The 271,765-nt window shown below is 38.9% G+C and overlaps 5 protein-coding genes across 7 annotated transcripts; 2 read left to right on the forward strand and 3 right to left on the reverse strand.

Moving 5' to 3' along the window:
- The first annotated feature begins 56,168 nt into the window (after positions 1–56,168).
- On the forward strand, positions 56,169–75,214 carry hrh1 (histamine receptor H1). The gene is made up of 2 exons (XM_036560144.1): positions 56,169–56,270; positions 73,522–75,214. Exon 2 carries the CDS (start codon positions 73,613–73,615, stop codon positions 75,212–75,214), a length of 1,602 nt encoding a protein of 533 aa, XP_036416037.1. The 5' UTR covers positions 56,169–56,270; positions 73,522–73,612.
- Positions 75,215–81,515: 6,301 nt separating this feature from the next.
- On the forward strand, positions 81,516–192,587 carry atg7 (ATG7 autophagy related 7 homolog (S. cerevisiae)). 2 transcript variants are annotated; one of them, XM_036559431.1, is made up of 20 exons: positions 81,516–82,041; positions 84,847–85,045; positions 87,558–87,612; positions 90,816–90,933; positions 91,275–91,352; positions 92,577–92,693; positions 94,302–94,448; positions 95,394–95,482; positions 97,413–97,534; positions 99,535–99,625; positions 102,030–102,174; positions 104,750–104,908; positions 115,510–115,704; positions 116,368–116,518; positions 118,084–118,160; positions 118,795–118,910; positions 126,713–126,788; positions 137,471–137,551; positions 147,002–147,124; positions 192,156–192,587. In XM_036559431.1, the coding sequence occupies exons 2-20, from the start codon at positions 84,880–84,882 to the stop codon at positions 192,186–192,188; spliced, it is 2,139 nt and encodes a 712-aa protein (XP_036415324.1). In that variant the 5' UTR covers positions 81,516–82,041; positions 84,847–84,879; the 3' UTR covers positions 192,189–192,587. The 2 variants fall into 2 exon arrangements, with proteins under 2 accessions (XP_036415324.1, XP_036415325.1); XM_036559432.1 differs by lacking the exon at positions 81,516–82,041 and adding an exon at positions 82,084–82,452.
- Positions 192,588–196,254: 3,667 nt separating this feature from the next.
- On the reverse strand, positions 196,255–242,006 carry vgll4b (vestigial-like family member 4b). Of its 2 annotated transcripts, XM_036559182.1 has the most exons (6): positions 241,900–242,006; positions 240,966–241,045; positions 211,158–211,347; positions 200,931–201,153; positions 198,006–198,129; positions 196,255–196,696 (listed from the first exon to the last, which is right to left on the reverse strand). In XM_036559182.1, the coding sequence occupies exons 2-6, from the start codon at positions 241,027–241,029 to the stop codon at positions 196,452–196,454; spliced, it is 846 nt and encodes a 281-aa protein (XP_036415075.1). In that variant the 5' UTR covers positions 241,030–241,045; positions 241,900–242,006; the 3' UTR covers positions 196,255–196,451. The 2 variants fall into 2 exon arrangements, with proteins under 2 accessions (XP_036415075.1, XP_036415074.1); XM_036559181.1 differs by lacking the exons at positions 240,966–241,045; positions 241,900–242,006 and adding an exon at positions 221,403–221,847.
- Positions 242,007–244,476: 2,470 nt separating this feature from the next.
- tamm41 (TAM41 mitochondrial translocator assembly and maintenance homolog) lies at positions 244,477–254,705 on the reverse strand. The gene is made up of 8 exons (XM_036560090.1): positions 254,246–254,705; positions 253,042–253,224; positions 252,694–252,786; positions 252,218–252,368; positions 251,100–251,245; positions 248,023–248,188; positions 245,350–245,412; positions 244,477–245,248 (listed from the first exon to the last, which is right to left on the reverse strand). The coding sequence occupies exons 1-8, from the start codon at positions 254,381–254,383 to the stop codon at positions 245,172–245,174; spliced, it is 1,017 nt and encodes a 338-aa protein (XP_036415983.1). The 5' UTR covers positions 254,384–254,705; the 3' UTR covers positions 244,477–245,171.
- A 4,647-nt stretch (positions 254,706–259,352) lies between these two features.
- prph (peripherin) lies at positions 259,353–269,054 on the reverse strand. The gene is made up of 9 exons (XM_036559767.1): positions 268,238–269,054; positions 264,018–264,078; positions 263,365–263,460; positions 263,056–263,220; positions 261,910–262,035; positions 260,576–260,796; positions 260,441–260,490; positions 260,225–260,298; positions 259,353–259,483 (listed from the first exon to the last, which is right to left on the reverse strand). The coding sequence occupies exons 1-9, from the start codon at positions 268,765–268,767 to the stop codon at positions 259,406–259,408; spliced, it is 1,401 nt and encodes a 466-aa protein (XP_036415660.1). The 5' UTR covers positions 268,768–269,054; the 3' UTR covers positions 259,353–259,405.
- Positions 269,055–271,765: the final 2,711 nt, after the last annotated feature.

Consider the following 271,765-nt stretch of genomic DNA (forward strand, 5'->3'; position numbering starts at 1 on the left):
ACATTCATGACAAATTACCTTTAAACCCCAAAAGATTCTGGCCAAAGTCCCAAGAAAGGGACTGCTGCTGGAGCTACCACAAGAACTGGAAATGGCCAAAGACTGACCTTGAAGGCTTATATAGATGCACAGCCTCAATGGCATAACTAGGATCTCATGGGCCCCAGTGCAAAATTAATAATGCCCCCATTTTTAAAATCACCTTCAATTAATAAAAAAGACAATGTAATTTGCTTGTTTACCTGTATTTGTATTGTCTCAAAGAAGGCATTTGACTCTACCCACCAGCGTCTAATATTAATGTTAACCCAAATATTTACATCAGACTGCACACTTAAAAAAGGTGCTTCTTCAAGGGTTCTGTAGTAAAGAAAACAGTTCTATACAGAACCATGAACACTCAAAGAACACTTTGTGTGATTAGAGGGTTAGAGGGCTTCAGATTGATGGAGAATGTGCTGTAGATGGTTCTACATAGAACCTTTTTGAAAAGGGTTCTATATAGTACCAAAAGGGCAAGAATAGAAGAAACTTTTTTTTAAAAATGCCCTATATAGAACCATCTACAACACATTCTCCATCAATCTGAAGAACCCTTTCATGATTCAGTTTAATCATGGAAAGTGTTCTTCGAATGTTCATGGTTTTATATTGAACCATTTGCTTTACTAAAGAACTCTTGAAGAAGCATCATTTTTGAGTGTGTACCTTTTTTAAAATTGCACAATTATACATCATATTTAGCATTTTAACACGCCACTGGCCAAATAATAAGGATACATAGGCCTTACATCATTGTTGTGCTACCTCACCCTGCATTATTTCAAAGCTGAAAACAATTGAATCAAAAGTTTAGGTGTCTTACACGGTCAGGTCATGGACGCCAAATGAATGGACGATTTTCAGTCCGTCCTTCGACAAATGTCAAATGATCTAACAGCAATTGCTAATTAGCTAAGTAGCCATTGTCTTAGCTGGCGTGCTAACTGCTCTGGTCACCACAGAGAAGGTTTGATTCTGGCTAACTAAAGCACCGACACAAGTTTAGATGATAATCACTCAAATCTGAGGGAGTGAATTCAGGTGAACAGTGCTGGTGGGACAGAAAAGAAATAAAAGGCGAATTAAATCTGGATTTGGAGCCTGCTAGCTAAGCTAATGCTAGCATATTTCTCTCTGACAAAACATGAAAAGAAAACATTGATTTTCATGAAACACAAACAGTTTATACTTGTAATTTGTTTTAAAACATAAAAGCAGTGTCTACATGTATCTAAACATTAAATTAAATTTTTTATTTAATTTAACATTTATATGACGTTTACTTTTATAATTTACTTATTTTTTATGACATTTATTTCTTGTTTTAGGACAAGCATTTAAAAGCATTGATTGATAGATTAAGTATAGAGGTCAGGGCTAAATATTTTGTCCAGTGCAGAGGTCAGGGTTCGGTTGGAACCATCAGTTTAAGTTTCCTTTAGGTCAGACAGAAACCAGCTACTGTAATAAACTGTCCCAGCAGGTCAGTGTAGCAGGTCAGTCTAAAGGTGTTGTTTTATATCAAAAATGTGACTCTAATGCACAAAATGTCTTATTTTGGTAGAAAGAAGAAAAAGAAAAGAGGATGAATAAATTAAATTAATGTTTATACTGTAATTAAGACCCCATCAGTTCAAATGTTCACTATTTTATTACCTTTAAGGCTTAATGTTTATAAAAGTTAAGACAATCAGACTTTTTGAAGAACTGCAAGAGGAGTTTTAGCAGCATGTTTTAACAAACTTTTTCCGCAGTCATTGAGCAGAGTGGCGACATGGCAAAGAAGCAGAACCTGATTGGTCCTCTTGTGTGTATTTGAAGTGCTGATCGGCTCACAGAACAAATCTTATAGAACTAAATTAGAGTTTGACTTTGGAGAACCTTATTGTTTTTTAGATAAGAGTCCAAAAAGTGCAAACAACTAAAAAAAAACTTCACATAATGTTAAGAAGTTGTAGAATAAGAATAAAAATTCCAAGGAGATGAGATTTGTCTGTATATCTATGAGGGGCCTGACAAAGATTTCAGTGTGATTGACCACCCCTGCCCCACTCTTGAACTAGTATGCCACTTCACAGCCTATTTAGAAACTTATTTTATTATTTTCTACAGCCACAATCAAAAAAGCACAGCTATGAAGTGAAAAACTGCTTTATCTCTGTAAAGTTGTGTAATGAAGAAAGCCTGAAAGAAACAGTTTTGAAGTTTAAACTCACATTTAAACTTTGAAACAAGGGCCTTCATGAAAAAATTCGCTGCTTTTTTGTTAGTGAGGACAGCATAGGCAGGAACATGTCTGTCACTCCTCAAGAAACAAAACATTAAAAAGGCATTAATTTGCAAGAACGCATTCATTATTGAATTTCATTCTGAGAGCAGACTCTCCACTTCTTGCGTTCATCATTATCTTATGCCCAGACATGAGTTAAATCATGTATAACATATTAAAACCTACAAAGCGCAAAAAACAATCTGTTTTGGATTCACCGTTACGGGTCAAATGGGACTTTGCTTAGCGTCTTCCCCTTTCTATTAACATACGGTAATTAAATTAGGCTTGGCAAAAAAAAGAATTTACTGCTTCTGAAAATAGTTCATGTGTTATTTGGGTTATTTAATAAATTGCCCAGGGCTATGCGCTTTTTATTTTAGCATTTCTATGTTTACTAATGATTCCCTTTGAGGGTCCATTTGAAGTTGTGTTAATGTGAATGTAGGTGACATTATTATGCCATCAAACACAGCGGGGAGTGCACACGTGCCAAATGGGACACCGCCTTTTCATGTGTGGCTCAATTTGTAAAATCAATAGAGGAACAGTTTTTAAAATGGAAGTGTACATTACAGTGAAATACCCTGACAGTGGATGTGAACGGCTGCATCAGTCATCAGTATTTATTTTGGGCCTTCTCTAAATTGTGAATTGAAGATATGTATTGCTGCATCGGTGTGAAATGCTATAATGAGATGTCTTGCGGACTTCGATATGCAGCAGCTGAAAACATTCAAGACGTGGTCATTTTCAAAACATTAAAAAAAAATTTAATCAGATGGGGGGACATAATAACAGAGCATATTAAGATTTGATTTTTCTGTGCCTTCACAGAATTACAAATGCAGCCTATAAGCTACATTGTTAAAGAGGCACTCTAAGCAAAATGGAAAAAATAAACCTTTGCTTCATCTGTTATAAACATGCCTCCTACAGTGGTGCTGCTGTCTCTAGATCAAGATGTTCTAGTTTAAAAACTGGGAAAACCCCCTTCTGATGATGTATCTTGAAGGTGGGAGGAGCTTTTAAAAAACTACAGCTTGTTTGGGGCAAGTACTTACAGAAGTCCAGAGAGGCCATGAGGTGGTTATAATTTTCCAGATTGTCATTTTGAAATAACAACTTACTTATCTTGTTATCTCGACATAACAAAAGTTGTTCTCTTAAGATAACCAGTTCATTGTCTTGTGATCTTAAGATAACAGCTTAATTATCTTGTGATCTTAAGATAACAAAGTTGTTATCTTGAGATAACAAGTTACTTATCCACAGTCCAGATAATTATAGTAACAGCTCATGGCCGCTTCAGACTTCTGTAAATACTGGAGGGCTGTTTGAAGTAGCTAGCAGTCAGGTTTTCTTTATTACAACTGAGGGGGATTCTCAATAGTTGGAGAATAGTATGATGTATTTGCACAGTGCATGCTGGGTATTGTAGTGAGAGAACACTGACAGAGGAAAATACAAAAAAGAGACACAAAATCATGCATTCTTTTGAAGCGATTAGGCTATTTTAACATTCTTACATATATGTCAATATATTGGGACATATTTAAATGCTACACAAGGTCCTGTCTGAAGTGGGGCTCCCACATGAAGAACATTAACCACTAGCCTGATATTTACATCAGTACTTCAATAATGGACTGCTTTCCACTTTTACTTCTTTTATTTATTAGGAAATATGTGTATACTGTGTATATACACTATATATATAAAAGTATTGGGACACCCCTCAAATTAAGCAAATTTAGCACAAGTCTCCATAGACAAACACTGGCAGTAGATGAGCTCAGTGACCTTAAACATGGCGCTGTAATAGAATGCCACCCCTTCCACAAGTCAGTTGGTGAAATCTCTGCAGTTTCACGCATTCTGTGAAGTGATGAATCATGCTTCTCTATCTGGCAGTCTGATGGACGAGTCTGGGTTTGGCGACTGTAAAGTTTGGTGGTGGAGGGATAATGCTATGGGGTTGTTTTTCAGGGGTTGGCCTAGACCATTTAGTTCCAGTGAAGGGAAATCTTAATGCTTCAGCAGACCAAGACATTTCAGGATTTTGGACACTTGCATTCTTCCAACTTTGGGGGAACAGTTTGAGGAAGGCCCTTTTCTGTTCCAGCATTACTGAGCCCCACTGTAAAAAGCAAGCTCCATAAAGGCATGGCTGGGTGGGTTTGGTGTGGAAGAACTTGACTGGACCTCACAGATCCCTGACCTTAACCCCATCAAACACCTTTGGGATGAACTAGAAGGGAGATTGTGAGCCAGGCCCTCTCGTCCAACATCAGTGTCTGACCTCACAAATGCTCTTCCTGATGAATGGGCCAAAATTCCCACAGAAAGCTTCCCAGATGAATGGAAGCTGTTATAGCTGCAAAGGGGGACCAACTCTATGTTAATGCCTATGGATTTAGAATAGGATGTCATAAAACGGCCTGTATTGCAGCTCAGTTTCCTTATATGGACTGTGCAGGCTGGAAAGTTAACTGTATGTTTTGAACCTACTGTAGCCACTCATTACATATTTCATTAGTTTTACTTTGAATTGAATAAAGAAAGCAGTGATGAGCTTCATCTTACCAACAGCCCAAGTCTATCATAACAAACGTGATCGACATTATAATCAGACAGCCATGTAATCAGGTACAACATGTGATCTGAGTATTTTTACACCTTTATTATTTCTATGCAAGTTGAAGGTCCAGTCTCTAACATCTCTTTGCATGTGAAACAAGCTCATAGATGAATAAATCTTCTTGCCGATTGCATCCATCTACATAGTAATGCAATCAGTGAGTGCAGTACATGGCTATTTTGAATAAAGAGGCCAAGAATATCCCAAGCTTGCGCAGGCATTCGAGAGGACCCTGCGCTAATGGAGCTTCATTTGAAATTTAAATCTCGACTTGGATGATATGGCATTTACGAGGTAGTGAAAACTTGCTCTAGATTGCTCTCGTTATGATGCATGACTAGTTAACAGTGGACTGGCCTAATTCACAATGTGCTGAGCAGCATCTTTTGGGAAACCATGTCTTTAAGTTAAGTCATGGGGGGCATTTTACGGAGACGCCAATCTTACATCTTAAGTTAAAGGAGAATTTCACAGGATTTTCAAATTTTCTGCATAATTAAATGGTTGAGATGTGGTTTGGTGTGAAATGCTCCGTTCTAGAGAAACTTACTGAGTCAGAATTGTTCACAGTGGTGGTGATAGGAACCAGACGTCCACCTCTAAAAGCTCCCTCACAGAAAGTTACTTCCTGAAATGGTTATGAATGCACTGCCTGATGTTTGAGTCACTGTTTTATGATAGTTTGCATTAAGCTTCTGGCCTGAAATGTTTTTTTTTTTCACTGTTTATGGTGGAGAGATACATGCAGAGTAAAACAAAATACTCCCCAAAGACTTTTTTTGTGACAACACCATGGACAAATCACATTAGAAATGAGAAAATTAGATTAAAAAGCAGAAATAGATGCTTTTTTTGGCTCGGGGAAATGCTAAGTGAAGCGCCTCAAGTTATTGCAAGATCAAGAAGATCAGCTCAGCAAAGAGAAACAACGTCCATCCCCCAGATGTACCGCTTTCTTATCCTAATATTTGCACTGGTTTCAATAACACCCTGTGTGGGAGTCGTGAAGCGACGCATCTCGTAAACGTTTTAACATCCGCCGACTTCTGCCTCGATGTAATGATGTTGATGCCAGGCGCCTGAAGCGGCTCGTTTCTGGTGCGCTTTGCCTTGCGTGACTTCCCTTGTAAATCATTATGCTAATGTGCAGTGCTTTCGTCCTGGCTCGAGCATAATTACCCAGATGCACCCTGATGTTAAAAAGTCCCAAAAGGCGAAGGGGGGAGGGTGGGGGTGGGTTTGTGGAGGGGGCACAGGGACTTGGCTAAGGGGAGAATGTGGAGCTGGGGCTGGGGTGCGGAAAAGGGTTGAGTGGCGGTGGAGGGGTGACTCAGACAGGCCTTGATACTCATCATGCCCGGCTGTCGGAGAGGCTCAGAGAGGCTCATGCTGACATCTGATTGCTCCAGCATCCAGTCAAGTGGGGAGGATACAGTGTCAGCTGCAGCTAAAATTCAGCTGAGGTGAGACTAATTGCTAGGCGACTTTTGGTCATCGAGAGAAGATTCATCTGCATGTGCTTCTTCGAGCCCAGACTGAGTCTGTTTTGATTAATTACACAGCCTGATTCCACCTCAGCGGTCAAAGACTTATCGATCACCCGAATGTGTTGGTCATTCTGAGTTTGCTTCTTTGGTTTTGCACTGTATGACATAACTGTTGTCTATAAAACTGAACAAAAGAACATCATATAGCTAAAACAGCAGTAGCCTCCATCCATTTTTTCCCATGTTTATAGATTACAGTGGGTCTGAAACCACATTACAACTCAACAGGGTTTGAGAAAAGTGTATGATTGTTCAGGCATGCCGTTAGCACAGTGCTAATTGGAGGGGTATAACCATCAACTGTTAGTTACATTAGTCTCATAGCTCCAGTGTAAAACTAAAGAAGCAAACATCAGACACCAAACATGTTGCACTGCCAAATCAGAATGTAGAGAAAACTCCTGGAAACGTCTTTTATTGTAGTAGAAAGGAAAAAGATCGATGCTGTAGGTGGACAGATGGACAGACATTTCAGGATTCATCCTTTTGCTTTTGTCTCCAGTCACATCATCAACAAATACAAGAGAGATGGTTTCATTGACAGCCATACATGCCCACAACACAAGACTACCTCCGCCATGCTTTACAGATGAGGTGGTATGCTTTGGAGCATAAGCTGTTCCTTTCCTTCTCCATCTTCCTCTTCTCTTCCCATCATTCAGATAGAAGTTGATCTTTGGCTCGTCTGTCCATAAGATGAACAAGGTCTGGAGTGATGGTTGGTACCCTCTATATTTACTCTGATTCTAGTCTTCTCTTGGTTCCAATTTCCTCTGTTTTTTGCATATTTGTCACCCTTGAATGTTCCGGATCATTAAACCACTTTTAATAATAGGCAATGATAATCCGAGAAAACACAAAATGCTGTTTTTATATCATGGTTTTTTGTTGAAAAAAATGCTGTTCCGCCCTACCGGCCCTATGTGAGTAAATAATTGCCACCTCAGCTACTAAATCAACCAGTTAACCAAATTCAATTGACTACTGGGTTCAATTTCACTAGCTACACCCAGACATGATTACTGCCAGACCTGTTGAATCGAAACACCACTTAAACAGAACCTGGTAATGTGAAGCAGGCTAGAAAGCATCAAAATGCAGCACATGATGCAACGTTCTAAAGAGATTCAGATACAAATACAGATGCAAAGTAAAGTCATTGAAAGCTACCAGTCTGGAAAGGGTTACAAAGCCATTGCTAAGGCTCTGGGACTCCAGCAAACCACACTGAGATCCATTATCCACAAATGAAGAAAACTTGGAACAGTGTTGAACAGTGTTGAACCAGGAGTGGCCGGCCTACAAAAGTTTCACCAAGAGCACATAGACGACTCATCCAGGAGGTCACAAAAAAACCCAGACAAACATCTAAAGAACTGCAGGCCTCACTTTCCTCAGTTAAGGTCAATGTACACAATCCCATAATAAGGAGCAGCAGTGGACCAGCGAGGTCAGGAATCATGACAGTGATGTTTGGAACCCATTATATTTGATCTATTACAGGTTCCTCGAATCATTTATGCCTGAAAAACCAAAATCATAGCTGAAAGCAAAGTGTGTCATCTGGGATATACAACCCATCAAATAAAACAAGTCAGTACAAGCCAGGGAAACCAAGTGGACAAGAAAAACTACACTGCCCCTCCCTTCCCTCTCACTCTGACTCAAAGAGGACATCAGACACATCAGTGACCTTTATGAAAAAGTTTTATTCACCTCACTTACACTTCATTAGCACGTCAGAGTGCCATTAGAGGCTCTATTTTGACATTTCTGTCAATCATGCACTCTCTAGCTCTAGTTTGCATAAGAGCCAACCCACATGAAATGATGCACATAACCAGAGGATATCAGTGTCATTCTGCTTGTCCTCGCAAGACCCCGCACTGTAAAACTCACAGATCAGCAATACTTTTAACTAAATGACAACAGTGCAGAGCCTTATTAACCCCATCTTTCCTGATGTATGGATTTGTCCAACATAATGTACTGATTAAAATCTGTTTCCAAAGTAGTGGGTGAGCATGCATGAATGCAGTGGACCTGGAGCTTTCTTTGGGGCAATTTGTATCCAATCACTGTATAAAAGAAGCTCAATGCCTTTATTGTTGGATGCGGCACCAGAGAACTTCAGCAAACTTTAGTGAAGACGGATATCTTCTGAGTTAATCAGGTACTGGGCCACTATGAGCCACCAGAACAGCTTCAGCGCACCTTGGTATAGACCAGAGGCTGGCAAATGCAGCTCTTTTACTGCCCTGTTTTGGCTCCACAGCAGAATAGGATTTGTAGGTAAACATAAAATAATCCTACTTTGCAGTAAAATCAAGCTCTGCTGATCATTCTAACAGTTTAACAAATGCTGGAGTTAATGTGTAACTGCTAAATCATCCTTTAACCCTGAAGGTTGGTGCGCAAACTGCTGGTCACAATAGCAATGCAGATAAAAATCTGGCCTAGCTAGTAGCTAACAAAAAGGCAAAGAGAAAGATTTAAGACAAACATGGATAATTTGGAGACGAATGGACTTATTTGCATTTCTAATCACTCTCGCTGGTTTCCTAAAACGTTTAATCAAAAAAATGTCAAACACTAAAAAGTTGTGAAGCTAAAGTCTTGTTCAAATTTTTCCGTTCCACCTTAAATGGTGCAGCAGTTACATTCTGGCGCCTCAGGCACCATTTAAGATGGAACGGGAACATTAGAACACGAAGCTGGCGAATGAGAAGCTCTTCAGCCTTGTAAAAAATTTAACTTCGAGAGACATTTTACAACTAACTCTTTCATTTTTGTGGAAAAGTTTCCTGCCAGAGATGCGAGAAAAGTGACTACAGCTGAGCTAAAGCTTAAAGCAGAGCAAAGTAAGCCTGCATTTTTGTGTATATTTTTCATCCTATACTAAGACATTCGCACATACTGAAACACATTTACAGCCAAGATGTTGTGGCTTCCAAGGTTTGGTTTTTCTTGAAAGGACAAAATGGCTTTTATTAACAATTGGGTTGCTGACCTCTGGTATAGACTCTTCAAGTCTCTGGAACTGTTCTGGAGGGATGGAACATGTGTTCTTCCAAAAGTTAATCCCCCAGTTAATTTTTTGATTGGGGTGAAGAATGCAGGCTGGTCCAGCATCTCCCATAGATGTTCAACTGGGTTGAGATCTGGTGACAGAGAAGCCTATAGTATGTAATCAAGCTCACCAAACCATTCAATGTCCCCTCATGCCCTGTGAACTGGGGCCATTGTCATTCTAGAAGAGACCACTCCCATCAGGACAGAGGTGGTCAAAATAACTTTGTATTGATTTGCAGTGACCCTTCCCATTGTCATTCTAGAGGAGACGACTCCCATCAGGACAGAGGTGGTCAAAATAACTTTGTATTGATTTGCAGCGACCCGTCCCTCTTAAAGGACAAGTGGACCCAAACCATGCTTGCAAAACTCCCCTCAACCCAGCCTGTAATGTTTTCTTAGTGTACACTGCACATGCACTCGCCCACTTGTGGAGAATATGGTGAAGGACGACTCATCTAATCACATCGCTGCTGTAGACCAGTGCCAAGGGTTTTAACACCACTGATCTCTTTGTAGTGGGGGGTTTAAGCACTGCAACTCTACTATAATATCCCTCTTTGTAAAGTTCTGGACAGACTGTTCTTGCTGACACAGTTTGATCACATCCTGTATTGATGCTCTCAGTCACCTGAACAGCTGCTCTTAGCATATCACACCAATGCAAGAGCATTGCATCACTGAATGTGCGCTTTCCACCACAATTTTCAACCCTATTTACTGTCGTCTTCCCCACAGATCGAAATGCAGGCGTCACTTTATTCACTTGTCCTATTGAAACACCATCCAGCTGAATAGTGTGAATCTCCTGCCATCCTGCCACCCCAATAATGAACCCACTCTCAAAGTGATATCTAAGCAAGTGGAAACATCTTAAATCTAGTCAATATATCTAATATTTCTCATTATTTCTCAGATTGTTGTAAAAATATTATAGTATATAGTTATTTTTAATTTTTCTAGTGAAAATGACTTTTCTAGGTATACATACTATACACATATTAGCAACCACCTGGGATGTTATAGCAATGACCTAGCCACACCTTAGCAACCACCTGGGATGCTATAGCAATGACCTAGCAACACCTTAGCAACCACCTGGGATGCAACAACTTAGCAACTTTCTGGGATGCTATAGCAATGGCCTAGCCACACCTTAGCAACCACCTGGGATGCAATAGCAACAGCCTAGTCACACCTTAGCAACCACTTGGGATATAACACCTTAGCAACCTCCTGGGATGCTATAGCAACAGCCTAGCCACACCTTAGCAGCCACCTGGGATACTATAGCAACAGCCTAGCCACACCTTAGCAACCACCTGGGATGCAACACCTTAACAACCTCCTGGGTTGCTATAGAAATGGCCTAGCCACACCTTAGTAACCACCTGGGATGCTATAGCAACAGCCTAGCAACACCTTAGCAACTGCTTGGGATGCAACACCTTAGCAACCTCCTGGGACACTATAGCACTGGTCAAGCCACACCTTAACAACCACCTGGGATACTATAGCAATGACCTAGCAACATCATGACAATCTTGACAAATTTTGGCTTTGTTAGTTCATGTTCTTCACATATCAAAATAAACGTGACAGCAGCATTGAATTATTGCATTATTTAAGGAAAAGAGTAGATTAAAACACAGAAATAGCTGCTTTTTGGTTAGACAATATTAAGGCTTTTGTTTTGCAAATAAAGAGAAACTAAAAAACAACTCCAGTCGATTATACTGAGCTGTCAAAGATGGTTCTGAACCTTCTGATTGATAATAATATCAAAATTTTCCATCTTAAACTACTTACTTCTTAATGTCTTTTCTTCTGGAAACCACATAATATTTTCATTTAAATCCCTGATCATTAAATTCCAATAAAAACTAAGTGGTTTTAATGGAGTGTCCTGCTGTTTGGCTTTTCCGCACGAGAACCCTAAACTATGCCTTCAGCATGTTTAATTTGCCTTTGAGTCATTACAGTAGAATTAATAGTGGCTTGGATCCCATTAGGACTGCACTGGAGTGCATATATCAGTAAAAATGTCAGAGGCTGGAGCAGTGCGGTGCAGAGCTTCACAGGAGCAGGAGCTGGTGAGCTGTTTCTTTCAGTGCAGAGGACGACAAGGTGTTGGAGGCACACAACTTAAGATTTCATTTGGAGATTGTATGCCAGTGTTACTAAATGACTCACTGACAACATTCCTTTATTTGAAAGTAATTACGGTTGTGAAATAGTTTTAGCGGTGGCTCTCGTCAGTGGTGAACCATGACTATTAGAGCTAGGCCTTCAGTTCAGGCCATAAATGTCAAAATGAGGAAAAAAGCTCTTCTATGATTGTCAATTACTGTTAGCGCCCCTATGGAGTTCTAGAAGTATGTTAGCAGAGGAGCTGAAGGGTCGTATCTCAGGTTCGATATGGAGTAGAGACTCGGGGGTGATGGCGTTGGAAAGGTTGATAAAGTTTGGTGGCGGTGGTATGTTCCAGACGGCTCCAGCAAGGATTCAAAGCGCCTTGCTAAAGTGCGATGTTCGGGGGCTTATATCTCCAGTTCCAGTTAGAGTAATGGAATATGGGTGGGCTCTTTTTAAAGGGCAGGAGCGGATCTAGCCGTGTGTCAAGTCTGGGAGCTTAGAATTGAAGCATGGCCAAAAGTTGGCGGGAAGCATAACGGGTTATGCTCCTTAATTCCAAAACTGTGTGATCTATCCAGCAACAGATTGGTGGACCACAAGCGGGAGTGGAGGGGTGTAAGTGGACAGAATCTGGTGCTAATCAGAGGCCCCTCTTTGGAGCTAGGTGGCTGAATGTGTTTTTTGCTATCTCCAGTTCCCGTGGTGCTATCACTATGGAACAAAGCTGGTTCGCTTTGTCCTTGCGAGATGTGTAAAGGTGTAAAATTTGGTGCGGCTGGGCTGCTTTGCCCAGGAGTTATAAGCTCCGTAAGACAAGGGACAAAGTTTTCAGACTTAGTCTCTGGTAGAGAGATTTTTACCACCATTTCACTCTGAAACAGCCACCTGGGGGTGTAGCTAGAGGGTACGCGTTGGTCCCTGAAAGATGGTGAACTATGCCTGGACAGTCTGGATGTTCAGAGAGCCAGAGAATTTTAGAGCACTAGTAACCGGCTTCAAACTTTACAGGATTGTAGGGTGTTTTGTTCCCTCTCCAACAACACATGACTTTATTGCATTCTTTAAGAAACCGGAGATATATTCAATATCTGATCTGTGAAGCACTGTAGATCAGCAGAGAAATGTTAGAACAAAGCCAAACTCCACAGGTCAGTAGAGTGTGATACACCCTTTCCAGCGAGCCCTGGATCATTGCATGGCTAGCCTCCAAGAAATCGGAAATACAAGCCATTAGGTTTTCCATAGATCATCTTTCTACTTAAAACAGCATAGTGAGCTTAGGTTTTTGGAATTTTCTTACAGCAGTTGGCAAAGAGAGAGAGAGGGAAAATATGCAACATGCAGAAGCAGCTAAAATTAGGGGATGGATGATTTTGGGGGCAGTGACATGTTGGTAGTTAACCCTCTCAGGCCGACAATGTTGTATGCAACATCAAATGACATCATTGATAAAAGAATAAATATTTTGTGAACGCTGCATGCTGGAGACATACCTTAATTTTGTCCAGAAGAGTGGTGTTGTTGTGTCGACAAGTCAGGAACACAGATTCTGATTGGTTGAACAGTCAGGAACAGAGCCTCTGATTGGTCAACACACTTGACCCAAGGCGACAGCCCTGCTAACAACAACAATAACTCATAGAGACGGATAAATAATCACAGATCACCCTTAGAGTTGGGTTTGTCATTATGGATTTATTTTACACAGTGTCCAAAAAGACAGTGCAGTTCAAGGCTGTATTACAAAGCTGCTGAAAGGGATACAAGCCCTCATTATATTGGTTAAACGCTAGACTTCTGGGAAAAAATGAAAGTAAGTCTGTAGCATTATGTATAACCCTGTTAATCTAATGTGTAAGGCTTTCTGTTCAGCTCCTGAAGTCCTGACCATTGAGATCTACCTAGATACTACCAAGAGAAGAATCCTGATTGGGTCATTTTGTCTCTTTCAAGAATTTAGTCCTTTGTTTCTAACCAAAACTTAACAATGAAATAAAAGTATTACTACAATACGTGCAAAGTTTAATTACAACAAACATGAGGATTCTATTCTATTATAATCAACTAAAAATTAATTAAAATTAACACTGAATATTAGGCCTATTTAGGGCGGCACGGTGGCGCAGTGTGTAGCGCTGGGTTCGATTCCTGGCCGGGTGACCAGGGTCATTTCTGTGTGGAGTGTACCTGTTCTCCCCGTGTCTGCATGGGTTTCCTCCGGGTACTCCGGTCTCCTCCCACAAAAAAACATGCAGTCAGGCCAATTGGACATGCTAAAATTGCCCCTAGGTGTGGGTGAATGTGTATGTCTGTCTGTCTGCCCTGTGATGGACTGGCGACCTGTCCAGGGTGTATCCTGCCTTCCGCCCAATGACAGCTGGGATAGGCTCCAGCACCCCACCGCGACCCAGAAGGATAAGCGGTTTAGATGATGCATGTATATGTATGATGTATTAGGCCTGTTTTCAATAGGACACAGAACTTGCCTACAACTAACTTTTTCTTGAAAGTTAAACTTGAATTTTAGTGATGCCCTCAAAGGGGCCAACAGTTGGAAAGTGATTCATTCTGTTTTAAATGTATCCTAAACTAAAAAATGACTTTCAATGGTGAATCATCACTGGCATTGCAGTGTAGTCCAAGACAAGGCTTACCCTCTGGCCCTGAGAGATCTGCACAAATTTCTAATCTCAATTTTGAGATGACCCACATTTCACCATTCAGTTGCCACCATGAACCTGTCTCTATGCCTTAATTCCCTAATAATTCATCTTCATCGACCTCTAATCATTACAGTCTGAGCTTCGGCCGGCCAATTAGTCTTACAATTAGTCTTATGATTATGCCTGTTGTCCGTATCTGTCAGCGATTAACTGCTGGTGTTGCTGTTATTAGCCCTGACCTTTTCAGAACTTCTCCTTGGATCAGCCTGTCAGATGGCGTGCGACAGGAGGAGGATGATGAGGCTTGACAGAGTGGGCTGGGAGAACTGTCGCGTCGAGCTGTGACCCGCCCTGCAGCCCTCCGTGCTAGCTCCCACTCCGCTAACACTCGTCATAGCACACGCTAATAAGCCTGAGAGCGACTGTGACGGGTCCTGAAAGGGACTGCAAATGAGAGCATGACTTCTGCTAGGCAACATGCTTTGTAGAGGAAATGCTATTTGCATCAAGGACCTCAACATGAAAGACTGGTGCGCATGAAGAAGTGGAAATTTCAGATTTGAGGCAGTGGGATAAGCAGAACAAGCGTCTTGCCTCAAAGCACTGAAAGTGAATAATGAAGGATCTTTAAGTACTTGGTAAGTGTTACTTCTACACCCATTTCCATAGTTACCCTGTCACATTTCCATGGTTACCCTTACACTCATTTCCATAGTTACCCTGTCACATATTCATGGTTACCCCTACACCCACTTCCATAGTTACTCTGTCACATTTCCATGTTTAGCCCTGCACCCATTTCCATACTTAGCCTGTCACATTTCCATGGTTAGCCTAACACAATTGCATGGTTACTTTACACCCATTTCCATAGCTAACCGATAAGCATTTCCATGGTTACCCCTACACCCATTTCCATAGTTACCCCATCACATTTCCATGGTTATCTAATCACAATTCCATTGTTAACCCACACCCATTCCCACAGTTACCCAGCCACGTTTCCATAGCTACCCTACACCCATTTCAGTGGTTACGCGACACCCATTTCAATGATTATGCTACATCTGTTTCTATGGTTGTGCTAGTAACAAACACTCATAACATACACACCATTACTGGCTCAATGCTATTACACTAAAGGTGAAGAAGCAAAAAATTTGTTCCAAATGTTCAAAACTAAGGAGGGGAAAAATTAGACAACATGTCATTTGATGAGAGGATGATCCATTTATGTGACCACTAACTTCACTAATATGGAACAGCTTTCTAGATAGGCATCACCATATAAATAGTAAAATGAGGTGACTTCGTTATCTAACTTTAGCTGTTGTACACATTATTATTAGCTGTTGCAATACAGAACTTGATTTTGTTGGCCCAATGGTAAAAACTTTAAAATTAAAACAACATCTATATTTAGCTGGGGGACAACTGAGAAATTAAAAAAAAATAAGAAATTGGAAAGGACAGTTTTACCATCAAAGTAAAGTGGACTTACATAAATAACAACTCTATACTTACTGAAGTTACTGAAAGTTAAACATGGATATTTCTGTTACAATAAAACTACCAGAATGCATTATTCACGGCCCAAAATAGCTTTGATCCATCCAGCACATATCTATGTGATTGGAATAACCTGTTGCGGCTTGAGTTGGTTCAAAGGATGCGCTTTATTGCGCAGCTGCGGAGAGGAAATCTATGAGGGTCCCAGCTGTCAGGAAGATAGATAGAGCACATTATAGATACATTTACTTTACTATGATGCCCCTTTGTTTTCATAGGGCCACAGAGACATAAATGTCAGGAGGAGGCAGTTGAGGTTTTTTTTAAGACTTAAGAATGATAGCCTGTGGCCAATCTGTAACCTTTCACGCTTCATGCATAATATTGTTTTTTGATGCAGGTTGCTGTCCTGTGATTGCTGTGCTGTGATGGAGGACTCAATTTCCTATAATGCATTTCAGGGCTGTCCACAGTAACCGCCCCTAGCCACTGATTTCTTATAGCAGAGATTGAGAATAATATGAGTTCAATTTACAAGACTCATTTCTAACACTCATTTGGTCACATGCTGACAAATGGCCTTGTTTTGTATTTTATACAGGGCTGTGCAAAAGTCTGTGACCACCCTTTATATATTACATTTCTGGCTATTCGGTACAAGTTTTTTATTTTTCATGAGATATTTTCGAAGAGAATAGAGATAATTCACTTGCATAATGAGAAATGTCAAAGAAAATCAAAAGTTTCCAAAATTAAAGTTCAAATGATTAAAGCTGCAGAGAAAATGGGATTCCTAACAACCACCTGGAAGACCTGGTAGACACCAAAACTGCCCCTATCAGAACAATGGACTGACCACCCCAGAGACCAGACCTTAACATCACTGAATGTGTTTGATTGCTTCAGAAAATGATCAACCAACTTCTAAGACTGAACTTTGGAGGTGTGTCTGCAGATTTCTTTGAGAAACTGAAAGTGAGTCTCCTGAAAAGAATGGAAGCTGTAATGGAAGCATAAAAAGTGACACACTGAACACTCAAACAGCTGATATCATATTTAGTTTTTGAGGCTTCTGTGTAATTTTCTGTTAAATATATGTTTTTTACAGTGGTGCACAGTAATGAAGTAAATGTAATTCGTTACTGTACTTAAGTAGTTTTTATGTATCTGTACTTTACTGAAGTACTTCCATTTTGTGCAACTTTTTACTTTCACTCTACTACATTTCAAAGTCAAATATCTTACTTTTTACTCCACTACATTATGCAAAATCTGTCGTTCCTTTCGGCTTATGTGTGCCTAAAAACGTAACGTCAAAATGAAAGAAGCGTGAAGCAAGAACACCAATCAGGGTACAGCGCGCACTTAGTTTTGAGCTTGTTTTGACCTGTTGGACATACCGTCCCACTGCAAGCATACAGTTCAATGACAGCGCAGCAGCATAAAGTTTTGGGAGAGTCTATTCCAACATAAATGATGAACTAACCTAACTAAACTAACTGTGTGTAAATAGACCACAATATAGAAATATGTACACATATGCAGTTGTGGCTGTCATGTTTCTTTTTTCTGAATTTATACAAACACTATTTCATTTTATAGTAAATTTGTTTTTGCTAGTTTATGTTTATGAAGAGACCTACAGATGCAATATAGTAAAGGAAAACTCATTTGTGACCTTGTGTCTAAAGCAAGTTTTTATTAAATTTAAACTTGTAACTAAGTTGCAAATAAATATTAAACTGAAACTTTGCTTGTTCACAAAAGGTTATTTCAGAGCCACTTGGTTCTACCTAATGGAAATTGTTTGCCTTCAGTGTTTTTTTGCTTATGATAATTTTAATAGACATCAGTGTCAGACTAATTAATGACATTCTATTGTAAAGAATAGTTTACCAAGAGTGACACTGGAGTATTTTCACCTAAAATGAGTTAATGAAGCTGAGTCTTGTCACAAAAACGGTAATAGAACATTAGAGTCATCATTAATCTTTTAGTACTTTTACTTTCGATACTTAAGTACATTTGAAGGCAAATACTTTTGTACTTTTACTCAAGTGGAGGTCTAAAGATAGGACTTCTACTTTTACTGCAGTAATATTTTACCTTGGGTATCTCTACTTTAACACAAGTACATGATTTATGTACTTCGTCCACTACTGGTTTTATACTTACTTATATATATAAATGAATAACTTGTACAGTCTTAAAAAAGGTTTGCCAAAAGTTCTTTAGCTTGTATACTATAGCAGAACCCTTTTTGGTCCTATATAGAATCATATACAACACATTCTCCATCAGTCTAAAGAACCATTGCACCATACAAAGAACTATTTGAGCATAAAATGGTTCTATATAGAACTATTTCCTTTACTAAAGAACCTTTTTTGAAAGTATACTTAATGTCTGTTTTGATTAGAAATCAAGATAAATTTAATGTATATCAACAGATGTTAACCCTGATGAGTGCTGAGGAGTTACTGCTATTGTTTGGTTTTACCATTCAAATGTATTTACATTGTCATTCTTATAGAAAAATAACTTATACTGTGTAGACTGTAAAGTTGTAAACTTGACACCAAAAAGTAAACGGATGGGTAATTCCCAAATGTGGATTTTGGGGACAATGAGAAGTTATGACATGGTGAAAAATAGTAAATATTATCATTTTTAAGTGCCGTCAAGTCATTTCTGACTCCTGTCTTCTGTTTGGGTCTTCAGGGTTCTCAATGGCTGGTTCATGATCCCACTGATTGTATCCATCCATCTTGTAGGACAAAGCTGTCCAAAATCTCCACATCTTCTTCATCAGTGGTCGAGTTAGTATCTTTCCTGATGTCATAACTTTGGTCTTCTTCATATTGAGCTGAAGTCCCATCTTTTCACTCTGTTCTTTAATCTTCCTTATAAGGGACTTCAGGTTTGTCAGAATTTCTGTTATAAGTGTTTTATCATCTGCATATCGAAAGTTATTGTTGTTTCTTCCAGGTCTGCTGGATTATGACAAAAATCATAATCACAATTAACTGAAGATAATTCGATTAATCACCCAGCCCTAGTTTCTTCCAAATCCTGAATCCTTGATCATGTTGCTCCAGGCTTGCTTCTCTCATATGTTCTCCAAGCAGGTTGAGCAGGTATGGTGATAGGCTAATGTAAACTCCTTTTCTGATGTGGAACCATTCTGTTTATCCATGTTATTAAACTATAAACTGCTATTATCTATTTATTGTCACTTCTTGTCATTACTATGAGTAGCTATTTGATCAGCTTTTTGAAATATGAGGCATTCTGGATATAAATGTTATTAAAAGTTCATTCTCTGTGCCTTACAGCTTTCTTAGGTCTTACAGAATCATCTTCATCTTCAGCTTCCTACGTTATACGAAATGTATGAATTTTAGCAACATATTAGAATCATTTTGCACATGCATTTGCAATAAAACTGCTTATATATTATTGAAAACACTGCAAACTTTTGAACAGTAGCGCACATAATTACATATTTAATAATGTAGCTGATCACCTTCATATTTTACAGATATTAAAATGTTAATTTTATAAGAGTAACAAAGCAACCATCCCATTGACACCAGATCGCCTTACACATGATACATTCAACTGATAAAATATTACCATAAAATTGACTTGTTACACTTATTTATCTCTCTTTCTTTGAGACAATCAAGATTTCTGAATAATCCTCTGTGGTGATTAATGAATGATGCTGTCTTCCAAAAAAGAGTATTTAGCATTAGGCTAATGTCATCATTTAAATCATGCTTATCCTATCAAGAGCTTTTTAAGGAGACATCATACATCCAGTATTCAGCCCATTTAATATTTGTGAGACTGAATCTAAGCCGCAATATATTTGAAAGTCATTTTCCTCATGAAAAGTTATAGCTTGCGAACTTGGCGGTGATTACTCGGCCTTAAAGAGGTCACAGCAGAAGGTAATCTGAGTTATCTTTCCCCTCGAGGCCGTTTAGAAATTGATCTGGAAGTCGGCAGCCCCCCGGCTCAACATGACAAACTGATGACATTTATGATATGCAGTACTGTGCAAAAGTCTGAGACCACCAGACTAGTCAGAAACATATCTTTAACAGAAAATTACACAGAAGCCTCAACAGATGAAGCAAATATTGGATGTTTGATTGGGCTGTGGAGCAGTGGAACAGTGCTCTTTGGATTGCAATGCTGGTATACTTACCATGTAGCCCTACTCTCTTAGCAAAAGAGGGTTCTATGTAGTATCAAGAAAGTTCTGCCTTGTAACAATTGCAAAACCATTTCACTGTGGTGAACCATGACAACTAGAGCTTGGCCATCCATGTCAAAAACAAACCCACCTCTATAATCAGGCTAATTTCTGTTAGCACCCCATGGGATTTCTAATAGTATGCTAGGGCTAAGCTAACGCTAGTGCATATGAATATGATGCATAAGATTTTTGGCCATTTTAAATTAAACACAGACTTTTTAAAATTAGATACTTTATGTTTTGTATGAAGCTTGTAACAAACAAAAAAGATATATTTCAGTTTGTATCAGTTTTACAATGAAGCTTTCAGTAAATAGTTCTAGCACAGAGCTGCTGCTGCTGTTTTCCATTCCTAACACCTGACCCAAACCTGCTTAAACTACTGCTTATATTCAGTCAGGACTGTATCTAGAATTTCCAGAAGGCCTACAGCAGGGCTCGGCAACCCAAATGTTAAGAAGACCCATTTTGTCTGTTAAAAAAAAATCAAACCACAACATTTTGTATCAGTTTTATTGAAGTAACATTTTACTATGTTGGCTGTAAATGTGTCTCAGTATGTGCTAATGTCCTAGTATAGGCTAAAAATATTATAAAAATGAAAACACAGACTTACTTTGCTCTGATTTAAGCTTTAGCTCAGCTATAGCCACTTTTCTCGCATCTCCAGCAGGAAACTCTTCCACAAAAGTAGGACAATTTCTTGTAAAATATCTCTTAACGAGTTTAAATACAAGTCAGCTTGTAGTTTGCCAGCCTCTAGTTAAAATTTGGTGATCAGCAGTCTGTGCACCGATCTTCTTTAGGGTGAATTAACAGTCATACGTTAACTCCAGCATTTAAGACCATTTATTGTTAAAACTGTGTTAGAACGATCAGCAGAGCTTTATTTTACTGCAAAGAAGGATTATTTTATTTTTACCTACAAATCCACTGTAACCTCCTAATTATGCTGGTAGTTAATCTAATGTGTAAGGCCTTCAGTCCAGCTTTTATCTACTGATCAATATACTTTTTAAGATGAACCTGTTTATTTCCAACCAAAATAATTAAATAAGAGTATCACTACAGTACAGATAGAGTTTAAATACAGCAAGCATGATCATTGCAATAAATAAAAATTCAACTATAAACTAACACTACAGATTTTTAAGTTCTAAGTATTTTTAGTTTCCCAGAAATCATTCCTTGAATGCTTAGAAGGCCTCGAGGGTTCCTCACAATTCATGGTACCAAATGGGATGACTGGCTAAGGAACCATATACGGAGAAAGACTGTTTGTCAAAGTAAAGAACCAATCAAGAATTCAAATTGATTTCATTTTATTTAAAGGCTGTTATCGTGAGGCACTGATACAAGAAGTGAGAAATGGCCAGAAATGAGATCAACAAGTCAGACGTTCCTGGTTAGATGAAGGCGTTCACGACAGGGGAGTCAGGGGGCGATCTCTCAGACACCCATCTTCACCATGCCTCTTCCCTTTTCATTCAGCTGCATCAATCAAATCCAGCTTAATCTCCGGGACAAAGACGAATCTGATTTCTGTGAATGGGATCATTGACTCTGCAGGACAGGAAGCGAAAATGCATCCTCGTCACTATGGAGCCATACCTCTCTCTCTTTGTTCAGCCGTCCCTTCAGTCCTCGGGCAAGACGGATGCCTTTTCAACCCTCACGTCTTACTTGTCGACATAAATCACAGAGAAGTGGGCCAAACACAGGAGGCGCTGGCTTCAAACCGATGGGAAAATCAAATGACTCAGGGCCTGACTGTGAAATGGACTCTTAATGGGCTCATTTGAGCATATTTAGTGGCTGGTGAAATGCCCCATTAAGGCCGTGGGTGTTGCTCGAGGTGGTTCGATGGGAGGGAGTCCCTCTTTCGCAATAATCGCTGTGTTTCATTGATTGATGTTTTATTGATCTCTTGTGACACATTAAGGGTTGTAGAAACACTAATTGTAACTGTTTCCTTTGAATATGTAGTATGTAGTACATTCACAAGCGCCAAAGGTGAGCATCTTCACTTCAAAAATGATATCTAAGCAAGTGAAAACATTTAAATGTATATCTAATATTTACCATTTTAAGATTATTATACAATTATTTAACTTAATTCTATAGATTTATTCCTACAGATAGACCAAATTTCTGGCTTCGCCGCTCCCCCTAACTCCTAGTCCCACTTAAATTGGCGGAAAGCTACCAAATGTGTGTTTTCCTGACGTATTTATGTATTTGTCTCATACACAGCCCCTTTCCCTATTCTGGAGAGTCTCTCAAAGCATTTAAAAGCACAGAGGCCCACTGGCTCTTCATGTCAGGCTGGGTAAAGGATCCTATGCTAGTGCATAAAGAAGAGAAAAAACTCTTTGTCATCATAGGAAGGGTAAGGCAACATCAGCTAATTAACACAGATGTGAACAATGCTAGCCTTTAGATAACTTTTGCTAATGATAACAGCCACGAGATAAACAGTTGTTCCCCTAACGGAGCAGCAAACAGCGGGTATAACTTTACTTCTCTGTTTCTATAGATTTAGATGACGAATGGAGAATCATAAATGTTAAATATAGGACTGAATGTCGTTTGGATCAAAAAACTACGTCATGGTTTTGCACGTTTGCTAGTACAGTTAGTGCAGCGTTCCCAGCTTCAGTCCTGCAACCCAAGTGGGGCTCCCGAGTGGCGCAACCGTCTAAGCGTTGGCCCTCTCATCAGGAGATCGCGAGTTCGATCCCTGGTGATGCTACAGCCATCGGTAGCCGGGAGTCCAAGAGAGCACAATTGGCCTCGCTCTCTCTGGGTGGGTAGGATGGCCCCTTCTTCTGGCGATGCTAGTCACGTCTGTTAGCTGACGTAACAGATCTGGCGGTTGGCGCTTTCCTCCGCGCGCGTTCAGCTGTCCAATGACGTTGCGTGAGCGGCAGTTCGAAAAGAAGCGGTGACGCTTCACAGGTCTCGGAGGAAGCCTGTGTTAGCCTTCACCCTCCTAGCGTTGATGGTGATAGGTGATTGTCGAGTCCTAACTAGCGGGTGGAGATAATTGGGTTAAAATAAAAAAAAAAATCCTGATATTATTGGCTAATTAATCCCTTCTTGACCTGAACGAGGTATAAAATGGCAGAGAAAAACACTGAACTATACAGTGCAGGGGCTCCAAGCCTGGAGTTTGGAAACACTGAATTAAAGTGTCTGTGTATCTCTTGTCATTCTTGGCTTCGGACGCGTCTTGCAGGTGAATCATTCACAAAGCACAGCGTTGCGCTGGCAGAGGCACTTACTGATTCAGTCCTCAAAATGGCAGCGACTATACAGTGTGACGTCACGCGAAGCGCGAGAATAGGGATTGAGATTGGGCTGCATTATGGGATCGCTCCACCATATTGGCTGGGACCGTTCTTTGTTTACATGCTGCACTCATGGTGGCTGCGAAAGCTTAAACGATGCTGTTTTATTGTGTTTTTCAGGCTTGTCAAGCTTAAAAATTGGGATGGCGCAGTGGGTAGCAAGAAGGGCCTCCCCGTGTCTGTGTTTGTTTCCTCCTGCAGTCCGAAGACAAAGTCAGGCCAACTGGAGTGTGTATGTGATGGACTGGCGACCTGTCCAGGGTGTTCCCTGCCTTGAGTACAGCAGGAAAAGCTCCAGCACCCACCATGACCCAGGAGGATAAGTGTATATTCATATATATCATATTGGTCTATATTTCATATTGGTATCTTCCACCGTAGGTAGACTTTCAGCAAATACTGCTTGCCTAGCTAGCAAATGAATGACAATATTACTGTACTGTACAATATTAAACCCCACAAAAATCCGTATTAGATCACATGTGGCTTAAAGTTCAAAACAGTCCATCTAAAGTCAATCTAAAATCTTCTGGATATACATAATACTAATCGTCTGATACCTCAGCCATTTATTACCGCACTCTTAAAAAAGATGGTTGTTTAGTAAAGACAATGCATATTTATATATATATATATATATATATATATATATATATATATATATATATATATATATATTACTTTAACTTCACAAAAGAAGGAAAAAACATACTTTACTTTTCATGTAAGACAATGAAACCAGAATTTTTTCCAAGTAATTTTGGGCCATTTCTTTTTCATCCGTTCACCCAAAGATTTGCACACAATGTAAAGAGCAACAGGCATTTTCAAATTATGTATCATCATACTATATGATGTTAAAAGTTCCATTCCATGAAATATGTACGATTAGATCTTTAAAATGAGCTTGATGTTTATGTGTACTCTCACTGCGATGCCTCCTATGTGTTATTTAACTGGAGCTAAATCCGATTAGCTGAATGAAACTTCTATCTGCTTTCTTTAATTTTGCGCTGGTGTTTGATCTGGTAGTCATGTAGATCCACATGCTAGTCAGCTCTGCAGATGTACGTAGTGAGTCTATGAGCTACAAAACAGTTAAACTCAAGGAAAGCAGGTCACAAAGGAAGATTAATTCAACCACTCTAACCAGCCCAGACCCACATACCCTGCCAAAATGGCTGACCACTCATAAGACACTGTGTCATAATATCACATTCCCAAGTCTGCATAAACTGGGCTGAAATTCTACATATATAGCCTGCAAGAAAATTTCATTTATCACAATAATTTAGTATGAAACAGAAGCCCCAGATCTGTTTAATGAGCTACTCACTGAAAGAAACATATTTTTATTTACAGATTTATTGACTATGACATCAGTTTAGTGTCACCTCCCAACTGGGCCTCCACTCCATATGGTTTATTTATATTTCATTTGTTTACCAAGCATTGACCAATAGAATAGAGCTCTGGAGCAGCTGCACGAGCCTACAGTCACCATGTCTAGTGCCAAGCGTGGGCTAGAGGGGTATAAAGTCCCCCAGCATTGGGCTGTGGAGCAGTGAAACTGTGTTCTCTGGAGTGATGGAGCTCCATCTAATGCCTTTGGGATGAGTTGGATCCAGAACTGACCATCCAACATCAGTACCTGACCTCACTAATGCTCAATCAAATCCTCACAGCAATGTTCCAATATCTAGTGTAAAGCCTTCCCAGGACAGTAGAGGCTGTTACTGCAGCTGTTACTACTCACTATTAATAGTACTACAGTATTTTGATTACTAAACAGATAAAAAATAAAATCTAAACAACTGAAAACACAAAATAGCTAATGTTTCTCATTATGAGATGTAAGAATATTTAATATTTTACATTTATAGTTGTTTTTAGTCTCTCTCTCTCTCTCTCTCTCTCTCTCTCTCTCTCTCTCTCTGCTTTCACTGTCTATCTGTTTCTCTCTGTCTGTCTTTTTGTCTCTCTCTGTCTGTCTGTCTTTGTCTGTCTTTTTGTCCCTGTCTGTCTCTATCTTTGTCTCTGCCTCTCTCTCCCTCTGCATGTCTATTTCTCTGTCTCTCTCGCTTGCTCTCTCTGTCTGTTTCTCTCTGTCTTTCTCTCTCTCTCTGTATGTCTATCTCTCTGTCTCTCTCTCGGTCTATCTGTCTCTCTCTCTCTCTCTCTGTATGTCTATTTCTCTGTCTCTCTCCCTTTCTCTCTCTGTCTGTCTCTCTCTGCTCTCTCTCTCTCTCTCTCTCTCTCTCTCTCTCTCTCTCTCAGGTTTTTCCAAAAAGGAAAATCAAAGGAGGGATTTAGCCCGTTTCTTTCAGCTCCCCCATCCCCCCTCCTCCCCCCCTCAAGGTGCAGCGCGCGATAAAGGGCATACAGGCTGAGGATGGATTTGCTCCACAGCGTCGCTGCTCCAGCACAGCTGAACACTGCCCCACACTGGATACAGCCGGAACTGCACCCACAAGCGGAGAGGCGCCTCAGGCTGCAGGCGCGCGTAGACATTTACTGACTGTTGTGTCTGGAAAATATATATGTGTCTACATACGGGCAGCGGAGGTCAGGGGTGTGTGTGTGTGTGTGTGTGTGTGTGTGTGTGTGTGTGTGTGTGTGTTGGGGGGGTGCGAGAGACAGAGAGAGAATATACATAATGTGTTCACCTCTATCTCTCATATGTCCTCCTGAGACCGAGGGAAATAAAACATTCTTATTTTTCCTTTTTCATTTAAACTGGAATACCACCAAATTTTCAAAATTTCAGCATAATTCATGCAGAGTGAAAAATACACCGTTTCACTTATGCTCTTAAAAACGATGGTTCCCTAAGGGTTCCTTAGTAAGGTTAATGGCTCTATACAGAGCCATGAACACTCAAAGAACCCTTTGCCTGATTAAAGGGTTCTGTGCATGGTGAAACGGTTCTTCAGACTGATGGAGAATGTGCTGTAGATTTTTTATATAGAACAATAGAAGAACCTTATGGTGCTATACAGAACCGTTTCCAAAGAGGTTCTATATAAAACTATCTGCAGAACGCTCCCCATCAACCTGAGGAACCCTTTCACGAGGCACAGATCGTTTTGAGTGTTCATGGCTCTGTATAGAACCCTTATCTTTACTAAAGAATCCTTGAAGAACCATCTTTTTTAAGTGTATTATGGCAAAGCTGAAAGTGGCCATTTACTACAATTTTCTTTCATTTTAGGTTTTTTTTATGTGTGGCACCAAAAACAGTAATTTGCTCACTGTTGCTTAACTAGTTTGTCTTTATCCCTTTAGAATAACAATCTCTTTGAGAATTAAAGGGAAATTCGAATTGGATAGATTTCTTTACAGTGGTGGTGATAGGAACCAGGGTCGTCATGTCTACAACACAAATATAGACATCTTATTTACTATTCAAAACCACCAGTGAACCTACACATGTCTGAGTTTTATGTGGAATGTTGATGATGGTAAAATAGTGGTAAATTTGAAATCATCTTAACCATGTAATTGTGCAGAAATTCTGAAAAATCAGTGGACTTCCCCTTTAAGCCATTCTGTTGTTGATCTACTCCTGTGGTTCCAGTCATTATCTTGTTTCATTAACTTCTTGAAACAATTTGGAATTCATTGTTCCCTCGATGGTAGCTGCTGTCCAGGCCTCGAGCCAACAGAGCAGTCACAAACCATGATGCTGGCCTTCTCTGCTGGCCTATCTGTCTCTGCTGAATTAAGTGGAATAGTAAGCTCTGTCCTGCTGTCTGCAGAGAGTCCCAATGTCCTCTACAAAGGACATTATATATCTTACATATCACTGCTGTCAGAACAAAACCTTGTATCCCCAAAATGGTAACTTTATAGGAGAAGCAAAGAACATGCTTTACTTTTAATGAATTTAATGGAACCAGAATTTTTCCAAGTAATTTTGGGCTTTTTCTTTTAGGCCATTCATCACGAAATTTACACACAATGTAAACGGCAACAAGCCGTTCAAAAACTGAAAAATGACAAAAATGGACATACTAGGTTTTGTTCCGGCAGCAGCGATATCTTCTGTTTCTGAAGAAAAACCTCCTACAATTGTTTTTCACCCAAGAAAAACAGCTGGCTTTCATCCAAAATACACTTTTTGAAAAGGCAGCTGTGTTTTAGAACTATAAAATAAAAGTTTGTGAGGTCCCACCCCAAAATAAGTGAACACATTTTAAAGCAGATGATCTACTCTTGAAGGGAAATCAGTGAATTTTTTGATAACATGGGTGATCTGGAAAATACAGCTACAAGACTAATGTCCTGTTGTACTGTGCAAAAGCCATCGTTTCATTTCAGATCAGATCGGTTAGCTAAGTGTTATGTTAGCACCAGTCTAAGGCTGGTCTATATTCACTGTTCCACCAGAGTTAAAACTTGTTATCTTAACATTAAAAGCTTGTAAGAGATATTCAAATAACATATTCTTCACTTTATGATTCTTTCTGTGAATCCTTCAGTAAATGCTTTAGCTTAGCCTGCTGTGGGTCCATGCCATTTTCCTCTCTTTCAATGATACATGGCAAAACTACTTATAGTTAATAGCTCCCCTTTGTGGAGAATATTCAGACTGCTAAACGTGAGAGAGTGGGTTAAGAAAATTATAAGCTAGGCCCTTAAGCTGCTTTACATATAAAAATATGAATTTAAATGCATGAACTTGCTTGTTTGAAATTATAAACATGATGACAGATATACAGATGTACAGTTGTATGCAGTTACCAAATAAGTTACCAAATGACATATTTTGAACTATTTTCAAAGATAACACTGTGAACATAAATTTCCAGGTACTTCATATTCGATTAACTTAAAAAATAGAACACAAATAAATAGTAAGTGTGATGTGCAAAGGTTTTGACACCCCACTACAATTCTTGGTTTAGGAATTTTTACCCACTTTTGCTTGCAGAAAGTAGTTCCGCAATATTCTTGCATGCACAACATGTTTAAGGTCTACCCACAGATTGCGAAGAGTGTTCAAGTCTAAAAGTGTTTCTTGAAGCAGCTCGTGGTGGATTTTCAGGTGTGTTTTTGCATCTTCTCATGCAATGTTTTCTGTTCCACTGGCTGTCACACAATCCCAAAGCATAATAGATCCACCAGTATATTTAATGTGAAACATGGAAAATGATCTGCTAATGGACTACGACACTTTTACTTGATAAAATGACTGAAAACAAGTATAAATGTAGGTTAAGTAGTGTAAAAAGTTATACCACATTTTATATGTCATGTTTTATTTTTTCCAACGTTATATATATATTTAAAAACTGTGCATAAAAATGAGCAAACAGTGCCATGATTGTTCCTGTAGAGGGCATTTTTACTTATTCTCACTCATAAAATCAACAAAAACATGTTTGGCTGGGGGTGTTGAAACTTTTGCACACATCTGTACATATCATGAATAAAAAAAAAAGTCTTCATGTATCGTGATGTACTTTGCGGGATCATCCACCCTCACGATTCAGTGCTGTGTACAGAAAACAAAGGGACACTGACGCAGTGTCTCTCCTCTCGCTCCCCCTCCTCTCTCGGCCGAGCACCTCGTCCAAAAACCCTCAGCAGAGCCTGATCTGCAGCGGAGAAGCTCAGGCTCCCTCGCCAGCTCCTTATTTTGATGCTGCATAGCCATGAATGTGCCTTTGGTCACAGCGTTCAGGGGCTCCTTAAAGACCATTACAAACATAATTAGGCCTGTTTAGTGAGCATAAGGTCAGCTAACATCCCTTTAAGAATGGGCTCTGAAATAAACAGAAGCCTCTGCCAGAGATGCTTTAATGAATGCGGCTGTGGGTTTTTCAGGCATGAGCTCTGGGAGATACTGCTGTATCTGAATGTACTACAGTACTGCGCCATTTGAGAAAACTACAGTGAAAAAACTACATTTATCTTTGCAGGACGCACTTATTTGCTCTTAACATAAGAATTAATGCAAACATTAAAGGGCCCATATCATGGAAGAGACTGCAAGAGTGAAAGAGTTTGTTGTAGTATGTAAACACTACAACTTTCGTAAACAACTCTGAATGACTCTGTTAACAGCTCAAGCCCTAAATTGTGCAGAAACTTTGAAAAACTGCAGGAATTCTTAAAGAGATTGTTATCCTAATTTTTCTAATTTTTCAACATTTCTGAATAATTCAGTCCTTCAGATGTAAACAGAGTCATTCAGAGTGGTTTGAGGTGAAATGACTCATTCTAGAGAAATTTACTAACTCTGATTTCTTTACAGTGGTGGTGATAGGAACCAGGAGTTGCCATGACTGCAACACAAATATAGCCATTTTATTTACTATCCAAACCACCAGTGAACCTACACATGTCTTCTGAGTTTTATATGTAACGTTGATGTTGGTAAAATAGTGTAAAATTTGAAAAAATATGTTTTCTCTGGGGACTATTTAGCCTTATAACACCCTGTGTGTACCCCTACACCATGAATGGATTCAAATACTTTATCACAAAACTATCATAAAACAACATGTCAGACATCAGGCAGCATATATTTGACCATTTCATGTAACAGCTTTCTGTGAGGGAGCTTTTAGAGGCGGACGTCTGGTTCCTGTCACCACCACTGTGAACAATTCTGACTCAGTAAGTTTCTCTAGAACAGAGCATTTCACTCCAAACCACTCTGAGTGAGTTTACATCTCAACCCTTTAACTGTGTAGAATTTTTTGGAAAATCGATGGAGTTCCCCTTTAAGCTTTGGTATAATGGCATAATATATAAAATATTGTACATTTTTGTGCATATTTAGTCATATCTGAATGTACTACAGTAATGTGCAGATGTCTCAGACTATCTATGAGGAGATTATGTTTAAAGCTATTTACCTGGCCAGTATGCAGTACTGCAGAACTACTGGAAATGCTTCCCTAATTGGTACACAGGCCAGTTGGTCAAATGCAGTCAGAGGTCATTCAGGTTAGCATGGCGGCATCTGAAAAACATGGACAGGCTGTAGGGAAAAAGGAAACGCGCAGAAACACGCTAGCATTATCTTCTCCTCACATCTGCACGTTCGTTTGGTTTTTTACAGTAACAGCCAATCAACCTGAGCCTCACATCAGATAACATCCCACCACCTCCCACTCGATAATAAAGTACAGTCTTTTCATTAACTGATATCAGTCTGCATGATGCAGAGGAAGCATCTCCTCATCCTTCGCTGTGTCAGGGCCAACACTGTACTCTATTTGTATGATTAGCCTGAGCCTCTTCACTATCTGATCTCCAGCGTGTGCCAGAAATAGACGGATTCAGCCTGGGGAAGATTGCCTTATGTCGCTCTTATGTGGAAAATCACTTGGGCCAAAAAAAAAGTGTCATTAAAGTTGCCGTGCGGGTCCAGTTTTGATTAACCTACTCAGCTGCATCCGGCCAAAAATCAAATGTACATCATTTTCCTCTTACTTCAAATATAGTCCGTCAGCAAAGAAATGTTTAGTGTCTGAAATTTGCTTTCTTTAGCTGCAAGGCTAACGGAGGCTAGGTAAAGCTCCATGGGTTAGCATCATGCTAAGTGCAGGCCCAAATCATCTCATGCTTTCCTCTGTGTGGAGTTGTTAAGTAAACTTGGTGCTTGAAAGTTTGTGATCCCTTTAGAAGTTTCTATATTTCTGCATAAATTTGACCTAAATCTTCACCAGATTCACCAGACCTAGATAAAGAGAACCAAAGTAAATGAATGATGCAAAAATATTAGACTTGGTCATTTATGTATTGAGGAAAATGGCCCAATATTACACATCTGTGAGTGGCAAAAGTATGTGAACCTGTAGCATTAGCAGATCATTTGAAGATGAAATTAGGTGTTTTCTATCAGTGGGATGGGATTCAGGTGTGAGTAACCACCTGTTTTATTTAAAGAACAGGGATCTATCACAGTCTGATCTTCACTGCAAATGCTTGTGAAAGTGTATCATGGCACGAAACAAAGGAGATTTCTAAGGACCTCAGAAGAAGAGTTGTTGATGCTCATCAGGCAGGAAAAGGTTACAAAACCACCTGTAAAGAGTCAGACAGACTGTGTACAAATAGAAGAAATTCAAGACCATAGATCCGCTGCACAAGGGGGTCACACCAAATACTGAAGGCAAAGGTTTACATACTTTGACCACTCACAGATTTGTAATATTGGATCATTTTTCTCAATAAATAAATGACCAAGTATAATATTTTGCCTCATGTGTTTAATTTGGTTCTCTTTGTCTACTATTAGGACTTCTTATTGGGAATTTAAGGTCAAATTTATGCAGAAATACAGAAAATTCTAAAGGGTTCACAAACTTTCACGCACCACTGTATGTGTTTCTATACAAAATTCAAGCCTCAAGATGGATGATAGTAGTCTTTTTAGCCAAGTGATGTGCACTTGTCAATGGGAGTGACAGTGATTATCAAAGCTAGATTCTCAGTTTGGGACATAAATGTAGAAACAAAGTCAGAAAGAGAAAAAAACACCTATTTAATCATGCAGATTTTTGTTAGCACCCCTATGGGACTCCAGTACTACACTAGTGTTAATCTAACAGGGATTCACATAGCATTTTTTGGCTATTCTTGATTAATCATATTTGAAGCTTGTAAAATGCATTAACAGACATTTCACTTTTCAGTAGTGAGTCCTGGGTTAGAGCCGCCACTGCTGTTTTCCATTTCTATCAACTACATGAAACCTAGTTAGACAATGGTTCGTAATTACAGTTGGTGGTGTATCTAAACTGCCAGAAGGCCTAGAGTGACATTTTTACTTATGAAATAAGATGAAATCCCATTGTAACTCAAAATGTGACTAGTTGATTCTACCCTCAGCTCTTAATTACAAATGGTAGATAATCTAACGTTCTTCAGTTAAGCTCTAACCAATGGGAGAGCTCACTGAGAGAACTCCTTTTCATTCCAATCAAAACTTGCCAATGAAGTGAGAGTATTAATATGATACTTGCAGAATTTAATACAAGGATGATGATTATATATAACACACAAAATGACCTAAAAAGTACAGGCGTGTGTTTTTTGTTTCACAGAAGTCATTAGGCCTTCTCTGAGGTTCTAGAACACCCTGATGATTCCCATCTGACAGTATATCATACAGTGTTAGACACCACATACGTAAGTCTGTTTGAGGTTCCTGAACAATAACTATATGCGTCCATTACTTGTTAGCTACGTTAGCTTTGTAGCTCCAGTGCAGAACTAAGTAAACAAACATGTCTTGGCTGATGCATTACATTTGAGGTAAGAGGGGAAATGAATGTCTCAATTAAAATTTTTGCCAAACTGTTTCTTTAAGGGCTGGATGAATGGTGAGGTGAGGAGAGGCGCCATGAGGATGGGAAGAACGGCATCTGGCAGCGTTCAAATGACTCTCCGTCCATTCGAGAGCTGAAGGAAGATGGAGCGTGCCGTTCTGCTGTCACATTGATCCTCATGCTTTCTACTGACGGAGGGTCGTACCGGGGCTGCCTCGCATCGAGAGACATCATCTGAGTAAACAGGGAATTCTGCTTACATGCCGTGAATGCAATAGTGCGCTGTCACACGTGGAAGCTTCCTGTCATTTTGTAGGCCTTGGCCTGGATCACGAAACCTGGATGTGATATTTATTTTGTAGTATTTGCATTGAAAACTACAGCATTTGATGTCAATATTATGAGAGTGAAATTTTGGAGGATTTCTGTTGGTTCGCTCATCATCAAAATTTAACACAATGTAAAAGATAACTGGGGTTTTTAAATTATACAAAACGTAGACCATGTATTGGCTTAAAGTCTCCTGGAAATCTATTATTAGCATGTTTCAAACAATTCCTACTGGTCATCGGCAACATTAGGTTAGAGTTATTTGGGTGTGATTTTTAATGTATTTTTATTTCATTTTTAAATATTTCAATTCAAGCCTGAACTGAGAGATGCCCAAAACAAGCTAAAATTGCATTTTATGGCTTATTCATACCAAACTGACAAAGTGATTAAAGATCAAACTGAGGTAAAATGACACAAAAATGTATCACATTATTTTATAATTTTGGAACTAATGACTTCAGGCCTTTTTTTGGGTCTGTTGAACACATTTTGAGTCATTTCTTAACATTAATCTTGTTACTGACACACTAATATTAATAACAGATCATCACATTGATTTATCAGTCTACTCAGGCTTTAGCAGAGCTTAGTAACACTGAGACTAATAACTGACCACATTGATTTATCAGTCTACTCAGACTTTAGCAGAGCTCAGTAACACTGAGATCAATAACAGATCATCACATTGATTTATCAGTCTACTCAGACTTTAGCAGAGCTCAGTAACACTGAGATTAATAACTGATCATCACATTGATTTATCAGTCTACTCAGGCTTTAGCAGAGCTCAGTAACACTGAGATTAATAACTGATCATCACATTGATTTATCAGTCTACTCAGGCTTTAGCAGAGCTCAGTAACACTGAGATTAATAACTGATCATCACATTGATTTATCAGTCTACTCAGGCTTTAGCAGAGCTCAGTAACACTGAGATTAATAACTGATCACATTGATTTATCAGTCTACTCAGACTTTAGCAGAGCTCAGTAACACTGAGATCAATAACAGATCATCACATTGATTTATCAGGCTACTCAGACTTTAGCAGAGCTCAGTAACACTGAGACTAATAACTGATCATCACATTGATTTATCAGTCTACTCAGACTTTAGCAGAGCTCAGTAACACTGAGATTAATAACTGACCACATTGATTTATCAGTCTACTCAGACTTTAGCAGAGCTCAGTAACACTGAGACTAATAACTGACCAGATTGATTTATCAGTCTACTCAGGCTTTAGCAGAGCTCAGTAACACTGAGACTAATAACTGACCACATTGATTTATCAGTCTACTCAGGCTTTAGCAGAGCTCAGTAACGCTGAGATTAATAACTGAGCATCATATTGATTTATCAGTCTACTCAGGTTTAGCAGGACCTTTGGTTTCTTTAAGGAAGCCATTTTTACATGCTGTAAATTTAAAACAGTTATTAAACAAGCATTGACTGTGTTTCTTTTGAAGATGGTATATGTCTTTTAAATTTATTGATTGTGTTCCCCTAAAAATGTAAAAATTAACTATATTCTGAAAACTGCATTTACAAAATACACCTTGGACTGAATACAGATTTAATTTCTGTATTCTGAGTACATATTCCCAATACTTGCATTGTGTTACATCCAGTTGACATACTGATGTGTCACCCTGCCACCACACTTTTCATATCCATAGCTAGCACAGCCTCTGAGAGCAACAACAATGGGCACTTTCTCTTGCCGATGGATTGAGAGTGGTTGAATGGCTGCAGCAGTGGTGGCGAGACTGTGTGGGGTCTGGGAGAGAGACAAAGCTGTTGGTGGTGGTTGGAAGGGCCTCAAGTACAGCCGACGGCAGCCTCATACGTGTCTGCGTGGCCGAATCAGCCTGTGCCTTCCTGAGAGCTCCAGTGCGGCGCATTATTCTTCATTAGAGACAGTTCACTGCCTCTGTCCATTCCAGGCAAATCCAAGAGACCAGGTCAATCCAAACTTCCCCCAGCTCCTTTATCTAGTCCTGAATACTTTAGACCATGGGCAAATTAGAATTCCAGAAATGGGCTCCACTCGTGTCGTGACCTCCTATACAGACTGCTATAGATGCAAATGCCATGGCTGGAGGTTTCCAATGCAAAGAAGATAGAAGTCTGGTTCAAAAGCTATTATACTTCTTTGTTGTCACATACAGTACTGGGCAGAAGTCAGAGACCACACTACCTTTATTTCCATTTCAAGTCAAAACAGCCGTTAATTACAAATTATTGATTTTCAGTGTCAACTAAGCAGGAAATACGTTTAACAGAAAATTACACAGAAGCCTCGACAAGTATCTAGCGTGCATTCAGTGTGTCCACTCTTTACTTTCCACTCTTTTCAGGACTCTAAGAAATCTGCAGACACACCTCCAAAGTTCAGTCTTAGAAGTTGGTTGATCATTTTCTGAAGTAATCAAACACATTCAGTGATGTTGAGGTCTGGACTCTGGGTGGTCAGTCCATTGTCAGCTTCTTTGTTTGATGTGTCCGTCTCCTTTTCTCAATGAGGCTTCTTGACAGCTACACATCCTTTCAGACCCATAGCACTGAGTTGTCTTCTCACAGTGGAAGGATGGACAGAAACACCTGTGGATGTTTTCAGATCTGAAGCAGCCTGATTTTCTCCTCTCTCTCAGAGATGAAAGCTTTAAGTGCTGTTTATCTGATGGGGGCAGTTTTGGTATCTACCAAGTCTTCCAGGTGGTTGTTAGGAATCCCATTGTCTCTGGAGCTTTTAATCCTGTTTTTGAACTCCCATTTTAGAAACATTGACTTTCTCCTTCATTATGAAAGTTGATTATCTTACATCTAATATGTGCATAAATATCTCCTGAAAATGTAGAACATGTACTTAATGGCCATTTTGACTGGAAATGAAATAAATTAAAGGTGTCTGACTTTTGCACAGTTCCGTAAAAAGTACTATGTTTGGGTTTTTTTGCCATTTTTTTTTTATTTTGCTTATTCATTATGATATTTTAATGACAAATCTTAATTGAATGAAAAGCTTCAAAGTCTCTTCATGCTTGTCCAAAAGCACTAAGCAGCTTAGAGTTCTATTTTTAGGAGTCCTTTCCATTATACCTTAGGCCTAGAGAAATGGTGGCTTACCCTCAATCGTTTGCCCTGCTGCATTATAATTCTACACTTTATAAAGTGACCTCATAAGCTGTTTCACTCTATTCATAGTGTGTTCTCATTATGGCTACTTACTTCTACTCTACAGTGTTATTTGCATGGCCCATTTTAAAGGACCAAACCAGCATTTTTCCACCTAATCTCTATTTGCCACATCTGAACTGTGCAATGGCCAATCATTTAGACATGATTTCCTGAAGTGACCTGTATTTACACATTTTTTACATTTAAATACAAGTCACTTCGGCCAGTCCTATAGCAGTCCTAATACAGCTATAAGGGGGTGTCTGGCCTTCTACCTACAGGCAGAAACTGCCCAGGACTCCAGCCTAAGTTCTCCCCCTCCATCAATCAATCTTCCCTCACACTACCACCACCATGTTAAAGGTGATGGTAGTGTTAAAGGTAGATTCAAGATTAGAATCAAGAATGTTGATTGATTGTAAGTTCAAAAGCCAGGGTCTTCCATGATCTGGGGTTGTATTAGTGGGTTACTGAGGTGCCAGAATGTGGAACGGGAAAATTCGAACGAGAAGCCGGCAAATAAGAAACTGACTTCAGCTTAGTGACTTTTCAGTGTTTGACAGTTTCTCGTGGCAGATTAAATTTATCAGAAAACCATCTGGGGTGATTATAAACACAAATAAGTCCATTCATCTCCAAATTATCGATGTTCATATTAAATCTTTCTCTTTGCTGTTTCGTGAGCTACTAGCTAAGCGAGACTGTTATCTGCGTTGCCGTGGTGACCAGCAGTCTATGCACCGATGTTCAGGGTTAAAGGGTGAATTAGCAGTTCTTCATTAACTCCATTAATTTAAGATTAAATTAAATTTAAGACCATTTATTGTTAAAACTGTATTGAACGATCAGCAGAGCTTTATTTTACTGCAAAGGAGGATTATTTTATTTTTATCTAAAATCTGCTGTGAAGCCGCAACAGAACAAAGAGCCGCATGCAGCTCCGGAGCCACATTTTGCCAACCCTGTTCTAAGGCCAAATCATAGAGCTGTAAATGGACATATAAAACTGCATCTGGGCATTTTCACCCCAACCAGAGTCACATACCTTCTATGTAGACATCAGAAAAGAATTTAAAATACTGAATAAATGCACTCTATGGCACCTTTAATACACACAACACCTTGTGCACAAGTTGTATCTTCTTTAATAGTGGGAACACTATAATATGTCCTATAATATGTAATATGTGCTTATTTCAGCATGACAACAGCAAACCGCTTTGTACAAGTTACAACTGCGTGGCTGCTTAATCAGTGAATGTGAGTGCTGGACTGGCCTGCCTGCAGTTCAGACCAGAAGGGCAAAATACTACATATACTGTCTCAACTTTTTTAGAGCTGAGGTTTGTAGAAGCCAGTGATCAGATGCTGTGACTGTACGCGGCAGATTAGCTTGAAAAATACTGAATTATTCCTTCAAAACGAGAATCAAATCCATGCCTCCCATTATATCACCCATGGAGATCAATACAAGTGTTTCTAACTCACTTTCTCATCACGCCTGAGAGATATTGACATACATTTTCTTACCCGAACAAGGCGGCATGCACAAAAATGTCATGGTAACTGTTGTTGGAAGAATAGATATCCATTGAGATGAATTTTCCACTTGACTTTTCAGGTTGATATGAGCCTGGATCTGAAATCTATTTCTTCATTTAGGGGAGTATCCCTGGATACTGGGCGCTTCACTGTTCATTACATGTAAATAGATTTTCACAACGGAATCAATGCAGCATTGATGAGGCAGCAGGCCCTGGCTGCCTCCACGCTCAGCCATGTGAACTCAGAATTAGCCCAATTATACGCCTCTGTGTCTGTATGGCCTTTAAATATAGAACAGCAGATGCAAAGACTCTTCTACTCTAGCATAAACGCGCTGCTGCCACTGAGGGAAGAGCTCTGTACACTTCAACCTCTCAGCACTAGATCCATTCACACTCACTCAGGACATTCACAAGAGCTTCCTTTATGATGGTGTTAAGTGTAAACTATGTGCATATATCAAAAGATGTATTCTGTCATTATAATTGGATTGCACAAAAAAGGGTTTCTTCTATTGTATACAATCTTGACATTGTAACAATAGCAGAACCCTTTTCGATGCTATCTAGAACCATACACAACACATTCTCCCTCAATCTGAAGAACAATTTCACCTTGCAAAGAACCATTTAAGCAGGCTAATGATCTTTGAGTGTTTATGGTTCTATTGTCTTTACTAAAGAACCCTTGAAGAACCATCTTTTTAAAGAGTGTGCTATAATTGATTGACATATGTTATTACTGTAATTTATAGGTATTGATTTTTCCTCTCGTCACATTTATCATTATCAAAGATTTTTCCATCATGACATGCAGATCAGACAAAGAATTTATTGAATTTTAATGTATTTCAGCAACAACTGAGCAAAACCTGCCACTATAAAAGACAAGAAATGTATACACTGAATATGTAACATAAAATACGTGACATTATTACTGTTATAGTAATAATATGGTTTGTGTTCTTCTTTAAATATTGATTAACAAGCTATTAAATATTTGATAATATGGTAACTTTAACTGCAGGTGTACTTTTTATGTTTGACTTGCTGTATGTAGACCTTCTGTTACCTTTTATAATGTTTAAATTATATGTTTAAAGTTGTACACACTGTAAAACATGACAAGTCAGCTGAACTTAAAATGATATACTAAATGATTACATGGCTTTTCATGAGTTCAATCAACTTGAGGACACCAGAGTTCACCCAACTCAAACCTCCTAGTTGAGTCAAAAATTCTCCCAGCTACTGTTTCTAGATCTGCGTCTCAGTTAGATAAACAACACTGAAGTTGCCTTTTTTACTCAGTTTCTCCACTAGCTGGCGCTACTTCTTTCACACAGTCCCATCTGGCATACCTTCTACTTGGACTTCCGGATATCGACAGCTATGGCATTGCTGGGATTCTCTCACAATCTCCTGATGGTGGGATGCGTTATTAGACAGTTGCACCACGTGAGACGATGCCATGCTTTAAAGTCAAAACAACAAATATTTTCTCCAGTGTATTAAAAATATGTAGACTCAAAATCTGAGTTGCTTCATGTGTTACTGAGTGGTGCAGTGGACCAAGCCGTCACACCAACAGGAGGTTGTGAGTTTGAGCGTCCACAGAAACACAAAAGAGTTCTAGATCATCTGATGACAGCTACACTGTTTTGATAAACTGATGGTATCAAAAGTTTGAGTACTGATTGTTTATCATGTGGCAGTTTTGGAAAAGCAAGTAAAGTTCAATACTGTTTACAGAGCTTATCACAGAGCTATAGAGGATCAGAGAGGGGCTTAAAAAGACCCTAAAAGCCCCTTTAATAAGAGAAAGAATGGGGGTCTGGAAGAAGAGAATGTTCAGTAGCTGATTTAGCCGGCGTGGGGTTTTACTAGAGTGAGAGGATGGAGGGATGTGAGGGATAGGAGGACAGGGGTTCATTGTGTGGAGTGGAGTGTGCGCCTGAAGGGGAAGAGGAGCATTACATAACAGCAGCTCGTCCTCACATGGACGCCTGTGTGACTTCCAAATAGAGGAGAGAGAGAGAGAGAGAAACAGAGACAGACACACAGACAGAGAGAGGAGTAAGAAAAGAGTAAGAGAGCAGAGGAGGAGGAAGAGAGAAAGAGAGAGGGACAAAGAAAGGAGAAAGAGATATTGAGAGAGGGGAAAGAACAGAGAAAGAGAGAGGAGTAAGAAAAAAGAGATTGAGAGAGAAGGGGAAGAAAAAAGAGAGGAGAGGAAAGAGAAAGAGAAGAGGGTAAAATGGTAAGAAACAGAAAAAAGTATGAATGTAAGGAAGAGAGAAAAAGAGAGAGGTAGTGTAAGAGAGAGAGGAAGAGGGTGGAAGGAGTGAGAGAGAGAATGGGAAGAGAAGGACCGAGGAAGGAAGAGTATAGGAGAGAGAGAGAAACAGCAGTGAGAGAGAAGAGAGCAAGAGATATACTCTAAGAGAGCGAGAGAGAGAGAGAGAGAGAGAGATTGCAGACAGCAGTGGATAAAAAGACCCTAAAAAGGCTGAACAGTAACACTGCAGGACGTTCTGTGTGACGGTCAGTGAGCTACAGCTCTGTGATTAAATGACTCTTACATGCAAGTTTGTTGTCGCTGTCATTAAAACCCTGCAGCTCTTCTTTACAAGATCTTACGCTTAGTGGAACAACAGAAACATCCAAAATGACTTTAGAATGAAATCTTTCTACATTAACTGACAGTTTAGATCGTGTTTCTCCTTCTCCTGTGAGGTCAGCATTTCTGAGATATGAGCTTCATCCCAACAGGCACATCATGCACTCTGTGTCATGTTTAGTATGTTAACACATACAGATATGTCTCAAAAACAATATGAGCAAATGAACTGTCATCAAAAGAACCAAAAATGAAACATTTCTCTCTCGTTTTTGGCTTGGCTTTGGGAAAGCTGCTGTAAAAAAAGAGCACAATTTAGATTCCTTTATCAAAATGTCACAAAATATCAGCCAACAGAACACAGACAGTAACAAAAACAGTACTATAACACTTCATTCATCAAAAGTGGACATGTTTAAAGCATAAATCTGAATAAAAAGCTGTGCAAAAGGAAGAAAAAAATCCTTAAAATGTGCCTTAACATATCCTAATAGGGTCTATATCAAAGATTTTTTATAGTTTTAGGTACTAAAACAGTGCAAATTCATGTTTACATCACTATTTTTCCAACTTCTTTATCTCTTAGCATTAAATGGGCTGTTTTTGTTACTGTGCCTTTAAGACTGATATATGTAAATGAGCTCTCTTCTGATTGGCTACCCTATAATGTGTCTCTACAAGAGCAGTCCAGGCTGAAACAGGCCTTAAAGTGTGAGTGGAGGGGCTAAACTGCTGTCTCTGAGTAGGTGGGTATGTGTTAATGAGTTGTTTTTGTGACATCACATAAACAGTGAATTCCATATGTGAACTGGGGAGTGAATCTGTTTTCACACTCTTCTATTTCAAAAAGGGAGGTAATTTCCATGATATGGGCCCTTTAAACAGCATCCTAGCCAAGATAAGCACTTGGGAAAGTTATATATGATATAAAAATAAGGCTCTTCTATGAATAAATGCATTTCAAACTGTTTTCCACTTGTTGCCATCATTTTCCCTATTTCCATATGTTTATAAATATTTGTCCATTAAAAATGCCAGTTTGTTCATTGTGTTGATATGACTGCATGCAGGCCTGGCTTAGTGGATGAGGAGCACATGCTGGCCAGTAGAGGTCATGATTGTCTTTATTATTGTGCTGTGAGTGTGCTGTGTGTATTAAAGGCACTGATGGTGCAGACTGAAAAGAAACTGACCATTACAAACCAAACAAACAACTAAAATAATTATATTTTCTTGACTATTGCACTGTTTTGTAAAATTGTTTTCAAGCTGTTTGAGTGTAATATTAGGGATGGATTCTAAACTTCAGAACATTATAATCAAGAATAAGTGACTATATATCACAAATCTGTTTCTTATAACACAGTAACATCAACAAAATGAGTGCTTGAGACTTTTTTGCAATAAAAAATGAAAATGTAAAATCAGGTTAACCAATAACTGTCTCCAGTCATTACTACAGACCTGCCAACACTTTGCATGCAGCCCATTCATGTATAACACCTTGTCATATTAATCCTTCTGACCACACTTGTTACCCTCAATGTAAAAACATGACACTTTATTTTGATGGTCCTTTTAAGATGAAACAATCACTCAGCAGACTCTCAGTAACATGTCAGAACATATGAGGATCAGGATTAGGCCCAGAGTGAGTGTTAGGAAAGGTTTTGGGTCAAGGTTGAGGTTGAGGTTAGGGTTAGGGTTAGGGTTAGGATTAGGGCCAGGGTGAGGGTTAGGCTTGGGTTTTGGGTTGGGGTTGAGGTTAGGGTTAGGATTAGGGCCAGGGTGAGGGTTAATACATCGACTTAATGTAAGTAATGTATCAACAGAACATCTACAAGATATTTGCTTCAGTGTATTCAGATGCTTCACTACTGCTACTTCACTGATATGTTGTTGATGTGTTACTGATAATCTGTTAAGAGTTTATTAATCATCTACAAAGAACCACACAAAATAAAGTGTTACCAAAATGACAAACAACAAAATCAGTGCTAATATTATGGCAAATGTGTATTTATATACATACAGGTTTATATACATCCCTAAAATTTGCATACAATTCCCTCGATTCTCTTATCTCACCAGTACATTGCAAATGTTCTTTCTTGCATACTTAAAGATGAATTTCACTTATTTTTCAAAATTTCTGCATATTTAAATGGGTAAAATGTAAACAGAGTCATTCACAGTGGTTTGGTGTGAAATTCTCCGTTCAAGAGAAATTTACTAATTTAGAATTGTTCACAGTGGTGGTGATAGGAACCAGACGTCCACCTCTAAAAGCTCCCTCACAGAAAGTTAGTACATGAAATGGTTATGAATACACTCCCTGAGATATTGTTTTATGACAGTTTTATGCTAAAATTAAAAATAATAATAATAAACTCATGGTGGAGGGATACATGCAGGGTGTTGTGATACTAAATAGTCCCCAAAGAAAACTTACGTTTTCAGATTTTTCACTATTTCACCATCATTGACATTCCATATGAAACTCAGAAGACACGTGTAGGTCCACTGGTGGTTTTAGATAGTAAATAAGATGTCTATATTTATGTTGTAGACCCCTGGTTCCTATCACCACCACTGTAAAGAAATCTGAGAACATCCGCTGAATGAGCGCTATTTCTGCAGATGTGATGCTTACAGGCCTCAAGTGTGCAGAAACACAAAGCACTGTTGAATGAGCTTCTGTAGACTTCAGTTACAGTCACTTTCATGTGTTCACTGTTTTGTTTTACCTCTGGAGGAGGTGCGGACAGGAAAAGAGATAACGCATCCCCTTTTGTCTCATTTTCTCAGCCAGAAATTGCTCGGATCAATCAGGACCGCTGGGGTCTTGAGTGCCTTTGATTGTCAGCCAGTGGGCAACACAAAGCGTTTGTACAGTGGGAGCCATTATAGTGATTTACAGAGCGCAGACGCTTGACATTCGCATCCAGAAGGAGATACATAAAACATTGACAAAATATGAATAAAGCTTGAGGGCTGCACCTGCTGGTCTGGTGAGTCACTGCTCTCTAGTTACCGCACACATTTGGTGCTATAAAATATATAAAATGTACTTTGCAAGTTAGTGTGAGTATTCAGTTGAGGATGTAGGCAGTGAGAAACGTGAAAAGTGTGAACAAAGACATCATTCTGAAAAGAAATCAAGCAGCAGCAACTAGAGAGGTCATAAGGAGGAATTGTTGGATATGACAGCCGTTTTCTCTGCCTTGTTTCTCATGTTAAAAGTTTACTTTACACTCAAACAAACCTCCCATTCGGTTCCTCCTTAAGTACAGTAGGCCCCAGGAATCAGCCTAATATCCGCCTATTGTGATTGTACTGCGGCTGTTAGTTGAAGCAACGGCTCAAATCAATCAGGAAGATCTCTGTGTTCCACAACACAAACACTGCAAGATTTGAAGCTTTCAAGCAGAGTTTTCAGAATCTACTTATTGTAACTCTTTAAAGGGCCCTGACCCTGAACTTTAAAGGTCCTATATCTTACATTCTCCTTATGTTCCTCACCTTGTTATATATAACATTATCACAGTGTCCACTTATAACATATTTATAATTGTATGTGTCATAATTCATATTTACATGACCATTTTCCATCCTTTATCCCTTAAACAGGCTGTGCATTTAAGACAAATAGATGTAAATGAGTTCAGTTCTGATTGACTGCCCTGTATTGGGCCTTATTTAAAAAGCAGTCTGAGCAGCAACACTCCTTAATATGTCAAAATGAATGGGCGGGGGGCTAAAGTGCTGTAGGTGAATATTTGACCATTCACAGTTCACAAATGACAATCCTGTCTGTCATTGAAGCACTGCTTAAATAAATCTACTACAGCATGTTTAATTTTGACTGCATCAAGTTATATCAGCCAATATAATAATAATAATATTAATAACAACATTGTTTATTCAGAACTTTTCGTAGATGTAGAAGCTCACAGTGCTTTACAATGAAATAATAAAATAAAAAATAAAAGCACAAGACAAGAACAGTAATAAAATAAAATAAAATAAAATAAAGTAAAATGTTGCTATGGTATTCCAGGTGGTTGCTAGGGTGTTGCTAGTGTACTGTATCTTAGTGGCATGATGTACAAGCATTTGCACAGCCATTCACCAATTCATTACTATGAGAAAAAAAAATTCTGACTTTAAATGGTTGTTATGTGGAAACCATCCATCCAATCAAAAAGCTGCATACAGGCATCCATCTCACAATCATACATTCTGGAGTTGGTTTGGTGTTGATGTCTTAAAAACTATTGCACAAGTTAGTGAACAATTTGGCAGAAGAGGAAAAAGAAGAATGTAAATCAAACGTGCATTTACTGAAGAAAACACAGAATGATTGCACAGCTTAAAGCTAGCTAAGATGTTGCTATGCAGTAGCTATGGTATCCCAGGTGGTTGCTAGGGTGTTGCTAGGTGGTAGCTACGGTATCTCAAATGATTGCTAGGGTGTTGCTATGATATCCTAGGTAGTTGCTAGGGTGTTGCTAGGTAGTTACTATGGTCCCCCAGGTGGTTGCTAGGGGGTTGCCAGGTGGTTACTATGGTATCCCAAATATTTGCTAGGGTGCTGCTAGGCGGTAGCTATGGTATCCTAGATGGTTGCTAGGGGGTTGCTGGGTGGTTGCTGGTGGTTGCTATGGTATGCTATGGTATGGCTAACAGGCAGCCACTAATGGATTTCTATCATCAAAATATAAGCTGGGTGCACATTTGCACCCCATTCATTCCTGTGGAGTCATTTAATGATGATTATACGAAAACCATACATCCAATCAAAAAGCTGTATACCAGCACACCATTCTGAATATTATTGTGTCAAAATGGTGTCCATATCTCAAAAACTCTACAACTCCAACAGAAAAATAAGAAACGGGAAGAAGAAGAATACACATAAAATTATTAAGTTTTGCGCATTGCACAACCACCAATTGTTGGTTATTGGAACATTTAGCTCCTTCAGTATCTGCATTGGTGACTTTCACATTGATCAACTAGTTAATACAAATACTATGCATGCTATCAATAACTAAAACTGCATCAGTATTGGAGTGGACCTCTTTTACTCAAACCACCCTGTAAGTCAGAACTGGGAAACAGATTTGCTGGAGCAGTGTTGAGGCCTTTCAGTAGAAGTGGAGCTGGGGTTACTTAAGTTCATCCACTGATTGCTCTCAGTTCAGGTAGAACCACTCCATTAAGGAATCACACCATGTTCCTTATCTTAGTCAAGAAAAATGACATTTTCATGGCTGACTGGTTCAGAGATATATCTCATGTCCAGTCTTAGTCTGTTATGCCTTTTTTTTCAAACTGACCTTTTACTTTAGCAGACAGAAACATTCATCACCCACAAGACATCTTCATCACTGTTTGCATTTGGCTGCTTGAGATGGTAATGCTGCTGTGGCCCACTTTCGAATCAGCCTGTTCACACCTTTGGGCAGGTTTTTGACGATACGGGCCAATACTGTTTGCCTAGGCAAGTTCTTTTTATTTGTGGTGAAAATTGGATGGAGAAATCAATTTTAACTTCACGCCCCTGCCAGATAGCACAGTCTTGAACTGTATATTGAGATAGATTGGTTAGGCTATTGTTGAGTAATGATCAAGGTGTTGGAGCTGTGCTGTGGCAGTTTACATTCAATTTTTCACCAATTGCGCACTCTTTTCTCAAAGAACAAAACCTGCTTTTCATATTTAAAGGGTATTATCTTGTATTCTACTTTTTCCCTTGAAATTTATTATTGTTTTATGTACCAAAACAGACATAATTAATTATTACACCACCATTTTCCAACTTCTCTTTATTCATTAGAAGTAATTTTTCCTACTGTACCTTTAAGACTGATAGGTGCAAATGACCCCTGTTCTGACTGGCTTGCTCAAAAAGCAGCCCAGGCTGGAACACTCTGTGCAACTGCAGACATTTTCAGGACACATGATATGCATGATGATATCTATTTTTCAGAGGTTTGATGAGTTGGAACAGATAAAAAAATGAGTATTTGGAAAATACTATCAAAAATTACATATGAATACAATGACTTGTTCAACATTTCACAAACTGTACTACACTAAATACAATTAAACAGGACTAATTATGCTCTGTTTAAAGAATGCAGTTGTTCATTGTTCTTTAAATACTGACCACATCCACAATATGCTAAGAAAAGCATATTGGGTCAGAAAATGACATAATTTATTACAATAATAAAAAACCATAAAAATTTAAAACTAACTGCCACAAATGATGTCATCCCTCATACTGCTATTCATAGACATCACATACAGACATTACACACATGTTAGCAACTACCTGGGATACCATAGCAATAGCCAAGCAACACTTTAGCAACCTAGGCTCATAGTGCATTACAACTAAAAAATAAGATAAAAAAAATAAGGCAAAAGACAAAAACTGGAAAAAAAAAAAGTAAAATGTTGCAGTGCTACCCGGGTGGTTGTTAGGGTGTTGCTAAGGTACTTCGTGGCATTATGTACAAACATCCCTCACACACCATAGTGAGAGCTTAGCAACACCTTAGCGACCGTGTGCGATAACACAGAAATAGCCAAGCAACACCTTAGCAACCACCTGTGATACCATAGCAATGCCTGACAAAACATTAGCAACCACCTGGGACACTATGTAATGGCCTAGCAACACCTTAGCAACCACTTGGGATAACATAGGAACAGCCTAGCAACACCTTAGCAACCACTTGGGATCCCAGAACAACAGCCAAGCAGCACCTGAAAAACCCCTGGACACAATAGCAACAGTCTAGCAACACCTTGGCAACCACCTGGAACACCTTAGCAATGACCCAGCAACACCTTGGCAACCACCTGGAATACTTTAGCAATGACCCAGCAACACCTTAGCAACCACCTGGAATTCAATACCAATGGCCTAGCAACACCTCAGCAACCACTTGGAATACAATCCCAAAATCCTAGCAACAAAAAAGCAACCAATTGGGATTCCATAGCAATGGCCTAGCAACATTTTGGTAACAACTTGGAATACCATAGCAACCACATGGAACACTATGTAATGGTACAGCAACACGTTAGCAACCACGTGGGATACCAGAGCAATGGCCTACCAACACTTTAACTCCCTATATACCACAGCAACAGCCTAGCAACACTTGCAACCATTTGGAATACCATTGCAATAATCTAGCAACACCTTAGTAACAACCTGGCATTCCATAGCAGTGGCCTAGCATAACCTTGGCAACCACCTGGGATACCACACCAACAGCCTAGCAACACCTTAGCAACCATTCGGGATGCTATAGGAATGGCCTAGCAACATCTAAGTAAGCACTTGGGATAACATAGCAACACCATAGCAACCACCTGACTCATCTCTTACAGTAGCTGTGTCCCAATTCAGGGGCTGCATCTGAAGGCTGATTCCGCCCCAGCGGTGCAACTAGTCTGTCCCATTACGAAGACTCCTTTATATGTGGCCGAGAAATGTGTCCTTCTTTTCCATGGCAACAAAAGATCCAATGAGTGGATCCTGCATATTCTGGGGTTCAGCGTGTGCCAGCGAGGATTCAAGAACATGGCGGCGTCAGCAGGGGAGTAAACGGCAGCTGAGAAGACACTTTTACATGTAACTATTGGGTTTAAACTGAGTGGAATAGCTAACGATACAGATGTTAAAGAAGCCAATGTGGTCTAAAACAAAACTTACGCTAATATTTCGTTTTGTTTTAGGGAGCAAGGAGCAGACAGAGAAGCATATCCAGCTCTGATAAATAAACAAAAAAATGAAATCAAAGTTTCTTGGGCAATCTTTAAATAACTTTTAAGTAACTTGACAGGAGCGGCGGTTCGTGACACAACAGTAAGGGCAGAAACAGTGGTGCTTTGACGCAAACAGGAAATCCGCCTTAGAGCGGACCGTCTCGTTTCGGTTCAGCCTTCGCTAGTCTACACAGCCTGAGAAGGACACGGTCTACGGACGCAGCCCCTGAATTGGGACGCACTTAATGTGAATGAGCAAAGCTAAACTGCTAAAGGCTGAGAAGCCAGATATACTGTATGTAAATCAGCGGTGCCCAATAGGTCGATCGCGATTGACCAGTCAATCGCACAGTGCATGTTGGTAGATTGTGTCTCATTTAAACAGGCTATCAAATTTCAACACTTTCTTACTGCTTCTGCAGGCAGGTAAACGTGATTGACCACCATGAAATGTGGCCAGTGTCTCTTTATTTACTGCTTGTTACCATTGCTACACCACAGCCCATCTAAAGCACTGTTATGAGTTTGCCTCTGTAGCGATCTAGAAAGTTTTAATTTATCGGTAGCCAGTTCATGTAGCGCCATTTTTGCGTTTTCCTTTTGTAAACTACACTGACTCTTTCAGAAGATGAGTGCAAGACCGAGCGCAAAGAAACCGAAAACTTACCACTTCCATGCAGAGCGGGAGGAGGACTAATTTTTTACAATGTAAAACTCCAAATGCATCTGGGTCATTCTACAGAAATGTCCATTTTTGTGTCCCTAGCGTTTACAAATATATTACACTTGAAAAACATGTTAGGGTTACAATTTATTTATATTTTAAAATAAAACAATAAGTTATTTTAACAATCACTTGAGCCATAAATTTAGCAATATTGGTTTCTAAATCAATTATATAGAATTCCAAGCACCAGAGAGGTCCTTGTCTTCACAGTCATGTGTAATAGGTGAGGCCATATTTTGAGGTAAAACATGTTTTTCTTCAATTTTAACCGCAATAATCTATACATTACTATGAAATATATGATTTAAATGACATAAAGAAAACAAATAAATATTATATAATATATATAATGAAAGTTGTGGTCCCCAGGAGTCGTGTCACTGGTGTTACTGAGTAACAAAAAATCTCTTATTTTGAAATAAAAATCACACTGATGACATCACTTGACTTCCTTTTACCTGTTTTCTGAGGATCTATGAAGAAAAGCACATGGTGAGTCCACTGTGTCTTTTCAGTTATCAGAAATTTTCTCATTTAGCTCATGATTTCATATGAAGCTTTTAGCTGAAGTCACTGGTGTGACCAACTTTATTCTGAGGTAATTGTGAAAAAATAGAATACAAATGGATTAAATTACATATTTTAGTGGATATTGACAACATGTGGTTTGATGCTCTGTAGCAGCCGTTTTGTAAAATGCATTTTTCATTAAAATTGTCTCTGGTGTTACCTTTTTTTGTGTAACACCAATGACGATCAGTAACACCAGTGACGCCTATGGATAGATAAAAAAGTGGACGTTTCTGTAGAATGACCCATCTGCTTGATTTGCCATGTTGCCATCGCACTTCCAAAGAAGGGGAACAATGAGAGGCATTTACAAACTATACACAGAAACTATGATGACAAATTTCCAGCTTTAATGAACTCAGAAAGAAAACATTTTTTGTCCAGACTACACAAACCTGGGTGACACCATTCAGTGCAAGCAATCAGAATAAGGTTAGTTTGCCCTGTAACGTAATGTTGAATATAAATATAGGCCACTAAAGTGCATTAAAAAAGTTTCAAAGTTTTTTTTTTTAGAGGTAGATCACGATGAACTGTCCACAAGAAAAAGTAGATCTCAAGCCGCAAAAGTATGGGCACCCCTGATGTAAGTGATTTTTTATGACATCACATTAACAATGAATTCCATATATGAAATGGGGGGGTGAATGGTTTGAAACTTTAACAATGTTAAACACACCACATCAAACTCTTTTACTTCAAAGAAATGAGGAAAAATCTCATTTCCATGAAATGGGCTGTTTAAGATTTAAAGTGCGATTCTCCTCTATGTAAATATGTGCCATGGTTCGTCGTCAAGGACCCTTCTCCTACTTTCATACATATATTCATTCAAATGAGCTCACAGGGACCCAATAGAGGCTGACTAAAGCCAATGTTATTGTTTGTCCCATTGAGCATGACCTTTAGAAAGGCCCAGCCTCACCCTTATTATCATTGCACATGCAGTCACTGAACGCTCTCTGATCTGTTTTCTTTTTGGAGTGTAGAGCTTAATGCTGTGGTTTCTGTCGCGTGTTTGTGCTTGTGGAGTATCGTGCTGCTTTGAACCAAAGCTGGCAACAAAACAAAAACAAAAAAACAAACATCAAAGGACAAGCTGATTTGCCACCGACCTTCTTGGAACAAATAATGTTGGAAATCAAGCTGATTTGATTCTAGAGGCGGCTCACGGTGCATATGAAAAAAAAAAGGGACCAATTATTCCGTGAGGCCAGGAATCCTTCGTTCATACTTGTCTGAAATAAAGAGCTGCTCTTTGAGTCCTTAAATGCAGAAATCATACAGTCAATTTGAGAATGAGACCCTCACGGCTTAGTGCTGCAGAGAACAGCACAGCTGACAAGTGAGGCATTGCAATTCAAGAGATACACCCAATTCATTAGCCCTAGTGCTGCTACACAACACATGCTGGGACTAAATGGCAAACTAATAAACAGAAAGAAGGAAGAAGCAAGTAAACAAGCAAGAAGAGCACCCATATTTGATGAATTTGTCATTTCTTGCATGGCCCTATTAAGAGAGAAGGTTCTTCCTACAGATCATTATCCAAGAAGACAGTGATGTCAACGGATATCAGGTATTGATATCAGCTGATATTAGCAGAGAACACTGGATCAGTTATCAGAGGGAAGAAATCATTGAATCCTGTGACAAATCTAGCCTACACTCTTAAAAACATGGTTCTTCAAGGGTTCTTTAGTAAAGAAAATGGTTTTATTTAGAACCATGAACACTCAAAGAACCCTTTGCATGATTAAAGGGTTCTTGGCATTGTTAAATGGTTCTCAGATTGATGGAGAATGTGCTATGGATGTTCTATATAGAACCTTTTTTATGAAAAGAACTCTGGGAACATAGAGTCCTGGTAACATAGGACCCTGGGTTCATAGAACCCTGGGGACATAGGACACTGGGAACATAGAACCCTGGGAACATAGGACGCTGGGAATATAGGACCCTGGGAATACAGAGTCCTGATAACATAGGACCCTGGGGACATAGGGCACTGGGATCATAGAACCCTGGAAACATAAAGCCCTGGGGACATAGGACACTGGGAACATAGAACCCTGGAAACATAAAGCCCTGGGGACATAGGAATACAGCACCAAAAAGGGTTCTTCTATTGTTACAGGCTTGACATCTTAACAATGCATTTGCATGAATAAATGGTTCTTGGCATCATTATATGGTTCTTCAGATTGATGGAGAATGTGCTATGGATGGTTCTATATAGAACCTTTTTGAAAAGAACCCTGGGAACATAGGAGCCTGGGAACGTGAAACCCTGAAGACATATGACCCTGGGAATATATAACCAAAAAGCGTTCTTCTGTTGTTACAGGCTTGACATCATAACAATGCATTTGCACGATTAAAGCGTTCTTGGCATCATTAAATGGTTCTTCAGATTGATGGAGAATGTGTTATGGATGGTTCTATTTGGAACCTTTTTAAAAAGAACCCTGGAAACATATAGTCCTGGTAACAAAGGACACTGGGATCAAAGAGCCCTGGGAACATAGAACCCTGGGAACATGGAACCCTGGGAACATAAAATCCTGGGAAAATAGAACCCTGTGGACATAGGACTCTGGGAATATAGCACCAAAAAGGGTTCTTCTGTTGTTACAGGCTTGACATCATAACAATGCATATGCATGATTAACGGGTTCTTAAGGTTCTTCAGATTGATAAAGAATGTGCTGTGGATGGTTCTATATAGAACCTTTTTCGCACCAAAAGGGTTTCTCTACTGTTACAATGCCAAACTTGTAAGAACCGTTTTTGGTGCTACATAGAATTCTTCTCAAAAAGGTTCTATATAGAACTATATAAAACACATTCTCCATCAATCTGAAGAATCATTTAGCAATGCAAAGAACTCTTTAATCATGCAAAGGGTTCTTTGAGAGTTCATGGTTCTACAGAGAACAATTTCCTTTACTAAAGAGCCCTTGAAGAACCATCTTTTTCAAGTGTGTAGCACAGCTTAATACGTTAGCTATGTATTTCTTCCTGTGGGTAGTAGAATTTGAGTAGTTTCAGCATGATAGCCTGCTTTAGAGGCTGATCCTAAAGGGGAATTCCACCAGTTTTTCATAATTTCTGCACAAATAAATGGTTAAGATGTAGACAAAGTTTGTTCACAGTGGTTTGGTGTGGAATGCTCTGCTGTAGAGAAACTTACAGAGTCAGAATTGTTCACAGTGGTGGTGATAGGAACCAGACGTCCACCTCTAAAAGTTCCCTTACAATCTCAATGAACTATGAAGCAGTTTAAAATGGTAGTATTGCAATTCAAGCAAATCATTTAAAAGCTTATTTTTTAAAGATAAAATATAAGTATCAGCTGATACCCAAGGTGTCAATATCATATCGGTAAAAGAAATGGTAGTGTCACGTCAGCTTTCTAAGAAGTAAGCCTATGTGGCAATGTAAATTTAGACAAATGATTATCATCTACAGAACTACAATAAACAATATAATCACAATACAAACTCAGTCACAAAGTACCACATATAGCAGGATTTCTTAAGCACTGAGCCACAGACCACAAGTGGGCCCCAAAGCACCTTCTGGTGGTCCTGGGCCCTATACTGAGAAGGAGACAGCGGTCCATAGTGGGATATTGATGGTACTTTGTCATAAAAACGAGTGACAAAAATACTATAAATACAAGTCATACAACAATGGTGTCCAAAACAGCTTCATCTATTTTTAGCCCCTTGTCTTTAGAAACAACACATCTGTTCTGCCTGATTTCAGGTATAAAACAAGCCTAGTCTGTTTAATGTTTAATGTTTAATTGTTTATATATATATGGCATGTTGCGGCATCTAAAAATTGCTCTGTTGTTTTCTTAAAAAACAATTTTTTAAGAAAAAAGCTTTTGTGGTTTTCCTGGCCTTCATACTTTCTAGTGATAATCGGTGGATCTTGAGGTAAAAAAGGTTAAGAACCCCTGCCATAAAAGCTGCATTCCAAAGCCTAGGCAGCATTTCTCGGCCTCTACACCATAGAAAGCTTTTCCACAGTGAAGCATCCTTCTTATACAGCCTTGAAATGCAGCCTACATTCCGAGTGATTCGAGGACTCATCAGATGTATCCTTCGGGTCTTTGGTTACCCACAGTTCTCAGCATCATGAAAATGGCGGAAAACAGAGCCATTGGAGCAGAGCTTGTTTTAAAAAGTAAGTTGTTCATGACCTTGACTTTGTCTTTATGACATAAAGTGAAAAGTACTGATTAATTAAAGCATTCATCCTTATATCGTATATTAATCAGAAGTATTTGTATGTATGTAGTTTGTTGTACTACATTAGCTTGTTAGCGTGTTAGCTACCATAGCAACAACCACAATGCAACTGGCTCCATTTTCTCTTATCAGTTCACTCACAAGTTTCATGCCACAATTGCAAGAGGCGGGGCCTTTCTGGTGACATCGTAACACAGCCTTGTAAGGACTGTTCCATTTGTGTGACCACTAGGCTACTAAGGAGGAGTCTTCACAGTACAGTCCTACCAAGGACCCACACTACCTCGGCTACAGACTAGGCTTTGGAACGCAGCTGCAGTCTGCAGTTTCCCTGATAGTAACATAACTACCTTACTAACTGGGCAGCTTCTAATATTACTTAATACAGAATAATAACTATATAACAACATTCCATATAAAACTCAGGGGACTTGTGTAGGTCCACCAGTGGTTTTGGATAGTAAATAAAATGTCTATATTTGTGCTGTAGTGTTGGCGACCCTTGGTTCCTATCGGCACCACTGTAAAGAAATCTGAACCATTTCACACCAAACCACTCTGAATGACTTTGTTCACATCTCAACGACTTTATAATTTAGCAATTTTCAAAATTTTTAATACCACCCTTAATGTAAAGTACTTCAGTTATTAATTTGAAAGCTTCATAAAAATATCAGTATTGGTACTGAAGATTTCAGTGTGAATGATCAATGCTAAACTGGTGAAGGCTGAGAAGACAGATATATGCAAATTATTTTTTGTGACATCACATAAACAATGAATTCCATATATGAAATGGGGGGGGGTGAATGGTTTGAAACTTTAACAATGTTCACACACCACATCAAACTCTTTTACTTCAAAGAAATGAGGAAAAATCTCATTTCCATGAAATGGGCTGTTTAAGATTTAAAGTGTGATTCTCCTCTATGTAAATATGTGCCATGGTTCGTCGTCAAGGACCCTTCTCCTACTTTCATACATATATTCATTCAAATGAGCTCACAGGGGACCCAATAGAGGCTGACTAAAGCTAATGTTATTGTTTGTCCCATTGAGCATGACCTTCAATGTGAAGTACTTCAATTTGTGAGTTCAGATCATGCCTTCAACATGGTGGTGGTAGTATGAGGGAAGATTGGTTGAGGGAGAGAATTCTGAGAACTTGGGCTGGAGTTCTGGGCAACTTCTACCTGTAAAGAGAAGGCCAGATCCCCCTCATAGCTGTAGCAGGACTGATGCAGGACTAAGGAACAGGGAGGAGATGGGGTGGCAGTAGGGATTGTGAACGCTTTGTCACGGGAGCAGAAGGTGAGGATGTGAATTTATGTTAGATTGGAAGAAGGAGGGGTTTCAGCCACCCCCCCCCCAAACTTCAGTTATAACATAACTACATATATTCATTTTAAAGCTTCATAAAAATATCAGAATTGGTACTGAAGATTTCAGTATCAGTATCGGTACAGTCTTAAAAATGATTCTTCATTGTCTTTATTAAAGACAATGTTTATATGGAACCATGAACTCTCAAACAACCCTTTGCATGCTTAAATGGTTCCATACATGGTGAAACGGTTCTTCAGACTGATTGAGAATGTGTTGTATATGGTTCTATATAGCACCAAAAAGGGTTCTACTATTGTTACATACTTAATAAAGATACTTCTTCAGTAAAGAAACTGGTTCTATAATAGGACCATGCACACCTACCGAACGCTTTGTATGATTAAATGGTTCCCTACATAGTGGAATGGTTCTTCAGGTTGATGGAGAATGTGTTGCATATGGTTCTATATAGCACCAAAAAGCGTTCTTCTATTGTTACACACTTAAAAAAGATGGTTTTTCAAGGGTTCTTTAGTAAAGAAAATGGTCCTTTGTATCGTGAAAGGGTTCTTCAGACGGATGGACAATGTGTTTTATACGGTTCCATATAGAACCTTTTTGAAATGGGTTTTTGACATCGTACCAATAGCAGAACCCTTTTTGGTGCTATATAGAACCCTTATCAGTAAGGTTCTATACAGAACCACATACAACACATTCTCTAACAATCTGAAAAAACATTTCACCATGCATGAAATGGTTCTATATAAAACTCACGGTTCTAAATAGAGCCATTCCCTTCACTACAGAACGTTTGAAGAACCATCTTAGGCCTATTTGTCACGGCATATGGGAGTTAGTTTGAGCTCAAAAAAGGGAGAATCATGTTCTAAATGTCCTGTTATTTGGTGAAATGTTATAAGAAAAGGACTGGCCAGGTTGGTGGTCTTGAGGAGGTGTGTGTGTGTGTGTGTGTGTGTGTGTGTGTGTGGAAAGAGCCTTGTGGGTGTGTGCTGCCGGCTCAGCCATGAGGGAGCTCACAGTCAGGACAGTAATACATTAGCAGCCCCTCAGAATCCTGCTGGAGATCCATGTTTTTGTTCTGCGGACTCCACTTCAGGACGCCTGAACGGTAAGGAACCTGACTGCACGCTCACGAAACACGAGCTGCTATCAGTCTGTTAGCTTATCTTTCTGTAAATTATGTTAAAAGATAGATTTTTCACTTGTAGTCGTGTCTGTGAGTGAAAACCTTGAGGCTCTCTGGCTCGCAAAGCTGTTTCCACAGGCGTTCCAACAGGTGGTGAGGGAAGTTCGCTTGACGAGGCTGAAGTTGGCTTCTTATTCGAATTTTCCCGTTCCACCTTAAATGGTGCAGCAGTTACATTCTGGTGCCTGAGGCGCCAGAATGTAACTGCTGCACCATTTAAGGTGGAACGGAAAAATTCGAAAATAGTGAAAATAAGACGGCGAATAAGAAGCTAATTCTCAGCTTTTCGACTCTTTGTTTCGTCTTTTCGTCATGAATATTATTGTTATCGATAGCTTATCGATTATCCCTCACAGATAAAGATGAATTTAACTTAATTTAACCTTTTTTTCCATCCTTCGTTGGAAGCGTGAGGAGAGTTATGTCGCTTCAAAACGTGTCTTTTAAAGTTAAATAGCCATATTAGGCCCATAAGATTTACATTTCTGAAGATGTACTAACCTAACGTCCTTAACTCCACCGTCTTTTCTCGAGATAAAGTTTATTTTTCTCCAAGTAAATCTGCGCTATAGCTCAGTAAAAGCGTGCAGAGCTTTACTGTATCTGTAAACAGTGGATTGAAGGAGTCGCTGCAAGTGTTGGACGTTTACATGATAAATGGTAAAGAGAAATGAGTGCAACAGATTGTCCAGCCTGTTGAGAGACCATCTAGAGCTGTCCAGTGTCCACTGTGTATATGTATCTACATGTATATAACGTGTGCTTTGTAAGCTACAAAAGAGCACATGATTTATTATTTGATCTGTAGTTTATTCCCAGAATTCTGTCTGATTTTGATAAACAGGAAAAAAAAACAATGATGTCAAGATGTTTGACAGGAACATGATTTGGATGCGAGATATTGTTCAAGTACTACAAATAAACAGGATTAAAGAAAACAATAATGTTGACTTCTTCGACACAAACCAGCCACATGAATATGACAAGAGGCTCTCCAGTATTAAAGGTCCCATATCATGGAAAACCACACTGTCCTTGTTTTAAAATGACCTTAAATCATTGTGGTTCACATATGGAAATTAAGCAGCCCATTATATCTATCTATCTATCTATCTATCTATCTATCTATCTATCTATCTATCTGTCTGTCTGTCTGTCTGTCTACACACACACACACAGTATTAAAGGGCCCATTTTCTACATTTTCCTTATATTTTATTCTTTTCATAATTCATAATAGTCATAATTCATTTTCACATCACCATTTTCCATCCTCTCTTTATCCCTTAGAATTAATCAGGCTGTTTTTGTTACTGTGCCTTTAAGACTGATATATGTAAATGAGCTCTGTTCTGATTGGCTGTCCTGTAATGTGCCTCATTCTTAAAGCAGCCCACTCCTTGTATGTTTACCTTCAGGCAAAGCTAAAGTGCTGCAAGCTGAACAGGCAGAACAGACAGTGCTTCAGACAAAGTAGCCACATGAATATGACAAGAGACGTGCGAGTATTAAAGGGCCCGTATCATGAAGAACAGATGGCAGACGAAAACAATGAATGAACTATGAATGAACGAGCTGTTTTTCGCTGATTAGTTTCTCTATGGACTGTATGGACTGGGGGAGTGAATGGTACATTTAGCAATGTTTGCATTTTACATCATATTCTATTCTGTTTCAAAAAAGTGAGGAAAAAAAATTAGTTTTCCGTGATACTGGGATATTTGTGTGAAAAGTTTCACATCCTACTTTGCCATATACCAGGGGTCGCAACCCAAATGTTAAGAAGAGCCATGTTGACCTTTCAGCAAATATCAAACCACCTTAGGAGCCACAACATTTTATGTCCATTTTAAGATCTTGGCTTTAAATATGTCTCAGTATGTGCTGATGTGCCAGTATAGACTAAAAAATATGATCTAAACGAAAAAAAACACTTTGCTTTAAGCTTTAGCTCAGCTATAGTTGCTTTTCTTGCATCTCTGGCAGGAAACTTTTCTGCAAAAGCAGAACAGTTTCTTGTAAAACGTCTCTCAGTGTTTGACTTTTTACGAGGCTGAAGTCGCTTCTCATTCGCCAGGTTTTTGTTCAGATATTTCCTTTCTGTAGAACGGGAAAATTCAAATGAGAAGCTGGCGAATGAGAATCTAACTTCAGCTTTGTGACTTTTTAGTGTTTGACAGTCTCTCATTGCAGATTAAATGTATCAGGAAACAACGTGGAGTGATTATAAATGCAAATAAGTCCATTCATCTCCAAATTATCGATGTTCGTAGTTTTTCTCTTTACCTTTTCGTTAGCTACTAGCTAGCTTGTTGTCTGTGTTGCTATAGTGACCAGCAGTCTACGTGCCAACCTTCATGGTTAAAGGTTGAATTAACATATTATACATTATTATACATTATACATTATATATTAACTCCAGTGTTTAAGACCATTTATTGTTAAAACTGTGTTGAACGATCAGCAGAGCTTTAATTTTACCTACATATCTAATTCTGCTGTGGAGCTGCAACAGGACAGTAAAAGAGCCACATGCAGCTTCAGAGCTACATGTTGCTGACCCTCGCCATGTACCATATGAGCCAGGGACAGGCAAAACAGTGTTTATTGCAACAAATTACATCACATTATGATACAATATGCTTCAACATTTTTATGATACACAATACGCATCATAATATTTAGTTCTTGATTTAAGAATTCGGAACAGACAAAATAGAGCCTGTAGTGCCACAAATAATAGTAATAAAAATAATAATAGTAATAATATTGTTGTTGTTGTTATTTTTATTAATGTTTTCCAAAATGCACTGCACTAAATCTAATGAAACAGGCCTAATTGTGTTCTCTTTATAATGAAATGTGGTTAGTCAGTACTATTGTAATGATGCTGATATCGATGATCCGCTCAGAAAAGCGTATTGTGACATAATATATCACAATAATGATAAAATATTATCATATTGCCCATCCCTAATATCATGTAATGTAAAAAGGTACTGTGATGTTGTATTTTTGCCATATCGCCCACCTCTGTGAGCTACTGTTGCTTATAAAAGTTATGCTGGAACATCTTTTGATATGGTGGAATGGCCTTTTCAGCACGTGGTATAGAGTGTATGAAAGGTCGTTTTGGTCCCACTGTGATGAAATCCTCACTTTGCCAGCACATCACTGCAGAAAAGGTTAAGCAACCTTGCCTAGATGGCCCAGCAAATACCAGTTTTGATTGACTGTGAACTCCTCTAACTCTCCTGCTGATAGACAAGCTGTGCTGAATGTCAAGGCCCTCTGTGCATAGGTGATCAACCTGCTCAATAAATCTTCCTGAGTAATTTGATATCGATTGCCAGTAACTGATCTGCTCAAGTCAATACAAGTCTAAAAGTTATTTGTTATATAATAACAGATGGCAGACACCTCTGGATCCTTTCTCTTTAACCCTTAGAGGTCGAAAGCATTTAGTGCTGTGTTATTCAAGTACATTATTACATGTTTTAAGGCCAAAATAAAAAAGTAAGCGCTACATTTGTTGTAAAGGGCCTACTCGCCTCCTGCAGTGGTGCGATAATAGTCTCTGAAGTGAGAATTTCTGGTTCAAAGACAAGGAAACCCCCCTTTCTGATGAAGTATATTAAAGGTGGGAGGAACCTTTGAAAAACTACAAGCACTGTGGGTCGAGTACATCAGAGTGGGCTGTTCTAATTTTTTTTTCCCGCTAGCTTGCAAATGCAGAAGGAAGCCACATAGCTAACATTACTGCTAGGAAGCTGGATATCACATCTGTACTTATTAGCTTCTACATCAGCTCATTCCTTTACTGCTTTGGGGGGATTTGTATTTCCGTAATGCATTCTGGGTATTGTAGTGAGTGTAATGAGGCTGAGTGATGCAGTACTGCACTACAGACTGTTATATAGCATCACAAATAACATATTAAATGCTAGTTTTAGGCCTGGAAAGCCCCTTTAAAGAATCTGAAATCAGAATAGATATTTCTGAACTTGTTATTTTGTGTTCCTGAATATGAATATGAATCATCATATCGTTTAAAAGACAAAATTCTTGTTTTTTCGTAAACTTTTATAACAGTGTAATGATTTTGTCCCACCTCTAAAACGTCTTTTGATTTTTGATGATGTAATCATAAAAAAATATCATATTAAAGGACAATAACACCATTTTCTAAAAATTTTTGCATAATTCAGACTCTCTCTTTACAGTGGTGGTGATAGGAACCAGGGGTCTACATGACTACAACACAAATATAGCCATTTTTTTTACTATCCAGAAACCACCAGTGTACCTACACGTGTCTTCTGAGGTTTTATATCGAATGTTGATGATGGTAAAATTGTGAAAAAGCTAAAAAAAATAAAAAATTTCAAAATACATTTTAGGCCCAAACTATCATAAACCATTTGATGTAATATCTTTCTGTGAGGAAGCTCTTAGAAGTGGACGTCTGGTTCCTATCACAACCACTGTGAACAATGTTTACATCTTAATTATGCAAAAAATTTGAAAAAGCACTCAAGCAGTTCCCTTGCTCACTTGCAGACCTTCTCTGATACCAAATTTAACTCACAAATACATCACAGTACAAAAGGACAATTATTTATAATTTCACATTCATAATGACTGTAATTACACTCAGCATAATTACAAGTTATGCAGTGAATTACGTTTTGCACTTCTGACTTTGTCTTTTGACTTTGTTCCTTACTTGTTTTAACTAATTTTACCTAATGAAAGTGTCTAATTCCATTGGCAGATCATTTTACTTGTTTTTAAGGATTATTTCTTGAAATAAGCAAAATTACCCTTGTTATTTCTTCAGACAAGTGAATTATACAGGCCTGTGCCAAAAGCCACCTCTGTGTCACGGTGTGCGTTTTAAAACGTCCTCAGACCGCAGAGTCAGGTTTCAGACTGAAAAACATGAGTAAAAATGCATCTAAACTCGTTTATCAGGTGAAATGGGTTGTTTCAAACAGCCACAGAAGAAAAAGGCAAAGTGCTGAGCTAGGCGACCACAAACTTTCAAATGGTAAAGTTTGTGCATCATCCGCAATTCTGTTCCTCCGTCACAGTTTCACAGCCAAATAAAGATGAAATATACCATAACAACAACTTTTACTGACCTGAGCTTTATTATGTTCTTTTATTTGACAAAGTTTAAGACTCAACTTACATGGGATCACTGTGTTTTCTCCTGCGTCTGCTTCGGGTCATTGTAAAAAAGCAGGAAAGCAAAAAGATATGGACATGTATATAAATATATGTGAATTACATTTCAAATACACTGCAGTCCATGCTGAAATACATTCTAGACACAAAAAATGATTTTAGAATATATTGCTATATTAACCAAATACATACATACATACATCATCTAAACCGTTTATCCTTCTGGGTCGCGGTTGGGTGCTGGAGCCTATCCCAGCTGTCATTGGGCGGAAGGCAGGATATATCCTGGACAGGTCACCAGTCCATCGCAGGGCATTAACCAAATAGATTTTAAAATATATTTATTTTAAATGTATGGAGAAATATTACGCCTAAAAATGTACCATACAAAAATAAATGTATGTAAATATATGTATGAGAATAGCCAGAATCCTGTCTAATGCACTTTACTGTTTGATACCTTCTGAAATGAATGTGTATTCCAGTATCTTAATATTAAATATGATCAAATGAACCTTTAACATGACAGAAGAAAGTGTTGTAGGCATTGATAATCTGTGAAAATGCAGTTATGATTTGATATCTTGTTTATTTGAAATACATTGAGTGTGAGTGTCTTAATGTGTACGTACATGGTTAATGCAAAGTCAGTACCGTTCATTCAGCTCATATATATTTAGTTATACCTGTAACCTTCGTTAAAACTACATAAAATGGAACAAATATAATAACAAATACAAATAAATACGTTTAAAAAATATATTTAACACATTTTTGGCCATTTTCATATGTAACAAAAAATATATTTGATGAATACATTTGGAATGTATTTTTATTTATATAGGAACCCCCCAAACCTGGCTGACTGCTGTTATTTTCCACACAGTTACCAGAATATGAAGACTCTGTAACCAGCACAGGCCCACCACCTTCACCACTTGTGGAGTGGCCTGTCAGTCACAGTTCTATGGGCTTTGTAAAGGATGGATATGTGCAAACAGCGTTAAACAGATGTTATTATGATCACAAAGTCAACAGTTTGAGTGGAGCAGCTTACAGTCCAGCAAGCAAAGGTCATGGGAGGGAAGGCCTGTATTTAGTATTCTCACTCACAGTGACGTGCGTGCGTGGAGTGGGTCACTGGGTTAAATCAATTAACAAGACTGAAAATCTGCTAAATTTAATATTGATGATTAGTTTATGTGTAAAGGAGGGTGTATACGTGTATGGAGGGACGACTGGAGTGAACTGATGCTGTTATGAGAAGCTTGGTGCAGCAAGCCAGAGGAACCAAACAACAGAAAAGAGCACAAAAAGACCGAAATCTGTCCTTGGAGGTGTTTAAAGCTGTCAGCAGGAGGAGTAGAGTGAATGTTCTTCAGTTTTGCTGTATTCGGTTAATGGTTAACAGTTAACACAAGGATTTGGGTGGGAGGAAAAAAGAGAAGCCTGCTGCGTCTGCTTAGCACAGCCAAGAAATAAACGGTGCTGTGTAAAACCGGATTTTAGACATCATTCTCATACTGTAAGGTCACTGACGTGCATCAGCTCCAAATGTGTGAGTTGTAGAAGTAGAATCCTTTTAGAATCTGTTTAATTGTGGTGTTTGAGAGGTGCTGCTGTCTGTTGTGATGATCTATGGATCATTATTTGGTGACCTTTTATTGAAAACAGCACAGCATGTGCATCCATTGCATTCAGTGTTGTGCACCCATCAGGTTAAAATGCATGTACATTAAGGAATGCATTAAATCAGATAGCTTTAGGCTGGAATAGCAACCTAGCAACACATCCACCAAACCTGACAGAGACTTTTTACAGTTGAAAGAAATGTTTTTCACTGCATTGAAAGTTCTGCAAAGAAATTAGGCCAAAGGCATCCATTGCAAAGTTTAGCTGTTGGTCATTTTCAGTTTAAGCCATATATAGTTCAGTAAAGTTGGTTTCTTGCTTAAGAGCAGATGCCTTTGCTCGCATTACTTTGAGGGATTATCTGCCAACAGCTCCTGTTTTTTTTCTTACTTAATGACTTGCTCTTAAAGGGATATTCCATCATTTTTTTTCCAAACTTATGCGTAATTAAATAATTGAGATATAAACAAAGTCATTCAGAGAGGTTTGATCTGTAATAGTTCATTGTAGAGACAGCGGTGGTGATAGGAACCAGGGGTCGTCATGTCTACAACACAAATACAGCCATTTTATTAACTATCCAAAACCACCAGTGAACCTACACGAGTCTTCTGAGGTTTGTATTGAATGTTAATGATGGTAAAATAGTGATAAACATGAAAAAAGGTGTTCTTTGGGGACTATTTTAGAGGTGGATGTCCGGTTACTATCACCACCACTGTGAACAATACTGACTTTAGGTTTCTCTAGAATGGAGCATTTCACACCAAACCACTCTGAATGACTGTTTGCATCTTAACCTTGTGATTAAACTCTGCAAGGGTTAAGATCTTAAATCGCCCAACAGAAAATCAGTATGTACATAGAGACAGCCTGGTGAGCTCTCCCATTGGTTAGGACTTCAGCATAGTGTGTTCAGAATGTTGATGTGGCAATATACACTATATGTCCAAAAGTATCCAGACACGTCTTCTAATTAATGAATTCATCAGCTAAATTAGTGAATTGCCAATAGCATGGGACACTCCGCAGCAGCTGCGCATGAACCTGAGGTCACCATGCCCAATGCAACATGTCGAGTAATATAAAGCACTGGTCTGTGGAGCAGTGGAGCTGCTCTGGAGTAATGGAGCTCCATCTAGTACCTTTCGAATGAGCTGCAGTGGCAGTGCCTGACCTCACTAATGCTCTTGTGGCTGAATGCTGTCAAATCCTCACAGTAACGTTCCAACTAGTGTAAAGTCTTTCCAGAAAAGTAGAAAGTAGATTAGTAGAAACACTGGATGAGCATGTGTCAAAAACATGTGGACATATGGTGTATGATGGATGGGCTTGTGGCCGTATGCGTATCAATACAGGCATCGTTGTATACATATATGACCATGAGCTTATCCACAATATATCTATACATTCACTTTTACACAGTGTGTGAACACGAGTCAAACAGATCCTGCATTCAAGTCAGAGACAGTGATGTTTTACAGCGTCCAGTGTGTGGTAAACATTCTAATAGTCAAGATTTACGCATGGTATATTTTTAGAGTTTTAAACGTACATAAACTCAATTGTGCCTAAAAATCATCTCATTAAAAAACTTTCACCATTTTTCTTTGTTTACTTGCTGTATTTTCTTCTTTCTCAGTTTTCATTGGCTGTTGCAAGCTCAAATACAAGCTCAAATATGCTAATATCTTTTACAAGCTTCAGACGTCTATGTTTAATCTAGAGCAGCCAAGCGATGTTCGTGTGCACCAGCATTAGCACAGCACTAACATACTATAAGAAATTCCATAGGATTTGGCAGAAATTAGCATTGTCATAGAGGTAGGGAGAGAGAATATATGAGTGACCGTGTTATAAATATTGCCAAATGACAACTAGAGACCACCGTTCCAGTGTACATACTTTTCCACTTTATGATTGAGTTAAAGGGAAACTTTGAATTTCCATTTGAATTGAATGGTTAAGATGTGAAATGCTCCATTCTAGAGTCAGAATTGTTCACAGTGGTAGTGATAGGAACCAGACGTCTGAAGAGTTCAAGGCCTCTAAAAGGTACATCACTGAAAGTTTTTACATTAAATGGTTATGTATACTCAGCCTGATGTCTGAGACACTGTTTTACAGTAGTTCTGAGATACATTTTGGCCTAAAACATATTTAATCAGTTTATTCTAATCTGCTTATGGTGGAGGGATACATTAAGGTTATTCTAAGGCAAAATAGTCCCCAAAGAAATTTTTTTTTTTTAGATTTGCCACTTTTTTACCATCATCAACAGTCCATATAAAAACCTCAGAAGACACGTGTACGTTGGTGGTTTTGGATAGTGAATAAAATGGCTGTATTTGTGTTGCAGACATGTTGACCCTTGGTTCCTATCACCACCACTGTAAAGAGTCAGTAAGGTTTTCTAAAAATTAACCATTTAGCATCAAATTACTCCACATGACGTTGTTTACATTTCAACCACTGAAATAAGCAGACGTTTAGAAAAATTGGTGGAGTTCCCCTTTAACTTCTTAAACTCTTAAGAGTTTTTGTGTGAGTCTACATTTAAATGACTCACATTCACAGCATATTAGTTTGATAGTACAAACTTAAAAATGATTGTACAGAACAATGAACTCTCAAAGAACCCTTTGCATGATTAATAGGTTCTTTGCATTTTGAAAGGGTTCTTCAGATTGATGGAGAATGTGCTGCCGATGGTTCTATGAAAATGGTTGTATATAGCTCCAAAAAAGGGTTCCTCTATTGTTACGATGTCAAGCTTGTTACAATAGAAGAACTCTTTTTGGTGCTATTTAGAATCCTTTTTTTAAAAAGGTTCTATATAGAACCATACACAGTACATTCTTTGAGTGTTCATGGTTCTATATAGAACCGTTTTCTTTACTGAGGAACCCTTGAGGAACCATCATTTTAAGTATGTAGTTAAGGAATTATTTAGTAACTGTATCATAAGCCTAGAGTTCTAAGGGTTTAAAAAGATCTGGAAAGACTGAAAGAAGTTCTTTCATTTAAGCAATTCACTGTCAAGTGCCTTCAGCCTAATCAGTGTGTATCTCAGGTATCAGGTGGTTTCAGCTGTCTTTTGAACCAGCATGGTTTCTGAAATAAATAAATAGACTGGGTAAATTGAACTCGAAGAAATGTGTCTCCATTGTTAACAAAAAGCCCAAACTACACTTTCCTTGTTAGCTCTGCATCCATCTTCTCATTATATGAGGAGTGATTGCTCCACCTTGTTAACTTTCTGTTGTAAAATTGATCCAGTTAGATCCAAGTTGATTCACAGCCCAAACACGAAAAAAATGCAGTGAAGAACCTTTGCACCATAGCTTGCCGTACCAAATGAAAATAGCACAACATGGCATCAAGATGAAAAGGATAGTGCGGTCAGACAGGTAAGAGTTGACCAATTAGCTATTCCAAAGCAAACGTTAGTTTGGGCTACAGCTGTTATTAAAGTTTCGTTGAGCTTTTTTTGGCCACGTTAGCTGGCACAGCAGTCAGCGGTCACTAATGTCAGCACAGCAGTCATTGATGCTGTGCTGGCATTAGTTCAAATTAGGCCTCTCACAATTATTACATAATCGTCTGATCGCAGATTATTTATCCTGATCGCAATTCATTTTCAGTCATTATGCTGCATCACAACAAGACAGAAACCAGACAAAGCAATTCTTCGAAAATGTATTTGTAGTCTGACTTGGCTTGAATTACCAAGTTTGGCAACTTGAATTACAAGTTAGTTATCTATTTAGCCCACTGAGGCTAGTCCAGCTGAGGACCACTGTGTTCTATTGAAAAATCTGCTCCTCATTGTTTCCTGTATGATCTTGGATGACCCAATGACTTGGGAACCTTTCCATAGGTTCCTTTAATGTATCATTTTGATTCATGGTGTATAAACATCCGAACATATGGAGCATAGAGGCCTGGGAACATAGAACCTTGGGAACATAGGACACTGAGAACATAGAACCCTGGAAACATAGGACCCTTGGGACCCGGGGATTGTATTACCTGAGAACATAGGACCCTGAGCACATAGAATCCTGAGAACATATGACTGGGAACATAGAGGCCTGGAAACATAGGACCCTGGAAACAAAGGACCCTGGGAATGTAGAGTTCTGGGAACATAGAACCCTGGGAGCACAGAGTGCTGGGAACATAGGACACTGGGAACATAGAGCCTTTGGGACACAAGACCCAGGGAACACAAAGCCCTGGGAACAAAGGACCCTGGGAATGTAGAGCCTTAGGAACACAGGACCCTGGGAATGTAGAGCTCTGGGAACGTAGAACCCTGGGAAAATAGAGCCCTGGGAACATAGGACCCTGGGAACTCAAAGCTCTGGAAACACAGAGCCATAGGTACATAGGACACTGGGAATGTAGGACACTAGGATAATAGAGCCCTAGGAACATAGAGTCTTGGGAACACAAAGCTCTTGGAACATAAGACCCCAAGAACATAAAGCCCTGGGAATACAGGACACTGGGAAACATAGAGCCCTGGGAACATAAAGTCGTGGAAACATAGGACCCTGGGAAGATAGAGCCCTGGGAACATAGTCCCCTGGAAACATAGGACGCTGGGAACATAGAGCCTTGGAAACATAGGACCCTGGGAACGTAGAGCCCTGGGATCATAAAGTCGTGGAAACATAGGACCCTGGAAACATAGAGCCTTGGGAACACAAAGCCCTTGGAACGTAGGACCCCAAGAACATAAAGCCCTGGGAATATAGGACACTGGGAACATAGAGCCCTGGGAACATAAAGTCGTGGAAACATAGGACCCTGGGAAGATAGAGCCCTGGAAACATAGGACCCTGTAAACATAGAGCCTTGGAAACATAGGACCCTGGGAACATAGAGCCCTGGGAACATAGAGCTTTGGAAACATAGGACCCTGGAAACATAGAGCCTTGGGAACACAAAGCCCTTGGAACGTAGGACCCCAAGAACATAAAGCCCTGGGAATATAGGACACTGGGAACATAGAGCCCTGGGAACATAAAGTTGTGGAAACATAGGACCCTGGGAAGATAGAGCCCTGGAAACATAGAGCCTTGGAAACATAGGACCCTGTAAACATAGAGCCTTGGAAACATAGGACCCTGGGAACATAGAGCCTTGGAAAAATAGGACCCTGTAAACATAGAGCCTTGGAAACATAGGACCCTGTAAACATAGAGCCTTGGAAACATAGAACCCTGTAAACATAGAGCCTTGGAAACATAGGACCCTGGGAACATAGAGCCTTGGAAAAATAGGACCCTGTAAACATAGAGCCTTGGAAACATAGGACCCTGGGAACGTAGAGCCCTGGGAACATAGAGCTTTGGAAACATAGGACCCTGGAAACATAGAGCCTTGGGAACACAAAGCCCTTGGAACGTAGGACCCCAAGAACATAAAGCCCTGGGAATATAGGACACTGGGAACATAGAGCCCTGGGAACATAAAGTCGTGGAAACATAGGACCCTAGGAAGATAGAGCCCTGGAAACATAGAGCCTTGGAAACATAGGACCCTGGGAACATAGAGCCTTGGAAAAATAGGACCCTGTAAACATAGAGCCTTGGAAACATAGGACCCTGTAAACATAGAGCCTTGGAAACATAGGACCCTGGGAACATAGAGCCTTGGAAACATAGGACCCTGTAAACATAGAGCCTTGGAAACATAGGACTCTGGGAACGTAGAGCCCTGGGAACATAGAGCTTTGGAAACATAGGACCCTGGGAACATAGAGCCCTGGAAACACAGAGCCCTGGGAACATGGGACACTAGGAACATAAAGCCCTGAGAACATAGCTATGCTCTGAAATTGGCCACTTTAAGCTTGCACTTTAACAGCTGCATGAAATGAACAAAAATACTATAATTTTTTTATTTTCAATTATTTGTATTGTTATTATTTATCAGCTAAAACCTCACAGTTGTGACAGGCCTTGTTCTAATGTCGTGTCTAATGTCGACTCGATTTGTACTCCGATGTAGGTCAGCCGAGCAGTTTTGCACATGCAACGAAGTAAAGTAAGGCCCCAGTCAGGCATTGCTGAAATAGAGCCATGGCACAGGAATTGACACAGAAATTAGTATACATTCTTATGATAACTGGGACTTGCACAAGACTATGAGCTAAAGTTATCCTATAGTAACAACAGCAAAATGTCTCCTCATTGCTGTGTACTCAAGCTGAAGCCTCGTCTGAAGTAAGTCTCCAGGTGCTACGGAGCACCTGAGGGCGCTTCACGGAACCTAAGGGTGCTAAATGAAATTCCTTTTTCCACATTTATTTTTGAACAGTGTAGTCAAGGCATCTATAGAACTTTATTGATCTACTTTGGCCTGGAATACAAAGGAACATCTGAAAGACCTTGAAAATGGCAAGATGAAGCGCAGGGGGCTGGCAAGGCTGAGTCCCACTGGGACACCGAAGAGAGTTGGTGTGAAGTGTGAGGGGAGCAGCAGGAGGGACAGATGAGAACTTGAGGAGGTAGAATGAAGGTGACTGTCAACATTTTCAGCAGACAGTGAAGTGTGCATGGAGACTGTTCCTTAGCAACGAGACAAGATCTCTATCTGTCTCTCTTATTTTTACATTAGGGGCCTGTTAAGTTTAGAGGGTAATGTCAAGTGAAATTGGTTGCATTACAATTTAGCAAAATTAGAAAATGTGAATACTGTTTAGACAGATTAGTTCTTCATGGGGAGGTGGAGTAATGTAATTTTACCGCAGGTTCTCTGCAAGGTTCATGACCGAATTATACTGATAAGAAATCAGGGTATAAATTACAGAGGTGGGGCTACTCAATTTACGCACTGCTGTCACACCGAAAAAGTTCCATATGCAAGATGTTTAGCTGCACACAAGCAGAAAACATGTCCAAACTGTTGATTTAATTGCATTTTTGTTTGGTCATTTTTGCGGGGAATTTTGAGCCAGTGCCAATTTCTGATATTTTGGCCCAATCCCATTTCAAATTTTTCCCCCTATTCCTTCTTTCAAGTGTCACCTTGCCCCTTGAAACTGAGTTATGAGGGGTAGTGGTTGAAATCTTCTCCTATGAAATGGGACCCTCAAATAAAGAAGAACATTACTTCATTAACAGCCTACTAGTGGTGCTCTGTAGGTGACCCTGCCAGTCTGCAGTGATAGCAGAGGAGTTCAGCAACCTTATTGCCGGGCTTTAGTTACATTTAGGGAGTCATAGGCCTTCATAGAGGGGAATGAGACAATTATTTATTATCGCCCACCCTTATTTCTTCAGTGATATGAAGCTGAAGTGAGCTATTTGCCAGCTTCTCGTTCAAATTTTCCTGTTCCACCTTAAATGGAGCAGCAGTTACACTCTGGCGCTTCAGGGATCAGCCCTGCTGGACTCTTTAAGGTGGAATGGGAAATTTAGCTAGCTACTAGCAACATGTAGCCCTAACACTTCACCTGATCCCTCTATCTCAACAAAAATCAGGACACCCTACCCCTACATGTGAACGTGCAAAATGGAGGGGTAGGGCTAAGTGGTAGGGGTGAGGGGTGAAATAGGATTGGGCCTTTCTTGTATACCTATTGATGCCAATACATAAACATTTATAAAACGTAGAAATTGGGATTGCATCTACCGATCAGCATTACAGAGAAATATCACATTTTTTGGGGTACAGATGCAGTAAAAGCTTCATCAGAATGTATTTTTACATTCTCAATATCACATTAACTGAAACTGAACAAATAAAATAGGATGAACCCAGTTTTCATCACCATCGTCCAGTGAGAGCAGTAGTGTAGCTTGTCTGTCATTGTTTTCCCACTTTGCTATTGCTTTTGTTAGTGTCTGTCCCCAGTGTAGTCCGCTGAATTACTGATATTGCCACGTTCAAGGTGTGTTTGGGCAGTGAGTGAGACTTAAGACTCAATATACTTTGGTGATAAATTCACTGCATGGCAGTAGCTATAAATGACTTTACAGTTTTATCAACTTGCAATTTAAAAGCAGTATTTGAATAATAACAGTGCCAGCTGGATGGTTAGAAATATCAAACTAGGAAATGCCTGAACAGTGTTAAAAAATTAGTGATGTTAAAAATTTAGTGTGTTACTAATTTATTAATTCATTAAGTTTGACGCCACTACAACTGTGGGACGATCAGAAGAAGAGTCATGCAAGGCCATAATTTCTGCTTGGAAAATGCAGAAAGGCCACCAGAATAGCAACTGTAAATGAGATGCAGGTCACTCCTAGTCGTACTCTTTCTCTTACAATTACTGACAGAAACCCACTCTAATTAGCCCCCAAACCCGGCACAGAATAACGAATAACACATACACACACTTTAACCAAAGAACAACAAGAAACAACATAAACAGTCCCTTTTCACTGGGGCTTGTGTGTCTCATGCACCTCTTCGAAGAGCATTTTGCATTCAAAGTTTCTGTGCTTATGTTGGCAGCACACAATACATTATCAAATATCGATTTTGAATATTGGCCAAATCTAAAGATCCATCCAGTCAATGAGTGCGTTTACATGCACTTAATAATCCTCACCTAATAACTTCAGAAAATCAGATTTTGTCAGTAATCTGATAAACACATTTACATTCACTTGAGTAATCAGATAATGGAAAACTCTGGGTCTACATGAGTCAGACAGTAATCAGATTTCTGCTTTGCAACCAGCCAGTAAACTCACAAACGAAGACGTGACGTAAATGTAACGCAAAACAGCTTTTTTGCCTGAAAATATAAACATACATCATCTAGAAGATGAAGAATATTTAAATTCTTCATTTTGTCAAGCATGCCGTTGGTTTCAGCATCACTCCAAAAGTTTTGTGTGTCTGTTTTAATAATCAGATAACTGCAGAAATCTGATTATGATCAGAGTGTTGAGTGCATGTAAACACACTCACTGTTGATATGTTTAGCAATTATCTGTAGATACCGGTATTTTTACAATATTATCCTGCATCCCTGTCATCTATCAACCTAAGAACCCTTGAAGAACCATTGTTTTTAAGTGTGTAGGTTTGCCAAGTGTCTGGTTTTGGCCCTGAAAGTCCAGTTTTGAGCTCCAGTTGGGTAAAAGCCTGTTAATTAGAAGGATATTGTTTTAAATTCAGTAACACTGAAAGGTGTGTAATGACATCCAGGTTTCTGGTGCTGAGACCAATGAAGTTCAAGTTCAAGAGGATTTATTGTCATTTCAGCTATATACAAGTACACAGTGAAATGAACCAACATTCCTCCAGGACCAGATAGCCTAGCACAGGGGTCTGCAACATGCGACTCTGGAGCCACTCGCAAGACAACAGAATTAGATATTTATGTAAAAATAAAACAATGCTCCTTTGTAGTAAAATAAAGCTCTGCTGATAGTTCAAACACAGTTTGAACAATAAATGGTCTTAAATGCTGAAGTTAATGTATATCTACTAATTCACCTTTTAACCCTAAAGGTCACCATAGCAACGCAGACAACAATCTGGCCTAGCTAGTAGCGAAAAGGGAAAGAGAAAGATTTAAAATGAACATCAATAATTTAGAGATGAAAGGACTTCTTTGCATTTATAATCACTCCAGCTGGTTTCTTGATACGTTTAATCTGCAACAAGAAACTGTCAAACACTAAAAAGTTGTGAAACAGAAGTCAGTTTCTCATTCACCAGCTTCTCATTTGAAATTTCCCATTCCACCTTAAATGGCACAGCAGTTACACTCTGGTGCTTTAGGCACCATTAAAGGTGGAACAGGAAAATTCAAACAATAAGCTGGCGAATGAGAAGTGACTTCAGCCTGGTAAAAAGTGGCTATAACTGAGCTAAAGCTCAAAGCAGAGCAAAGTAAATCTGAGTTTTTGTTTGTCATTTTTAGCCTATACTAGTAAACACTAAGACATATTTACAGTCAAGATGGTAAAATGGACATAAAATGTTGTGGCTCCCAAGGTGGTTTGGTTTTTTTGAAAGGACAAAATGGCTTTTCTTAACATTTGGGTTGCAACCCCTGGACTAGCATATATGAGCATAGCAGTCACTGTGGTAGCAGTGAGATAATCCTAATGTAACATAACCTAATACACTAATAATTAGTACAGAACATGATGGATCAGGAGCTGGGAGCAGTGTGTCCCCTCCAAAGCTGAAATGAAATCCACACCACCGACTAAATCACACTGAATTATGATCTGATTAAAGTTCATGTGATGTCATCAGGACTGTCTGTATATAAATAACCATCAAACATGCATTTTGAGATATTATACTGTTGCTTATTGCTGATATTTTCACACTATACACTTTCATTCATTTCCACTTTGTTTTTCAGGTCTTTTCTTATGGACATGCCCATGAATAGCCAATGTGTTTATACAACTGTCCAGACTTTTGACATCAGGTGACACAACTGGACCCCTCCGATGGAGTCTACACCGTACAGTCGAGTCAACAAAATTCTCCAAGACCACTCGAACCTGAGTTCGACAGCTTATTCAAATGTATCGACCCCCTTCCACCATCACATGAACAATGCGGTGCTGGGAATCCTCCTGGGCACGCTGTCTCTACTGACGGTCATCATGAACATCCTGGTTCTCCTTGCTGTGAGAAAGGAACGCACCTTACACACGGTGGGGAATCTTTACATTGTCAGTCTCTCTCTGGCCGACTTGATTGTCGGGGCAACCGTAATGCCCTTGAACATAGTCTACCTGCTGGAGGACGAGTGGAGGCTGGGTCGTGTTGTATGCCAGTTCTGGTTAGTTATGGACTACGTGGCTAGTACGGCCTCCATCTTCAGCTTATTCATCCTCTGCCTGGACAGGTATCGCTCTGTTCGGCAGCCGCTGAGGTACCTGAAATACCGAACGCGTGGAAGGGCAACGTTGATGATCTGTGCTGCGTGGCTTCTCTCCATGACCTGGATCATTCCCATTCTGGGCTGGCGGATGTTCGCTCATGTCGACAGGAAACCCGAGCTGGAGAGCAAGTGCGACACAGACTTTCGCTTCGTGACCTGGTTTAAAGTCCTCACCGCCATCCTCAACTTTTACATTCCATCCTTCCTGATGCTTTGGTTCTACTCCCAGATTTTCATAGCAGTGCGAGAACATTACAAGCAGTGGGAGAGCCTCACCTGTCCCAGGGTACCGACAGATCAAGACGGAACCGTACAAAAATCAAACCAGCTGCAGAGGACGTTCTACAAACCCTCTGAGAAGGAGAACCTAGCCTTGAGAGCTACTTTTTCTAAAAATGAAGGTATCTTGGATCAGTATACTCTGGAACAGCCGTTCAGCTCGAAGGACACCAATGAGGAGATCGATGACTCTTCTTTGGCCGAGAAAAAACCCAAAAACCGTAAAACCTCATTTTTTAATATCTCAAAACATAAGAGAAAAAGTGTAAGGGAATCGAATGAGATTTCCTCTATGAGCCAGGAGGAGGACATTGAGGACGAGGCATCCTCCAAAGAGCCATCCTTCCCTCTGAGGTTTTTGCACTGTGAGGAGAACGATGAGCTCAAAATGTTTGTATCTGTCAATGACTGCAACGTTTTGGTGCCTAATTCGGTTGCTAATATTTGCGAGATTACGCCCACCGCTGATGTTCACAAGTACACCACTGTTCTCTGCAGTGATGATGTCGCACAGTCACCTACATCGCCGTGGGGACATAGCACAAGTCCACCAATGGACACCAGCAACGCTCTCACACTGAAGCAAACGTGGCAGAAGTTCTGCGAGCAGTCCAGGCAGTGCGTCCAGAACATGCGCGTTCACAAGGAACGGAAAGCCGCCAGGCAGCTCGGCTTCATCATCGGCGCTTTCATGGTGTGCTGGATTCCATACTTCATCACTTTCATGGTCATGGCTTTGTGCAACACCTGTGTTCACCACGACCTTCACATGTTCACCATTTGGTTGGGTTACATCAACTCCACTCTGAACCCTTTCATCTATCCACTCTGCAATGAGAATTTCAAGAGAGTTTTCAAAAAGATATTCCGTATCAAACAGTGATGCTTTTCCATTTCCGGCTCCTGAGCTGCGTCTGTGCAAGCACAGCTCTCTTATGTTGACTTTATGTGCTTTATTGAATGTTTGTGGTGGCCTTGTGAAAAACCTTTGAGGATTGTAGACTGAACAGCTTCTTCTTTGGCCTACTGTGTTGTTGAACACCTGCTGTATGTTGGAGATGATTGTACATTTTGTCCATTCACTCATAAAATATAGCTGCCATAAAGGGTTCTTTGAGCAGCATGACACTCTTAAAAAGATGTTTTTTTAAAGGTTCTTTAGTAAAGACAGTGGTCCTACATAGAACCATGAACGCTCAAAGAACCATTTGCATGCTTAAATGGTTCTTTGCATGTTGAAATTGTTCTTCAGATTGATGGAGAATGTGTTGTATATGGTTCTACAATGAACCTCTTTTGAAAAGGGTTCTATATAGCACCAATTCTATTGTTACAACCCTTTTCGAATAAGTCCTACATACAAGTGTTCTGCTAACGTTACTGTGTCAAACTTGAAATAATAGAATGAAACATTTTTGGTGCTATATAGAACCATTTTTAAAAGGTTCTGTGTCGAACCATATACAACACATTCTCCATCAACCTAAAGAACCATTTCACCATGCAAAGAACCATTTAAGCATGAAATGGTTCTACACAGAATTCATGGTTCTAAATGGAGCTATTCTGTTTACTAAAGAACCCTTATAGATCCATGTTTGTTTAAGAGAGTGTAATAATAGCCAGCTGTGTTGGATCAGAACTCTCCAGGACTTTAGTCTTAAAAACGATGGTTTCTCAAGAGTTCTTTAGTAAAGAAAATGGTTCTATATAGAACCTTTTAAAAAGGGTTCTATGTAGCACCAAGAAGCAACCTGCTATTTTTACGATAAAAGCTTGTTATATTAGAAGAATGCTTTTTGGTGCTATATAGAACCATTTTATGATGCAAAGAACCCTTTGATCATGCAAAGGGTTCTTTGAGTGTTCATGGTTCTGAAAAGTACCATTTTCTTTACTAAAGAACCCTTGAAGAGCCATCTTCTTTAAGAGTGTAGGACCCCTGTTCTGTGGAATTGTGCACAGAAGCCCTTTTGGCAGCTTTGTTTTTGAGTGTGGGCTCCAGAGAGGTCAGATCTTCGGTTCTCAGTGTTATTGTGCTTTTGTTGCTGTGTCATTTGGCATGTTGGTAATCTGCATCAGATTAAACCATTTGCCATTTATTTAAATGCAAATACACGGTGAATGTTCAATAAAGTCTCAGCTGGTTTTGGTGGCACTAATTTTGTGTTTTCTGTTCATCTGTTTAATCTGTGTGTTTTGTATAATAGCTATAATCTGCTGTCTGGCGTTCTAACTGCTTTTCAAACCCTTTAGGAGCAGAACTCTTACTCCCTCCTTAATTTGTTTGGGGCTTTTGTGGAAAGAGTCTCTGTTCATCACAAATGTGTGCAATGTAAGCTTGGACGATAATGTAGATTTCGATTATCACCTTTATTTTTTTTATTTGACGTAGACAAATAAACAATATCGTTGTGATGCAGATTCAGTTACGATATATATATATATATATGTATATATGTGTATATATATATATATGTATATATATATATATATATATATATATATATATATATATATATACGATTCATATACGCTCTATATAGAACCATCTACAGCACATTCTCCATCATTCTTAAGAACGCTTTCATGATGCAAAGGTTCTTTGAGTGTCCATGGTTCTATGTAGAACCAGTTTCGGTACTAAAGAACCCTTGAAGAACCATCTTTTCTAAGTGTGTAGCAGCAGCAGTGATAACAGGCGTCTGTCTCACAAAGCAGGTGTAACTAAGCTGGGTTCCTGATTCAGCTTCACACATCCTGACCAACACGTCTGTGGTCAACTCATTTAATGATGACGGTCCACAGCTTTCTCTGTCACTCAGCTTTAGATACTCCGGCTGTGATTAATCCTTTTGCGCATGCACATAAAAAAAAAAGATGATGTTCATGATGAACAGCCAAACGTGAGGAGGAGTTGAGTGGCTGATTTCTCAAAGAAGGAAAAAGAAATCACATAAATAAAACCATGATGCATTTATTACAGTAAAGAGCAGAGCTGTTGCCACTGCCACCTTTTAGCACTTACTGGAGTAATAACTGCTGATTTGTTTCTTCCACTAAAAATTATATTTTTGACATTTTGGAAAAAAGTGCTCTAAATCTTATGCTATTTCAATGAAATGACTAAAAAATGGGCAGTTAGAAGGCTGTTACTGATTGGTCAGAAGCTCAGCCATGATTGGCCCAAGAGCTGCTTATGATCTGAATTCTTGGACTGTTTTTTTCAAAATAATAATTAATAATAATCATCATAATTCAATTACTGAGATGTAAGCAGAGTGATTCAGAGTGGTCTGTTGTGAAATGGTTCTGATTTCTTTACAGTTGTGATGATAGGAACCAGGGGTCACCATGACTACAACACAAATATAGTCATTTTATATACTCTCCAAAACCACCTGTGAACCTACATGTGTCTTCAGAGTTTTATATGGAATGAAGAATGCCTTGGGCGTCAGTCAGAGTATTCATAACTGTTTCATATAATAACATTTTGTGATGTAGCTTTTAAAGGCATTAACTCTTCAGGCGTCTGGTTCCTATCACCACCACTGTGAACAATTCTGACTTCGTAAGTTTGTCTAGAACAGAGCATTTCACACCAAACTATTCTGAATGACTTATGGAGAATTTTTGAAAAATCGGTGGCATTTCCCTTTGACCTGGGGTCTGTCTCACAAAGCAGGATTTCTTGCTTAGCAAACTCAAGCAAACATAACCGTGGCAACTTATTCAGTTTAGGATTATGGATAAACAGCCAACAACATCCATAACCATTTAATGTAAACTAATGTTAACTTTCTGTTAAGGAGCTTTTAGAGATGGATGTCTGATTCTTATCACCACCACTGTGAACAATTCTGACTCTGTATGTTTCTCTAGAACATATTAGACCATTCTGAATGACTCTGTTTACATATTAACCATTTAATTATTACTCAGCAAAATATAAAATGACCATGTTTTGCCCTATTTCTATGGTGTTCTTTCAGCACAAGCTGGGGCACTAATTTCTAATTCAGTATCAGCTGAAGCTACCAAAGACAACATAAGGGCATTTATCAGTATCTGAGGCTCTGTGACATGCGGGATATTGGGTAAGGCGTCTTGCAGTTTGTTTTTAGTTTTAGGCCAAATTTATTTGCTTTACATTTACCTCTTTGTTGTTTGTCAATGATGTTCGCCCAGAAAAACATTTGGGATAATGCACAGGCTCGATAACACCCAAATATTGACCCTGCTAGGGTAAACATCACGGCTCATGTTCATTAATATAATTTCTTGACAAGTGTAAACGGTTCAAGATTGTAAATTGACATTCAACTGTGTCATGTGATGAGCTAAAGGAGCGAGAGGCCATATCAAAATGTTCCGTTAATGCCAGGTGCAGAAGGTGTAGCTGTTTTTACCCAGCAGTGCATGAAGCCCATTCAGTGGCACTGCTGCTGAGAGTAGGAACCCATAGAAAGCCCATCTTTACCCTAGAATGCATGAAATCACATTCTAACCCTCAGCCATGCATCTGGACCCAGCCTGCTCTGCCTACATGGCTACTTCATCAATGACATTGACTGGACACAGAGGAACCCTGTCAGCCTTTTTAATCGTTTTCTCAGAGGCCCATAGCCGCAGCTCAGGCAGCGCATGGCACCGCTGGGACTTCAATGCGGATCTCAGCAGTAGAGCGATGCCCTTTAAAAACGGCATACATTTTGTGAATAATGTGTGAGCACTTTGCAGAAGTGTGCTTATAAAAAAAAAGACTGTACAGCATGTTCTGAAAATCTTTGGTGCTCTGCTTAAAAAAATGTTCTGAGTTCTTGGGAGATTGAATGGTACTGAGTCTTGAAGTCTGGACATTCTGTATTATTGAAGAGATGCGAGAAATTGAGTCAAACAGATCTTTTATTTCCCCAATAATCAACTCAGTAAGACATAGTAGAGCTGAACAATCAATCCTTTTTATTTTAACCTCTTTAAATCCCAGGCTTAGTACATACTAAGGCTTATTATTCAGTAACTACAGGGACTTCAATGCAAACTGGCAGAGCTATTCTTAGGTTGTAGGTCTAAGGTGCCTAGGATCTTATATATTTTACAAATGATTGCTGTACCTCTTTCAAATAAAAGGATATTACACAGCACAGTTCCATTATTTGTGACTTCATATAGGCTGAAAGGAAGCCTAGATTTAAACTGGGGACATTGCAACTCCCAACAGGCTCAGGTTTTTTAGTTGTCTCTAATATAGAGCTCTTTAACTGGGCAGCTCACTTAAATGTCATTAAACAGTGGTTTACCGAAGATGTTAGATGTAGACTCATATGCATGCAGTCCTACGTCTCACCTGCCTATCTTTGGAAAAGGAACCGTGGGGGAGATTCATAAATTATTATTTAATACTTTATTAGTTTCATTAGTCTCATTATTTGAAAATGACACGCTTGGAAAAATTGTTTGCCTCGATCCGTGAGAATCCAGAATTTCTTTCTGGTATCACTGACCCAGGGTTCAAACAATGGAAATACAGAGGAATGTTATCTGTAGGTGACCTTTTGGCGTAGAGATCATCTTATGAACTCAACCAACAATCAAAAAAACCCTCAACATGACTTTTTCCGGTTAAATTAGCAGTTAATTCAATTACAGCCCCGGATTAAATAGGGAAGCCCTTTAAACACTAGGTCTAATAGAATCAGATGGGAAATGGATCTTAACATGGAGACAAGTGGAAGGAGATTCTAGCCTCCATGTGTCAAACACAAGGCCCGCGGGCCAGATCAGGCCACCACACAATCCTATCCGGCCCGGTAAGTATTTTATTTTTCTGTTAATATTAGCCCATTTCACAATGCGCTGCACTACAATCCCCAGCATGCACTGCAACGTAATGTGCACTCCAACTCTCCTACCCCAGTAACAATCTATGGAACAGCAGTTACACCTCATTTCTACACAATTCTATACCAGTCACATCACCAAACACACTAGCTGCATTTCAGCATCAGCTCAGCAGCTCAGAAAATTGAGTCCAATAATTAATGAACTTGCAGCAAAGAAAGGATGCCAGGTGTCTAGTTCAGACAAATAGGTAGGATAAAAAGACAGAGCACTTGGGGACATTTAAATTTAGAATATTTCAAGTATTCATGTAATATCTGAAGGTCTACTACAAGTGTCTATATTTTACTGTTGAAGTTCTTGCATAGGTTGAATAAACAGTGGCCAATTTGGGTTATAGCTCAACATTAATTAAAAGTGAAATAAAAACATAGTCGTTCTGTGGCCCATGGTTTGTCGATTTTTTAATACGGCCCTTTTAGTGGTTGAGTTTGACACCCCTGTTCTAGACCATATTCATTTCAGTCTTAGTTCCAACCAGTTCACAGTAAGACAGTTTAAAATTGTCCATAGGCCATTTAGCACCCCTGAGAAACGGAAAAGGCTGGACCCACCTACACACTTAAAAAAGAAAGTTCTTCAAGGGTTCTTTAAAGAAAATGTCTCTATATAGAACCAAGAACACTCAAAGAACCCTTTGCATGATTAAATGATTCTTCGCACTGTGAAATGGTTCTTCAGATTGATTTAGAATGTGCTGTAGATGGTTCTATATAGAATCTTTTTAAAAGGGTTCTTCTATTGTTACGATGTCATACTTGTCATAATAGAAGAACCCTTTTCATAAAGGTTCTACATACACATTCTCCATCAATCTGAAGAACAATTTCACAGTGCAAAGAATCATTTAGTCATGCAAATTTTTCTTTGGGTGTTCATGGTTCTATATAGAACCACTGTCTTTGCTAAAGAACCATCTTTGTTAAGAGTGTATGTAGTGTCTCAGTGTGGGGATGGAAGGTGGCCCAGGTGTTACATATAGGAATGCTGTGAAACCAGCACCAGGGCGAGGCTCATCCTCCAGCCTGGTATTCAGAGTAAAGCGCATTTTTTCTCTAAGGTTTTGTTTAGGGAGCACTCCCATCTGCACCTGTCCTCAAACTGGGGCTTAATCTGTGAGGAACTTCACCAAGCTTGCACTGGAAAAAGTGCACTGGTTCATTTAAGGCTGGACTATCAGTCAGAATGAAAAGAAGCGGAGCGTATAGGTTTCTGTCCGTGTTCTCCTGTCTGCTTGTGGGCGCTTTCCTGGTCTTATTTTGGTTTTTCGTGTTTTACTCCCTGGTCTTGGCACCGTGAGAACTGAAGGACGTTTCTCCAACCGGGGGAGTGTCCAGTTAGCCGGCTAGTTGCTTTGTTTGCTAATTAGCTTAGCTTACGTTTTAAGCTCTCTGGAACTGTTAACGTTCTGCTTGCCGTTGTTTTTTCCTAACTCTATGGTCTTCCTGCTGGTGTCAGAAGTATATTTATAACCTTAACGTTAGAATATTCTCAAATTCGTTCCTGTCAGCTGCGCTAGTCAGCTTGCTAACATCATTAGCCCTCTAGCTAACTAGCTAGCTAGCAAACTTGCAGCCGTAACGTCGTCTGTAGGTCTTTTTGAAGCTGTTCTAGACTCACGGTGGGCATTTTAGCACCTTATTCGATTACCTAACTTCAAAGGTTTCGTCCAATAAATTAGCCATTTGCTACAATACCTACTACTGCAAGCTAGCACATACGTGTAGCCATTACTAGTATTAGCTTCGCTGAGACTGCGCAGACGGGACAGCAGTCACATGATTTAAACAAGGAAGTCTGTTTCTGGTGAGTGGTTGGAAATTACTTGTGTTATAACACTTTTTAAATCAATGTCGTGTTCGTCTCTTTCACATTAGGCTGCTTGAACAGCGCTCCTGTTTAGCTTAGCTTAACTGCTTGGTTTCAGGACTTGCTGGGTAGCAGCAGCTGCGGCGTTGAAGGCATAAACAGAGCTGCCACTGAGCTGAGATACAGCAAAACTAGCAGCCACCAGATACACCATGAGTCTGTTTTCCAGACAGGACAGGGATTAAGCCTAGTCCTGGACTGCACAGCATACTGAATGGAGGTCCTCCACGGAAAGGAACTAGTCTTAAATAGGAATTCCACCATTTTTTCAAAACGTTGGAATAAATCAGTCCTTGGGATGTGAAGAGATCCACAGATAACAGTAACAGTGACCCAGGAATCCTGTTTGTATGTCTGTGTACTCATCTGTATTTTGTATGTTTTGTATCTGTCTATCCATCTACCTGTCTGTTCATTGAGTGGTTTGTTGAGAAATGGTTGATTGTAGAGACTCAGATTTCTTTACAGTGGTGGTGAGAGAAACCAGGGGTCACCCTGTTTTCTTTGGGGACTATTTTACCTTATAACACCCTGCATGTACCCCTCTGCCATGAATGGATTAAAAATAAATGAATTAAAATACATTTTAAGCCACAAAACTATCATAAAGCAATGTGTCAGACATCAAGCAGCATATATCTAGCCATTTTGTGTAATCACTTTCAGTAAGCAAGCTTTTGGAGGTGGAAGTCTGGTTTCTGTCACCACCACGGTAAACAGTTCTGACTCTAAGTTTCTGTAGAGCAGAGCATTTCACACCAAACCACTCTGAACGACTTTATTTACATCTCAACCATTAAACTGTGTAGAATTTTTCAAAATTTGGTGGAGTTCCCCTTTAATCCCTGTCATGGAAATCAACCCATATCCAAAAGTATCCAGATACTCTTTCTAATGAGTGAATCCAGCTTCTCTAAAGTTGAATTGGACACACAGTTTGAAAAATTCCCATAGAAAAGCATTGACCAATAGATTGGGATGCTCTGGAGCAGTCACACATGAGCCTGTGGACGCCATGCCCAAAATCAAACCTGTACATTTTTGTAATTACTGCACCAAAGGAGGACAAACTCACTATGAAAACCCTTTTTCAGAATAAATGTCAGATGAGCTGGTGTCTTCACGTTTGGACATATAGTGTACATGTGTGGTAGAGATGAGCAATGAGGGGCAAATGATCTAATTGTAATTTTTCTCACCAATATTGTGGCTGCAATTTAAATTGCGATTATTTATTTGTAAATCAAGCTTTTTTCTCACAAAAGACCAACATATCCATTTTTTACTTGAAAGCTGAACATGGTGCACCAGATTGACACTTAGTTGTGGTCGTGTTTGGTTGCTTCTGATTGGTCTAACTCATCTGCAGACAGTTCACAGGCTCTTTATTAGATTAAATTACTCCACTCACAACTTGCTAAGGCAGTGTTAATATTGACATTGTAGGCCATAATTAAAAGTTGCAGCTCATGCGATTTGAAAATAGGAGTCTTTTAAATTGTGATTTTGATATAAAAATGATTTCAGCCCCAATTTCTGCATAAATAAATGGTCAAAATATTAAAGGTCACTCAGAGTGGTTTGGTGTGAAATGCTCCGTTCTAAAGAAACCACGTCAGATTGTTCACAGTGGTGGTGATAGCAACCAGACATCTGAGTTTATTGCTTCTAAAAGCTTCTTCACAGAATTTTTTTTTACATAATATGGTTAAAAATATAACTGATGTCTGAGACATTTATTTTTTGATAGTTTTGAGAGAAGTTTTGGGCTTCTTTCAATATCTTTTGAAAACTGCTGTAGTTGGAGGGCACATGCAGGGTGTTATAAGGCAAAATTGTTACTAAAGAAAACTGTTTTTTCAGATTTGTAACGTTTTTACGATCATCAATATTACATACAAAAACTTAGAAGACGCATGTAGGTTCACTGGTGGTTTTGGATAGTAAATATAATGGCTATATTTGTGTTGTAGTCATGGCAACCCCTGGTTCCTATCACCACCACTGTAAAGATATATGAGTCTGTAAGCTTCACTACAATTAACCATTTCCTTGAACCACATCAAGAAATACATATCTAGCCATTTTGTGTAATAACTTTCTGTTAGGGAGCTTTTTGTGGTGGACGTCTGGTTCCTATCACCACCACTATGAACAATTCTGACTCGGTAAGTTTCTCTAGAGCATTTGGCACCAAACCACTCTGGATGACTTTGTTTACAACGCAGCCCTTTAATTATGTAGAATTTTGGAGTGTCCCTTTAATCCCTGTTAGGGGAGTCAACCCATATCCAAAAGTATCCCGATAATCATTTTAATGAGTGAATCACATCAAAGGACTCTGAATGACTTTGTTTACATGTCCACCACTGAATTGTGCAGAAATTTTGAGAAATTGGTGGAATTCCCCTTTAACAAAACAAGGTCTGCTATGAAAGCTGTAGAATTGTCGCTGTATGAAGGAGAAAATCTTTTCACCGTAGAGACCAAAAACAGCAGTAATCCGCAGAAAATGTGCAACCTAGGCGCAAACTAATTCTTAAACTGAAGTCTCAATAAATTTCTAAAACAGGGCAAAAGGTGGCCACTATGGGCATTTTTTGGCCTGGTGTCAAGTTACCCTTACTGATACCTTAAATCCAGGGCCACTTTAAATAGATGTGCTAACTGAATCAGCATTATGTCACTGTCTGGACATTCTGTGCAGACAAGCTCTCATTTCACTCTCCTATCTTCATACAGTGTTTGTGAGGGAGAACAGAGTTTGGTGTTCAGATGGCAGCTGAGTCAACTGAAAAGGGCTCAGCTCCTCCAAAACTGCAGTTCGCACCTTTCTCCAGTGCACTTGAGGCCGGGTTCTGGCATCAGCTCACCCAGAAGAAGCTGAATGACTACCGTCTAGATGAAAGTCCAAAAAGCATCAAGAGTTATTACTATAATGGTGAGTAAGCTTGTGGTTCGAAATTCCTTCCTGGAGTCCTTCCTGGAGTCCTCAGAGTCCTGTTTACAGTACAAACATCCAGTATCTTGATAATATTTGGATTAAAATACAAACGTATCTGCGTTTGTGATTGGAATGTGTTCAGATTCTGAGGCGGTTTAGCACATATTGTGATCTGTGTGCATAAATGCGTTGCAGCAGATTACACCCACGGTCTAATGTGACGTGCGCACCACCCAAACCTTTCACTGTCATTCCTTCCTTTCTCATTAATTGAGTAGTCAGCATTATGCAAGCCGTTTTTCTGTTAGAAAAATTGATACCATTTTTGAAAATCTCTTCTTGTGGTGAATGTAAATGTTCCAAACATATATATTGTCTTGCATACATCACTGAATCCTCTGAATCCTCTGAAAGGGTCGAAATAAGAATGTTGCTACATGCAAGCCAGCACTGCTGTGCACTAAATTAACATCATAACGGCACATTTACTCTGCCCTGGTGCGTTGATGAACATGAAGACATCTTCTCGAATCAGGTCCTGCTAAATAAAGTCAACATTTATGTAATTTTTTTCCTTTATTTGTTTTGAACGATCAGAAACTCAATGTAGTATGTATGTATTTTCCAAAATGTTGATAAGATTAAACTTGGACTGGTCATTAATTATCACTTGCAGGCAGGATTTTACATGAAGGATTTTACATTTTTGTAGGAAAACAGTGGTGTTCAAATATGAGCTTTTGCCAGTGGTCATCTGAGGTCTCACAGGAAAGTTTGAAAAGCAGAACAAATGTTTCAACACATTATGCTGCAGACATGAATTACGTAAACACCAACCGCCTCCTGACTTATCACGTTTCATTTGGAAAAAACTTCAGCTTCATTGAACTTTTCAACACACCCCACCCGTCAAATCATGCATCACACGGATACAACGGAAAGAATAGATGCTTCCCACTGAAAACCTTTGAAATGTGCTGTGCTGTGCTGTGCGTTGCCGCACGTTGCCGCAGTGAAGCAGTCTAAATGCTGGGTAAGAGTGGCAACCTTACCTAAGGAAAGCTAATAACGGAGCTTCCTGTAGCTTCCTGCTGTACAACTCTGTTCAAACCTCACCTGCATGAACTGACCCTCCTGATGATGCCACTGCTGCACAGATGCAAACTATTTAATTGTAGCCAATGCCTCTCCTGCTTCTCCCCCTTTCTGTATTTTAATGTTTTCTGTGAATGGTAAAACCTTATTCTCTTTTCATATTGCTTTTCTGTTATTGTTTGCTATTCAGTGTAGACCAGAGGAGGATGGGTTCCCCTTTTGAGTCTTGGTTCCTCTCCAGATTTTCTCCTCTTGCTCTTAGGGAGTTTTTGCTTGCCACTGTCGCCATTGATGACGCTCATGGGGGCTCGGACCCAGATTCTTCTGTAAAGTTTTTCCTGTAAAGCTGCTTTATGACGGCCTGTTGTAAAAAGCGCTATATAAAAAAAACATTGACTTGACTTGATTTGAAGTACCCCATGCAAAGCATAAGTTTTGTCAAATGTGAATGTTTGGATGCTTTGTCAGTTTTAGGCTACAGTCTAGGTTTTCTGAAGCATGGATGTAACAGATGTAGCAATATATTTGTATTTCAACTTATAAACAGTTCTGTAAGGATGCTGCAACAGTCAGGGAGCAAATGCACGCAAGACAAAACATATCAAAAATGCCGTCCGTTTTTCAGCTTAGACCTGGAGCTCCTAATATGGGCATGACGCAGACAACAGAATGACAAATGATTTCAGAGGTCTATTCAAACGAGGGCTTATGAACACAAAATTCATTTGAACACAGTTTTTCCAACACTCTGGCTGAGACTTTTAACCTGTTGACTGTGCTTCAGATATGTCTACTAAGTAGAACGTGCATAACTTGCTGTGTTTTCTTTTCTGTGCACTGCATTTGCTAAATGTTTTATACAGCTCTCCCAGTGTAGCTGGTGCAGGCTCTGCCTATACTGCTCTGGGGACGCACTTGATTAAAAAATGTAAATATTGCCTTGGGAAATGAGATCTGATCAATATCTGAATGCAGAAGCTACATTTGAAAAAGCCAGGTGTAAACGTGCTGTGCTTTGATTTAATGATTGAATCATGGTAATTAGATGTTAATGCAAAGTGTAGATAGGGTCGTTATAGGAACGGATATAACAGCTTTACCTGGTATTGATTTAAGTTGGGGTTTTTTTTTATGTTTAGCTTGTGGCCTGTTTTTTTCATCTGGAGAAACAGAGTCTTATCTGTTGCTTTTAGGGATGGGGAACACGTTTCAGTGACAAGCCAGTAATTTTCTCCTAGTGAATTATATCTGATAACCACTGATATGTGACCAGAACCTCCATCAAATATAGATGCCAGTGCAGAAGTCTTAAAGAGACAGTGATGAATGGACAGTTCCATTTAAAAGAGTGATTTTGCCTGATATGTAAATTAGCCTGTCGTAACTAAAAGTTATACATTTTCTGTGAAATCAGGGGACCCATCTGGCCTGCCAACTCGTCTGACTCTGGAGTTCAGCGCATTTGAAATGTAAGTTCTTGTCTTTTTTCTGTCTAGGGTAGTGCTAGGAGGTATCTTGATATTTTCCAAATTTATCACAGCACTACAGTATCAATGATGGGTAATTAGTATTAATAAATTAATAACAAATGGGTTGAGATGGCTATTTTCATGGAGTAGCAGTACTCTGGGATGATTAACTTTATTGATGCTAACCTAAAAATCATATACCATCATATTTGGAAAATACCGTGATTGATCTTGACTGATACAGCCCTGCATGACTACTTTGTGTGTTATGAATGAGTCCTAGATTTGGTGATGTGGTGCAGAATGACTTGTGGAAGGCTCAGTGTGCTTCTCTAGAGTTGGGATGGTTTACACTTGGGTACGATCTGCATGGCTGTTGACAACCTCAAGGAATTACAGGACACCTAAACAGCTGGGTTTTAATAATTTGTGAAAATCATCATTCCATTTCATATTATAGTGATTTCTAATATTGCAAAAATGAGAAGCTGAAAATGTACCTTACATTAATGTTTGTTTCAGTTTCAAACAAAATAAAAAAATTTGAAACAAAAGCTGTTTTAAAGTGTCCTGATATAATGTTCTAGACACAAGCTAATAGGCCAGTTGCAATACAGTGATACAGTACACTTCAACATAATTCGATACGATGTGTCGTTACATTCCTACTGAAGCGGTATGCATGTCCTACTACAGGCTCATGCCATTTCTCTGTATTGTGAATGCATGTTAAAATCCAGGGCAGTGTAAACTGACCTGAGCAAGTCCTGTTTGGAATCTTTAAAAGCCTTGCTGTGTTTTCATATATACTGATGTCCTATGTAGTCTTCAGATCTTGGTAGAGTATTAACTCAAAAGCCACTGGCACCTACTTTGTGATTTATTTTTGATATGTTTATAGCGAAGGAAAGCTATAAATAGAGTTCCATTGGTAGCTGTATCTTCTGTGGATGTGATATAAGGGGGATGCTTTATTGAGCTTTCTGGGCAGAATGATTGTCATATAATGGAGAAACATTTATAGCTCAGTCAGATTTAGCGACACACTTACACATGATGGAAGACCATATTATAGATGTAAAAGCCTGGATGACCAGGAACTTCCTCCTGCTAAATTCTGATAAAACAGCAGTGTTGCTGTTGGGCCCTAAATCTGCTCGAAATAAGGGTCCAGATTTTATCCTTAACCTAAATGTTTTTTTCCGTGCAACCAAAAGCTACAGTTAAAGACCTCGGTGTTACACTGGATGCTAGTTAGATGCTGATTTGAATCCCATGTAAGACTGAATCTCTAAGACTGAATTGTAGCACTTGAGAAACGAATCCAAAATAAGACACATACTAAACCTACGAGATACTAAAAAAGGCAGTTCATGCTTTCATAACTTCTTGATTAGACCGCTGTAATGCATCCAGTGTATTTGCAGCTCCAAGGTTTTGGCTTGAATCTTCCAACTAGTGCTGCTTTTTTGATTAAATTGAAATTGAAATGTATATTAAGTTCCTACATAGCAGAGCTACTATTTCAGAGAACAAACATAATAGAAATATGAGTAGTGTATTTATGAAAAGTTATTACAAAAATATTAACAAAACAGTTGGTTTTAAATTGTGCTTCTGCTACAAAACTATTTAGATGAATATCACTTGAGTAGGTTTTGTGGGCATTACTGAAAGGGAGGAAACTAGCATAACCCACACTTGCAGGATCTCATGAATGCATGTTTTCAGTAACAAATTAGGTGTAAATGAAGGTGGGGAAAAACATTGTTTACAGATATTATGTTTCATCTTTTTCTCCCAACCCCCAGCTATTATTGAGAGAACGCTCAGCTAGCTCAGAGACCTGCGCTGATATTGTGTTTGCTTGTTTATTTATTTTTATTTATTATTTTTTTACAAAATGTAAACAGGGATGTATATACAGATAATGTAGTGTGTGTAATGTATACAGGGCTTCTTGTTAAAGCTAATTTGCAGCAGTCACAGTATAATATGAACATGTGTTATGATTTCCAGTTCATGTTGACTTTAAGCACAGTCTGATAATGTGAATGTACATCACCGTTAGCCTGGAATTGACATTGCAAATCTCATAGGGGTACAGGGAAATTAGCATCGTCGTAGCAACAGTGAAGATGTGTCATACATATTGGAGCATGTTTAAAGAGTGACAGTGAAAAAAGGGAATGGAGTACTTGGATTCAAATAACATTGAGAAATGAATTGAGATCTCAATTTTGAAATGCAATCATCGTTTTTCTCTGTTTGAAGATCCCAACTACCCTTTACATTATGTAAATAATTGATGATGAGTGCACTAACAAAATGGACCTCAATTACTTGAAATAAAATCTTGCATTAACATGAATAAAAGAACATTTATTCTTTGTTTTTTTCTTTTCATTTTGGAAATAGAATGAATAATTGCTTTAAGTGAGTCAGGTAAAGTTTTTGAAACCAGAATGTATGGAAAAATAATGCAGTTTCCTTTGGTACCGTGATGTATTTGCACGTGAAACACTGTATTGAGGAGGTTCCCTGATCTAGCTCTTGATTATAGATGAGGTTGGTGGGAAGAGGGTGAAGTTGGTAAAGGTTATTTCGCCCCACTGCTCCACATCAGAAGCCATTTTAGAGACGGTGCAGAAATCACTACATTTTGATGTACGATTGCGAGAAAACATGAATTTTGGCTTTTTAAATGAGAGATGATGAATCAGGTTTAATATGACCAAGTACATGAACAAAGAATGTGAAAAATATCAATTTTGATTTTAAGTGACTTTATTATTGCTCTAGTCTAAACTCTACTGAAAAGCCTGGGCCAGGCTGCATGACAGAGTGCCAATTCATTATGTAAATACTAACTCTGATCCTGTACTTTCTGACTCTCAGTAGGAGTTTCAAAGATAAGTTTTAAAGAGTTTTAAAGGTTTTTTGTTATTAATGAGGAATTTCAAGTGAGACAGATATTAATATTGGAGAGATATTAAATCTGAGATATTAAATTATGAAGAGGAAATTACATGAATACTCATCTGTTTCTTTGAACACTTGCTCAATCAAAAATGCTGATTATCTCCTGATGAAATCCAGGGAATATAAGTTTTTATTGCATTAATTCATAGTGTAGAGTTCCATGTAACGTAAAATCTCCATTGTCCGTGACTAACTGAAATCTTTCTCGTCCGAATGTCCAGCGATGGACCCACACCAGCTCACTGCTGTCCTGCTGTAGGCACTCTGTACAACACCAACACCCTTGAAGCTTTTAAGTCTACAGACAAGAAAGCACTTCTAGACCAAGTAGCTAATGAGGTGGGGTGCAGTTTTTATTTGACTGTAATACATTTCTATGATGGCATTTCTGTTATTTCTGATGTATATAGATGATAATTGTATATTGTGCAGTGCTTTGTATTGACATATAGAACAGTCGGAACAGTTTCTAGCTTTTAATATTTCAGTCCATCAGTAGTTATTTATATATATATATATATATATATATATATATATAAAAATGGAAACAAGGAAATTGGAAACAGGTAGAAATTATAATCTCTGTAACTTTATATATTAGCACATTTATTTGTGCATTGCTGACTGTATTTGTGATAATGTGATAAGTGTGCTGAAATGAAGATTTGTCATCGTAACAGATCTGGAATGCCATAAAGTCAGGTGCTGCGGTGGAAGACCCTTCAGTCCTGACCAGGTTCATCCTCCTGACCTTTGCAGTATGTATCCCCATATAATAAACGTAGGGATGCACCAATGTGGAATTTCTGGGCCAATAACCAACAAATAAAGGGCCCATATCATGGAAAACCTATATGGGCTTTATATATCATGGAATCGTTCTCACTTTATTCGTATAAAAAAGTTTGATGTGGTATGTAAACATTTTTAAAGTTACAAAATATACCGTTCACTTTGCAGTCCATGCAGTCCATGTATGAAAACCAGACTACAGCAACAACCCCTTTCTGAATTTGTTTGTTTTTGTAATGTCATGAAAACCAACCTGATTAACATGTATTAACCTTAAAGGTGCAGTAACAAATGCAGCCTATTTAATTCTAACGGATAAAGAGAGGTTAGAAAAAGAAGAAGCAGCATTAAAAATGCTCATGGTGGAAACTGTAACGGCAGTTTTTGGTGTGAAGAACACCCTAACAGAGCTGCTTACCTGAACAGCTGAGCTGCTTCTTTCAGTAATCATTCATCTACCGCTGTGTGATCACTCACAGTCTGAGTTAAATTAATTGAGACAGTGGAAGGAACCGTCGAACTGTCGGCATAATAAAGCCTTCAGCACAGCAGCCAGCTAGCCGGGCCTTTGCGTCCACTAGCAGTGTGCCTCGCGGCCCATCACTTCAACCAAGCCAGAAGAAACACTGAAAGTCTGTTCTGCACAATAAAGATATATTACATTTACATAAATTGTTAAACATGTTTGTATTATTAATTATATAATAGTAAATGCTGAATATTGCCCTGCGATGGACTGCCAACCTGTCCAGGGTGTATCCTGCCTTCCGCCCAATGACAGCTGGGATAGGCTCCAGCACCCCACCGTGACCCAGAAGGATAAGCGGTTTAGATGATGGATGGATAAATGCTGAATATATACAGTAAATAAACAAAAATATCTAGCCAAGCTGAGTGTGTTTTACTTGTGACGCAGAACATGGATTTTACCAAGATTAAATATTTAAAAAATGTAATTATATAAATATCAGGAGCTGTAGGTTAGTTAGGTTAGATAGAGTTAGTATCAGTACCGGGTATCGGCTGATACTAAAGGATCAGGTATCAGTATCAGTATTGGATTTGGAAGGGAAAAAGAGGTATCGGTGCATCTCTAATATCAACTGATGGTGTATTGTGTAGTAAGGAGATCACTGTGTGAATAAGACAGTATCCCAACAGTTTCTCATCATTTATTCTCTCTGTTTTAGGATCTGAAGAAATACCACTTTTACTACTGGTTCTGTTTCCCTGCTCTGTGCTTCGTTGAAGGAATTCAGCTTGTAAAGGATCCCGTCTTACTAGAGCAAAAGTTCTCCCCCAAACAGGTGTGTTTTACATCCAAATATATGCTATCCACTTCCTCTTTGGCGGAGGGGGAGGTGACTATTACACAAAACATAGATTAAGTTCTTGTCTGTGGAGAGGAAGATGAGTTTAAGGTTGTTTGTCTAACATGACATGGAAATGCAGGATATGTGAGGTCAGCACCCCAAGGTTTGGACAAAGCATAAACATACATATATACACACTGTATTGAAAGTGTTTTAGTACAGTTTTAGGCCATATTTAAAGCTGTTTCTATGTACTGTAAGTGTTTATTTGCTTAGAGACAATACTACCATTAGAATAAACACCAATAAGCATCAGTTGTAATTCTGTTGTAATACTACATTCGTATGCAAAAGCTTGAGCCCCCCAGTCAAATTGCGTGTTGTTGAAGTTAACACATCCTCTACAGGGAACACTTCTGCGCATTTTAATACACAGTTAATGTTTATTTACAGAGTTTAACATACTGAAACTGAGACTGCAAACTTTTACACAGGCCATTTTTACCAATATGTTAAATTCAGCAAATAAACAGAATTGTCAATTAAAATGTATGGGGAAAAATTTTCACTTGGAAAATTACCAAAATATGTTATCAAGTTTGCCCAAACTTTTGCATATGACTGCATGTCGTTTCTTTGAGGTGAGCTCGGTATTTGTAGTTCTCATTGATGACCTGGTTCACCTAATTAATGAGTGTGTTTACATGCACTTAATAATTCGATAACCGCAGAAAATCTGATTTTGTCATTAATCCAACATGTTTACATGCATTTAAGTATTGTATTTTATTGTGACATAATTCATCATGATAATGATATATTGTCATATTGCCAAGCCCTAATGACAAGTGATTCTAAACCTTTGAATGGCAGTGTTTCAATAACATAACAATAAATCCCTATGCCTTTTTTTAGTTTACCTGTGCTCATTGTAATGTTGCGTTTTGTTCATGAGTCTACAAGTAAAAACACCATATAAAGCTGCACTATGTAAGTTGTTTTTGTTAAAACTGAAAGAAGTATAATCAGGAGTCAGGAGAATAAACAGGTTAAAAATATGGTGAGCGTGTGCTGCTGCGAGTCGACCTGTAAAGACTGAAATAATCATTTAAGAGTTCGGGTCGAGTTTTTCACCCCACGTCATGTGTCTTTACATATTAACATCATACACGCAGCCTCAAAAAGAGGGTCTGGCTCAATGTTTAGGTCTCAAATGACTTCAAAATCAACATTACACTGATTAAGATGTGATGATAACAGTAGATAATTTACTCACATCCTCAGAAGACGCGTCTTTCACCAAGTTTTCAGTCATCAGATTCATCTGCTTGGGGAGGGGTCCAAAGCACAACCCACATTACAAAATGTTCTTCTGCGCATTGTGTGCAATGACATATTTCCACCAGAGAGGTCTCCAAATCCCCAAAACTTACAAAGCACAGCCTTAATGGTTAATTAAATATTTTAGCGAATTTTCTCGACTGGCCTTTTGCACAGTACTGCCAGTATTCATATTTTAACTACAAAATGTAGTCACATTTTAAAGTACATATTTTGTTTACAAGTGGTCTTAATTTGCATGTTGTTCATCTAATTTTGCAGATATCTTCTTTTCAAGTGGCGTATGACAGGCTCTGTTCTTCAAGTGGAACAACAGCTGTCCCATATTTTCTGGTGAAGTACTCTGAGGAGAGCGTTGAAGTGGCCTCACTCAAAGGCTGGAGCTCGTTCTTCACAGACCTAAAGAAGGTACAATTGAGACTGAAAAATGCTGATGGTATTTGTGTCCTATTTAAAAAAAAACACTGAATTCAAAATATTCATAATATTGTTGTTTTTATTTTTCAGTAATATGTATTGTTCTCAATAAGATGCTTTTCTCTATTTTTTTAATAAGGTCATATTTTAAATAGGATACATTCATACCTTGTTTGTATGCAAACGTTTGGGTGGCCCTGGTCAAATGTACATGTTTTGTTGATTTTCTAGGTGAAAATAAGTTAACACATCCTCTACAGAGAACACACTTTTAATGCCTTTTTTGAATATGTTAAGTACAGCAAATAAACAGTAATTGTGCATTAAAATGTGCAGAAGTGTGTTCTCTGTGTAGGATGTGTTCACTTATTTTCGCGTAGAAAATCGACCAAATATGTCTTTTGCCTAGGGGTGCCCAAACTTTTGCCCAGAACTGTCTTCATCTGAGCATTAATAGAGATTATTGCTTATATTTGGAAAATAAATGGCTGTAATCTTAAAATCTTTGTCCTAAACTCCAGTAACTTAAGAAAAACCAGGCCAGTTTGCATTGTTTTCTGTTTAATTGCTGAATAATAATCAGTAATAATGATAATAATAATCAATAAAAATCTTAGAATGTCATGAAAGCATTAGAGTTTAAGAGGTTGTACAATAACCGCTCCATGAGTTCTGGCCAAAATCCTACAGGAAATATGCAGAATATTTGCTGCAATTGAATATAGAATGATATTTATATATTTAATATTTATATTTATTTGCTTTGTGTGAATAGAAGAAAGATCAAAAAAGTGAAGATTAACTGCTTGAAACTACTGTGACTGCAGTGAAATAGTGCAGCAAATCAATAGTGTGAAAGTTGTTTTGTAATGATGTATAAAAATTGTACGATACTCTGTTTGAAATCTAACCAACATTTTCACCATGTTTTTGAAGGTTACCGTGGGGGTGTATGACCCGTGTACGCTGCCTCAACATCCTGGCTGGCCTCTTCGTAATTTTCTGGTCCTCCTCGCCAGTAAATGGTGAACACATAACACTCATGTCATAACACACATCCCGCTGGTAGTGTAGTTTATGTCTGCAAATCCTCGCTGCATTCCAGAAGGCTTTTTTTTCTCTTGGACCAGCAATATTTAACTCTTAAGTAGAGGAAATTTGTGTCACTGTTAGGGATGTTACTGTATCAGAATTTCAGTAGTTGATATCGATATCATTGAAGTTTCATATGTCCAGAAATCTCTCCACTTTGCATGGAGAAGAACAAGAACCAGAATATCTTTGGTACATTTGGCTGGGCCTGTACTTGATGTAACCTCTCATAATCAGCTCTCTCTTCTCCCTGATAGGAGGAAAATAGAGATTCCATTAATTTTTCTTTAGTCTTTTGGCACTTAACACTTTGAATGTGCATGTTTTATTTAATACATTTCTAAATATGGCACTGTTCTTTGAGTGTGAGTGATACCTCTTTTTTCTTCTGTGAATGTATATCTGGCTGTTGTGAGTTGTGGGGTTTTTTTCAACATAGTTTGAAAACTGTTAAATGCGTTGTGTTAAAATTTCATGATGAATGAACCAATAGAAATAGTCCAAAATGACTTTGAACCGTTAACCTCTATGTTTTTGTCTGACTGTGAATATGCCATATTTGTTGTGTAATGTAAAGGATGGCTAACAGGATTTCTTAGAATATTTAATATGTTATCAAATACATGTATGTTTTTCGACAGCCATCAATGAGTGTGTTTACATACACTCAATAATCTAATCATAATGGAGTCATGTAAACAGCACACTTTGATTACTTAGATCGGAATAAGGTCTAGAAATCCGATTATGAAAGAGAGCTGGATTTTAGCTCAGTAATCTGATTTCTCAGTGCATGTAAACTCTTACTCTGATTTCTTTCGAATTTCTCAGTCATGTTTTTGTGCATATGCGAAACAGACGGAGGCACTGGAAATAAGCGAGCAGCGTTGCCGCGGAATGCAGCAAAACACTTTTGGAGTGACGCTGAAACCAACTACATGCTTGATAAAATGAAGGATTTAAATATTCATCTTGTAGATGATGTAATTTAATATTTTCAGATAATAGTGGCATAGTGTTTAAAAAAAAAAGCTGCAGCATGAAGATTGAGTTTTAAGTTACGTTTACGTTACATCACGTCTTCTTCTGTGAGTTTATTGGCTGGAAGAAATCCAATTATTGCCTGACTCATGTAGACCTGGGGTTTCCCTGTTATCTGATCACGCAAGTGCATGTAAACGTGTTTATCAGATTACTTACAAAATTTTCTGCAGTTATCAGATTATTAAGTGCATGTAAACGCACTCAGTGATTTCCCAATCCACAAGGCTCCTATTAATATTAACAATTTAAATGTAATGAGAGATTGCTTTTTTTGTCTCCTTTTGCGTTTTGTTTGTTTCATGAAAGGCTTGTGTAGAGGTATTTTGAAGATCTCCCCTGTTTGGCGGATAAAGAAATGTTTGAACATGAATGCGCAAGGAAAATGCCAAAGTAACATGTCAGATTGCATGCAATGAGCAAATGGTGACATTTGTTTTCTTAATAATTGTATCTTGATTTTCACCACCTTGTTTGTGTTGTTTAAATGGTTGAATCCATTGATACTTTCACATTTTTTAATGTATTTTTAATTATCATACTTTTATCAGTGCTTTAGTATTTACACTACAATGTATGAGGGTTTTATTATTTTAAATCTCTGCAGAAGGAGATTTCCCCTCTACTTTCACTGATATGAGTTGTGTGTTTATACCATAACTAACAAAAGACTAACAATGAGATCATGTGTTTACATTTTCAGTAGAAGCATTGTGTTCTCTACTTCATAAATCTATTCAGTGCCCTAATGTAATTCTAGTGCATTTGTGTGAGCACGTCTTTACGTACTCTCTCTGTGTTATGTGTATGCTTCTGTATCAGGGGTTCACAGCTGGATGTGGTTGAGGTTCTCTGCTTCAGGGACAGGACACTCCAAGGCACTCGCTCAGTGCAGCACAGCATCGTTTTTCAGGTCAAGCTTCCCAGCCTGTCCCTGTCTGCAGGTAATTTCAGTTTCTCAGCAGAGTCACCTAGAATAACTGCACAAATGCTGTCCTTTTAGCTGGCTTCAGGAGATGAATGAAAACCATTTAAATGTTAATGCAGGATCCTTGACTTTCCCAGCAGAATAAGTTTGGTATTTAAAGGCTTTTTGGTGTAATAAACCACAGAGTTAACCTTGAGATAATTTTCTAAAAAGACTGGACTATTGTGCCTGGTGGCTTATCTGTAATGTGGTCATATACACGCTCCAAATTAGGATTAGTAATACAACAGCAATATTGCTGAACAGAACATTTGCAATTAGTAATATGTCATTTTATTTGTATAGTTTCATCGTTATGGACCCCAATGAATAAGCCAAGAGTAGCAATGACAAGAAAGAATAGAGAAACCACCATGATTAAAGATGTACCCAGGCTGCTTCTATTTTACTTAATGTTGTTTATGTCATGAGCGACAGCACCTAGAAGCACATAATAAAAAATAAGAGTGGTCCTAGAACAGAACCTTGTGGGATACCATACTTTTTTCATTTTCTGTGATTGTTTGTTTATTTTTACCAAAAAATAACTGTTATGAAGGCAGGATCTGAACCAAGAGAGTGCCAGTACCCTAAGCCTAAAATGGTTTATGGGCCTATCTGGTAAAATATAGTTGTCTGTTGTATCATATTGCATTAGGATGAAGTATGAACAAGAGATGTACTAATATCCGGAGGCCATTAAACAGAATGTTTGCTGTTTTAACTAGTGATGTCTGTATTATGTGATGAAACCATATTTATGTGCACGCATGATTTCAAACCTTTTTAAAAGAAAGGTTTGAAAAATATTGTGGAGATTGAGGTCATAATTTGAGGCTTAAAGAAGTGTTTATTATAGTTATCAGTAGAATTCCGTCAGTCTGAAGTGGAGTAAAGGAATCCAACCACTGCACTGATTTAATTTCAGTGTATTTAACTTTTAAATCAATTTAATCAAGTCTGGATGTGGTCATTACAAGCTAAGTACTTCTGAAGTCTAATCCAAGGTTCTGTGAGGCACTTTGTTCAGAAATGTGTTCAGTAATAATTTCATTTACAGTGATGTAGATGTCAGTGGGATGGTGTGTTGTTATACATATTAGATTCTTAATCTTTTTTGGTTTTCTTTTTTAAATTTGAGACACTTGATACTTGTGCTAAGGTGTTGCCTGCTGTGTGGCTCCCAGAGGTCTGGACTCAAGTCACATGACTTGGACTCGAGTCCGATTTGAGTCACGAATTTGATGACTTTAGACTTGAGAAAATCGAGAAAGACTTGGGACTCGACTTGACTCAGAAAGACTCGAGACTCGTGGAGAGTCTGACTGCAGACGGGACTCTACACAGTCGATTACTTTTCATGTGAATGAATTTTTTTGAACAGCAACGTCATTAATTGTCTGTCACTGTGCTTGTGCTCAACTAATTTTATTTCAGGAAGACAAGAGAAACATTAGAGCACTTACACTTTTACTGGAGAAACTCACCAGACGAACTGACCATTTTCCTCATTGTAGTTAAACAAAAGAAACACAGCTCTCTCTGTTTGACCACTTTTAACAGCTTCTGCAGATAAAACAAGCGCAACATTCACCACAAAGCTGAAGTTGACTTTTTATTCTCCAGCTTCATATTGTAATTTTCCATCCTACCTTAAATGGTGCAGCAAGTACATTCCAGCGCCTGATTCCTGCACCATTTAAGGTGGAACGGAAAATTCAAATTCAGCTTTGTACATTCACCATCATTTTGCTGTCTTTTCTGTAAACTTTGTTAGGAAACTTCTGATTAGACAGCAGTTTTGAATTGTCTGTCTTTCTCTGTTTCATCTTTTATTTTTGTTACGCTGTGAAGGTTCCACTTTTGAGCTTGGGTCTTTCTGTTTCTTTGCTTATTTGCGTACTTCACATATTTATACATGATTTATCGCTCAAGTTCATCTGTAAGTTACATTCAAGCATTTTTTTTCTGTCATAGCTTGTCCAAAGAGTGTTGGCTGGGAGAAGAACCCCAAAGGAGCAATGGGACCAAGAAGTGTCAATCTCAGTGAATGTATGGATCCCAAAAGGTATTTCAGAGTAATAATATGTGCTTCCTACATTTATTTGTCGACTTGCCGGACATGATATCTGTACTGTGCAAAAGTTCTTCAATTATGCAATTTTCTAGTCAAAACCTTTCCAGCATTGAGGGATGTGCAAACATGATTTTAACAAAAAAATTGCATGGAATCTTTATATATAACATCACACATCATATGCAGTTGTATGCAAAGGTTTGATGCCCCTGGTCAGATAACATTTTCTTGATTTTGTGAAAAAACACATTTTAATGCACTTTTACTGTTTTTTTGCTGAATTTGTGGCCCATGCAAAAGTTATGGCTCATTTTGTGTGTTATGTTTTGTTTTGTTTTTTTTCTCCAATTTGTTAAACTCAGCAAATAAGTAGAAAATATGCACTAAGATTTGCAGATAAATGACATTTACATTTGTTCACTGTAGAGGATGTGTTTACTACTTTACATGTTACTAAGTACTAAGTTCATTTTACTGAAGATGTTGAAACCTTTGCATACAACTTGTTATTATTTACTGTGTCCACATATTTCCTTTATTGCAACTACCATACTTTTCTTAAGAGTCAGTTAGATTTTTTCAAGGAAATCTGCTGGAAATCTGCTGGCTTCTTGACAGCTACACATCCTTTCAGACTGAAACACCTGTGGATGTTTTCAGATCTGAAGCAGCTTGATTTTCTAATCTTTCTCAGAGATGAAAGCTTTAAGTAGAGCTGAACGATTAATGGTTTTTTAATCTAAATCGTGATTTGACTGGACACGATTTTCAAATCACAAGGGCTGCGATTTGAATTAGCCGATAGCCTGCAAGTTTTAAAAGAGAAAAATCCACCCAATAAAAACGAACGTGCAAACTTCCTTCTGATATGCCATGCCTGACAAAGCAGCACAACTATTAACAAGCAGCTTGGCGCTAGGTGTCAGGAAAAAGATGAGCGCTTCATCTGAGCAAGCGATTGAGGCCCAAGGTCCGATGGAAGAGCTGCTACCAAAGAAAAACAGCACATCATGTGTGTGGGAGTATTTTGGTTTCAGGAAAACTAACATGCGTCAAAAACAGGTACTGTACAAGACATGTTGAGCATCGGTGTGAACCTCACGATGCAACACCACAAGGCTCTATCAACATTTGAAGAAGTATCACAGACATCTCTATGATGAGTGCCTATCTAAAAAGTCTAGCTACGAACGCCCACCTCAGTCACAACTTCCTAACGTGGCGGCCAAGTAAACCTCCGTTACATAGGGGTTCGAAAGCATCACGCCATACGAAGAAAGCTCACGAAGGCATCATGAGATAACAGACGCTATTGCGAAGTATTTAGCTAAAGACATGGTGCCGATTTACACAGTGTCTAAAGATGGCTTCCGAAACCTTCCCCAAACACTTGACAAAAGATATCAGATTCCCTCTGGCACATACTTCAGTCAAGTCGCTATTCCAGAGCTGTATGCTTCGTGTAGGAACAAAGTTCAAACAGAGCTGAGAAATGTGGAGTATTGTGCGACAACTACAGACATGCTTCTTAAACCTGTTCCAGGAGACTCCTGCGCTTTTCTGCTAATATTCAGCTTCTTAAACGCAGTAATGTTGATCAGCTGATTAGTTGAAACGGGTTTGAAAGAGCTGTTGAAACACCAAAATGTGCTGAGAGAACCTGAACAAGCCGTATACATATTTAGAAAATGAGTTCTGAGAAATATTTCAAGCTGTAAGAAGGACTGAGGAGTGGTGCTGAACTATTGGTCATCTTATATCAAAATGACAATTTAAACAAGCACAATTTTTAAATCACAAGCTGCAATTTGAATAATATTATACAGCGTGTCCCAAAAAAATTGACGTAATTTCGTAGTCTAATAACATAGCCAATTCTCCCTCGAATGATCTCAAATTTTAACAAAATGTGTAAAAACTAACCAAGTTTAATTTTTAATGTTTTTTTTCAGGTTGAAGAATGGCGTTCACTAGAAATGAAAAGGCATTTTGTGTTAGAATATGCTCGAACACAGTCAAACAAGAGTGTGCAACGTGCATTTTCGAGAAAATTCAATAAAAATGCACCAACTGGAAAGCAGATTTGGACATGGCACAAAAAATTCAAAGAGGAAGGCTGTCCGTGCAGGGCATAGGGATCTGGACGACCACCAGTATCAGAAGATATTACATTTGTGAAGCTTTGTGAAATCTTGTATTGTTCAACATGAAGCCTATTTAATTTTGTTTGCCGAAGACATGTAGTTACTCAGATATTCACATCTCAAATGATGTCAGTTTTTGGGACACCCTGTACATTATCCAGCAAGGTTTTTTTGCTGCTTATTTTACAATCGAGAAATGCATCTTTGTTGAGTAAAAGCCATTTGTGTGTTTGTGTGCTTGTGTATGTAAGACTTGCAGAATCATCAGTGGATCTGAATTTGAAGTTGATGCGCTGGCGTCTGGTCCCCTCGTTGGATCTAGATAAGGTCGTGTCTACCAAGTGTTTGTTACTTGGAGCTGGTACTCTGGGCTGCAACGTGGCGAGGACACTCATGGTGAGAACTAGTTCTCCTTCTGTGCTGTGATGTATCTGAGTGAAACGTGGTATCAGGGAGGGTCTTTGAGCTAGCTGAGAGTTTCTCCTCTGTCGTTAGGAGGGGGAACTGAAACATATTATTGGTTCATGTTATTTTGCCCCGCCCACTGGTGCACGGTGACGTGATCATAAATCAGAAGGTCATGATGTTTAGGTGAAAGATTACACGAATTTTGTCTTTTTATACAATGAATTGTGCTCTGTGTCAAGAAGAACGTGAACTGAAGGTAAAAAAGGTCAGTTTTGATTTCAGGTGACTTTAAAGTTGCTGAACAAAGAAAAAGGTGCTATCAGATATCAGAGCTCATTTTAACTCTCACAATTGCATATGACTGTTGTTCATCCCAGTGGAATAATCAGAAATGTTTGGGACATGGTAAAAATGTAGGGAAAAATTGTTTACTATATTTACATGAGTGCTACACAATGAATTGTTGCTCTAAAAGCTGAAAGTTCTACAATTTGAGCATGTGAATATTTTAATAACCTCATTTTATTGCTGTGAAAACCACGTTATGCACTTCTAAATTTAATCTCTTAGCACTACAACCTGCACATAGCATAGAGTAGCAGTATTAACACTGAATTGGAAAGTACACTGTGTAACACAGCCAGGGTATAAAAAAAAATTAATTACTGGGTTAGTTTGAAAAGGTGAAAAATAAAGAACTTAGCTATTTCAAGCTTGTTTTTTTCCACAGGGAAAGCATTGGGTATAAATGTACATTATGTAAGACTTCAGTGCTTTGTGTCTAGGTTGGACACTGTATCCTTTCACCAGAAGAAAAAGAGACAGTATAATTATTTTGTGCATGTTTCTGTAAAATGACTGCACTATAAATAGCTTGTTGTGTCTGGTAATGGGCTGCCAATCAAATTTTAGAAATGTGGAAATGTGTGTCTGTAGGCCCTTTATTGTTTATTTAATAAGGAAAATAAAATAAAAAAAAAGTTTGAATCAGCGTTTAAGCTCCTTTGCCATATGCAGCTTGAAAGGTTCAGCCAAGACTACAAACTCTTTTCATATGTTCTGCCCATATTAAAGATCATTTCACAAGAGATGCGGCACCATGGCGATAACGCGCACATGAAGCGTAAAAATACGCTTTGGGTCTGTTTCTGATGTGTGCCCTGGTAAAGAAATGCAGTGTCTATGCTATAGTATGCAATATCGGATAATAAGCAAATGTAGTTTTAACTCTTTGACAAGTTGGAACAAACATGCATCTCCTCCTCTTCATATAGTGCTACATCACCTGGTGAGAAAACCAGCAACAGTCAAGGCAGCTAGTCAAGATTTTATTGTTGATCTCTTTATGTCATCTACGTAAAGTTTATATGAGTAATAAACGGACGAAACAGACATGTAAACATTACATGAAAACGCAATACAAACAGCAGCCGTGTGTGTCTGGTGTGAAATAACAAGTGTCACGTAGTGGTTCCACATTAAGACGCATTGCATCTGATGTGAAACGGGCATAAGCTTAAAGCTGAGATTTGTAAACTGCCGCTAATATGGAAAACTGTTGTATGTACACAGTCTCTGTTTTCAATTCAGTTTTGTGATGTCACAAAAAACAATACATTTACATATCTACTTATTCAGCTGGAAGCAGCTTAGCCGGCCCATTCTCACTGAAGTTATAAGGAGTGTTTCAGCCTGAACTGACACAGTACAGGGCAGCGAATCAGAAAAAAGCTCATTTATTTATTTTAATACAAAAGGCACAGAAACAGACTGTTTAATCCTACACTCTTAAAAACATGGTGCTTCAATGGTTCTTTAGTAAAGAAAATAGTTCTGGATAGAAACACGAACACTTAAAGAACCTTTTGCAAGATCAAAGGGTTCTTTGCATCATGAAAGGGATTTTTCAGAATGTGCTGTAGGTGGTTCTATATAGAACCTTTTTGAAAAGGGTTCTATATAGTGCCCAAAAGTGTTCTTCTATTGTTACAGGCTTGACATCGTAACAATAGAAGAACTGTTTTGGTTGCTATATAGAACCCTTTTCAAAAAGGTTCTGCATAGAACCATCTACAGCACATTTTCTATCAGTGTGAAGAACCACTTAACGATGCAAAGAACCCTTTAATCATGCAAAGGGTTCTTTGAGTGTTCGTGGTTCTCTACAGAACCATTTTCTTTGCTAAAGAACCATTGAAGCACCATCTTATTAAGAGTAAAAGGCATAAGGAAAAGTTAGAATATGGTCATGTAAAATGAATTAGAACAAACTCACACAGTTGTCATGTGGGCTAAAAGGAAAAGGAGAAAATACAGGAAAAAAGTAGGATTTGAGCCTTTTAATGGTGGTTTTACCATTTGGCATTGCATTGCAGAAAATCAGTCCTATATATTACAAAATATGTGAAAGAATCATGTCTCTGTTTTATTTAATAACTCTCAATGATATGCAATAACCTTTTAGATATCTACATTTAAGCCTCTGTATCATTTTCCCATGAGCATGTTTTCTACTTTCAGCCATTCTGCTTGAACTGTCCTCGTTTCTTCCTCACTTGTCTAGGGCTGGGGGGTGAGACACATAACCTTTGTGGACAATGCAAAGATTTCCTACTCCAACCCAGTGAGGCAGCCCCTGTATGAGTTTGAAGACTGCTTGAGTGGAGGGAAATCTAAAGCCTTGGCTGCTGTGGACAGATTAAGGAAGATCTTCCCTGGTGTGGTGAGGAGAAGTGTTTATTTTCATGGTAACATAACACAGCTGACATACAAACTTTAGGAAAACTAGGAAAGACGTTTATTTATTTTTTCTGTATTCTTGAATGAATAAGAAGATTTATTTATTACACTTTCATTCCCCACGGGTTCACCCCAACACCACATGTGTAATTTAAATGTGTGGGGGGTTTACAGTGTGAAGTCATTAAAAATGTGTTATTTTATGTTCTTCACAGAAAATGAGCAAACGCCAAGGAGTCTGAGGGTGAAATAATAATAAATCGCATCATTTTTATTTTGGTAAACATTGAAAATGGGTTCCATAGACCCCAGTACCACACAAGGGTTAAAAAAGTTCTGACATAAGGCATAAAACTCTTTTAAAGTTATTTCTTAAACATTTAAACATTTAAAATGTGTAAAATACAGGGTCTTTGTACAGGATCTTAGTACGGTTGTAGTTGAACGGTCAACAGTTGAAACAAATGGGGTAAAAGAGTATAATCTGTACTGTCTGACAATCCCGCAGAGGTCAGAGATATTAAACATCTCAGAATTACATACATTTAAACTCATTTTGGTGGAATTTGCTGTTTTTGACCAGTTAATCATGTGAATTCTCCACTAGCTTTTGAGTAGTCTGTGCAAAAGGGTTCTTATGAGTATCACTGGCTCTGTTTACATGCAAAGATTTTTGCCAATCCGATTGAATACATTCTGATTATAGATTAAGACTGAGGTGTTTATTTGCCCACTCTACTCAGCAATCTGATGAAAATCTCCGTTTACATGCTCACTACGAGTAATCAGATCCAAAATTATATGCATGCGTGGAGAACCACTTAGTGTAGACGTTACCATGGCAACGAGCATCACGTGAGTCCAGTCTGTGTAAGACGAGCAGCAGTGAGCAGTGCTTGTGTTTTTAATTACTTTAAAATGATGTCAGACTCAGGAAAACGTACTTCACATGTACTTATTAAAGAAGGCCTGAGAAGAAGACGTCGTGTTCTGAGACACATAAGCTGGACGTCCGTCCCACCGCCGTCTTTTAAAGCTCAAAGCATAAGCTTCGTCTCCTCTGCAGACCAGTTTCTGCTCCCGCCCGGTTGAACGTGATAAACTTTCACTATGACGTGACGCACATGCGCAGACCGTACTTAAACGTTCCGATTGGGAATGTAATCAGATACAGGCATTTAAATTGATATTATTCTATTTAATGGATTATTTACAGGATTACCCACCTCGTTCAATCGGATGGAAAATGTATTCTGAATGGCCTCAATCAGGCTAGTCTATTTAGATTGAGGTGTTTACATTGACATATTCTATTCTGATTGAGCTGTTAGTCGGATTATTAACTGATTATTAGGCTGCCTTTTGGGGTCCAAGCATGGCACCCAAATGTGGAGACTTGTTAGCCAGTACAGGACCTTTAAGCTGAAAGAACACAAATGAGTTTTTAGAACATCCTCCATTTATAATCAATATTTATGAGGCGTCTCAAAGCCTCTGGAGCCTAAATGTGTGTTTTCTTTGCAAGTAAGTTAATCTTGAACTTGACGCCCAAGATACATGTACAAAGTATGTCCTGTGAATAACTGTCCAGTGCACAATTAATGATTGATGCATTTTGTCAACATTCTCCTATCTCAATGTAAACTAGGTGCTCCTGCTCTCGAGTAGTGTGCACTTAAGCAGTGTCCTCACCAATAACGGGATATTGTAGATTTTCCCACCCACCTGCACAGCTTTAACAAAACTGTGTCCCCAACAGTCTCTTTGTCTCTGTTCAAATTAGAAAAACTTAACACCAAGCGAAAGCGAACCTAGCAAGCCTGACTGAGCTAGCAAGAGCATCCAGCAGTAAAGGGAATAAGAACCTTCTTTAAGACGTCTCCATATGAATGCCAGATGATGTTTTCTACCCGCTTCACTCGCGTGGTTGTGCTTAGTTCTGCTTCAGTGCTGTAGCCCCTCGCCCCTACCACATAGCCCTTACCCCTCTATTTTGCACGTCTAGGGGTAGGATGTCCCGATTCTTGTTGAGATAGAGGGAAAAGGGGAAGTGTTAGGGCTACATGACCCTCCAAACTGAGGTTTTTCAGTGGCTCACTCCAAACAGTGTTATGAGAAAAAGGAAAAAATGTCAAAATGGCTACACAAATGTGAGTATAAACTCTGTTAAAAATTACGAGATTGTATTATCTTAGTTTAATGGCGTTTCAATGTATTATGGTCCTTTTCTTCATAACAAGCATAAAAAATCACTAGTGGTATGCTGATGTCTCAGTAGTTAGCTAACAAAATTTTTTCTGTTCTACCTTAAATGATGCAGCAGATACATTCTGGCATCAGAACTGCTGCACCATTTAAGGTGGAACGGAAAAATTTGAACAAGAATCTGGCAAATAACTGACATCAGCTTCATATCACTGAAGAATCAGGGGTGGGCGATAATAAATAATCGCCCCCTTCCATGAAGACATATGATGCCCTAAATGTAACTAAAGCCCAGCAGAGAAGTTGCTAAACTTTACCCTCCTCTGCTATCACTGCAGACTGGCAGGGTCGCCTACAGAGCACCACTAGTAGCCTGTTAATGAAGTAATGTTCTTTTTTATTTGAGGGTCCAGTTTCATAGGGAAGATTTCAACCACTATTGCTTGTGACACAGTTCCAAGGTGCAAAGTGACACTCGAAAACAAGGGGTAGGGGTAAAAATAAGAAATAGGATTGGACCAGTGTTAGACTGTCAGTCACGTGCGCTCAGAATATTAGGCTGCATCTAGACAGTTCTCAGTGTTTTTTAAACCGTTTTATTTTTTGTTTTTTTCCGTTCAAAATTTGTTTAGTATCATACAAACATTTTTAATAATTACACTGACTTCTGACTTTCTGACAGATTTTTAACAAATAAGTTAAAATACCTGGAAAGCAGAAATATTTCTGATGTGAAGTTTTCCAGACTTTAGAGCTCAGTGCTTAGTTTACATGGTCAAATCCTTAATCCTTTCTCCTGGGAGGCGAAGGCTCCAGGCGCTCTTAAGGGGAATTTGGGTGATAGAGCACCTATTTTTTTGTTTGCATGTCTGAAATGCAATATGAATTACTGTAACTCTTGCTTTGTCTCTGTTTCGGCTCTGTTTTTCCACCAAAGTTGGAACCCATTTGAGCTCTACTTGGGAAATAAGACTTAAAGTCTAATTTGCAGTCCTCCATAGTGCTGAAATAAGTCATGCCAAAAGCATTCTGCCTCGTCCTTGTGAGAAAAGCCTACAGGGCTTATGCCACATTTTAGTGAAGGCTTCTGGATGACTCTCAGAAACCGTGGCTGTAGCCCTACGGTGCTCACAGACCGTCCTGTTGCTCTGAGCTCAGTCATGATTGTGCTGCAGTTTTTTAGGTATAATTAGATGCTGTGTAACTTTGATTGCTAAGCAACAAAATTGATGTAGAGACGTTTCCTGTGTGTCAGCGGGGTACTAGTGTTCATATGCATAAATGGTGCGAGGGTGAAGTAACACTTGACTGGCGTGAGTGAGATTCGGAGCCAGGCTGTGCGCTCATGCCTCTGTGTAGGAACGCTGTCTGCCGTTGTTTACGTCTCTTGAGCCATTTTTCCTTCCAACGATTCAATCTCCTATTCTCTCCGCCTCTCCTCCTCTGACTCCATCTGTTCATCCACCACTTCATCAGCTCCCCCCTTCTCTCCTTCTCAAGATTAATCATTCTCAGCAGCCCTGTCAGAACGTCCTACCAGAAGTCCTGAAATTTAGGAGTGAGGAAACAAATTTATGCGTTTGGGCCCAGACAGCCAAGAATGACCAAACAATCGTCCAAGACTGACCGCTTCGTGGTAAACTGAACTGTTTTAAGCTCACACAAAACACACGATACATTTCAGATCGTTTTGTAAGTTCTAATAATTAGTTTGCCTTTTATTACCAAGGAAGGAAACTGTATTTAGGCAAAAGTAAAAAGAAAATGACACAGATCTCCTGGGCTTTAAGATTTGTAATGAAGGTCTCTGAAAACATATATAACTGAGAAAAGTAAATATTTATTTTTCTGACATCCGAGTAAAGTGCAAATCCTCTAAAAACAATACTTAAGTATTGTAATGAAGTACAATAACAAGTATTTTTCAACCCTGTTCATGACTGTTCTTAAAACCTTCCCTCTGTCTGTGTGTGGTTGTTTGAAAAGCTTTGAGAACTTTTCAAAAGTACATATCTGTGTGAAATGATGATGATAAAAATCTTGCTCTTCAGCCAGAATATCTCAAATTAATAGGAAGCTGTCAAGGTGATGGCGAGATTGGAAAATCGTACACTGATAAGATTAAAATGAACTTTTAATTACTCTCACTCATCCCCAGCTAATCAAAAGGAACACAAGCCTCAAGAATAATTTGGCCAAAACTCTCTGAGCTATTTTAGGCTTTTGTCTCAATGAGAATAGACGGTTACAGTTCAGACTAAGCCACCGTGTACCCTGAGTGGAGCTTTGGGAGCTTTTTGAGTGCTTTTTCCTTTCACACAAATAAGGTGAGGTGTAAGGTTCTACATTTTATAGATTTATTGTGCACTTGGGAACTAACAAAATGCAGCACTCCTTATTAACAGTGTGTTTAGGAGTACCAAGCAGTGCCTCTTGGCTGATCTCTCTGTAACTGAAAAGAACAGAAGTAAATGGTGGCCTTCAGCCTGACAGAACGTCAGAGTACCACATCACGAAATAGTGTGAAAGCTCTGGAGTTTCCGGAAAGTTGAATCTGTGGTGTTGTCTTCATCACTAAAGCCAGTGATTGATGTCTAAAGATAACAGATGAATCATCTTATCACTCATTATGTTCTGGAAGAAAAACAAAAGCTTCTGCAGTGAACCTGCAGCAGATTTAGGAACAGAATCACAACCATCTAAAATCGGACTCTGACACATGCTGTAATTCACTGTTGAAGCCAACGTCAGACATAGAACAAAAATAATCATCATAATTTACTGACAGAGAATTATTACATCTACAATAAAAACTCATACTAGTGTTTTCAGTTATTGTTTTATGGATGATGCTTAACATCTGAACAACATGCATGACTGTGTGTATATATAGATGGATAAGGGTTGTAAAAATGCATCATTCTAAAGATGGTTATCTGTTTGCATCAATTTTGTAATGTTAAAATCAGTTATCAATTATTACAATTATTTACATTTTTTTTAACAAACATCAAATAAATAAATGTTACTTACCGCCGCCCTGTAAAGGCGCACTGCAGACAGGGCTAGTGGACGCACAAGCCTGGCTAGCGGGCTGCTATGCTAAAGGCTAAATCAAGGCTAAGGCTATCATTAAGTTCTTTCACTCTCAATAACGTTAACTCGGAGTGTAAGTGACCACACAACAGCAGACAAGTGATTACTGAAAGAAGCAGCTCAGCTGTTCAGGTAAGTGGCTCCATTTGCGTGTTCTTCACACCAAAAACTGCTGTTACAGATTCTGCCATGAGCGTTTTTGCTGCTGCTTGTTGTCTGTCTACTGGCACGTGTCAGAAATTGCTTTATGGCGTCAGTCATAGGTCTCTTTATCCCCATCACCGATACTGATACTGCGCTTAAGTGCCAGTATCCGTACAGATACCAATACGATAAACATCAAATAAACAAACATTACTTACCGCCGCCCTTTAATGGTGTTATTAACAAACATCAAATAAACAAACGTTACTCACCGTCACCCTTTAAAGGTATTATTAACGAACATCAAATAAACAAACGTTACTCATCGCCGCCCTTTAATGGTGTTATTAACAAACATCAAATAAACGACTGTTACTCATCGCCGCCCTTTAATGGTGTTATTAACAAACATCAAATAAACAAACGTTACTCATCGCTGCCCTTTAAAGGTGTTATTAACAAACATCAAATAAACAGATGTTACTCATCGCTGCCCTTTAAAGGTGTTATTAACAAACATCAAATAAACAAACGTTACTCACCCCCGCCTCCTAAAAGTTTTATTAGTAAGCATCGAAATATTAGCTAACATCAAATAAACAAACATTACTCACTGCCACCCTAAAGGTGTTATTACCGAACATCAAATATTAACAAACATCAAATAAATAAACGTTATTCACAGCAGCCCTCTAAAGGTGTATTAACAAACATCAAATATTAACAAACATCAAATAAATAGATGTTATTCACAGCCACCCTTTAAAGGTTTTATGAACAAAAATCAGACATTACTGACTGCCGCTCTCTAAAGGTGTTATTGAAGGTGTCATAGAATGGAAAACTGTATTTATATTGGTTAAGTTGAACAAGGTTCAATGAACTGAAATACAGTCAACCTCTTCCTTCAAATACAAATCTCTGCATTTGCAAAATAGTGCAGAAAAACGGGCCTAAATCCCAAATCCAGAAACCTAAACTGTTACGTAACAGTCTTGACTCTTTAATATTTACACCCCCAGAATTTACATACACCAGCCCACGTTCTAGCCCAGCCGGACACAATGACAACGAGGCTAAAGTTGTCTTAATAATCTAATGTTCCGTTCCTCCTTAAACGCTTCAGCTTGTACAGGCACCAGAATGTAACTGTGGCACCATTTAAGGTGGAATGCGAATAGGATTTCAGCTCCCACAACTTTAACACGATCCCAGACAGTTTTAATTCAAAGTTAGCCTGAATTTCACTCCAGACAGTTTTTCAAAGCTTGGACAGTATCGACCAGCTTTGCTCAGCAGACACGGACAGTTCCATTTATTAGTATCACACCCCCAACAGCAGCCTGTAAGCAGCCATGCTGGGTGATTTTATCCACTTTAATTTACTTTGTGTTGTCGAGATCAAAAGCAAGTAGCTGAAGTAGGTAACGTTAGCTACCAGCAAGCTCTGAGTAAAAGGACGACTAAACCTATTTACACTGAGGTTTATTTTATTGTCCTGCCTGTGTCTATTTCGACATGTTGCTTCTGTCTGAGCCATCACAGTGCCTCACTGTAAATCAGCCAACCAGAGCAGAGCTCATCAGATTATTCATGAGCCCCCCAAAAAGGGAAAACAGGATGTTTCATTCTAGGGCCAAATCGTAGGGCTGTAAATAGGTGTGTAAAACTGCATCTAGGCAATTTTCACCCCGACTAAAGTCACAAAACCTCTATGTAGACAGAGAACAATTTAAAATGGTGATTAAATGCATCTATGGCACCTTTAATGAACAGCAAATAAACAGACATTACTCACTGCTGCCATCTAAAATGTCATTAACAAACATCAAATAAATAAATATTACTTACCGTCGCCCTCTAGAGGCATTATTAACAAGCGTTAAATAAGTAAATTTATTGCCCTTTAGCAATTTTATGTACGACAAGTTGTAATCAGTGACCTAAATCTTAATTTGTCTAGCGTAAAAGCATTCATGATGTACATAGTCACTAAGCAAGACTACATATCAATTGGATTTCAAATTGGATCGATTGGCCTTCGTAACACTAGCGTTCGGTCAACTGAAGAGAGATTTCCATGCTGGTCTAGCGTATGTCATGTCTTATCTAAGCTCATATCAAATAAAGATTGAAGCTAGCAAATGAATCCTATCGTCTCTGGCCAGTTCGTAGTTGGCATTTAAATGTAGTTCATCTGTAGAGCAGTGAACGAAGCAGCCTCTGCAGAGCTTGCTCACCTTTAGCTTTACTTCTGGCCAGCTGTTGCTTAAGAGTGGCCGGCTTATACAGCCCTGCTGAATCCATCTCAGCTGGGTTCAGTCTGCAGCTAATTAGGTAGCCCTGTCCCCCCAGCCAAGCGAAATGAGGTCAGGTCATGATGAAAAGGTGTTGAAAAGAGCAATTTCTTACAGCCTCATGCAGCCGTGTCCCTTCATGATTGAGTCTTGCTTATTACAAGCAGCTTGTTGTGCTGATGCTGAGGGCTTGTGGACAGCTTTGGTAGGATGGTAAGATGGTTAGCTTCTGCTAGCCGCTCTCCACTGTTGTCACTACTCCATGCACAGAGCACTGAAGTGGCTACTTAGACATGTTTATTCAGATTATCAATTAGTCAGCTAGCCAAGCTTTGTACAGGGAAGCTCTGGTTACTGCTTCTTCAGCAGTATCCTTCAGAGATAAATAATAGAAACACCATTGGAAACACCCCCTCCTGACTTCTTCATATGTTTGCATATTTGTCACACTTAAGGGTTTCAGAACCTTTTACAAAATGTAAAGACAACAAAAAAAGAAGACAACACAGGAAAAGTTTTGCTGTATCATCCATGTGAAAAGTAACTGTCGCCCTAAAGTTGATAACCGCTGGTTGTGCCGCCTTTAGCAGCAACAAATGTAAACATATGTTTACGGTTCTGTCACAGCAGCTCAATGATGTTCAAGTCAAGACTTTGACTGGGCCACTCCAGAACCTTATTTTTTTCTTTTGAACTGTTCAGAGGTGGACATTGTCTAGCTGCATAACCTGGTGAGCTTCATATCCAGGTTTGATGACTGGACATTCTGCAGGCATGCAAAGCATCACCACACCATCATACTACCACTGCCATGTTTCACTGTTGATATGATATATATAATAAAATGGGCTTTTATGATCCTCTTGGTGAGCAGTGGTTTTTGAATTGTATCTGATTGATATTTCAGATTCTCTCAGCTCTTTGGGAATTTCTTTTGATCTTGGAGTGTGCTTCTTGGTGACAACGTACTTCACATTGTCTGCTTAAAGGAACAGTGTGTGAGATTTAGAGGGATCTATTTGCAGAATAGAGTAACAAAACACATTGTTGTGTTTTCATTAGCTTAGAATGAGCCCTTCATATCTACATAGGAGTGGGTCTTCTTCCATTTAGAGACTGGCATGTTTCTACACTAGCCCAGAACGGACAAACCAAACGCTCTAGAGAGTTCCTTTTGCATTTTTATGTTGAAGCGGCTGCCGGTGCTGGCTAACCAGTTTGTGCTGTGAGAAGTTTGAGAACCCAAATTTTGACAAATGAGGGGGATCATGCTTATTATTTGGCACAAGAAAAAGCAAGGGAGGGTGAAGGGAGGGGGATTCAGTTGGTTGCAGCCTTACCGCTAATACCACTAAATATCACGCGCTGCTCCTTAAGTGCTGTTTATATTGAACAGGTTTGGCAGTAATCAAGTCTGGGTGTGTCTAGTTTAATTAATCCCAATTATCAACAAAATTTGATTAGCTAGTTGAGTAACTATGGGAGTAATTACTGTTGGTAACTGAAATGCACATTTTAAGCTAAAAATAAATTAAACTGTATTGTGTGTTAACTTGGATTGTCCAGTTGTATTGAATTTCTGAAACAAGATGACAAATGTGCAAAAATTAAAGAAATCAGGAAGAGGCAAATATTTTTCTCAGCACTGTAGCGATAAAAAACACACAGTGCTCCAGTTCCACATGCTGATCCATTTTACTATGACCAACGTGGGCATGCACTCTCAGTAACTGCTCATGCAACAGATTTTTATGAGTTTTAATGAGGAAAGGACTCTGAATAGATCAAACGTCAGGGATGGAGTTAATGTGTGTTTGTGTCTGTGAGTGCAGCTAGCTTTAAAATCCCTGAATACCTGTCTGTGTAATTCATGCATTAACAGTTGCTCATCTGGCTGCCTGCTGAATTAGCTCTCTGCTCTATTTACACACCGGTCATTATTTATTAATGTCTTGGTCTTGTATTGATTATCTCCTCCTGTTCAGCTAATGAGCACCGCATACTTTACCTTTACAGAACCCCTGTGTATAGAGCCAATTAGACACTGCCCAGCTATCTGAGCCATAATTACCTCTGTCCTCACCACTCTGCCCTCTGCAACATGTACACAGTGAGACCCCCACAGATAAATCCTTACTCACAGAGAGGTATGCAGTTAGAATGTTGGCAATTTCTGATTCTCTGCTTGCTTCGGTTGAATTTGGGTTTGTGTCATCTTTTCCTTTGACGTCATTGACAGCAGGGATAGATTCCGCTGCTTTGTTGTGATCTTTAAGTGCAAATATTAGACAAAACTGTATGTGCTGTAACTTGACTGGCCCTAAAGGTTTTGAATGTCTTTTGATGTCATTTGACGTTGTTTCACATAAATAGATCATGAACGTGAAATTTCAAGGAGACTCTAAAGGAAGCCAGTTTTTCAGTAGTGCTTGTTTGAATATCCTTTTTCACCAAATAACAGAACACTCAAGTAACCTAAAAGTGTCCTATCCTGTGTCGAAATTGTAGCAGTTCTACTGACAAATGTATTTGGTGCAGTGTACATTTGAGTGTTATTGTGACCGAACTGACCAAATTACAAGATAACATGCTTTTTTATTCTGAACTACACATGCCTTATTTGAACACCCAGCTAAACAAAGGAGTACTAAGATAAGTTCAGATGTCCATATTTTCAAATGATCACGCCCATCCCTACTAGATCCCTGCTGAACTGTATATGCAGTGAAGAAATTTGCTGTTAACCCACGTCTTCACAAAATGAATGTAACCCCTTTCAGTACTTTTTTTACGTTACATTACACAAGAAGTAGAGGACACTCTGCCTTTCTTTCTCACACAGAATGCAGAGGGCTTCAACATGAGCATCCCGATGCCTGGCCACCCTGTGAATTTTTCAGAAGTGACGATTGCACAAGCACAACGAGATGTGGAACAGCTGGAGGCACTCATTTCGGCTCATGACGTCGTTTTTCTGCTGATGGACACTCGAGAGAGCCGATGGCTTCCCACAGTCATAGCTGCCAGCCAAAGAAAGGTAGCATATATATATAATATATACTAGCTGGCGTTAAAACAGTGTCAAACTTTAATGAAAACTGACCACAAGAAATGGCCAAAATGAAGTAAAGTCTTGTTACTTTAACTTACAGTGATAGTTAAGAATGTTTTTGCTTCTCCTGTAGAGTTAATTTTTGAAGATAAAAGGTTTTGTCCTAGCAGTGCCAATATATAAATAACTGCTACAATTAAGAAAATAAATCAGTGTTTTAATTTATAATATTTCAGTCACAAATGAGATTTTAACTTACTTTCAATGAGTTTGTTTGTTTGTTTGTTTGTTTGTTTATTTATTTAAATATTTAATTGTGAACCCTGCTGGCCTTTGCCTGGCGTTGATAATTGTTAAAGAAATTGTTGTATAAATGAGATTTCACTGAATAACATTTTGGTGGCTATTATCTTAATGAATGGGAGAATATTACCGCTGATGATTTTGTTGCATTCATTAAATACGACTAAAAAGTAGAACACAGTGCTGTGGTCACTGCAGAGCACTTTATGAGGTCATCTTGAGTTCACACTAATGTTATTTTTTAGCCTATTGCTTAGTCAGACACTGTTCACTTGTTCAGTAGTCCTTGTCCATCACTTTAAAACCAAATTAACTTTCCTCATCCTAACATCTCTGTCAAAACAGCTTATCGTTAATGCTGCTCTTGGATTTGACACCTTTGTGGTAATGAGGCATGGCCTGAAAAAACCTAAAGCCTCAGATGCTGGAGACTCCAGCCCTTCATCAGCTTCCTCTCTGTCTGACTCATCTTCATCCTCCACTCCAGCAATACCAGGTAGGGCAGACAACTGTGAAGAACACCTTAAATGAGAGTTATATTATTGTATGTCTCTCTTCTGTTGAACAAAATTGCCTGTCTAAATCCAGCGCAGGTCAAGTGGTTGATTTAGCAATGTGCGTCTTCTGCCATCTAGTCTTATTGGGGTTTAACAGAATCACAGAATTTCTTGGCCTTAAAGAAACAGGATTTTTATTCTTAAAACTAAAGTATAAGTTTGAGAGTAGTTTTATTTAAATATGTCGCTGTACTGTGTTAGAGGAAAAGACATGAAACTTGTCATTGTATTGACACAGAAACCAGCGACAGCTCCCATTTCTGGATGTTGGCAAACATAAGCAATCCACTTAACAGTCCAAACTGTAATTAAAAGGAATAAACTATAAAGCATTCAGTCATAGACATGAATTCTCAATATATAAGAGTTCTTAATAATAAATCACAGTGAAACTCTCAATCACACAGTCACAGTTGATTACAGTTGATTCTTGAAAAATAAATGTCAAAGAAGGGCTCACCAAACTTCATGTTAGGAATCACATGTAGGAATGTTTGGCCCAAAACCCACCAAATATTTATGATGTGGATAAAAAAGTCTTTTATAGGGACCCACTCTTCCCCACTCTGCGACCCACCAGCTTCCTTGCCATCCGTGCGTCCTCATATTGCAACCCACCAGCTTCTTCTTGACCCTCTGTTCCCCGAGACTGCAGCCACCTGCTCTTTGTCTGTCCACTCATCCCCATACTGCAACCCACCACCTTCCTTGCTGCTTGCTCATCCCCATACTGTGACCCACTCATCCCCATGCTGCAGCCCAGCAGCTTCCTTGACACGCACTCATCCACATACTGCAACCCACTCGTCCCTATTCTGTAACCTGCCAGCTACCTCATGACCCACTCGTCCCTATTCTGTAACCCACCAGCTTCCTCACGATCCACTCGTCCACATACTGCAACGCAACAGCTTCCTTTCCCACTCACTTGTTCCCATACTGCAACCCACTTGTCCCTGATATGCATCCCATTAGCTTCCTTTACGACCTACTCATACCCAAAATGCGACGCACTTGGCCCCAAACTGCAAACCCACTAGCCTCCCAGTCACCCTCTCGTCCACATACTGTAACCCACCAGCTTTCTTGCCACTTACGCCTGCCCATACTGCGACCCACTTGTCCCCATACTGCAGCCCACCAGCTTCTTCACGACTCACTCATCCCCCTGCTGCAACCCAGCAGTGGGTCGTGACACACAGTTTAATTTCTGCTTTCAACTCCAGCCCTGCATGTGTTTGATGACTTCACATACACACAAGAACACTGGTTCAAAAGGTTTAGTTTCTGGTGTCCATGTTGGTTGGTGGGTCAGTGGAGTGGAGTCAAAGTGGTTGATTTTGGACAGTATAACGTCACTGTGGGAGCCTATTTTTTTCTCAGGTCATCACATATATGCCTCCAGTCCTAGCTCACCACTCCTTTCCTTTCAAAAAGCAAAGGCATGTAATGTCCTTATCCTAGACTTTGACGTTATTATTTAATGAAATGTTCATATTTTTAGGAGCATCTCTTTTCTCCAACATACCTGGGCACCGACTTGGCTGTTACTTCTGCAATGATGTCGTTGCTCCTGGTGATGTGAGTTCCTTGCGTGTCTTGCAATCTTCATCATTTCTTTGTTCTCTTTTTAGCAAGGGCGTCTGACTGATAAATATTCAGATTGCCCAGTTGAATGCTTTGTGTAGGCATGGTAAAGTGTATGATTAGCCTTGATTTGAAGGTGCATGCTGTTATTCTTGTCACAGGCGTATGTTAAATCAAGCTTTTTTGCTCTAAATGTAACCACCTTTGTTCAAGCAAAATGTAATAACCATGTCAATATACAGGTTAGAGCCGGACCAGTCTACTAGTTGGCCGATAAACTTGGCTGATATTGATGCCCTATGAATTTATTGGTATCAGTGAAAATATTGCTGGTAATGTGCCAATAATAAGCAAAATTATTGCAACCAAAAAAGTTGCTAACCTCACTATTAGCATTGGAATAATATGTTATAACACTCTGTTTTTAATGAAGAAAACTGAAATGAAGAAAAATAAATAATTTACGGAAACCAGATGGCAAAGAACTCCGGGAAGTAACTCCTCTCACAATGCTACAATGTTACAACATTTTTTGGATTGTTAACTGACCAACATGATTGACAATAATGAGACATTGTTATTATATTTACCAAGTTATTGATTGTGGTGCTAAAATTATGTTTTACAGTCGACCCGGGACAGGACACTGGACCAGCAGTGTACAGTCAGCCGGCCTGGTCTTGCTATGATAGCTGGTGCCCTGGCAGTGGAGCTGATGGTCTCCATACTCCAGCATCCAGAAGGGTAAGTGCTACATCCTCCCTCGTCTTCTAAGACATATAACACAACATGTAAGTGTTTTATTATAAAGGAGAAAATTAACTGCTTTTCAGTGTCAGGTGCATAATTTTCATTGCTATGCAGATGACACAGGTTATATATTTCGATTTCACCCGATGCCAAAGGCCCCTTTGACAGAGTAATTAAATGCATTGACTATATTAACATTTGGATGTCTTAACTTTCTCCAACTGCACAGAGAAAACGCTGAAACCCTGAGTTTTAAAATAGTATCCGAACGATTTTAAGCCTTTTTGTTAATCTTGGTGTGCTTTTAGATTTAAATTTGGAAATCCATATTAAAAATGTCACCAGAACAGCCTTTTATCATCTTAGAAATATTGTGAGGGTTTAACTGTTCCTCACTTGTGTGGATGCTGAGAAGCTTATTCATGCTTTTGTAACTAGTAGGTTGGATTCCTGTAATGCTCTTCTTTCTGGTCTTCCTAAGAAATCCAGTAAGTTACAATTGATTCAAAATGCTGCTGCACATGTTCTCTCCAAGACCAGAAAGAGAGCCTATATTACTCCTGTCCTAAAGTCCCTCCACTACTTAGCCAGTAAGTTCAGAATTTTAGAAATAATTCTGTTAGTTTTTAAGTCTGTTCATGGGCCAACCCCCAAATATGTGCAGAATATGATTAAATTTTATGAACCAAAGAGACCTCTCTGCTCCTCTGCCATTAATCTACTCGCAGTTTCCAGGGCACAGACAAAGACGTACAGAGCTTATAGCGTATATGGCTCTCGCCCCCGGAATAGCTTGCCAGAGGACTTGAGGGCAGTGCTGTCTGTTGACGTTTTTAAACATGACCTTGAGACTTACTTTTGCAACAGTGCATTTACTTGATAATCCTTTAGTCTTGTTCTAGTATCATTTTGATATTATTTTTCACTAGATGTCAATTACTGTAATATTCTATGTTTTATTATTTTTATTTTATAGTTTTGTTGTCATAATTATCTGTGTGTAATTTATTTTTTTCATTTTGAAATGTACCTGGTTATACATTTAGTTTTATGTTCTTATTTCTTACACTCTCTTTTCTGGGTTCTCTTAGCACAATGAGGCTTTTTAAGTGGTAGAGCGAGTACCACACTCAACTCTTTCTACCAGTAAAGATGATATGAACACTAAGATGCTTTTGGAAAACTTGGCCCTGTAAAGTACTTTGATTTTCAACTACAGCATATAGGAACGATGCTATGTAAACAAAGATTTAATTGATTTGATAATGTCCAGCATCAAAGAAATGTCAGTATATCATTACTTTCGTAAGGACTTTTTAAATTTCTGTTGGTCCATTTATCATGGAATTGTTCAGGTACCTTGTGATGTTTAATGATTAGCAGCTTGAGAACATGTAGTCGCTTCACATGCAGAGCTGTTGTGGTCATAAATTTTCAACACTGCGATATTTTGGTGTGATGCCACTGGCAGCAGTGTGGTGTTAGGGTGGCACACATGCAAAACTTTAATTATTATTATTTTCTTTTACTTCTTCAGCCTTTAAAAAAAAGACCTGTATTTTTTCTATCTTGATTAAACTGTCTTAGCTAATTGCAAGCTGTGTGTTCATTTAACGTAAAATATCAAACTGCACAAATTAGGATAACACACTATAGTGCAGGTGTCTCATGCTAGGCGAGCAGAAAAAGTAGACTTGAAGCTTTAAGATTTCGTTGTTCATGACTGCTGTAGCAGACCTTTGCTGCTTGCTGGGGGTGGGATTCAAACAGCAGGTGGGAATGGATAATGACTAATCCTGCGGAGAAAAATGCTTTTCTGAAAATAGAGTATTTGTATTGTATTGTGTCAGACAGTTCCGCTTTTGCGTCATCTGATTGGCAGAACCGCATTTGAAGCTGATATAAAATTCTCAGTATGCACACATATAATGTGCACATCAAATAAATACCGTATTAATGTGTCAAGTAATCAAAAACCATTGTGCTGGTCATTGAATACTCTGACTCTTATGCTGTTTGGTAACCATAGTCTGCTCTTATCAAACTACACTGCTTGGCGGAAGAACTCAAGAATCAATAGTGATTATTGTTAAGAAAAGAAATTGCAATAAACATTATGTTGTGCCTAACATTTCTCCTTAACCATGGTAAATCACTGTATGCATGGCCTCTTGTGGCTTATTGCTTTACTAAAAGCGATGTATTTTCTACGCAGCAGTGTTATACCATCCTCAGTCCTCAGTTTTTCTGTATTTGCACACATTTACTTTGGATTAGAGACATTGCAAGAGAAGTGAGGTAAGCACTGTTCTCTAACAGAAGGTCAAGAACATAACCACCTTAAATCCAAGCAGCCCAAAGCAGGCTCATTTCATCTTGCTTTCATGCCAATTAAGCCTAAATTGCACTGCAGTGATGTGTGTGTCCTTTTGTGTATCTTGCTAATGTACTTGCAGCGTGCGGAGCTCACTTTCTTCTGTGTTTACTATGTGTGGATGGATTGGAATGAATGGGCCACTCGCTGCCCCAGATAGAACTATCATCTTACTGTGAGACTCTCTTCACATGCATTAGACCATTATGGCGAAAGCTTCTGCAAGGGCTGGATAAAAGGCTTTGGACTGAGCGCGACAAAAGACGACTCAAAGAATGGGGAGAGGTGCAGAATTGCAGGGAAGTTTTTCACTCCTGCAGAATGGTCATACTTTTTCACTGAAGGAGAGCAGCTAGAGTTTCTACATACGGAAAATCTCAATGAAAAGGAACCACAGCCCACAGTCTGTCATTTGAGTCAATATTAAGATGCCCTCAGATTTATTGGTATTGGAGAAAATCTCACCAATAAACATCAATATTTATAATAAGCTTACTTTGTATTATCATGAACAGAGAGCTCTAATATGAAGGAAATCTCTGACTTCTGGGAATTATGCTCTTCTGCCAGCCAGAGATTGCAGAGCTAACCGTCACTGATTGCTTACCTTGTACTACAGCAGTACAGGCTGAGCTAAGGCTGGACAATGTAGCATGTGTACCAGTATACAGTTGTATGGACATGCTATGATATTGCATTTTAGTTTTAGCATGTTTTTTGCAACATATTTCATATGTAATAAGCATTATATTCATGATCCATGACATAATGTTCATACAAAGTAGTGTTCTCACAGGATTTTTTTTACTTAGCCACCTAAATTTAAACTTCAGGCTAACCCTACATTTTGTATCTCACACCGCTGGATCACTTTTTACAAAGGAGATAATGCTGGACACCTGTTCCAAGGCTAGTTAAGTTTGGGATTTTTGGATTGTAAACATCCTTTGGACCAGTCAGGGCTGAGCTTCTGGCAGGGGAATTTTTTCATGACACACTTTCATGTTTTTTTTAACGGTTTTCATCTTTTTTCACAAGCTAATTGTCACTGGCTATGTTTTTGTTGTGTGGAACACAATCAAGGCATCTAAAAAAAGATGGCACTGCAAACACTTAACTACTTCTTGATGTTTGTGGCATCAGTCAAGTGAATATATTGCTTTTCAGTGGTGGAAATAGATCATACTACATAAATATGAAGAATATAAATCAGTGATTACTCCAATAAGCACTAACATAGTGACAATATTGACAGTGTTGCTTTTTGCCATTATAAATGCACCACAAAATCTATATTGATATTAAATGTTTGTTAGTCAGGCCCTGCTGTGAATGTAGATGCTGCAGAGTAGGGAAGGCTTCACAGATGCTGCTTTTCCCCAAACTGTGAAAGCTTGTTCTTCAGTGGTAAGAGCTTGACCCACGGCAGTAGCTGTGGCTTCGTGGGTAAGGGCACCGTGCCAGGAGCGATGAGGTTGTTTGATTGAATCAAAGTCTATCAGCCTTCGCATCTGAGGGATTCAGGCTGTACGGACCCCAGAACATTTGTAGTGCCCTTAAGCGAAGCACTTAACCCCAAGTTGCCTTTTCCCACACTACAGTAGACGTGAAGAACCCTGATGGCCTCAAACTGTAATTGAAAATTGAAACTAGGTCTTTTTTTTGTTTGCAATTAGTCAAAAATATTTATTGGACTAAATATATATTTGAATTTGGGTCAAATATGTTTGGCAGTAAATCGGTTCAGTTAAATACTTAAATTGCCATTTAACAAATGCAAAATGCAAAAATCTTCCCTAGATTTTTAAATATGTAACTAAATCCATTACATTTCAACTTTAGAAATAGTCATTGGCTCTTGAAAGTCACAGTTATCACCAGCACATTAACAAAAGCTGTGTTGTAATTTTATTTAAGTTTAATGTAGTGTTTCTCACTCTTAGCTCATTGAAAAAGCAGAAGTCTGTTGAAAGTATATATTCTAAACTTGCATTTAACATTACATTTACCAGCCTTATGACCTTGTGGATTTAAGTACAGGAAATGTTATGCTTTAATATATTTGATGTGAAGTTATTGTTTAGAACAAAACAAACAAAACATCTTTTGTATTTTTTGGACATTGAAACTAAGAACAGTCAGAAGTGCAGGCTCAAACTTGTCGTTGCATAGTTTAAAAAAGATTACATCACTCACTGTATAATTTCTCACAATAAAAAGTCCTACCAACAGGGTGAATAGGGGCTTACAAAGTATGCAGAGAAACAGATGTGCAATCCAAGAACTACAAAATGCACCTATATAGTAATTTGAGTGTAGATAGAAGGAAGTCTTCCCAATAAAGTGCTCAATGAGTGTGTAGTTATGTTTGAAATGGTATAATAAAGTAATAATTAAATGACTTTTAAGGGTTAATCTATTATGGTGGTAACTGTGCATTTCATAATGCAGTGAACACCCAGTGACCAACTTAAAATCAGCCATTCATCTTGCTAATGAGTGCTGCAGACCTCACAGTGCACTCCAGAATGCCAGCATCTTCATCTCACATTCTGCCTCACTGCAGGCTTAGCTCGCAGCCTTGAGGAGAAAAATGAGTAGAGGAAAAGTAATTACGCTGCGGTGTGAAGAACACATCAGGGGAGGCACTGTGGGTTTGGAGAGGAGAGACTCAGTGAAGTCCTGCCTTAAACAGCGACAGAAGAGGGTCTAAGCCAGCACTGCTGAATGTTCACATCATTAAAGTAAAATCCCTTCAGATTGAATGTGCTGAGTTTTATATTCAGTTTTAATGAACATTTATCATGGCTTTCGCATTTTACGTACCTAACATTTAACATTTCTCTTCAAAAATGATCTGCATGGAGCACACTGTGACATTGTCTCCCAGCCTAGAGTCAGATCAGCTTTGAGCATCGATACCTAAAGATGCAACAGAGCTTTTAATAATAATAATAAGGCCAAATAATAAAATAAAAACAATAATCATAGTCTTTCAAAGACTGTGTGTAAAATAGAAGAGCAAAATGCTCAAAATTAGGACTGTCATAATTAGTCAATTTAAAATTGATTACTTTTTTAAAAAATAGTTGGTTTAAAATTTATGTTCTTAGTGATCGACTTATGAATAGTTCACAGTTTGAATGATGAACAATGTCAAATATAAAGATATGTATACCCTATATTAGTACTGTATATAAATGTAATTTATAATATACATTATGGTGATGAGGTTAAAGATTCTCCCCAGGGTGGCACTATTAGCACTACTTTTTAGAGCAACGCTGAAAAAGGGGAAACCCACACCAGCAGGATCTCACAAATACACATATCGCTGCTGTCGTAAGAAAACCTTGTATCTCCATTTTTGTAGTTTTTCAGTTTTTGACATAATTTGAAAATGCCTGTTGCGCTTTACAGTGTGTGTATATTTCATGAAGAATGTACCAAAGGAAACAGCTCAGAATTACTTGGGAAAAAGTCTGGTTCCATTGACTTACATTAAAAGTAAAGCAGGTTTTTTCCTTCTCCTGTAAAGTTACCATTTTGGAGATACAAGGTTTTCTTCCAACAACAGCGACATGTTTATTGTAACACATTTCTTGTTTAGGTTTTATTTAACAAGGTCTAGGCTGAACAGTTTAACAGAAAGCTGGTACGCTTCTCCAGTGACTCAAAGCAGCATTAGATTTCTCAAAATGGCATTAAAAATGACTTCAAAAGCATTCAGTTGAATTTGCTGATACCTGTGGATACACTCATCATATATGTTTTAAATTCTGCTGCTGCTCTGATTTACAGACCCATTTATTTACATATTTACCCACACAGGCTGTGTTTAGACTTGGCAGGTTTGGTTCAATTAAAATAAATCTTTGTGCATGCTTAATCAGGGCGAGTGAGAGTGCTGCCATTTGAACTCTGGTGCACCATATAAGAGGACTGAGACCCCCTGAGCAGGTGGTTCTCACTTCACTTCAGAACGAACTCTGGTGCGATTTGTATTAAGTATGAATGTAATGCAGAGCGAAGACGGAACAAACCGTTGTCTCCTCTCTGCAGAAGTTCTTTGGTTTGTAGAAGAGTTTCTGATGCTGTTGCGACACATGCAAGCTTTATGTCATCTCTTTATGAGCTCTGAGTCTGTAATTATGCATTGGAGTGTTTGGGTTTTAAAACTATGCTGAGGCAAGTTTGAAGTCATTATAAACTATTTAACATTAGACTGCACACTTAAATGAAATGATATAAAGGTAGTAAACTGTCACTGGGGCAGTACCCCTCTTGTCCCTGTGGTGATGCCCCCAAGGGTACATCTCAGTACCTTTAGTCAGGGAACATAATTGTACCATAATCCACTGAAATTATATTTTCTAAGTTATATTGACTTCACACACCCCGTCTCGTCTCCAGGCTCTTTATTTTATTGTTCTGTTTTGAATCATTAGGTTATGAAAAGATACAAATACCTACTTTTCACCTGGAAAAACATATTTACAATTGGACCTTAAAACCACTGTTGTACCTTTGAGGTACATTTCCATTGTTTGTACCTTGATGAATGAAAAATGAACCTGCACAGAACCTTTATTTCTAGCAGTGTTTGCTGTGCTTTGTAACCATGGTAACGCAGGGAGTCTCATGGCTTATTGCTCTAATATCATAAAGCGGATGAAACAAGACGTAAACAAAACCAATGAGCCCAGAAAGAACACAGAACAGCACAGTTCAGGAAGTTTGGTGGACATTATTACAGTTGTTCTATGTCAGAAAATCTACCTAATCAGCTGTGACCTTTTGCTCATATGACTTTAGTTCACATCTTTTGTTTTGATGTTAAATATGTCAAGGTAAACACTAGAACTAAACAAGGCAAACCAGAACTAATGCAACAGTGTATCATTTCCTGCTTTGGTCTGGACCATCGGAACCAAACTACAAGTGTAAATGCACCCATAGTGTTAAGACCATTTGTATTGTCTGACCAGATTACTCGATTGATCATCAGAATAATCAGTTGATAAATTACTGATATCATTTATAGTGATAGCCTTTCAGTTGTAAATTGTGTCTTTAAATAAAGCCAGCAAAAACATTAGAAATGACTGAAAATGATTAATTGGCCTTATTCATTTTTAGGCTGTGCAAGTACTGAAGGTGCATTTCTTCAACCAAAGTCAAAAACTGGCATGCACATCATGTGTGTATTTCCTCAGGCTGTGTGGCTAAATGCAGAAGCAAGACAGACACGCTCACAGACAAGTGAGCTGAAATATAGATGGATTTTGAAGGAAATGATGCGTAAAATTCTTATTTGGATTTGGTTGAGAAACATTTGAGGACGGAGGAATCCAGACAGGCTTTAATATTCATAGTGTCTGTTCTTTCTCTTTTTTCTCTCTCTTTTTTTTTTTCCTTTCAGAGGCTATGCAGTGGCCAGTAGCAGCGATGACCGCATGAATGAGCCCCCGACCTCACTTGGCCTCGTCCCTCATCAGGTCAGTCGCTGTGCTCATCCAGAAACCTCCCTCCCTTTCATTCACTCCTTCCTTTCATCCATCCAGACACATGGCTTAGTTAGGCATTTGCATGTTTTTATTACACTTCATTTTGCTAAATGTGTACTCATGTGTAAACTTTTTCGATTTTCTTCATTTAAATGCAAAAGATGTTTCCTTCCTTCCTCATTTAGAGAATGGTGGTTTGTTTTGGGGTTTTTTTGAGTTTCAGTTAGGGACAAACATTGCAAATTAGCATATAGGTATAAGAGTCATTATATAGGGAGTCTCATTTGAGTCCACAACACTCGTATATAAGAGAAAAATCTGCTAATTGTTTATCAGGCTAAAATATATTAATAGATAATCATGCAAGCAGTTAATTGCATGATTTTGTGCAGTTTACAGTGATTAATTGCATTTTTCTTATTTGCTCAAATTTGACCCTAAAGAAAGAAATGTTCTGTCCAAATAAGCTTCATCAGAATGTTTTTTACTTTACTTTCAATAATTCTGAACTGAACATGTATAGGGTGAACACAGTTTTGAGCACCAGCGTGCAGTGAGAGCAACAGCGGCGCGGCTGCATGTTTCAACCTATGACTGTGACATACATATATATATATATATATATATATATATATATATATATAGTTGTTCCATCTTCTACATGATTACCTCTGTTATGTCTTATTTGGAAAACTGTAGTTGTGCACTTTGCTGTTGATTTTGTCTGCTGTCCAGTAATCTTACTTCAGACTAAGCGTACTTCACTTCAAACAAATTCACAACATGGGGGTGACTGGAAAAAAAACTTTATTTGAAGCAAAGGACTACAGTCACGGAGTCATAGTATGTAAGCAGTTGTATATACTTCAGTGTTAATGGTGTCTTTGTAGGTGTGCAAATTACCCACTAAAACCCCACATACCATGACAGACCCTGTCTTATAACTTTACACTGGTAACAATCTGCATAGTCCTTTTCTTCTTTGACAGAGCTGTGTTCAAGTATTCTCGAGCCCATGTGGCGATATCCATTACAGAAGCATGTCAGTTTTTAGTACGGTGCTGTCTGAGGGGTCGAAGTTCACAGACATTCAGTTGTGGTTTTTGGCGACCCATCCTTGCTCAAAAAGTGTTCAGCCTTTACTGGACGTCCCTTTTGTACCCAGGCACGATTGCACTTGCTTAAGATGTTTCTGAACATTTCACAATGTTCCTGATCTTAAATTTTCCCAGCTTCAACTTGTTTTGAATGTTTTGCAGGATTCAAATTTAGAATTGGCACATATTTACAAAAAAACAGTGAAGTAGAAGTAGAAGAAGTAGATGGGGTGTCAAACTGAACAACTAAAAGGGCCAAATAGAAAATAGATCTTAACAATCCGTGTTCTTCGTTTTTTTAAATTAACAATTGACAGTTTTGCTATGACCCGAACTGGCCAATGTATATAGGCACTTATAATAGACATTGAGATATTACATGAATACTGGAACTTTTCAAAATAGTTTTAAATGAAAACATTTTTTTACATTTCAAATATAAATAAGATTTTTTTTTATATAAAACAATAGGCTACATTAGCGACAGATAACAGTTAAACCTCTTTAAATGTCTCCAGGAGGGAGTTTTTTAAAACTGTCTGTTTGCTTTAACTAGACACCTGGCATTTTCTAGTTGTGCAGGCTGGGGATTGTAGGGCAGCTCATGGTAAATTGGGCTAATATTAATAGAAAATTAATACAATTTCACAGGCCGAATAGTATTGTTCCATGGGCCTTGTGTTCGACACATGGGAAGCAGAACATGAAATATCTTGTCTTTGTACTGTTTTTATTTAAATACAGGTGAAATGATTGATACCACATCTTTCTGTTTTTGCATTTCTGGTTTGCATTTCTCATACTGTTCTAACTTTTTTTTGGAATTGGGGTTTGTAGTTTTGTGATGTCACAAAATGATATGCTTACAGAGTTATTTTTGCTAAGGTTAATATGTAATTGAAATGGTGGAGGACAAGAAAAAACGTGTGATTTCCTGACATGAACATTCAAATTATGATCTCCATTTGGCACCAATCTTGTGGAATGGCTTATAGCTGTTATGATGATACGGAATCAGACTGTTCCTTTTAATTTTCTATGTTTATGTCTTTCCTTATTAAATAAACGTAAAGTATATCTGCAAACAGAGAGTAAGGTAGGCGGGGTGTCAGTATTCCACTTACGGTTACTGTTGCCAGCGTGAATCAAACTCCCCCCTTCACAGGAGCTGCCTGTATCATCCTCTCTTCACGGCTGGGTTATATAATCTTTCCTAAATATCCCTTATTACTCAGAAGGGTGATGCCCCGTCATTACAGTGGTTCGGCAAAGAGGAAGTCATTTCTCCACGCCTATGTGTTCATTAAAGAAAGGCTAATTCTCTTTGGGACAATCTGGGCCAATTAGCTGCGGAAGCTTGCAATCAGGTCCATTGTGGGTGGAAGTGGCTAATGGACCCGGATGCGGTGGAGAGGGCTGCACAGTGAATGCAGGAGCATCAAGGCTGCTTTAGTTTAGTTTGGCTGATAACCGTGCACACAGGGAGGGAGGGAGGGAGGAGGGCAGGGGGCCAAGCACGTGACATTAAAGCGAACGACAAGCACTCTGCTGCATCAGTGTCGTGCTGCGAATTTATGAAGAGGTAACTGAGGCGAGGCAATATTCTGCAGGGACTTAATCAGAAGTGCGGTCACAGATGATCCTCTGTTATCCTTTTTGATCAAAAACGAACGCTTGAAAATGTGACAGAGCCCTGGTCTATGAAGGTCAATGTCCATAAACTAAACCTTACCTTTACCTCCATTATCAAAAATAAATGGTGTTGCCCTTAAAAAATGCAAAAACTAATTTGAAGCTTTTGTTTAAAAAAAAAAAATGTGAGGGCAATTTTGTTGGTGCTGATGTTGTGGTTTTGTACTGTTTTTGTGTCTATTTGTCCTAAAAAATCAGAATATATTTGTTCTGGAAATGTATGAACTCTGTCAATTGCACATGTACACAGACAGGGTCCATGTCAGTCGAGGGTGACCTTAAAGTGCTCCTGTGTGATTGTTCAGCGCCTCGTCGCCAGGCGGGCAATCAAGGAAAGAAAGCGAGATTTTGTGAAATGGAGAAAAAAGCCAGAGCCGGGAACACGGGGAGAAGACTGCGAATCCGTTAATCCGTAATGAATAGGATTCCTCTGAAGGCTCTCCGCACCGAGGATGGTTATTCCGGTCTTGTTTGTCTTCAGCATTTAACGGTCGAATGCTCGGGGATGTTTGCCTGCTTTATAGTTTCCCTGCAGTCAGGGAGAGGAAAAGGGAGAGAGATGAGAAGGAAAAGAAAGCTGTAAAGCTGTCTCAGCGAGTTCCCACAATGCTCTCACCAAAGGGCTCTTCATAGCACCTGTCTGTGTACTGTGTACTATTGTGTTGGAGAAATGGATGCCCTTGAGGAAGTACTCCTGGAGCTCTGTTCAGTCTGACTGGGCTTGTGCTGGGGCTGCATTGTGTGAGCAAAATACTATTTTTGGCCATTATGTTTCAAAGTTGTGTATGCAGTTGATACTTTAATACCAATATCAGGAATACAAATAGGAAATAACAGTAATAATTTACTGTGTCCACTCTTTTATTACAGCTTCCTTTTTTTTTTTCACTTTCAGTTCCTCAAAAAAACTTGCAGACACACCTCCAAAGTTCAGTCTTAGAAGTTGGTTGATCATTTTCTGAAGTAATCCAAACACATTCAGTGATGTTGAGGTCTGGACTCCAGGGTGGTCAGTCCATTGTTCAGCTTCTTTGTTTGACGTGTCTGTCTCCTTTTCTCAGTGAGGTTCTTCTTGACAGATACACGTCCTTTCAGACCCATAGTGCTGAGTTGTCTTCTCACAGTGGAAGGATGGACAGAAACACCTGTGGATGTTTTCAGATCTGAAGCAGCTTGATTTTCTCCTCTCTCTCAGAGATGAAAGCTTTTAGTGCTGTTTATCTGATGGGGGCAGTTTTGGTGTCTAGCAGGTCTTCCAGGTAGTTGTTAGGAGGCCCATTTTCTCTGTAGCTTTTAATCTCTTTTATACTTCATTTTGGAAACTTTTCACTCTGCTCGTTATTTTGTTTAGCATCTGTTTTGTTAGCCTTTGTTATGCCAGCATGTGAAGTCAACACTCTGGTCTTAAATTTGAAGTCAGCACTCTTGGCTGAGCTTGGCTTTGCACAGTAAAACAAATTTTTAACCCCTGAGAGTTACATTCACTGCCTTGAGAGCACAGCAAAGGCAAATGGCTTGAGTCTTACAGTAAACTAGCAGTTCTTAACTTAACGCTTTTGTAAAAAGGTATCAGAACTTTGTCTTTTCTTTGGTTTTCAGTTTTCATCAGGTCATCCAGTATTTCAGCTTCAGTAATACATTTTGATTTTGGTGACCTCACTGAGCTGCATGGTCATATTTAATACATGGTGCAGTGTGTCTTTCAGCTCCATCTATAATAAAGTGCTTCACAAAGTGCAACTGCCAGACCCCCTGCCTGCGCACCGAGGCTCAGCGCAGCGCTTCAGCAAGACTTCCCACATACACACGCATGTGCGGATACACACACTCTCACGCGTGTGGGGGGCTAACGACAAAGCCGGAGACATCAAAGCAGAACGCTCCGGGTTATTAACTACATCGCATTTAGCAGCATGCGCTACACATGTGGCCCCAAACAACATAATGTCATCTTCTCCAAGAAGCCCTAATTGCAGAAATGTGAGCCTTCACACGTAACCTGATTAATTACATACACTACTCAGGCTTTTGCATGCTTCTTGTCTCTGGCCTCACGAAAAGGCAGCAGGGAAGGTAGGACACGCCATCATGGGGTTGTTTGTTTTTTTAAATGAGGTGCATATTCTTGGCAGCAGATTAGCATGTTCCGCCTTTCCTTCGAGTATAAAGGGTGGCAGAGCACTCCATGTGCCGACATGGCACACAGTATCATGGTTCCCCCCTCTCATTTTTCCTTCTTTATCCTAAACTGAGCTTTTTCCCTCAAGTCAACAGTGCCCCCTTGTGAGCTTGAGGAGAGCTGCAGTGCCTCACCTACTTATTGCTTAAAAATGAGAGGAAAAAATGGGTTTGACCTATAAGGAACTATTTGGTAAAAATGATTTGGTTTTCACCTTTACCTCAAAAAAAACTGCCAGCCTTACAGATATTTGCCTCATTTGCTTCAGTTTGTGACACTGTATGATACGTTGATCAAAAATATAATGCACCGCTAAACAGTAGTAACAGCAATCTTGAAAGCAGTTTTATAGATAACAGTATGTCATGCTGTATCAGAAACCACATAAGCAAGTCTATGAGAGATAAACTAAAAAGAAATTCCACTGATTGTTTTAATATCTCTGTATAACTAAATGGTTAATGTGTAAACAAAGACATTTAGAGTGGTTTGAAACATGCTGTGCTAGAGAAACTGTGGTGGTGACAGGAACCAGACATCTGAAGAGTTTAATCCCTCTAAATCTGTCTATATGTGTGTTGTAGGTAAGAAGTCTTAGTCTCTACAATGAACCATTTCACACCAAACCACGCTGAATGACTGTTTACATCTCAACCACTGAATTAAAAAAATCAGTGAAATCCCCCTTTAACATATGATAATAAGTTTTCATTCTTAGCTTTGCTTTGCTTGACTAATGTTTTGAACATGAAGGCATAATTAAAACTATACAAAGATAAATAATATTAGTCAATAACGCTCTTACATGGAAGCACAGTGTAAGCAAAAAGATTTGTAGAAAATAAGAATTAAAGCTGCACTTTGTAAGTTTTAGGGATTTGGAGACCTCTCTGGTGGAAATGTGTAATTGCATGCAAGGTGTGAAAGAACATCTTGTAACATGGGTTGTGTTTCGGACCCCTTCCTTGAGCACATGAATCTGATGATTACGAGCGCATTGAAAGAGAATTCAGAGAGAACTCCGTCAAAATTTAGTAAAGGACACGTCTTCTGAGGATGTGAGTGAAATATCTACAGTTATCATGTCTTTATCATATCAAAAAAATGTTGATTTGCATTTGAGACCTAAACTTTGAGCCAAACCTTCTTTCTGAGCCTGTGTGTATGACAGTTACTACACATGACGTATGACACAAGGTGAAAAATTCACAACCCGACTCCTCTGACTTTTATATGATAGTTTCAGGCCTTACAAGGTGGCTCACAGCAATGCATGCTCACCATATTTTAGCCTGTTTTTATTCCCCTGACTCAATATTGGCACTTCTTTGAATTTTAACAAGCAGCTTAGTACAGCTTTAACTGAGTCTAACAAACCAGAATGTTTATGCTGTTAATCTAAATGTGCTGTGATCATGGTCAACATAAGAGTCTTTGTACCGTACTGTGATTAGTGAATAAGTTAAATCGCTCTAAATTGGCTCTCCTGTGAAATGCAGTGGTTTAGTCCTGGCACTGTAAATGTACCAGGGATGTCTGTCTTTGCTGAGCTGACATGAGACATTATGTCTGAGCGTGCACTACCATTCAGAAGTTTGAAATCACTTTGTTGTTATTAAGATATTGAACATATAATCAGTATTTCAAGTGTTTTGCTGATTACACAAAGTTATTAAATGATGACATATTTCAAATATATATTTCCTGTAGGTTTTTGGCAAGGCAAGATATATTTATATAGCACCTTTCATACACTGCTGTCATTCAAATTGCTTTACAAAAGAGAAAATACAGAGTCAAAAAAATAAGTTGTTTTAAAAAAAAGTAAAGTAATAGAAATTAAAAATATGATTAAAACAGATTTAAAAAAGAAAACCATTAAATTAAAAATCAAACCACAAATTAAATTAGGAAAATTTGAAAATCAATTTAAAAGTTAGATTAGGATAAAAAAAAGTACCGTTACAAAAGAAAAGAGGTTAAAAACGCTAACAGTGTTTAAACTGAGCTGAAACCTGCTCAAATAGGAATGTTTTGAGTCTGGATTTAAAAGTGTCCAGTGTCGGGGCTCTTCTAATGCTCTCTGTCAGCTGGTTCCATTTAAGAGCAGCATAGTAGCTAAACGCTGCTTCTCCATGTTTAGTCTTCACCCTCAGCAGGACTGACTAGTTACTAATGATCTGAGAATTTTGCTCGGCTCATATCACTGCCTCATATGAAATAAATCAAGAAAGCTCCCTGCCTCGATCACCAATTTCCAAATGTGTTGACTTCATCATCACTGTTAATCAATCAGTCAACCTTTACTTAGACTTGTGAGTACACTGAGAGTGACCCTTGTTTGCAGTGTAGCTGAGCATATACATGGACTGATAACCAAAAACAGTGATATGTGCTGAATGAAATTTACTCAACTAAAACAAGTAGGACTGTCAAAATTAACAATGACTCAGAATTCGGTAAAACATAAGAAATTGAGATACAGTTACTGAACATTTTATTTTATTGATGTCTTAACATTATTGAACAATAAAATAATTAAATAATAACCAATTTAATGAGTGAAATCAGCTGAACCCATTGCTTATGCAGGCGTACAATTGCATATTTACAGCTCTCCATAGAAAAGCACTGATCAGTACAGTCTAGCTTGTGCCTGAGGTCATCATGTTCACTGCCAAGCATGGGCTAAAGGGGTGTAGAGCCCCCCCAGCACTGGGCTGTGGAGCAGTGGAGCTGTGTTCTCTGGAATGATGGATGGAGCTCCATTCAGTACCTTTGGGATGAATTGGAGTGATCCAGAACTGACCATCCAACATCAGAACCTGACCTCACTAATGCTCAATCAGATCCTCACAGCAATGTTCCAATATCTAATGTAAAGCCTTTGCAGAAGAGTAGAGGCTGTTACTGCAGCACGAAGTCACTATTAATACCCTTCATTTCAGAAGAAACACTTATTTTCAGGTGTCTACAATTTTGGGGACATAGTCACACTTTTAAGACGAACCTCAAAAGTTTAATATTGATTGGGTTCTGTTTTCCACAAAGCTCATTGTGTGCTCTATTTTAAAGTGCTAAAGTTCATTATTATTAATATTTGAATGTGAAAATGTGGCAGGAACTTCAGAAAAACATGTTTGAAAGACATTTGTCTTTGTAAAGTCTCTGCATTTTCATCTACCACAGCAATTATTTTCCCCCTCTTCCAGCACAGGCTTCATTACTGATGTGTAATGCATCAGCAGCCTCTAAATTCCTCTCAATCTACATGCAGATGCCTTGGTTCCTCTTATCTGCCTCTCGGGACCTTTCTTCAATTTACTTTTCAATTAAGATCAAGCTGCAGCAGACTGTAGAGGAACAAGAAGGAAGAATCTTCTGGAATTTGTGCAGAGTGACGAGCCCAGAACAGGCCATGCCACCGCAGAGTAATTGAAGACAGAGTTCTCTCTCATTTTCTTGCCGTTTGCGTCACTGTAAGGCTTTTTACGTGCAGAATTACGTGCAGAATGTGATGTTTATTGAAATCCTAATCCAGTAAGAGTCCAGTGTGTTATTTCATCACCTTTCTTTAAAGTTATGTGGTAGTAAGTAGGGATGGGCAGAGTTGTTTTTTTTATGTGCTACTTAGGTAGTAATTTTACTGTTCTATATAACACCCTTTTCAACAAGGTCCCAAAGAAAACCATCAATAGCACATTCATGCACATTTTCCATCAATCTGAAGAACGCTTTGATGATGCAAAGAAACCCTTATCATGGTTCTATAACCATTTTCTTTACCAAAGAACCCTTGAATTACCATCTTTTTTAAGAGTGTAGGCCTCTGAGTTCTGTTGGAAAATGAATGAATGACCTAGTGTCTGTGTGTGTGTGCATATAAATATATATACACACACACACATCTATTTTATTTACATAATCTGTGCATAAAACATCCCTAAAATAGGCTCTTGAGGAATGTGTTGTTCATTTGTTGTTTATTTTGCAGGTTTTAGTGTTAGACTAACCCCGCTGTGTGGAGGCTGTGCTTTAGCCTGGCTGTTCTTACTGTGAGCTGTTTATATGCAGTGCTATATTACAACCACGGAGAGGGAGATTAAAGCAGTGTATGGGTGAATTCTGACTTATACACAAAACTCAGTAATCAAAAAATGACTTTTCTTGACTTGTCTTCAGATTAAATCTGGAGAAATATCTGTCTGATTGCTGTCAAATGCTATAAGAATATGAGAAGATGACTAAAAGCATGTTTTACTGGAACCTATATAAAATATCCATGTTACATTTTGCCCTTACATTAGTTTGTGCCTCACACTCCTCTACACCATATTTCAGTTTTATCCCACTGTTTACTTAACAGGTTGAACCTCTCTCAGATTAATCATATTTGTGATACCTGTCAAATTGCTGACAGACACGTTTCTGTTGGAGACACCGGCTCATACAGCGTTTCTTCTGAAATGAAGGGTATTAATAGTGAGTTTGTCCTGTTTTACTGCAGTAACAGCCTCTACTCTTCTGGGAAGGCTTTACACTAGATGTTGAACATTGCTGTGAGGATTTGATTGAGTATTAGTAACAGATATCACTAATTAGAACGGCTGTCTGGATACTTTTGGAAATATAGCATACATTGGAATACTGGTATTGGTATTAAAAACTAATAATAAAGTAACATAATAGGCCAAAATCCAATCAGCTCCTTGTAACTATGCAGTTGCTATGCACTGGTTCTTGTTGTAGTAGTTTTGAGGGTACATTGACACTGTTTTTATGTTGGAGGACAACAGTCGTATACAGAGGTTTAAACAACCCTTCTCAATATACATGTTTTGTTGATTTTCTAAGTGAAGAGAAGTTAACACACACTCTACAGAGAACACACTTAAAATGGCCTTTTCCTGCAAACATTAGTGTGCAGGTTCTGTTTATTTGTATAATTATAGTTTTACATACTGGAATAATGTATTGCTGCCGTCAAAACAAAACCTTGTATCTCCAAAATGGTAACTTTACAGGAGAAGGAGAAAACATGCTTTACTTTTAATGTAAGTCAACGGAACCAAACATTTTTCTGAATAATTTTGGGCTGTTTCTTTTGATCCATTCATCATGAAATTTACACCCAATGTAAAGACCAACAGGTATTTTCAAATTATGTCAAAAACTGCAAAATGACAAAAATGGAGATATGAGGTTTTGTTCCGACAGCAGCGATATATTATGATGGTTTAACATAATGGAAAACAAAAAAATATAAAATATAAAATGTGCTATATTCTTTGTACAGGCCACATTTAATATTATATGTTTAGTGTTATATTTTTTTATATCAGCAAATAAACAGCAATGTGGCATTAAAATGTGCAGTAGTGTATTCTTTTAGTGATAACCTGTTGCCATATTTCCAACCCTTTGCCAGGATCTTTTTTTTTATTTTTATGTGTATAGTTTCCAGTTGGCCAGAATCACAGACACTCCAGGAAACAGTTGCCGCATGTGAAAATGTCCTTATACTGGTTAATATTTAAGCTCAATTTAATATTTAACCTGATTTACATTAAAAAGCAATGTCAAAAATACAGTCGTGCATGTTTTTGTATTTACAGACACCAGATGGCGCTGTGGTCAGTTGGTAAATTTGAAAACAGGTTATGTCAGCTGGAGAGTAATAATGATGTCTTTTTTTTCCCTGTCAGATTAGAGGCTTCCTGTCCAGGTTTGATAATGTTCTTCCTGCAAGCTTGGCTTTTGATAAGTGCACTGCCTGCTCCCCAGTGGTGAGTCAATCCGTACACAAGCTTTGCCCACCTGTATGAAGTGTATCTTGTAGTGAAGTTTGGAAAAAAAAAAAGATGAAATCCCCTTTTTTTTTGGTAGAATTTCTGGAATGGTTCAGCAAAACATTCACACATCTTATTACACTTAACCCAGGTGTAGTCGATCAGCCAAGACTTGTTCGGAGTCCAAGTTTAGGGCTGGAGCTGTTGCTAACAGTTAAAGTCAATAGTCACCCAAATCTTTTTTGTGAATACATCCCTAAAACATTTCTCAGCCTGATCAAAGCGGGTCACAGGCTACAGATCAGTCATTGTGGTTTAGGCCACAGTATGACTTTAAAACTTGTCTGAGTATAGCTGAACGCAGCGGGCAGCCTTTTTGGACGGCAGGTGTTGTGCTGAATTCGGACTCTCCCGCAGAATCCCGTCCCATTTGCATGCACATATGTCCTGCAGGCATGTGGATGCTAAATTACGGTCACAGTTTTTCTTTTCATAAATAACTGTTTCATCTTGAATTTTTGAGCTAATGTTTGTTTATAATTAGAAACAACAACTATCATAAGAAAGAAAATTAGGAATTAAGGAAAAGAACCTCTGTGTCAGTGTTTCACTGCTGCTGACTAATGTTAACATGCAGTTTGTTCTTTAAAGTAGCTGCTACAGCCACTTTCAGAGAAAACGTTTTCATTCTCTCCCTCAAAAGCTGTCGGTATCTGAGAGAGCGAGTGCTCGGCAGGGAGATGTTCGTTCCCTTGAGCCGATGTTTGTGGAAAACGTCTACAGTGGTATAGACCATGACGACCCGGCACGCCCCCCATGCCAGCATGTGTGCGTGTTTAGCTTTTTGCCAACTAGTTTATTGTTAGCGAGCTGTTTCAACATGTCCAGCTAACATGACTTATCTCGCGTTTTTGGTTATAGTTATTTTCATCTCCATCGATTTATCACTCTGTAGACGTTAGCTGATGTTACTGTACTCTGATAGCTGTGAAGGAATTTTACACGAAGCATTTATATCCTTTATTTAGTTTGGACCCCCACATTGTTGTATGTTTGGTTCTCCAACCGTTCTGGACACATCCTCGAATTTCAATCTTGCCAACTATGACAAAGATAAAGTGAGAGACCTTTCTTTCTGCAGTGATACTGTATTTCTGAGGTTAGTATCTGCCTGTAAGGCAGTAGCGGAACATGTTCTACCCAGCGTTACGCACTTCTGTTTCTTGTGAAAAGGGCCTATTTACTTCTTGTGTTTCTTAGCAATGTTAGCCTCATAGCTCTAGTTCTAAACTAAAGAAGCAAAATTCAGACACCAAACATGTCTTAGCTGATGGACTTTATCTGGGTTGGGTGTAAAATTGTGTACATTTGATTTCACCCAGCTGTTTCTAATGTTTCACTCAGTGTGAGTTTGTGTTTTGACTTTTTTAGTGGTTCTAGTTAAATCATCAACATTTTCAGGAATGTTATTTATCCTGTATGTATTTACACATGTACACGTGTGCGCTCGGTGGCTGCTGTGATTCTCAGGGTAAATTATGCATGTGCGTAAAAGCCATATGGTCTCAATTAGGTCTCAGTTGCTGTTGATGTCAGTGTCGTATGTGAGTAATTAGGGGCTGGATTGAAGTGTTTTTTCCCTGGGGACTCGCTGGTGTTGAAGAGTTCACGTCCCATAAATCAGAGCTCTGCTGCTCAATCTCTTCTCCATCTGTGGAGGTGGGGTGGGTCTCTGTCTCTCTCTCTCTTTCTCTCTCTCACTTGTTCTTGCTCTTTACTCTCTCTCTTCACTCTCTCCCTTGTTTCTCACATTCTCTCTCTTTTCTATCTCTCTGCCCTCCCTTTACTCTCTCTTTCTCTCCCTCACTCGTTCTTTCTCTTGTTCTTTCTCTCACATTCTCTTTCACTCTCTCTACTCACCGTTTCTTCTTTCTCTCTCTATGCATCTTTGTCTCTCTCTCTCTCTCTCTTTCTCTCTCTGCTGTTTCTCGTTCACTTCTCTTTTTACCTTCTCCACTCATTGTTTCTCTTTTCTCTCTATGAATCTTTCTCTCACTTCTGTTTCTCTCTCTGTATCTCTCTACTGTCTCTCTTCTGTCTCTTCTGTCTCTCTGTGTATCTGTCTCTCCTCTGTTTCTCTGTCTCTCTGTATCTCTCTCTACTGTCTCTCGTCTGTTTCTCTCTGTCTCTCTGTATCTTTTGTTTCTATCTCTTTATCTCTCTCTCTACTGTCTCTCTTTTCTGTTTCTCTGTCTCTCTCTGTATCTCTCTACTGTCTCTCTTCTGTTTCTCACTCTTTATCTCTCTACTGTCTCTCTTTTGTTTCTCTCTGTATCTCTACTGTCTCTTCTGTTTCTGTCTCTCTGTATCTCTCTCTCTCTCTACTGTCTCTTCTGTTTCTCTGTCTCTGTATCTTTCTACTGTCTCTTCTGTTTCTCTCTCTATCTCTCTCTGTACTGTCTCTCTCTTTTGTTTCTGTCTGTCTCTCTATCTTCCTCTCTGTACTGTCTCTCTCTTTTGTTTCTGTCTGTCTCTCTATCTTCCTCTCTGTACTGTCTCTCTCTTCTGTTTCTCTCTGTCTCTCTCTGTATCTCTCTCTCTAATGTCTCTCTTCTGTTTCTCTCTTTATATCTCTCTGTCTCTCTTTTGTTTCTCTCTCTGTCTCTCTCTACTGTCTCTCTCTGTATCTCTGTCTCTGTATCTCTCTCTCTACTGTCTCTCTCTGTTTATCTCTCTTTATCTCTCTCTCTACTGTCTCTCTATTTTGTTTCTCTGTCTTTATCTCTCTAGTGTCTCTCTTCTGTTTCTCTGTCTCTGTATCTCTCTCTACTGTCTCTCTTGTTTCTCTCTTTATCTCTCTCTACTGTCTCTCTTCTGTTTCTCTCTGTCTCTCTGTCTTTCTCTCTGTACTGTCTCTCTCTTCTGTTTCTCTGTCTCTCTCTGTATCTCTCTCTCTAATGTCTCTCTTTCGTTTCTCTCTCTGTCTCTCTCTACTGTTTCTCTCTATATCTCTCTCTACTGTCTCTCTCCTGTTTATCTCTCTTTATCTCTCTCTACTGTCTCTCTCTGTATCTCTCTACTGTCTCTCTTCTATTTCTCTTTATCTCTCTCTACTGTCTCTCTCTGTCTGTGTATCTCTACTGTCTCTCTTTTGTTTCTCTCTTTATCTCTCTCTCTACTGTCTTTCTGTTCTGTTTCTCTGTCTCTGTGTGTATCTCTCTCTACTGTCTCTCTGTCTCTTTCTTGCTCTATCTCTTTCTCTCTCTTTCTGTGTCTGTTTCTCTTTCTCTCTACTGTTTTTCTCTCTTTCTGTCTTCTCAACCTTCTGTCTCTCTTTCTCTACCTTTACTCCTTTTTTCTCCTGTTTTGCTTTTTCTCGTTATCTCTTGCTCTTTCTCATTGAATGCTCTCTCTCTCTTTATAGTCTCTCTCTTTTTTCTCTCTCTGTCTGCCTGTTTCATGATTTTAAGACAGAAGTTAAGAAGTTCATAAGTGTATTGAAAAATGGTTAAAATGCTGATCTCAGCTAACTCTTTGTTCTAATATTAGCCTGAGTGGCCATGTAGTAGCAGCTCTGTGCTGTTTTAGGCTAGAACTGTAACAAAATTGGATCAGATTCATTTTTTTTACCCTCTTATATTAATCCAGCGTTTTCTGCTGATATCGGCTGATATCTGATCTGTGCCATCTTTACGCACTGTGACTTTCAGACACATTTGATGCTATAAAATATGCAATATAAGACATACTGAGATGTATTTGTCTTTTAAGACTATTTGAGTTAAATTTGTTCACCAGGTGCTGCAGTTGTCTTCAGGCAACTTCTGTCTTATTGTGTTTCAGAAACCACAATACATATTTCACTGTGAAATTTGTGTATCATTGTCAGTTTGGTCAGGCCATGTCCATAACTGAAACACCAGTTCAACATATGATCACAGTCCCCTCGCAATTCATCCCCCACCACCCAAAAGCCTTTGTGAAAACAAGCCTGGGATTGGCCCTCTTCTCTTCCATTTGGCCTCCGTCCGGCAGTTGTGTATTAGTAGCGCTGCGCCTGCTGTCAGCTGTGTGCAACCAGGAAACCATGGAAACAAAACAATTCAGCCTTCAGCAGACGAACGCTTGTAAATTTAGGGACTTTTCTGTTTTCCCTCTTTTTTTTGCTTCTTTTTTTCCCCTACACTAAACTAGCCTGAAGAGCTATATCACTGAAATAAGCCACTGCAAAGCCTCCGATGAAAGAAAAGAAAAAGAAACGGAGGGAAAGAAATCACAGATACCACTTTAGTTACACAAAAAGACATATTAAATTACACCAGAACCTCCAGATTCACACCAACATACATGTATTTCTATCTTTCTTTAAACATGCTCCAGTAACTGGGGCTGATTGTCAACCTGGAAATCCACCACAGCCAGTGTTTATTTTACAGCCTCACAAGTCCTAATGAACATATACCAGATACAGCGGCTTCAAAGAGCGAACACGGCCTCTGTGAAGTCTCTATCTGTGGGAAGGCAAAAGCTTTCATAGCCTCTCCAAACAACTACAGAGGAGGAAGTTACGAGAAACGGAGGGAGGAGCTCGTCCAAGTTGGGGAGCTTTTCTGTATGTAAACCAGATGTGCTGCACTCCCCCAACTCTTACACACACACACACACACACACACAGAGAGAGAGAGAGAGAGAGAGAGAGAGAGAGAGAGAAAGGGGGGGGTTGTGCTCATACAAACTCAAGATGTCAGATCATGCATACATCCCGTATGTGTCATTTAAATGGGCACTGTCGCAATAAAACCTCTCCAGTATTACAAATTTTATTTTGCGTGAATTAAAAATGCTGGCTGCTGTTTACAGTTAAACACTTTGTGCTGAATGGACCAACATAGATTTGTTCTGACAGTGACTGTATGTAAGTACATATATAAAATCCTGCCAATGTTAGATATGTATTCATGTGTGATAATAACATGTCTGTACAGTCATATGCAAAATGTTGGGGTTACCCAACATTTACTTATTTATTTATTTACCCTCAGCCCCAGTACTGTGTGTGTGTGTGTGTTTCTATGCATATATATATATATATATATATATATATATATATATATACATATATATATTTCTCTTTCACTCCCTCTACTCACTGTTTCTTCTTTCTCTAAGGTGGATCATTCTCAGCACTGCAGTAACACTGACGTGGTGGTGGTGTGTTAGTGTGTGTTGTGCTGGTACGAGTGGATCAGACACAGCAGTGCTGCTGGAATTTTTAAACACTGTGTCCACTGACTGTCCACTCACACCTTGTCAGTCCACCTGGTAGATGTAAAGTCAGAGACGATAGCTCATCTGCTGCTGCACAGTTTGTGTTGGTCCTCTAGTCTTTCATCAGTGGTCACAGGACGCTGCCCACAGGACGCTGTTAGCTGGATAATTTTGGTTGGTGGACTATTCTCAGTCCAGCAGTGACACTGAGGTGTTTAAAAACTCCAGCAGCACTGCTGTGTCTGATCCCCTCAGACCAGCGCAACACACACTAACACACCAACACCACATCAGTGTTACTGCAGTGCTGAGAATGATCCACCACCCAAATAGTACCTGCTCTGTGGGGGTCCTATGGGGGTCCTGACCACTGAAGAACAGGGTAAAAGGGGGCTAACAAAGTATGCAGAGAAACAGATGGACTACAGTCTGTAATTGTAGAACTACAAAGTGCACCTATATAGTAAGTGGAGCTGATGAAATAGACAATGAGCATAGAAACAAGGAGGTGGTCACAATGTTTTGTCTGATCAGTGTACATACATTTACATATTGTTTTTTATATATATATATATATATATATATATATATAGAGAGAGAGAGAGAGAGAGAGAGCGAGAGAGATAGATAGATAGATAGATAGGTATAGATATAATTAAACATTTATATATACATACATCCTGCCACAAATATCGGTACTCCTGGTAATCATGAGCAAAATGACCTGTAAAAAATTCTTAATTGCTTAGTCTGTTGTATCTTTCATTCAAAATATTAGCAAAAATCTAACCTTTATTTAAGATATAATGACTTACAGAAAAAACTAAATCTTGTCATGAAATTTTTTTTTAAATCTTCCCTTTTAGTGTATTCCCTTTTACATTTTATGTTTTTATGTTCACCTGAGCGATTAGGAACACTTCAGTGTTTAGCCATGACTTCCTGATTCACTGGGGAATATATATGAGATGAAACACATGCCAAATGCTCTCAGTCAGTCATCGCTGTGAGAAAGAGCAGAGAAAACAGCAGTGTGTGACAAAACACTATTGAGCTGCACAAATCAGAAATGGCTACAAGAAAATACAACAAAGAATCTCCAAGGATCACAGATGGGGAATTGCAGAAATCAGGTAGTTTTTGGAGTCACAGTGTCACCCAAACCAAAATCAGACACCACCTATATGACCACAAGTTGTCTGTGGGGGGTTGCCAGAAGAAAGCCTCTGCTGGACCAACAGACTCAAGTGACTACAGTTTACCAGCTAGAACTTTCAGTGGGACTGTATTCTATATTCAGATGAGACCAAAATAGAGGTTTTTTTGGCAGCAAACACCAGAAGTGAGTTTGGCATGGACACTAAGATAGCCATGCAGAGAAGTACCCCATCCAGACAGTGAAGTATGGTGGTGGATCTGTGATGTTATGGGGTTGTTTTATTCCAAAGGCCCTGGACAAGTTATTCAGATACATGGTATCACAGACTGCATCAAGTACTGGCAGGAATAAAATCAAAACCTGTCTGCATCAGCCAGGAAGCTTAAACTGAACCAAAGTCTGGGTTTTCCAGCAGGACAGTGATCCAAAACACACCTCAAAATCAACACAAAAATTGATCACTGATCAGAATTAAGGTTTTGCCATGGCCACCCCAGCCCCCTTACCTAAACCCCATAGAAAACCTGTGGGATGAGCTGAAGAGGAGAGTCCACAGTGTGGAGCTTTGAATCTGAAGGATTTGGAGAGGTTCTGTATGGAGAAATGGTCTCAGATCCTTTGCTGTGTGTTCTCCAGTCTCATTAAGCGTTATTGAAGAGTCAAAGATGTTATTTTTGCAAAGGGAGTGCTGCACAAAGTATTAAATGAAGGGGTGCCAACAGTTGTCACATTTAGATTTGAGAAAAATATTTATTTCATGATAACTTTTTTTTACTTCAAAAAAGGTTAGATTTGTGTTAATATTTTGAGTGAAAGATCAAAAAGATAAGAGTAAATAAAGAATGTTTTTACAGCCTGTCTTGTTCATATTCACCAGGGGTGCCAATAATTGTGTATGTGTGCTTCTTTCCCTTACAAATTATATGTAAGGACCTAACTGTAATACGAATTGAATACAGTTAAGAATCAGGACCTGGAAATGTACAAAAACACACACACACACACACTGTTTCACATGGTTTCAACAGTTTAACAGGCCACATCAGTCAAAAGGTGCGCAATCAAGGGGATCCACTTGTGGAAAACATGAAATCTCGTAAAGTTGCTCTCGCCTCTGCTACTATGTTGCTAGGCAGGAGAGTTTGTTTACAATCACTGTTTTAAGTGTAGCGTAGGCGGCGTCCTTATGAGAGAAATATGGTGTCAGTTTGGAAAAAAACAATAAAGGAAGGTGTTGAATTTCTTGAAATGTACCTAAAATATGTTCATTTAAAGAAAACAGTATATAGTATTTATCATTGCTGTTCTGTTTGTTTTGATGTTCTGAAATGATTGTTACAAACTCCTTTGAAAAATATGAGAATTTCTGAAATATTTTCTCAGTTTCAAAATAAACGTTGACCTTAATGCTTCCTGAAGGACGTTAGATAAGTGTTCCGTGTCCATTTCTTCAAGATTAGTCCCTTAACCACAAAGAGTTAAAACAGGCCAGTCATGAGATTCACAACTTTAGGCACAGCTACATGACTCATCTCAGTGGTTTCTAGACCTTAAAACATCAAAATTGCCCAAAATTGGGGACATTATAGTTTAATTCCATGCTATTTGGTTCCATAAGTCTACCCCTCCCTTCTGGTTGCCCATGTCTGGTTGGTTTAAAGCAGACGCCACTCTCCTCCTCAGCACAACACTGCTGCGCATTCATCAGAGCTCGACAGAAACCCTATCTCCTCAGAGAATGGGGCCTGTGAAAGGAGTCAGTGTGATTGTGGAGGGCTGCGTGTCTGAGGGGCAGTGACGGAGAAGGTGGCTGAGTGCTCTCAGGCCAACGGGCCGCAGTGGTGCCAGATGTCTGCCTCATATCCAGCCCACTATTGTGTTGAGGACAAGTGCGACACTATCTGCTGTTAAGGCAGTATTATCGTCAAAGATCCACCAGAACCTTTTAGCTGTCAAACGAACAATATAAGCGTATTTCATGGTACACTTGTGAAGGGAGCCTGAATACAAGTTGATCTCCCCCACCCACTCCTAGAGTTGTAGAGGGAAAGTATATTGATGCAGTCGGTCTACTTGGCAGTGTGTGTTCATATATGTCTGTTGATATGTGTATATTGTGTACGTTTAGTCACCACAACATTTTGGCATTCTTTGGTCCCTGAGGATCTGATCCACAGACTAATTTGGAATTGTGTGCAGTATGATTTTTATAAGGTGTTTTTGGGCCAAATATAATGACTGTAAAACTGCAGTTATACAAATAATGAATTGTGATTAATTAAATTAAGATTAAACTTGCAATAATTTACTTTTAGTAGTTCACTAACATTGTTTTCATCGTGTTAGCGCAGCGTGGTATTGTGCTGAGAAAACATTCCCCACACCATTACACCACCTCCACCAGCCTGGACTGTTAACATAAGGCAGGTTGTGTCAATGGATTCATGCTCTTTGTGCCAAATTCTGACCCTACAGTCTGTGTTCAGAAGAAATCGAGATTAATCAGACCAGTCCTTTTTCAGCCCTGTTTTGGTGAGCCTGTGCCCACTGCATTTTTCAGCCTAACAACTCCATCATTAATACCACAGGAGTGATTTAAAGTTCTTACGATATTCACAGTATAAAAGTCTAAAGAATGTTACTCAAATGTTTTTCATTTTTCAGATGTCTGTGTTTCAGTCAAAAGTCGCATCAATGCCAAACACCTTACATACTCCCTTTTTTGCTAGTTTGCTAGCTAAATAGGTCTTCTAGCTTCTACAGCCAAATAGTGCACTATTTGTCATGTGTGGATGTGGCAGCAAAACTAAACCTTTACCTTGAATATAATATTATAGTAAAAAGCTATTTAACAAAATCAATGATAAAAAAATTAATGCAAAAATAATATGATATAAAAATGTATATAGATGTTTTCCAGTATAAATTACATGTAAGTACCTTTAGGCATCTTAAAACTATCAATAATTGCAACTTTTGCGTCGTTGGTAATTGGTAATTATTTTGCTTTTAATTCTCAGGTGCTTGACCATTATGAGCGAGACGGGTTCCAGTTTTTGTCGAAGGTTTTTAACTCCTCTCATTCCTTCCTGGAGGATTTGACTGGTTTGACGCTGCTGCATCAGGAGACACAGGCTGCAGAGGTGAGTGTTTCCTCTACTCTTCATCATCAGCCTTCAGAGGGTCATTAACCTATTCACTGCAATCAGTTGCAAATATTACATTTATATCTATGTATAGAAATATGTATAAATGTCCTGATTGTATTTTTTTTATCTTTAAAGAAAACATACTGAACAAAATGCTAAGTATTAGCCAATATTGAGTCTCTGTCAGATATTTGTGTTTTCATAAATAACACAGCTGCACAGTGCACATTTTAGGAACATCAAAGTTAGTAAATTCAGTTTAATTGAGGTAAGACTTACTAGGTTGCCAGATACTTCAAAATGCAGTGATCACTAAGATGTGTTGCCTAATATGATATCTAAGATGATATCTAATAATGAGATGATAAGATGATATCTAAAAATAATTATCACAATATTTTGTGGTATAAATTAAATCTGTATTTTTGATTATAATACCACCACCCCCGCTATATCTTCCTCTGGGAAACCTGCAGTAAACATTTCCTCTGCTGTAGCTAAACAGCTTTTTAATGCCTCATAATGATGAATTTCTGTAACGGCAAAAAGGAAATAAAATCTTAATATTAATTGTAATGTTGTTTAGCAAAATGAAATAGTCATAATGTTAATGAGTTTATTTCATTTTATTTTACCCAAACAGTTTCTTACACTGTTTCATGCACTAAACTAGACTCAATATATCCAAATGTATCATCATGTTGAAACCTCAGCACTGTTTACATTATCTGTACAGATTACAGCATGATATATGCTGCTGTCACTCATTCAGTCTTGTGAAGTACAAAATCGTACCATTCTGTTACTGTTCAGAGTTAGGAAATCAGAAATTATTGCCATTTGAAAACGTATATAACCCCAGTGATTGTGCCCTTTATACGTTAGGTTGAGGACCCCAGTAATTTTCACTGTTATGTCATTTTTTCTGCACATGGGTTTAAACTTCTCTGCTTCTCCAGCATGTTTGTTTAAAGATGAATGAATGATGATCTGCAGTTAACTCTAAGACCCTTAACTCAGACAGGGCTATGGAGGTTTGCAGGATGCTTTATGAATACTAGAATGCTATTTTTTTGGGGGGGGAAAGAACATAAATAAGATTAAGCATTAAGAAAGAGTCAGGTTGTAAGACAACTTTGCTGTCAAAAAAAAAATCTTTAAAATGGTAAGTTTACAGGAGAAGGCAAAAACATTCTTAACTTTAAATGGAAGTTAATGTAAAGAGATTTTATTTAAAAATGTATAGAGTATTTCTTTTGGTCCATTCACCATAATTTCAGTTGAGTTCAAACATCAGTGATGTTTTTTTTTTGTTTGTTTGCTTTTTTTGGACAGTGAATCTCTTAATATTAGATGACCAATGCAGAAACTACCTTTAAAATTACTCTTAGCAAATGAGATCTTGAAATGGAAATGTCATCAAACTAATATGTGCTGTAGGGCTGTCACAATAGCAGATATTTCATGGCCATGGTGTAGCATCACAGTAGTTCATATAAAAACATACTGTGGCAAAAAATAAGTAGAAGACTGTTGTCTGAACAACACTTGTTTGTTGGATTTAACATGGAAACATATTATTGACAGCTTAATTGACATCAATATTTTCATTTAATACATAATTTTTACAGTATAACACTTAAGTGTAAAATAGTCCCAAATAATTTAAACATGGCCTCGGTCAGCATATTCTGAAGATTAGCAGGAAGATGAAGAAATACCCTGTGTTTAGCCTCTTTCTGCAGTGCCCCTTAGTGGCCATTTCACTGATGGAATTAAAATAGAGTTGGATATCTTTAACAAATACTTTTTAATAAATATAATTAAATATTTGTTCCTCGTAATTCTGTTATCAGATGATCTAGGATCCTGTTGTCTCTCTGTGTGTGAAATGTTGTGACTCTTGTGTCGAGCTGCTAGCGAGCAATGAGGGGTGAAAGGGGAGGGGTGACAACCCCCTTCTGTGAAAACTATTTACACTCACAAAGACAAAACTAGATATAACACACAACTGCAGCTTTCTTCATAACAGACAATCCTGTACAACTGACACAATAAACAAGCAGCATTTAAACACAAAAACACACACTCTTGTTGACTTTTATGCTCGCCTGTAAAGATGAAATTGACTGAGTCTGTATTTTTAATCTGTATTTAACCTTTACATTATGTGAGGATTCTTTAAACTTTAAAAAGGTTTTTCACACTCATACATCTTATGTACAAAAATCCCTTTGTTTTTTCACAAGGCATTGAAAGTTTTTTTTTGGCTGTTCTGTTTACTGGGTAAGCAGGAAAGAAAGGTTTCAAAGCAGAAACAAGATATATGCACAGATTTTCTTTCACCAAATAAGCCATCCCGCCCACCCTCACCCACCCTCACCCTCCCTCCCTCCCTCCCTCCCTCCCTACCTACCTCCCTCCCTCCCTACCTCCCTCCCTACCCTCCCTCCCTCCCTCACCCTCCCTCACCCTCCCCCCCTCACCCACCGTCACCCACCCTCACCCTCCGTCACCCTCCCACCCTCACCCACCCTCACCCCCTCACCCTCCCTCACCCACCCTCAACCTCCGTCACTCTCCCTCTCCCTCACCCTCCTCACCCACCCTCACCCACCCTCCTCACCCACCCTCACCCACCCTCCCCCACCCTCCTCACCCACCCCCTCACCCACCCTCCTCACCCACCCTCACCCCCCTCACCCACCCTCGTTATAAGGAGTGTTTCAGCCTGTCATTCTAAGGGATAAGTAGATGTTCAAAAATAGTCATGTAAAAATTAATCCTGATAATTTGTGGTGTATGAAGCTATAGAAAAATTATAAGTGGGCTTTAAGGAAAAAAATAAAATATAAGAAAATGTAGGATATGGGCCCTTTAATGAAAGATGCCTTAGTTTATATACTGAAAAACTAATTTACGAATTCAGTGCATGAAAAAAAGAAGCCGTGAATGAATTCTGTGCTTCACTGCTGATCAGGATGGGGTGTTGAACTTGTGGTTTCACTTACCTGTTATAAGCAATTGGGAAAAAAGACAAATCTAGAACAAATCCAGAAGCCCTGAGAACCTTTGTGCTTACAGAGCTTCAGTAGAACTCTCCAGTGACGGATGGAGGCCGGATGGAGGGCTGAAAGTGTGGGAAAGTCCCACGTCAGCACTCTTCTCTCTCTTCCCTGCAGTGGTTTACAAACACACATGGAGTCCAACCCTAAATGAGAGGAAGTGTGTCCCTGCCTGGGCTCAGTCTCATTGTGTTAGGCTGTAGAATTTGAACCATGTGGAACCATCCAGCATCTAATTCGCTCTGCTCTCTTTGTGATGCTATATATTATAAATACCTCAGCTTATGATTACACGGCCCTTAGATGATGTGAAGGGAAACTTAAGTGACTTAGACAGTTTCAAACAGTATTTTCCTTCAGTACGTAAACCATACAGAACCGTGCAAAAGCCTTAGGCAGCCGGGAAAATGATTTAAAACTATTTATTTGGGCACTAAGTGTGTTTTTACTCATGAAGACACTAAATAACATTAGAACAGGTACAAATAAACATAAATACAGTAAGTAAAAAGAAATTCTTGTTTTCAAGAAAGGAGTTGAGAGCTGGTTAGAAGAACACAGGTTTGGTTTCAGACTTCTCCTCGACACCCTCCCACACTGAGTGGCTATTCTCCACCAGCATACCTGAATGAATTTAATGAAATATTGATTAGACAAACCAGAAATTGGATGGTGACTATAAATGATACTGGGTTTCCTCAGGGAGAGGTTTGGACAAATGGTTAAAAAATTAACATTAACATGCATAAAATAGTAAAAAATGGTTAAAGGAGCACATTATATGCACAAAAACACTAATTAGTATTAATGTTTGTTTTTCTATTGTAATATTAGTGTTTTGTTTTTTTTTAGAAAAAGAGCGCTTGCTGCCCAGATAAATAGCTTTTTAAATAACCCCAGATCATATTAATCCTGTTTTTAAAGCGAGTCCTAGAAATAGCTCCAGATTATAGTCATTTTATGTTGTAGAACGAACCCTAGAAATAACCCCAGATTATATTAATCCTATGTTGTAGATGGAACCCTAAAAATCACCTCAGATTACATCAATCATGTGTTGTAGATCAAACCCTAGAAATAACCCCAGATTATATTAATCCTATGTTGTAGAGCAAACCCTAAAAACCACCCAGATTATATTAATCCTGTGTTGTAGAATGAACCCTAAAAATCATCCCAGATTATATTAATCCTATGTTGTAAAATGAACCCTAGAAATAACTCCAGATTATATTAATCCTGTTTTAAAACGAGTCATAGAAATAACCCCAGGTTATATTAAATTCTGTGCTAATTGCCTTGTTGGTAAATATTCCCTGATCAAGCCCATATATACCTGCCTCAAGTGTATGTTTACGAACATTCAAACATGTAAAGTGACAGAAAAATGTTTTACTTTGTGGGTTGATGTTGACTTGGTTGTAAATTCCTGAACTGATAACACTTTGCATTCTCTTAGGATAGCTAGATAGATGATTAGGATGAACAGAGTTGCTATTAAAACATTTGGGTTTTTGCTTGTAAGCAGCTGAATGTGTATTTTATGCTGAGATTTCTTGTCCTGTATGAATCGATCGTAAACATTGCAGACGTCCTGTGATATGATGACTTTACTCTGCCTCCTGATGAAAGAATAATCCTGTATTCATACTTTACAGTAAGAAACAGTGTGGTGGACCCATTTATATGCATTTTATTTATTAATTTTTTTGTTTTTATTTCTTTTATTTTTTTTCAGTGAAGTATTGTGAAATCTTTGAAAGGTTATTGGTTTATTGTTTTGTTTATTTTACTTTAAAAAACAAACAGACTGATTCTCTAAATAATCTGTAGATTAGTCGATTTTTAATGTAATCGGTCCTGACAACTCTAGTTTAAAAGTAGATGTCTTTTCTTCATGCAGTGACAGTGATGTGGAAACTCATTGCTCTGGAGCTGGCGGTGTTTATATGGACCTGCGCTGGCTGTCGCGGTCTTTGTCTAAACACGACCATGAATGAGAGCATTGTGAGGTGAAGCCATTAGTGTGCGATTCAGCTTTCTTCAGAGGTGCTTACCTGAACTTCTACTTCTAGCCGGTTGCTTCCTCTTGCCCTCGGGTGGCTCAGAAGCAAGTCTTCCCACCCCGGCCTACACTCACACCTTTGTGAGCTGCACAATACAGAACAGCTGATTGTAGATCAGATTGCAAATGGATAAAATAATGAAGCCATTCATTAGTCCAGTCCAGGTGTTGGGTAATGCGCTCTGGCTAATTGTTGCATGTGTCTGAGTCACTCTGTTGTCTGAGACTTGTGAGACATTTTTATGTTTGTTTGTTTCACAAAGCTATGAATAATGAACAGATCTTTTCATGCTGGGAAAATACCCTATCTTGTTTGGTCGGACTGTTAGGCTTTTTTTTGTCTCAGCCACCCATAATCTTCTGAGAGCAGTAATCAGAACACCCTGTGCTTTTGACATTATGGCCCTGAAAATGGGCAGTTATGATGAGCTGCACTAGAGCTTCCAATTTATGGCTGATATAAATAAAGCATGTCTGTGTAGTGCTCTTTGTACACAGATGAATTTTAAAATAGAGTTTGTAAGTTGCAGGCAATAACAAAAGCATGGTGCAATTGTATTATTTATTATAATTACAGTTATAAAAATTGTAATTACATATTGCTCTTACAAGCAGGGACAAGCTGTATCGAGGCTGATACCAGTGCAGTATTTTTTCTTTATGTTTATATGTAGGTTTGAACAATTTGAGGAAAATATGGAATTGCATTTTTATTTAACCAGTATTGTGACTGTCATTTAAATTGTGTTTTTTTTTTCTATAAATTGAGGTCCAGGCCTGTTACCTTTGCTAAGAAGACCAGCACTTCCACTTGTTTTTTGCTTTCAGGCTCAAGCTCTGAACTCCAGGCAGTGAGTTAGTTGTGGATGTGTTGTTTTGTATGCATCATGTGCATTTGGTTGCTTCTGATGGTCTAACTCAGTGATCGCAACCCAAATGTTAAGAGGAGACATTTTGTTCTTTCAGCAAAAATCAAACCACCTTGGGAGCCACAACATTTTATATCGATTTATTAAGTATCGTTTTACCAATTTACTGTAAATATGTCTCAGTATGTGCTGATGTCCTAGTGTCGAATAAAAAATATAAACAAAAAACGCAGACTTACTTTGGTCTGCTTTAAGCTTTAGCTCAGCTATAGCTGCTTTTCTCGCATCTCTGGCAGGAAACTTTTTCGCAAAAGTGGAACAGTTTCTTGTAAAATCTCTCTCAATGTTGGACTTTTTTACGAGGCTGAAGTCAGCTTCTCATTCACCAGCTTCTTGTTTAAATTTTCTTGTTCAACCTTAAATGGTGCCTGAGGCACCAGAATGTTACTGCTGCACCATTTAAGGTGAAACAGGAAAATTCTGTTGAAAAGATATCAGCTTCATGACTTTTTAGTGTTTGACAGTTTCTCGTTGCAGATTAAACGTATCAGGAAACCAGCTGGAGTGATTGTAAATGCAAATAAGTCCCTTCATCTCCAAATTATCGTGTCTGTCTTAAATCTTTCTCTTTGCCGTTTCGTTAGCTACTAGCTAGGCACGATTGTTGTCTGCGTTGCTATGGTGACCAGCAGTCTGTGCGCCAGCCTTCAAGGCTAAAGGGTGAATTAGCAGTTCTACATTAACTCCAGCATTTAAGACCATTTATTGTTAAAACTGTGTTTGAACGATCAGCAGAGCTTTATTTTACTGCAAAAGAGGGTTATTTTGTTTTTGCCTACAAATGTAATTCTTCTGTGGAGCCACACCAGGATAGTAAAAGAGCTGCATGCGGTTCCAGAGCATTTACACTGAAATTTTGGCGAAATACATCAGCCGTTTAGTGGACATTGGAAAGTTATTCACAGGACATATGCTGTGCATGTATATTCTGTTCCCACAAGATCAAGATGAACAGACAGAAAGACAGAAAACATGGATTAAGGTTCCCTGGGGTTTAAAGCTGCTCAACAACTTGTATTAAATATAGATGAAATATTTTTATTTGAAGTGCTTTACTTAAGATGAGCATCTTAAAGTTGTTCAAACTGCTCAGAATGATCAAATATTCTACTTTCTGCTAACACACATGAGGAAATACACAGCTAAAAGGACATTTATAATTCTTTTATTTAGTTAAGAAGGCTAGATTGGATAGATCATCAATCATATGTATATATATATATATATATATATATATATTAGTGTATACACATATACACAATATATACATTAGTATACACCAGTGTTGCACTATTTCAATGTACAGTTTTGCACAGTAGTATAGGTTATTAGAGCTATGATACGTACAGTTGTACACATTGCCATATATGCAGTTAGTGAGTCTGGGGTAGATAGATGAGATGCAGGGTACACAGGAGATAGAATATTGATATATAGATATCTATATATATATGTGGTTGAAGGTGTGAATGTGTATGTGCAGGTATAAATTTGCTAGATTGAAGTTACAGTAAGATCAGAGTAAGTCTGTTGAGGTGTGGATTGTCTATTGAGATCATAATGATGATGATTCAGAGGTGTAGTGACAGGCCCACTGACCGATACACCAGCACTACTGGCTATTCAGCAGCCTGATGGCCCAGGGGAAGAAACTGTCGATACAGAGTGTAGATCAAATGTAAGTGTAATTCATTACGTAACTCACTACATAATAAATCGTATTGTAATAAATTGTGTAATTTCTTCTTAAACACAAAGCAGCAGTAATAACTCAAGCAGTAGGCTTGACATTTCTCTGTAGATTTTAACTGTTTATCCTTAAACAGGTTTATTTTTACAATTTTCTGACAATTCTCATGTATGACAGATGAACTTTAGTGTCAAAATGAAACCTTAGTTTCTGCCAGGTCATTGCCATTGTTCTCTTAGAGTGGAAGCTGGAAATGAGGGAATAGCTGTGATGTCATGATGTCTTTTATAACTGCTGGTCCATAATCAGTTTGAGGTTTTTCATCTAGATTCATGACGGTTGCGATGCAAGCATTTAGAACTGTTTGGAGATCAGATGCGTCAAGCAGGAAATGACCGATGCTGAGAATAAAGGATCTGATGTCTAACCTGGTGGGTGCTGCCTAGTCCCCAACCTCAGGAAGTGGGAAACGCACAGAGGAAATGAGTGTTTGAACAGGATGCTTGGGCTGGTCCTCTCCACAGTGGCCAGAGTCTTTGCTAAGACCTGCTTGTATAGATTTAATTACTACATAAAAATGTTACTTAGAACTCGAGCATTGCTCTGAAAGATGTTTACTAAAAAGTAATGTAGTGATTGTTTTGACAATTACTTAAGAAAGTTAAGTTTTTACAAAGCTTAAACAGTACAAATGTACTAAGCAACAAGCCAGACTTAGCTGTAAATGTGTACTTTTAATGATGAAATGATAGTTATTTTTGTTCAATACATTTTGTCACTGGATTTTGCTCCTTGGTTTCTAAAACTGCGGTACTGTAAATGTCACCCTTCATTTATATAATTTCTAGCAAAACCGCCATGAAGCATCGACAACAAAACAGAACATATATTTTTAACAGAAAATTATACGGCAGCTTCAACAACTAAATATAATATCAACTATTTTCATATTTACTGTGTCACTCTTTACCTTTATTCCAGCTTCCATTCTTTTCAGGAGACTAACTTTCAGTTTTCTAAGAAATCTGCAGACAAACCTCCAAAGTTCAGTCTTAGAAGTTGGTTGATCGTTTTCTGAAGTAATCAAACACATTCAGTGATGTTGAGGTCTGGACTCTGGGGTGGTCAGTCCATTGTTCAGCTTCTTTGTTTGATGTGTCTGTCTCCTTTTCTCAGTGAGGCTTCTTGACAGCTACACATCCTTTCAGACCCATAGAGCTGAGTTGTCTTGTCACAGTGGAAGGATGGACAGAAACACCTGTGGATGTTTTCAGATGTGAAGCAGCTTGATTTTCTCCTCTCTCTCAAAGATGAAAGCTTTAAGTGCTGTTTATCTGATGGGGGCAGTTTTGGTGTCTACCAGGTCTTCCAGGTGGTTGTTAGGAGGCCCATTTTCTCTGTAGCTTTTAATCAGTTTTTTAACTCCAGTTCTGGAAACTCCTGTTTTTTCACTTATTTTCCTTTGACATTCTCCTTCCTTAGGCAAGTGGGTTATCCTGTCTAATCTCCACATAATATCTACTGAAAAATTTTACTTAGTGGCTGCTTTGACTAGTCATAAAATAAATGAAGGATTGTCTCTGACTTGCACAGTACTATAAGTTCCCCTTTTGTAGCTTTTTAGCAATATCGAATGGTAGGTTCACCTAGTTTTTCAAATGAACAGAAAGTACAGTGTAACTACAGCCCGTTCTGAAGTGATCTGGGAAATATGTGTGAAAGCTGTTGTAAAGAATAATGTATTGCAGTTAACAAAAGAGAAGCTCTATTCAGGAAGTGATTCATTGGGTCCTATGAATTAAGTGGCTTTTCCCAGAAGGTAGTTCACTTCATTTTACAGCCTATTTGTCACATTACTGTTATCTTTAAACCTAAAATGCTGTTCTTCATTTGGAAAAGTAGATGACCAAGGATGTGTTTCTCAAAAACATCTTAGTACAAAGATGATTCTTAAATGGTAGAGCGAGCATCAGACTGCACGTATTCTCTACCAGTTAAGATGATCTAAATTCTAAGATGCTTATATGAAAGCGGGCTCAGTACAGGAAAGAAAAGCTGGTATTAACTTTCGTTAGTACCATTTTGTTTAGCATCACGTTTAAAATATGACAAAAATGACACAGTATGTAGTTTATACCTGACACACTAAATTTATACAACTATTAAATAAGGCAAATATTTGGTTGCATAATGCAATACGCCTCCACGTGTTGACCTTCGTGTACTTCCCTCTTAAGCCGCTTTACATTTATAGAGTTCCAAGCAGTGCTTTTTGGTGGTTGCTAGTGTTGCCATAATATTTTGACACTTCATCTCTCACAGAGGTCCTTATGTCCGAGTCGGAAGTTGGGCAGCTGCTTAATTGGAGCGCATATTTACAGTCATGTTTTTTGGCCGTAAGTGGAATGTCGAGTACACCTCTCCGTGGGTCGGATTGAGCACATCCGTGTGGATAACGCAAAGGAAACCATTTTTCAACCCACTCACGAGGAAGCGTGCTCTACAGCCCACACATGGCTTTCTCATTTTAGGGGCTGTGTGGTCTGCTTGTCAGGCTAGGAAGGACTCCTATTAAACATGGCTCCATGCTGAAATGTGAGGCTGTGTTTAGTGTAGATCAGAGCCAGAAAGGCATAACTTAAACAGCCCTCATTTTTACATTCAGTGAGCCAGAGATGCTTGGGATACTTCGGGGGACAACCACGCTGTGTCCTGGAGTGTTAAGGCTGTTAAGCTGGCAGTATACATCAAACGATGAAAGAACTAAAACAAAATCGAACTGCTGAACTGTGACCATGCTGTCGTAAGAATGCTTAAAAAGAACTCGCTCAGAGTCAGAGTGTCGTTAGAACCGTCACTTTGTCCAGTGGACCAGAGTATCGCTGGAAGCTCACTTTGTCCAGTGGACCAGTCACGGTCGGGGGGAGGTCTCAGGACAAATGACATGGTGATTAGAACCAATCACAGTCAGGGGGATGTCTCAAAAAACAACATGGTGATTAAAACCGGTCAAAGTCAAGCCGAGGTCTCAGAAGAAACAACCTAGCAGTTAGGACCAGTTACAGTTAAGGGGCTGTCTCAGAACCAACAAGTTAGTGATTAGAGCCAATCACAGTGAGGGAGTTGTCTGAGAACGAACAAGTTAGCGAATAGAGCCAATCACAGTGAAGCTGAGGTCTCAGAACAAACATGGTGATTAGAACAAGCTACAGTCAAGCAGAGGTCTCAGAACAAATGACCTAGTGATTAGAACCAATCACAGTCAGGGGGCAGTCACAGAATAAACAACATGGTGATTAGAACCAATCACAGTCACGGGGACATCTCAGAACAGATGAGTTAGTGATTAGGGCCAATCACATTAATGGGGAGGTCTCGGAACAAACAACGGAATGATTAGAACCAATCACAGTCAGGGGGAGGTCTCAGAACAAACAGTGTGGTGATTAGAACCAATCACAGTCAGGGAGAGGGCTCAGAACAAATGATGTGGTGATTAGGGGGAGGTCTCAGAAGAAACAATCTAGTGATTAGTACCAATCACAGTCAAGGGGAGGTCTTAGAAATTGACACAGTGATTAGAACCAGTTATAATCAGGGGGAGGTCTCAGAACAGACGACATGGTCATTAGAACCAATCATAGTCAAGGGGTAGCCTCAGAACAAACAACCTAGTGAGTCAGGGGACCAAACAGTGCAGTGATTAGAACCAATTACAGTCAGAAGGAGGTCTCAGAACAACCGACCTAGTGATTAGTACCACTCGCAGTCAGGGGGCCGTCTCAGAAAATGATGCAGGGATTAGAACCAATCACAGTCAGGGGGTGGTCTCAGAAAATTATGCAACTTATGTAGAGTTCTGTTTAGGGAGCAGTGCACACCGGACTGTACAAACTCAAACAGTAGTGTTGTTTTGGCCAAAAGGACAGTGAGTGCATTTACATGCATTTAATAATCCGATCATAATTGGGTTTCTGCATTTATCTGATTATTCAAATAGTCATATAAACGCCATACTGTTTAAAAAAGCTGCAGCATGAAGTTTGGGTTTTTCATTACGTTTATGTCAGGTCTTGTTCTGTGAGTTTATTGGCCAGCTGCAGTGCAAAATATGATAAGGTTTCCCATTATCTGATTAAATGCGTTGATCAGATTACTGACAAAATCTGATTTTCTGCAGTTATCAGATTATTAAGTGCATGTATATTCACTCATTGTTTTGCTTTGAAACTTCATTTTTATTTGGGGTTTACTGCTGGCTTCACAAAACACGATGTAATTTAAACAACATTAAAATGCAAATTATTCATGTTGCTTCAAAACTACACACTAGTTGCAAAATGTTTTTTGTTAGTGGGTTTTTTTATTTAGCCATGTTGTTTGCACCATGACAAAAACAAAAAGACTGCAAAAAATATCCTTTGCTCATCATAAAACACTCAAAAAGTGACGTTCATTACACTACTTTCCATTTTGGAAAATCGAACGGAGACCAGGGGCTTTCACCTCTGGAGGTGTAACAATACACAGATTTCATGGTACAATATGTATTAACAATAAAACTCATATAAACTATTTAAATAAATGCAAATAAATATAAATACAGTAAAATGTAACAAGAATTTATTTCAAAAAGTAGTTTGAAGAACAAAGTTGGGTCCAGATTTCTCCTGAATGCCCCCCGACACCACGTAGATCATCAGCTCCTGATTTAACATAATGAAGTATGGATTAGCCAAAACAGTTGCTAAGTGATAACTCCAGATTGAACTGGGTTTCCTTGAGGAGAGGGCAGGAAATGGTTACACAAACACACAGACAAACATAAAAGTTCAACTTACTGTATTTGTTATTTGTACTTACTATAATTTAGTGTTTTTCTGAGCTAATAAACACTTACTGCTCAGATAAATAATAATTTAGGTGCCTAAAACTCATACAGTACTTGCACAGCCCTGTATGAGTTGCAGACAATACAGTACAAGATGGACAATTTCAGATGATTATATTGTCATGTTAAGATAGGAATGACTAAAAATGCCTTTTTGCGATCTTGTTCCTGTCAGCGTGGGCCATCACTCTTTCACCAGTTCGGTAAATGATTCTGTTATCTGTTGTGAGGACCCTTAGTGTATGACCCACAAGCCTTCTCCTAACACCACAGACAAAGACACTCTGTTTTCAAGTTCTCATTCAAATTCACTTCCCTTCCAAACTTTTTCTCCTCCATGTTCCTGATAAAGATGCTATTGTGCGTCTTTGTTGAAATTATACAGTTCTTCAGCTCCTATTATGCTGTGCCACATGAAACTGTCAAGTGCTCTCAATTCCCCTAAACACTGACTGATTCAGAGAAACAGTGTATTTTTGGCCTTTGCTGGAATTGCACAAACTTCACTGTGTGTAATGTGTGTCATATGTGTGTTGACAGAACTTTGTCATGACAAGAGTGGCGTAACGCACAGAGCCATGCCCACATCTCTTCATTTGTGGTTTGGGATTTGATTGGCCATTTCTCAGTCCTTTTGCAGAATCAACGCTAGATGAAATTAACCTTTAATTTACGTTGAAGTTGTCCCTAGGTCCTCAGTAAGCATTCCATTTAGTGTGAAGTCCTCAACACTGTAGTAACCTTTGGAAATGTTAGGCACCATTTGGACTTACTTGGGTCATAAATCAACACTTATGATTCAAATGGTACAGTTATTTTAATCCACTATGAATCTGCTGATGGTAATATCTGTGGCTTCATTTTAATTGACTATGAATCTGCAGTATCAGTGGTCTTAACAGTGTGTCAGTGATAATTATGGAGTGATTTTAATCCAGTACGAATCTGCAGTGTGTGTAGTTTTACAGTCTGGCAGTAATAATTGTGGAGGGATTTTAATCCAGTATGAATCTGCAGTGTGTGTAGGTTTACAGTCTGACAGTAATAATTGTGGAGTGATTTTAATTCAGTATGAATCTGCAGTGTGTGTAGGTTTACAGTCTGACAGTAATAATTGTGGAGTGATTTTAATTCAGTATGAATCTGCAGCGTGTGTAGTTTTACAGTCTGACAGTAATAATTGTGGAGTGATTTTAATTCAGTATGAATCTGCAGTGTGTGTAGTTTTTACAGGCTGCCTCCTGTTATTTCCTCTTGTACCATCTCTTGTGTTGCTAATCTGAGGTTTTAAACTCTGACCTGAACACCTGACAGCCCTGCAGTTCATCTTGCTGACGTTTTTTGTGCTTGCTAGTTGATTTTTGTTGATTTTTTTTGGACTGAGTTTAGAATGGATGGGGATGCGTATGACTTTTAGTTCAGTTTGTGTGTATTTTGCTCATAGTACATCCAGTTTTCAACTTCTAGACCATCTGCTTTATGTTTGTAAATTTTCTTGACTAAACATTCTCACAGCTGGTTTGCAAACAATGTCTCAAAACTCAAGGTCAAATTAAAATGCTCTCGTTTCTCTGTCCTGTTAGGTCTTTGTAGAGTTGAGGAGCAAATCAGCACAATTAGGTGGTTTTGAAAACAGTTAGAACTTTTCAAATTGCAGTTTTTCTTAGTGGATCGGTTGGGTAGCAGTTGCTTTTTTGGAAGCAATGCCTTTTTAATTTGTTCATTCAGACAATTTCAAATTATCACTGTTCATGTAGGAAATTGAAGGCCTTGCAGTGTCTCTTGATGTCATTTCTTGTTGCTTGCTATTATGGGCTCGTGAGTAATACTTTGGAAAATAAACCCACAGTCAAATACCTGCCCTGTGACCTGGCTCAAGTTGCAGTCCAGACATAGCCGAAGGGCCAGAGGCCTTGTTAAAACAGCAGTGAGCACACCATACATGACACGGCCACAGGGGCGCCATGAAAGATTTATGCCCTGTTCCGTCCTTTGGAGGACAGAATGGGCAGCCTGTTGCGTTGCAGAGAGCCAACTGTAAGTCATCCATTTGGTGCAAATTACTGGGCTTCTCTGGGCTTCCCAGCCTTCTGTTTTAAGCACAGGTTCTGGACACCAGTGATACTAGACATGCCTGAAATGTAGTTACTGATGTCACATGTATGTACAGTACTGTTTGTATGTTAGCTACTTATGTCTCCCTTTTGGGGGGCACAGTTTGAAAAGCAAGGGGTCTTATTAATTCTGATTATATTCAGAGGGTCAGTCATGATGCAGACATACAGCTGTTGATGGGGGCGTATCTAAGGACAGACAAGGGCGTGGCTCTGGGTTAGCAGGGGGTGTAGTTCTGCATGGACAGGGGGTATAATTGTGGAGCCAGTATGAATCTGCAGTGTGCAGTTTTTACGGTTTGGCATAAGTAATTTTGGAGTGATTTTAATCCAATATGAATCTGAGGTGACTGACACTAATTATTGTGAAGTGATTTTAATCCAGTATGAATCTGCAGCGTGCCATTTTTACAGTTTGATGTTAGTAATTGCCGTTCTGTAGGTGTGCACTGGACTTGCTGTGAGTAGACAAGGGAGGGGCACAGCATACCACAAAGGTCATCTGCCCAGCCAATGATTTTTTCTTTTTTAATGTTAGTATACTAAAATTGTAGTGTGGCTTATGTATTCTTTATATATGTTTACATGTCATTATACAGCTAGTGTGTGTATCTTTCACCCTTTCATTTGATTTCATTCATTCAGATTCAGGGAAAAAAGTAATATTTATATATTACTTACATGTATATCGCTGCTGTCTGAACAAAACCTTGTATCTCCAAAAATGTAAGTTTACAGGACGTTCTTAGCTTTTAATAGAAGTAAATAGAGAAAAAAAAATCCAGGTAATTTTGGACCATTTCTGTTGGTATGTTCATCATGAAATTTTGACACAACATAAAGGGCAGCTGCCTTTCTCAAATCATATAAAAAAATTAAAAATGATATGAGAATGAATGAATGAGAAGTGCTAACTTTACAGGAAAAGGAAAAAACATACTTTTAATGTAAGTCAATGGAACCAGACCTTTTTCCAGGTCATTCTGGGTCATTTTTGTGGTCCATTCATCATGAAATTTACAAACAATGTAAAGCAAAACAGGCATTTTCAAATGATGTCAAAAACTGGAAACCATTATATACATTATACATTTGAGACGGTAAGATCTCATGCAAAAAGACTTGTTTTGAATATGCATAACTTCACCAGGATAACACCAGGGCAAGCTGGATACCACCTTTAGACAGTTATGTCAGCAGTTAATGAAGACGTTATGAGTCTGTCCAGAAATAGAGGGTTGTAGTAGCTGCCATGAACTAACCTCAGTTATGATGACTACTTATGGCATTTTGTTATGACGAGCATGAGGCAGTGTCGTGTCTTTCTTGTAATAGGAGGTTCAGAATCCCCATAATTTTATTCATGTCTATGAAGGTGTTCTCTGAAAGCAAGTAGTGTTGTCTCTTGAAATAAGCACTTAACACAGTCCCAATAATCCCAGTCTGTTTATCCTGGATTTGAATAGGTGACGGTAGTTTTTACTTATTTCAAAATAAGACCCTGACAGGTCTTTTTCCTTAAAACATGCATCAAAGACTGGATGAAAACTCTCATGTAGCAGTTTCAGTGCATTTTTTGTTGCCTTGAAAGGAAATTCTAACATTTTTTTGAAAATGATTTGATTAATTAAATGGTTAAGATGTAAATGGAGTCATTCAGAGTGGTTTGATGTGAAATGGTCCATTTTAGAGAAACTTATTGAGTCAGTTGTTCACACTGGTGGTGATAGGGACCAGACATCTGAAGCATTTAATACCTTCAAAAGCTCCCTCACAGAAACTTATTACACTTTTTGTACACACTTTTTGACATTATCAACATTAAATCTCTGAATGGTTTGAAATGAAACGGTTCATTGTAGAGAAACTTACTAGCTTCTTTACAGTGGTGGTGATAGGAACCAGGGGTCACAATGTCTACAGCGCAAATGTAGCCATTTTATTTACTATACAAAACCACCAGTGAACCTACACATTTTCTTTATTTGTGAAGTATATGTTTAGGTTTGTAAAGTAAATCGTAAAAACGTTTTTTTTTGGGCAACTGTTTTGCCATACAGCTCTTGTGCCTTGCATGTCCCTGTCTGCCATCTCAACCTTCTCAAAACTTCTGACTCGGTTAGTTTCTCTAGAACGGAGCATTTCACACCAAACCACTCTGAATGACTTTGTTTATGTCTTTGCTTTTAATTATGCAGAAATTTTGAAATATTGATGGAATTCCCCTTTAGTAAATACTTAGTAAATTATACAAGTGTCTGACTTTCTTCTACCTTTTTAAAGGGCCCATATCATGGAAAACTGCCTGCTATTTTGAATTAAGAGTTTAATGTATTATGTAAACGTTCGCATTGTTTAAATGTTCATTTTTGCAAGTCATGTTCTAATTTTTTTTTCCAAAAAGTCAGTATAAATAAGTGTTTTAGGCATTTAAAAATATATAAAAATAAACCAAACAGTGCTTTTTCAGTGGTTGGAAATCTTATCTCCAGCACTATAATATGGTCCACTGTAGTGTTCAGGTCAGTCCTGAGCCTTTGGCCATCAATAATCACCGTGAATCAACCCACAGTGATAATGATCGGATCTGGACCGGAGTTCAGTGTGTGTGACGAGATGGAATCCGGTTCACTGGCGGGAGAGGGGTGTGTGTTCAAGGTTTTATCAGTTCTTCAGGCTCCAGCCCTTGCAGAACTGATTCTGGCAGTGTACAGCGGTGCCATAATCCCTCTCTGGAGCCCTTTAGGGGCCGGCTCACCGGCCCTTATCTTCCCTCGATTGTTCACCCAACACATGGGACGGAAAGATAGGGTCGTCCCCATGTTTGGATTTTCCACTCTCTCAGAGGTGTGGTGAGCTCCAGCCTCAATCAGACCTTTCTTACTTTTGTTTTTCCTTTTATCCCGAGGGAGTCGCAGTGGGAGATAGTGGTTGAAAGGTCATGTGAGAAGTTGTTTTGAATCTGTAGTTTCATCTAGAGCCCAACCAGTATGGACACTTTATGACCAACATTTATTACACTTTTTGTCATGTTTTATTTTGACAGTAGATTTGTCTACAGATCACACTATCTGGTCACACTTACAGGTAGGGTTGTGTTTCAGGGTTAAGGTTTAGAAGTAGGTTTTGGGTTGAAGGTAAGGTTGGTATTGGGTTTAGCTTTAGATGCATTTAATTGAAATGAGTATAGATGAGCTACAGAGCATCTACAGTGGACTAAATAGGTAAAAGTGTTACCGTAATTTCCTATGGTCAAAAATTGAACAGTGCTTTACTGATATGACTGTCATTTGACAACGTGATGGATGCATTAACTTGTTACTTTAACCATGATTGTGTAGTTTATGCACCAAAATTTTGGCCACCGAAAATAGTCAAAATTGAGACCTTCAGTTTTCCTCCAAAAGACAAAAAAGGCCAAAATTTTTCACTGAAAAAAATTAAATGGGTGTACAATGCAATGTCCACAATCTAACAGTTTAATAATTGATGTCTGTGAGTTCAGATCATGCCTTCAACATGGTGGTGGTAGTATGAGGGAAGATTGATTGAGGGAGAACTCTGTGACCTTGGGCTGGAGTTCTGGGCAGCTTCTGCCTGTAACTAGAAGGCCAACCCCCCCCCTCATAGCTGTAGCAGGACTGAAGTAGGACTGAGAAACAAGGAGGAGATGGGGTGGCAGTGGGGATTGTGAACGCTTTGTCACGGGAGCAGAAGGTGAGGATGTGAATTTATAGGGCGTTAGATTGGAAGAAGGCGGGATTTCAGGCATGTTCCTCCCCCCAAACTTCAGTTATAACACAACTACATTTAATGGGAATGAACAGTTAGAAACAGTGATAGAAATGTTGTTTTCTGGCCAGCACAGACACGTTCAAACAGTTTGAGCAGTAAATCAGTGAAAATTTCAGCCATAACTTGCAGATTTTTACTTTAAATTCAAAAGCATAAATAGAAAGAAATAACCAAAAATAATCATTTTTTGGCTTGGTAAGTGTTGAATTCTGTATTGGCCAGCAATTTTCATTTCTATGCATCATTAGTGTTTTTAGTTCAGTTGACCAGTTTAGCCTGTATTGCTGTAAAAGTGTAAGCAAGTGTAAGCTTAGGAGTTCCTACAGAGTGGCATATCACTAAAATCACCAACTCTTCAGACTTGATGGATTTTTCTCAGTTTGCTGTTCGTTACTATGTTAAAAAAGCCCCTTATTATTGGTGCTTTATTAGAGAGATTATCTGTTGATGTTGATAAAAGTGCCAATACTTGCTGGTATTATCGGCCAACCGATAAATTAGTCAGGGCTACTTTGCTTCAAAATATTTTAACAGTGTAGTTAGGTCTTCTGTATAGCAGAAGCACCAGATTTAATTCAAATTATCCATATCTCGTGTTTTGAACTGCACCAAATATTAGTAGAAACTGAGTGGCCGTGAACTTGCCATGAATAAGCACACAAGTTCTTGTGCTTTTCTGTCTTTCCCACAATAGGAACATCAAAAATGGTTGTTCAAAGATCATGACCATGTGACGGTCTTAAGAGTAAGATCACCTCACAGTCTGTGGGTAGAGTCTACTCTTCAGAACAAGGGGTTGCGTTTGATCCAAGATAAGCTGCTCTCTGGTTTCAAGTCATTTGCCCTTGCCTTTGGAAGCCTTCCAGTCTTCTTCATTAAAAGATTTTTGTTCTTAAACCCAAGCCTTTAAAGAGGTCTGAGGCTGTGTGCTGCGCTGGTTGGAGGGGGCAGGCGTACACTCTTGAGCCTTGATTTCCACTTAAACCACATGTCAGCTGGATGCTAGTCACACATGTAATTAAAAAGGGCAGGTTTGTACTAGTGTGCTGCCTTTGAAGGGGTTCTATTTTTTTTTTCTTTTTGATTAGCACCTAGAGCAGTAATTCGACAGTAAGAACTCTTCTACCAAACATGCAAGCCTACTCTTACAGATGTCCCCACAAACTTGAGGCTTCATGCGTTCATATGAGGACCCATAACATGTGTTTACAAGTGCAGACCTGTATAGGAAATTTTACTCAAGCTGATGTGCACCTGGCCTTTTACCACTGAACACCCAAACTTCTCCATACGTGTATCTTATAGTTGTGAATAGTTATTAATGTCAGCGAATAACCAACAAATTAATGCCATTGGTTAAAAATTTTTAATGTTATTTTATTTCCAATAAACAACAGTTCCTATTTTAATAGGAGAGCTTATCATTCAAGTTTTTGAATATTATACATAAGGGTGCAATTGGCAGCTGGTTCCACTAGACCAGGAATCGACAACCCGAATGTTAAGAAGAGTCATTTTGTCCTTTCAATAAAAATAAAACCACCTTGGAAGCCACAAAGATTTGTGTCCATTTTACCATCTTGGCTGTAAATATGTTTCACTGTGTGCTATTGTCCTAGTATAGGCTTAAACAGTATACACAAAAACAGACTTTCTTCTGCTTTAAGCTTTAGCTCAGCTATAGCCGCTTTTCTCACATCTCCAGCAGGAAACTTTTCCACAAAAGTGGAACAGTTTCTTGTAAAATGTCTCTCAACGTTCAATTTTTTACGAGTCTAAACTGTCAGTTTCCCATTCGCCAGCTTCTTGCTCGAATTTTCCCGTTCCACCTTAAATGGTGCCTGAGGCACCAGAATGTAATTGCTGCACTATTTAAGGTGGAACCAGAAAATTCAAACAAGAAGCTGGCGAATGGGAAACTGACAGTTTCTCGTTGCAGATTAAACATATCAGGAAACCAGCCAGAGTGCTTATAAATGCAAATAAGTCCGTTCATCTCCGAATTATTGATGTTCATCTTAAATCTGTCTCTTTGCCTTTTCGTTAGCTACTAGCTAGGCGAGACTATTGTCTGCATTGCTATGGTGATCAGCAGTCTGTGCGCCAGCCTTCAGGGTTAAAGGGTGCATTAGCAGTTATACATTAACTCCAGCGTCTAAGGCCATTTATTGTTAAAACTGTGTTTGAACGCAAATTAGGTTTATTTTATTTTTGCCTACAAATGTAATTCTGCTGTGGAGCCGCAACAGGACAATAAAAGAGTGTCTCTGGAGCAGCATGCTGCTGACCGCTGCACTAGACAGTCCTGCTAAAAGTGATGTTCGAGAGCACTTTTCTGAAGGACAATAGCACAAGTACTATGATGTATCATATTGAAAGCAAACGACTGTTTGATTCTTGTTCTTTGATAGAAAGTGTAATGTTCTTTGCTGTGAGGAAATCACACATGGGTCTGAAGAAATATAGAGAAGGACGTGATGGACGGCAAAAGCTACTGAGGTTCTCTGAGCCAAAGCTGCCTCTGTCATGAGCTAGAATTTTAAATGTATCTTTAGGACTTAGATTATAAAACTTTCAGTAGCCCATCATTATGTGTTCCAGTCATTTTGTCACCTTTTTAGTTTTTGGTCATATAATCATAAACATATCATGTGTGTATATCTAGTATTTTATCGTGACTTTGACGTGGCTCAGCAAAGAACCAGAACTATCTGATTTTAGATACGCCAGTTAGTCAGTTACCAGTCAGAGGAATCCGCTAAAATTTACAGCCGTAGTTTGGAAAATATATGAAAGGTAATAAGGGATTGTAGCTTTAGGGCTCTTAACTGAACTTTTTTGCTTCTAAGTTCTAAAAGATCTCTCTAACAGTGTAAAGTGCATGCTTAAGAGCTGATTAAGGTAGTACAATGATAGTCAACGTTGGTCAGGTGGTACGACATCAGTGAAATCTTTGAATTCTGTCATGGTTTACATCAACATCACTGATCTGCTGAGTTCAAAGAGGTTGTGCCTGCAGTGTTGCTTTCTTTTGGTGTGAAAGCGCCAGTAATGTCTTGCCTGGAACTGGTTCATGCATCCTTTTAGTCAGCTTGTCATCTCATAGCTTTCAGTAGTCTCATTGCCAGTTCGGCACTCGCAGTTCTGAACTGCTAAATATCTCCAAAAGCAATAAGATGCTTTAAATTTGAACCATTCAGTGTTTTTATTTATGTTTTCTTTTCCGCTGGGAGTGAAACGAACTTGTTTTCTTCTGGTGGGAAGCAAGCTTCACTCCGGAAGATGCGGGACCTTAATCGTTTCGGAGCATTTCCCCTTGATATGTGGAACAGGAAATGTGTCACGGAGGGAAAGCGAGCCAGTTGAGTCGAGTCAAGCGGGGAAGCAGGGGCCCTCCATCCATCCACAGCAACAACAAACCACAGCTGCTGCGCACTAGGCCACCACACCCTAGAGAGAGCCACACTTTGTTTTGCTAGCTGGTATTTATGTGAAATCTGCTTGACATGGAGAGAGTGTATGGGAAGATAGACAAAGAAAGAATTAAATGCTGACTTCTATCAGGATTTGTTGTGGCTGGTTTTGATGTATTTCTAATGTTTGTATCGTGTGGCTGCATATAATGTGGGAAACTGGAAGAGTCTTTAGTTAATAGGTTTAGTTGTTGGTTATGACTTCTTGTAGTAAGTGTAATTCTTCATATCTAAGTTTAGCTACCCATAGTTTCTTGGTTTCTCTGTGTATGGGGCAGCTGGGGGAGTGGGGCTCGCTCTGTTGTTTATGGCTCTGTGTTGGGTTGGAGTATGACTCATGCTCCTAAGGGAGTGGAGAGATGTGAAATGAGTTTTGGAGCTGTGGAGGGGGAACAGGCAGCCACTGACAGCTGGAGGAGGAGCTGGAGAACAGTCAGCAGCTCAGGGCGCTAGAGAGAGAAGGGGAAAACCCAGCACTGAACTGTGTCCCAAGATTTCCCCACTCCACGTTATCCTGCTTATGCCTTGGTGGTAAGGCTGCTCAATATGAACAAAATACTGGTATTGGGATTAGTTTGCTACACAAAGCGATTGCGATACTTCTTTCAGTGTCTGAAAAGTACTTTGGTGAATCAGTATTGGAGAAAGCTTAAAATTAGCCTTTTTTGACCAAACCCTGATTCATCAGAACACCCACAGAAACCCTGGAACTGTGGTCAAAATCCTCAAAGCACACAGTGAAAAACTTAGGAGCTCATTCACCAATCATTCACCAGTCTTAAGAAGAAATGTTTGCTTAAAACCCACTTTTGCAGTTTTCACGAAGGCTCTGACATTCACCAATGTTTTCTTACATGGGATTTTTTCACGCCATTAATCTGATGTAGCCTTTTTCTTAGGACCTTCCTCAAGAACACATTTAAGAGCAAACTTAGAAAGATATTGGTGAACGAGGCTGATTGCTTATTTGCGTAGTGCAGTCTTCTGCTGCACTTTTTTTTTGCAAAACAGAGAAAGGAAATGACCTTTTATTATATTTTTTTAAATTAAAGTAACTTATTTGACTGTTTATCCATTTGGAAAAGAGTGACTGTATTCCTTGCTTACAAGTACTAGGAATTTCCAGAATAATCCCACTGTACCAGCGCAAACTCTGTGAGTGTGAATGGCCAACACGTGCAATCTACAGCAGTCACACTACCTCATTGCTCATGTACAGAGGTAGTATGTGTAAAACAGGTCTTAACCCCTTAAAATCCCAGGCTTATTATATACTAAGGCTTATTATTCGGTAACTACAGGGACTTCAATGCAAACTGGCTGAGCTGTTCTTAGGTTATAGAAGTATGTGATAAAACGTGGGTTTGCCAGCAGGCCCTAGCCCTTTAAGGGGTTCATATTAGGCCAACAATAATCAGAATAACAACCAACAACAATATATTGTGAACTAGTTTGTGGTCAGCCTGTTGCATGTTGAGGCAGTTGTTTTATGTCCTAAGTAGTGATGCACAGAAAAGAAAATTCTCGGCTGAAATTCAGGACACACCAGGCCGAAAACCAAAAAAAAGCTGACAACAAAGAGACACCCTAACATAAGTTAACATACTATAATTACTACAGTAGAGTAACTTAAGTGCTACGAAGTCCACTGTCCTTAACAATGGTGAACAGTCAGTCATCTGAGGCAATAAATTCTCTTATGTCTTAGTTGTACTTTGCACTTTGACACTGTCATTGGTTAATTTTTTCATCATTTCAAAAACTGTGGCTGTCAGTTGCTGTCAGGGACTTGCTGCTTCTTACTCGCAGGGACTTGCTGCTTCTGGTGCTTTGCTGTGGTCTACGTATCGTAGCTGGATGTTTTTTCAAGGAATATCAAACCTGTAATGTAGAAGTTCTTGCTTGCTGCTCCCCCTCTAGAGACTCTGCATGAACAGAGATTATAAATCTCGTATCTAATGTTTAACAAAACCTACACACAAAATTAAGCAGTTCTTTCTCTACACACTGATGTTCATTGGTTCCAAAATCAGAATGTTCCAGATCAGAATGTTATTACTAAGTTTTCATTCATAATAAAAATGGATGTATGTTGTTTGTATATAGTTGATTTTAGTTGGTGATTCTGAATATGTTTTAGAAAAGGAACGGAGAAGAACCTCAGTATCATTTACTTCCAAATGTTATGATGCAAAGTTGGACTAAGACCATGATATAATAATTTATATCATGTTTAAGTTATTTAAAGGTGGAGCCAGAAACTTTGATTTCAGTTTTTTTTTTTTTAATTCATTTATCAGAGCTGGAGATCCTTCTCTCTGTCTGCTCCTTGCTCCCTAAAACAAACAAAACATTAGCATTAACAAGTTTTGTTTCAGACCACATTCATTGGCTTTTTTAACATCTGTTGTTAGCTATTCGACTCAGTTTAAACCCAATACTTACATTTGAAAGTGAACTCCTCGCCGTGTTCACGAATCCTGCAGTGAATCTCAGGATATGTTGGCTGGCGAAGGATCCACCCATGCCATGGAAGAATAAGGAGCCTGTGAAATTGGACGGCATAGTCGCATCCCTGATACACAATCTGCCTTCAGATGCAGCCTCTGAAGGATGCAGCCCCTGAATTGGGACACAGCTCATATGTGTCCAGGTCACTGTCTTGAGTCAGAATCTCCTTTAATGGTCTTGATTACTGTTTCTGTTTCTCATTTTCATTCACATTAAAATGATTGGTAAATTCTCAGATTTCTACGCTTTATCAGCTGATTTAGGTGGAGGAAATGTTGGTTCATCCCTTGTTCTAAGTAAAAATAGGAGCTGTAGTTTTGCTTCATGTCCTGGCAAAAACTCTACATAGCACCAAGGTAATTGGAAAAAATGGCCCTTACACAACCTCTTAAGTAAGCTACATGTTACCTGTGTGCACACTGAGAAAAGGGAACAAGTAGTGGTGAGGTTTCTTTTGGAACATGTGTTTATTTGGTGAGGCTTTGTTTTTGGAGCCATCAAACTGGCCTCAGGGAGCCCATTTGCCTTTCTTTGCCTTTCTTCAATTTGTGCCCCTGAAGAATAATTCTCTGAAAGTATGGCATGTTCCCAACAAAGCTCTGCATGTTCTCTCTTGAGACTAATAGAGAACACAATGAAAAATGTCAAAGGCATAAGGTCCTTCATCGCAACAGGCCCGGGAACCCTCAGGTCATCAAGGAATAAGGTTTGGAGTTTCTCCTCTGCTTCCATTCTGGCATAAACAAATATGGCTTCTACCGTCAAAAGAGCTCCTGCCGTTGCTCATTTCTGACCTTTCGTGCCTATGGACGTCATTGGCTGTCAGATCCATCATTAGTTTGCGTGCTTCTATCAAAGGAAAGCACTCTGGGGAACAGCTAGGTTATTTCAGCAGGAAGAATGTGGCATATTCCGAAATAATGACTGCTTCTTGTTGCCAGCAGTTCAGGAGGACGACCCATCGAGGGATCGAGTTGGTGTTCAGAGATGCAGTAATGGACAGATATTGTGCTTGTTCTGGCAGATATCAACCACATTACAATTGTTCATGATAAGCAGTAAATGAAGGCAGTTTTCCATGTTTACCTGCATAAATCCATTTCTGTGATACGTGTTGCCAAATGAGTATTCAGTCACAAAGTTAGCTAGTACAAAGCTGCTATTACTCAAAAAAATAAACTACTAATAGCTTCATGTTTGACACTGAGTGACATAATACATTTCTACTCTTACCAGACAAAGCACCTTTGCTCCCACTTGACTGTGGTTAGTTCAATTTGTGATGCATAATCATTCATGACAACAGACTTTTCTCAGGCTTTTTACATCATAAAGCTTGTTATTCGGTTACTACATAGGAACCTGTACAAACTAGCTGAGTTATTTGTATGTTATAGATGTGAGGAATGGAAGCCTAGACCCGCTGGTGTCCTGACCATTGAAGGGGATTAAAAAAGTGACGTGACACAGTCCTGCATCTCAGTTTAGGCACTATACATTATGTACTTCACCATCTTAGGTCTGGATTTTATAAGATAGGATTTTTCAAAGCAAACACTAACATTTTGCATTTGCATTTATTAGATCTTAGTGCAGCTTTTGATACCATTGACCACAGGATTTTATTCGAGCATCTTGAATGCTGGGTCGGCCTCTCGGGCACAGTTGTAGAATGGTTTAAATCACATTTAAGTAATAGGCAGTTCATGGTTTCAATGGGAAATCATTCATCAAACAGATTTGCCATTTCTTGTGGAGTCCCTCATGGTTAAGTTTTAGGGCCTTTGCTTTTCTCTTTGTACATGCTACCTCTAGGCAAAGTCATTAGGTAGCATAGTACACATTTTTATAGCTATGCTGATGACACCCAGTTATACATTTCCATTCCCTCTGATGATCAAGACTCTGTAGACAGACTAACCTGCTGTGTGTCAGATATTTCTCAGTGGATGTCGCAAAATTTTCTACAATTAAATCACAAAAAAACTAAATACTAATTGTTGGTACAAAAACTCTTAATGAGAAACTTGGCTCTTTAGCTTTATATTGCAAACCTGAAGTACGAAACCTAGGTGTGATCTTAGACTCTGAGTTCAGTTTCAACGGAGAGAAACTTATTTATGCATTTGTTACAAGCAGAGTTGAACACTGTAATGCTCTTTGTACTGGACTTCCTAAGAAAACTATACATCCCTTACAACTCGTGCAGAATGCATCAGCATGCTAACAAAAACAGACCAGAGAGATCGTATAACTCCCGTTTTGAAAGAACTGCACTGGGTACCTGTATCATTCAGGATAAATTTTAAAGTTTTGCTGCTAGTTTTTAAGGCTCTAAATGACCTTAAATCACCGCTTACATCACAGAGTGTCTTGTCTGTTTTTGTTCCAACATGTGATCTTAGATCTGCAGATACTGGCCTTCTACAAACACCTTCTGTAAAATACAGAAAACATGCAGAGACTCTTTCAGTTCTTCTGCTTCTAAACTGTGGAGCTTCAAGCTCAGTGCTCACTTTTAAGAAGCATATACAAACGTATTTCTTAAACTCAGCATTTAATTAAAACTCTACGTCTCGTGATATTTATCTTTTAAATTGATGTGATTTTCTTATATGATTCTAAATTAATACTTATAATTTCTTGCATTACTGTTTATTTTTATGACCTGTCTGTAAAGCACTTTAAGCTACCACTGCCATGAAAAGTGCTATATAAGTAAAAAAATATTATTATTATTATTATTAATATAATATAAAATATAAAATAATATAATAATATTATTATTATAACATTTTGAAATACTTAGCTGCGCTGCGCAAATGGCCAAATGTAAATAATGTTGTATTGCACACAAATACAGTTATTGAACTATTGACAAACACATCAAATGCCCAATCCAAGTGTCCGATATTCTCCGAACTTGCCCATTATATCTATCTGCAGAGCCGCAGAGAAACTGTTTCACTCCAGCAGGTTTAAGCCAGGGACATTCAGCGCATGCGCCAAAACTTGTTTTGGTTTTTCTTAGCGAGTTTTAGGCTAATCAGCATTTTAGTCGCTTTATGTGGGTTTCCAGTAAATTTGTGATGAATTTGCATTGGGCTAACGATATATTTTTAAGCTTTAGGCTAAAACAAACTTTAATTTGAATGCATATAGAGATTCACAGGGTAAATATTACACAAACTACAGCTTATATGGCCTGGGTAAGCGGGTCTGTAGACATATAGCTCAATTAACTTACCCTTAATACGGGGGCTTTGTGCGTACACTTAAATTACGTGTGCTGGAATAAAACTTAAGCAGCTTAAACTGAGCATAATATTAACTTTCAGGCTGAAACAAACTTTAGTTTTTGAACGTATCCCTGCTTAAAAAAAACATAGACACCATTAAGTGCTTCTTTTTGTTTCTGATGGTTTTGTAATGTGTGTTGGCTTATGGTTTAACTGGTTATCAATGGTTGATTCGTATATTGACAGCAGTCTCCCTTCCTGAGTGGTAATATACATGGTGACACATACAACCAGCACAAACAGTTGCTGTTCACATCAGAAACGTTATAAATGAGGAGATTGGCCACTGGTTGAAATACGAATGGGATGCTCATAACTCTCAACTTTCCTATAAGGACTTTGTTTACATGACACAATCGCACTGTCCTACTGCGCATGCGTTCCACTGGCATGAAAGCGCTGGAGTGAAACTGCGGATATAATGCATTGCATTCATCTTGGCCATAAGGGAGATACTGCATATCTTTTGGGAGCTCTAGAGAGACTGCTTGGAATGCAGGCTTCAGCAAACTTTACATTTTTTTTCCCTGGCTTGTAAACAACACTTGCACTGAAATTGGTTAGTACACTACGAAAGTACTCGAATTAAGATGCGATATGGCTGCTGAATCTAAATTTTTCTAGTTGAGGTGAGCTTGGCGCTGGATAACTGTACAATCTGGATGTGCTGAAAGTCCCCAAGCACTCCTCCCACCATGCAAACTATTGAACTAATACCTTACTAAGACCTCCCTTAGGGATACATGAAGCTTGTTGTAAGATTTCTGTATTTTGAGCGTATGACTTGGTAGGCCCTCCAAGTAAAACATGGCCAGACTAACACGTCAGTTCTTGTCCCTCTTTGCCTTGTCTTTGTTGATACTAGGAGGTTATTGGCTGGTGTGTGTGTGTGGTTATGGAAAGATGCAACTCAAAACCAGAGCTTTCTTGTTTCATGTTAACCGGCCAAAAGTAACTCGTAATTCATCGTTGTCATTGTGGTGGCGGAGGTCTTCCAGTTGTGCAGTTTCCCAGAATTGTGTATTTGTGTTAAATGATTCCAAAGTTAAATGCAAACCATTTCTAAGTTACCTGTATTCCTCTTCTTTGCTATTTTGGTTGTTTTCTACCTCCTTCGTGGTATGATTGTGTACAGACAGTGCACAGTGAAAGGTTCTTGAACAAGTTCTGCTAGAGGCATTTGCAGTCCTGCCAGATGAATTCTGACACTAGAAGAGAACTAGCAGCAAGATAATACTCAAGGACAAGGATGGACGACTTGTGGAGTGTCCTTGATGGTTTGTGGAGGCAGGTATAGAACAGAAAAAATGAGATAGGATTTGTGGCTCAAACACATGGAGGTCACAAATGACATATTTCTGAACATCCCACTTCTGAGTTAAGCTGTCTATGTACTTCAAGCAAAGAAAGAACTGAACACAATTGAGCTACCACTGAACATGCTGTCATAAATATCACTAACAAGAACCAATTACTTAAATGAAACGATGCAGTGATGAGAACCAATCGCAGTGGAGGGGAGTTCTTAAAACAAACAATGCAGTGATGATAACCAATCACAGTCAGTGGGAGGTCTCAAAACAAACAACAGTAATTAGAGCCAGTCTTACTCTGGGGCTCTCAGAACCAATGACAGTGATTACAACCAATCTTAGAACGGGGGAGGCCTGAGAACAGAAATACGTGGTGCTTTGAACCAATTGCAATCAAGGGGTGGACTCAAAACCAACAATGCGACGTGAATCTCAAACCGCCAAGTTGTTTTATATGTCGTTTCGCTTCGAAGCTTTGATTTTGCTTGAAGTGTACAGTCGGCTTCAAGTTGACCGCAGCTTTAGCCTTTTTACAAAATGTACAATAATCCGCATAGAAAACGTGCAATATTTAACTTAAATGTTTCTGTCATACACGGAGTGCAGTACAGTGTTTTGTTGAAATTTCACTGAAATGGTGGAAAGAAAAATAACCGAGGCATCAGTTCAGTTTCAGTGATTAGTTGTGATTAAATGTGGCAGGAAACGTAATTAATTTAGATAATTTACATCTCCAGATAAATGTTATAGCGGACATAAGACGTAAAACTACTCCAAAGCTTCTCTCCAAATTTCCACATTACCTTCTCTGTAGAGTTGTAATTACCGTATCATCAGTACTCTTTATAAACTTCTATTGCTTCCTGACTTTTGAGCCATATGGGAAAAATCTCCCTCTTTAAAGGAAGAGATCTTTTGCAAACTTGGGTGTAATTGCACCTTGTGTGGTCCCTGAAATCATTATGCATCTCCATGTTTACAGCAGCTTAGCTTGGTGATAAAGGACAAAGGGCTCATTTTCGCACTGTTCCTGATTTCCAGTATGTAAAGCAGATGGTTTTTAAGCTCCCCCGTTGGCAGGCATTTGGGATAATGCAACTACTTTGTGTTTCTGTCAACATGTGTAAGCCATTGTGAGTGCACCCAATTTGCAGTTTAGCTGCCCCTAATTATAGCAGATAGCTTTTAGCAGTTAGCAAAGATGGAACAGGCTTCATGGCCACCGCATTAAAAGAACTATAAGCATTTAGCCGTTAATATGAGTGATCTCACTGTTGGTGAACTCAGAAGCTCATTAATCCCTGACCTAAGCTAGGCCTACTTGGAAGACTTTTAATGGTCTTTAAATGTGAAATCAACATTTCAACACTCACTGCAGTCTGTTTTCCTATTTCTGAACTACTGAGTGCAGTAGCTGCCGGTCTGCTTCTCTGTTTATGGCTAAATGACACATGATAATGAATAACCTCTGTTTTCTCTGGATGTAGGGATCATCTGATTGTCTGTTAACTGATAGCCATCTGCTTATGCCTTGAATTTCTAAGAGCACTAAGAGCATTTTCCACAGTTGTCTTATCCTTGCAAGACAATAAAAAAGCAGAATCGTTGACATATTTTAGAAATGTCTAAAAATATTTGTTGGTATTTGTTGAGGTTGGAATTTAATCAATATTTCAACAATACCCAGCCCTGCTCATAAGGACTCAAGCCAGTATTTATAGCCTAGAAATATATCAGGTCCTGTGAAATTTCCAGGGCATTTTACCTACTAATGCTAGTTAACTCAGTGACCTCGATGACTGATAACCTTCACAGATAAAGTGTTTATTGCTCTGCCATATACTGTAGATAGGAGCACATATGAGGTTAAGGTGTCGTTACTAAATCTGAAACAAATAAGGTTTTTTTTTTTTTGACTGTTTCGCTTTATGTTGTGCACGTAACCCTCCACCAAGAATGGGGTTAAAAAAATCTGTTTTAGGCCAAAACTTTATCTCAAATCTACCTTAAAACAATGTATCATGCCTCAGCTAAGGTTTTCATAACCATTTGATGTACCAACATTCTGTGTGCAAGCTTTTAGAGGTGGACGTCTGGTTCCTATTACCATCACTGTGAACAATTCTGACTCTGTAAATTTCTCTAGAGCAGAGCATTTCACATCAAATCACTCTGAATGACTTTGTTTACATTTTAACCATTTAATTATACAGACATTTAAAAAAAAATGATGAGTTTAACATCCCTTTTAAACTGATGAACTGATGAAACTGTCATGTATGGCTGCCAGTGGAACTGATTCCTAGATCCAACAAAATACCTCATGCTTTTTCAGGACCAAAAAAGAGAAACGTTATGCATTCAAAAGTTTGGATTCACTGTTTTCAATAATGCAAATCCAGTGTTGATTCAAATCAGTGTATACAATGATTGTAATGTGCTAGTGCTGTGCAAGGTAGCAGGTTACAAATGATGATTTGTAGAAAAACTGAAAGGCTGTTATAAAATGAAACAAAGCCAGATGTGTTCAGAATGATGTACCAAGCTGTAGGGAAAGATATTTGAGACGTTGTAGACCTTTGAGAATGATGTGATGTTGATGTAATTAAACTAATTTCCAGAATGCTTATATTTCACATCTCAAGGCAGATAAATTGGCATAAAAAATAGAGTTAGAATATGATAGTATGTTATTTATTATTTAACAAAGTTAAATGTTTAACAATTTGTTACTCCCAAAAACTTGAATTGAATAGAACACCTAAACATACCTTTTATTATCTAATTTAGAACATTTACATCTTTCAAACCTAAGTTATTACTGTGTATATAAAAGTATGTGTGTGTATATATACATATATAGTGAACACATCCTCTACAGAGAACACACCTCTGCACATTTTAATACACAATTACTGTTTATTTGCTGAATTTGACATGTTGGTGGGAAAAAAAAATCATAAAATGTGGCCTGTGAAAAGGTTATGACACATTTTATATTGTTTCATGTTTTATTTTTTTCCAATATGTTAAACTCAGCAAGTAAATAGAAATTCTTTATAGAGGATGTGTTAACTTCTTTTCACTTAGAGCAATCAATAATACAAGTAATTTAACCGGGTTGTTAAAAATTTTGCGCGCCCATATCCAAACCACTATATATAGATGATCTCTCTTCAGTTGTATGACGCATTTAAATTGTTTTGATCTGCAGTGGTGATTTTGGCCTGCTGCTGAAGTGCTTTTAGTGCAGCTTCCATTCTCTTCTTTTGTTCTTCTCTCCACTCATTTTTCACAGAAGCTCTCACACTCCATCCAAAGGGGAGTCCTCTGTCTGAGAGATGTTTTAATCTTCGTAATATTCTACCAGCTAACTCCCTTTGGAGAACGTGCTAGCTTTGATTACTGGGTGATAACAGGAGGAAGAGGACTATTCGGACAGGATTAGTTTTACATGGGGAGGTCTGGTAATGTAGTTGTTAACAAAGTCTCTGTGATTTCATTCCCTTTTTTCAGACTCTGTGCTCCTGAGTCTGTAAAGACTCCAGTGTAAAAGTCAGGTTATATCAATCCTGTAATACACAGTTGTAAATATTGTCATATCCTGTAGAAATGTGATGACAATGCATGAACTGAGATATCCCATCTCTAATTTCAAATCAGTCAGAAACATTACAGTCATCCTGTGGCAAAATTAACCTGCTGATCCAGAGGTTCTTCTGAAATGAAGGGTATTAATAGTGAGTTTGTTCCCCTTTGCTGCACTAGCAGCCACTACTCTTCTGGGAAGGCTTTGCACTAGATGTTGGAGCATTGCTGTGAGAATTTGATTGAGCATTACTGACATCAGGTACTGATGTTGGATGGTCAGTTCTGGATCACTCCAACTCATCCCAAAGGCGTTGAATGGAGCTCCATCGCTCCAGAGAACAGAGGCCAGAGCGCCTTATTCTATTTGTCATTGCTTTTCTATGGAGATTATACAAGTTATATCAAGAATGGGTGCACCTTAAATTAGCTTGGTAAACTACCTACAGACTGTCTGGGTACTTTTGGACATAAAGTGTATGTTTTGACTGCTTGTTTCCTCCTTACAGTACTTTACATTAGTAACAGGATCATGATGATTATTGATGATTATGTGATTATTGTACTGATGATTATGTGGGGTTAAGCATTCCCATTCTGGGCCTAAAGCACAATTCGGACAGGATTAGTTTTCCATGGGGAGGTGGGTGATGTCATTTTACCAGAGAATGTCTGTGATGTATGTGACCAATTTGCATGAGATAAGAAAGCTCAGTGTAAATGAGAGATGGGAGTGGCTACTCCATTTATACAAAGAGTAGAAAACACGTCTAACATTAACGTAGCCGCTATTTACCCTGATCTTAAGTGAATGCTCTGTGTTAATAGCATTTACAGCCAACAGTGAACATCACGGCATAAAATCTGTGAGGTTGGACAGTACAACTTGATTTTAGCCTCAGAAACACAAGTAAACGCTTCTTCAAGTGCCTCCAGAGTTAAGAAACTCCTTCTTCACAGAACATGATTGCATTTTTACCAACATGTACATGTGCAGGTTTAACATAACCTGAGGTTATTTCTAGCGCTCATTTTTAAGAAGGTAAAAGGCAGTGGAATCTTTACTGGTAAGGGAGTGCACAGTTCATTAAACTGACACTGTGCATGCAGACAGGGCTAAAATGAGAAACATGACATTATCCCACCTCCAAAATAGTCAGTAGTAGTAGCTGTACATATCCCAGGGGTCAGCAACCCAAATGTTAAGAAGATCCATTTTGTCAAGTTGTCACCTTGGGAGCCACAACATTTTATGTCCATTTTATTGAAGTAATGTTTCACCATCTTGGCCGTAAGTATGTCTCAGTATGTACTAAAAAATATAAACGAAAACGCAGACTTACTTTGCTCTGCTTTAAGCTTTAGCTCAGCTATAGCTGCTTTTCTCACATCTCCGGCAGGAAACTTTTCCAAAGGTGGAACAGTTTCTTGTAAAATCTCTCTTAACATTCAACTTTTTACGAGACTGAAGTCAGCTTCTCATTCGCCAACATCTTGTTCTGACTTTCCCGTTCCACCCAGAATGTAGCTCACTGCTGCACCATTTAAGGTGGAAACGGGAAAATTTGATCAAGAAGCTGGTAAATGAGAAAGTGGCTTCAGCTTCGCTCCTTTTTAATTTTTGACAGTTTCTTGTTGCAGATTAAACGTATTAGGAAGCCAGCTGGAGTGATAATAAATGCAAATAAATCCATTCGTCTCCAAATTATTGATGTTCATCTTAAATCTTTCTCTTTGCCTTTATCTTAGCTACTAGATAGGCGAGACTGTTGTCTGCGCTGCTGTGGTGAGCAGCAGTCTGCGTGCTGACCTTTAGGGTTAAAGGGTGCATTAGCAGTTATACACAACTCCAGCATTTAAGACAGAGCGGCATGTTGTCGACCCCTGACATATCCAAACAACATCTTGGGTCGTATCAGTGCACTACTGGAAATGTCAGCTAATTTGTTTGTTGTTTCTTTGTTATCTGTAATTAACAAACAAGTATTTTGTCTAAAGTTAGCTAGCCAGTTAGCTGTCGCTGGCTGTTGCTTTGCTGTGGTGAGAAGTGCTGCCCTACGCCGCCTTCTGTGAACGCAGCGGTGTGAACTCTCATGAAAGAAACACCAGCGTGCCACGCTTTTTTCCACCTTTTTTTTAACATGTGTTACGCAATTATATAAGTGTTCCATTAATGTTAACACTGCCTGACATCCAGTTACTTGCTGCCAGTGTCGTCCGTACAAAATCCTTCTTATTGCTCCTCCATTCAGTAATCATTTTGTAAATGAAGGGACAGACTAAAGCACAGGGTGTCATTACATTAAAAAAGTAAAAACTCCATCAAACAAGCTTTTTCACACAATTTCCGTGGGCAGGTCTGCTATTATTTGATGTGTACCCGGCTGAATTAATGTTCCATTTGGAGAAAGAGCCTCCTAATGGCTCATTACATTTCAATATGCCTACTACATTTTCTCTTAACATTACAGACATCAGGGGAAAAAATTACATTCATCTCATTCAGCGTGGCTGCGTCTGTTCTGATGGTGCTGTTAACACGTTCTCTACAGAGAACACACTTCTGCACATTTTAATGCACAATTACTGTTTATTTATTTGGGGAAAAAACAACATTTGGCCTGCACAAAAGTAATGGCACATTGTGTATTTTATGTTTTATTTTTTTCCAACATGTTAAACTCAAATAAATAAATTGTTTATTAAAACTTGCAGAAAAACACATATTTAAGTTTCCTCTAGAGGGTGTGTTAACTTATTTTAACTTAGAAAATCAAGAAAATAAAATGTGTTCAAACCTTTGCTTATGACTGTGTGACATTTGTATGGTATTTTATACTAAAAACAGCCATACTTCATTCTTAAATGACCATTTTCATCTCATTAGAATTGAACATGTTTTTGTTACTGTGCCTTTAAGACTGATATGTATAAATGAGCTTTGTTCTGATTGGCTGTCCTGCTTTCAGAAAGCAGTCAGAGCTGAAACACAACTTCAGCATGAGTGGGCGGGGCTAAATTGCTGTTCAGGCAGATATATCTAAATGTGTTGGTTTCTGTGACATCACTAAAACATTTCATTTAAATGGGGTTATTTTGCAGCTGGGGAGTCAACAAGATGTTTTAAAACTTTAGCAGTGTTTACATGCTGCATCATACTCACCAACACTTCTGTTTTCCATTGTATGCGCCCTTTAAATTAGGAATGGAGTATCACTGAATGCGGTCATATAGCAATTTTGTTTGAAAGTATCCATATAGCAAACTAGCCAGCCAGTTGGAGCAACTGTTGATTTGAAAATGAAATTTTAGGTTCTCTGTTCACCTTGTTTACTCCAATAGACTTAATGGGGTCACTTCTGAGGTACATAAGAGCAAAAAACAAGAGCGTATGTAAACATTTATCATGTCCAATTACTGCACCATGAGAGCGTATGTAATTACAGTCTGCATAATTATAATCCTCCAAGAAAAAACCCAAACCTGTGATGTCAAAATCACAGAGCGCAGGGAGGCCTCACTTCTCCTCTGAGTGCCCACAGAGTGCCGGGCGTTGAAGGACTGTGGATGTGTTGCAGCAAACTAACTTAAGTTGGGGGAGTGATTTTAGGGATGCGTTAGCTTTCTCTCCCTCAAGTAGGAAGCTGGTCAGAGTCAGAGTCAGGGCTTGACTGATGTATCAACTGGCGGGTAAAATCGTCCGGTGTCAAATCCTTATATCCTGCATTCATGTTCTTCCACTAATGTCCACTTATAGTGATAATTATGGGTTTATGCACCAAAAACATTCTCTTTTACATGAGCTTGTTTGAGCCTCTCTTTATCCCTTATTATTAAACAGGCCATTGTTTTACTGCACACTTAAAAAGATGGTTCTTTAAGGGTTCTTTAGTAAAGAAAGTAATTCTGTATAGCACCAAAAAGGGTTCTTCTATTGTTTCTTGATAGTGTAACTATAGAAGAAACCTTTTTGGTGCTATACAGAACCCTTTTCAGAATGGTTCTATGTAGAATCATACATGACATTCTCCATCAGTCTAAAGAACACTTTCATGATGCAGAGGGTTCTTTGAGTGTGCATGGTTCCATGTACATATATCTTCAAGAACCATCTTTTTTTTAAAAGATTTAAAGTTTTTTTAAAAAAAAAGTTTTGTAAATGAATTCTGTTCTGATTGGCTTTCCTGCATTCACTCCTTATAACTTTAGTGCAAGTGGGCGGGGCTTAGTTTTCATATATATATATATATATATATATATATATATATATATATATATATGAAATTACACTGTACAACACCCCAGCACCACTGCATTGTCACCTGCATATTTATGCAATTTTATTTACTTATTCCCATATATCATATTATTTTTTATGTTTTTTTAGTATATTTGATTATGTACATTTACTTCTTCTGTTTATGCAGCTGTATAATAGGCCACAACAATACTTTTGCTCCTGTTCGGCTCTTTACTGTACTTTGTGCTGATGTAGTAGATGACTTGCCCTCTGGGAATAATAAAGCGATCTATCTATCTATCTATCTATCTATCTACCTATACACACACACACACGCACACACACACATATATATATATATATATATATATATATATATATATATATATATACATCTCGCTGCTTTTGTAACAAAACTTTGTATCTTCATTTTTGTTGTTTTTCAGTTTTTGACATAATTGGAAAGTACCTGTTGCCCTTTACATTGTATGTAAATTTCATGATGAATGGACTAAAAGAAACAGCCCAAAATGACTCGGAAAAATGTCTGGTTCCATTGAGTTACATTAAAAGTAAAGTAGGTTAGTTATTATTTTGAAGATACGAGGTTTTGTTTCCGACAACAGCAATATATATGTATATATATGTATATATATATGTATATATATATAGGCTGTTTGATTGACAGGCCTAGGGCCTGTTGGGGTGTAGTGGCAGTTTGGTTGTGCATGTGTGTTGGTCAGTCTGTGTGGATGCCATTCCATTGTGATTCAGTCTGTGCCGAGCGAGTGCTTCTGACTGAAGTGGGAATGTGTGGAATTTTCTAGCGTCAGCGTGGCGGCGGTGTTTCTGACGCGGCGCTGTGGAGGCGACTTCTGCGCAGTGTCTGAAGTTAGCTCACAGACTCGTGTCACTTCCTCAAGAACACAAACACAGAGAGCTTCTCAGTCCCAGCAGTCTTTTCTCCTCTCTTCTTTCAACCTCCCTCTCTATCTCTATCTCTTTCTCACTCACTCATCTCTGAGGTTCTCTTTGTTTTTCCGACTTTGGCAGAGACTTCAAAGTGAGCGTGCCGCTCTGAGCCACTGTTGTGGGGTCGTTCTCCTTTTTTTTGGTGGGGTGCTTTTATTAGCATGTCAATGACAATATGGCAGCTTTTGACAGCCAGGTGTGCTGTAGGAGAAAAAAAAGAAGAACAAGATTTCTGTTTACAAAGGCAGCCGTGCGCACATCAGTCATTCACCCACCTTCTCCAGAACTGTGGCACACAACAGCCAGGCTGCAGTTTAGTCCAGGCTTATTGTGCTTGAAAGCACATGAACACAGCACGGAGTCTTTGTCCTGGCATGCGTGCGCGCTGTGAAGACGAGCTTTGTCTGTCTTCTTCAAACGAGAATGCCGCACGTGAAGAAAACCTTCAAAAGCAACTTTTAGTAGTTTAGCTGTTTGGAGTATTGGAGTCTCCAATCTTAGACTGAACTTTAATTTAGTCATTTTGAGAGTCTTTTAAACTATTAATATTCATTCACAACAGGGGTCTCAAACTACTACTAGCCAGGTGGTTTTCTCCAAGGGGAGTGGATGAAAAATGCAGGGAAAAAAGTGTCCCGAATTTAAAAAATTTTAGCTATAAACTTTTTCATCTCATGTTGAAAACTAAAATAAGAAAAAAAGTCATACTTTAAAAAAAAAAAGAGAATTTTAGTTGAATGTGACATGTAACACAACTTTTGGAACATAATCTTCTTTTTTATCATTTTTCTTTTTTTCCCTTTTTTTTTACATTGTTTAATGATGAACAGGACAATACAAATGATCCAAAATGACATAAAATAATATGTATCTTGTCCCATTAACTCAGTAAAAGTTAAGAATGTTTTTTGCTTCTCAGAGAAAGTTTTCTTTTTGGAGGACAAGGTTTTCTTTCCAACAACAACACTCATTTAAACACATCTTAGTCATTGTTTATTAGCAATTCTTCTGTCACCACTACAGCAACTACCGCTACTAATAATAAAAAAATAATCATTATTGTTAGTAGTAGCACTAATAGTAGTAATATAAATACATAGTGAATAATTATCTTAAGCTAAATCAAGTAAGTTTACATTTAACAGTAGAATTGTAGGGGACTCTTATTGTGATAGCATTGTCATTCCTGCTGAACATGAGTGAAGTGTTGGCAACTGAGCAGTTAATTCTGCGTTCTCAGTGGATTAGTGTGATAATTCAGTTAATTTATTAATTTTGATCTTGTGCCACTGTGTCCTGAATGAATCTCCAAAGTCCGATTTAACTAACTATTGGTCTGATTTGTAATAACAGCTAAGTTAGTTGTAGCTAAACTACAGCCATGTGTGTTCAGTGTGCAGCGTTCATGCTGCGTCAGGTTCTTGTTTGCATGGTTCCTCTTGCATGCAGCGCTCTATTTTTGCTTTTAACATGGTAATCAATATGAGACAAGTCCTGGTTTATTCTTCATTCACAAGCTGGCTATGCACTGGTGACTTAAAGCTATCCGAACAACTGGCAAAGAGGTGAAGACACAGTTTAACATTAGTGCTGAGTATCGAAATTCATTACCTCAGCACCAATAAGCATGTTTGTTCCAAAATACAGGCTGCTGAATGGCTGTCTAAATGATGTTATTGATTAATCTGCAGTTGTTGAGATGTAAACAGAGTGATTCAGAATGGTTTGGTGCGAAATGGTTGATTGTAGAGACTCAGATTTCTTTACAGTGGTGATAGGAACCAGGGGTCACCATGACAACAACGCAGATATAGACATTTTATTTACCATCCAAAATTAGCAGTGAACCTACATGTGTCTTATGAGTATTATACGGAATGTTGATATAGTGATAAATGTTGAAATAGTGATAAATCTGAAAATTTAAATTTTTCTTTGTAGACTGTTTCAGTACTATTCCCATCATTAAAGGCTTAAAAGGCCTTATGCCATCACCTTTTTGTAAAGCTACTGTTAGTTAGTCATCAGGCAGTGAATTCGTAACAATTTCATGTAATAAATTTCTGTGAGGGAGCTTTTAGAGGTGGACGTCTGGTTCCTATCACCACCACTGTGAACAATTCTCACTCTAAGTTTCTCTAGAACATGTTGAACCACTCTGAATGACTTTGTTTACATTTTCATGATGTAATTATTCAGAAATGCTAAATTACCATTTAAGCCACACCGACTATCAGTATCAGAAATGTTTGAACGATACTCACCCCTATTTAATAACAGCGGGTTTTTAAAACTCAAGCAAATTGCACACGTAGTGGCAACTAATCAGAAATCACAGCGCTACTGCATCACACAACAAAGGTTTTCATTTAATTTCACATTACCTTCAAACATGATTACAGCATGCATTATTTCCCCCTTCTACTCCAGTCAAGAGCAGCACTCCACTTGATGAATGCACGCATGAAGCCTTCAAGTGTGCACAGCCCAATTTTACAACCCTAGTCAGGAACCACTGCAGCAGGCTGGTTTTCACCACTTCAGAAGATCTTGACTAACAACAGTAACTCTCTAAAGCTCAGAGCAGCCGAAGTTCTGCACGTATTCAGTACTTTAGTGTGGTCAACTATTCAGTACTCTAACTTTCAGTACTTTACAGATTCTTCATTCAGGTAGACTAGCACCATGTTTGTGTTGTATTGCCTATAAACACAACACATCGCACATACAGATTTCATTTGGATGTGTCCATTAGCATATCTGTATCTGGTCTTTTGCTCCTGGAAACAAGCAGCATTGTTTTTCTTTTAAACAGTGATGATGTTGGGCTTCTCATTATTAATCATGCATTCAGAATATGTCAAATGAGACCATGTTAAATTATTCAGTTGCTTATTTAGATTTTGTATGGATACAAAGAGACTGATGGAAAAATGTGTTAATTAAGCTTAAAGGTGCACTATACGATTCTGGAGAACAACTGTCGATATTTGATCTCAATAGCAAAATAAACACAACCCTCCCTTCAGTGCTCTTTCAGAAGCTCCGCCCCCAAAATCATGGAAGCACATTGGCGGGATGAACGACACTGGGCTAGAAAACCCTTCAAACGTTGTACAGACAAATATCTTGATATGACATTGGAGCGAACAACCACATAGCACATAATATAACTAGCATTAGCTCGGTAGTGGTTTAGCAAACTGTCGCTACAGTTGCTGCTGTGAAGCTGACCAGCTGCTATCACAAACATCGGCAAACCAGACAAAACAATACTGACCTACTGGTTCTGTAAAACAGCAAAAATGAGTTAATATTGCCCACCTGTCAGGCAGAAACAGAGCAGCCTCCTCACTCCATTTTCATGCTGTTCAGCTCTCTCGATGAAGCTGAAGTCAGCCTTTTACTCACCAGCTTCTTGTTTGAACTTTCACATTCCACCTTAAATGGCACGACAGTCACATTCAGGCTTGTCAGGCGTAGAATGGAACTGCTGCACAGTTTAAAGTGAAATGGGAAAATGTGAATAGAAAGCTAACATCAGCCTCGTCAACTTTAAGGAATATTCAGTGGAATATTTGGAAGGTGGCTTTAACATGAATGTTTCCTACTGCACTCTGCTTTCTTGCATACACGGTGCTGTGTGGGTGGTCACTGTCTTTGTCTGGGGAGGGCAAAACAAAACGTTGGGTGGGCAAACATTTTCACAGGGCGGGACTGGTAAAAAACAGAAACTCAGATTACAACACAAACAGAGGCAGAGCCACGTTTACATGCAGCCTAATAATCCGACTAATCGTTCAATAGGAATGGAACACGTCTATGTAAACACCTCAATTGGAATAGACTAGTCTGATTGAGGCCATTCAGACTACAGTTTCTGTCTGATTGAACGAGGTGGGTAACCTTGTAATTAATCTGTTAAATAGAAGAATAATAACCGTAAAAACGCCTGTATCTGATTACATTCCCAATCGGAAAGTTTAAGTATGTTCTGCGCATGTGCGTCACGTCATAGTGAAAGTTTATAATGTTCAACGTGGAGCAGAAACTGGTCTGCAGAGGAGACGAAGTTCATGCTTTGAGCTTTAAAAGACGGTGGTGGGACGGACATCCAGCTTATGTATCTCAGAACACGACGTCTTCCTCTCGGCCTTCTTTAATAAGTACATGTGAAGGATGTTTTCCTGAGTCTGACATCATTTTAAAGTAATTAAAAACACAAGCACTGCTCACTGCTGCTCATCTCACTCTGACTGGACTCACATGATGCTGGTTGTCATGGTAACGTCTACACTAAGTGGTTCTCTATGCATGCCCGTAATTGTGAATCTGATTACTTGTAGTGTGAGTCTAAACAGAGATTTTCCATCAGATTGTTGAGTAGAGTGAACATATAAACACCTCAGTCTTAATCTAATCAGAGTGAATTCAATCAGATTGGCAAAAATCTTCACGTGAACACAGCCAGTGTGACATTACTCATTGCTCAGGATGCCGTAACTCCACAATAGCCTTACAAGAAAATAATTGTTTGCTGTTAATATAACAAACAGTTTAAAATAGTGTAGAACCTTTAACAGTTAAAATATTTTTGTGTTCAGTCTATTATGTTTTTAGTTTATTTATTTATTTATTTATTTATTTTTCATTTTTGCCATAATATATGTTTGGTATTGAGCACTGTGATACTACACTTGGCACTAGGGATGTACATTTTGGCTAGTTCTTTTGACTGATAACGCCACTAATCAGCGATTAATCATTAAACAGCAAGCCTGAAATCAATAATCTGAGCCTTCAAAATAACATTTATGGAACTGATAGTTTTGCTTCTGTAATCTGATTGGCTGAGCTGCGTTCAGAGACGTTGTAAAATACACACTTATGTGCGCACATCAGCTGAACAATGAACTTTCCCTAAATTTGTATTTCAGTGTTTATTGTTCCAGCATAACTTCATAATTGTATTTTTTAGGGACGTTTTTGTGTCATGTTTTTTTTCCTGGCACGAGAATTTTGATTTTTCAAGGGGGCCAAGAGATTAATTAGGGGTCCTGGACCACCCAGGATCCCATGTATTTCACACCTTGAACATACTGTGCATAAGAACTCAGTTTTAAGGGGCTGAAACTGTTCTATGTTCATGATTATATGACCAAAAACCAACTTGAATAACAAGAGAATAACAAGAGAAGAACACTTTTTGGTGCTAAATAGAACCCTTTTCAAAAAGGTGCTATATATAACCTTCTACAGCACATCAGTCCATCAGTCTGAAGAACCCTTTCACCCTTTCTTTATCAATCTGAAGAATCTTTTTGGGAGCCGGATTATTGCCATAGCATAAATGAAAGAAAATAAAATTACTAATGATGAGGTTTAGTTCATATTTGAAGTTGTTCCTATCAAGAAAAGCTTGATTATTCAGCCTAAATCATCCTCTCTGATTTGCTCTTATTGACTCTGTGCTCCTTCCTCATGTGTGAGTGGTTATTGGTCTTCCTGAACACCTTAAATTCAGTAACAGAGCATCTACACAGACATTAAGTGGTGAGTGTTGTTCATCTGGGGTATTTTGCCAGCCTGGCATTCAGCAGATGTTTAAAAATACATAGAATGATTACCAGAAATAGTTTTTATTTTTATTTTTTGGGTTTATTTTACCTTTATTTAACAAGGGGAATCACGTTGAGATTAAAAATCTTTTACAAGTGAGCCCTGGCCAAGAAGGCAGCACACAAAACAATCAGGGAACACCACCATCAAAACCAACAAAATCAAATCAGAGTCAGAACCAAATTAAAACAGGAATAAACAGAATGATTCAGTTCTTTAACAAGTATTTTAAAATCACTCAAGGAAATAAACTTTCCCAATTTCAAATGTTTCTGCAGATCATTCCATGCAGGCAGAGCTCTGTAACTAAAAGCTGCCTCGCCGTATTCAGACCGTACTTTTAGAACGTCTGGCTGAAAATAACTATTAGAACGTAAATTGTACCAAGACTTGTTTGTTGATATGAATGCAGACAAATATGAAGGAAGCTGACCAATAATTGCTTTGTAGACAATAATTATCCAATGAATTTGTCTTCACACTGAAAGTGAAGGCCAACCAACCATTTCACAGTGATGAGTTGAATATCTGTTATAAATCGTAATGCAGTGTGATAAACAGAGTCCAATGAATGTAATGTTGTCTTTGAAGTATACCTATAATAAATATCACCATAATCTAAGGTAAAAAAACCTTCAACTGTTTTTTTCGTGCCTGTTGAATGAAGCAAAAACTTCAACTTTAACTTCATCAATTGTTCAACATGCAATTTAAAAGACAGATTATCTTCTAATATAAAACCAAGTATTTATAAGATAAAATTTATTCGACTGGTTTGCCCTGAAGTGTGTAAATTTGTGGAAAAGATCCATGGACCATGGGATTCCCAATGTAATGATATCCTTTAGCCTCGATTTAGCCTTTATCTTAGCAGCCTGCTATCTGGGCCTGTGCGTCCACTAGCCCCCCTGTGGTGCACCTCCATCGGTCAGCTGTATCACTCAGCAGCAGGGTCTCGCAGGTCTTGTTTTAGTTATGATGCAGAACAGATTTTAACAAAATAAAATATTTTACAAATGTAATAGTGTAAATATCAGAACTTCTATGTAAGTTAGGTTAGATAGTTAGTATCAGTATCAGTACTCAGTATTGGCCGATACTGAAAAATCAGGTATTGGTATCGGACGGGAAAAAGCAGTATCGGTGCATCTCTACTAAGATTATGCTAAACAGTCACAAATAGTCACTTTATCCCAGCACCTGCTGTCCTAATATCTATTGTGATTCATTTTTTCTACATATTTTGTTATTTATTTGTATGCAACCTTGAGCTTAATAAAGGTACTATATACATAAAACTCATTATTTTTACTATTATTATTATTATTGTTATTATTGTTATGGAAAACCTGAGTTGTTCATGAATTCTGTTCATGCTTACTTGAGAGAAAATGTATCTCACATAATTGGTTAACATAACATTTTGTTTGAGATTCTTTTTTTTCTATTTGCTTCTTCCAGATCTGGGACATGAGTGATGATGAGAGTATTTAAACATGGATCCAGTGAGAAGCCTCTGCAGGAGCGAACAAAACTTAGCACTGCTAACACATCATGGCCGTCCACTCATCATGGAGATCACTTGCCTTGAGAGATCAGTAATGAACAGACAGAGGTACAGATTCGTGCACTGGTTTAGTAAAAGCGCAACAATGTCGGTTTTGAATGGAAATGATGGTGAGTTCCATGGTGTGTCCTTCATCTCCAGAGAGCTGTTGTTTGCAACCCAACTGAACCCACATCTCGTGTTTGATCTTCATTATTGTACCGTAGCTCACATTTTCACAGTAATCGTCCAGCTGACATAACTTCAGATTTGGTTTGGTAACATGTCAAACACATTTGTGTATCTGTCATAACCTGCTAATAAACTGTCTGTGTATTGCTTCTTCAGATATGGCCCGGTTCTCCTTTTTACTCCCAACATCTACACAATACAAATGCTGTGATATTTCCAGTACTTTAGGCATGTTTTCACTGGACTGTCTGGCTCAGTGGGCGGTGACTGTGACAGCATTTGACCATTTACTGGTCTTCATCATTTCTAGTTCCACCAATACCAAATTCAGCGCAGATGCTCAGGTACTGTACAGCTCGCATGGCAGTGGAACTGGGAACACACTGCCTTACAAGGCAAGACATATTACATTACTGCACAACTGATGTTCCTACAGTTGAGTTCAGAGAGTGGGTCTCAAACACAGAGATCAAGTTAAAGCCAAGGTTTATCTAATCCAGCTGCACCAAACTTTACACCTAGTTCACAAATAGTTAGGGTTACATTTAAACCATCAGTTTCATCCCGTTTTTATTTGTACAGTAAACCTAAGACTTGAGCTTCATTGAAGGAATAAATGAAGTTTTTGAGGTGGCAGAGGTGGTTTGCCATACTGTTGTCTAGCGTATCGCTGCTGTCGGAACAAAACTTTCCATCTCCATTTTTTTGTAATTTTTCAGTTTTTGACATGTATTGAAAATGCTTGATGCCCTTTACCTTGTGTGTAAATTTCATGATGAATGGACCAAAAGAAACGGCCCAAAATGACTTGGAAATACATCTGGTTCCACTGACTTGCATTAAAATTAAAGTATGTTTTTTCCATCTCCTGTAAAGTTATCATTTTGGAGGCACGAGGTTTTGTTCTAGTGATGTTATGGTTTCTTAAGCCTGATCTTGGACAGAATTTTAGCAGCAATGGATAATTACCATTGGGAATTCTTTTTAGTCTAAGCTTAGGCTTAATCTAAGGCCAAATGTTTCCCTCTATTTTGTGTCGGGAATAGGCACAAAAACATCCTTGCATAGTTTGAAAATTACCCTTTGCATTGTGTAAGAATTAGAAACTAAGCAGACCAATAGAAATGGTCCAAAATGACATTACCCTCAATTACACGTTCATGTACATCGCCCCAGTCCATCTCCTGTAAAATTATCATTTCAGAGATATGAGGTTCTGCAAGGGTGTTTTGGGTTTTTTTGTAGATGTAGAGCGCCTCAGGGAACTGACTTGTATCTCAAAGTTTGGGCTGTGATTGGACCAGTCGACACAAAGCAGATCTAATTTTTTAACAAAGCACTTGATCTTGAGTTTCTATGAATGAATTGCCCTGCAGTCGTCATACACAAACCAGTAAATCAGTTGTTAACTGTAGTAATGATAATACTAGGAGCATAACCATCAGCACAACTCAAGATAATTTCTCCACATGGATTTTTTTTCTTGACGTCAGTGTGGTTTGTTACAGAGGAAAGAGTGAGTAATCCAAAGTATTTCTCTTTAAAAACTGTACAGAATTAGTTGTTTCGCTGAAGAATGAACACTGAGTCACAGACTGTGGTTTAAGAGCACTTTATTGTTCATCGAGGCTACTTTAAGTACAAAACAATGGCCTGCCAATTTTCTTTCATAGTTTTTTTGTTTTTAATTCAAAAGAAAACCCAAGGCCACAAAACGAGGGTATAATACACATTTACAAACCGTTTGGGGTTCACTAGAGATGTAGTGACTTGTTTCTAGTGTTAATCCATTTGGAAGCATCTTCCTTTGATGTTACCATGTCAAAAATGAGCACTGGCAGTTAAATGTTAACCAGTCGGAGTGGAGTTACTCATCCCAGACGAGTAGCCATAAAAAGATGAGCACTTTCTTGTTCAATTGTCTCCAGAGACAGTTGAAAAGCCTCTGCGTTCAAAGCTGTATCTAGACTGCTCAGTAGCCTTTAGAAATAATACACAAGTGGCTATAACGCAGTGTTTTCATAGAATAACTGTGTTCCTGCACTTTAAACAGACAAATCTACAAATGAAAAAGATCAACTTTTTTCTCAAAAAAAAAAAGCATGATTACAATAAAGGACAGGGAAAAAATTAAATAGCTACATATCATTAACAAATTAATTGTTCCTCAAAAAATACCTACGATTTTTTTTCTCTGTACATTCGTTACGCACAGCGTAATGATGGTCTTATAGTTACCTATATAAAAAGTTTTCTCATTAAGTGATTTACCTACAGCGTGTAGGGTAAATGTGTGTCAAAAACAGAAAGTGAGTGTCCTACCTCGTAAACTGGTAGTGAAATGTGTTTATATTGACCTCTGGACATTGAGTCCTTTCTCCCCCTTCTGTATTCATGCACAAAGAGGACACTGATGGCCTAATGCAGTATACAATTTTTTCGATAGTTTTTTTCCCCATATCAGGTACATACAAGAAAAGTACAAAGTGAAAAACAGAAAAATCATTTGCGCAGTACTTTTGTAAATGATATTTTCAGATTTCATGTAATCGTTGCTAATGAGGGCTGCCTGGCAGCGAGCTCTTTTCAGACTTCAAAATTTGGGCACGTCCAATGATTTTATGATGACGGAATGTAAGGACAAGCTTAAGATGAGCAACGCCTCGGCCTAAGCACATCTCTATACGCAACCTCTTGTCACAACAAAGTTTCTAGTTAGTCATTATGCTGAAAACGAGAGCTAAAAGCGAGACCTGTACTAAGTTCCCTATCGGAGGAATGTATTTCACCTTGGTACAGGTTGGTTGTTACAAAAACAGAAAGAAAGGAAGAAAAACAGATTTTAAAAGCTGCAGCCAAACACTAACGATGTAAATCTAGAAAAAACTTAGCTCTCGACATTTTTAGATTGTCAACTTTCAGCGCTGACCTGTCCATATAGCTGCTGCTGTTTTTCAGTCATGCAAAAACTGCGAATAGCATCCTGTACCACGGATTAATATCATATAAATCCAACTGTTAATATATAAGATGGCCTGTCCGGAGGCTGTCCTCTTTATCTGGCTGCTATCACAATGAATATTGAATAAAAAATAATATTGAGTACAACTGTACCAGCAGTAAGTTTATCTAGGATTGTTACTGACAAAAATAAACTAAAATCTGAGGAAAAAAGGCTAATAGTATTAAGAATGAAATGTCTACACAATAATAGATACCAGCTATTTTTCTTTTTAAAACATGCACCGGTAAGCAATAGTTTACCCTTAAAACCTTATCTACTCTACCACAACCACAGTGCTTGGGGAAAGACAAAAATGCCCATATTTAGGGGAAAAAACATGATGCAGTCCGGTTGTCAGCACCAACCATAGAAGCAAGAGGGACAGATTGGGGAAGAAAAAGAAGAAAGACAAAAAATCTCCCCCTAAACCATTTCTTGTGATGTAATATTTAACATCACCCAACCTTTGTTGTCAGCAGTTTGTCCTTTAACATTTTGAACCAAAAAAATAGCCCACCAAAACAAGTCCAACACCTAATTTATGACCTCAACCTTTCTATAGTGCAAAATCAAACAAGGCCTTCCGTTTCAAGTATACACGTACGAAAACAGGGGAACGTGGGGGGAGAGCGAAATGTTAAAGAAGATGTGGTGCAAGACAACCAGAGGAGAAAGAAGCTGGATGCAAAAAAGAATGGCTTTCTCTTAAAACGGGCAAATAAAAAAAAGTTTGCATCAGAGGTTTCTTTGGTATCTGAGGCAGGTTGTTAGGATGCTAGCCGACTCATCGCCTAATAGAAACAAAACACGTCCTGCTCTTTTTTTCTTCCTGTGGGCATCCAAGTCAAATGCCAAGCTAAAAGTACACAAACAAAAGAAAAACAAAAACCTTCCTCGTCTCCGTCTTATGTACATGGCTATACACTAGAAGCCGAGCTTAAACATGCATGGTTGTTCTGAGAGTGAAAGGGGTTTTTGGAAGGAGGGGAGAAGAAAGCTGGTCCTTTTTTTAGTTTCAAGAAACGAGGGAGGGGGAGTGATTGTGGTTGACCATGTGGCTGTTGGGGGACGAGTCGGGGCTTCCAGAGGAGCTGCCCTTGGCCTTGATCTGCAGCCAGGTCTCTCCTAGTGCCTTGGCGAAGTGGTCGTCCACCGAGCCTGTGATGGACACGGAGTTTGTAACCGGCTCTGGCTCCTTGTAGTTCTTCCCCAAGCTGCGGCGGAAGTGCTCCTCGATCACAGGGTCGCAGGCTGTGTTAGCTGCACAGAAAGACAATTTCGTTGTTGCGTCACAGCAGGACTTTCATCCAGAGTTACATGTCTGAGTGCACTGAAGGCTTTCTACAGTGTTTTTTAGTCTAATCCCCAATCTGCCGCATGTTTAACATACGGTCAGTTATGAGCTTTGCAGAAACAGCTGCATGAAATGGTTTACAGTTGTGTGAAAGTTGCATGTGGCCAAATTTTTCACTGTTGATCTGCTGCCACTTTAACTGTTCAAACGGATCTGCGTTCTGCATTTTTCATCACTAATTCATATTTTTATTCCTTTGTTTACAATTAATTCTACACTTTATTGTAGACCTTTTTAATCTCTGAGGGTTTTATAAGGTCCAGAAGAGCTACTTTTGAATATTTTTGGTGACCAAACTTTTAGTGCATCCCTATTTAACTACTATGTACAACAATTTCACCACATTTTCCTAAATTTTGGAATAAAACAAAAACAAACCATAGATTTAAGCACATTTATAATAGATGCCAGTGGGCAGCTGCAGAAACAGGGGTCCATTGTCTTCCATTATAAGTGCATTTTGAGTCTGTTCTTTTCTACACTCAGAAAAAAAGATACTAAACTGTCTCTGGGGCAGTACCCCTCTTGTGACTGGAATGGAACTCTCAAGGGTACATCTCAGTACCTTTAGTCGGGGAACATAACTGTACCACAATCCATTGAAATTATATTTAAGTTGTATTGACTCCAGGCTTTTTATTTTATTGTTCTGTTTTTAAACATTAGGTTATGAAAAGGTACAAATATGTACTTTTCACCTGGGAAAAACGTATTTAAGGTACATAATTAGACCTTAAAACCACCTTTGAGGTACATTTACATTGTTTGAACCTTGATTAACGAAAAATGTACCTGCACAGAACCGTTATTACTAATAGTGTAAGTTTAAGTAAATGTGGTGAAATTACTGTCCCTGGTAACCAGCCCTGCAGACGATAAAGACTATAATGAAACTTGCCAGAGTCCTTTAAACTTCTCCATAGTGGATAGTGAAGTTAATAAAATGGCCCAAAAAAGAGGACAGGAAACCTTTGAGGTTACATAAGACTTTCTGGAATAAATTAAACCACTTTTCCCCTCAGTGTTTGTGGAGAATAACTGCAGCCCAGAGTGGAGGTCCCCGCAGAGGAATGAAATCTTATTTCCCGCGACCCCACAGTGACCTTCTCCCAGTCTAAAGGCTGGACTCTTCCAAGCATATACAAAATTTGACCCTCTAACAGCACAGATTTGGACAGGTGATGCCATTTCAGGGTTGTGCCAAAGGACACTTACTGTTGGAGGGTCTCCTGTAGTTCGAAGGCAAGTTGGGCGAGCAGCCGTTGTGAGACACAGTGCAGTGCGAGAGGTTACAGTTGCGGTTGTTGGCCGGGGCACAGGTGATCACAGAAGGCCGATTCTGCATGTAAGATACATACATTTATTTAAAAAAATAAAAATAACTAATAAAAAGAGGTTATATTCTAACAGGCAGCCAAGAAAGATGTCAGCACAGAGGGGCCTGTTCAGTGTCAGTGTCACACACGCAAAGCCTTTTCCCAGTTCATTCAGATGTACCTGATAAAGGAACGTTTTCCTTCCAGTGGTATTTTGGAAGGAAAAGCTTCATGTAGTCCAACTCCTTTTAATGTCTGTCTCAATTCTGAGTGAGGATTTGAAGTCATAACAGCAGTGTAAAGACTTATTTTGTGAATATTTTGAGATTTTTTTAAGAAACCTTTTTAGGAAGTCATTAAGAAAGTATCTCTACAATCGTTACACTTCTTCAGCTAAAGCAAGGAATCCCATAGAGTTTCCAAAACGACTGCATAATTCAATCAAATGTAAACCAGGTCATTCAGAGTGGTTTGGTGTGAAATGCTCTATTCTAAAGAAACTTGCAATCAGAATTGTTCACAGTGGTGGTGATAGGAACCAGACGTCCACCTCTAAAAGCTCCCTCACAGAAAGTTACTACATTAAATGGTTATTAATACAGTGTCTGATGTCTAAGACATAGGAGCTCATTCACCAGCATCTTCAGTGTGTTCTTGAGAAAGGTCCTAAGAAAAAGTCTATATCAGATTAATGATGTGTTCGCAAAGCGCAGAACTGTTCATACCTTGGTGCTCAAGTGTGTGTAGATTCTGTTCTTACTAAAGAACAAATCCTAAATAAGAAAACATTGGTGAATGTCAGAATCTTTGTGGAAACTGAGTAAGTGGGTTTTGAAAAGAAATTTCCTCTTAAGAATGGTCGGTGAAAGAGGCCCAATGTTTCATGATAGTTTTGAGAAGGTTTTTGCCTAAAACGTATTTTTAAATACATTCATGGTGAAGAGGTACATGCTGGGTGTTCTTAGGGGGGGGAAAACCAACAGTCCCCAAAGATTTTCTTATTATTTCTTAATCACTATTTTACCATTATCTACATTACATGGAAAAACTCAGAAGACACATGTAGGTTCACTGTTGGTTTAGAATGGGTTGGGCGATATGACGATATTTTATCATGATAAACTGTCACAATACACTCTTCTGAACATACTACTACTACTACTACTACTAGCCTCAGTACAAAGTGAGCATAAATAAGAAATCACTGTAGTTGTAGGTTTATTATTATTATTATTATTATTATTATTTTATGTGGCTCTACAGGTTCTATTGTCTGTTCCAGCTTATTAAACCTGAGAAAAACTAAACACTGTGATGTATATTGTGTATCTTTATACTTTTTATATTTTTTTCCCCATATATCACCAACCCCTAGTTTAGAATAGTAAATAAAATGGCTATATTTGTGTTCCGATCACCACCACTGTAAAGAAATCTGAGTCTTAAGTTTTTTCTACAATGATTCATTTCAAATCAAACCACTCTGAATGAGTGTTTACATATAAAAAACTGAATTTCGCAGAAATTATGCAAAAACCAGTGTAATTGCTCTTTTGGATCTAACAATAGGCTACAATGCTGAACCACTTTACTGCCCCACTGAAAGAACTACACAACTAAACATCACATTATACAACATGAGTTTTGTTTGAGGATACATTTGTTACAGGATTATTTCTTTCCTTTTCATCTGATCCAGCATTTTCTGTTCATATCTGATATTGGATCAGCAATATCTGTAGTGATGGCCCTATACAGGATGAGCCTTGATTCTTCACCACAGTGACACTGTAAAACATAGTGGGTGGACCTCAAAACTCCTTCAGCCTGTGACCTGGAAATCAGTCGAAATTTTCCATTTTTAAGGATGTATCAGTTTAAAATACAAACTACTCTCTGAAAAATCAGCACAGCACAAACACCCTTCACTGAAGACCTTATTTGAAGCCCATGATGTAGGTCTGTGTTGCTGTATTCTGCACTTCCTCTCTGTTTTGATTGGATGATTTCAGTTAATAGAAGGGTACTATGAATGTTAATGTTTGAATGTTAATAAGGCACACACATGTAAAACCTCAGCTTATGTCCTCAGAGGGAGGAGCTAAGGCCGTGAAACTTGCATGAAACTAGTTGCAGATTGTGACGTACCACCAAGATCATTTACATACAACTTGATAATTAAGCAAAGAAATGCAAAAGCAAAGTTGCAAGCAGCACATTCAGTTACTCCAAGTGGTATACCACGAGGTATAACGTACATATCTGCAGTATTATTATCAACTTTGTATAATTTTTTCAGCCGTCACAGTCGTTCTATGTTTCTATATATATATGTGTCTTTTATCTGTACATCTTTGAAATCTCTCTATCTAGGGTTCTTTATTGAATATTTCAGTTTTTAATCTATTTTTGTTCTGTGTATGCTAAGCCTTTGAAAATTCATGCTTAAGTGGCCATTACGGTTATAACCTACTTGACCTTACTACTCCTTCCCAACCACCCAATGAACCACACCCTGTTTTATCTTCTTGTCTATTGATCCAGTGATCAATCATTCTGAAATATGTCTTTCGACGTGATGTCATCGTTGCTTTGCCTGGCTGCTGTTTCACAAAGTTGAGACGGCTGCAACTGTTGAGTTTCAAATGAGTTTCAGGATGCTTTACACTGACACTGAAGTACAATTTAGATTCATGTAGGTTACATGAAAGTTCCACCATGTAAAGCCGGCCTTGGATGCAAGGAAAGGAAATGTGGATGAACCGTTTAAGATCCACCCACTGTGAACACATTGCCAGGGCGTTAACGTGGTGGGTGTTGTTACCTGCTGACGCTCGACGGGACTGACAGTAGGTGAGATGGTGACAGTGCGGGCAGCGTCCATGCTGTTTTTGGTCAGTGCGAGGGGCTGGTCCATAGCCAGGCTGGGCATGTGGGCGTAGAGGTGGCCGCCGTGGAGGCTCATGGTGGGGGCGACAGCGCGCTCGATGGGGCTGCGGCTGCGATCCCGAGGGTCCTTGCGGTAGTCCCCGTTGGCAGGCTTGCCTCTGCGAAGAGGAACAAGAGCAGGATTGTACTGGGCCTCATGTCAAACACAGCACAAACAGCACAGCTATTAATACTGCTTTCAGTGGGGGCCTGGCATGCAGTGTGGAGCGCTCCACCAGCCAGCACGGCCTGATAAGTCTGAATGCAGCCAACGCTCCTGACATACACCGGAATATCTTCCTGCATACATTTGCCTAAATATATATATATACATGCATACATACATACATACATACATACATACATACATACATTTCCAATATTGCTCGACTAAGTCCAGTTTGTTTTAAGTATTTAAAAAAAACTGCTTTTATCAGATCTGCCCAAATACCCTAGAGAATACAGCACAGAGTAAAATTTACCTTTTCAACTGATCAATTAATAAGTCATTTTAAAAATTTGCCTACTGTTTCTTTTACAGTAAGAAACACATTAACATTAACAAAATGTTTGGCACATTAACAAAAAGAGGCCTGTTTAATAGGGATGAAGAGAGTTTGAAAAACGGCCAAGTAAAAATGAATTATGACCATTTTTCAGTGCCTCAGGGAAAAACGGAGGATAACATTTTGCTAGTTTGTAGTTATCGGCTCTGGCCAGCCCCCAGTCATGGAGGTCTTTTAAACAAAGTTGCTTCTACGTTCACAAGCACTTATCAAGCAACTCAACCGACTGGGCAGTAAATAGTCCACTTATTTCTGACAATCAAAATGGCTCATTCCCAACACAAACTCCCATTTCCGTCTTTTTTTTTCCCCCTCTGAAAGAACAGACACACATGCGTTACAGCCCCGGTGTGTGCGCTGTTCCGCTGTGCATTCCGCACTTCCTGAAGGAGCAGCCTCCTGCTGCCAACCAAGCAGAGGCCCAGTGAAGGGCGCGAGCGCAGAACTCAAAGACTTCATGTACGCTTCACAGGAAGAGAACTTAATACCCTTCAGAGAGTGCAGACCCGGACAACGAAGCGGAAAGAGGGGGCTGGGGGGCCGTTAAACTTTAATTAGGCAGCAAAGGATGCAGAAATTGGTCCTTTTAATTCAGAATTTAACAGGGTTGTGGGTCACAGAGCTCTTTTAACTGCATTGTTATCTCAGTGGTACTAAAACACTAAGCTACCATATTTCTGGGGTGTGTGAATATATACATATGTATTTATCGCTGCTGCCGGAACAAAACCTTGAATCTCCAAAATGACAACTTTACAGCAGAAGGAAAAACATACTTTACATTTAATGTAAGTCAATGAAACCAGACTTCTTTTCAAATAAATTTTGGCCATTTCATTTGGTCCATTTATCATAAACATTATGCACAATGTAAAGGGCAACAGGCATTCCCAAACTATGCCAAAAACTTAAAAACAACAAAAATGGAGATGGAAGGTTTTGTTCTGACAGCAGCAATGAGTATGAATCTATATATATATATATATATATATATAATATCTATATATATATATATATATCACACACACACACACACCAATTTGCCCAGTTGTATAGATAGACAAAGAAGCGCTGCTTTAAAGGCTACGGAGTGCATATTTTGTCAAGCCGTGTGGCCCTCGAAATAGTCTGTTACTTGGCAACCAAACTGGCAAGTAAAGCACCTGCAAGTGCACCGTTATGTCCACTGGAAATGTCTTTCCCCACAGCGACTATTGTAGAGTGAAAGAGAGGCACTTTTAGTGCATGGATTTAAACCTGCTCGGGTAAAATCTATGCTCAGACACCATCCCTTTCACTCCAGCATGCTATTCCAAACACAAGCCACCATTACTTTAAACAGAGGCTTCCAAAAAACTCTTAATTATACAGGTCACCACAGTTCAGACTTCCTGAGGAGTCCAAAGAAAACTAGGCCTGTGTTCAAAATGCAGCAATAAAAGAAGGTACAGCGAAACAGGGGCACCCTCAGCGTTTCAGCATTGTCCTGCGCAAATAAAAGAAAAGAATTCTCAGCATTGAAGAAATACAGAGAATGACATCTCATATTTTATAACAATTCAAAGCATTTGAGAGAAGCTAGGTCAATGAAGAGCAATACAAAATTCAATGACTGTGCACAGGAGAAGAAAATTTTACAAAGCCTCTCCAGCGAAGGTCTCATGACCTTCTAAAAACGTTACCACATGAGAGGCCCTTTTATGCAATCTTATAATTATTTGCTGTTCCTTTCTCGAGGGCTGGCAATCTCTGGGGAAGTGGTCTGCCCCAAAAAAGGGCATTAATGCGGTTGTTCTCTCTGGGAAATGATGAAGAGTGAATAAACTAGGGACACAGTTCAGAGAATAACAAGGAGACAGAATGAGGAACAGTTTTCTAAAGCAATATTCTCACTGCTTTAGTGTCCTTGCCTCTCAGCCCCTCCTCAGTCCCAATCTCCCTCATCTCTGAATGCTTCCAGCATAGTCTTCTAGTGGAATTATTATGTAAAAATTAATTTACCTTTTTGGGGGGCTGATGTAGTATTAAAACATTGTATTAACTGAGGAATGAATGGTACATTTTGAACACTTAAAAAAACACCCCGTTTTGAATTCACTGCTTTTGTGATGTCACACAACTCGTTCGCCTATTCAGTCTACAGCTGTTTAGTTCTGCGCATTAATGCTAAAGTTACAAGGAGCGTTTCAGTCAGGACTGCTTTGCTAATGATGCACCAATCAGTAAAGGGTAGCTAAACTGAACAAAGCTCATTTACACATCAGCCTTCAAGGCACAGTAACAGCTTGTTTATCCCTTAGAAATAAAGCGAGGTTGGTAAATCGTTATGTAAAAATTAATGGCTTTTCTCATTTTTAAAATGAGAAAAGCCCTGTTCCTTTGTTTCATCTATGAATCTTTCATAGCAGTTCAGTAAATCTTTGCACTTCAGTCAATCCAAATATGCATTCGCATTGAATATAGAAGTATGTTTAAGCTTTACTAACTGTAAATTTCACTAGATTTGTTGCTCTGACTGTATTATCGTTCTTCAAAATGTTTCTCTGCTTTTGCACTCCACCCAAGTAAGATAAGATCATTCTGGCTATACAGTACTGTACAGTTATACAGTATGTCAGAGACCACCTTTCACTTATGTAATTTCCCGTCTAAATTGCCTAAAAAAACAAAAAAGTACTAGTTTAAGATCAGTACTTAAGAGATAGAGATTTAAGAGATTTAAGATACTCCACTTCCATAAGGAAGGGGACAGTCCTCAGCATTGTGTGGGAACTGGGATCATTAGGATGGTGAGAAGCAGAAAATACAAAACCAACTTCCAAGACCGAACTCTGGAGATGAAAAATATCCCCGCTGGTTTCTTTGAAACTGAAAAAGCGAATCTCCTAAAAAGAATGGAATTGTGTATACATTTTATGGGGACTGGACCAAAAGAAATGACCCAGAATTACCTGGAGAGAAATCTGGTTCCATTGACTTACATTACAAGTAAAGTATGTTTTTTCCTTCTCCTGTAAAGTTACTATTTTGGAGATACGAGGTTCCGACAGCTGTGATATCCTGCTAGATATTCTGTGTACTTTTTAATCCTTTCACCTTCTACTGTTTGTAAAGACAAGAGCATATACCTAAACATAAAACGCTCACAGGCAAACTAGTCCACAAAAAGAAAGAAAGATATTGAAGTTTTCTTCATCTGTTTTGATTAAGTAAGGCACAGAATGGGGTGGTACTTGCCCAACTTTTATTCCTGCCAAAAAGCATGAAGACAACCCTCCCTCCTCCCACAAGAAAGCACTGGGCCCCTAGAACTTGGCAAGCAGTCTAGCACAAAATAAATAACAAAGGGAAAAGGGCTCGGGTTGGCTGTGACTTCCTTCACAATAAAAGTTTCACCCCTATATAATTATTAATTGGTGATTAGATAATTATACTAAATTTAAAAAGGGTGAATAAGTAGTGGGAAAAACACATGCATCAATAGCTCCAGCCCAAGACCCAATATGGCAAAGTCTTTTTTTTCTTTAACAAGGTCTTGGGTTATGCACAGCATACAATTAGTGGGAATAAGCTGTGGCATCTTAAACTGGTTATTCCCAGGCATCCATTAATTTTAGAATCAGAGCTAACCACACCATATAAAATGATAAAGTAGTGCTTCGACTACAATATTTAAACTCTCCAATCTTGTCTTTAATGCATGCTTTATTGTCGCTGGTCTCATGTCACTGCACCTAACAGTCAAACCTCAAATAGAAATCCATGTGCAGTAACTCTAGCGGGTCAGTCAGCCTCCAGAGAGAGGTTTCACTTTGAGGAACTCGGTTTTTACGGTTCAAAAGTTTGCTGGTTTGAAAAGATGTGCATGCTCAGCAAGGTAGCAAGCCTGCTTTGAATTTTATAGAGGTGACGTGCGCTCTGGGAGACTCTCCTCAGAGGCAATAAAGAATGGGGACATACACAATAGTATTTTCAGAGTAGCTCAGCAAAAAGCTCTCGACAATCTTGGCATGCTGGATTTTTTATTTCTCCTTTAAAGTCACTGGAACCTCGCCCTTAGAGATACAGGAAACATCTGGGAGAAATCAAGCTGGGGAAGGCAGAACCACAGGATACAAACACAGCCTTGCACAGGGAGGCTTTCGGAAAACCATACCCCAACTGATGTAGGCGGCCCCATACGTGCTGTTTACCATCAGCCATTTTGCTGTCAGCCTAACAGTAAACTATAAACACTTGCTGTTATCAGTTAGAGTGGCTTTTGTACATGTTACAAGAGTTGGTGGAGACAAAAGCCAAAACTGTGGTTTATGTATGTTGAATATTTCATGTTAAATTAACCTTAATTAAACTAACCCTACTGAACCCTATTTAGGGACACTAAACGCTAGTCAATACTGCCTCAAACAAATCACTGGAAAAAAAAATACTGCTTTAAAAAAAAAACAAAAAAAAAACAAAAGACATCAAACAAGGCTCAGCAACAAATGGTGGCAGTCAGCAGTTTCAATAATCTATACTTTTAGATACGCAAGAATACTAATCAATACTTTTACCTAAGAATTTGTTGATGATTCAAAAAAGTATAAAAGATTAAACATATTTGAAATCAAAGTTATTATATTTCTAAGAAGTGCTAGCCACTAAAAGTTTACATTTTCTCTAAATAAACTACACTAATTTCAACTGCAGTCATTTGCTCAGTGCTGGTACACCATGCAGAAATCATCAGCAAATGATTTCATAGGCTCAAACCACTTTGGCATTGGCTTTTCTCCATTCCCCGTTTGGCTGGCCTAGAAGGCATGAGAAATACTCACTCTGAAAGTTCCCAGCAGGCACTGGCTTGTTCCAGCCCTGGGAGAACCCTTTACAAGAACAGGCCTCCCCTGCTACCCAGTTCTTTCAGTAATAGGACCCAGTGGAGACCCCCGAGAACGTAAGGTCGAGCACAAATTTCATGCCTGCGTCAGATTTTTTGACAGGCCAAAAAATTCCAAGGCCGTCGACTAAGTTCAGTTTAGGTGCTAATAAGGCATTCATTTTAAGGTTATTCCTAACGAGTGATATACTGAATCAGTATCAACACAGAAAATTGTAACAGTGCCATTTTATAAACTGTTTATGTACACTGCAAATACTAAACAAGTGACTTAGCCATTTTATTCACTATCCAAAACCACCAATGAACCTACATATGATGATAAAAATCTGTTTTCTTTGGCCGTTTGACTATTTTATTTCCCTGCACGTGTTCCTCCAACAGGAATGAATTTAAAAACAAATTGTTATTGGAATGTTGATGTTAAAACAGTGGTAAATCTGACTACTGGAGAACTATTTTGCCTTACAGCACCCTTCATGTTCTTTGCCACCAATAATATGTTTTAACAATAGGTTTTAGGCCCAAATTAAGATCACAAAATAACCTCTCATATATTAGGCAGCGTATCCATAATGATTTTGCGCAGAAACGGTCTCTGGTTTCTGTCACCACCACCGTGAACAACTCTAACTAGTTTCACGCAAACAGAGCATTTCACCAGTTTGAATTGACTTTGTTTAGACCTTAACCATTTAATAATGCAGATTATGTGGTCAATCACTGGAATTCCCCTTTAACAGCACTCTGGAATCACTGTACTCTGTATGAGGTTAGATATCAGTATCAGAAGAGAAAAGGCTGGTTTAGTGCATCCTTATATTAAACCATATGAAGGATATAAACCCCTAATGGAGGTTATGACTACAGTAGACTTGTATTGTATTAGGGGAAAAAGTTCTTATTAAGGTGTAGGAGCCTGCAGGGCACTGCGCAGGAGTTGCAGGACTTTTATGGCGGCGGGGGCGTCTCCAGAGGGACAGGCCAGAGCAGGCTTCCAGAACACAGTGGGCTGACAGGATAAGGGGGCCTTTGTTTTCAACTCGGCAGTGAAAATGAGAAAATGGCCCCCGCCTCACTCCAAGCCCACTCTCGACAACAGTGTGTCTCCCTCCACTTCGACTTTCATTACAATCTGCAGGGTATATTTTCTTGTTTTTGGATTTCAGTTTCATTTAATGTGATTGCTTAACGTTTAAAACTGTCTATTGCAGAGGAAAGAAGCAAAAACCTAATGATAAAACAAACAGTTGCATAATTAAAACAGTAATATGGGGAAAAAAAACAAATCAACTATATGACTTTTCAGAACACCTCAAAACAATGCTGGTCCAAAAATAGTATGTGCTTCAAAGGACGTATTGGACTCGGCTGCAGTGCGGAGAGTATCCGAGGGACAAAAGCTTGAAGTAGTGAGAGAAAGAGAGAGTCATTTTCCCCCCCAACCCCCACTTATCCATTCTGCTCAGCTGCAGGGCTTGCCCTTCCTAGTAGAGCACAATAATAGAAACCTGAGCTGCCTTCACTCTTGCCTCAGCCCATGGTGTCAGGTGTCAGCTACATACTGCCCATAAAAAAAGAGAAAAGGCCTGCGAGAGTTACAACTCTGGCACTGAAGTCCACAGTTTTCCTCAGCCAAACATTTACACAGAATTGAAGCAGCATTTATATCATTTGTCAAAACGTGTGCCAGTAGATCAAATGTGAAACTGAATTAAAAATACTATAGTGGACTGTTCTGGAGCAATGGGAAGTGTGCTATATATAGAGACTTATATTGTCACTGTTGGAACAAAATCCAACAGTAACTTTACTAAGAAAGAAAGAAAAAATATCTTTAACTTTCAATGCGAGTTACTTTAACAGGATGTTTAGGGTTCTATGGTGAGCATTTCTGCTTTGCACTAGTGTTCCAGATATCAAAAACACAGGAGCAGATGATGTGTGGCTATCTAGCAGAAAAACTAGATACACAATATTTACACAGAGCTCTAACACCAATACTGATAGCATTAGCTACCCAGTTAGCTAACATTAACAAACTCTTTACAAAGCCTATGCCTGAAGTCTAAAGACAGAAACAATTTGAACATCACCTTGTAAACAATTTGCTTTTGAACATTTCAAATGGCAGCAAATGATATTTATTCATAAGGGTGGTCTGCGTGGGGAGGGTTCAGCTGAGGTTCGCAGCACGTTACAAGTGTGGGCATTGGGCGTTACACAATAACGCTACCATGTTTCAAACCAACTTGAAGTGCACGTCAACAATTTTATGCCGGCTATAATCGAATGCAGAATGAAACCGCAGGGCCCAAATCACAAAGTAGGGCCTGGAGCATTCATTTATACTGGTGGGATTTCAGCCCGCAGATCATATTATCATGTTATGATGGGATGATAGGGGAGGCGAGTGAGAGGGAAACCGCAGTGGACGTGATGGAGGCTTGACAATAATGACAAGGCTAGGCTGTGCATGTCTGAGAGCTCTAATGCAGCGCAAACTGGTGAAACATTCAACAGAATGTTATGAAACCATCTTTTGTCCTGAGGCCCACTCTCGTGTAGCATCTCAAAGAGCAGGCTTTCAGTCTTGGTATCAGTTCTGAGCCTCGGTATTCAGCAGTGGCAACATGTGGTATCATGCTGTGAAGTGCTGAAGACGGAGGACAGATCTCAATAAAGAGCAGGTCATTTAAATTTCCACATAACAAAAAACCCCCATATTTAGTCTAAACTAAGATTCAGAATTCAAAATAAAAAAGCAAATCCTGTCTTACTAAAGGAATCACATTTAACCTTACAGCATCTCATCTCACATGAGGAAACCTTAAAACTACTTGATCAAGGTTGATAATCAATTGTTAAGTCTGTTAGCAACCGATGACACACATGGCTGTAACGTAAACAGGTAGTCAAAATAACCTAAACAGAAATGTTAGTTAGCCAGCAGCTACCAGCATAATAAAAAAGTCAAAACAAAACTAAAGAACTATGAACTGGAAGTTTGCTTAGCCCCGCCCACTCACACTTATATAGGCTGCTTTTTGAATGAGGTACAATAGGACAACCATTCAAAGCAGAGCTCATTTACATATATTAGTCTTAAAGGCACAATAACAAAGAAACAGCCTGTTGAATTCTAATGGATAAAAAGAGGCTACAAAATGGTCATGCAAAAATGACTTCTGACTGTTTTTTGGTATATAAAACCACATCAGAAAAAAAACAAAAAAAAAAACAACTTAGGATATGGGCCTTTATTGCTAACACATACAGTAGTACACAAAAGTTTGGGCGCCCCTGGACAAATGATGTTTTTGTGAAAATAAGTGAACACACCCTCTACAGAGGACACACTTCTCCATATAATAATACACAGTTACTGTTTATTTGCTAAATTCAACATATTGGAAAAAATTAAACATAAAATAAAGTATGACCTGTGCAAAAGTTACAGCACATTTAAAATTTTGTTTTTTCCCCTCTCCAACATTTTATATATATATATATATATATATATATATATATATATATATATATATATATATATATATATATATATATATATAAAATGTATAATCTGACACTGTGTCCTATTTAGAAAAGAGCGTTTATCAATATCACCTGTGCCTCAGTCAGAAAGCATGTGCAGAAATGCTTTGCCATGCTGAGAATCCTTGGCCCGCGAGACCCTCGAGGCTCGGGCTTTGAGTGCCGCCGTTGTTCCTTCTCCTTCTCGCACTCAGGTCCTAATTTGTCGCGCACATTCTCAGGCCGTGAACTGGACTCTGCCTCTCTGCCTCGCACCCGGGTGCGTTATTCGACGCTAAACAGCCATGTCTTGTGTCTCATGACTGGACGTCGCTGTTCCAAAGCTGGGCAGGAATGTGAGGAATGTGTGGGTGCCTGCATGGGCTCCGCCATGACAGCATGGACAAGGCACCACAAACGGGCCATGTGCTCTGCTCACAGGCCTGGAATGTGAGGAATCCTAAAGCCTCAGCAGTCATGCCAACCTTCAGCCTGTTCCCAAGCTGTTTTTCTTTTTCTTTTTTCTGTTTTTTTTTTTCCAAAAGGGAAAGTTACCTGCATGGCCCCTCGTTCACTGAAACGAGCTGCAACCTTGCAGAAAATTCATCCAATATAAAAGGCTGAATTGAGAGGGCATTGTGGCTGATGAGAGTGGGCGTTATGGCATCACAATATTTAGTTTTTAGGTTCGCATACAAGTTGAAATGGCTATGAAAAAATGTGATGCAATTTATCAAGATATTGATAAATATCAGCATATTGCCCACATCTAATGTACAATAGGCGTTGCTTACAGGCTTTCTGTATTCTAGATCATTCTAGATCAGGGGTGCCCAAACATTTTGTCTTGGAGGGTTAAGTAAAATGTTTGTGGTGTGTTTTGAATACATTTTTTTGAGGCATTGTTTTATTTTGTTAAGGTGTGGGGGTGGGGTTACTTTGGCCTGCAGGCTCAATCTAAGTACAGACAATATTTATGATATTGTGATAAATTACCCACATAGTTGGGCAGCGCACACACTACAGCTTTAAAAAGGTGTTTATTCCTGGAAGAGGCAGTTTGGTGGGGCACAAGCTGTGAATGTCAGTGTGTCAAAAGCATCCAGAAAAATGACAGCTGATGATCAGCGGTTCTACTTACAACTGTGCAGCAAACAGCCGGCTCATCTTGGCCACATGCTCGTTACTACAGTCGAGGTCGTCGTCGGCTTGGTCCCCGCTGTGTTTCCTCTTGCTGGGGCTGATGGGAGGAGGCCCCGTCCTGTGGTTGCTGACTGCAGACGGCAGGGACATGGGCTGCATTCTGGGTTCACCTCTCAGCGCAGCCTCGCCTGGACAAACACAGAATATGAGAGACGCCTACTATTAAAACAGCTGTTTAGCAAAGCCAAACAAACCTGGATCTCAGGTTTGAAAAAAAAAAAAATATGCGTCATTCTCACTGAAAAGTCTCAAATTATTTTCTTAAATATCTGAGGATCAATCATACAGATATATTCATATAATTTGGTAGATCAACTGAAGCTCTATGGTATAGCAATCATTCATCATTCACTTCTCCATTTTCAAGTTTCTTGGCATATTTTACCCCAATTCTCATTACTGCAGTGCACCCAAGAATTTCTATTATTTGTAACTGTTGAATCACTTTAATAGGTTCCTTAACACAACAAAATATTATGTAGCATAAGTTAACCCCTTAAATGGCCATTAATTAACTCATTTTAAACCATTTATGAACGCTTTATAAAAGGTAGTCTTATTTTAAAGTGGCACCAAACAATTAAATGCAGGGAAAATTGTAGGATATGGGCCCTTTAATGTTTCACAGCCCTTCCATGAGATACAGTGTGGTGTCTTTACAGTGCACAGTGTGTGGGAGGAAGGGAGGAAAATTACAACTGGCAGTGTCTAGCAACTGGGACTTTCCACTTGGGATGAGGTTAGCTCGACCCAAAATCGGGTTTTCATAAGATTCACTGAGCTAAATCCAAGTGCAACAGTCCCACTCTGAGCAACTACTGGCAGAAAAGATCTTGGATAATGTTCCTTTTGACTCCTTACAAGAAGAGTCAACTGTCCTGATTTATGCAGCTCTTCGAGTCGTGTATAATGAGAAACTTTCACGCATAATGAGAGACACAAAACACTCATGACTTCAACAGAACTATCAAAGTGAACCAGCGTGTAAATCAGCACCGCTACCCCCGCAGACAAGGCGCATCGCAAGGAACCTCCCAAAACAAGCGGCCTATTTTCCTGACTGGCATGTTTCGGCTCGTCTGTCCGTGCTCCATGGCAACAGGGATGACATCATTGTTTTTGGCAGGAGTCGGGAGTCGGTAATAGAAAAGACGGCGAGCTCGTCTGGAGCAAGGCATTAGTCGAACGCACAGACACCCCGACACATGATAGCTTATCTGCATCTGTCTCGAGAGGAGCGGCTCAATAGGAGGTGGGGAACAGGGCAGGGTCCAAAGCCATTGTGAGTTACTGGCGAGTGATCCGTTACTACTGGATTACAGTTTACGGTTCTGGTGAGATAAGTGCCAGACTAGAAAGGAGGGAAATTCACATGCACTCTTAAAAAGGAAGGTTACACAAAAGGGTTCTTTGGTACGATGCCACTGAATAACCACTTTTGGCTCCTTGAATCCAAAGGATTAATTAATACCGGGACTGCCCAAAGTTTGTTCTTGACCATCAGAAAGTTACCCTAACCGTCAATGAGAGAACCAAATATTATGCTATATAGAACGCTTTTCAAAAAGATTCTATATAGAACCATACAAAACACATTCTCCATCAATCTGAAGAACCTTTCACCATGCAACAAACCCTTAATCATGAAAATGGTTCTTGAGTGTTCTATATAAAACCATTTTCTTTACTAAAGAACCCTTGAAGAACCATCTGTTTTAGGTGTGGGCCTTTTTGATTTGTATGTTGTTTTGTTTTTGGCCTACCACAAACATCTGTGATCTTTCTCAGTCATGGTGCTGGAAAAGACTTGAGTAACACTACTTTTTGCTTTAATGTTATTTTATTAAGTTTTTAATTTCACTTTGGTGACATTTAAGCACTGCCTTTAAACTCCTTATATTCTGTATGCTGTATTTATTTGTTTATGAAATGTGCTATATAAATAAACATGGCTTGCCTGCAGCAACATTAAAATGGATGCCCTATTTTTGCAAACATGATGCAAATGGGAAGTTTGAAGAATCTCCATATAATGTAAAGCCAAGGATCCGAGCCAAGAACCACTTGCAACAGTCAGCCTTCATTTATTTAATGTACAGTCAAAATGACCAAAAGTGACCAAAAAAGCAGAAGACATTTAAAAGGACATTAAACATAAGCCTCAACAACTCAATACGATATCTTGTCCAGTATTTAGTGACTCCGCACTTCACCTTTATTACAGCTTCCTTTGTTCAGTCTTAGAAGTTGGTTGATCATTTTCTGAAGTAATCAAACACATTCGGTGATGTTGAGGTCTGGACTCCACTGCAGAAAATTCTTGTTGTATTTTACTGTATTTATGTTTTTATATTTCTTCTTCTTCTGTTATTTGGTGACTTTACAAGCATACACACATGATTTTCACATAAATGGTTCTAAAAAAATACTTAGGCACCCAAGACTTTTGTACAGTGATGCGTTTGTCTCCTTTTCTCAGTGAGGTTCTTCTTGACAGCTACACATCCTTTCAGACCCATAGCACTGAGTTGTCTTCTCACAGTGGAAGGATGGACAGAAACACCTGTGGATGTTTTCAGATCTGAAGCAGCTTGATTTTCTCCTCTCTCTCAAAGATGAAAGCTTTAAGTGCTGTTTATCTTAATAATAATAATAATAATAATAATAATAATAATAATATCATCATCATCTTATTTATATGATCTAATCTCCTCGGAAATATCTCCTGAAAACAATCTTTTACTTTGCTGAAAATGAAATAAATGTAGGGTGGTTTTTGACACTGGCATAGTACCTTTATTTTTCACAAGCGTAGCTTTCAAATTTTTTCAAGAAGCTCTAAAGGTGCCTTTGAAGATGTCTAGAGACCTCCCACAAGCAAAAACGTAAACTGAAGAAGAGAGGGAGCTTCGAGTCATTGTGGAAACTCTCTCTTCACAACACTTGTTGAATTTCACACGTCTCCATGTTTTGTGAACAGACAGGAGGGATGGGGGAAGGGCGCGTTTCTTCTCCGCCAAACGTTATACAGTAACCTACGCTAGGAACAGTGGGAGCCATAAAAGATCCCTATCAGTGTCAGTTGAGATGCGTTCAGTGTTTGATCTGCTGAAAGGCAGTCATTAGGAGCACAAATGATCAAAGACAAGCCCTTCTAGGGACTTCAAACGTCAGGCCAGGATGGGATTTTGTTACAGAAGTGAGCCAACCTACCCCCACCACCCCCAGATACCCCACACACCGCTTTAGAAAGCACAAAACAAGCTCGGCCCTCTCTTGGCAAATGATATTTTTGGCAGTCGTACTTGGCAACTCAAAGTGCGAGGGAGCAAAGACACCTTGATTTTTATTTTTTTTTTATATTGTATCCAGGAGGTCGGGTGCTGTGCTGAATCCAGTTCGTTGATTGTACCACGGATGTTTGAACACAATGCTATTTCCCTTACTCGGTCTGAAATTTGATCTGCCCTCATGCACAAGCCGCTAGGCCATCCATTCATAAGACCGACAACAATCAAAGCTCCTTATGTTTATAATGAATGCATGGAGTGAGCGGAAAAACAGGCAGCCTTTGAGCGGGTTTGTTCACCTTTCCATTGTTAGCAGTCCTTTTAGCCTTTGTTCAGCAGGAAAAGTGACAGTCAGCATTTCACCCCTGGCCAGTTTGGCCTGGTTTAATTTTGGCGCTGCTTGCTTTCATGGAGGCAACAGTGTTAGAACCTTGCAGCTTGTACAGCACACAGCCCCACAGTAGTGATACTCTGAAACTTCAAGACTTTCACAGTCACAATATTTAGTTGAGTTTACCAGACAGAAAAGAACCAGTAGAGCACCAGTTAAAAGAAATACTTAAAAAACTACACTCTTGAAAAAAGATGGTGCTTCAACAATTCTTTAGTAAAGAAAACAGTTCTATGTGGGACCATGAACACTCAAAGAACCCTTTGCTTGATTAAAGGCTTCTTTGCGTCATGAAAGGGTTCTTGGATGGGATGGAAACTGTGCATTAATGTGCTATAGATGATTCTACACAGAACCCAATTGAAGAGGTTTTGATATAGCAGCCAAAAAGGTTCTTCTACTGTTACAAGTTTGACACAATAACAATAGTAGAACTATTTACAGCATATTCTCCATCAATCATGATATGCGATCGTGAGTGTTCATGGTTCCACACAGAACTATTTTCTTTACTAAAGAACCATCTTTAAGAGGGTAGGAGTACAATGACTTATTCAGCAATTCGCATGCTGCACTGCACCAAATTCAAAAACAAACTGATTAAGTTCTCTTTGCAATGAAATATGCAGTTGGTCAGTGTTCTTTCACTCAAAAAAGTCTATTTCTGCAATTCGTCTGCCCTTATCAGTTAATGATACGCAATTTCTCAGTGCTGCTGTTTATTTTTGATGAGTAAACCGCATATTGGGATTTTTGTCCAGTTTTATCCACACAAACTACCATTCTGAACAAACCATTCAGAATGGCAGTTTCTGAACATGATATAAAGCACAAAGCTTCAATTCTACACGTTGAAATTGCTAAAATGATTTGGCTGTTCCAAATAGGTGCACAAGGCAGATGTTTTTTGGTTGGGTCTATGTGGTTAATTACAGAGGAGATGCTCAGAAAAGCAGATTGTGGAGTGATATATCACAACAACATTAAATATAGTCATACTGACCATCCCTACACCGCCATACTCTAACTGTAAGTGTATGAGGCAAAAACTCAATCTGGCACTTGGGTAGGACTATTACCCCATAATCTAAAAAGGACCTTAATCATGTTAACAGATCTTAACTATCATCTGGGCTGTAGCTGAACTTGTGCATACAGCGAAATTAGCATGTTTTAACCCTTGTCAGAGTGATAAACATGCACATAAACAAGGCATTAGCAGCCAGACTTCTCAGTATCATCAAACTTACCTCGCATTAAAAAGGTAAGGGTGCTGTTCTAACTACTGTTACCATCTTCTCCACAGAAAAATCTTGGCATCTTACATAGCAATGCACAATTATGTCAATCAAATCATGGTCAGAAGAGATAGCTGCTTAAAAAAAATTAACAGCGTTTACATGTAATCAATACTTAAAACTGATATTTAATGACATTTACTGCACACTGTGTAACTGCACTAAAATAACTGCATTTTATTCACTGAACTGCATTAGTAACCCTATAAATATCATGGACAAATGCTATATTTTTCCATAAAGCTAATCCACATAAATGTAGTCTCAATTTCTGCATTTTATCAATGTTTATGTATCAGCATCAGCAGATATGTACATGAAAAACACCAGCATAAGTCTACATGCCATATCTGTGCGTCCCCAGTTTTACAGCCATCTCGTTTTCTCCATAAATAGGACTGTATGTAGATAATATACATCGCCTATATAATGTACACACTAAAATACAAGCAAATTGCTGGTGTCAGATGTTTGCTGACCAAGTGACCAAGTCAGAATTCCACAGCAACTTTACAGGTTATATAAAGCTAATGACAATATAAGAATAGCTGTAAATTGGAAAGTAACTCCATTTGAACCTGTATTGATAGTAACTTTTCGTCCTTATCTTGTTCTTATTGAACTGTTTCAAGAAAATCAAACTTCAGGGCCGAAAGATTCATCTGCCAAGGTCAATGCAAAGAACAATAAACACATAGATAAGAAACGTTAGACGTGACCTTTGATTAGCAACAACTACTGCAGGTTTTGGACCACATGACTAAAGTGCTGCTGGATGCCGAAGAGCTGTTCAGGTACAAAAAAAGCGTCGAGCAATGCTAGACATTGAGAGCAACCAAACTGCCTTCAGACTTCCAGATTCCTGAGATTTCGACTTGTGTTTCCACTCCGGGTTCAGAGTGCAGACGAGTGCAGAAATACATGGTATGCACGGAAGCCTATTTTAAGAGATGATGCAGTACTCTCCGGTGCACAGACGCTGTAATAGATTAGCCATGTGCTCGGGCGATTCTGGAGGCCATTAAAAATAGCTGAAAAGCCTGCCGTGCTACAGCGAGCAAAAAAATGGTCATGATAGTGTATTTCCATCCGCTGTCACTGGGTCACGTGCTCCAGCTGCCCGAGAGGAGAGCATTCCAGTAGAGCCAGAACAACACCGGCTTTACATCACATCCACTCCAAAAAGGCCGAACAATAAAGGGGCCAAGCAGCAGTAACAGACTTGTAGAACTGAGGCCCACAAAGCTATCCAAGCCGTGTCAATCATCTCGCCACATGTTTTAGCTGGAGGTTTTCCATCGATTCGGCCTGGTTATCTTTGGAGAGTTATCTGAAAACAAGGGTGAGTCATCGGGCCGAGGAGGACCAGAGGAACCATTTTGCAATCACTGTGACATGAGCTAATTTGGATCAAAGAAGGGGGAATCGGTAAAGCAGGAGTCATGAGAGAAAACAAAGAGGCTGTGGTCACTACGAATGGACGAGAGAATCACAATCATATCTAGGCCAGTCAAAATCATGAAATTTTAGCTGATGGTTAACTGTCATTTAAATAGCTGTGATTAACTATTTTATTTTTTGTTCACTGTGTGCAACAATTAAAGCAGAAGCTGATTAAGGCGACCTCCTATAGCTGTTAATTGTAAATTCAAAACAGAAGCACCTAAAATAAACAAACACTACTCTCTGGCGCCCACTATAGATGTGTCTCAATGAATGCATTTGTGCTATAAACCAACGGATGAAAAACGCATCTAATTCATAGTTGTGAAGTAAACAAGCCAATCACACAGGACCTGAAGTCTGCATAAACACTACTGATCAGTGGCCACTTGCTTAAAACATCTTAAGTATTAAAGTTAAACCCTTAAGGGATAAAAAGACAATTCTATATTTAAACTTTGCAACTGTCAAAACAATTAAAAGGTTGAAACTTATACTTAGGGTCTTAAATACTAAATTTGGACCCCTTCCACCACCCCCCACCCCACATTACCTTTTATTTTATGCTGTTTACTTAAAGAAAAGGGAAAACTTAAGGCCAAAATTCACTTAGTGTTTAATACAAGTGATCAAAAGGTGATTATGTAATTAAGGCCAGTATCATACTTCGGCATACTTCGACTCATGATATATCCTAATGATATATTACTTATTTTCTGAAAAGCAGAATGTTTTTAACGATGATGCTACAACAGGCTAAACATGCTATTTTAAAACTTCATTTTACTCATTTCACTGCATTTGTAACTTTGAACAAATAAACATTTGTCTGTAAATCCAAGTGGACCGAGTCCAAGTTTTAATTATGTATATCAGCATCAGCATCAACAAATATGTACATGAAAAACATCGGCCCACAATTCCCATCTTGCTGCATCTTTACTGGTTACAAATGACCTGGTCGTACTCAGAACAACTCCACATGCAGCACTGTGCAAAAGTTGTAATTACAGGAGAAAATTCTATTAGAAAGTTGTTTGTCTGGGCAGTATTTCATTTGCTCAGAAAAAAACACTAATAAATACAAATAACATTAAACACTATAAATACTGATTTGATTTACTTGAAATTTTGTTTAACCATCTCCAAACCGTCCTCATGGCAGCCCAGTATTATGATAAAATCAAGGACAAGATCCACTGCAGGAAATTCTTGTTGTATTTTACTGCATTTATGTTTTTTATATTTCTTCTTCTTCTGTTATTTGGTGACTTTACAAGCATACACACATGATTTTCACATAAATGGTTCTAAAAAAATACTTAGCCACCCAAGACTTTTGTACAGTAATTTCTATGATGTAATAAACTAACCAATTTTGGCCAGCAGTATTTGTAATACTTTAGTAATAACTTGCTATTCGTAATAAGCTCATCTGGTTTGCTTGCTCTACATCTCCAAAAGCAGGTGCCCATTCTACTATTCACACATTACCAGAGAAAGTGCAACATCTCATCGCCAATGAGGGCCTGATTGTGAAAACTGTCTAACCAGCTATATTATCACCTAAAACAGGTGGCAGCACATACAGTCTAAAAAAAACATGGCCCATTCAGTCTTCACAAAAACAGCCACCAAAGATTTTGGGTTTGACGTTTCCAATGTTGTCTTTTCAAAAGCTGTTACAGCTAAATCACAGACAGAACCTTAACGAGGACTTCCACATTTTTTTCAAAGTTTCAGCACAATTAAATCATTGAGACGTAAACAGTCAGTCACAGTTGTTTGGTGGGAAATAATCCACTGTAGAGAAACTGACCGAATTGGATTTCTTTACAGTGGTGCTGATAGGAACCAGGGGTCACAATGACTACAACACAAATATAGGCCCTTTATTTACTATGCAAAACTACCAGTGAACTAACATGTGAGTTTTTATAATATGTTTATAACATAACAATAGAACAGTAGATAATCCAAATAAAAGGTTTTCTTTGGGGACTATCTGGCTTATAACACTCTGCATGTACCAAAATCTCAGGCATCATGCAATGCTTATATTACTAATAACTTTCTGTGAGGGAGCTTTTAGAGGTGGACGTTTTAGAGGTGAACAATGCTGACTTGCTAAGTTTCTCTAGAATGATGGATTTCATGACTTAACATATTAACAACTTAATTATGTAGAAACAAACTAAAAAATAAAATAATTGTTTTGGTGGAAGTGAGATGCATAATAAAAGCCAATAAAAGCCTACGTTTTCCAGCATTATAGCAATCAGTGTTCAGCTGTTAATTCAAACCTACCACTGATATTTTACCATAAAAAATTTAAAAAATCCACGTGTACCCCTGTAATTAATTCTGTGACAACGGTGTGCATCTGACTGCATGAACTATCCACAACTGGCTGTATTCATGCATGCAAAATTTTTGCAACTCAACTTAAAAACAACGTACATTCCGCCATTTCAGGACTGTATAGTAAGTAGAAAATGTGATCAAGTCATAAAACATCCATGGCCTCCCCAAACTTCCAATGAATCACTAGTGGCGTTCCAGAAAGTTTTAAGCAATAAATTAACCCACCCGGTGTCCTCTGTTCATTTTCAGAAAGTCAGAGTTGACTAAAAGCTTTCCATTTTTCATGCCAGAGTGACGCCCATGTGGCCTGGGCCGTGTAGAAGGTCCTGGATCACGTTTCTTCTCTCGACAAGTGATGGCTGACAACAGGAGGCTGGTACGGAGTGGTGCAGAAAAGAAACCCCCAGAAACTCCCCCTTAAACTCCCCCAGGCATGCAGATACATAGTCTCTGACATATATTTCATATAAGAACCTACGCTTTCCATACCAGCCATTCCCACATATCCAAAAAGAGCATTTTTTTCTCCTCAAACTCTCGCAGAGAGAGAAGGAATTAAGTCATAATTTTTGGCATGAGAGCTTTTGCTGAGATTGCCTGTGGCCCAGACTGGGCAAAATCCGTATGAAAACATGCAAACACGTGTTCAGTGAGTTGGATTAAAGTAAACAGTGGCACAACTGAACTGAAAACATACAGTATGTCATTCAAAGTCACCATTAGGTGAAGCAGCTCTGGTCACATGCTGTAGGACAGAGTTAGTTAAGAGCATATAAACCACGAGAACCCCTGCAAAAATGTAAACATTTGTCGAAATGTCTTGTTTTATACATTTTTGATACTTAAACGTGCCGTTTCATACATTTAAGCAAAAGTGTCTTGGAGTGAGAGGAAAAAAAGTTCAGAAAATGAAACGGCCTCTAACTGGGTCTTCATGGGTTAGTAAAAGGAACGGTTCTACTTGGAACCACGGTTCCCAGCATGGTGAAATGGTACCTTACGTTGTGCTGTATATGATATGATTACTATGCAAAGAAACATTACATGAAATGTTTCTATACAGAACTCATGGTTCTAAATACAACCAATTCTCTTTACTAAAGAACCATCTTTTTTTTTAAAGAGTGTACGCCACACACGTCCACACGAAGCTGGAGTTGGCTTCTCATTCGAATTTTCCGTTCCACCTTAAATGGTGCAGCGGTTACATTCTGGCGCCTCAGGAGCCAGAACGTAACTGCTGCACCGTTTAAGGTGGAACGGGAAATTCGAAAAATTGGAATGAAAATCCGGCGAATAAAAAAGTAAATCCCAGCCTCGTCACTTCTAGCGTGTTAGGCTAGTAGCAAAATTTAGATTTACGACCCACAACAGTAGAAAAAACAAAAACTTCTTACCGTCGTAGCACAAAATGCCAATGTTGTTGTTCATTTTGTCCAAGTACTGGTAGTTCAACAGGTCCATCTTCGTAAGAAGCATTTATCACAGCAAAAAGACCAGCTTTTTCGCTCTCGACAGAAGCACTGAAGAGTGATATTTTTGTTTTTCAGCCAAAGTCGTTCTCCTCGATCCTCAGGCCCAGCCTTTAACTTCAAACTTCTCTCACGGTTCGGTTCGGAAGGGGAGAAAAGTAAAAATACGAACCCGTCGAGGGTCGAAGACTTTTAGCAGGACTCTCGAAAGGTGTCGAGTGAAGTTAAAAAGGCGTTTTAGCGCTTAAAAACGGTCGAATTTGGGACAGAAGGGTCGCGCCAGTTCTCCTCACAGCCCGCTGTAAGTCGACTGTGCCGCCGCTTGCTCACGCGCAGCAGCCTCTGCTCGCAGTATGAAGCGAGTGCGCGCGCGGGGCGCTTCCTGTGCGCGCGGAGATGCAGCCACTGGGCATGCTCACTGAAAAAAATCCCTGGAGCGCCTCAAATGTCACGGATTGTTTTTTTTTTTTCCCTGAACAAGATCAGCTTCCAACACTCGGGGGGAGTGTAGGGGGGTATAATTGTAAAAATCACAAAGAAGAAGGAAAAAAACTGTCAAAGTGTAAACTCTGCTCTCTTAGGAAACCTAAAGGAGAATTCCACCATTTTTTCAAAATTTCTTCATAATTCAGTCGTTGAGATGTAAACAAAATCAAAGTCATTCAGAGTGGTTTGGTGTGAAACGGTTTATAATAGAGACTCTTCTTCACAGTGGTGGTGATAGGAACCAGGGGTCACCATGTCTACAACACAAATATAGACATTTTATTTACTATCCAAAACCACCAGCGAACCTACCCGAGTCCTCTGAGTTCTTATATGTGATGTTGGTGATGGTAAAACGGCCAAATCTGTAAAATTCTTCTTTGGGGACTCACACCATCCTGTAGGTACCTCTCCACCAGTACTTGATTGAAATATATTTTAAGCAAAAATTTTATTACAAACTATCATAAAACTGTCTCAGACATCATGCAGTGCAGAAACCATTTCATTTAATCATTTTCTGTGAGGGAGCTTTTAGAGGTGGACGTCTGGTTCCTATCACCACCACTGTGAACAATTCTCTGTAAGTTTCTCTAGAACAGAACATTTCACACCAAACCACTCTGAATGACTATGTTTACATCTTAATCATTTAATTACTTTAATTTTGAAAACTTGGTGGAGCTCTGGGGCTGGGCAATATGACAATATATATCATTATAGTGATAAATTATCACAATCATAAATTGTCACAATACAGTATGTTTTTCTGAACATAATGTATATTGTCAGTACTTGTAGACACTGACCAACTGCATGTTTTATTATAAAAAGAGAGCAAAATGAGTTCCTTTTAACTGGATTTAGTGCCAAATATTGCATAAGAATCACTGAATTCACTGAGTTATTGATAGTCTTTTTAAAACATAGCACTACTGTTTCTTTTTCCTTTATTCCAGCCAATCAGATGTCTGTAAAAATATTGTGACATACATATTGTAAAAATGTCTCACATATCACTGTATTATATTTTGGCTATATCGCCCATCTCTATGCAGCACAGTGTGTGAAATTGTGCATATAAATCATTGTATTCGTAGTTCCACAGTATTTTTAAAATGTGGCACTTTGTCTGCTAAAATAAATATTGTGACATCATATGTAATTAAAAACTTCCTGAAGTATCGTGATATCACAGTTCGGCCTATCACCCACCTCTGGAAACACCTTTCAGTCAGATTCAGCTCAGTCATTTTAATATACAATTACTGTTAATTTAACATATTGGACAAAAAATAATACATAACATGTGGCCTGTGCAAAAGTCATGGCACATTTATATGTTATGCTTTGTTTTTTCTCCTCCAAATAAACAGAAATTAGGGACTAAAGTTTGCAGACTAAATTTGGAAACCTAAAGTTTTACCATATTTAAGTGTGCCCTCTGTAGAGGACATAACTTATTTAAAAAAAAAAAAAACAAAAACAAAACAAAACTGGAGTGTTCAAACTTTTGCATAAGACTGTACTTCACAATGTTTATTACAGAGTTTGACAGGGACATCTGGTCACTTATAGTAAACACAGGTGACAAATTTCTCATTTACATATCGTTTTAAATGAGAAGGTCCTGACATCACTAGTGTGGCTTTGTTTCATCTCATTAACATATAGAAACTGGAACTAAATCTACCTGGATTTGCGTTACAGAGAAATATAACATCCCTGTAGGATCACTAATGCAGTGTAAAACAAATAAAATGCAGATATTCTAGCACAGCGACCTGGCGTCACCTAAACATATCACTGACTATTGTTATGAAATATCAGTCGTGTATAAATCAATTTGGCATCAGCAGTAAATCTGCTGATATTATTCTACATATTATACACACACATATACACACATGCGCGCACACACACACACAAGGCACATCAATGTTCCAAGGACACAGTAAAAAAGCCATAAACTAAACTGTGTAAGTATGTAAAGCATTAAAGATGTTAGACAAATGTAACAGCCGGGCTGAATGATCAGTAGTAGCAAAAATGCAGAACACATTGTGTGTCAGCTGTGAAAGAATCTCAGATATTTAAAAAGACTCATTTTCCTAAAGTTGCTGACGCTACTTAAACTCTCCTAAACAAACTTTATAAATGAAGTGGAAGCTAAAAACAACAGACAGGAGTGACCCAGTGATTTCTATCAATACTCTGCTGCCCTCTAGTGGCAAATACATTAACACTGTAAACAAACTCAGAAAACTCAAACCATTAAGGAATAACACTGGCATGTGAAAGCTTATAAATCAGTGTTTGCAATAATATAACACTAATGTGGAGGCAGACAAATGTGTTAAAAAAGTGTCCAGTGCAGCTGCACATTTCAGATAATCAGGTCGACACTAAGAAGCTGTAAATTAAAAAAAAAGGTTAGGTAAGTCCAGAATGTCGAACAGAGCTGTAGAATGTCAGACAGATGTAGAATATTGAGAGTGAAGGTTAAATTAAATTTTAAGTTAAAATAATATAAAGAAATTATCATATTTCAAGAGTGAAGATCACATTTGAAGGCAGGTAAACATCAAACAGAAAATTACATAATACTGTCATTTAACAACTTAATGTTAAATAAAACATTTAAAATACTTTTTGGTGAATCTTTAATATTTATATCCATATTGTATATGTTATTATTGTGTATATTGTGCATAAAATGTTGCAAAAACCTACTGGGAATGTTTTTTCCTGTAAAATAGCTAATTTATGCATAAGTCTAGTGTGATGTGACAGAAAAAAGAAAAAACAAGCACAAACAGCATGGTGGGAAGGAAGAGCTGCACTGAGGAGGAGAAGAGAGCGCTATAAAAGGAATGCTGCCACATTTCAGCTCTTATACAGGGATGAACAGAAAAGCTGATATCCTTTCTACAAGAAAAGAGCTCAAACAGCTCAATATGGCAGCGAAACATCATCTCTCATGAGACAGTTCAGATAAGAAATACTAATAAACAATAAAGTAATAAAAGAAAATAAACAGTGTCCTCAAACATGAAATCAGAGACGGAAATAGGTCAAACAACTTTTTTCCCCCCCAATAAACCAAGATGTGTGACAGTTTTTGCAAGAAAGCAGTAAAGCATTTTTATTGCTCAAACTTGAAGGGACACTGTAGCCAAATTCTTTTTCAAAAAATTCTCATTGCTACATCTGTCGTAAACCTGCCTACTCGCCTCCTACAGCAGTGCTGCAGTGTCTCTAGAGTGAGATTTTCCCATTTATAGACTAGAAAACTCCCTTCTGATGATGCATCTTGAAGGTGGGAGGAATGTTTGAAAAACTAGGATGGATAATTGGGGGGCTGTTTTGATTTTTATTTTTTCATTAACTGGTGAATGAAATCTTGAAAATGAATTTACAAATGAATTCTGTTAAACTGAAGAGGCTAAAGAACATAAAGCTGCACTACAGAGTATTACATAAGTCAACAAATAATATTAAATTCTAGGCTGGAATGCTCCTTTAAATATTGTCTACAGTGATTAGTCTGGAAAATACCGTTATACTGAATTTTAATAACTGTGTTAGTGGGTGATATGGCCATTCATTATGACTAGTATATAGCATCCTGTTGGCAGCGTCCTGTGACCACTGATGAAGGACTAGAGAATGACCGACACAAACTGTGCAGCAGCAAATAAGCTATCATCTCTGACTTCACATCTACAAGGTGGACTGACAAGGTAGGAATGTCTATTAGAGTGGACAGTAAGTGGACACAGTGTTTAAAAACTCTAGCAGCACTGCTGTGTCTGATCCACTTGTACCAGCACAACACACACTAATACACCACCACCACCACGTCAGTGTCACTGCAGTGCTGAGAATGATCCACCATCCACCGCTCTCTGAGGGTCCATGAAGACTGAAGAAACAGATGGACTACAGTTCTTTACACTGAAATGTTCTTCAGATTGATGGAGGAAGTGCTGTAGATGCTGTATACAGAAGCTTTTCGAAAAGGGTTCTATATAGCACCAAAAAGGCTTCTTTCAGCTTCCTATACACTTACAAATGGTGGTTCTTCAAGGGATCTATATAGAACCATAAACACTCAAAGAACCGTTTGCATGATTAAGGGAAATGAAAGAGGTGAAAGGGTTCTTCAGATTGGTGGATAATGTGCTGCAGATGGTTGTATATAGAACCTTTTCAAAAAGGGTTCTATATAGCACCAAAAAGGGTTCTTCTTTTGTTATAGGCTTGACATTGAAGCAATAGAAGAACTCTTTCTGGCGCTATATAGAACCCTTTTCGAAAAGGTTCTATAAACAACCATCTACAGCACTTTCTCCATCAATCTGAAGAACCCCTTCACAGTGTAAGAACCCTTTGATTATGCATTGAGTGTTCATGTTTCTATGCAGAACCATTTTCTTAACTTCTGACATTTTTAAGTGTGTACTATTCTAAGATGGGAATGATTGAGCTTATAAGATTTAATGTGAATCTGGATCATTTCCCGTCAAACTTCCCCTGCACATATTAAGACATGAGCATGACTAATACTGCATAATAACAGGCTCGATCTGCAAGTGGCGAATCATGCACTGATACATCTATACAAAGCCAGAGTGAGTCATTCTATGTAACAAGATATTGTGGACAAGGAAGCATTAACCAGTTGACAAGATAGTATGACACTTGAGTGATTTCAAATGGATGGTTTGTCTGTCAAACCTGTGAGACAACTTCATCTTAAGTAGCTGTTGTGCCCAGGGTGTGCCTTTGTACAACACTGTAAACACAAAAGACAGTGTTGCTTTACAGGTGTCAAATTTCACTTGTTTACCTATTATTTTAAATGAGAAGCTGCTGAAAGCACACCTGACTGGTTAAGGCGCTTTAAGGCAGGGTGTTACATGACCGTCTTTGAATTACACGTGAGAATGAGATTGCCAATAAGCTACATATATACCAGACATACACTGTCCAAATGCATCTAGACACACACTCTAATGAGGGAATTTAAGGTTCTTCAAGGTATCCATTGCTGACATAGCACTGCCCAATAGAACGGGATGCTCAGGAGTAGCCGCACATGCTCCTATGGGTCACCATGCCCAATGCCAAGTGTGGGCTAGAGGGGTATAAATCCCCCCAGCATTGGGCTGTGGAGCAGTGGAAGTGCGTTCCCTGGCATGATGGAGCTCCATCCAACAACATCAGTACCTGACCTCACTAATGCTCAATCAAATCCTCACAGCAATGTTCCAACATTTAGTGTAAAGCCTGCCCAGAACAGTAAAAAGTAGTTACTTAGGCTTTGGTGCAATAAGACACAAGTAAGAGATGACAGATAAAAACAAGCTAAGTCAGGTTTGTAAGACATTCTTTTAACAGCACTCGATTAAAAGGAATTTTCACATTTCCTGCATAATTAAATGGTTAAGATGTAAACAAAGTCACTCAGAGCAAACGTAAACATAATCTGATCGTGTGGTATATTTGGAAAACAAAATATAACGTACCATATAATAAAATACTTATTTAACTTTATTTGAAACCTACCTCCCTGCTTTACTGCTCTACTGTTTTGTCTTTTTTTTCTCAGCACACCACAAACACTGCACTTGGCCTGCCAAAAAAAAATAAAAAAAAGGTTGGGCTCTCCTGCTCTAGGCAAACTCTTTTAGAACACTACCTTAAAATATGCAGACAGATTTGCTGGAAGTTTGGTCAATAGTTGTGCAAGCAAACCTGCTGCTCTGAAATAAATCAACATTAGTATTTATTACCTTGAATGAATCAGACACTTCTCCACAATCTAGACCCCATGTGTCAAACACAAGCCCCGCAGCCCAGATCAGGCCCGCCACACAATCCTTTCCAGCCCGCAAAAGAATTTTAACTTTCTATCAATATTAGCTTTCACAATGCGCTGCACTACACTCCCCAGCATGCACTGCAACGTAGTGTGCTCTGACTCTCCTACCCGAACAACAGTCTATGGGACCGTGGTTACACCTCAGTTCTACACAATTCTGCGCAATTCCACAGCGTTCATATCTTAAAATTGCATTTCAGCTGCAGTTTAACCAATATAAACACTTCACTTTAGCTCAGCAGCTCAAAAGTCTTATTGAGCCCAAGAATTAATGAACTGGATGCTAGGTGTGTATAGTGCAATCAAATAGGCAGGTTTAAAAGACTCCTGGTGGCATTTAAATTTTAAATATTTCAACTGTTCCTGTAATATTTTAAGGTCTTCTACAGGGGTCTGTATTTTACTGTTGTTCTTGCATATTTCGAATAAACAATGGCCAGTTAGGATTTTAGCACAACATGAATTAAACATTAATTTTTTTCTCTGGGCCACAGATTTGATGAGATTTTTTAATATGGCCATTTTACTGATTGAGTTCGACACCCCTGATCTAGACCACTGGCACCCAATTAAATCCATCAGGCTTCACAGGGCCTGCTGGTTTTATCCAACCACGATGAACAATTTCTTTAAAAAGGTTCCCTTCATTCCTTAAAGGGGGATTCCGCCGATTTTTCAAAATCTCAACAAAGTGATTCAGAGTGGTTTGGTGTGAAGTGGTTAACATGTCTTTACAGTGGTGATGATAGGAACCAGGGGTCACCAAGACAACAACATAAATATAGCAATTTTATTTACTGTCCAAAAGCACCAGTGAACCTACACGTGTCTGAGTTTTCATATGTAATGCTGACAAAAATCTGTTTTCTTTGTGGACTATTTTATCTCCCTGCACATGTCCTTCCACCAGGAATGCACTGAAAAACAAACTGTAGGCCAAAGCTTCTCAAAGCTAACGTAAAACAATGTTTCAGATACTAGACAATGTATTTGTAACAATTTCATGTAATAACTTTCTGTGTAGGAGCTTTAGACACTTTGGACATTAGTTCCCCTCAAGTTTCTCTAGAACAGAGCATTTCACATCAAACCACTCTGAATGACTTCACATCTTAGCGATTTAATTATGCAGGCCAAAAAAAAAATGTCTGGTTTCCAAAACTAAACAATCAGCTTCTAATTATCTATAGTTAATAAACCAGTGTCACAAGCCATGATTTGGGCTCAGGGTTACTGAGCTCTTCTGAGCAATGAATAGCAGCTGTCAGTGTTGTTTTTATTATCATTTCTCTTAACGCACCCAAACAGGAGCTGAAAGTGAAAGTGCTTGCGTGTCATAGCATGAGACAGCACGCAGTTTCTTAGTTGACTGTTTAACATTTTGTTATACATGCACAGACAGACAGACAGACAGACAGACAGACAGACAGACAGACAAACAGACAGACAGACAGACAGACAGACAGACAGACAGACAGACAGACAAATAGGTAGACAGGCAGACAGATAGACAGATGTCAGATGGACAGATAGATAGACAGATGGACAGGTAGATGGACTGGTAGATGGAGAGGCAGATCTATCAAAGTACAAACAATTTAAACATTCCTTCAAACGGTACAACACTGGTTTTAAGGTCCTACTGTGTACCTTAAATAAGTTTCTCCCAGGGGAAAAACACATTTGTAATTTCATAACCAAATGTTTTAAAACAGAACAATAAAATAAAAAGCCTGGAGACGAGACGGGGTGTGTGGAGTCAATATAACTTGGAGAATATCATTGCAGTGGATAGTCAGTACAATTATGTTCCCTGACTAAAAGTGCTGAGATGTACCCTTGAGGGTTCCACCCCAGTGACAAGAGGGGAACTGCCCCAGTGACAGTTTAGTACCTTTATTTCTTTTTTTCTTATAAACACTCCGTTTGGAGTGTTTGGAAAAAAATGGAAAAAATCTCAGAGGGGTAGGGTGAAGTGTTAGGGCTACATGACCCTCCAAACTATCCCAACAAAAATCAGGACACCCTACCCCTAGACATGAACATGCAAAAAGAATGGGTAAGGGCTAATTTGCAGGGGTGAGGGGTGAAATGGGAATAGGGCCTTTGTCTTAGGAACCTTCTAAGGTTTTTCTTTTTTTCGTAAATCCGGCACCAGGAGACCATCTACACAGCAAGTATGCTCTCTTGCATAATCACTGATAAAGACAAAGCAATTGTCTATAAATCATCTGTCAGTCGTCTACCATGACAATAAAATGGTGAACCTGCTGAGAGTAAACATCACTGAGTAATCTTCTACTGATTTCTGTTAAGCGAGATTAATCATTGCAAGTACAACTCTGCTCAAAATTCCTACAGCTACCACTTAATCACTCAGCCCTTTAATAAATTAATCAGTGTTATCTAGTAAAGTTACCTTACATCTGATTTTCACTTCATTTTCAACTTCTTTTTTTTTTTTAAACATTCACCAATGATTAATCAGATTCCTGCAATATTCCAGGCTTTGTTTCTTTTACAGCTTCAAGTCCCGACACGAACGAGGAAGTGGCTATATTCTGATGCAGTAGCAAACTCTGAAACTTTACACCCAGTTAACCTTTAACAGCCGGCTGTATTCTCAACCAAATGCAGCCAGCGGCTGAAACCAAAGGAGCACCGGGGGGATTATTCAGACCAATGCCATGCTTTTCAATTGACCTCTCTCATCATCGAGATTACAGCTCCCTCTCTAACTTGGCTCTCAATGGCAAAAGGGATTAAAGGTCCATTCACACAGAGGACCTGCCTCCTCCAGCTTTCCCTAACTCATCTCCCCTCCCTAACTCTACCCAACACCCCCCACAACTCCGTCAATAGTAAAGAAAACGCTGCTCATTGGGTTTAGAGAGCCATTGTCTCGTATTTCACTCACTCTGCAGAAAGGCCACGCCAAGTCTGAACAGTGCCTCCTTTCAAAGAGCTGCTTAATCCATTGTCTTCGATTGTGGGTAGTTTTTTTTCTTTTGGACACAACAACAGACTAACACTGTATAATTGGGCAGGAGCAGCCTCCGGAGATTTTTACTTCTAGGCAAATTCGCTTGAATTTGATGTACGATTAAAAATAAAGGTGCCAAAAAGGGATTATTTGGAGTGATCTTTGAATTGATGGTCTTTTTAAAAAAAAACACCCAACTGAATGGTTCTTAAAAGGAACCAAAACTAGTTCTTCCCAGGCATCACTCCAAAGAAACCCTTTTTGGCACCTAAAAGGGCAAATGGAGTCCATTCCATGCTTTCTTACAGTTAAAGTACGACATATATAATATTATGAATACCATCCACCTCCTTACAAACAGCCAATACAGTCAAATTGAGAGCAGTTTTGCTTGTGATTAACAGGCAAAGCGGTGGCACAAACCCAATTACACAAAACACAAAGCTCTCAGCTTAGAGTTAGGAGTTAGTTCAGAAGATGCAGGCCAACACGCTGAGCACAAATCCTTCACTGAGGACTCAGAAAGCTGCTGAAATGGCCACTTTGTTCAGCAAACGAGTTTGTTGAGTAACAGCAAGCTAAGAGCTAAGATGATTAAATCTTATACAACACTGATTTGTGATCATTTTTTCCACCACGCAAGCTTTGGATACAGCTCATTTGCTTAAAGAGGTCAGTTTGCGCAGATTCTTGGTCAGTAAAGAGATGTGGTGGTCAAGCATAGGACCACGGTTTTCGTGAAACTCTTTTTAAGCCAGATCATAAGGAAGACCCAGCATTTAAAGAGGATATTTAGAAAATTTCTGTGCAAGTCAGTGCTCGTAAACAGAGTGATTCAGAGCGGTTTGGTGTGAAATGGTTCAGATTTCTTTACTGTGGTGGTGATAGGAACCAGGGGTCACCATGACTACGACACAAATATAGACATTTTATTTACTATCCAGAACCACCAGTGAATCTACACGTCTTCTGAGTTTTTTATGGAACGTTGATGGTAAAATGGTAATAAATCTGAAGCAAAGTTTTCTTTGGGGAATATTTTAAATGACTTCAAACATTTTAGGCCAAAATCTTATGAAAACTATCATAAAACAATGTCTCAGACAACAGGCAGTGTCTTCATGTTGTCTTGTCAAAGGATTTTATAGCTGAAGAGACAGAGCCTTAAAGGGGATTTCCACAAATTTTTCAAAGTTTTAGCAATTAAATCATTGAGTGTGTTTACATGCATTTAGTAATCCAAGCTTAATCGGATTTCTGCAGTTATCTGATAATTTAAAAGTAAACAGCACGCACTGATTTCTTAGATTGGAGTAAGGTCTAGAAATCTGATTAAGAAATCTGATAAAGAGAGCTGAGTTTTATCTCAGTAATCAGATTTCTCAGTGCACGTAAACTTTTACTCTGATTTCTTTTGGTTTTCTCAGTCTGTGCACGTGCAGAAACAGACAGCGGTATCGGAAATAAGTGAGCAGTGTTGCTGCATGATGGCAGCAAAACACTTTTGGAGCGACGCTAAAACCAACTACATTCTTGACGAAATGAAGGATTTAAATATTCTTCATCTTCTAGATGACGTATGTTCATATTTTCAGATAAAGTGGTGCGATGCTTAAAAAAAGCCACAGCATGAAGTTTGAGTTTTACGTTACATTTACATCTTCTTCTGTGAGCTTATTGGCTGGTTGCAAAGCAGAAATCCGCTGCTTGACTCATGTGTATGTAAATGCACTTACTGAGATGTAAACAGTCAGTCTCAGTTGTCTGGTGTGAAATGATCCACTGTAGAGAAACCCAATGAATTGGATTTCTTTACAGTGGTTGTGACAGGAACCAGGGGTCACAATGTCTACAACACAAACACAGCCATTTTATTTACTATCCAAAACCACCAGTGAACCTACACAACTTAGTTTTTATAATATGTTTATGATATAACATATATAACAATAAAACGGTAGACAATCTAGAAAAAAATTGGCTATTTGGCTTATAACACTCTGCATGTGCCAAAATCTCAGGCATCATTCAATGTACATATTACTATTTCATGCAATAACTTTCTGTGAGGGAGCTGGACATCTTGTTCCTATCACCACCACTGTGAACAATTCTGACTCAGTAAGTTTCTCTAGAACAGAGCATTTCACACCAAACCACTCTGAATGACTGTGTACATCTTAACCATTTATTTATGCACATCTTTATATGGTGTAGTTCCATTTTAATACAGTTTTTGATTTCTGTGTATTTGTAAATTTTTCATAACTGCTGACAAACATGATATGACATAATTTGAGAGCATCATTATGCAACCAGTGGTATCGGACTCATGCTCATAATTACAATGAGGTGCCAAGCAGGAGAGACACCAGCTATCGCACTGTAGGTGAGAAGGACGCTTTATACTCTGATCCGGAGGGACCACACATTGTTCTCATTGTGTGAGAAAAGAAACTAGATCCTTCCTGCTGCAGAGGAGAACAGGGAAATAAACCCAGGAGATCAGCCGGCCTCGAGGGACAGCACACAAAAGTGTACAAGTACAGTACTCTTCACATAAGCATAAAAACAAGGAGCTACGAAAATGTGTACCTAATGTTTATTATTAATACTGATTATTTTTACAAGCTGTTGTCACTGAGGGTGAATATCTCTGAGCTCACAAAGATTCAATTTGATTAAATTAATGATTCTTTAGGAAACGATTCAATACAATAATCTCAAATTATTTTATCAGAAACCTTTTTAAAAATACACTGAATACAAAAAAGTGTGGAAGATTTATACAGTAGAGTAAAGCAGACAATTACAACACACCAGCCTGTTGGGCTTTTACAATTGAGAATAGCCTAAAAATGTTATTTTGGTCAAAACAATGCACATAACAATTGAAATTATAATTATAAAACATCATAATCTGTTCTAACATTGCAAAAAAAACTTTACACAATTGTATGATATCAATATTTTAAAAATACAATAATGTTTTCCAGTAGTGTCTAATTCAATGCGTCATCAGTTGCACTACTTTGTGTAAGATACTACTCACATTCTTATACAAAGTGTGAGTCAGTACAGTTAATCAGGTTAGGGTTAGGAGTAAATGAGTGAGTGAGCAAGAGCAATAGAGAGAGAAGGAGAGAAAGCAAATAACTGAGAGAGAAAGAGTGAGAGTGAGCGAGAGAGTACGTAAGTGAGCGAGAGAGCCAAAATGGAAAAGATAAGGGGAGAGAGAAAGAAAGAGAGAGGGTGGGAAGGGGAGACAGCGAGTGAGCGCGAGTGAAAGAGAGAAAATCGAGAGAGAAAGCAAGAGAGAAAGAAAGATACAGAACAAGCAAAGAAGAAGGAAAGAGAGACAGTGAGAGAGAGAGAGAGAGAGAAAGAGAGAAAGAAAGAAAATGAGAGAGAGAGTGAGAGAGGGGAGAGAGAGAAAATGAGAGAGAGAGTCAGAGAAAGAAGGAGTAAGAACAAACAAATGAGAGGGAGTGATTGAGCGAGAGAACGAGAAAGCGCATGGGTGAGAAAGTGAGTAAGTGAAAATAAGAGAGGGGGGGAGGGGGGGGAGTGTGTGAGAGCGAGTGAGTGAATAAATGAATGGCCACATACACACCCACACACGCTCCCCACCCCATCACAGCTCTACAATCCTGACCGTTGGTCAGCTGCGCAGCTCCTGGCTCTGTAAGACTGAAACAGCTGCAGCTTGAACCCCTGAACCTTCACCCACCGTCCCCTCTCACTGCTTCTGCTGTCAGGCCACCATTCACATCTCAGGAGGCCTGGAGCCTGAACGAAACAGGATTCAACCTGTGATCTACCACTGCAGTTTAGAGCTGCGCTTCTCAAAGCCATGTATGGCCTCATTACCGATTCTGATCTGATCTTTCTGACCTGATGGTTCACATTCGTGTGAGTGACTCATATCTCTTATTAACGTGAGCAAACCTGCACCATCACACGAGCCACATGCGCATGTCCAGCTCATACACAATTTTCATGAACTAACTGGCAGAACAAGCCTTCAAGATATTTTGCGCCGAGCAGCTCTCAGCTTTCATTATTGGTGTGAGAATAAAGCAAAATGGTCAAATGCATTGCTTTTGCATTGTTTACTGGCCCTCACTTCAAGTTAGCCACAGATGCCACGTTAACTCTTAACTCTGAAGCATGTCCACTCTGATACTGAATGACTTCACATCTTAACAATTTAATCATACAGACATTTTGTAAATTCCTCTTTAAGGTTGCATGGCCACAAATTGGTATCTGTTTCTGTTCTAGAACCACATATGAAAGTGGCTTAGACCGGATTTGTGTGTTCACACTGCTCTAAAAAACCATCTAAAACAGTCTAGCTTGGTAATGCGAACGTAGCCCACATCACACTATTGATTCACCAGTGTTTTAATTTTTCAAGACACAAAATAATACTATCTACTTTATGTACTTACTCTGCTTACATACAGTTTTCTTCTGTGCATTTACTGCATGACAGCCAAAAACACTGGCTGTTTTACTACAGTAAACAGTATGAAAAGCATCTTCTCACATTTGATATTGCTTGCTTCCCTATCATAAAAGCAGAATGCCACAAAGTCAGAGGCAGTGACTCACATCAAACAGCGAATTCCACAGAATAACACATGATGACTAATCTCACTTACCAGCATGGCAAGACAATGACATTCAGCTTTCGTTTGGCCTACATATTTTTAAGTGTAGTATTTCTGTAAGCACTGACCGGCAGAGAAAATCATTACTGACAATTCAGTCAGGGGAACAGTGCAGGAGCAAGGAGTTTATCTTCATGAAGTCGTGACTGAAACATTTAGCTCAGAGGTAGAGAATCCAAGATGCTGTCCGGTATCAGAGAGATGTTGACTGATATTTCAAACTGACATCTGATGATGCACTTGAGTGATGCTGAGTTACTGCACTACAATAACTGCAGTTTATTTAGGGCGAGGGACATCATCAAGTACGTTTCTCATCCTAACTGTGGATTTTTTACCCTCCTCCCGATCTGGCAGGCGTTACTGGAGCCTCCGCACCAGCAGGCTGAGGAAAAGCCTCTTCCCTGAGGCTGTGACCCTGCTGAACTCCACATCTTTGCACTCACTGCACTGTTACTGCACTTTATGTCCTAGCATTATTGCACTACTCATATTTGTACAGTCTATTACTGCACTATTCATATTTGTAGTTACATGTTTTTACTTATTACTTATTTTACTTTTTTTATATATGCTGCTCTCACAGTACATAATATCTACATTTGCATTCTTTCCACTCCCTCTGCATATGTAGGTATACTTGCATATCTATATAATTTTTTTTACCACTGTACCATCCTTAGTTGTACATATTGTAACCACAGCATCGCTTACCACAGTTACTTTCCTGCACTTTATATGTAAATAATACTGTATTTTGCTCTTCTGGTTAGATGCTAACTGCATTTCATTTGCCCTGTTCCTGTACTCTACACAATTACAATAAAGTTGAATCTATTCTAATCCAATTCACAATCCGGGAAAAATGTGTTTATAGCAGTGACGTGCACAACACTGTGGTTAGTATGCTGCCACTGTGGTGCTGCATAGGCCTCACGCATCGAAAAAAAATTACTGACCACCCAAAAAGGTAGCCAGATAGGGGCCCACGAAATATTTGAGCCATCAACTTAATGATCCAGGCCTGCCGACACAAGTTTAGATGATGATTATTCAAATCTGAGGGAGTGAAGTCGAGCAGTTGGAGCTGAAGGGACATAGAGGTGAAATTAAACACGTTCTGTGGTGTCTGGATCTGTAGCTTGACCAGCTAACTTAGCTTAGCGAACAGGCTACAGACCCAAAGAGTGAAATCGCCACAGTACAGGCTTGATTCTGACTGACTGCTGCTCTGCTGACACAAGTGTAGATGATAAAAACTGATGTCTGAGAGAGTAAAAATGGAGTGACTGGTGTTGGAGTTACAGAAAGCTGAAATCGAACCTGTTCTGTGTTGCGTTTTGGCTAAGCTAATAAGAGCTTAGTTAGCAGGCCAAATGTGCTACACAGCACAGTACAGGCTCGGTTCCAGCTAACTGAAGCTAAAATGAGTCCCGTTTAGAGGCTATCTGAGAGCGCAGAGTTGAGTTTGTAGTGTTGGAGTGAAAGCTGAGCATGTTCTGTAATAAGTGGAGCTCTTAGCCGCCGCCAAGTTGCAGTCATGCTTAGTTTTCCCTGCCTCTGATTTTTTCGCCTCTTTCTATCAGCGCCACCTATAGGTGAGCTCCCACACCATTATACTGCCCAACGCTAGTTGTGGCCCATCCTAACTCAAGTTTGACAGCCTTCAAATTGGTAAGAAAAACCAATTTAATTTTTACCCCCAGGTGAGACTTGAGATTTTACACTAATGTAACATCTCATCCTTGCTCCCACACGGTGAACCTCCAAGGGACACCGGCAAAGCGCCTTCCCAGAAGCAGGACGAGGTCGAGGCATGACATAACATGATAACCTCACAAAAAGGCAGCTAATCATACCACAGCAGCAGCCCAGCGATGCAAAAATGGACGTGGCGTAATTCCGACAAAAGAACCAGTGAGCAATTACTGACACGTCTCTCTTCCAGGACCAGGAGGTGCTGGCGTGTTTGGGCATTGCTAGGAGACAATAACAAAGGAACCACATCAATCTTTCATGGAGAAGAGGAAGAAATGTCCCAGGGACCCAAAGGTCAGCTTCCTGTTTGGGTCTGGGTCGCAGGTGCTAGTAGCAGCAGTGGCATGGCCAAAACAAACACGCCTTCATAAAGGCATGGCGGTCTGGCCTGGGAGGAAGCATTGTCTAGCTCACCTCCTGTTGGCAAGAAGCCCTAAATGTTGGAGGTGAAACTTAAGCCAGCTGCTCCACTGTGTCAACATAAAGCAAAGTGTATTGCATGTCTTAAGAGAATATTACAGCTACGTAATGCTACTGAAAGCTTTAGAGGCCTCTAGTCTTACCACCTTTCCAAGAAGGAAGTTACACCACGTGCCGTGAAAAAGGCAAAAATCATGTCCTCTTTCAGTCTTCTTCAGATTAAAAGGGAAATCAAAATTTCTATATAAGTAAATGGTTAAGCTGTAAATAAAGTCATTCAGAGAGGTTTGATGTGAAGTTCTCTGTTCTTACTGAGGCAGAATCGTTCACAGCGGTGGTGATAGGAACCAGACGTCCACCTCTAAAAGCTCCCACACAGAAAGTTATTACATGAAATGGTTATGAATACCTGCGTGATGTTTGAGACGCTGGTTTATAGTAGTTTTGGTACCGAGAGGTGCACGCAAGGGGTTGTAAGCCCAAAGAATCCCACACGTGTAGGTTCACTAGTGGTTTTGTATAGTAAATAAAATGGCTAAATTTATGTTGTAACCATGGTGACCCCTGGTTCCTATCACCACCACTGTAAAGAAATCAAAGTCAATAAACTTTTCTACAATTAACCATTTCACACCAAACCACTCTGAATGGCTATTTAGTTCTTAACCACAGAATTAAGCAGAAATTTTTGGAAAATTTGGTGGAATTTCCTTTTAAATGTTTTATCACTTAATGAAGGCTTAGCTCCGCCCACATTTGGCTCAACCACACTATATTACTGAAAGGCTCGTTTCCTGCAGAACATAACTAGAATAACAAATTTTCTTTGTACTAACAACATTTAAACAGTGATGCACTTTTCCTAAGACCTTACCGGGTAAAGTGGTTCTGAGGCCAATCCTTAAAAGCTTTTTTCTATAAAGCTCCGTTTCTAGAACACCTGCATTCATGAATTTTGATATATAGAACCAAGAACAATCAAAGAACCCTCTGCATGCTTAAACGGTTCTTGGATCATGTAAGTGTTCTTCAGATTGATGAAGATTGATGTAGATGGTTCTATACAGCACCTTTTTGAAAAGGGTTTTATATAGCACCAAAAAGGTTCTGCTATTGTTACAACACTCTTAAAACAGATGGTTCTTCAAGGGTTCCTTAGTAAAGTAAGTGGTTCTATATAGAACCATTACCACTCAAATAACCCTTTGCCTGATTAAATGTTTTGCTGCATCATGAAAAGGTTTTTCAGATGGATGGAGAATGTGCTGTAGATCACCTTTTTGAAAAGGGTTTTATGTAGCACCAAAAAGAGCTCTACTATGTCAAGCTTGTAACAATAGAACAACTCTTTTTGGTGCTATATGGAACCCTTTTCAAAAAGGTGATATACAGAACCATCTACAGCACATTCTCCATCAATCATACAGAACCACTTTCTTTGCTAAAGAACCCTTGAAGAACCATCTTTTTCAAGTGTGTAGACTAGGCCCTGTTTGGTCGAATGCGCTTAGTTAGCTTTAAAGTGATTAAACACACTGGGACCATGTCCTACTCCTCTAATGGTGTTAGAGGGCTTAATGTAATTGGGCTGCGCTGTTCTCAGCCCTGGGTGGAGTAAACCAAGCAGCCTGGAAGACTCTGCAGCCACCACCTGACTTACATCAAAACAAAACAGCAACCACTCCTTCCAGCTAATTGCGCGTTCTCTCAGAATATGCTGTTCACGTTCCTGGCTGGTGGAACAGGGCCAGAAGTATACTGGCGTGAGTCAAGGCCTCTCCCTTGAAGTGTTCCAGCAAGCGAGAGCATTCCAAAGGTTTTGTCATAAAAGAAAACAAGCGGGAAGCGCTTCAACTGGGCTCACTATTGTGAAAACAGGTCGAGCGCATTGTGAGAGGACAAAGGGGCATGCACAACCACAACAAGAGTGACATCAGCCCAGGCCAAAACAAAAACACAGCAGGGGAGGTGGTGCACGCAAGCCACTTCGAGCAGATGCTTTGTCCACAGTCACCGAAGCAACTGATGCGAGAACCTTCAGCTTTGACATGCTGACCCAGTTTCCACTCCGTCCTTATCAAAGATGAGTTAGAACCCAGCACCGGAACCGAAGACTTCCAGCCTCTCTTTATTCCTTAGAGGCTGTTTTTGTCACTGTGCCTTTAAGATATTATATATAAATCATCTCTGTTCTGATTGGCTGTCCTGTATTGTGCCTCATTCAGAACTGAAACACTCCTTATAACTTCAGTATGAGTGGGCGGGGCTAAACTTCTGTGGGCTGAACAGGTGGAAATATGCAAATGAGTTGGTTCTCATGACATGACAAAAACTATTTTAAAAAACAGGCTGTTTTTGCAGCCTGCAAATATTCAAATATGAACTGGATTAAAATAGAATGAAAATGTCAAATATGGGCCCTTTAAAAATCCGTTGTAGCCCTCAGTGCTGGTTAAGCACGCTTTGAAAAGCTGCGGCTTTTTTCCATTCGTACGCTGGGCACCCGGAATTACAACGCCTGCTGAGTAGGATTTGTTTGCGCTTAATCTAGGAAGGAATTTTTTTCCAAGCGATTATGGAAATATTATTTGGCTGGGGTATGACTGTGCAGGCTGAGCGGTCAGACCAGGTGGTGGTGGTGGTTTCTGGAGGCCTTCCAAGCAGCGTCTTGCTACAACCCCAGACTGGTCCTGCTGCACTTCCAGGCACATGATGTCACACTGCACGATGTCTCATCAGTACCACCTGAACCATGAGCTCCAAATGCGTAGGCACAGCATGTGCATACAAGAAAAACTCCCAATTGTGCCAGACAAATTAGAATATAATGGTAAAAGTACGCAAAAAGGGCAATATCAATGTAGCAGCCAAAGGACAAGCTCACCCAAATACAAACGAGGCACAGTTTGCACAGTTTGGAATGAAGTACAAGGCAAATGTCACTTTCAAAGTACGTAAAAACAAACAAACAAATGAACATAGAGATTTTGAAATTCAAATTCAAAAGTTTGGAATGACTTGTCAATAATATTTTTTTATTTTATTCAATAATAACTCTTACAGTGTAGGCAGAAGGCGTTTTAATATGTTTTCATTCAATATTTCAAGTTGTTTTTGAGGTAAGGCAACTTCATTCTCCATGTTTTATATCTTTCTTACACTACTATCATCATTTTACACACACAAAAAAAAATTTAGATACATTTATAAGGCAAAATAAGTGTCCAAACTTTTGAACCACACTGCACGGGGTTATAAATAAGAAAATAAGTACTTACGTTTCTCATCATCCTCGTGCACTAAAGATGCTGCTCTTGACAAAACATCCAAAGGCGTTTCCATCCTTGGCAGCAAAACCCTGATGGAAAATTATAAGTTCTGAAACGCCAGGGGGTTGAAACAGGGTCTAAAAAAAGAAAACCAGCAGCTTTCTTGCTGCTGGACGAGCCAGGAGAGAAAGACAAATCCCTCCTGTGTGACTGAGTTCTTGAATAAAAACTAAAAATAAAAAAATAAAATATACAAAATAAAAATCCTGACTGCATGAATGAAGTGCCAAATATCTCCTCGTCCCACTTCCCACACTTAACATTCCAAAGATACCACTGTAGGTTAGTTTGAACTGGGGGGTGGGGAGGGGGGGTCACTTAAAAATGTATGCAGTGGACACTTGAGCAGGAAAACTGAGGTTTAGAAACTTGTTTTGCACCATTTCAAGCCATTGATCTTATTTTCGCAAACGAGGCTAGTCAAATTCCCCATTCCACCTTAAATGAGCCGCAGTTGCATTCTCACGCCTGAGGCGTCAGAATGAAACCGCGGCATTATTTAAGGTGGAACGGGAAATTTGACTGAGAAGCCAAGCTCTGCTTAGTTATTTACAACGGAGTAACAGGGTGAAGCATGGCTCTCCAGGAAGTGACCAGTGTGTTTTTTTCTTATCAGCTAACCACTCTGTGAGGCAATTTCAGCCTAAACCACAAAGTGCATTTTAATTTAGTTCTATGGATTATTTGACTACTCTAATGAAGTTGTGGTGTGTGTATATACCACAACTTACTTTGTAACGTGCTGTAAGTGCATTTAACCTCAAATAAAGCCTATATTCCTTAACGTTTTACAAACCTCATGACATAAATAAGTGCCACTACAGAATAAAAGTCGTGCTCTCAACGCGCGTAAAGAAAGAGCTCATCTGCCTAAGTTACATACCCCTTTGGAGCGCCACTTTGGAAGGTCGTAGGTCACGAAAACAAAGGATTTTAAATAAAAAAAAAGCCCACAAGGTGCTGTTTAGGTCCACAGAAAGCGCCAGCAGTGATCCAAGTGCTTCCAAGTGCTCCAGGACTCCGCTGAGGCGCAGCGCTGGGCGAGCTGAAGGGAAGAATGATTGGAATGATGGAATTCTTCCTAGCAGGTGGTGAGAGGGGAAGTTTCTGATTGGCTGAGGACCATAAAATGAGATCAGCATAAATTATGCAAATACGCGGGTGACATCATATCCTAGCAACAGGTAGAGTTTACAAACGTGCTGGAAATATCACGATTTTTTTCAGGGTATGAAGGTATTTAATGATGTTTACGTTTGTTTTAATAAAGCTAAAGCCAAAAAGTGGACTTTAAGTCGTGTGTAATATACACATTTACATTTTTCAAGGGTCCTTTAGTAAAGGAAATGGTTGTGTTTAAAACCATGAGTTGGTGCTATGTAGAACCATGTACACCGATCAGGCATAACATTATGACCACCTCGTTACTCGTGATAACCTTGTTTCTACGCTCATTGTCCATTTTATCTGCTCCACTTACTATATAGGTGCACTTTGTAGTTCTACAATTACAGACTGTAGTCCATCTGTTATCTGCATACTTTGTTAGCCCCCTTTTACCTGTTCTTCAGTGGTCAGGACCCCCATGGACCCTCACAGAGCAGGTGCTATTTGGGTGGGGGATCGTTCTCAGCACTGCAGCAACACTGACGTGGTGGTGGTGTGTTAGTGTGTGTTGTGCTGGTACGAGTGGATCAGACACAGCAGTGCTGCTGAAGTTTTTAAACACCTCAGTGTCACTGCTGGACTGAGAATAGCCCACCAACCAAAAATATCCAGCCAACAGTGTCCTGTAGGCAGCATCCTATGACCACTGATGAAGGACTAGAGGATGACGAACACAAACTGTGCAGCAGCAGATGAGCTATCGTCTCTGACTTTACATCTACAAGGTGGATTGACAAGGTAGGAGTGTCTAACAGAGTGGACAGTGAGTGGACACAGTGTTTAAAAACTCCAGCAGCACTGCTGTGTTTGATCCACTCGTACCAGCACAACACACACTAACACACCACCACCACGTCAGTGTTACTGCAGTGCTGAGAATGATCCACCATCCAAATAGCACCTGCTTTGTGAGGGTCCATGGGGGTCCTGACCACTGAAGAACAGGGTAAAAGGGGGCTAACAAAGTATACAGAGAAACAGATGGACTACAGTCTGTAATTGTAGAACTACAAAGTGCACCTATATAGTAAGTGGAGCAGATAAAATGGACAATGAGTGTAGAAACAAGGAGGTGGTCATAATGTTATGCCTGATCAGTGTACAACACATTTCCATCAGTCTGAAGAATATTTCACCAAGCAGACAACCATTTATGCATGCAAATGATTTTTTGAGTGTTCATGGTTCTATAAAGAACTGCTGCTTTTACTAAAAAAACATCTTTTTTAAGTGTGTAATGTTACTTTTAACTCACGATTTTATATTGTTTTCGTTCATCAGTATTTTCTCACTACAATACCCAGCATGGATTATTCAAATCTCCGAATCACTAAATCCTACACTGGAAAACCTGGATCACTACATAGAACACTGTAGGGAACAGAACTGGCGCATGGTAGTAAACAATTTCCGACACTAACGTTACGTCATACGGGTTTGCTCATTACTGTGCAACAGCAGATTCCGTCACACAAACACTACAAACATTATCAAGCTCAGCCATTGTAACTGAGCTCACTAATCCTACTCAGAGAAGTTAAATCAGAGCTGGTTTATGAGGAGTCTGGCCTCTTCCTATTTCCCCCGTTATATCAAAAACATGACTGCAAAATGCCAGAGGGCGCCCGCGAGCAAGTCCTCAGTGAATGAGGGTAAACAGAGCTAAACGGCTAAAACCTAAAAATTAAATTCGTTTCTAATTACTCCCCAAGAACTTTCCTTTAATTTTAGAAAGTAGGACGTATTTCACTAAAAAAGCAAAGACAACTGACCTGTATGTTTCCTTTTTTCTACAACTAACGGGTTTTGGGCAGCAGGACTCTAACATTACTGCTACTGAGTGCAGATTGGTTGGCGAGCGGAGCAGCTCATTGGCTGTTCACGCTCACTGACGTCATGAACACGAGGTGCCGTTTTAAACTCCTATAACGCAAGATCAAAAGCTTTTAAATATATAACAGCAGTGTTAAAATGTTTCATGCTGTTCTCTGTTCAGGAAATGATTGTATTCTTTCATATTAAAAATGTTTAATCATTAATAAACTATGATTGTGCTCGATTGCTCCAACTTAATCCTTTTATGGCAGAGAAATATCATCTCTTATGTGATCGTTCAAACTTTCATAAAATTCATAAAATTAAAAAAAGAAACAAATAAAAACAAACAGAATGACCTTATCAGTAGGTTTTGGGGAAATCAGGGGAGCCAAACATAGACAAATTGTGACAAACATGAAATTATAGACGTAAATGTCTAACAACTTTTTTTTAATCGAAAAGCAACCCAAAACTTACAAAACAGCAAAGGGCATCATTACGTAAAGTGTTGTATCACTAAAAGTGAGCGTGATGTAAACAAGCTGCTGGGCAGCAAAAATCTTTTTAAAAACAAATTGCAATTTGTGTTAAAAGTGGATGGAAACGGGATATATTAATAATAAACGAGACATACTCAAATCGTTACCTTTATTTTCTACTATTACTAACTTACTGTACCAAAGACTGTACTGTATCACTTGGGGTTGCCAGATATGCATCCAGTCAATTCTGGCAGATTTGTTTGTATGTTTACTGATTTATTTATTTGAAATCAAACCATTTGGCAATACTCATTTTACAAAATCTGTTCAGAAACCTGTGGCATGTTGGCAATCACTTTCAGTCCAGTTTAAAGATGTAACAGTATGATGTCCATCATGAATCCCCCACAGAGCAGCACAGAGCAAAGACAGCAAATCTGCACACATGCCTAAAATCAGTCATTATGGAATTTATACAACATATAAATCACATACAACCATAAATAAATCTCTCTCCGTTCATCTGAATACTTCTCTACCAGTATTACACTTAGACACAACTTGCGGGCTCTTATATAAAATGTTATACACTCAGATCTGAAATTATTTAACAAGGACAGGGTGCACACACAGATAATGGTCAGTCAGTGCAACAGAGTTCGTTAAAAGCAGGGAAAGAGACGAGAAGTCATGGCGTCTTTCTCCTCCAGCCTCTCCACATTTTCCGCAGCTTTTTCGTACTATATGACACCGATTTCATGAGTCCTTTGGAAAGAGTCAAAGTGTCAGTTTTTGTACTTTAGATAATATGAAACTGGTTAATAAGTGAAAAATGTATATGAGATAAAACAGACAAACTGATTTACCTGCTGTAATGATTCCTTTGGCACTCTGTGTTATGCTGGAGGTTTTCACTATTGAGTAGATCCCTTTAAAAGGAAAGAAAACATGTTATATACAATTGTATGCAGAAGTTTGAACACCCTGGGCATCTTAGCGCAAAGGTGATTCTCAAATGGTAGAACAAGCATCAAAATGAAAACTCTCTCAACTTGTTAAGATGTTTCTGGGAAACGGAGTCCACGTAAATACATTATATGGCCAAAAGTATGTAGACACCCCTCCTAATGACTAGATTCAGGTGTGTTTAGCCACATACGTTACTAACAAGAGTGTAAGATCAAGCACTCAGCCTTGCAATTTCCACAAACAATGGCAGTAGAATGGGTCGTACTGAAGAGTTCACGAAACGCTACCTACGTAGCAAGAGTAGTGCCAAGAGTAAAGTTTGGTGGGGGAGGGATAATGGGCTGGGGCTTTTTCTCAGCATGCAAACACATTTTAGACAATCATACGCTTCCAGCTTTGTGTCAGCAGTTTGGGGAGGAACCTTTCCTGTTCCAGCATGACTGAGCCCCTTAGCACAAAGCGAGTTCCATAAAGACATGGTTTGACCAGTTTGGTATGGAAGAACTCCAGTGGCCTGCACAGAGCCCTGACCTCAACCCCACTAAACACCTTTGGGTCGATTGCGAGTCCAGCCTTCTCGTCCAACATCAGTGCCTGACCTCACAAATGCTCTTTAGACTTAATGGGCACAAACTCCCACCGACACTCTCCAAAATCTTGTAGAAAGCTTCCCAGAAGGGTTGAGACTGTTATAGCCGCAAAGGGGAGCAACTCCATATTAATGCCCATTGTTTTTGGAATGGGACATCCAACACGCTCATGTAGGAGTGATGCTCACGTATACTTTTGTATACACGTATACTACATAGTGTGTAGCTTGTTTAAACACAAATCATTTGCACAGTACTGTACATGAAAAGGACAGTTGGGCGCGTATTCAGAAAAACCTCCATGTGGCCAAAGCTAGGCAAACCGGTTCAGTGAGATGAAGTAATACTCATTACTGAGAACCTTATCTGGTTTAAAAAGTCATTCATTGTTTGTTCTTTTCGTGTTGAGCTACCTGCAAATAGTCCTGGATTCTGAGCGTTAACGTATGGCCACTAATCTGCAAATCGTTTTGCATTCTATCAGCAGCAGTAGCATAAACCAAGATTAGCAAGTTCAGCACTGAGGCCCACAACTCCCTGAGGTAGCAAAAACACAGGTGGCTGATCCTAAAACAAGCTGTGGGCCCATTAACCTTGACATGGCTCACGGTTAAGTCAATAAGCTTTTTGATTTATGGCATTTTAACACCTGCAGCTGAGTTCAGGTGAAAGTTGGTTTGTTTAGTCACTGCTGAAGACTCCATATCACGGTGTAAACTAAGGACGCACGCCAGGTGAAACAGAGCTTTTTCGTGTGAAGCACAGTGTGGCCCCACGGTTTTCTGTCACAAAAAGTTTGCCATAAGACAAAAGCATAGTGCTCACAAGAGAGGAGTTTTAACTTGTTGTTTACTCTCTACCACTGACATGTGATAGAAGGTTGCATAATAATAATTCCTCTGTGGAATTATGTTGAAAGCAGATACTATTTTTCACTAGAACAAACTTTTTAACAACCACATTATAAAGTAGCATAGAAAAAGCGTTCTTTTATGAGGGTGATAAAATCTAATTAGAACAGAAAGCAATATGCTATATAATTTGTCTGTAATGTATGGAAGGGAAACTGAAAAGCCATCATTACAATGTAGAAACATGACATGCAATGCACACATGACATTACCATATTGACATGTGGAATACACTGTGTAAACACAATCTTATGTGTATTACATTTCACTTCAATATGTTATGACTGCATTTTACTGAGGCTTATATGTTTGAAGTACTGCATGGTCGAAAGCACTGCAGCTGTGCACTGACTACATTTCAAGGTGGACTGTGTTCAATTCTGACAAATTCAGCATCTCATTTTTTAAAATTTGAATTGTCATGTATTGGTTTTCAGTAACAAGTTTAAGCAACGTTAAAATGATTCACTTGTCATTTTGGCACGTTTCTTCATGTGTGTCCCGCATTTCACGTTTTTCCACTGAAGTGATCTCACTTCAATTTGGCACAAATGTCTCTCCACAGTAATGAGGCCAGCCAAGAAAAACTTAGTTGTAGGCAAAGCTTCGAACACCCCTGGTCAAATGACACATTTCGTTGATGATAGTGATGGTGTTGTAAAAATAAGTTAACACATTCTCTACAGAGAACACACTTCTTTATGACATTTCTCTGCACATTTTAGTGCACTATTTCTATTTGTGTCCTGAGTTTAACATATTGGAAAAAAGTAAACCATAAAATATAAAACATGCCACCACTTTTGCCCAGACAACATTTTAGTTGAATTATGTTATGCTAAATTCAGCAAATAAAGACTAATTGTGCATTAAAATGTACGGACGTTTTCTCTGTAAAGAATGTGTTAACTTTTCACTTAATGTGTTTAACGTTCACTTACTAAATCAACAAGACATTTGACCCAAACGTCTGCATACAACCATGTATTTGACAGTGACTTCATTCTCTGGCCCTAAAGAAGTCTTTTTGAGGCCAGTTTGTGGAGACCTGACGAAGAGAACATGTTACCTTGCTGTACTACCAAGCCACAGTCAGGGTCCTGAGCCACCTGCAGCAGAATCTCCTCCACATCCCTATTCTTCCCAGGTGGATCCACCAGCCGTGTGATCTGTTGCTGGAGGGTCCTCGGCAGAGCCATCAGCTGAGTAAACTGGCCCTCAGGGCTTTTGTCCACCTGGAGACAAACAGGTGTGAAAACTGAGCTCCCAAAACAAAATATTTCAGGACTGTAGGAACTTCATGATGAACGAACCTATAGGAGAAGTGTAAAAGGGGAGTTCTACCATTTTTTCTTTTTTTTTTTTAAACAGGGAATTTTTACCTTACAACACCCTGCATGGACTGCATTTCACAACACTCCAAATGACTGTTTACATCTTAGCAATGTAACTGTGCAAAAATCTTGAAAAAAAGGTGGAATTCCCCTTTAATAATAAGTAATCTTGCTACATAAATTCACATTAAAATTAAGAATGTTTTTCCTGCTTCTACAAAATTAGCAATTCAAGATACAAGGTATTGTTGCGGCAGCGATGATTTATATACACACATTATATTACACGTATAATCTGCAGGGAAATTATTCAGAAATGCAAGACCATCATGTCATGGGTACTCAGGAATTTTAGATAATCCAGCATTTTCAAGTTTGTTTGTGGATACATAAAAAAAATGAAAACAAAAACTTGCGTGGTTGCAAACTGACCCATTGAAAAGAGCTCCCCCTACAATCAACTATTCATTACATGTCCAAAACTTTGCAAACTCAAGCATTTTTTTCTGAAATGAGGGGTATTAATAGTGAATAGTAGTAGTTTGTGCTACAAGCCTCTACTCCTCTGGGAAGGTTTTACACTAGATGTTGGAACATTGCAGTGAGGATTTGATTGAGCATTAATGAGGTTAGGTACTGATGTTGGATGGTCAGTTCTGGATCACTCCCACTCATCCCAAGGTATTAGATGGAGCTCCATCACTCCAGAGAATGCAGTTCCACTGCTCCACAGCCCAAAGCTGTTTCAGCAATTAATGACCTTAAAGTAGCTGAATTCACTCATTGCAAGACTGTCTGGATACACTTTGGCTGTGTCAGAATGGGGTTTGATCAGCCTGGTTCTAAATCCATCTTGACAACAATTTCATCAATAATGCCAACTGAAAGTCATGCTTAAGTCATGTTAGCGTGTTGATTATGAGAATTGTCATCAGTTTTTCACGTCAATAACACTGATGACATTGACTCATTGCTCTAGCCCTGTTTGCTTCCTCATTAAAGAAATTTGTGGTTCTTTAAAGTAAAATAAATCCAGCAACTAAACGACTAATCTTCCGAATGTACACAGAAGGTACAGTCACGAGTAAAGATGTGTAGAGGTATAAAGTGTGCCTTCTTCTGAGCACAGGTGTGTTTCCAGCCCAGAGGTGTTTGGTAGCCTATTTGCTTTGTCAGCAAACCTACAAATCAGTAAGTGTACCCCGCAACCACACCCGTCTCTGAAATTCTCTGTCCCAGTAAATATGAAGAGTTCTTTACTCTTCCTGATGATGGATAAGCAGTGTTGTAAGCTTTTGTTCCCATAACACTGGGCATGTTTAAACACTTCTAGTGCTCTTAATGTCAGGAAATCTGCCCTGGAATACAGCAATGAATTCAACACCCAGTCCAGGCAAAAAAGGAGCACTTTTTGAAGTTACGAGTCTAAACCTGTATAGGATATTGGTGCCACAGTAATAATGACTTTTAATATTTTGAATACGAAAGATATGTTTTAGCGTCTTTCTAACGTTATACATTCTCATATACTATATAGACAAAAGTACTGGGACCCCTCTTAATCATTAAATGCAGGTGTTTCGTTCAGTCTCATTGTCTCAGGTGTATAAAATCAAGCACCTAGCCATGCAGTCTGCTTTTACACACATTAGTGAAAGAATGGCTCACTCTAAAGAGCTCACTGAATTCAAGTGTCGTCCTGTAATAGGATGCCATCGTTGCAACAAGTCAGTCATGCATTTATTAATCTTAAGGTCTTTAGATTGACAGGGAGCATTTTTAAAATATTTTTCAAATAATGCCTTACAAATTAGATCAAAAGGGACAGAAATGCCCATTTTAATAAATAATGATCATTATATCCAAAATAACATTCTATTCCATAAAAAAGCTGATTTGAGCCGGTTTGAGTTTTTAATCCTATTTTGTGCTCTTTAATCTCACTATGCAGGACGTGACGATTAGCTGCAGCGTGTGTAATATGCTGGGTGCTTTAGACTGTTTTGAAAGAGCAGCCCACAATACATGAATGAAATAACCTGTAAGTTCCCTTTCCAGAAATGGTTAGAGTTCACAAACAGAAACAAAAGAAAGCACAAAGATGTTTTTCTGGCACAGAGTAGCATGGTGTAGCATTAACTTTATAAAGTCAATAAAGCTAACTTAAGTATCACCTAATACTGTGATATACAGAGCTTTCTTTACAGCCTAATTGGCCAATTTTCAGTAGAGTTTTTTTTGGCCTGATGGTCACTTTGGGTCATATACACATATAAAAAACATTATTTACTCTATTCCTCTTTAATGGGTCAAAATGGTATTTTAAATTGTTAATTGAAAAATCGGTTGCCTGTTTAAATAAGATGTTTTAAATAAGAGCTACATCAAAAGTAATAAATGACTGGCTATTGAGCCCAATGAGTTGTGTATAATTATGCTACAATATTTTGGTACGGGCGTTGCAGCAACATACAAATACCTGCCTCACTTTACTTACCTCTTAAAACTGCAACACAGATTGGCAAAATGAAAAAGCTATATTTCTGATTGCTACTGGATTTCTAGAAAACTCAGATTCCGATCTCTAGTGACATATTTGGAAAATGTGATATTAATGTTGTCCAGTTTGTGTTTCTCTATTAGAGGAAAGAAGGAGGAAAAATGAGGTTGTAACTCTGCAGTTATACAGTATATCTAAAATGTAACAACACTTACTGACCAAAACTGCCTCTGAGCTCTAACTGCTCACTGTCCCCTCCTGCTGGACAACTACTCTACTGGACAGCATTAAAGTATGAAATATACATCTCACCTCCAGCCTCCCCTGCTGTGGCTTGTACACCACCTGCGGGCAATCTTGCAGAATGTTATTATATAAGATTCGGAAGTGCTGCATGTTGTCCTTCACAATGTTGGATACTTTGGATTTATCCTCACCAATCACCATCCTGAAATCCCCTAGAGACAATACACAATCAGAAGAGACCGTCGTGTTTGAACATGAGTAATTAATCTCACGCAGCATGATGCTAAAAGGCAAGCATGTCATTAAAGGTGACTCAGGGCTTTTGTCAATATATCAGAGCCACAGATTTCAAAAGCATTAGTTGTTCTACACTTGCGAAATTCCAACTGTGGATGTTTATAATTTGTTTCTCAGCTAGTGATGCCTTAAATAACTTATTTCTGGAGAGATTGTGCATTCACGTGTCATTATATCAAGGTTATATCAAGTAACTGACAGACTAAAGCTGAGCGACATGACACAAATGCAGCATCACGATACTTTGCGACACAATCACAATGTGACGCATCATTATACTTCATTTTTCTGAGTATTGTGATTAAGTCAGGACAAAACACTCCAGCAAAACTGCAGTGTGTTTTAAAAAGTTTCTGAACTATTCAGTACAATTCAGTTTCTTAATTCAATGCAAAAATAAAAACATTTGATAAAAAAAAATAATAATGACAAAATTTCATACAAAACTAACATCCAATCAGCAACTTGTTACCATGCAGTTTATGCAGTTACTATATTATAATTGATATAAATCTGTCGTTACAACCAAGTTTTTACTGTTTTAGCATTATTATTTTTTTATTCTATACTTAATTTTTTTATTTGATTTTGTTTTATTCAATTACACCAATTTCATTTTTATTTTATTTTGTGGTTTTGTTTGATTCTTACATTTTCTACTTCATTTTATTGAATCTTTTTTATTTTACTGTGTCTAAAATTGAGTTTGTCTTCTCCACTGTTTTAATGATTATTTCACTCTTTTGTTACTCTTTCATTATTATATAATTATATTTACTCTATTTGCTCCCTTGTTTTTGTACAGTATAAACCTCATACTGTACAAACCTACATTGTAAATGGTGGCCACCCTCACTGTACCCTGAGTTTAAATAAAGGCTGGTTACCAGAGTAAGAGAGTCCAGCTATCTGAAGAAAAAGGTCTTCCTCAGAGAAGCTCTCTGGAAGCATAAGGAAGGAGGCGTTCATAGCGCTCTTCAGATTGGCCATCAGCGCAGCGCGCAGCTTCCCATTCTCACTCTGCAGCAGAATCCGCACCTCAGGAAGACAAACAGCGTTGAATAAAATAAGATGCAGACACATCAGGTTTGTGTCTTGTACACCAGTTATTTAAACGTGAGATCGAGTAGCAGGGATGTTGTATTTAATGTAATGAACAGGTCATCTATCATAGATGTCCTTCAATACGTCCTACACATCTGAATTTTGACATGGCCAGTTATTCTACTAAAGTTATATTTGTAATTATAAATCTTTGCTAAGTGTGGGTGATAGAGAAAATATCTAATACTGATAAAAGTTGCTAGTAATCAAACACTGCCATCTGTTGGTTCTTACTTGCCACTGCATCATCATCACTTACTGGTTTGTGTAATCGTCCTGCTATGTACATCGTTTTCCAGTGAAGTAGATCATCTATCAAGGCATCAGTGCTGATGACTCCATACTTGATGAGCTGCAAGAACATAACTGATCTTGAGGCTTGTGATGATCCAGTTTCACAGCAAATAAAGCCGCTACTAGTCCACAACGACAATAACATTCCTCTCAAAGTATCAAAAATTGACCGTTCACCTTAAAATCACACCACTGTTAATCTTCAGTGCTGCTGGTGATGAGTGTTAGTGCTGCGTGAGACACATCAGTGAAATACTGCGGACAAAAAAACTCCTCATGAAAAAATAGAAAGACTTATGAATGGAGTACCTACCCGTTCATCGGAGGGCACCAACGTGTTGAAGTAGACTCCAGCGCCATAGTCATTCTGAATGCTGCTTATCTGCTTTGGACCAAGATATTTCAAGAAAGAGTAGTGTTTCCTGTTTTCTATCAAGTTCATTGTGTGCCAAGTGACGGGGTCGTCCACAGCGAGCACGAAGTCCAGCATGTTCTTCTAAAACAACAAAGAGAAATACCATGAAAAAAATTATACATAGAGTGGACAGTGAGCTGACACTGTTTAAAACCTTGTCTGATCCACGCGTATCAGCACAACACACACGAACACACCACCACCACATCAGTGTACGATTTTGAAAGAACGTGATGTTCTATCAAGCATGCCTTCAGATTTCTTTACAGTGATGATGATAGGAAGAAGGAGTTGTGATGTCTGGTTGCTAATAGTGATAAAACAGTGGTATATCTGGAAAAAGTTTTGTTTGGGGACTATTTTGCCTCAAAGCACCCTGCACATACCCCTCCATCATGAATGCTTTTAAACAATATTTGTTTTAGACTATAATAAAATAATATTAATTAAATAACAATAAAACTATCGGGCAGTGTAATCATAACTATTTCATGCAAAAGCTTTCTGTAACGGAGCTTTTAGAGGTGGATGTCTGGTTTCTATCACCACCACTGTGAACAATTCTGACTGAACATTTCACACAAAAACACTCTGAATGACTCTGTTAACATCTTAACCCTTTAATTAAGCAGGAATTTTGGAAAATCAGTGGCATTCCCCTTTAAGACACAGGATCATGAGGCTGAGCTAACAAGAGGTTTAGTCCACAGCTGATTCCACAATTTACTATATTAAGGCCACAAATTAATACATTGAGGCCATGAGAAGAGTTATGAGAAAATTATCTTGTGGCCTCAATATATTAATTTGTGGCCATGCCTTATTAAAAATAATCACGATGTCACATTAGGGGCCAGTATTGAGGCCACGATTTACTAAACTGAGGCCATTAGTGAGTTATTGAGGCCACAATTTACTATATTAAGGCCACACAATAATATATTGAGGCCACGAGTTATGAGAAAATTAACTTGTGGCCTTAATATATTAATTTGTGGCCATGTCTTATTACAAATAATCACCATGTCACCTTAGGGGCCTGTCCATGACAGAAGCCAGTTAAAAAGAAGAAAAGAACACAGTTTAAAAAGTTGATTCTTACCCCCATCTGACCTTGAGTAGTGCCAGCCTGTTTAAACACTGCAGACCCATAGGCGAAGGCTAAGCTAATATCCTGAGGAAACTGTGACAGAATCCTCCGAAAGAAAACACTCGTGTTTTGCAAAGCTGGAAGCGTCATTTTTAAGGTGTAGGCTATCCAGATAACCCTGTATCTCCACGTTAAAACGCTCTCAAATTTAAATGTGCCTCATGCTTGAGATTTAACGGCCGTACAGGCTCGTACGGACGAGGCTGAAGTTGGATTCCTGTTCACCAGCTGTTTATTCGCGTTTTCCCGTTCCACCTTAAATGGAGCAGCAGTTACATGCTGGCGCCTCAGATGATATATGACCTGGGGTTCACTACAGCTCACAGGTTTTATATTATATGCCTTTATTTTTAATAAAGCAGTTGATATTTTTGCTGTTAGCGTAGACTGAACCATTACAAGGTTGCTGATATTTGCGGTGAAAAGCGCCACAGCGCCATCGCGCGTTCTGGCGGTATTGATAATTCACAAAAGGATAAGATTTCAATTTTTTTAAGATCTTTACATGTTTTCCAGCAGTTGCGATGTAAACAAAGTCATTCAGAGTGGTTTGGTTTGAAATGGTTCAGATTTCTTTACAGTGGTGATGATAGGAACCAGGGGTCACCATGACAACAACACAAATACAGCTATTTTATTTACTATCCAAAACCACCAGTGAACCTACACGAGTCTTCCTAACGTTTATATGGAATGTAGATGATGGTAAAATAGTGATAAATCCAAAATAAATAAATAAGCAAATCTTGCCTTTGGGGACAAGTCTTACAACGCCATGCATGTACCCCTACACCAATGCCATTTTAGGCCAAAATCTTCTCAAACAAATGTAAAACAGTGTGTCAGACATCAGGCAGTGTATTTCAAACCATTTTTTATGCAATAACTTTCTGTGAAGGAGCTTTTAGAGGCATTATGCTCTCCAGACATCTGGTCCCGATCACCACCCCTCTGTTTACAATTTAAAGATTAAATTATAAAAGAAATTGCCTATTTTTAAATAACATTGTACCTTGCACTAAATGTTTTTGAGTCAATGACTTTTATTTGAATTGTACTCATGCTGCACTGATCAGCCTTTTTGATTGACTGATGAATTTCTGGGGATTGTCATAGGTGTCACAATAAAGTTATATTAGATAACTTCAGTTAGATAACAATAATTCTGTCACGCTTAGATTTGTTTCTTACTTTGTATTTCATTAGACAAATTCTGAGGGCTAACAGAAGTTGGAAAATGGTCAAGAAAATATGAATTATGACTGTTTTGTAACTTAAAATCACACAAACATTATAAGTGGAAAAATGTAGGATATGGGCCTTTTGCAGTAAATATACACCTAGGCTGCGTCCACACTAAATGGTATTAAATAATATGTGAAAAATTGTACACCACCATTTATAGTCCATTCTTTAGTGTAGCATAGTTGTGGTATAGTTGTAGTATAGTAGCATTGGGGGAACCTCCAGCGCCAATGCTATATTAGCTGAAGTGCAGGGTGTTTGATGAGTCCTCACAGGGACGAAGGATCAAGTGAACATCAGCTTGCCCAGAAATCATTGGCTGCGTTCAACTTAAATGGCCCTGTCCAGTGCTGACTTAGCGTGATGCATGCTGGTTAGAAATCTGAAACTGTCACATCACATGACCTTAAAATCTCGCAGGAGTGGCTGCAGTTTCTGAAGTCAAGTCCTGAAGTTGCTCCAGAGAACTTGTAGAGAGGAGAATTACCGCTCTGTAATGTCTTCCTGGGTTTCTCAAACACTAGAGGGCGCTTCCGAGTGAGTCCAAAATGAATGGGTTAAGAAGGAGCATTTGGGCAAAATCATAGTTTATAAATGTAAAAGAATTCATTAATGAACCTGAACACTGAACAGCATAAAATATTTTAAAACATGAAACAGGAACACGAACAACCAATGAGCTGCTCGGCTTGCCACCAATCTGCACTCAGTAGCAGTAATGTAAGCGTCCTGCTGCCCAAAACCCGTTTGCTGTAGAAAAACGGAAGCATACAGGTAGTCTTTCTTTGCTTTTTTAGTAAAATACATCCTTCTACTTTCTAAAATTAAAGGAAAGTTCTGGACAAGTGATTAAAAACTATTTTAACTTTCGTTTTTAGCCGTTTAGCTCGATTCACCCCTATTCATTAAGGACGTGTTCGCGGGCGCCCTCTGGCGTTTTGCAGTCCTGTTTTTGATATAACAAGGGAAATAGGAAGAGGCCAGGCTCCTCATAAACCAGCTCTGGTTCCTCTTTACCTGCTGCATGAGCTACAACATGCCTTCGTGATGTCAGTACATCACCCTGGTTGGCTGGAATCTCAGATGACAAACATGATGTGTGTCACATATGTTATGTTTTTATTCTGAGAACTTCAGATCCGTTATCTATGGATATCTCTCCCAAAGGGAATTTCCACCTTCTGGCAGCTCTTTTTTTTTACATATGACCACCAAACACTGTAGTTTTTATTTAGAGCACTTTGATTTCATCTGCAACAGAAAGGCCGCAAGATCGGCTATCATTGTGAGCTCATGCTAAGGAAAACAGAATGTGTCCGACTTGACTGCAGTGTTTTTATACCCTATCTCTGCTGTCATCGGCAGATCACATTGACCGTCAAGTCTAAATTGTAAATGAATGCAGCCGTAGTGGCCTGACACATTTCCTCGTTTCAAACCCCAAAATAATGGTGGACAAAGCTGTTATAAACTATAGCAATAAACTGCTTCAAAACTCTGAATATTTCAAAACCTTAACATTTGATTTACTGGGTTTAAGCTACAAACTACTCCATCTGTTATACACAGCTGCTGATACGACTTCATCGCTTTACTCTGATATCTGACTCATCAGCATGCTGAAGGCTACATGGCTAACAAGGACAAAAATAAAGGCACTACAGCACAGTTCTGAGTTCTGCTCCGAGTTTATAGTCAGACCAATTAACTATGCACACACATTATGCATGTTATGCTCAAACTTCTTAAAAAACTTTTGCATTGCAAACTTTGCATAGCTAGCCAGTTAGCTCGCTGAGGCTAATCTGCCGAGGGCCGCATGTTCAGTTTGAATAATCCGCTATTTACTGTCCCCTCCTCCACTTCTGCATCGAGTGGCCACTTGTGTAATGTAGGAGTGACACACATCTTAGTGGTAAGTGGGTGAGGGTGGGTTATAAAGAGAACTGGGGCTTCTATCACTCTCTGACTGCATTTAATTGTGTCTGTTTATTAAATTGTGTGAGAGAGACTGTTTAGGTGTTTAACTACCAAAAAGATGGTGCTTCCAGGGTTCTTTAAAGAAAACGGTTCTTTATAGAACCATGAACACTCAAAAAAACATTTGCATGATTAAAATTCTTTGCATCATGAAAGAGTTCTTTGGATTGATGGAAAATGTGCATGAATGTGCTTCAGACTGTTCTATATAGTACCCAAATATATTGCAATGTTCTTCTATTATTACATGTTTGACATCGTAACAATAGAAGATACCTTTTGGATGCTATATAGAACCATTTTCAAAAAAGATTTAATCTAGATCCATCTATAGCACATTCTCAATCAATCAGAAACCCTTTCATGATGCAAAGAACAGAAAGAGTGTAGTAAATAGAGTATAAATGTCTGATTCTGCTGGGAGTAATTAGTATGATTATCAAATCACAATAATATATATTTTTTTTTACTGTAAAGTTTTATTTTTCATGCTGCACAAATTGCTGTTGTTTCTGATTATCTTAATGATGGAAATGTTCTATACAAACAGAAGGCCTTAAAGGCCATATATTACCATATATTCACTCCATATTTCTGTGATAAAAGTTATTTTTATGTTTTCTCAAGAATTTGAGTTTTTATATCTTTATCACAACACAATGAATGTTGTTTTCTTAGGATCTTGAGAGATTCATGCCATTGTCATAATAACTAAACATAAAAACATTAAAAACTAATATTACCCTTAATATTATTAAGGACAGAACATTAATAATAATATATAATAAGAAAACAAATGAAAATAACTCATTATCACGGAACAACCATGTGAATCCATGGCCCTTTACGGCTTCTGTTTAGAAGAGTATCAGTACATGTTTGGAGTCTGGAATATAAGAGTTACTATCTCTAAACCTTGACATACATGGATCATACAAGTCATATATTCACCTTGCTGTGAAGCAAAGAACAACACTAGAGCTTTTGTTCCAGTTGACTTTATTATTTTTGCACATGAGGCTGCAGAAAACACATTCATGTAATTGCAACATATTTTTCCCTGCTAATAAGTATCCTATTGGCTGAAATGAGAGAGGCATTACTGCTTGTTTTGTTTAGCATCCTAAATCACATTCTAGACAAGCCTGTCTACTGAGGACAGAACCTTTTAACACTTCCAAAACTTTTAAAACAGCATTGACATCACAAAATTACTACAACCACTGCTACCTATGATATAAAGCTATAAGGGGAATGTGACCTGGCAGTATCTTTATCTGGAGAGTAAGTGCAGTGAAAGCAGTGACCAGCTCAGGATCCACGAGAAGAGAAAAACGTTTCATTTGTCTCTGCATGGATCATGTAGTGAGAATGTACATTTTAGACGCAAAGGAACTGTTGTAGGATGTTTTTGCTGTAAATAAAGGCCACAGTTGGTGTACAAAAGATGACTTAGTTGGTTTTATTTAGTCAAAAATCATTGTTTCCTGCCAACTGTGAACTGTATTGACAGGTATATCTTAGAAAGCACAATGTTGGATTATATTTTAAGGGTCTTTGATGGTTTATGTCAGGGCTGTGAGGTTAAGGCTGATTAGGCTGAGTTGTTAGCACCATTGCGTAGTAACATTTGCTGATTAAAACTGTCGATGTTCAACATCGTATCGTGCGAAGTCTGCACCCTATTCAGGATCACAGTAGTGAGTCAAAATAAATGGAAATGTTCTTCATAACACTTTTAAATAATTGGTTTTCATCAACAGTGAATAGTAGATAGGCATAAGCAGCTTTTAATGGGTTTGTTATCTTTCTGACTTCTCTATTCTTGAATCCTCTGTTGTAGAGCCTGGAACAAGCGCTCATTAACAGCGTGCTCTAATAATCAGCTCAGTCAGATTCTCGTTGATCACGGGCATCCTTGGAATCACGGGGGGTTTCTCTCTCCTTCCTTGACTCCTTCACCACCTGAGCAGGAAACATGATACTGTTAGAGACCATAAAGGATAAAGTATGAATTATAGACCTCTAAAAACTGGATTTATGTTCTATGATAACAACAACAACAACAACAACTACACTCTTAAAAAAGATGGTTCTTTAAGTATTCTTTAGTAAAGAAAATGGTTCTAAAAAGAACCATTAACACTCAAAGAACCCTCTGCATGATTAAATGGTTCTTTGCATAGTGAAATGGTTCTTCAGATTGATGGAGAATGTGCTGTAGATGGTTCTATATAGAACATTTTTGAAATGGGTTCTATATAGCACCCAAAAGGGTTCTTCCATTGTTACAAGCTTGTCATCGGAACAATAGAAGAACCCTTTTGGGTGCCATATAAAGCCCTCAAAACGATTCTGTATAGAACCATATACAGCACATTCTGAAGAACATTTTCATGATGCCAAGAACCCTTTAATCATGCAAAGGGTTCCGTAAGTGCTCGTGGTTCTTTATAGAACCATTTTTTTTTTACAAAAGAACCCTTAAAGAACCATCTTTTTTAAGAGTGTAGAAGGGAAAAGATATGTTATCCGAGGTGTTCGCTAAGATTTTGCTAGGCCATTCCTATGGAATTCCAGATGGTTGCTAAGGTGTTGCTAGGCGGTTGCTAAAGACATCCCAGGTGGTTGCTAAAGTGTTGCTCGGCCACTGAGTGAGCCAACAAGGCCAAAAACTGAGTGAGCCAAAAAGGATACTCCACTAACCTCTCCATCACGGGTCTCAACGGTTTTGATCACAACTTTCTTGCCATGTCCAACATCAGCAGGCTGGTCAAACTCTAGCCACCAACAGATACAGATTTGTGGTGTTAAACCAGACAGTAACACATGTAATCAAATCATTTAATAGGTTTAATAGGATTTTAGAGATACAGCAAGACTTCAGAAAGCAGTTGTAGCAAAACATCATGACTGACTTACCCCCATTGCGCATGCTCATTGATGTTATGTTCATCATGGGAACCACGATTCTGTAAGAACAATCGACAAACCTCAGGCACAAAATAGATCACCAGGACCACTACAGACAGCTACAGCTGGAAAGGACATTATTACCTGCTCTCCTCCCCTTCTAGCAACTTCCTATAGGTAGCAATCTCAATGTCTAGAGCCATCTTGACATTAAGCAGGTCCTGGTATTCCCTCAAGTGACGGGACATTTCATCCTTCAGGTGGCGGATCTCTTCCTCCAGACGAGTGATGTTGTCCTGGTAGTTGCCAGCCTCCACACCAAACTGGTCCTCCATTTCCCTCATCTGCCTCACCAGAGCCTCATTCTGTAGGACATGCACAAGGATTTCACAGTGCTTAATGTGAATACCTTAGCTGGACATGTGGCCACCCAAAAAAGGGAAACTTTACATGGATTGAATCAGATGTACAAAATATAAACTATTATGTCCAAAAGTACTGATACACCACTGCTAATTAGTGAATTTCATGGGGTTTTCCTGTCTAATACCAACAAGTGTGGGCTAGAGGGGTATAAAGCTCCCCAGCATTGGGCTGTGGAGCAGTGGAACTGCGTTCTCTGGAGTGATGGAGCTCCATCCAATTGGACTTAAATATATTAAATTGACTATATTAAACTGACTTCTATGGGTTGGGATGAGTTGGAGTGACCTAGAACTGACCATCCAACATCAGTACCTCACCTGTGCTCAATGCTCAATCAAATCCTCACAGCAATGAACCAAGTGCAAAGCTCATTGTGAAAGAACTGCACAGGTTGCCTGTATATTTTAAAATAGATTTTAAAGTTTTTTAAATCTCTAAATTGCTGAGCATCTCCATACTTCACTGAAAATCTGTCCCACACATGATCTACCATCTGCAGATACTGGCCTTGCACAGTTTGTCTTTTTAATTTTATCTGTTATTGTCTCAGTTTATTTAAATTCATAATCAACTTTTATTTATTCAGTTTTATTTTCCTTCATCCATCGTTTCTTAAGCACTTTGTATCTATATGTGTCATCCTGTACTTTATCGCAAAATTTAGGCCTTCTTCATGTTTCAATGTTTAAATTCACTTCTATGGGTGGTCGATCATTTAATGTAGTACCTTCCAAATTATGGAATAATCTCCCCCAGTCTATTCGGGATGCCACCTCTCTATCTTCATTCAAATCTCTATTAAAGACTGACTTGCTTTCGCTATGTTATCATTGTTCCGTTTATACGTGAATGTTTATGTTTTTACCTGTATTGTCCTTTTGTTGTTTATTTAATTATTATTACTATTATCGTAAAAAAGCCGAGAAGAGTGGAGGCTGTTACTGCAGCAAAGGGCAACAAACTCCCTATTAATCCCCTTCATTTCAGAAGAAATGCTGGATAAGTTGGTGTCTACAAAGTTTTGGAAATGTAGTGCATTTATCTCAGCTCACCGTGCTCTTGAGGGCATCGATCTCACAGTTGAGACCCTGGATCTGCCTCCTGAACTCATTGGTCTCTTGCTTGGCCTGTCTCAAAGCATCAGCATTGCGCTTTGCAGAATCTGTCAGGTCAGCAAACTGCAGGACGAAAAGAGAAAAGAAGCATTAGTAGTTGGATAGCACTGTGGACAACACCATTATCTTTAAAAGACTGAAGATCCGATTCCTGTTCAGACATGCACACTATACTAATTAGCTTCACCTGCTCTACTAGTAAGAATCCTTGGGCAAGACTCCTAATGATAAACTGGCCAGTCTTAGGCCCAATCCCATTTCACCCCTCGCCCCTTCCTCTTAGCCCTTACCTCTCCATTTTACATGTTCATGTCTAGTGTCCCAATTTTTGTTGAGATAGTGGGGTAGGGCAAAGTGTTAGAGCTACATGAACCTCCAAACTGAGGTTTTTCAGACGCTCACTCTAAAAAGAGTGCTATGAGAAAAAAAAACTGGCAAGATGGCTGAACAAGCAACCAAAGAAACCCACAAACGTGAGTATTATTTTCTGTTAAAAAGTTATCCATTGTATTATCTTTGTTTAATGGCATTTCAATGTATTATGGTCCTTTTCTTCATAACAAGCATAAAAATCGCTAGTAGTATGCTGATGTCTCAGTAGCTAGCTAAATAAATTTCCTGTTCCACCTTCAGTGGTAGAATGGGAAAATTCAAACAAGAAGTTGGCGAATAGCTGGCTTCAGCGTCACATCACCGAAGAATTAGCGATGGGCAACAGTAAATAATTGTCACATTCCCCTCTTTGAAGGCCCTAAATGTAACTAAAGCCCAGCAGAGAGGTTGCTGAACTTTACTCTCCTCTGCTATCACTGCAGACTGGCAGCGTCGCCTACAGAGCACCACTAGTAGCCTGTTAATGAAGTAATGTTCTTTTTTATTTGAAGGTTGTCCCATTTCATATGGGAAGATTTCAACCACCACCACTTGTAAACTCAGTTCCAAGGTGACATTTGAAAACAAGCCGTAGGGGTAAAAATAAGAAATGGGATTGGGCCAATGTTGCTCTGGATAGCGATTCATATAAAGATAATTTATTCGCAGCCGCCTTTGGACATGAGCCATGGCTTATGTTGACCGCCTCACCTTGGACTTGTACCACTCCTCAGACTCCTGCATGTTCTTGGTTGCAATGCTTTCATATTGGGCCCTAATTTCCCTCAGGGCTGAGGTCAGGTCAGGACGAACTGTGGCCTCCACCTCCATCTTCATCTGCTGGGTCTCAATGCTTACTTGCACATCCTGGATTTCCTGTTAAGGTGGAATACAAGAAACTCCTGCAGTGAAAAATGCTAGAGGCACCTTTGATGGCTCTTACGTTATGCGGTTGAAGAGATGGCAGTCACACCATTCATTTAGACAGGCTGAGATTGTGAATGGACTTCTCCACCATACCTCATCATGTATCTTCTTGAGGAACTCTATCTCGTCCATCAGTGACTCAATCTTCCTCTCCAACTCCAAGCGGGCCAGAGTGGCATCATCAACGTCCTGCAGCAGACATTGACATTAACATCTGTTCAGTGCACAAGCTTTTCACTGCTGTAGCAAGGAACCCTTCAGGTCTCCAAACATGTTTAGGAGGGTGGTGATTTTAATGACCAATGTTTGCTTATCAAAAGCTGGAGTTGCCAGACTTGGTCCCTCCTTCTTCTTTCTTTTTTGATTATCTACACTGTCATAAAGGTTCCTACATCCTTTACAAAAAGGGTTCTGTAGTGAAGCCAGGTTACACACAGAACCATGACAACTCAAAGAACCATTTAAATGCTTAGAACCCTTTAAGATATATACTGTCATACTGCCCAGCCCTACTTTGTTATGTGAGCTTAAAGGTTTTATTTTGATTTTCCAGTGTTATGGCCACCAGGTGTCAGTATGAGTCAGGACTAAAGCACATATACAGAACACCTTTCAGGTAAGAATGACATGGAATAAAGGGAACAAATGCCAAACTCGATAGGATAGTGAACACAAAAGTCATTCCTGAAAGATATTATGGAATCTGCACTTAAACAAGAAAGAGAGTGTGAGTTCTAGGTCATCACCTTTCGGAACAGGACCAGTTGGTTCTCTGAATCCTGTCTTTTCTGACTCTCCTCATCCAGCCTGCAGGCACACACAGGAAGAAAACCTCTTTTATCTGTAGATACAACACTGTGCAAAAATCCAGAGAACATTCATTTTTGTTCATTTTTCAGCATCAGAAAAAAATGTTAAAAAATATCAGAAAATTACAAAGAAAAAAAAATATAATACCACCCTTTGCCTTTAGTACAGCTTCCATTCTTTTCAGGAGACTAACTTTCAGTTTCTCAAAGAAATCTGAGACACACCTCCAAAGTTCAGTCTTAGAAGTAGCTGATCATTTTCTGAAGTAATCAAACACATTCAGTGATGTTGAGGTCTGGACTGGGGTGGTCAGTCCATTGTTCAGCTTCTTTGTTTGATGTGTCTGTCTCCTTTTCTCAGTGAGGCTTCTTGACAGCTACACATCCTTTCAGACCCATAGCGCTGAGTTGTCTTCTCACAGTGGAAGGATGGACAGAAACACCTGTGGATGTTTTCAGATGTGAAGCAGCTTGATTTTCTCCTCTCTCTCAAAGATGGAAGCTTTAAGTGCTGTTTATCTGATGGGGGCAGTTCTGGTGTCCACCAGGTCTTGCACAGTTGTTCCATTTTCCGATTTTCTCTCTATCTTTTGGTAATATCTCCAGTTTTGGAAACTGGGTGGGAATTGTGTGGATACTGCAGATTCCAAACTTTCAATCCATACCACAAGAGTGATAAATTAGAAAAATTAAGTTTTCTTTGGGGACTATTTTGCCTTACAATGCCCTGCAGGTAGCCCTCACTATGTATGGATTTCAAAAATAACTATCGTAAACCAGTGTCTAAGGCATCAGGCAGCATATTCATAACCATTTAATGTAATAACTGTCTGTGAGAGAACTAAACTCTTCAGATGTCTATCACCAAACCACTCTGAATGACTTTGTTTACATCTTAACCATTTAATTATGCAGAAATGTTGATAAATCAGTAGAATTCCTCTTAAACTATACCATGGTGGGCATCATACCAGAACGAATGTAGACCATTTACATTTATCCTGCTCTCTTTATTGTAAAGTCCTGGCCTGGCTGTGCTTTTGTTTCAGCCCTTCCTGTCGGGGGTTTAAGAGGGGCTTCATATCAATACACGTCTGGCCTGCTGTCAGGGGTCTCCACACTGTAACAAACGAGGCTCCAGCTGGCAAAGAGCCCAAAGATCAATTAGCTAATGTGCTGGCCAGTAAAAGGATTTGGGTCGAGGCAGAAAATGGGGGGGTCAATCCATCTCCTCAGCAAATTCAGTAAATTAGCCATCCTGGGGAGGTCACACATGTAACCCCAGTTTAAAGTGAATTTTGCAATCAAATCATGCCTTACATTCGTTGCGGATGACGTCATGTCCCGACCACACCTCAGAGTCTGGCTGGACTCCAAGTAGGCAAGTCACAGAGGAAATGAGATTATCTCTGCCTATACTGAAAAAAGAGTATATTCGATTTGAAATGTGTGCATCATTTCATTATTTCATCTTTCCGTTTACTTACTTTTAGGAACTAAATGTGGACATGATGCGTATTTGAATTATAAATATTAAATGCAGCAATTTTTCATTGTCATTTCATTATTTGAATAAACATTTTTGATAATTAGCTCCGTGTCATGATCCCACCACTTTAGCGGCTTTAATATCACAAAGCTGAGGTTGGCCTCTTATTCAAATTTTCAATTCCACCTTAAATGGTTCAGCAGCCTCAGACACCAGAATGTAAGCACCAAACAATTTAAGGCGGAAGCAGAAAATCTGAATAAGCTGGTGAATAACAATATCCAGGGGGGGTCGGGTCTGTGGCTAAGCTCAGATTTTATTCAATTCTCATTGCAGGAATTCTGCATTCCTTAATAGGAAACCTGGCACCAGCCCACAAGCCCAGGACACCCAACACCTATAATGGAGCCTCATTGATTTTTCCTTTTCTCCCCTGTTTCCCTCTGTCTCTCCATCATCCTCTCAGTCTCCACACCTTTCCTCCCCCTCCAAGACCTGCTAATAGTGAGCCCTGTTGCTCCTCTCTGAGGAGATGCATTATAAGTCTTTAAGTTTTCGTTTTTTTCTACTGCAACACACAAATTTTCACTTAGGGATCAATATAGTATGTCTATCTACCAGTTTCCAATAGTCTCAGCAAAGGCAGAAGAACATCTGAGAAGATCAATAAAGGTCTCACAAAGGGTTCTTTGAGCAGTGCCATAGTAGATTCTAATGGTCTAAAGAACCTTCACATTGTGTAAAAGACAAAAACGTTTACATTACGTGGGAGTTCTTTAGGCCATTCTATATAAAAAAGTGGTTCTTAAAAGAACCATCCATTGTGAGGTTCTTGACAATTTTTTACAGTTAGGTTTTGGCTACACCCCTAAAAAATCTATCTATATATCTATGAGTCTCAGTAAAATCAGAACATCTGAGCAGATCAGCAGTGGAGTAATTATTCTTCATTTCATTTAAAGTAATTTGTGTCTCATTTTTGTTTGCTTTGCTATCATTAATGAAATATGAGATCAACCAGTTTTAAAAGTCATATTTAACAGATTTAGGACTTCTAAACATTTTAGAGTATGCCGTAACTGAACATGGTACAAATGTAATATGTTACTGGTGTTTATACTGAAAAACACATTGAATTTACTTCATTTTAAATGTGTATAGAAATTCTATATGTATATATTTCCAAAGGAAACCACAATGACACATTTGCATGAAGTAAATTTAATAAGTTACGTCTCTCGGCGCAGTGATGGGAGCCAGTTTCTCTTCAGTGACTCAGCAGTAACTAGATTAGGCCTTAGCATTAGTTCTCAGACAGACATGTTTGAAATTTGGTTTTGTTGTGGATTTCTGCAGGCTCAGGATGATCGAGAGCTGGATCATGTCTTTATTTAAGCGTGTGGGGGGCTTCTGGCTTTAGTTATATGTATGTGAACATTCATAAACTGCAGTATGATGAAGTGGATCCACACTGCAGCTTCTTTGTCTCTGTCCTTCCACCCAGTGCCACACCCATCCCCATCAACAGAGCCCAGCTGATTATTCTGCTGAGGACTATGGGATGCACCCATGTGTTTGTGTCAAGCAGGGGTGGGTGGGGGAGTCTAGGGGGGTGGGCTGGTGGTGAGAGCTGCAGATAAAATAAAATCTATTGGAACCATCTAGAATTCCCATCACCACACCCTATCAGTCTGACCGCTTAAAAAAAAAACTTGCCATGCCAGAGAACTGCCCCAAAATACTATTTTAGACACAAGAATTCCAGCCTTATGACTATTTAACAGTTATTACTTAGTAATTACATGGGCTACAGACTTAGGTAATAGATGTGTGTAATACAATTTAAAGCTTTGAAATACTATTTAAGGAGCTACAGTACTCCTATATGTCTTAACTGCTACGCAAACCTCACACTAACAGTGTCTAACTGATGCTGGACTGGCTTCTCTTAATCTGCTGAGTACTTGTAAATCTCACTGGGCTTCTTTAATGCTTATATAGACATATAGGCCACCCAGAGTGTTATCTCTACCTTTAAAACATGCTCACCTCAAAAATACTGATGAATCCCAAAATAGCTCTGTGGTTCATAAAATCTGTTTTAAGTATCAGCATTCATTATTTATTCATATACAGTGATTTCAAAGTGTAGGCTTTGGCTGTTCCCTCACTAATCCCTTAAACTCTAGGACTATTCATGCTTATTCATTTATTAATTTTAAATATAATTCAGTAACTTCAGTGAAACTCCTGGTGAATCAACTGCATCAATTTCGGAATGTAATTATGAACTGTATTTAACAATATGCAATGAAGGATGTGCTTATTTTTTTAGGAAAAAATAAAAATTCTCATTTCTAAAAGCAAGCTTGCATACTGTCAATATCATAGCAAAATCTTGCATCTCCAACTGGTAACTTTACAGCAGAAGGAAAAATATTTCAAAAGGAAGTCAATGGAACAAAATTTATTTAATTTAAAAGAAAGCTACCATTTTACTGAATTGTACCAAAATACTTGAGGCTAGATTTGATATTGAATCAGTTCCTAAAGAACTGTAATCGAGATATGAGGGTTACGTGTTTGGTACGTAGTTATGAGAGTAAGGACTGGCCTCCAGAGTTTAAAGGGTTAACCCCAGCCCCTCCCAAAAGGATGAAACACACACCTCTGCTTGAGCAAGGCCAGATCCTCTGCTAAGTTGTCTCGCTCCACCTGGACCTGGTCCCGCTCCTTGCCGATCAGCTCCATCTGCCTGCGCAGCTCCCTCATCTCCTGCTGGCACATCTCGCTGGCCCGGTTGGGTTGGCCCTGCTGGTGCTTGCCCTTGTACTGGTTGAGTTCCAGCTGAAGGCCGGCGTTCTGCTGCTCCAGGTAGCGCACCTTCTCGATGAAGCTGGCAAAGCGATCGTTCAGCTCCTGCAGCTCCTGCTTCTCGTTGCTGCGTGTGGCCAGGAACTCCTGGTTGATGGCTTCGGCCAGAGAGAAGTCCACCTTTTCATAGGACAGGCGTGGGGCCGGGGTGGGGGTGGCGGAGCGCATCCGGTAGCCCACCGAACGAGTGGTCACAGAGGGAGGTACCGAGCTGAGGTAGCGGCCTCCAGACACGGGCAAACGGGACGGGAGTGGGGTGTAGGCTGAGTAGGAAGGTGCGCCGAAAGTGCGGCGGTAAGAAGTGCGGACGGTGGAGTGGCTCATGATTGGATGTTGATTGATCGGCTAGATCTTCTCCTTATCTGGGTTCCTCTGGAGCTTTTGGTGGCAGTGGTCGAAGCTGAAGCAACAGGACGTCCAAGAAAGGTACACGTGGGCTTTTATCCTCACAGGCTGACGGTTTCTCCTCCCCCTTTGCCTGCAGACCTCCCAGTCTCCAAGGGCTCTCTTCCCATCATCCATCCACCATTCTTCCACAAGGGCCCTGGCCACTCCCTCCTTGCAGCCTCCTCTTTCATGTCTGCCCCTCCTTGCCCTTCTCTTCTCCTCCATCAACCCCCACTCCCGCCCCAGCCCAGATGTGCCCCTCCCTCCCTCCTGTCCTGCGCTATTGGCAGGCATCCTAACTGCCTCCGACATTAAGACGTCATATTTAAACACATGTCCCCACCCTGCTGCCTCTTTTCCGCAAACATAGATTCCCACTTCTTCACGTATTTTCCTAGCAGAACTGCAGAATTAAGAATTTACAGGTTATTCCAACAGCTTCCGAAACATTTAAGCATGCACCACTGCAGAATACACTTCTTTCATTTTCCTCTCTTTGCTCTTCATGTAATAGTAGAAAGTATTGATGTTCTGGTGGAGCAGACAAAGGATGAGGCATGACTCTGCAATTCTACTCCAGCACCAGATTGCAGTGTGCCATATCGAATATCTGTTCTAATCTCATTTTTGTTGCAAAGGATGACGTTCCCCATCCCAGACAGCCCACCAGAGAACCTGAGCAAGTGCTGAAAGTTGAGATACTTTACAACATGGAATGTAAAACTTCCAGATTAGTGATTGGAGAATCCAAAAAAAGAAATATTTTGGAGTTAGAGGACATTTAATACAGTTACAGCTGTTCTTTCACACTGTATACTGATTTTGTATATTTAAAAAATGCTATGAACCATTTTTTTATTGCCAGACATTTCCAGGTTGGTATATTCAGTATATACAATTTTGGTATCCTTAACACTGAAAAAAAATTAAAAATCACTATTTATGCTATTTTCCCCTTACCCCACATGTAGTTGATCAGCTAAGACATGTCCAAATTTTGCTTCTTAATTTTTTGCACTGGTGCTATGAGACAGACCTTGTTAACAACTGATAGAAGTCTACAGTCACCCAAATCTTTTTCGTAATTACAACACTATCGTGTAAGGTGGCTGCCGACACCATTCGGTTGCACTAGGGGTCGGCAACATGCGGCTCTTTTACTGCCCTGTTGCGGCTCCACAGTAGAATTAGATTTTTAGGTAAAACTAAAATAATCCTCCTTTGCAGTAAAATAAAGCTCTGCTGATCGTTCAACACAGTTTAACAATAAATGGTCTTAAATGCTGGAGTTAATGTAGAACTGCTAATTAACCCTGAAGATTGGCTTGCACTAGCTACACCATAGGAACACAGACAACAATCTCTCCTAGCTAGTAGCTAACGAAAAGGGAGAGATTTTAGATGAACATTGATAATTTGGAAACGAATGGACTTATTTGCATTTATAATCATTCCAGCTGGTTTCATGATACATTTAATCTGCAACAAGAAACTGTCAAAAAAGTTGCGAGGCTAAAGTCAGCTTCTCATTCGCCAGCGTCTTCTTTGAATTTTCCGGTTCCACCTTAAATGGTGCAGCAGTTACATTCTTTTCTATTCATTTAAAGCAAAGCAAAGTAAGTCTGTGTTTTCGTTTATATTTTTTAGCCTGTACTAACACATTAGCACATACTAAGACATATTTACAACCTAGATGGTAAAATGGACATAAATGTTGTGGCTCTCAAGGTGGTTTGATTTTTGTTGAAAGGACAAAATGGCTCTTCTTAACATTTGGGTTGTTAAAATTGAGAAAAAACAATGAAAGTATATTTCAGTGAATGAAATGTAATTCAATAAAAAACAAACTTTTTATTCACTGAAATATACTTGCCTTATTTTTTGTCTATCTTACACAGATCAGGTACCACTACTAATAATCTGTTTATATTCTTATAGTCTCAGTTTGTAAGTCAAACAAGCTCTCTCCTCCATTTTTGGGTGTATTTAATCTAAATGAGCTATTTTGAGACATCTTTTAATTTATTCAGTGGCTCATCTATAAAGTTAAGAATCCATCAGCGATCAGTTTTGCTTTGTATCCTGCTGCCGTATCTTCTGCTGCTAATGTGGACGGCACGGTCTTTTTAAATGCTGGATAATGAGGGGACAGGATCATACAGCAGTGTGGCGTGATAGGAAAATTGCTTCTCGACCTACAGGGCGCCACCACAACACCACAGCAGGCCTCTCATGCACCACCCTCTTCTGAAGCACAGGGCACTAAAGAGAGAACAATGCAGCACGTTTTCTCTCTCGTTTTCTCAGGCATTTGTGGAAGAGAGAGATTTATTTGTAAATGATGGTGATCAAATGTGCAAAGGTATCCAGACAGCTTTTCTAAATAGTTAATTCAGCTACTTTAAGGTGTACCCATTATGATCACTACAGAAAAGGACTGGGACATTCTGGAGCAGCTGCCCATGAGCCTATATTAACCATGCCCAATGCCAAGCATGGGCTAGAGGGGTATAAAGCCCCCCATCATTGGGCTGTGGGGCAGTGAAATTGTGTTCTCTGGAGCTCCATCCATTGGGGTGAGTTGGGGGGGCGTCACAGAGAGCCTTTACTAGGTGGGTCTGGGGACATGCTTTCCTAACAGAAAAAATCTTTAATGACACCAAAATGTTATTTAATTTTTACAGTAATAATAGGCATAACATATAAGTATTTGTGAAAGTTGGCACATAGAAGATCTATTCATACAGTTAAAGAAGATGGTTCTTCAGGGGTTCTTTAGTAAAGAAAATGGTTCTTTAAAGAACCGTGAACACTTAAAGAACGCTTTGCATGATTAAACTGATCTTTGCATCATGTCATTTTTCTTCAGGTTGATAGAGTGTTTTATATGGTTCTATATAGAACCTTGTTGAAAAGGGTCATATATAGCACCCCA

Source organism: Colossoma macropomum, unplaced genomic scaffold (assembly GCF_904425465.1).
Source record: "Colossoma macropomum unplaced genomic scaffold, Colossoma_macropomum, whole genome shotgun sequence".
In the NCBI taxonomy this organism is placed as follows: Eukaryota; Metazoa; Chordata; class Actinopteri; order Characiformes; family Serrasalmidae; genus Colossoma; species Colossoma macropomum.

Coding starts and splice junctions, on each gene's coding strand:
- prph (XM_036559767.1), bottom strand. CDS start 268,767: ATGAGCCACTCCACCGTCCGCACTTCTTACCGCCGCACTTTCGGCGCA. Junction 264,079..268,237: donor CTGGCCTTGCTCAAGCAGAG/GTGTGTGTTTCA, acceptor GTGTGCCTGCAG/GCTGGATGAGGAGAGTCAGA. Junction 260,797..261,909: donor TCGATGCCCTCAAGAGCACG/GTGAGCTGAGAT, acceptor CATGTCCTACAG/AATGAGGCTCTGGTGAGGCA.
- tamm41 (XM_036560090.1), bottom strand. CDS start 254,383: ATGACGCTTCCAGCTTTGCAAAACACGAGTGTTTTCTTTCGGAGGATT. Junction 253,225..254,245: donor CTACTCAAGGTCAGATGGGG/GTAAGAATCAAC, acceptor TTGTTGTTTTAG/AAGAACATGCTGGACTTCGT. Junction 252,787..253,041: donor TGGTGCCCTCCGATGAACGG/GTAGGTACTCCA, acceptor ATGTTCTTGCAG/CTCATCAAGTATGGAGTCAT.
- atg7 (XM_036559431.1), top strand. CDS start 84,880: ATGGCAGCTGAGTCAACTGAAAAGGGCTCAGCTCCTCCAAAACTGCAG. Junction 92,694..94,301: donor AAAAGTTCTCCCCCAAACAG/GTGTGTTTTACA, acceptor CTAATTTTGCAG/ATATCTTCTTTTCAAGTGGC. Junction 99,626..102,029: donor GAATGTATGGATCCCAAAAG/GTATTTCAGAGT, acceptor TGTGTATGTAAG/ACTTGCAGAATCATCAGTGG.
- hrh1 (XM_036560144.1), top strand. CDS start 73,613: ATGGAGTCTACACCGTACAGTCGAGTCAACAAAATTCTCCAAGACCAC.
- vgll4b (XM_036559181.1), bottom strand. CDS start 221,484: ATGCTTCTTACGAAGATGGACCTGTTGAACTACCAGTACTTGGACAAA. Junction 211,348..221,402: donor TGGCATTTTGTGCTACGACG/GTAAGAAGTTTT, acceptor GTGTTTGTCCAG/GCGAGGCTGCGCTGAGAGGT. Junction 201,154..211,157: donor CGGCTGTTTGCTGCACAGTT/GTAAGTAGAACC, acceptor TCCTCTTCGCAG/AGGCAAGCCTGCCAACGGGG.